This window comes from Heterodontus francisci, chromosome 14 (genome assembly GCF_036365525.1).
Source record: "Heterodontus francisci isolate sHetFra1 chromosome 14, sHetFra1.hap1, whole genome shotgun sequence".
Lineage (NCBI taxonomy): Eukaryota > Metazoa > Chordata > Chondrichthyes > Heterodontiformes > Heterodontidae > Heterodontus > Heterodontus francisci.
The window spans coordinates 30,739,897-31,028,254 of NC_090384.1; the positions used below are offsets into that span (position 1 = coordinate 30,739,897).

The 288,358-nt window shown below is 47.0% G+C and overlaps 1 protein-coding gene across 6 annotated transcripts; it reads right to left on the reverse strand.

Annotated features, from left to right (window-relative positions):
• Positions 1–9,317: 9,317 nt before the first annotated feature.
• Positions 9,318–188,480, reverse strand: LOC137376957 (proline-rich protein 5-like). 6 transcript variants are annotated; one of them, XM_068045956.1, is made up of 11 exons: positions 188,251–188,480; positions 122,268–122,543; positions 115,095–115,175; positions 87,752–87,800; positions 77,812–77,869; positions 74,858–74,949; positions 68,877–69,017; positions 54,186–54,263; positions 49,977–50,115; positions 14,428–14,516; positions 10,211–10,341 (listed from the first exon to the last, which is right to left on the reverse strand). In XM_068045956.1, the coding sequence occupies exons 2-11, from the start codon at positions 122,387–122,389 to the stop codon at positions 10,297–10,299; spliced, it is 894 nt and encodes a 297-aa protein (XP_067902057.1). In that variant the 5' UTR covers positions 122,390–122,543; positions 188,251–188,480; the 3' UTR covers positions 10,211–10,296. The 6 variants fall into 6 exon arrangements, with proteins under 6 accessions (XP_067902053.1, XP_067902054.1, XP_067902057.1 ...); XM_068045954.1 differs by having other exon boundaries at positions 14,428–14,561; XM_068045952.1 differs by lacking the exon at positions 14,428–14,516 and having other exon boundaries at positions 9,318–10,341; positions 188,251–188,474.
• Between the last annotated feature and the right edge of the window lie 99,878 nt (positions 188,481–288,358).

The window sequence follows — 288,358 nt, forward strand, 5'->3', positions numbered from 1 at the left end:
CCTCCATATCCAAAGGATCATCCTCCGCCACATCCGCCACCTCCAGCATGATGCCACTGCCAAATGCATCTTCCCCTCCCTTCCCCTGTCAGCATTCCGAAGGGATCGTTCCCTCCATGATACCCTGGTCCACTCCTCCATTACCCCCAGCACCTCGTCTCCTTCCCATGGCACCTTCCCCTGCAATCGCAGGAGGTGTAATACCTGCCCATTTACCTCCTCTCTCCTCACTATCCCAGGCCCCAAACACTCCTTTCAGGTGAAGCAGTGATTTACTTGTACTTCTTTCAATGTAGTATACTGTATTCGCTGCTCACAATGTGGTCTCTTCTACATTGGGGAGACCAAACGCAGACCGCTTTGCAGAACACCTCCGCTCAGTCCATAAGCAGGACCCTGAGTTTCCGGTTGCTTGCCATCTCAACACTCCCCCCTGCTCTCATGCTCACATTTCTGTCCTGGGATTGCTGCAGTGTTCCAGTCAACATCAACACAAGCTCGAGGAACAGCATCTCATTTACCGATTAGGCACACTACAGCCTGCCGGACTGAACATTGAGTTCAATAATTTCAGAGCATGACGGGCCCCCCATTTTACTTTTATTTTTAGTTATTTTTTTCTTTTTCATTAAAAAAAATGTTTTTGTGTTAATTTTATTTTGTTTCATCTTAGTTTGTTCAGTTTGCTTACCCACTGTTTTTTTTCATGTTTGTAATTGCAGCTGTTCAATTTTCAGTCCATTAACACCCTATCTGTACTAATGCTTTGTCTTTTAACACACAATTAACATATTGTTTGCCTTTGCTCCACGACCTTCTGGTCAGCTATTCTGTGACCTCGTCCTATCTACACCTTCTCCTTTGTTATCTCTTGCCCCACCCCTGCTTTATTTGCTTATAACCTTTTACATTTCTAATATTTGCCAGTTCTGAAGAAGGGTCACTGACCTGAAACGTTAACTCTGCTTCTCTCTCCACAGATGCTGCCAGACCTGCTGAGTATTTCCAGCATTTCTTGTTTTTATTTCAGATTTCCAGCATCCACAGTATTTTGCTTTTATTTCAGGGTAACTTTGTTGTTGGGATCCCAATGCATTCCGCTATTCTTTTTCTCCGCTGCCCCACCTCCACCACCACCGCCGCTAGCACTCGTTGACAGCTACGCATGCCTCATGCACTCCAGTTGACACCACAGTAGAGCAGCTACACCTCAAAGAAGCAACCACTATCTAAAGCTCAAAGTAAAGTAAGGCTCTTTTTATGAGGGGGAGGAGCGTCAAATAGCATGTGGATAGACACAGCTTTGAGCCCTGCTCCTTACACTTTCTGATCTCTCACCAACATTCATCGGAAGAAGATGAAATGTCTCCCATCTGCTGGATGGAGTTGGGGGGGTGCGGGCATTGTGTAGGGGAAGGAACAGGGTCAGGGAAAAGGGAAAATCAGACAGGAGAGTCACATCGGAGGTTGGGGGGGGGGGGGGGGTGGGGTGGGGTGGTGGGGTTGTGGGGTGTTGGTGGTGGCTCTGGCCTTTCCTGGCTACAGGGACTTTGGTTGTGGCTGGGGAGTCAGGTTTGAGATCTGACTGACCTGTCAGCTGCAGATCCAGGAATGGGCTGTTTTGCGATGTCTGAATTTAGCTGCTTCTGTGACCCCTGAATTAATACAATATGTGCCTCACATGCTCCAGTGTGCCACGCACCCCATGTGCCTCTGTGTGCACCAGGCTCCGCCCACCAAATAAAACCACCTACCAATCAGAAAAGTCCAGAGACAAAAACTGCGTATTATAGATTGTATCCATACGTTACTATAGATTGTATCCACTCTGTACTTTACTGTCAATTGTGTTCATCCTGTACATTACTATACATTGTACCTACCCTGTACATTATTGTAGATTGTTCCTACTGTGTACATTACTATAGATTGTACCCACCCTTGTACATTCATGTTGATTTTACCCATGTATACATTATTTATTTTTTATTTTTTTATTTAGAGATACAGCACTGAAACAGGCCCTTCGGCCCACCGAGTCTGCGCTGACCATCAACCACCCATTTATACTAATCCTACACTAATTCCATATTTCTACCACATCCCCACCTGTCCCTATATTTCCCTATCACCTACCTATACTAGGGGCAATTTATAATGGCCAATTTACCTATCAACCTGCAAGTCTTTGGCATGTGGGAGGAAACCGGAGAACCCGGAGGAAACCCACGCAGACACAGGGAGAACTTGCAAACTCCACACAGGCAGTACCCAGAATTGAACCCGGGTCGCTGGAGCTGTGAGGCTGCAGTGCTAACCACTGCGCCACTGTGCCCGTTCTATCTTTGACTGAGGAACTGGGGAATAACAGCTGAGCTTGGTCAGATTTTAAGACTTATGCTCTCACTGACTGCTTCACTCATAAGTCCTGAGATGTTAAATCTTGTCATTGCACTCCAGCAATGGTCCAGCTTTGATACCTGGCTCAGCTAAGGTCAGCTCATTGGCTGGACTAGGGTCTTTGTTGTGTGGCTAGCTCAGTACATTGAGACACTGAGCTACTAGGAAGTCCTTGAGCAGAAGTTTTCTTGATATGTAACTGATATCTGATCGGGGTAGTTATGTGGAGCATTTATCTCATTGGTGGACCTCTCAATTCATGTGAAACTCTGCTCAGAGGCAGAAGGAAGCTCCACATCAGACATTCAGTCTGTCCAATGTGTGGGACAGGGTACTACAGCCTCTAGGTCATCCATGACCAGAGGTACCAGCAGTAGATTTTCTAGATGTCTGTTTGTGTAGGAGGAGATTTATTTGACAGACATGTAAATTAAACATAGAATGGCTCCAGTGCCAGACAGAAACAAACAGTTAAATGAACAGGTCGATCTGATTTTCGGTCGATAATTGTTTCAACTTTGGGATAAAGATTTTTGTGCAAAACTTTGGCAAATACAATCAAGCAAGTATGAAGACAACAAGAAATAATGTATCTGTGGGTAAATGTGAATCAATTCCCCTCATCAACTACACTGTGCAGCGCAAGGGGTTGGATATGAACTGACTGCTCTGTGCTGTGTCTTGAGGTGAATTAATCGATTCTTACCATCGACAGCACCGTGGGGTGGGTGGATGAAAACAAATTGATTACCCTCATTGATTGTAGCATTTGGTGTGGTGGGGAGGGGCGAAATTGAAAACCAAGGGCCCTCACCAACTGTACCATTTAGTGCAGTGAAAATAAACCAATTCACCTCACTGACTGTATCATTTGGTGGGGCAGATGGAGTGAAAATGAACTGATTCTCCTGACTAAACTGTGTGATGTTTGGGAGTAATTATAAGAATATAGGAACGTAGGAACAGGAGTAGACCATTTAGCCTCTCGGACCTGTTCCAATTTTTTGACTATGCCCCCTAGTCCTAGACTTCCCAAACAGTGGAAATAGATTCTTCCAATCTACCCTATCTGTTCCCTTTAATATCCTGAAAACTTTGATCAAATCACCTCTTAATCATCTAAATTCCAGAGAATACAACCCTAGTTTGTTTAATTGCTCCTCGTAGTTTAACCCTTGGGGTGCAGGCATCATTCGAGTAATGTCTACGTCGCACTCCCTCCAAAGCCAATATATCCGTCCTAAGTTGTGGTTCCCATGACTGCTCACAATACTCCAGGTGTGGGCTAACTAGGGCTTTGTATAGCTGAAGCATGACTTCTACCCTCTTGTATTCTAGTCCTCCAGATATACATGCTAACATTCCATTCCATTCCTTTTTGATTATTTTCTGTACCCGTTCATGACATTTTAATGATCTGGAACAACCCCCCCCTCCTCCCCGCACCAAGTCTCTTTGGACATCCTCTGATTCTAGCTTTTCACTATTTAGACAGTACCCTTTTTAGGTCCAAAGTGGATGACCTCACATTTGCCTACATTGAAATCTATTTGCCACACTTTTTGGCTATTCACTTAATCTGTCAACATTTCTTTGTAATTTTATGCTTCCGTCTACACTGCTTACAATACCACTTATCTTTGTGTCATCAGTAAATTTGGATATGTGACTTTCTATCCCATCATTTAAGTTGTTAATGAATATCGTGAATAGTTGAGGTCCCAAAACAGATCCTTGATGGACAGCACTAGTCACATCCTCGTGTACCTGCCCATTATCCCTAACCTTCTGCTCAGCCAATTACCTAACTAGATCAATAATTTGCCTTCAATTACATGAGCTTCAACTTCAGCTAACAGTCTCTTATGAGGGACTTTATCAAATGCCTTCTGGAAGCCCATGTAAATAACATCCGTAGACATTCAGCTGTCCAACTCTTCAATTACCTCTTCAAAAATTCAATCAGATTTGTCAGGCATAACCTACCCTTTACAAATCCACGTTGACTCTGATCAGCTGAAAATTTTCAACATATTCAGTTATCCTACCCTTAATTATAGACTAGTAATTTTCCATCAACAGATGTTAGGCTAACCGGTCTATAATTCCTTGGTTTCCCCCTGACATCTTTCTAAATAGCGGAGTAGCAGGTACAATTTTCCAACCTAAAGGAATGGTTTCTGAATCAGGAGAACATTGGAAGATTATAGTTAGGGCGTCTGCAACGTTTTTACCTTTTTCTTTTAAAACCCCAGGATGGAAACCATCTGGTCCTGGGAATTAGTCGCTCTTTTGTGTCATTAATTTCTCCATTGCTGTTATCTTGCTTATTTTAATCTTGTTGAGTCCCTGTCCCTGATTCGATAACAGTTTCCTTGGGGTGCCCAGCATGGTGATTCTTCCTGTACTGTAAATACTGATGCAAAGTAATTATTCAGCATGTCTGCTATTTCCTTATTTTCGTTGACAACATCATTGTTATCCGTTTTCATAGAGCCTACATTGCTTCTGATCACCCTCTTTTTTCCCCAAGATAATTGTAAAAAATCGATGTTGATTTTGACATCCCTTGTGAGTTTCTTTTCATACTCTCTTTTTGTAGCTCTATTTGCTTTGTCACCCTTTGCTGTTTTTTTTATCTTTCCCATTCGCCAGGATCTGTATTATTTTTTGCATTTTTGTATGCTTTCTCTTTTAGTTTTATGTTCTGTCGTATCTCTAGTTGTCCATGGCTATCTTTTCTTGCAAGCAGAACTCTTGCCCTTTGGGGATATAAACTGGTCCTGTATCACGTTAAATTCTTTCTTGGACATCTCCCACTGACCTTCGTTTTTTACCCATTAACAGATTTGCCCAGTTTACTGTGGATAGTCTCAGTCACATCGCATTGAAGTCCAGTATCTTAATAGTTGTTTCCTGTTTCGCCCTTTCAAACACTACATTGAACGTGATCATATTATTATCACTATTTGATAAATATTCACCCACTGTTAGGCTATTAACTAAATCTGGTTCATTACTCATTATTAAATCTAATATGGCCTGCCTTCTTGTTGGTACTAGGATATACTGTCACAGTAAACTATCTCACTCTCAAGAAATTTACTACCTTTCTGATATGTGCTAATCTGCTTGCCCTAATCTATATGAAAGTTAAAATCTCCCTTTAAAACCACTCTGCCTTTGCTACTTGCTTGTCTAATCTTAGCAATTTTTGTATTCGTTTCTTGCATGTGGACATCACTGGCTAGGCCAGCATTTATTGCCCATCTCTAATTGCCCTTGAGAAGGTGGTGGTGAGCTGCCTTCTTGAACCGCTGCAGTCCTTGGTGTGTAGGTACACCCACAGTGCTGTTCAGAAGGGAGTTGCAGGATTTTGACCTGGTGACAATGAAGGAACAGTGATATAGTTCCAAGTCAGGATGGTGTGTGGCTTAGAGGGGAACTTGCAGGTGGTGGGGTCCCATGCATTTGTTGCCCTTGTCTTTCTAGGTGGTAGAGGTCGGGGGTTTGGAGGTCGAAGGAACCTTGGTGAGTTGCTGCAGTGCATCTTGTAGATGATACACATGCTGTCACTGTGCGTCGATAGTGGAGGGAGTGAATGCTGAAGGTGGTGGATAGGGTACCAGTCAAACATTCTGCTTTGCCCTGGTTGGTGTTGGGCTTCTTGAGTGTTGTTGCAGCTGCGCTCATCCAGGCGAGTGGAGAGTATTCCATCACACTCCTGACTTGTGCCTTGTAGATGGGGGACAGGATTTGGGGAGACAGGCAGTGAGTTACGCATCACAGAAATCCCAGCCTCTGACCTGCGCTTGTAGCCACAGCATTTATATAGCTGGTCCAGTTCAGTTTCTGGTCAATGGTGACCCCCCCCCCCCAGGATGTTGATAGCAGGGGATTCAGAAATGGTAATGCCATTGAATGCAAAGGGGAGATGGGTGGATTCTCTCTTGTTTGAGACGGTCATTGCCCGGCACTTCTGTGGCACAATTGCAACTTGCCACTTATCAGCCCAAGCTTGGACTTTCAGGTCTTGCTGCATATGGACATGGGCTGTTTCAGTATCTGAGGAGTCGCGAATGGTGCTGCACATTGTGCAATCATCAGCGAACATCCCCACTTCTGACCTTATGATGGAGGGAAGGTCATTGATGAAGCAGCTGAAGATGGTTGGGCCTGGGATACTGCCCTGAGGAACTCCAGCAGTGATGTCCTGGGGCTGTGATGATTGACTTTCAACAACCACAACCATCTTCCTTTGAGCTAGGTCTGACTCCAACCAGCACAGAGTTCTCCCCTTCATTCCCATTGACTCCAGTTTTGCTAGGGCTCCTTGGTGCCATACGCAGTCAAGGGCAGTCACTCTCACATCACCTCTTGAGTTCAGCTCTTTTGTCCATGTTTGGACCAAGGTTGTAATGAGGTCAGGAGCTGACTGGCCCTGGCAGAACCCAAACTGAGTGTCAGTGAGCAGGTTATTGCTGAACAAGTGCCGCTTGATAGCACTGTCAACGACCCCTTCCATCACTTTGCTGATGATCTGGAGCAGACTGATAGGGCGGTAATTGGCTGGGTTGGATTTGTTCTGCTTTTTGTGTACAGGACATACCTGGGCAATTTTCCACAGTGCCGGGTAGATGCCAGTGTTGTAGTTGTACTGGAATAGCTTAGCAGGGGGTGAGGCTAGTTCTGGAGCACAAGTCTTCAGTACTATTGCCGGAATGTTTTTAGGGCCCATAGCCTTTGTAGTATCCAGTGCCTTCAGCCTTATCTTGATATCACGTGGAGTGAATCGAATTAAGAAAAGTCTTAAAGAAAAAAAGAAAGGCTTGTATTTATATAGTGGTTTCATGACCATGAGACATCGCAGGGCTCAGCAGCGGATAATCGCACGTGCGCTGTGCCTTCTTTCAAGCTCACTGCTGACGGCGAGCTTACACAATTCATGCCAAAGTCTCCACTGCCTGCTTACCTCTTGTTATATCCTCTCTTCTCATTGAAGCGATTTCATCCTTAATCATTCAGGCTACTCCTCCGCACTACCATTTTCCCTATCTTTCCTGCAGATTTTATAACTGGTATATTTAATTCTGAGACTGTCTTGTAGCCATGTCTCAGTAATGGCTACCATGTCATATACTCCAAGTTGAATTTGTACCTGCAATTTATTCAATTTGTTCCTTATACCCTTTGCGTTTGTATAAAGAATGCTTATTTGGCCCACACACCCTAACCTATACTTCTGCTCTCATGTTTTATTCATAAGTTCCCTATTTCACCCAGTTTAATTACATCTTTTAGTTTTCCCTTTACCTGTTGCGCCTAAAGCACAATTTCTGACTGCTACTCTATTCTCTTTCTTTTTTGTTTATTTTCAACTTATTATTTATACTACCTATCCCATTTACTCGTTTAAAATGCTCGCGGTGTCTAATTCCGGCCTCTTGAGCATCCCCGACTTTAATTGCTCCATCACTGGTTGCCGTGTCTTCAGCCACCTAGGCCCTAAGCTCTGGAATTCCCTCCCTAAAACAGTGCCGCTCCACCTTGCTCTCCCCCGTGGCCCAGTCGGTAGCACTGCTGGGCTTGAATCACAAGGTGCTAGTTCAAGCCCCACTTCGGGATTTGAGCATAAAAATCAAGGCTGACATTTGAGTGCAGTAACTGAGGGAGTGCTGCACTGTCAGCGGTGCTGTCGTTCTGGTAAGACATTAAGCCAAGATCCCCCCCACAACCCTTTCAGGTGGATGTAAAAGATCCTATATCACTATTTTGAAGAAGAGGAGGGGAGTTATCCCCGTGTCCTGGGCAATATTTCAACCTCCATCAACATCACAAAAACAGGTTATCTGCTCATTATCACTTTGCTGTTTGTAGGAGCTTGCTGTGTACAAATTAGCTACTACATTTCCTATATTACAACAGTGACTGCGTTTCATAAAGTACTTCACTGGCTGTAAAGCACTTTGAAAGTTCTGATGATCGTGAAACCTCTTTTTAAATACAAGTCTTTCTTTCTTCTTTAAGATATTCCTGAAAAATCTACCTCTTTGACCAAGCTGTTGGCCATATGCCCTAATATCTCCTTCTGTGGCTCGCTTTCATATTTTTGTTTCATAATGCCTCTGTGAAGCGCTTTGGAATGTTTTATTATGTTAAAGGTGCTATATGAATACAAGTTGTTTTTGTTGTGTGACTGCCCTATTTATCCTTCCCGCTAGGACCCTGGTCCCGGTCTGCTTCAGGTGGAGCCCGTCCCAACATGATTCTTCCTGTCCCAGTACTGGTGACAGTGTCCTATGAAATGGAACCCCACTTTCCCACACCAGTCCTTCAGCCTTCCAAATCTGCTTATTCCTTTGCCGATTTGCACATGGCTATGTGAACTGATTTCTCTCACCGTCTGCACTGCGTGACTCATCACTGCTAATTTGTGTCACCCACTGATACTTGCTTTGCCAATTCCCTCTATTTTGGATCACACTGCTGTAGAACAGTAAACGTTCAGCCTCCGAGCTTCATCCTTCTCTTTTCAGAGCTGAATTTTTCTACTGCTTCAGGGAGGCTACAAGTTAATGAGTTTTCACAAAAATAATCCACAGTTTATTTGTAAAAACAAAAAAAGAAACCTGCTCCTGAGGCAGCAGGGTTAAGTTTGAAAAAAGCTTCTGTGGAGGAAGTAGCAGAACAGCTAAATCAGTTAAAGTTAAATGCAACCAATGTCAGAACTATGGTTGAGAGGTAAAATGAGCTGACTTTAAAAGGCCCTGCAGTTTAGGATTTATTCCAGTGTAACCATTATCCTTCAAGTTCAGGATTTAACCTGATGGGTTGGCATTGTCCCTGCAGTACAGACACATATTCCGATGTGTTTGTACATTCTCAGGACATACTATGAAGATCAGCACTGCTCCTGATTCCCTCAGTAAAAGAATAATCAAAAATTTGTTTATAAAGAATGAGAAACATAACACATTTCATCACACACAGTGGGTAGGTGAAACCCTGCCCCAAAGTTACAAAGCTCACTTTGATTTGGAAATCCCATTTGAAAATACTTCTGTCAAGATGTCTGTAAAAGGCTGACTGACCGTGAATGGAAGCGATGACATTTCTGGCCAGCAGTCTGATTAAAACCAATGGTTTGCTGGCAGAGACAAGAGGGACAGAATCAATATCCAGTATTTAAACAACGCTGCCGGTATACTGAAATCTCAGGTTTCAAAGTTCAGGACTTGTCTCAATCCTTAGATATCTTTAGTGCAAACTTACTGCTGCTGGAATTCTTCTCTTTCAAACTTTATTTTCACCAGGGCATCTGGTGTCCCAACATATTATCATATTCTTTCATCCTTTCTGCTGGCACTGTGTTGCGATTTCTGAGGTATATCCAGTTGATCACAGAAAAGGTGTGGGTTAGAAGGGTAGTCCAATACACATGACCAGCTTGAATGAGGTTTGTTTGTTCAGTGTCATTTCACAGTTTGACTCCGTTATAGGACTCATGGGATTATTCCCATCCGGGAATACTAACGATGTGCCTAAAACAAAACAATGACTTAGTGATCTAGCCAAGTGCTGTACACTTAATGTCAGAAGACTCCTGCAGAGAGACCACCATCACCTCAGACTGAGGTTCTGGGATGTTTGGCTCACTAGAATAGTGTCTGTGGTTAAGGTTAGGTGGCATCAGTAGACATTTGTCTTCGGTGTCTGGTTCTTCCACCATCCCAGGGTGCAACATGGAAGTCATAGCCAAAAGCTCAAGCTCAGAGGGTGCATTGGCCACCGTGTGACGTCGGACGCTCCCACATTTCTCTAAGTAGGCCTCACCTTCCTGCTCAATTAAGGGCGTCAGCATAGTTTCATTGGATGCATTTATCTCACATTCGTCGCTCATGAAATCAACCACCTTTGTTCTAGGACCAGCAAATCTTCCACCTGGGGAAGAAAAACACAGCCATTTGTACATTATAGGCACAGTGGTGTAGTGGTTATATTACTGGACTAGTAATCCTGAGGTAAAAGCAAAATACTGCGGATGCTGGAAATCTGAAACAAAAACAAGAAATGCTGGATTCACTCAGCAGGTCTGGCAGCATCTGTGGAAAGAGAAGCAGAGTTAACGTTTCGGGTCAGTGACCCTTCTTCGGAACGGGTGAAGGGTCACTGACCCGAAACGTTAACTCTGCTTCTCTTTCCACAGATGCTGCCAGACCTGCTGAGTGATTCCAGCATTTCTTGTTTTTGTTGTAGTAATCCTGAGGCGTGGTCTAATAGTCCAGAGGACATGAGCTTAAAACTCACCATGGCAGTGTGAGAAATTGAATTCAGTTTTTAAAAAGCTGGTGATAAAAAGCTAGGATCAGTAAAAGTGACCATGAAGCTGTCAGATAATTGCATTAAGTCAACTAACTCACTAATGAGGAAACCTGCTATACTTACCCGGTCTGGTCTATGTTTGACTCCAGTCCATGCTCACATGGTTGACTCTTAACTGCCTTCAGAAGTGGCCTAGCGAACTGCTCAGTTGTACAAGGTTAATTAGGGATGGGCAATAAATGTCAGCCTTGCTAGAGTTTCATGCTACCAATGGGGAGCAGTGCCCAAAGGGAGCACAGAGCAGTGACTAACATCAGTGATCCACATCAGTGACCTATGCTGCCTTTCAGCATGAGATTGCTGAACTTACCCCAAAACAACATGACAACTAACAGTGCAAAAAGGAAGAAGCACCACGAAGAAACAGATACAGAAATAAAATGAAAAAAAGAGCAACTAACATAATGGAAGGAATGAATATACTGCTTAGTATGGAGTAAAGCTTTTAGTTCAACTTTTAGAAGTCCGTGGGGTTGAGTTTCCACTCAGTTGCACTTTGTTGCAGCACAATTCCTGCTATTGGTGTAAAAATCAGGGAATTGTAAGCACATATTGCGTTTTGCACAAATCAAGTTTCCACATTCTGTTGTGCTAGTTTAAAAAAACACTGGGTTAGTAGCTGGCCCTGCCCACAAACCTGGCCATGTCCCTTATCAAATTAATCACTGTCACTAATTGCAGCCATTTGCTGGTCTTCGAGGAGGCTCTAAAAATTAAGTTGGTTCTTTTGGGTGCAAGGATACTAATAGGCACAACTAAAAGCTTTGAATTTCTTTCTAGTTTACTAAGAAGCTGACTACTGTATCAGACTACTGTATTGAAAAGCCATTTTCACTAATTTAAAATCTGGTTACTAACAGGTAGTGGATTGACACAGTGATTAAAAATGCTTATTCTTTGTGAAAAACCCATTTTCAGCAGTATTAGTCAAACTGCACCAAGTTCCCACTCTTACATATGTCATTAATCTTCCAAAATTCCCTGGATTCTGAAAAGGCCCCAACTTTTTGGAAAACCGCAAATGTAACACCCCTATTCAAGAAAAGGAGGGAGACAGAATGCATGGAAACTATAGGCTAGTTAGCTTAACATCTGTCATTGGGAAAATGCTGGAGTCCATTATTGAGGAAGCAGTAGCAGGACATTTAGAAAATCACAATGCAATCAGGCAGAGTCAACATGGTTTTGTGAAAAGGAAATTGCGTTTAACCAATTTATTAAAGTTCTTTGAGAATGTAACAAGCAGGGGAACCAGTAGATGTATTGTATTCGGATTTCCAAAAGGCGTTTGTTAAGGTGCCACATAAAAGGTTACTACATAAGATAAGAGCTCATGGTGTTGGGAATAATGTATTAGCATGGATAGAGGGTTGGCTAACTAACAAGAAACAGAGAGTCAGGATCAGTGGGTCTTTTTCAGATTGTCAAACTGTAACTAGTGGGAGTGCCACAGGGATCAGTGCTGGGGCCTCACCTATTTTCAATTTATATTAATGACTTGAATGAAGGGACTGAGTGTATTGTAGGAAATTTGCTGATAATACAAAGATAGATAGGAAAGCAAGTTGTGGGGAGGACAGATGGCAATGGAGGAGGGAGGATACACAAAATGGCAAGGGGTGACATACCTGACGTTGTTCTGGCCCCGTGCAATTTTGTCCGGGCAGGAAGACCAAAGATAGCCTTCCCGCCCCAGGCCAATTGAGGCCCCGGCCCAATTAATGGCCACTTAAGGGTAGCCTCCCACCTCTGCTCCGATTTTACTGAAGATGGAGGGGCCCACTGCTGCATGGAGAGGCCGACCTCCTAGTGGGCTCTGGGTGGGATGGGGGAGGGGTTTGGGGTCCAGCCTTTGAGGGCAATCCAACCACCCATCCCTCAATCCCATTGCCGGGGCCTGCCTGACTAGCCTCAGTGACCCTGCATCCTAGGGTTTCCTCCACCTCCTGTAATACAAGCAGTGATCATTGCTCCTGGTGGTGCTGCTGGTGGAGCTGCCGGACCTCCGATTGGCCAGCAGCTTTGGAGGTGGACAGCTCGTTCCTTAAAGGGACGGTGTCCCCGAAAGCTGGCAGTTTATTGGCTGCCCACTGTGAAATTGCAATGCAGGTCCGACGGACGGCTGAGGTGGGGTCTTACCCCGCCTTCCTGCCTGCCAAAGAGTGCCCTGCCACTGGGATTAAATTCCCAGTCAAAGAATCTGCAAAGAGATATGGATAGGATAAGTAAGTGGACAAAAAACTGGCAGATGGAGTATAATGTGGGAAAATGTGATGTTATCCACTTGGTAGGAAGAATAAAAAAGTAATATCTTATTTAAATGGAGCGAGACTAGAATGCTGCGGTACAGAGGGATCTGGGTGTCCTCGTATATGAATCACAAACAGTTTGCATGCAGGCACAGCAACTAATTAGGAAGACAAATGTAATGTTGGACTTTATTGCTCGGGGGATGGAGTATAAAAGTTGGGAGGTCTTGCTACAACTGTACAGGGCATTGGTGAGACTGCACATAGAGCACTGCGAATTGTTTTGGTCTCCTTACTTAAGGAGGGATAAACTTGCATTGGAAGCAGTTCAGAGAACATTCACTATGTTGATTCCTGGGATGAAGGGGTTGTCTTCTGAGGAAAGGTTCAGCAGGTTGGGCCTATACCCATTGGAGTTTAGAAGAATGAAAGGTGTTCTAATAGAAAGATATAACATTCTGAGGGGCTTGACATGGTCAGTACTGAGAGGATGTTTCCCCTCGTGGGGAATCTAGAACTAGGGTTCATTGTTTCTGCATAAGGGGTCACCCATTTAAGACAGAGATGAGGAGGAATTTCTTCTCTCAGTGGGTCGTTAATCTTTGGAATTCTCTACTCCTGAGAGCAGTGGTGGCAGGATCATTGAATATATTCAAGGCTGAGACAGACAAATTCTTGAACTCTCTGAGAGTCAAGTGTTATGGGGAATAGGCAGGAAGTGGAATTGAGGCCAAGATCAGATCAGCCATGATCTTATTGAATGGTGGAGCAAGCTCTAGGTGTTGTCTGGCCTATTCTTGCTCCTATTTCTTATGTTGAGGAATATTTTTAAAGCAAATTTCAAAGTTTTCAAACCCTGCCTGCTTGCGGAGGTTCATGGCATATTTTACATTTGCCAATATGCAAATGAATTTGAGTGAAAACTGGAGCGAATAAAATACTTCTCAAAAAACTGGTGCAATTTTGAGTGCAATTTGCACCCAGATTGCCAATTGCACCTGTTGTATGATTGCTTCAAGAGTGATGTCCCTTTAAGAATTCAGTATGCTAATAGCTAAGTACCAGGATGTCGTCTTGTGACTACAAGCCATAGTAACTCTGCACTGTAACACCCTAGACAGAGGTTCTGTATATAGTTTGCTTTGTATTGTATATACTAGTTTAGCTGTGAATAAACCAGTTAGAGATCTTCAAGGAACTGGAATCCACATACCTCATTGTGTTGCTGAAGATAACACACAGAACACATGACATGGTGGCAGCTGTGGTGAAAAGACAAGCTATAACCTTGAAGACCATGGGCAAAACAGCAAACCAGTGAAAAAACTTAAAAACAAGTACCTGAAAAGAGTGAAAGAAACACTGTCCTAAACAGTGGAAAGAAGAAAAAACTTACCTCCAGCTGTGGGAGACAGAGCACTGAACGACAGGCTGCAAATAGATTCCTGTGGTCAGGTGAGTCATTGTGCCGACGGTCGAGGTATCCTGGTTGAGAGAAAAGGCTTTGAAGTGCTTGGAAAATTGAAGCCTCTGTGGGAGAGAGAAAAAAAATGGGAAAAGCCCAATTCCCCTCTCAGGCTGATAAATGTCATAGTAAGGGCAACGAATGCGATTTTTCAGAAATTGAGTTGGCGGAGCGAATAATGGAGCTGGTGATTGTCTCAATGCCTATTGAAGTGTTTCAAAAAGACCTCTTGGGGAAAAAAGAAAGGTCAGAGCATTGATGCGCTGCTAGAAGATGGCATTGTAGATGGACAATAGGATCTGCAAGCACTAGTTGCAGCCGACAGAATTGGCACGATAACCAGATCGCAAAAAGCAAGCAAGCTGAGTGGTAAGTGTAGTTTGTCCCACTCACTGCGAAGTTGTCCTGCATTTCAAGACCTGTGCAAGGCGTGTGGTGCAAAAGGACGTTGGGCCCGTCGATGCGAGAGATCTGGCACCAAAGACACAGCCAGAAGTCATAATAGGACACAAACAAATAGAAGACAGGCACAGCAATAGGGCAATAGCAGCAAGGAGCTCCAGAGATCTGCGTAAATGCAAGCCAATATACGAAGTCCACAGCGACAGCCCCAACAAACAAATTTCTCTGCAGCACCTGTGGAAGAGCCTGTTACTCCAGAATTGGCCTTTATAGCCACTCCAGGCGCTGCTTCACAAACCACTGACCACCTCCAGGCGCGTATCCATTGTCTCTCGAGATAAGGAGGCCCAAAAGAAAGAACAGCGAAATAAACCTGGGACAAGAGTCAGAGTGGAACGATTCTCAGCCAGAAGACAAGCAGGCATTTCTCATTGTAATCCTGACACATTGTGTTGATAAAGTCAAACAACTGGAAGCTTTTGCTACTATTAACACCATGTGCCCAAAGAAAGCTGGCAAACACACACTCAGGATTAGGACTGACACTAGAGCAAATATCCTACCAGTCTGAATCCTGAAGGATATGTACCGGGTTCGTTGGAAATTAATGATACAACCGACAACTGCAAAGCTAACAGCATACAATGGGTCACCCATCCCTTGCAATGGCACATTAACAATGCAATGCAGCTATGGCAAGTCGGCATGGAAACCACAAATATTTTACCTGGTAGACACGATGGACCAGCAGTGGCTGGACTATCAGTGTGCAAGGACCCCAACATTGTGTCCATCCATGAGGTCACCAAGGTACCCACTGCAGCAGAAGAAACCAAGGGTACCCACATTGAGTCAGTCCACAACCTACAACAAATGTACCAGGACAGGTTTGATGCCACAGGAGATTTTAAACGCGATGCCGTACTGCACCTCAGAGAGGATGCAATTCTGTCAATTGACCCTCCCGGAAAGTGCAGCCTGCACATTCAAGAAAAACGTAAGTGCGAGTTGGATGACATGGAACGCAATGGCATTATCCATCATGTGCACCATCACACAGACTGCTGCAGCTCAATTACATGTGTACTGAAGAAGGATGGAGCAATCAGTGTATGTCTGGATCCTAGGCGTCTAAATCTCTCCCTAAAGAGATGCCCCCACAAGATTCCAACACTACGGGAATTGAATCCCAAGTTCACAGGAGCCAAAAGCTTCTCCACGTTGGATGCTATACATGGATATTGGTCGGTACACCTAGCTAAGGAATCTCAGGAAGTCACCACCTTCAGGACACCATTTGGAAGATATTGCTTCCAGAGACTACCCTTCGGCTTATCTGTCAGTCAAGATCTGTTTCAGCAGCATATGGATAGAATTATAGAAAACATGCCTGGATGTATATACATTGCTGATGATATTGTGGTAATGGGCAAAACCAAAGAAGAGCATGATCGAAATCTTCATTCATTGATGGCAGTAGCTCGTCGCAAAGGGCTCGTTTTTAACAGCAAGAAATGCCAGATGAATGTAAGTCAGATCAATTTCTTTGTTTCCATCTATTCAGATTGTGGAATCTGTCCTGACCTAGGCAAAGTCGAAGATGTAAGGCATATGCCTACTCCACAAGGTAAGGAAGATCTACAGAGACATCTTGGATTTTTCAACTTCTTGGCACCATACATTTTAAATTTGTCTGACAAAGCATCATCATTGCTGAGAGAGCTCTTAAAAAAGACATACCATTTGTATGGCAGGAGGACCATCAGGATATGTCTGAGTCTCTCAAACAAGCATTGTCAGCATAAACCTGTACTCTGCAGTACTATGATCCAAGGAAGAAGACAATCCTGGAAGTTGACGCCTCACAGAAAGGGCTGGGAGCATGCATCCTGCAGGATGGCAAACCAATTGCATTCAGATCCAAGTGTTTATCCTCTGCACAATCCAATTACTCAAACAAAGGGCGTGAAACACTTGCTCTGTCGTTTGGGATCACAAGGTTACACACCGACCTGTTCGGTAAGTAGTTCACGGTGGAAATCGACTACAAACCACTGGAGATGATCTGGCGCTAACCATTGACAAATGCACCACCTCGACTACAGTGACTCTTAGTGAAAGTACAGGGGTACGACTTCGACATCTGCTATAAACTGGGTAACAAAATGGTCACCTCGGATACACTGAACAGATTGCCAAACGCGAGCAAGAATGAAGAACTTCCACTGGATCTACAAGTAGACAGCATGGACATCAACATGGTTTTGTGCAGGGAAGGTCATGTCTTACCAACTTCATAGAATTCTTTGAGGAAGTGACAAAGTTGATTGATGAGGGAAGGGCTGTCGATGTCATATACATGGACTTCAGTAAGGCGTTTGATAAGGTTCCCCATGGCAGGCTGATGGAGAAAGTGAAGGCGCTTGGGGTCCAAGGTGTACTAGCTAGATGGATAAAGAACTGGCTGGGCAACAGGAGACAGAGAGTAGCAGTAGAAGGGAGTTTCTCAAAATGGAGACGTGTGACCAGTGGTGTTCCACAGGGATCCGTGCTGGGACCACTGTTGTTTGTGATATACATTAATGATTTGGAGGAAAGTATAGGTGGACTGATTAGCAAGTTTGCAGACGACACTAAGATTGGTGGAGTGGCAGATAGTGAAGGGGACTGTCAGAGAATACAGCAGAATATAGATAGATTGGAGAGTTGGGCAGAGAAATGGCAGATGGAGTTCAATCAGGGCAAATGCGAGGTGATGCATTTTGGAAGATCCAATTCAAGAGTGAACTATACAGTAAATGGAAAAGTCCTGGGGAAAATTGATGTCCAGAGAGATTTGGGTGTTCAGGTCCACTGTTCCCTGAAGGTGGCAACGCAGGTAAATAGAGTGGTCAAGAAGGCATACGGCATGCTTTCCTTCATCGGACGGGGCATTGAGTACAAGAGTTGGCAGGTCATGTTACAGTTGTATAGGACTTTGGTTCGGCCACATTTGGAATACTGCGTACAGTTCTGGTCGCCACATTATCAAAAGGATGTGGATGCTTTGGAGAGGGTGCAGAGGAGGTTCACCAGGATGTTGCCTGGTATGGAGGGCGCTAGCTATGAAGAGAGGTTGAGTAGATTAGGATTATTTTCATTAGAAAGACGGAGGTTGAGGGGGGACCTGATTGAGGTGTACAAAATCATGAGAGGTATAGACAGGGTGGATAGCAAGAGGCTTTTTCCCCAGAGTGGGGGTTTCAATTACTAGAGGACACGAGTTCAAAGTGAAAGGGGAAAAGTTTAGGGGGGGATATGCGTGGAAAGTTCTTTACGCAGAGGGTGGTGGGCACCTGGAACGCATTGCCAGCGGAGGTGGTAGATGCGGGCACGATGGAGTCTTTTAAGATGTATCTAGACAGATACATGAATGGGCAGGAAGAAAAGAGATGCAGAACCTTAGAAAATATGCGACATGTTTAGAGAGAGGATCTGGATCGGCGCAGGCTTGGAGGGCCGAAGGGCCTGTTCCTGTGCTGTAATTATCTTTGTTCTTTGTTCTCTTTGTTTATCAAGGTGGAAGACGTGCTCTAAATTGATTTATTGCATTTTGGTCAGCACAAATGTGACCAACTAAAATCAGAAACAGCCAATGACCCACAACTGAATGTACTGTGGAGAGTCATCATAGAAGGTTCGCCTGATACAGTAAAAGAGGTGCCAGAAACCCTCACATTCTTATAGAGATGAACCTGGTATCTCAAGAGGCGTCACCTACAAAGGAAAACAAGTGATTGTGCCCAAAGTTCTCCGACAGGACATCTTGTCACAACTTTACCTAGGCCATATGGGCATAGAGCGAACAAGACGACTGGCATGAGACACTACTTATTGGCCAAGAATCAACAGTGACATTGAAAAGTTAGTGAGGACGTGTGAGGCATGCCAGAGCTACCAGCCACAACAACGTGAAGAACCTTTACACACTCACGCAATACCATCAGTCCCTTGCTCCAAAATTGCCACTGATCTCTTTACTGTTAATGGCTTTATCTTAGTCATGAATTATTTCTCCAAATTTCCAATTGTCAAACAAGTAAAAGACACTTCAAGTGAGACCATCGCAGACACATTGAGTGCTATATTCAGTCTATTCGGTGCATCAGAAGAAATTATTTTGGACAATGGGCCACAGTATACGGGCAGACCTTTCAGGGATATGTGCGCTAAATGGGGTGTAAACCATGTGACGTCCTTGCCACATTACCCTAGATCTAATGGTCCTGCCAAGCGAATGGATCACACATTTAAATTACTTATCCTGCAGTGTAGGACAATGAAACAAGATTTTTGTGTTGCCATGCTCCACCTCAGAGCTATACCAATGTATATGGGCTTACCGCCACCAGCAGAGATCATGTTTAGCAGACAAGTGCGAACAATTCTGCCAAGCCATCATCTGTCCAAATTCTCCGAGATGCAGGAAACAGTGCTCGAAAACCAAGGGAGAATGAAGATGGTGCATGACTGACATGCAGGGGCGGAACTACCTCACCTACACATAGGACAAAAGGTCAGGGTCATACACCCTACAATAAGAACATGGTTACCCGCAGAGGTATCTAAAGTATGCAGTGAGCCTAGGTCTTACAAGGTTACAACATCTAACGGAGTGGTGTTGAGAAGGAACCAAAGCCAATTAAGAGAAGTGTGCAATACTCCAATTGCGCACAGCAGACTCAAAAGAACACACTCCGACGAAGAAGGTGTGATGGACCAACACTGACAACATGGCTGCAAACCAAAAACAGCCAAGGGTGAAAGGCACATCCCCAGAAGGTTATACGTAACAAGATCTGGCAGAGTTATCAAATCATTGAAATGATATATGGACTCTTAAGCTTCTGCACTCGTAGATTCCACAATCCCTATCCTCATACTTGTAAATTTTATAATCTCTATCTCTGTATAACTAATATTGATATTGTCCAATTTTATGTATTTTTACTTATAGCGTATGAGACTTCTCTTTGGAAAGAAAGGGAATGTTGTATGATCGCTTCAAGAGTGATGTCCCTTTAAGAACTCAGTATGCTAATAGCTAAGCACCAGAACATAGTCATGTTACTAGAAGCCACAGTCACTCTGCACTGTAACATCCTAGACAAAGGTTCTGTACATACTTTGTTCTGTATTGTATATACTAGTATAGCTGTTAATAAACCTGTTAGAGATCTTCAAGGAACTGGAATCCACAATCCACGTACCTCACTGCGTTGCTTAAGATAACACAAAGAACACGTGACAGTACCCAAAACGGAAACTGTATCAGCACATTCCTATTTTAGAAGCAATTATTGAAATAGATCTAAAAAAATCATATAACTTAGTAAAATAAATCACAGTCTTCCTTCATTAAGAGGAAGTCAGTTCTGATAATGCGCACTTAAGCACTTCCTTTGTATTTTTCTGATGCAAAGCAAAAGGTGATGGGTTGAAACTGCCTTTGCACAATTTACTCAGAGGTGCGGCATGCTGTCATTTCCTGTAATAATAGCTTATTGCCTCTGTCCACAGCCATTAAATTGTTATATGATATCAATTTCCTAATGCAGCTGATCTTAAGAGCACTGCTTGTGCTGTGCTTGATTATAAATCTCAGAAATGAAGCTTCCCCGGATAGTTTGATGTGATTTCGTCCAGTAATATGACTGCTCTGTATTTCAAGCCACCTTTACATGACTTGGTAAAACTATGATGATCACCACTGTCAGACCCTCCATTCACTGTGGCTCTTTCTGTCACAGATGCCAGCCACTGACACAAACAGAATAGTTCTGTCTGGTGAAGGAGAAAAAGGGGCTACAACTAGAACAAGACAGATGTGAGTCTTGGCTGCAGTCATACAGATGCTGTAGCAACCTGGAAAGACTTGAATGGAGAGTGGCGACAGAGCTAAGTGTATCATAGGTCCTTGAAGACAGGAAGGACGGGGATGGGGGGGTGGTGTGGTGGTGCGGGGGTTACTTTTTAAGTAGGGGCAGATTGCAATGGTTTTGAAGGAGTGCAATCAAGGCCTGAGGAAGAGCCAAGGAGACTATGTTGATGATTAAGAGCTGAAAGGAACAAACGAGTAGTTATGAACGGAGTGGGAATGAGACCAAGGGAGCGGATGTTACACTTCATGGGGAAACTGAGTGATATGATGCAGAGTCTGTTTGTGTAGAAGCACTGGAGAGTAGAGCGATGGGATTGGAATTAGGCAAGAGTGGGAGGGGGGAGGGTCCTGTATTCTCTGGTTAACGATGTGTACCCAAACAGCTAGTCACAGGAGATACAGCAGGCTGAGATGCTTTCCATGCACCTCGCCATAGTGTACCTGCATGAGTGCCATGGACTTTGCCAGAATTTTCAACACTCGTTTTCTGAAAGCAGTGCCTACTCTTAATTGCTTAAGGCTACATGGCAGCAAAGAACTGCTGATGACATGAGTGCCAAGGCTACTCCTGTGCTACTCCCCATGTACTTCCAGAGGATAACCAGTAGTCATTTCCCAAATGACTTGACGGCCTCTTAGAATTTGACCACAAAGTTTAGCTGAAATAAAAGTTATCAGTGATCTCTTTAGCAGTTAGGAATCCCTGATTACCTCTCAAATTTCAAGAGTGTGGCTGGGTGCAGTCTCCAGGTGTCTAGATAAACAAACCCCTGATCAGCCTGCAACCACCTTGATTTTAATAATAACATGGTTATCGGTGGGGCGCAGAATGAGCTGAGGGCATCTTTCCCAGGCTTTCAAGGCTACTCTGCTCCCAGTGCTTCATATCCCAGCCCAGGGGCACCGTAACTTGCTCCAAGACATGATTTAGGAAGAAGTCTCAGATATATGGTAACACAAACTTTCTGATTTCATTTCTTGGGAATGCAGTATCCAATTAGAGTGTTTTATTCTTTCATGGGATGTGGGCATCGCTGGCTTGGCCAGCATTTATTGCCCATCCCTAACTGCCCTTGAGAAGGTGGTGGTGAGCTGCCTTCTTGAACCGCTGCAGTCCATTTGGGTAGGTACACCCACAGTGCTGTTGGGGAGGGAGTTCCAGGATATTGACCCAGTGACAATGAAGGAATGGCGATATATTTCCAAGTCAGGATGGTGTGTGGCTTGGAGGGGATCTTGCAGGTGATGGTTTACCCATACATCTGCTGCCCTTGTCCTTCTAGGTGGAAGGGAACGTGGGTTTGGAAGATGCTGTTGAAGGAGCCTTGGTGAGTTGCTGCAATGCATCTTGTAGGTGGTACATACTGCTGCCACTGTGCGCTGGTGGTGGAGGGAGTGAATGTTTAAAATGGTGGATGGAGTGCCAATCAAGCGGGCTGCATTGTCCTGGATGGTGTCGAGCTTCCTGAGTGTTGTTGGGGCTGCACTCATCCAGGCAAGTGGAGAGTATTCCAACACACTCTTGACTTGTGCCTTGTAGATGGTGGACAGGCTTTGGAGGGTCAGGAGGTGGGTTACTCACCACAGAATTCCCAGCCTCTGACTGGCTTTCATAGCCACAGTATTTACTATGGCTGATCCAGTTCAGTTTCTGGACAGTGGTAAACCCCAGGATGTTGATAGTGGGGGATCTGCAATGGTAATGCCATTGAATGTCAAGGGGAGATGGTTGAATTCTCTCTTTTTGGAGATGGTCATTGCTTCGCACTTGTATGGCGTGAATGTTACTTGCCACTTATCAGCCCAAGCCTGAATGGCATTCAGGTCTTGCTGCAGATGGACACAGGCTGCTTCACTATCTGAGTCGTCGTGAATGGTACTGAACATTGTGCAATCATCAGTGAACATCCCCACTGGAGGTCGTTGATGAAGCAGCTGAAGATGGTTGGGCCTAGGACACTATCCAGAGGAACTCCTGCACAGGGACAGGCACCAACATGTTGCACCATGGACATTTGACACAATTATTGACTCAGCCACAAACATGGGCACAATTAATCTCTCTATAAAGCGTATAGCCAATCTAATACTATCAAAACACTGACCAATTTAAAACACATTTCTCCCTATAAATAAAGTAGCTGCACATACAAACATCAGTGGAGAGTATTAGCTAGCTAGCAGGCAAAATAGTATGGAATGCGAATGCAAATTACTTCTTGTTGACAGAATAGAGCTAGCTACACCATATCATGGGGTGGTAGAGGGACCTTATCGGATGACCTCTGTGGATTCACACTGTATCAGGAGTGCAAATTCATGCAATAAACCATGAAACTCAAAGAGAGGATTGTTATTGTGGTTATTGAGATGAGGCAGTAGAAAAATCAGCACTGGGAAGATGGACCATTTCTCACACTGCTATTGTCACAAGACAATTTAACCCATGATGGGTTAAATGTTTGTGCAACTTCTCCACCTGCTTGGAATATGTGTCTGAAGACACAGCAGCCAACTAAAGGGCAGTGATCTCTAAATCAGGAGAATTTTATAGGATGGAGCAGATAGTACTTCAGAAGAGTCATGTAAAACAGAAAAGCAGAGTGGGATATAAAGGGACAGAGAGATTAACGGTAGGTAGCTAAGATTAGTTTATTCATCTTGACAGGCTGTTAAACTAGGTCCTGGATTCTAAAATACAGAAACAACAGCATCTCTCATGGGTAAAATGCCAAAGCTAGTGACAAAATTAGATAAACACAATTACAAATAAAGAGCCCCCTTCATTCCTGCCCCCCCCCAATAAAGCAATTCTCATAAATTCACTTATGTCTGTATCTCAGTCTATCACTGTTGATTCCGATTCAGCTCTGACAAGAAAATTATTAACTAAAAGCTTTTCTGCAAAAAGTTGTGCAGTTGTTACTGCATGTATTATTCAGTTACAAAATGTTTAGTCACTATCCGTAAGATTGTACTCCAGACTAACCAACTTATGTCCAAGCCAAATCTCTCACCTATTAGCAAAGGTGAACTTTAACGTAATGTAATTGTATGATACAGACAACTTTCAAATGACATTGGCCACTCAGGTTATCTGCCCTCAAACTGGATAATAAATAATGCACATTGTAGTTACTGATCTTGGATATACTTGTTAAACTTGTACTTTAATTCAATTTGCAGCAAGCAAAACAGTTAATGACTGTTTCGAACATGGTAATTAAGACATAATACATTTTTACTATGTTTTCCCTGACAGTTTTTGAAACAGCAAATGCAGCTTGGATTTTGTCAAGGAATCATAGACAGTTCATCATAGATTCAGGTTAATTAAAGCTATCCGTTATATTGTATTTACTAACTATTGTATGTGGGTCAGCAGCATCTTCTTTTTCCAATATTATTCAACTCCCATGACACTGTATTCTTGTATTCACGAGGAACTTACATTGCTGATGTCTGGACATGCCTTAGATTTTCTTGCCTGTTTTCCCCTCAATAGAAGTTCTGGAACAATGTGATTTCAAATGGATAACAGCGGAATTGTGACATTTATATAGAAATAAAAGCCCAGCAACTTTCAATATGTCACTGAGCTTGTGTCCCAAGTGAAAGCAATGTGTGCCAGAGTGTAGAAATCGAGACATTCCCTTAGTGAGTTTTGCTATTTTAAAATGAGTTTACATAAACCCCAAAAGTAAAGGCAGTCAACTGTGGCTAACACAGGAGGTTAAGGATTGTATAAGATTAAAAGAAAAGGCCTATAAAGTTTCCAGAAATAGTAGTAAAACTTAGAATTGGGAGGAATTTAGAATACAGCAAAGGAGGACCAAGAAACTGATAAAGAAAGGGCGAATAGAATATGAATGTAAACTAGCAAAAAAAAATGGATTGTAAAAGCTTCTATAGGCACATAAAAAGGAAACGTTTAGCTAAGACAAATGTGGGTCTATTACAAGCAGAGTCAGGAGAATTTATAATAGGGAATAGAGAACTGGCTGAGAAGCTAAATGATTACTTTGTGTCTGTCGTCACTGAGAAAGATACAAGAAATCTCCCAGAATTAGTGATCCAAGGGACTAGGGAGAATGAGGAATTGAAGGAAATTAGTATTAGTAAGAATGTTGTATTGGATAAATTAATGGGGCTGAAGGTTGATAAGTCCCCAGGCCCTGATATTCTACATCACAGAGGTAGCTATGGAGTTAGTGGATGCACTGGTGATCATCTTCATAAATTCTATAGATTCTGAAACAGTTCTTGCAGATTGGAATGCAGCAAATGTCACCCCACTTTTAAGAAGGGAAGGAGAGAGAAAACAAGGAACTACAGACCTGTTAGCCTTACATCAGTAGTAGGGAAAATGCTACAATCTATTCTTAAGGATGTGATAAATGGACACTTGGATAATAATGGATGTGATTGGGCATAGTCAACATGGATTTATGAATGGGAAATCATGTTTAACCAACTTGTTGGAGTTTTTTGAGGATGTTACTAACAGAATTGATAAAGGGGAGTAGGTGGACATAGTATACTTGGATTTTCAGAAGGTTTTGATAAAGTCCTTCACAGGAGGTGGGTTAGAAAAAGTAAAGCACATGGGATAGGAGGTAATATACCGGCATGGATTAAAGATTGATTAACAGGCAGAAAACAGAGAGTTGGAATAAACGGGTCAGTCTCGCATTGGCAGGCTGTGATTAGTGGGGTACTGTAAGGATCAGTTCTTGGGCCCCAGCTGTTCACAATATATATCAATAATCAGGAGGTTCAGATGATTTATATATAGAATAATGGACAACTGGGAGTGTGACAGGCTGGAATCTAATCGAGGGGTTCAGATGATTTACATGTGGAATAAATTGATATCCAAGGAGTAGTTAGTCATTTCGATATGTTATTCAGACCTATGCGAGCAAAGCTCCTGTTGTTTATAATGGCCATGTGCACTCCAAGATTAGACCACAGCCTTCAAACCACTCCCTGTTATGTGTTTTTACTGACTTTATCTTCAGATCTCCACAGATTACAAAGGAGTTTGATGGACACAAAGGTTTCATTAGTGTAATTTCCTTGCTTTCCATTCATTCCACATTTTGTGTCTGAAAAACATTCTTACTGGAAATATTCTTGCTCTAAATATTTCCATGACTTGCCTGCACACAACCTTGCAATTAAGGAATCTGCTTTAAGAGAGACAGAAATAATCTGGAACATGTGTGGAACTCAGAGGGTTTCTCTCACAGAACCTCTTGTTGCTGAGCATACTTCCTCCCAGTGCACCACATCCCCTACCCTCTCTCTTTGATCTGCATTTCTTTTCCAGTTCTTTATTTGTGTTCTATTGTCTCACCATCAGCTATCACTACAGACATTGACTGTCTCGTGATGTTAACATGGTTTGAATCTTGCTCCCTGTAATTACCTCACTCCAGCACTCCTACTGTGAATTTGGATATGGCAAGGAAATTCCTGGGATCGCTTCCTGAACTTTCAGGTTGGAACTGGCTGGGATTTGATTCGGGTAGGTGGAGAGAACATGGCTCTGATATTTATGGGAAGGGAGCGGCAGGAAACCTGGAAAACTCGGTGTAGAGTTCTTGCCAAACTCAATGGCAGGATCTCATTATCATTTTTTTATTCCGCTTCCCTCCCGGCAGCCTAAAGCTTGAAGGTTACAGCCAAGGTCCCCGGCAATCAGGAAAGATTGGACGTTGGTGGGGGGCAGGGCAGGTGTCAAGCCTGAGAATCAGGAGGGAGGGAGGGTAGGATTGGGGGTTGGTGAGGGAGGGGGTTGGAGATTGGGAATCAGGAGAGAGGGAGGGCAGGATTGGGGGTTGAAGGGTGGAATTGTGAGGAAGGCCAGGGATTGGGAATCGGCACAAGGTTTCTATGAGGGGGGGTGGGGGAGGGGTGGGTGCATACTTTTGCTCCTTCTGGCTCACAAGCTTAGGTCGAAAAGGCACTTATCCTGCTGCAGCCGTTTGCTCCTGCTTCCATTTTGCTGCCATGTTTCCCAGGCACTGGAAACGCAGCCAGCAACCATTAAATTTAAATCAGGCTTCCAACTGCACAGTGGGAGCCTGATTTAAATGTTATAATGAAGTGTCCACAGTGGGACACACGCACGTCGTGCAACTCGCTGCAGTACAAATGGTGGCAGGCGTGTATGCAGTGGGTTGGGAATGCGTTCTGCAATTAATTTTTAACCTCTCATCCTCCAAGATGGACGAGAAAGTTTTAATGTCGACCCTAATGCTTCCGCTTGCGCTGGAAACCATAACAAGGGGTCGTAAATGTAACATGATCACAAATAAACCCATTGGGGAATTCAGGAGAAACCTCTTTACACCCAGAGAGTGGTAAGAACATGGAATTCGCTACCACAAGGAGTAGATGAGGCAAATAGCATAGACTCATTTAAGGAGAAGCTAGTTAATCATATCAGGGAAAAAGGAATAGAAAGATATGTCCATGGGTTTAGATAACCTAGAGGAGGCTCGTGTACAGCATAAACACTGACATGGATCAGCTGGGCCAAATGCCCTGTTTCTATGCTGTAATTTCTATGTAATTTGATGTAAATCACTGGGAAAAACATGAAAAGGGTTACAGAGTCCAAAAAGTACAGAAGGGAAACATGGCAGCAAAATGGAAGCGGGAGCAGCCGGCTGCAGCAGGATAAGTGCTTTTTCTGCTAAAGTGGCTCTGGCCAGATATGTTGCAGAGAGTGCAACAATCTTCAGGTTTGGTTACAACCAATGTTCCCTCTCCATTAAGAACATGGGAAATAGGGGAGTAGACCATATAGCCCCTCGAGCCTGTTGCGCCATTCAATATGACCATGGCTGATCTTCTGCATCAACTTCACTTTCTTGTCCCCTCCCCAAATCCCCTGATTCCCTGAGAGACCAAACATCTGTCTATCTCAGCCTTAAATATTACTCAACAATGCAGCATCCACAACCCTCTGGGGTAAACAGTTCCAAAGATTCACAGCCCTCTGAGTGAAGACATTTCTCCTCATCTCAGTCCTAAATGGTCAACTCCTTATCCCGAGGCTGTGCCCCCGTGTTCTAGATTCCCCAGCCAGGGGAAACAACCTCTCAATGTCTATCCCATCAAGCCCCTTCATAATCTTGAATGTTTCAATGAGATCACCTCTCATGCTTCTAAACTCCACAGAATATAAACCCAATTTACTTAGCCTCTCATCATAGGACAACCCTCTCATCTCAGGAATCCGTAAGATGAATCTTCGCTGGCCTGCCTCCAATGCAAATATATCCTTCCTTACACATGGAGACCAAAACTGCACACAGGTGTGGTCTCACCAAAGCCCTATGCAATTGTAGCAAGACTTCCTTATTCTTGTACTGCAATCCCCTTGCAATAATGGTCCACATACCATCTGCCTTCCTAACTGCTTAGTGTACCTGCATGCTAATCTTTTGTGTTTATTTTTATTTATTTATTTCGAGATACAGCACTGAAACGGGGCCTTTGGCCCACCAAGTCTGTGCTGATCATCAACCACACATTTATACTAATCCTACATAAATCCCATATTCCTACCAAATCCCCACCTTTCCTTAATTCCCTTACCTATACCAGGGGCAATTTATAATGGCCAATTTACCTATCAATCTGCAAGTATTTGGCTGTGGGAGGAAACTGAAGCACTCGGCAAAAACCCACACGGTCACAGGGAGAACTTGCAAACTCTGCACAGGCAGTACCCAGAATTGAACCTGGGTCACTGGAGCTATGAGACTACGGTGCTAACCATGGTGCCACTGCTTGTACAAGTACACCCAAGTTGCTGAACACCAACATTTAGAAGTTTCACACCTTTTAAAAAAATTCTGCCTTTCTATTCTTACAACCAAAATGAATGACTTCAAGCTTCCCCACATTAAACTCCATCTGCCACTTTGTTGCCCACTCACTTAACCTGTCTATAACCCTTTGCAGCTTTGTTGTGCCCTCCTCACAGCTTACATTCCCACCTAGCCTTGTATCGTCAGCAAACTTAGATACATTATTCTCTGTCTCTTCAGCTAAGTCATTAATACAGATTTTAAATAGCTGAGGCCCCAGCACTGATACTTAGGGCACTCTACTAGTTAAAGCCTGTCAACGTGAAAATTCCCTGTTTATCCCTACTCTCTGCTTCCTGTCCCTTAACTCATCCTCCATCCATGCTAATATATTATCCCCAACTCTGAAAGTCCTTATCTTGACCATTAATCTTTTGATTAATCACCTTAGCGAAAGCCTTTTGGAAATCCAAGTACACTACACCAAATGTCTCCCCTACCAGTTACATTCTCAAAAAACTCAAATTTGTCAAACACAATTTCCCTTTCATACAACCATGTTAACTCTGTCAGATCATACGATGATTTTTTTGGTGCATTGTTAAGAATTTCTTAATAATAGATTCCAATACTTTGCCAACAACTGCTGTCACACCAACTGGCTTGTAGTTCCCTGTTTTCTCTCACCCTCCTTTCCTGAATAACGGTGTTACATTTTCTAACTTCTAATCCTCCGGGACCGTTCTAGAATTTAAGGAGTTTTTGAAAATCATAACTGGCACATCCACTATCTCTGCAGCTACCCCTTTTAGAACCCTAGGATGTAGGCCACCAGGTCCTGGGGATTTGTCGGTTTTTAGTACCTTAAGTTTCTCGAATGTCTTTTCTCTGCTGATATTGTTTTAAGTTCCTCCCTCTTATTAGCCCTGAAGAGGGCAAGTAAAGGGTTAAGATTAGCTAGTTTCATGATTAACCGGGCTGGAGTTGCACAAACACAGATGCAGCTGCCAGCACACAAGGGGAAGATATGTGCAGGGTGAAGATTTCTGATAAACCACAAGGTGCTGTCTGTGCATGGTCACAGGAACAAAGGCGATATGAATTTTTAATACAGAATGTGATGTGTTAATTGCTCGAGCGTAATATGGTCTGCTGACATGTACTTTTGAGCTTCGGTTAAAGGCTGTGTAACCACTGCGAACGTGTCTTCATTATAATATGTTAATATAATCACTGTGTACGAGTGAGCTTTGATTAAACAATGTCAATTTCATCTCGTGAGTTAGCTTTGATTAAATAATGTCAATTTCATGTCAACCCGTGGTTGGTGTATGCTAATAATTGGATCTATCTGAACTGTATAATAATGATGGAATGCAATTGATCGGGGAGTCGTACGGGATCACTAGATACATGTGACTCCCTTGCATATGCTTGAATACACCAGTGGAAAAAGAATCAAGTTTCCTCTGGTGATTGTGGGTGTGGAGGGTGAGTGAACTCCCACAACAGCCTCTTGGTTTTTTGGTAAGTAATTGTGTCTTTTACTGTGAAGACAGACACAAAATATTTAATAAAAGCAAAATACTGCGGATGCTGGAAATCTGAAATAAAAACAAGAAATGCTGGAAATACTCAGCAGGTCTGGCATCATCTGTGGAGAGAGAAGCAGAGTTAACATTTCAGAACTGTTCTGAAGAAGGGTCACTGACCTGAAACATTAACTCTGCTTCTGTCTCCACAGATGCTGCCAGACCTGCTGAGTATTTCCAGCATTTCTTGTTTTTATGACACAAAATATTTGTTGAACATCTCTGTCATTTCCTCATTCCCCATGGTAATTTCTCCTGTCTCTGCCTCTAAGGGACCAATGTTCACTTTAGCTACTCTCCTTCTTTATATATACTTGTAAAATCTCTTACAATCTGTTTTTATATTCCTGGCAAGTTTACTCTCATTCTATTTTTTTCCCTTTTTATCAACTTTTTGGTTGCCCTTTGCTGGTTTCTAAAATTCTCCCAATCCTCAGGTTTACAACTATTCTTTCCAACATTATAAGCCTCTTCTTTTAAACTAATACTACACTTAACTTCCCTAGTAAACTATGGAAGGATCTTTCTCACTGAGGATTTGTTTTTTAATGGAATGTATTTTTGCTTAACATTTTAAACAATTTCTTTGAACATTTCCCACAGTTTATTTACCACCATATCTTTTAGTCTATTTGCCCAATCAATCTTAGTCAGCTCTCCTCTCATACCTAGGTAATTGGCTTTGTTTAAGTTTAAGATTCTCCTTTGGGATTGGAGTATGTCACTTTCAAACTTAACATGGAATTCAATTGTATTTCTGTGTGTGGCCTGTTTGATGCATTGTGCAGACCCTTTAAGCTTTCCCGCGGCTGTGCCTTGACACATCTTAAAGGGAGCGCTTCTTGTGTGGGGCCTGTTTTCCCCCTGCACAGTAACTTCTGGACTGCTGTGTGGCTGTGCACACATGCAGTTTGGAGAGAAGTTTGGTTACAACAGGGAGTAAGACAGCGAGAAAGTAAAGAATCGAGTGAAGGGGAAATTGAGAGAAGCAAAGAGAGAAAAGCTGAAGATAGAAAGAAATGGTACAAAAACAAGAAAAGAGTGAATAAAAGTCAGAAAAAAACAGAAAGGGAGAGAGCAGAGATTGAGAAACAATGTGAAAGCAGGCAATGCATCGTAAATTTAATTAAAAGGACCCCTGTGAGGTACTCATGCTGTGCTGCAGGATTAGTTGTTTTCTAACAATCTTCTTCTCTTTTGGCCTCTGTCTCGAGAAACAATGGGTAAGCGCCTGGAGGTGGTCAGTGGTTTGTGAAGCAGTGCCTGGAGTGGCTATAAAGGCCAATTTGAGAGTGACGGACTCTTCCACAGGTGCTGCAGATAAAATTGGTTGTCGGGGCTGTTACACAGTTGGCTCTCCTCTTGCACTTCTGTCTTTTTTACTGCCAACTGCTAAGTCTCTTCGACTCGTCACACTTTAGCCCCGCCTTTATGGCTGTCCGCCAGCTCTGGCGATCGCTGGCAACTGACTTCCACGACTTGTGATCAATGTCACAGGACTTCATGTCGCGTTTGCAGACATCTTTAAAGCGGAGACATGGACGGCCGGTGGGTCTGATACCAGTGACTAGCTCACTGTACAATGTGTCCTTGGGGATCCTGCCATCTTCCATGCGGCTCACATGGCCAAGCCATCTCAAGCGCCGTTGGCTCAGTAGGGTGTACATGCTGAGGATGTTGGCTGCCTCGAGGACTTCTGCGTTGGAGATACCACCTGATGCCAAGGATTCTCTGGAGGCAGCGAAGATGGAATGAGTAGAGACGTCGCTCTTGGCTGACATACGTTGTCCAGGCCTCGCTGCCGTAGAGCAAGTAACTGAGGACACAGGCTTGAAACACTCAGACTTTTCTGTTCCGTGTCAGTGCGCCATTTTCCCATACTCTCTTGGCCAGTCTGGACATAGCAGCGGACGCCTTTCCCATACGCTTGTTGATTTGTGCATCGAGAGACAGGTTACTGGTGATAGTTGAGCCTGGGTAGGTGAACTCTTGAACCACTTCCAGAGCGTGGTCGCCGATATTGATGGATGGAGCATTTCTGACGTCCTGTCCCATGATGTTCGTTTTCTTGAGGCTGATGGTTAGGCCAAATGCGTTGCAGGCAGCCGCAATCTTGTCGATGAGTCTCTGCAGACACTCAGAGACTTAATGCAGCATCGTCAGCAAAGAGGAGTTCCCTGATGAGGACCTTCTGTACTTTGGTCTTCGCTCTTAGATGGGAAAGGTTGAACAACCTGCCACCTGATCTTGTGTGGAGGAAAGTTCCTTCTTCTGAAGGCTTGAATGCATGTGAGAACAGCAGGGAGAAGAAGATCCCAAACAGTGTAGGTGCGAGAACACAGCCCTGTTTCACACCACTCAGGATAGGAAAGAGGTCTGATGAGGTGCCGCTATGCTGAATTGTGCCTTTCATGTTGTCATGGAATGAGGTGATGATACTTAGTAGCTTTGGTGGACATCCGATCTTTGCTAGTAGTCTGAAGAGACCACGTCTGCTGACGAGGTCAAAGGCTTTGGTGAGATCAATGAAAGCAACATAGAGGGGCATCTGTTGTTCACGGCATTTCTCCTGTAGTTGGCGAAGGGAGAACAGCATGTCAATGGTGGATCTCTCTGCCCGAAAGCCACACTGTGCCACAGGGTAGATACGCTCAGCCAGCTTCTAGAGACTGCTTAGAATGACTCAAGCGAAGACTTTCCCCACTATGCTGAGCAGTGAGATTCCACGGTAGTTGTTGCAGTCACCGCGGTCACCCTTGTTCTTATAGAGGATGATGATATTGGCATCGCACATGTCCTGTGCTACTGCTCCCTCATCCCAGCACAGGCAAAGCAGTTCGTGGAGTGCTGAGAGTATAGCAGGCTTGGCACTCTTGATTATTTCATGGGTAATGCCGTCCTTCCCAAGGGCTTTTCCACTGGCTAGAGAATCAAAGGCATCACTGAGTTCCGATTTTGTTGGCTGTTCGTCCAGCTCATCCATGACTGGCAGAGACTGGGCTGCACTGAGGTCTCAGTGACAACATTTTCCCTGGAGTACAGTTCTCGGTAGTCCTCCACCCAGCGATCCATTTGCTTGTGTTGGTCAGTGATCGTGTCCCCTGATTTAGATTTGAGGGGGGCGATCTTCTTGATGGTTGGCCCAAAAGCTCTCTTAATGCCATCATACATTCCTCTAATGTTTCCGGTGTTGGAGGCCAGCTGAATACAACTGCATAGGTGTTGCCAGTAGTCATTTGCACAGTACCTGGCTGTTCTTTGTGCAGCGCTTCTGGCTACTTTAAGTGCTACGGATGTTAACTCGCTGGGGGCTTTCTTGTAGTTCAACAGTGCAATGCGCTTAGCGGCTATGACAGATTCCAGCTCATCAAAGTGAGATTGAAACCAGTCTGCATTCTGCTTCACATGTTTGCCATAGGTAGTCATTGCTGTGTCATAGATGGCGTCTTTGATGTGGGCCCACTTGGTCACTGCATCCCTGTAGGAGTGTTTTGAAGGGCTTTTTAAAGTGAATTTAGAAACTTATGTAACAACTGTGGATAAGAAATTCTGGTAGTGTTGATGTGCGGGCGGCCCTTCTGCTTGGAGTGATGCAGTTTGTTTGGTTTGAGTCTAACCTTGCTGCACACCAGGGAGTGGTCGGTGTTCCAGTCTGCAGTGTGGAAGCTGCGTGTGATTTGAACGCTGTTTAAAGAGGCTTGCCTTGTGACGATGAGGTCCAGCTGGTGCCAGCGACGTGATCTTGGGTGTCTCCAAGAAACCTGGTGACAGGGTTTAGTATGAAAGAACGAGTTGGTGATGCAGAGGTTGTGATAGGTACACAACTCCAGCAGTCTCTGTCCATTCTCATTCATCCTTCCAATGCCATAGCGCCCAAGGCAGGAGGGCTATGAGTCATGGTCGGCCTCAACCCTGGCGTTAAAGTCCACCAGCAGGAACAAATGTTCAGTATTGGGAATGCTACTAATGATATTATGGAGTTTCTCATAGAACTTTTCTTTAACTTCAGGTGGGGGGCAGAGTGTTGGAGCATAGATGCTGAGTAGGTGTACTGGACCAGAGGCAGTGAGCAGTCGGATGGACAGTATGCGTTCTGAGCCATTTGAAGGTGGCTCTATCATGCTGAGCAAAGAGTTTCTGATGGCGAAGCCCACTCCATGCTGTCTTGGTTTTCTAACAATAGATGTATTATATTATGTAACGTCCCATGTCATATTAAGTTACAATATAGTCCATCTCCCCTTGTGTTACTTGTGGGGTAGGGAGATCGGGGATAGTGTGGAAGGAGACTGAGGGAGAAAGATCGGTGGGGGCGTGAGTTTGTGGGGAGGTTGGAATCTTGGGTCCACGGGGTGTGGGGCAAAAAGATCGTAGGGGGAGGGAGAGCTGGGTGGACGGGAGATCAGGGTCGCGGGGAAAGAGATCAGGGTAGGGAAATTGGGGAGAATGAGTTTGGAAGGAGGGAGATGGGGGGCAGGGAGATCGGGGCAGGGCGATCGGGGCAGGGCGATCGGGGCAGGGCGATCGGGGGAGGGCGATCGGGGGAGGGCGATCGGGGGTTGGGAGGCCAGGAGTAGCTATGATCAAGAGGGTCTTTTAAGTTGGGTTTAGGAGAAGCATTGCTGCTCCGGGACCTCCACATTCAAAGGGAAGTAGCTAACCTTTTTGGTGCAGGTGTTCTGGAGCATTGATGGCTCAGGCCAAAACAATTTTTCAGTGGGGATCTCACGCAGCTATTAGGTTCCTTCTTTAAATATGCAAAGGGACTAACACCTGCTTCAGACCTGGGCAAAGTAGCCCAACTTTTAGGCCAGAATGTTGCATATCCGTGTATGTAGATGCCACTATATTAGAAGCGACAATAAGTAGTAGATAAAAGCAGGAACTCGAAAAGGCACATGGACAGATTAAGGGAAAGAGAGGGTCAATGGGACTCACAGTGAACTGGCATGTACTCGATGGGCTGAATGGCCTCCTTCTGTGTTGTGATGACTCTATGCGCTGGACTTTGTGCTGGAGGCAGGGCTCCTGGCTCCGGGCCAAAAAGTCAGGGGGAACACCGCCTTTGTCTTTTTGTGCCCCCCCCACCCCCACCCTCCACTCCGAGCAACCCTCTGATCCTCTGACTGGTGGGGATCCTCTGTGGGCCACATATTTCCCATGAAGAAGGAACCCCCCACCCCCCAAGCCCACAGGGAGGGTGCCTCGTGTTGCAGGACATCCTCCCCATGCGGTGGAGGCATCCCCCTCCACTGTTAAGATCCCAGCGGCAGTGGGAAGAGACCCTTACTTAGCCATTAATAGACCACTTAAGGGCCTCAATTGGCCTCTGGGCAGGAAGGCCGTCATCGGCCTCTCCTTCACCCGGGAAGACTGCTTGGTGACTGACCCTCCACTCCCTCGTCCGCATTCCCCCCACCCCTGTCTCCGACTTTGCCTCATGGGACTACACAAAAACTCGGCCTCTGACTTTATAACACTAATTACAAAGAGCTTGTTGACAGGTACAAAAAGTGAGCAAAAGGACGAATGGAATGTTGGCCTTTTTTCAAGGGAACTGAAACACAAAGGGAAGGATATTATCCCTCACTTGTGCAAAGCCTTGGTCAGACTGTTTTCAGTTTTGGGCACTGCATCTTTAGAGGATATAGTGAGTTTGGATGGGTTACAGTACAGATTCACCATGCTTAGATGGTTTCATTAGGAAGTCACCTTTGCATAAATTTGACTTGTATTTGCTTGGTTTGTGCTCCCTTGAAGACAGATCTGATTGATGGGGTTTAACATTTAAAAGGATTTGGGAGGGTAGATATGGAGAAACTATTTCTTCTGGTGAGGGATTCAAGAACAAGGAGACATAATCTTAAAATTAGAGCCAATCTATTCAGGAGTGAAAGGTTAGCAGATATACGGAATTCTCTTCCCACAAAAGGCTGTGAATGCTGAGACAATTGGAGCTTTTATGACTGAGGTAGTTAGACTTTAGTTAGGTAAAGGGAGCAATGGTGAAAAAATGGAGTTGAGGCTAAGATCTAAATGAATGACATTCAGCGGGCTCAAGGGTTTTCCAATGACACCTACTGTTAAAGTGCTACAAAAGCAAGAGTAACTCAGTGGATAAAGATTGCAATACAATGCTTAGTTTCTCACCAATCTTTTTAAAACCATTTCCTGATGCTGAAATAACAATGTCATTGGATGTGCTTTTTAGGCAAATACAGGCTTGTATCTCATACATACGATGGAACCGCATAACCTGGACTAAAGAACCAGTGAAAGTTTGATGTCATTATTCTCAAATTCAGACAACTTCTGGCTACAACACTCAAACCCAGCATTTCAGAGGTAGAGGGGTGACTTCTCAGCTGTGTCACCTCAAATAATTTTCACAATTTCAGAACAAAGCAAAACTGTGAGAGTTTTATTAGCTAGACATCTGGGTTGGAACAATCACTACAGGTAACAGTTTGGTCATTTTTCAAACTGACAATAGCTTACTGACAAGTGGCTGCAGGCAAGTCTTTATTTGACCTTTCATAGGTCGAGAACAGTTGCAAGTGCAACAGAGCTGTAAGAGTGAGCAAATGGACAGCCAGATTGTTTCTTTAATCTGGGCAAGCATTGCACCTTCTCACTCTTCTTCCACAATACAAATGGCTGCATAGAGTGACTCTACAAATTGGTTAATTGCTTTGTCAATCACACTTGGAGCCCACACTGCTGTAAGAGTCTGGGACTGATTTTAGTCACATGATTTGTATTATGTAAGCCATCCTCCACTCACTGCATTTTGCTGGAGAAATAATTCTGCTGTACTTGGGAAACTCTATTTGCTGCAGTTTCAGTCATGAGTGATTTAAAACCACACATCCCACTCCACCTCCAACTCACTGGCCAACTCAGCAGTGTCAAAACTCACTCCCAGTATAAATAGCTTGGTCCTAAGTGACTTCTTCTTATGTTGCTACACCTCCTCTCGCCTCTTACCCATGCAGGCTCTGGCTCGAGAAAAAGTTGGGTGTAACATTGTAGAAGGATTCGCAGGCTAAACAAAGCCTGACAGGGAATGTGACGTGAAGGCTCCTTCTATGGCCCCCGCTAAGTGACAGTATAAGACAAGAACTCAGAGGGTAGAAACCAGTTGCCTGTTATATGCCCTCACCCGATGTTTGGTTCTACTGAAGTCAAAGAATTGAATTATCAAGTGGGGTAAATAACAGGCGGCTTATGTGATGCCACGCATAATATGCTACCATCCAAGATGAATTTCTACCCCAGATGTGACTAATAGAAGCTAGATCTATCCATTCACTGATCAAAAATAACCCATATCTTGACTATCACAATCGAACAATTACTGGGGATATTAAAAGTTTCCTGGGCTAAAGCCAGGAGTTGAAGTCCTGATACAATTTAATGCTGTAAAGGCTTGAAACAGAGAAAAGGGTGTTCATAACCATGGACACAGGCAGCAGGAAAGTCCTTTCAGCTTGCCATTTACAGAAACCAATTTAAATTTAATTGAGCTAAAATTTTGTACAAAATTGGAGGGTTAGTGCCATCAGAAACTCATTGTGTTGGTTGATGCTCTGGCACAAGGGGGAGCTGGCACTGTGAGTCCAGTGCTACTGTATAATTAAACATGCTTTGAGCAGGAAGTGTGACTACATGGGGGAGGGTGCAGGGTGAAGAAAGCATGGGGGCTTGCAAGTTATTAAAGGCTCCCAATGCAATTTAAAGCAAATGTGGCTCATTGAAGGGAAATTTGGAGGGCAAATATTTGTAGACTGGAATAAAACGTCTCTGCAGTGAGTAAAGGGGTGGTTGGCAATGAACAGTGAATTAGGGCAACAAAAGTTGGGAGGCAGGACACAAGAGGTGCACTTGCACTGTGTGTGGGTGAGAGAATCAGGGCTGTCACTGACCTGCATGCCCAGCAAACTCAGCATTGCAGAACTGATCGAACGTGATTGCCAAAAACAACAGTAGAAAAATCCTGGAACACCCAACTAACAAAATACAAAACTTCAATCAGTAGTGACCCTGCTTATTGGGCTTTGGCCACTTTGACACCATTCTAGCCACAGTGTGAAGGGACAAGCTTACTAAGCACTCTGTTGCCAATCCCTAGTTACACTGTCTGGCTCTAATCTTTATGGCTTTGTTCCCACAGATTTTATAGCTGGAAATATAATTTTGCAATTCTAACATATAATATAGTACAAGTCAATTCAGCCATTCCAAGGCCATGGAGATTAAAGCAGCCTCACTGATTGGGAACCGTTACAATGTAATGAGGGGCAGGCACAAGGTACATCTTCCCATCAATGGTTTAAATATTCTATGAACTTTTGCAGGAAGGTCACACTGTTTTTACAAACAGGACAATAGTTAAAAAAATGTGGCAAGAAACATATTGTTAGCACTGGAGATGGACTAAATGACTGAATGGCAATTGATTTGAGTGGCAGATTAAGAGATGGATTTGGTATCAACAACTGACTGATGTGCATGGTAGATTGGGTTGTGAAAGCCTGAAGATTGTAGGGGGTTGGAAAGATTGAGGAAGGTAAAGACTTGCTTGTGTCTAAGGGTCTGAAAAGGAATTGGGTCAATAACACAGTTTGGGGCAGCCAAAGTATTGCAGTGTATTGGGCAGGGGCTTTAACAGGCACAGAGGCCTGAGGCCTATTGAATCCCACAAGCACTGTCAGAGTTACTGATGGAAAAAGAAGTGCTTGGCACAAGAAGGAAAACCAAATTGCTTATAGGCAGCTTTAGCAAGGTAGGAGATGTGGGAGTTATGCTTGAGGTTAGAGGGGCAGTGAGATCAAAAATGTTCTTAGCTAATAAAAATGCAGAGATCAAAGGTAAGAAACATTAGCTGTTTATTAGATGTTCGAGAGACATGAAACTAGGACACTCCAGAAAATGGCACAGAAAGGGCAAGAGAGGGTAAAAATTGCCAGAGATCAGTCCCTCTCTTCCTTCAGCCTAGGCAAAAGATGCCAATGTACTGAGATGCCTCAGGTGCTTTTTCAAGGGCTGTGAGGATCTACTCCTAGTCTGCCACTTGTCTTTAATTGTCTGCATCCATTTCTATTTCCCAGAGTATCCATCCTAAAGCAGAAGACAAGTAAACAGGAATGAGGAGCACCTACATGCAAACTTGCACTAATGTGTTCCCCACATCCATTCAAACCTACACTGGGAACTGGGAACTGGGAACAAAGATATAAATGAGGAATAATCCTAGACATTTGAGTGTTGTACTGGAGAGATCTGCATCTTAACCGGTCAGAATTGACTTAAGCCAATGCACGAAAATCAGCCACAATGTGTCTTTCAGGAATCATACAAACATACATACGACTTAGGAGCAAGAGGAGGCCATTCAGCCCCTCAAACCTGCTCTGCTATTTGATAAGATCATGGCTGATCTGAATATGGCTTCAACTCCACTTTCCTCTCTGTCCCCTGTAACACTTGACTCCCTTGTCTAAGAAGAATCTATCGAACTTAGTCTTGAATATATTCAGTGACCCTGCCTCTACTGCTCTCTGAGGAAGTGAATTCCACAGACTAATGACTTTGAGAGAAAAAAAAATTCTCCTCATCTCCATCTTAAATGGGAGACCCCTTATTTTTAAACTCTGTCCTAGTTCCAGTCTCACCCATAATTGGAAACATCCTTCCAGCATCCACCCTGTCAAGTCCCCTCAGGATCTTATATGTTTCAATAAGATCACCTCTTATTCTTCTAAACTCCAATGGGTACAAGCCCAACCTGCTCAACCTTTCCTCATAAGTCCTTCATCCCAGGAATCAGTCAAGTGAGCCTTTTCTGAACTGCTTCTAATGCAATTATATCCTTTCTTAAGTAAGGAGACCAAAACTGCACACAGTACTCCAGATGTGGTCTCATTCAGGCCCTGTACAGCTGTACCAAAACTTCCCTACTTTTATACTTGATTCCCCTTGCAATAAACAACAACATGCCATTTGCCTACCTAATTACTGGCTCTACCTGCATAATAACCAGGACACCAAGATCCCTCTGTACCACAGAGCCCGGCAATCTCTCTCCATTTAAATAACATGCTGCTTGTCTATTCTTCCTGCCAAAGTGGACAAGTTCACATTTTCACACATTACGCTCCATCTGCCAAATTTTTGCTCACTCACTTAACCCATCTACATCCCCTTGTAGACTCTTTATGTCCTCTTGACAACTTACCTTCCTACCTATCTTTGTGTGTTCTGCCAATTTAACAACCATACATTCTGTTCCTTCAGCTTTTCAAGGAGATCATAACTGATTCAGCCATTGACCAGTGAGGTGACTCTAAGAACAATAAGGCGTTTGATACAGAAGAAATTTGAATAGAATGATCAACAAGTTAGAGAATAGGTTTGGATGATGCACGGAGAATGTGTTTGATTATGAAAATGGAGCCGATAAACTGGACACAGAGTGGTAAATGTAAAAGACCAGGGAAAGATTGGTGTGTGTGATATGTTGGTGACAGATTGATAAATGTGATTGATTCAATGGTGTTTGTTCTTTGTAAGTTGCCCACAAGAAGATCACGCTGCTCAATAATTTAAGTGAGGAGAAGGAGATACGAGCTGCGTGAAGGAACATGTACTCAGAAATACCAAGAGGATCCATCCCAGACTGGAAATTAAGGCAATGGCCATGAGAAGCACATTAATAGTTAAAAATCATAGTTTCATTTCTCACAGAGATTACATATAATTCACATGAATAGAAGATAGAACACTAAGAGATAAGAGCATTATGGGACATTATGCATGCTGATAACAACTTGTCACTTCAAAATACTTGATAAATAACTGCACTTGACTACTTAAATCTCCATTTCCCTTTTTAAATTTACTGGGGCTGATATTCCTGAACTTGCCCTTTGGGAACACTCAATTACTGGGCATATAGTTCAGGAGAGTGGGACAAAGACGTGTTTTACGGGGTATTTGTCCCCTTGAAGTTGCCTCCAAGATTACCAGGGTTTCCTTGGTGGGAGATGGAGGCTGTGGCAGGGGAGGGATGGAGGAGGCAGTGGTGTTGCTGTAAATGCAAGCTAAATGAATGAGATCGTACTGGCCCCCAAGCACATGTCCCTTATCTTTGGCCGAGTCTCCCGCGGGGGCAGCTGAAAGATACCTGAAGGCAGACTAAATATATGTTTCAGCCTTTCACCCTTCCAGGATGATGTTAGGGCCTTGAGACCTTGTGGCTACTGCTCTCCAAGAAGGCACTTAAACATCCTCTTTCTTGTGCTAGAACAGCAAATACCAGGGATAATTAAGAGTTAATTAACTATAGCCAGTACAGATCTGTAAAAGGGAGATCATGCTTGACTAATCTAATTGAATTTTTTGATGAAGTAACAGAGAAGGTTGATGAAGGGAATGCGGTGGATGCTGTTTATATGGATTTTAATAAAGCATCAATTCTGAGGGACAGGATAAACTGCCACTTAGATAGGCACGGATTAATCAGGGATAGTCAGCATGGATTTGTTAGGGGAAGGTCATGTCTTCCTAACTTAATTGAGTTTTTTGAGGAAGTAACAAGGAGGATTGAGGAGGATAGTGCAGTGGATGTGGTCTACATGGAATTTTATACAGGCATTTAACAAGGCCCCACATGGCAGACTGGTCAGAAAACTGAAAGCCCATGGGATATAGTGGAATGTGGCAGGTTGGATCCAGAATTGGGTCAGGGACAGGAAACAAAGGGTAGTAGTCGACTGATGTTCTTGTGAATGGAAAACTGTTTCCAGTGGCGTTCCGCAGGGCTCAGTGTTGGGTCCCTTGCTGTTTGTGGTATATATTATTGAGTTGGACTTAAATGTGGGAGGCATGATTGGAAAATTTGCTGATGACACAAAAATTGGCCGTGTAGGTGATAGTGAAGAGAGCAGCCGTAGGCTCCAGAATGATATCAATGGTTTGGTAGAGTGGATGGAAAAGAGGCAAATGGAATTCAATCCAGGGAAGTGTGAGGTAATGAATTTGGGGAGAGCAAATAAAGCGAGGGAATACACAATAAACAGGAAGATATTGAGAGGGGTAGAAGAAGTGAAAGACGATGGAGTGCATGTCCACAGGTCCCTGAAGGTGGCAGGACAGGTAGATAGAATGGTGAGCAAGGCATATGGAATGCGTTCCTTTATTGGCTGAGGTATAGAATACAAAATGCTGGAACTGTATAAAGCGCTGGTTAGGCCACAGCTGGAGTATTGTGTACAGTTCTGGTCACCACATTACAGAAAAGACATAATTGTTCTGGGGAAAGTACAGAGGAGATTTACCAGGGCTTGAAAGTTGCAGCTATGAGGAAAGATTGGATAGATTAGGGTTATTTTCCTTAGAACAGAGGAGGCTGAGGGGTGGCTGAATAGTTCCATGGGGAGCTGGCATGGACCCGATGGGCCGAATGGCCTCCTTCTGTGCCATAAATGACTCTACCTCCCTATGTTCCTGGGTGTGATCGCCAGAGGATGGAAGCCTAGACAGGGAAGGCCCTAGGTTTCCTTGGAATGCCTGGTGGAATACGTCTGCTCCTCCTGGCCCATAAGGAAACCTTTTGGAAAAAAATATTAACTTACCTTTTCGGTCCTCTTCTGTTGCTGGCGTCAGGGGTTGGTCACATTGAAAACATTTTAAAATGACATTTTCTCAATGAAGTCCACATCTGTCTGAATTGTGCCGATAAAAAAAATGAATGACATGAACTGAGTGGGGACAGGGCGGGTATCATGCTGCCTCAATTTTAACCCCACCTTCCCCCACCCCCCTCCCCAACATGCCTCCTCCTCCTTGTTGGCCACAAGGGTTTAAAATTGGGCCTGAAATAGAAAGGATAAGCTGCAAATGCTGCAAGTCTGAAATAAAAACTGGAAGAAGCTGGAAACGGTAGGCTAGTTAGTATCAATGAAGAGGAAAGACAGGTTGTGACCACCATAACTGGTCTCTTATCTCCTTCCAGAGCCTCATTGAACTGCTGTGCACTTCCAGCTTTCCTCTGCCTCTTACCTTCTAGCCTGACCTCAGGTTGACTGGCTCCACTTTGAACTGTCCCTCCCTCTGAGAATTACTGCATGATGAATCATTGATTATCAAGCAGTGAAATTCAGGTCCTAACAGACCCAAGTTAATCATTTAGACTTCATGCTAAGGTCTGCTGTGGAGATTATTTTACTGGAGGTGCAGCTCGAGCTTATCGATTGAAGAGACTCCAAGCAAGGCCACGGAACATAAAGAGGTTGTATTCTGAGGAGTTCAAATATTAAAGGGCAGCCCATAATTTTCCAGTTAAAATAAAAAATTGTGTTCGGTAAAGCAGGATAGTGTGAGCTCAGAATACAATCTGCAACATTCCCAAGGAGCTACACTTCACTTGCATCTACTGCATAGGAGCTGACAAGGACACACATTTTGCATGTGAATGTCACAATTATGACTCGGGAGTGGTATGCACTTCTGTGAGGATCTATCCAGGCCCAAAATCCTGGAACTGCTGGAAATATATCACTGCTCCTTCATCGTTGCTGGGTCAAAATCCTGCAATTCCCTATCTAACAGCACTTTGGGAGAACCATTATTACACAGACTGCAGTGGTTCAAGAAGGCAGCCTCCCACCACCTACTCAAGGGCAACTAGGGAAGGGCAATAAATGCTAATCTTGCCAAAAACATCCACATTCCAAGAATGAATACTGAAATGAATACAGCTTGGCATAGCAAAATACTATCTGAAATATCAGACGCCAAAACTGTGTATGTCTTTGCTGCGACACACATCTAACTTATCTAGATTGTGGCATCCATGTTTTCGGAGCACCATGATCTACTATGAATGGCCCTTTCCAAACTTCCAGGACCCACAATGTGCAAATGGGACAGTCCAGCCAATAAGGAAGACAGTCACAAATCGAAGGCTGTTGCCTGGGGCTTTGTGGGCCACATGTAGCTGATGGCCGTAGCTTGCAGACCTCTGCACAGTTGTTCACTTATCCCTGCAGTGAACGGTGTAGGAGCCGAGTCACAGGAATACACAGACACAAGGGGGCGGCAGAGGGGAGGATAAATTCAATAATGCCCATTTTTGGACCCAGGGATCAAGATGCACAATTACCCCAGTCCCGAAGAGGCAGACAGCACACAAACTTCATGTTGCCTGCTCATCTAACTGATTTCAGAGTGAGCCCAGCGGGGAATGCACTGCTGACTAGAGGCCTGCTTTAGGTTGGGAAAAAGAACTCGACCCGAACCGCAGCGGACCCGAACCCGACCCGGCCCGAGTCCCTCTGATTTTGCCCCGAGCCCAACCCGACCCAAACCCGCCCCAACTCTGCCCGACCCGACCATCCCTTTACTTACCTTCCTGACACCGAACCTGCAGGAAGCTGCAGCGTATGCGCGATGACATCATAGAGACGTCACTCGCTCACTGAGTAGACTCAGTTTCATCCTGGACTCCCAGCTCAGGTAAGTATTTTATTTTTAATACTTACCAGCAGAGCACTTACCGTGTGTGTCCGACCCGACCCGGACGCAGCCCAACCCAACCCGACAAGTCGTTGGGACCCGTCGGGTTCGGGTCGGGTAGCAGGCCTCTACTGCTGACTGGCTGCATACTTAGCAGGGGATTCAGCAGTGTGCACGGCTAGCATGATGTACAACTAGCCTGGACCTCTTAAACACAGCCTGCCCCTCTTAAAGGGGAGCTGCACTCCAACTGGAGCTGCTATAACTGTCTCTGGAAGAAAAAGCATAGCAAAAGGAGCAACAGGCAGAGAGAGGGCCTTAGGTTTTCTGATGCAATCAGGGAAGCATTAGTGATTGAGATGGAAAGGAGGAAAGATGCCATGCCACAGGGGACTAGGAGGCCCTCAAAATGCACCCTGGGAGCAGGTGACCAGGGAGATCAATTCCCGAAATTAGGCACCGAGGACCTGACGCAGTGCCACAAAGAAGTTCAATGATCTCACACGGGTAGTCAAGGTCAGAGAATGCATTTTCACATGACATCTCTAGCCATTGCTTTACAAACCTCTCACGTTGCTCAAAGCACCACAACCCCATCACTTACTCATCAGCAAGCAGGACTCCTGCCTAATATTCAGATACTCCATCTCACCCTCACACACACCTACCAATTCTGCCAGCCTCACACCCACCTCTCACAGCTTCCACATATCTCCAGCTATTCAGCTATAACAGGCATATCAGTCACAGTACAACACACTCACTGACATCTTCTGCTCTCATTTGCAGGACAACGTGGCCCATAACTACAGGGAGCAGCAGGGAACTGGCTGGGGCCCGGCATACCGACATAGACTGAGCCCATGGAGGAGATGGTGCTCAGTATTATGCTGCTGGCTGTGACTGAGGCAGTTGCAACAGGTGTTGCCGAGAACTTTCAGGATGATGGTATGTTCCTGCCTCATGACCCTCCTCAAATCCCACCTCACTCTCATCCTGCTATCCAGCATGAAGAGCCAGCTGCAGATGGTGTGGTCATAGGTCTGCTGCTTCCTACTCCACCCCCCAACCCCCTTATCTCACCCCAACTCTGCCATTCTGCATTTCTGCTTTCAGATTCCCAAGAACTGCTGCCTGACCAACCAGTGTAGCCTCACCACGAAGAAGAGATACACCAGACCTCTGATGAGGAAGCATTGCCACTTGATTGCAACCACCAGCTCAGATACTGACACTGCATGAAGAGTAGAGGCTATTACAGAGTCGCGATGAGCACGTGGTGAGTCACTGGGCATGAATGGGCTGCAGACAGGTCAGGGGGAAAGGATAGGTTGTGTGCCATTTCACTGGGAACTCAGATGAGGACCTCAATGGGGCAGCATACAGGAAACCACTGATGGGCATGCACACTGAGATGCTTGGTACATTGGCAGGCCTGCCAGACAGTCTCCTGTCACTGTCGAGGAATGTGAGGCAGACTGGCTTCAACTTGGCACAGGGCTTTGTGCAGAGCTTACAGCCCATCCTTTCCAGTGTGGAAATGATGGCTAACTCCGTCACTTGTGGACCCATCAGTGATGCAGCATCTGATTCCTGATGTCACAGCTCCCTGTGCAGCACAGGGGGATGCCACTGAGCGTTTCACTGCTGTAGTGGAAGCTCAGATGGGGGGGCCATGAGGTACGTGCTTGTTGCCACCCAAGTTCAGACTGCTGCCATTATGGCTGCTGGTACCAGTGCTCAAAGGGGTGTGTGGGCTCTCACAGCAGTCCACCAATCTGTTCTCCAATGGAGTACCAGGATTGTTGAGGCGCTGCCCGGGGACTTGCCACTGGCACTCTCTCTCAGATGACAGCATTCGTGCTCCCACTGCTGCCACTCCACCAGAGATGTTGCCTGTCAGCCAGACAGCCCAGACCGCTGCTGCCCATGCTGAGGTGGTGCAGTCCGAAGACCGGCCCACAAGGCCCAGAGCTCGAGGGAGTCCTGCAAGGCCATCAGCAGTCTCCCCCAAGAAAAGTCAGCAGCCTTCCACCAGCCATGCTGCAGCCACTGGGGTAGCTCTATGAAGAAGCACTAGGACAGGCAGGCACACCCGCAAGACAGGCTGCTCCATTTCCAAATCATGCTGCAGCCCAAGAGTGACTGCAATTATTGTCCCTGTTACTGAAGCAGATGTTCTCCTGACAGACCAACAAACTTCTCTCACCTCCTTGTCAAGATCCAGCACCCCTCCCTTGAAACGGTTTGCAAAGCTCCTCCAATAACACAGAACACAGTACTTCCAATAATGCTGCACCAGCAAAAATAAGTCAAAAGCACCTCACCTGGAAGTTGGATGGTTATCCCTTTAAGTAATATTAGTGGGGCAGTCCCTTGGACAGCTGAATGCATATTCAGTTGGGAGTGATTAAGAGAGGCCATTGACTGGACCTACTCGACTAGACTTGACTGGTCCAAAATTACAGATTGTGCTCCAAATCAGAGGGAAAGCTTTCCATTGGTTGGATTCATACTGAGCAAAGGGAAGATGGTTGTGATTGTTGGAGGTCAATCATCTCAGTCCCAGGACAGCACTGCAGGAGTTCCTCAGGGTAGTGTACTAGGCCCAACCATCTTCAGCTGCTTCATCATAAGATCAGAAGTGGGGATGTTCGTTGATAATTGCACAGTGTTCAGTACCATTCATAAATCCTCAGATACTGAAGCAGTTTGTGCCCACTTGCAGAAGTACCTGGACAACATTCAGGCTTGGGCTGATATGCGGTGCAAATGGTACTTGCCACTTATGTGCCAAGGAATGACTATCTCCCACAGAAGGGTAAGTAACCATCTCCCCTTGACGTTCAATGGTATTACCATCACTGAATCCCCCCACCATCACCATCCTGGGGGTTAACATTGACCAGAAACTTAACTGGACCAGCCACATAAATACAGTGACTACAAGAGCAGGTCAGAGGCTGGGAATTCTGCAGCGAGTAACTCACCTCCTGACTCTCTAATGCCTGTCCACCATCTACAAGGTACAAGTCAGGAGTGTGATGTAATAATCTCCACTTGCCTGGATGAGTGCGGCTCCAACAACACTCAAGAAGCTCAACACCATCCAGGACAAAACAGCCCGCTTGACTGGCACCCCATCCACAATCTTAACCACTCACTCCCTGCACCACCGAAATACAGTGGCAGCAGTGTGTACCATCTAGAAGATTCACTGCAGCAACTCACCAAGCCTCCTTCGATAGCACCTTCCAAACCAGTGACCTCTACCACCTAGAAGGACAAGGGCAGCAAATGCATGGGAACACCACCACCTGCAAGTTCCCCTCCAAGTCACACGCCATCCTGACTTGGAAATATATCACCGTTCCTTCACTGTCGCTGGGTCAAAATCCTGGAATTCCCTTCCTCACAGCACCATGGGTGTATCTACTACACCAGATAGACTGCAGCAGTGTTAGAAGGCGGCTCACAACCACCTTCTCTGGTGCAATGAGGGATGGGCAACAAATACTGGCTTACATCCCATGAAAGAATTTAAAATAAATGTGCATTAGGGACTCTTTGATGTCACAATCTGCCCACTCAGCATGCTTCTGGTGTATGCACAGTATGCTCGCACTAACACCCTGTCAGTCACGGAGCGCCACGCGGGCTGCACCTGAAGAGCTGGAAGTGTTCCAGTTGGCATTTTTTGAGTTCGGGGCTTCCATAGTGCCAGGACCAGCAGCACTACAGAGCCGTATCTGTGTCAGGGTATATTCCTTTCGAAGACTTTCAATGTTAGCCTAATAATTCAGGTCACCCCAGATGGCTAAAGATCTACATTTTATTTTGGGGGCAGGATGGGTTACATGGGTGAGGGTGATTTTAATGGAGAGCGAGATTGGTGCAAGGATTGAGGCGAATGTGATTTTAACTCCTAGGCCTAATCTGCATTGGCCCAGTCAATCCCCCCACTGAAGCCAGCAGGAAGCGCTACTCAGCTGGCCAGCAGGCGGGAATTTGGGTGTCGTGAGTCCAATGCCAGGGACTCATAGGCACAGCCCCCGCAGTCAGGTAGGAGGAGATGGTCAGAAAGGGAGAGAAGCTTGGTGAAGGGAGGCCCCACGTTTCCTTGTGGAGTCTAGAGGAGCACTACTGCTGCCCCTGGCCCTCAAGGAAACAGAAAGAAATATTTAAGAAAAACTTACCTTTATGGGCCTCTTCTGTCCCTGCTCCTTTTCCTAACAAGTTTAGCCTGCCCCTGAAGTCATGAGGGTTTCCCCACGTAGGCAATTTGGGGTTAAAATCGCAGTCGGGACTCCATGATGTAATCGGAGGCTGCTTTACATTCTTAAAGTGGGGATCCCACTGTCTTCTGACAGATGTCCTGCTCGCCTGATAAAATGAGCAGGTTAATATTGGGATCCATGAAGGTCAGTGGGATCTAACTGTGTAATGTCTCATCATGGGGCATTTTAACAGCACCCACCCCACCCTGCTTGGTTTTTTTTTGATTTAACAGTTGCCACTCCCACCCCCACCCAACACCCCCACACAACCTGCGACCACCCCTCCAACCCTGGGATGTCCCAAGAAGAATCCATTGATACGAGCAGCTATTGCACCAGTGAAGGTTACAACTTCATCTGACTGTGACTACGACATCTTGCACTTCTATGAAGTGATTTTCTGTCTTAAATAATATTAACATTATTGTAAACTAAATTAATATAATCAGACATCCATTGACAGTTAAAATAATGTTGTACAAGCATCCATTTTGCAGTTAATGGGGGTCATTTTGACTTTGTGTCCTAGTGTAAAATGTGTGATAGTGAGTTGACAGCCTGTTTTCCCGTTTTATAGCTATCCCAGCTGAAGTCATTGTGAATAAAAATCAAGAGTGAGGCTGTCGACTCGCTCACTCCAGTTTCGCACAAAGTCAATATTTCCCTCAATCACTGTATGAAATAAACATTCAATAGACTCATCAGATCAGCTGATGTACACGTTGCACTTTTAAAAAATCATCAAAGCTCTCCACACACAAGTATATAGAAAACTCCCTTAGAAACTATAATGTACATGAAGGAACTGAACAAAAAGAGGTAATCATTGAGAACTGTCAGGGCTGACAAAAGCCACTAAGAATGTGGCTGCATTTTGCCTCCCTCGACACTCTCCCCTGCCTCCCACCTCCCCCTTGCTTACAAACAGCAAATGGCATTGACCTACCAAACATGCAGATAGTATGTGCAACATTCCTGTCCCTGGAGAGAAGTCCAAAGGTGCCCAGATAGGGGGAGACAACTAACTGCACCAGTCGCTCCAGCTGAATGTATTCTTCACTTGGGCCTTTAGGCTCATGAGCTCCCTGGCAAAAGAAGCATCAGCAAATGAACTGTTTAAAGTTGGTTTGAACTGTTGCTGTGAAGTGCACTGTATATTTTTAGGGTGACAATCACATGTATGAAGTTATTTTTCCTCCCTGGCACCGGTGTTGGATTTCTTTGTGCCAAGGAGGACCTATGTCCGAGGGGTTAGGTCTGGCTGCCAGTTCTCCACTGCTGCTGTGAAAATAAACAGCAGGAGCTGCTTGAATGGTTCAGGGTGGCTCATCCTTCCCTCCTGTGTGACAAAGCCCCAGCCTCAGTACTTCTCCACAGCAGGAGTGAGACAGGAGCCTCAGCGGGTACGGTGGAACAGTTGGATTGAACCCACAACCCAACATCCCTTCTATGCCACATTTCTCCTTTAAAGTGCCATGTCCCTTTAACAAATTGGAATTAAAGTGACATAAACTTCCAGAAAATGCAGACCTGCTCCAAGGCTTGAAATCAATAGTGTTAGCGACTAAATACAATTTGATAAAAATGCTTGCACATGATGTGGTTCAAAACATAGCTCTGTAAACATGAAGATTATATCAAGCTCCCATGAGACACCCAACGCATCCATGGTATGAATGGCTTCACTTTGTGATACGACTGAGAGACCTAGGGACCGATTTTTGAGATGCACCAGCTGATGTGATACTGAGACAGAAAGAACAGGAAGATCCCACGTTCAGTCTCTGCAATGTGGCAGGTTCAGCGGCACCATGCCAGGTTGGCAGAATATAAGCTTCACATGTCCCTAACTTTTAAAATAGCTATCGAGTCATTGCTTTTTCTCAAAAGACACCTGGGATCCTCTCCCGTCCAATAACTGCCCCTCCCTGGGACCCCCTCCAATAACTGCCCCTCCCTGGGACCTCCTCCAATAACTGCCCCTCCCTGGGACCCCCTCCAATAACTGCCCCTCCCTGGGACCCCCTCCAATAACTGCCCCTCCCTGATGCCCTCTTCAATAACTACTCCTCCCTGGGAACCCCTCCAATAACCGTCCCTCCCATGACCCTCTCAATAACTGCCCCTCCCTAGGACCCTGAACCAATAACTGCCTCTCCCTAGGACCCTGAACCAATAACTGCCCCTCCCTAGGACCCTGAACCAATAACTGCCCCTCCCTGGGACCCTCATCCAATAACTGCCCCTCCCTGGTACCCTCATCGAATAACCCCCTCCCTGGGACCCTCATCCAATAACTGCCCCTCTCTGTGACCCTGAGCCAATAACTGCCCCTCCCGAGGACCCTGAACCAATAAATGCCACCCCCCAGGGACCCTGAACCAATAACTGCCCCTCCCTGGGACCCTGAACCAATAACTGCCCCTCCCTGGGACCCTGAGCCAATAACTGCCCCTCCCTAGTATCCTGAACCAATAAATACCCCTCCTTGGGACCCTGAGTCAATAACTGCCCCTCCCTGGGATCCTCACCCAATAACTGCCCCTCCCTAGGACCCTCACCCAATAACTGCCCCTCCCTGGGACCCTCATCCAACAACTGCCCCTCCCTGGGACCCTGAACCAATAAATGCCCCTCCCTGGAACCCTCACCCAATAAGTGCCCCTCCCTAGGACCCTGAGTCAATAACTGCCCCTCCCTGGGACCCTGAGTCAATAACTGCCCCTCCCTGGGACCCTGAACCAATAACTGCCCCTCCCTGGGACCCTGCACCAATAACTGTCCCTCCCTGGGACCCTCATCGAATAACAGCCCCTCCCTGAGACCCTCATCCAATAACTACCCCTCCCTGGGACCCTCATCCAATAACTGCCCCTCCCTGGGACCCTCATCCAATAACTGCCCCTCCCTGGGACCCTCACCCAATAACTGCCCCTCCCTAGGACCCTGAGTCAATAACTGCCCCTCCCTGGGACCCTCACCCAATAACTGCCCCTCCCTAGAACCCTGAGTCAATAACTGCCCCTCCCTTGGACCCTCTCCAATAACTGCCCCTCCCTGGGGCCCTCTCCAATAACTGCCCCTCCCTGGGGCCCTCATCCAATAACTGCCCCTCCCTGGGGCCCTGAACCAATAACTGCCCCACCCTGGGACCCTGAACCAATAACTGCCCCTCCCTGGGACCCTGAACCAATAACTGCCCCACCCTGGGACCCTGAACCAATAACTGCCCCTCCCTAGGACCCTCATCCAATAACTGCCCATCGCTAGGACCCTCTCCAATAACTGCCACTCCCTGGGACTCTCATCCAATAACTGCCCCTCCCTGGGACCCTGAACCAATAACTGCCCCTCCCTGGGACCCTGAACCAATAACTGCCCCTCCCTAGTATCCTGAACCAATAACTGCCCCTCCCTGGGACCCTGAACCAATAACTGCCCCTCCCTGGGACCCTGAACCAATATCTGCCCCTCCCTGGGGCCCTCATCCAATAACTGCCCCTTCCTGGGACCCTGAGCCAATAACTGCCCCTTCCTTCGGACCCTGAACCAATAAATGCCCCTCCCTGGGACCCTCATCCAACAACTGCACTCCCTGGGACCCTGAACCAATAAATGCCCCTCCCTGGGACCCTGAACCAATAAATGCCCCTCCCTGGGACCCTGAACCAATAAATGCCCCTCCCTGGGACCCTGAGTCAATAACTGCCCCTCCCTGAGACACATCCAATAACTGCCCCTCCATGGGACCCTCATCCAATAACTGCCCCTCCCTGGGACCCTCACCCAATAAATGCCCCTCCCTAGGACCCTGACTCAACAACTGCCCCACCCTGGGACCCTGAGTCAATAACTGCCCCTCCCTGGGACCCTGAGTCAATAACTTCCCCTCCCTGGGACCCTGAGTGAATAACTGCCCCTCCCTTGGACCTTCACCCAATAACTGCCCCTCCCTTGGACCCTCTCCAATAACTGCCCCTCCCTGGGACCCTCTCCAATAACTGCCCCTCCCTTGGACCCTCTCCAATAACTGCCCCTCCCTTGGACCCTCTCCAATAACTGCCCCTCTCTTGGACCCTCTCCAATAACTGCCCCTCCCTGGGACCCTCATCCAATAAATGCCCCTCCCTAGGACCCTGAACCAATAACTGCCCCTCCCTGGGACCCTGAACCAATAACTGGCCCTCCCTAGGACCCTGAACCAATAACTGCCCCTCCCTGGGACCCTGAGTCAATAACTGCCCCTCCCTGGGACCCTCATCCAATAACTGCCCCTCCCTGGGACTCTCATCCAATAACTGCCCCTCCCTGGGACCCTGAACCAATAACATGCCCCTCCCTGGGACCCTGAACCAATAACTGCCCCCCTCAGGCTCATTTGCAATGCATTCGGGAGGATCTCTGGCAACTTCCTGCAATCTCAGTATTTCTGCATCACCATGAAGGGCCTGGGCTTGTATACAGTGGCACAGCCACCCTGGGCTTGTATACAGTGGCACAGCCGCCCTGGGCTTGCAGTTCTGAGATTGTGCTTTCTAATCCTGCCATAGTAAGCTGTGAAATCGTTTTTAATAAATCTGGTGATTTGTGGGCTGGCAGCAGAGCTGAATAAGCAGCAAAGCTTCAGTTTTATTGCAAAAAAAACAGCTGGTTCATTCATGTCCTGAGGGAAAGGCTGCTTTCCACCTCTACCCAGTCTGCCCTACACATAACACCAATCACACGCTTACTTCACTCAGTTTCAGAACTAGAAATAGACAATACATGTAGTTTGCCAGCACCGTCCACATCCTCGCAACAAATTAAAAATAAAACCCTTGGCAACCTCAATGTGATCCTCTGTTCCTCCCTCTGCCTTCATCACCCACCAGGGTTACTTCTGTGTGACGGTTCATACTACAGTCACTTCCTGCTACAGGGCTGGCTCAGTCTTAGCCAAGCTACCCGGCATATTTCCATTTCCTCTGTGCTGTACATGACCATTTACAAAAACCCACTCGCTCACTCAGCACTTTCTGCTGGTTGTCCGCTTTTCAGACTGATGATGCATCTTTTGATTCACTTCAAAGCAGAATCTAGTGTAATGATTCTCACCATAAAGGGTATTTGCTTAAAAAAAATTACAATATTAACAGCCTTTTCTTTGTTTGCTTACCCGGTGTTTATTTCTGTTTAACCAGCAGGTTCTTGTGACGTCACCTCGAGAGTTATTGAGCCCGACAGTCTGAGGGAGCTGAGTTAACAAGTACTGTTAAAATGTCAAGCTCGCTAAAGCAGCTTGGTTAGTGACATTTCTGCTGATGTTAATTGGACTCCCACAAAATACCAGAGTCTGCACTCTGTCAGTTCCCATGATAATGTCATTTGCACTCACTATTTAAATTGATGTCAAGACATCATCTTTGAAGTGCAGGGCAGAAGTACAATGGCTTTTTAAAAGGTGGTCCTGATTGTGACCCCTCTCTGATGTGAAGATGCTAACTTAACAGGGGATCCTGAAGATGAAACTACTACTTAAAAAAACAGCTGAAAGACTCCTATGTTAAAAAGGTGAACTTTTACTTTAAAGGGGTCTTGTTCCCACTTAGAATTTTGGGGGAGAATGGCAGACGATGAGAACCCACCCCACTCTGATATGTCTTTCCCTGTGGGTGAAGCCTCCATAGTTGAATTTTTTGTCTGCCCTGCCTTTGCAATACCAGAGCGCTGGAGTCATTCTTTTTTGCAGGTTCGCTCCACATTTCATTCAAGGCCAGTTCAGTTGTGGGAAAACATGAAGCTGGGGTCAGCGTCTAGAAGATTTATCTAACATTGCACAGTACACACTGGCTGAATATAGCTTCTCACAGTGGCATAGAGCTGAGTGAATTGCTGAGCATTCCAGCAAAGCAAAGAGGGTAGAGATTTGTCCATGGAAAAGAAAGGCGACAGAGTGCAAAGCAGGCTGCAGGGTTCCGAAGAAGGGTCACTGACCCGAAACGTTAACACTGCTTCTCTTTCCACAGATGCTGCCAGACCTGCTGAGTGATTCCAGCATTTCTTGTTTTTGTTGCAGGTTGGCTACTGCCTGTTTCGTGCCACTGGCCAACACTAATCTCTAGCCCAGATTTCATGCTGGAATAAATTCAGAGTTAGCACAGCACAGTCAGAGGTACACTAGCTTCTGTTTACTGGTCTGCCAAACCCTTTACAGCCACACCTCGTGTTGTGCTCTGAGTGTCTACATCTATTGATCAATGAACCTGCAGCAATGACCACCCACCCCCATTTCCCCAGCCCACACAACATCCCGGCAGAGCTCTTGTGAGATAAATGAACCCATTGATTCAATGTTCTCATTTTGTTCGAAATTCTGCTCAGTGCGTTTATCCAGTGAGGAGAGGAGCTCAGCAAACTGGGATCAGGTAGTGAAAACAAGGCCATACTTTCACCTCCCGATTTACACACCTCCCGATTTACACATCTCCCGATATATACAAGTCCCGATTTACACACCTCTGGATTTATACACCTCCCGATTTACATATCTCCTGGATTTACACACTTCCGGATTTACATATCATTGGATTTATACACCTCACGATTTACACACTGCCTGATTTACACACCTCCCGATTTACACACCTCCTGATTTACACTTCTCTGGATTACACACCTCCTGATTTACACAGCTCTGGATTTATATGCCTCCTGATTTACACACTTCCTGATTTGCACATCTCTGGATTTACACATATCTGGATTTATGCACCTCTGGAGTTACACGCCTCCAGATTTACACAACTCCAGATTTACACAGCTTTGGATTTCTACATCTCTTGATTTACACACAATGCAATTTACATACCTCTCGATTTACACACCATTCGATTTATACACCTCCCGATTTATAGACCATGCGATTTACACACATCCCGATTTACATGCCATTCGATTTACACACCATGCAATGTAGACACCATTCATTTTACACACCATTTGATTTACACACCTCACGATTTATAGACCATGTGATTTACACACCTCCGGATCTACAAACCATTCGATTTACACACTATTCGGTTTACACACTTTTGGATTTATACACCTCCTGACTTTCAGCCTATGGGCTGGATATTATGGAGGAGTGGGGCTCCGGGCGTTGGGCCCTTTTGACTCCCCAGCGTGATCCTCCGTTGTTGCGGAGATGACCTTTCCGGTGCCAGGGATCTCCTTCCCTTTAAAGACTCCAAGAGTCGCCAGCCAATCACAAGGCTGGCAGCTCAAAGGTATCGGCAGCGCTACCGGGAGTAGTGGCCACTGCTGGTACTGCAGAAACCTCAGACCCAGGCCCAGCGCTGGAATCTTGGAACTCAGGTAAGTGAGGCAGGGTTTCAGGGGCCAGGCTGGAAGGCCCCGGCAAGGGGTGGTGGTGGTGGTAATAAAGTTCAGGGGGAGGGGATCCTGGAAGGTGCATTGTTTCCCGGCTAGGGCCCTCCATAGGCCACATTGCCCACACAGGAGGGACCCCTGCCCCACCCAAGCCCACAGTAAGACAAGTCGCCCTCCCTGCATGGCAGAGGCCACTTCCCCGCTGCTGGTAAGATCACAGTGGCGGCAGGAAGAGGCCCTTAATTAGCTGTTAATAGGCCACTTAAGGGCCTCAATTGGCCTCTGGGCGGGAAGGCTCTTGTCGGTTTATCCCACTCCCAAAAAAATTGCTTGGCAATGGGCTCTCCGCCCCCACGCCACCCGGCCACCCATCACGATTCTATGGGTCCCCCCACCTCTGACACCGTCTCAGGGACACCTTCCAATTTACACACCATTCTATTTACACACCTCCCAATTTACACACCCATTTGATTCGCGCACCTTCCGATTTACACACCATCCGATTTGCACACCTCCTGATTTACACACCTCTTGGTTTACTCTCATTCAATTTATGCACCGTTCAATTGACATACCTCCCGGTTTGCACACCATTTGATTGACACATCGCCAAATTAACACACTGCCCGATATGCACTCCATTTAATGTACACACCTCACGATTTACACACCATTTGATTTACACAGTATTCAATTTACACACCTTATTACACACATCTCAATTTACACAGTCAATTTACACCCCTCCTGATTTACACAATTCCCAATTTAGACACGCCCAATTTTCACACCATGCCCGATTTACACACTTCCCGATTTACACCTCTCCCGATTTGCACACTTCCTAATATACACCCTTCCCGATTTACATCCCTCCCGACTTATACATTTGATTTACACCCCTCCTGATTGACACACTTCCCGATTTACAGCACCCCGATTTACGCACCTCCCGATTTAAACCCCTCCCGATTTACACCCCTCCCCGATTTACACCTCTCCCCGATTTCAACCCCTCCCGATTTACACCCCTCCCCGATTTACACCCCTCCCCGATTTACACCCCTCCCCGATTTACGCACCTCCCGATTTAAACCCCTCCCGATTTAAACCCCTCCCCGATTTACACCTCTCCCCGATTTCAACCCCTCCCGATTTACACCCCTCCCCGATTTAAACCCCTCCCGATTTACACCCCTCCCGATTTAAACCCCTCCCGATTTAAACCCCTCCCGATTTACGCACCTCCCGATTTACGCACCTCCCGATTTAAACCCCTCCCGATTTAAACCCCTCCCGATTTACGCACCTCCCGATTTACGCACCTCCCGATTTAAACCCCTCCCGATTTAAACCCCTCCCCGATTTCAACCCCTCCCGATTTACACCCCTCCCCGATTTAAACCCCTCCCGATTTACACCCCTCCCGATTTACACCCCTCCCCGATTTAAACCCCTCCCGATTTAAACCCCTCCCCGATTTACACCCCTCCCGATTTAAACCCCTCCCGATTTACGCACCTCCCCGATTTCAACCCCTCCCGATTTACACCACTCCCCGATTTAAACCCCTCCCGATTTAAACCCCTCCCGATTTACGCACCTCCCGATTTAAACCCCTCCCGATTTAAACCCCTCCCGATTTACACCCCTCCCGATTTACACCCCTCCCCGATTTACACCTCTCCCCGATTTAAACCCCTCCCGATTTAAACCCCTCCCGATTTAAACCCCTCCCGATTTACACCCCTCCCCGATTTACACCTCTCCCCGATTTAAACCCCTCCCGATTTAAACCCCTCCCCGATTTACACCTCTCCCCGATTTAAACCCCTCCCGATTTACACCCCTCCCGATTTACACCCCTCCCCGATTTAAACCCCTCCCGATTTACACCCCTCCCGATTTACACCCCTCCCCGATTTAAACCCCTCCCGATTTACACCCCTCCCCGATTTACACCCCTCCCCGATTTACGCACCTCCCGATTTAAACCCCTCCCGATTTCAACCCCTCCCGATTTACACCCCTCCCCGATTTAAACCCCTCCCGATTTAAACCCCTCCCGATTTACGCACCTCCCGATTTAAACCCCTCCCGATTTAAACCCCTCCCGATTTACGCACCTCCCGATTTAAACCCCTCCCGATTTAAACCCCTCCCGATTTACACCCCTCCCGATTTACACCCCTCCCCGATTTAAACCCCTCCCGATTTACACCCCTCCCGATTTACACCCCTCCCCGATTTACACCCCTCCCCGATTTACGCACCTCCCGATTTAAACCCCTCCCGATTTCAACCCCTCCCGATTTACACCCCTCCCCGATTTAAACCCCTCCCGATTTAAACCCCTCCCGATTTACGCACCTCCCGATTTAAACCCCTCCCGATTTAAACCCATCCCGATTTAAACCCCTCCCGATTTAAACCCCTCCCGATTTAAACCCCTCCCGATTTACGCACCTCCCCGATTTCAACCCCTCCCGATTTACACCCCTCCCCGATTTAAACCCCTCCCGATTTAAACCCCTCCCGATTTACGCACCTCCCGATTTAAACCCCTCCCGATTTAAACCCCTCCCGATTTACGCACCTCCCGATTTAAACCCCTCCCGATTTACACCCCTCCCGATTTAAACCCCTCCCGATTTACACCTCTCCCCGATTTCAACCCCTCCCGATTTAAACCCCTCCCCGATTTAAACCCCTCCCGATTTACGCACCTCCCGATTTAAACCCCTCCCGATTTACACCCCTCCCGATTTAAACCCCTCCCGATTTACACCTCTCCCCGATTTCAACCCCTCCCGATTTAAACCCCTCCCCGATTTACACCCCTCCCGATTTACACCCCTCCCCGATTTAAACCCCTCCCGATTTACACCCCTCCCGATTTAAACCCCTCCCGATTTACGCACCTCCCCGATTTAAACCCCTCCCGATTTAAACCCCTCCCGATTTAAACCCCTCCCGATTTACACCCCTCCCGATTTACACCCCTCCCGATTTACGCACCTCCCGATTTAAACCCCTCCCGATTTACACCCCTCCCGATTTAAACCCCTCCCGATTTACGCACCTCCCGATTTAAACCCCTCCCGATTTAAACCCCTCCCGATTTACGCACCTCCCGATTTAAACCCCTCCCGATTTAAACCCCTCCCCGATTTAAACCCCTCCCGATTTACACCCCTCCCGATTTAAACCCCTCCCGATTTACGCACCTCCCGATTTAAACCCCTCCCGATTTAAACCCCTCCCGATTTACGCACCTCCCGATTTAAACCCCTCCCGATTTACGCACCTCCTGATTTAAACCCCTCCCGATTTAAACCCCTCCCGATTTACGCACCTCCCGATTTACGCACCTCCCGATTTAAACCCCTCCCGATTTAAACCCCTCCCGATTTACGCACCTCCCGATTTACACCCCTCCCGATTTACACCCCTCCCGATTTACGCACCTCCCGATTTACGCACCTCCCGATTTAAACCCCTCCCGATTTAAACCCCTCTCGATTTACGCACCTCCCGATTTACACCCCTCCCGATTTACACCCCTCCCGATTTACGCACCTCCCGATTTAAACCCCTCCTGATTTACGCACCTCCCGATTTAAACCCCTCCCGATTTACGCACCTCCCGATTTAAACCCCTCCCGATTTAAACCCCTCTCGATTTACGCACCTCCCGATTTACGCACCTCCCGATTTACACCCCTCCCGATTTAAACCCCTCCCGATTTACGCACCTCCCGATTTAAACCCCTCTCGATTTAAACCCCTCCCGATTTACGCACCTCCCGATTTAAACCCCTCCCGATTTAAACCCCTCCCGATTTACGCACCTCCCGATTTAAACCCTTCCCGATTTAAACCCCTCCCGATTTACGCACCTCCCGATTTAAACCCCTCCCGATTTACACCCCTCCCGATTTACGCACCTCCCGATTTAAACCCCTCCCGATTTACGCACCTCCCGATTTACGCACCTCCCGATTTAAACCCCTCCCCGATTTACACCCCTCCCCGATTTAAACCCCTCCCGATTTACGCACCTCCCGATTTACGCACCTCCCGATTTACACCCCTCCCAATTTAAACCCCTCCCGATTTACACCCCTCCCGATTTACACCCCTCCCGATTTACACCACTCCCGATTTACACCACTCCCGATTTACACCACTCCCGATTTACACCACTCCCGATTTACACCACTCCCGATTTAAACCCCTCCCGATTTACGCACCTCCCGATTTACACCCCTCCCGATTTAAACCCCTCCCGCATTAAACCCCTCCCGATTTACACCCCTCCCGATTTACACCCCTCCCGATTTACACCACTCCCGATTTACACCACTCCCGATTTAAACACCTCCCGATTTAAACCCTCGATTTACGCACCTCCCGATTTACACCCCTCCCGATTTACACCCCTCCCCGATTTACACCCCTCCCGATTCACACCCCTCCCCGATATAAACCCCTCCCCGATTTCCGCACCTCCCGATTTACACCCCTCCCGATTTACGCACCTCCCGATTTAAACACCTCCCGATTTAAACCCTCGATTTACGCACCTCCCGATTTACACCCCTCCCGATTTACGCACCTCCCGATTTAAACACCTCCCGATTTAAACCCTCGATTTACGCACCTCCCGATTTACACCCCTCCCGATTTACACCCCTCCCCGATTTACACCCCTCCCGATTCACACCCCTCCCCGATATAAACCCCTCCCCGATTTCCGCACCTCCCGATTTACACCCCTCCCGATTTACACACCTCCCCGATTTACACCCCTCCCCGATTTATCACCCCTCCCGATTTCCGCACCTCCCGATTTACACCCCTCCCGATTTACACCCCTCCCGATTTACACCCCTCCCGATTTACACCCCTCCCCGATTTATCACCCCTCCCGATTTCCGCACCTCCCGATTTACACCCCTCCCGATTTACACCCCTCCCGATTTACACCCCTCCCCGATTTACACCCCTCCCGATTCACACCCCTCCCCGATATAAACCCCTCCCCGATTTCCGCACCTCCCGATTTACACCCCTCCCGATTTACACACCTCCCCGATTTACACCCCTCCCCGATTTATCACCCCTCCCGATTTCCGCACCTCCCGATTTACACCCCTCCCGATTTACACCCCTCCCGATTTACACACCTCCCCGATTTACACCCCTCCCCGATTTATCACCCCTCCCGATTTACACCCCTCCCCGATTTAAACCCCTCCCCGATTTAAACCCCTCCCGATTTACGCACCTCCCGATTTACGCACCTCCCGATTTACACCACTCCCCGATTTACACCCCTCCCGATTTAAACCTCTCCCCGATTTACACCCCTCCCCGATTTACACCCCTCCCCGATTTAAACCCCTCCCCGATTTACACCCCTCCCGATTTAAACCTCTCCCCGATTTACACCCCTCCCCGATTTACACCCCTCCCCGATTTACACCCCTCCCCGATTTAAACCCCTCCCCGATTTAAACCCCTCCCGATTTCCGCAACTCCCGATTTACACCCCTCCCCGATTTAAACCCCTCCCCGATTTAAACCCCTCCCGATTTACACCACTCCCCGATTTACACCCCTCCCCGATTTAAACCCCTCCCGATTTAAACCCCTCCCGATTTACGCACCTCCCGATTTACGCACCTCCCGATTTACACCCCTCCCGATTTACGCACCTCCCGATTTACGGAACTCCCGATTTAAACCCCTCCCGATTTACACCCCTCCCGATTTACGCACCTCCCGATTTACACCCCTCCCGATTTACGCACCTCCCGATTTACGGAACTCCCGATTTAAACCCCTCCCGATTTACACCCCTCCCGATTTACGCACCTCCCGATTTAAACCCCTCCCGATTTACGCACCTCCCGATTTACGCACCTCCCGATTTACGCACCTCCCGATTTACGGAACTCCCGATTTAAACCCCTCCCGATTTACACCCCTCCCGTTTTACACCCCTCCCGTTTTACGCACCTCCCGATTTACGGAACTCCCGATTTAAACCCCTCCCGATTTACGCACCTCCCGATTTACGCACCTCCCGATTTACGCACCTCCCGATTTACACCCCTCCCGTTTTACGCACCTCCCGATTTACGGAACTCCCGATTTAAACCCCTCCCAGATTTAAACCCCTCCCCGATTTACACCCCTCCTGATTTACACCCCTCCCGATTTAAACCCCTCCCGATTTAAACCCCTCCCCGATTTACACCCCTCCCGATTTACACCCCTCCCGATTTACACCCCTCCCGTTTTACGCACCTCCCGATTTACGGAACTCCCGATTTAAACCCCTCCCCGATTTACACCCCTCCCCGATTTAAACTCCTCCCCGATTTAAACCCCTCCTGATTTACACCCCTCCCGATTTAAACCCCTCCCGTTTTACGCACCTCCCGATTTACGGAACTCCCGATTTACACCCCTCCCAGATTTACACCCCTCCCAGATTTAAACCCCTCCCAGATTTAAACCCCTCCCAGATTTAAACCCCTCCCCGATTTACACCCCTCCCGATTCACACCCCTCCCGATTCACACCCCTCCCCGATTTAAACCCCTCCCCGATTTAAACCCCTCCTGATTTACACCCCTCCCGATTTAAACCCCTCCCCGATTTACACCCCTCCCGATTTACACCCCTCCCGTTTTACGCACCTCCCGATTTACGGAACTCCCGATTTAAACCCCTCCCCGATTTACACCCCTCCCGATTTAAACCCCTCCCGTTTTACGCACCTCCCGATTTACGGAACTCCCGATTTACACCCCTCCCAGATTTAAACCCCTCCCAGATTTAAACCCCTCCCCGATTTACACCCCTCCCGATTCACACCCCTCCCCGATTTAAACCCCTCCCCGATTTAAACCCCTCCCGTTTTACGCACCTCCCGATTTACGGAACTCCCGATTTAAACCCCTCCCGATTTACACCCCTCCCAGATTTAAACCCCTCCCAGATTTAAACCCCTCCCACATTTAAACCCCTCCCCGATTTACACCCCTCCCGATTCACACCCCTCCCCGATTTAAACCCCTCCCCGATTTAAACCCCTCCCGTTTTACGCACCTCCCGATTTCCGCACCTCCCGATTTAAACCCCTCCCAGATTTACACCCCTCCCGTTTTACGGAACTCCCGATTTAAACCCCTCCCCGATTTACACCCCTCCCCGATTTACACCCCTCCCCGATTTACACCCCTCCCCGATTTAAACCCCTCCCCGATTTACACCCCTCCCCGATTTACACCCCTCCCCGATTTACACCCCTCCCCGACTTACACCCCTTCCCGATTTAAACCCCTCCCCGATTTACACCCCTCCCCGATTTACGCACCTCCCGATTTACGCACCTCCCGATTTAAACCCCTCCCAGATTTACACCCCTCCCGTTTTACGGAACTCCCGATTTAAACCCCTCCCCGATTTACACCCCTCCCCGATTTACACCCCTCCCCGATTTACACCCCTCCCCGATTTACGCACCTCCCGATTTACACCCCTCCCCGATTTAAACCCCTCCCCGATTTAAACCCCTCCCCGATTTACACCCCTCCCGATTCACACCCCTCCCCGATTTAAACCCCTCCCCGATTTAAACCCCTCCCCGATTTAAACCCCTCCCCGATTTACACCCCTCCCGATTCACACCCCTCCCAGATTTAAACCCCTCCCCGATTTAAACCCCTCCCCGATTTAAACCCCTCCCCGATTTACACCCCTCCCGATTCACACCCCTCCCCGATTTAAACCCCTCCCCGATTTACACCCCTCCCCGATTTACACCCCTCCCCGATTTCCGCCCCTCCCCGATTTACACCCCTCCCCGATTTCCGCCCCTCCCCGATTTAAACCCCTCCCCGATTTCCGCCCCTCCCCGATTTACGCACCTCCCGATTTACACCCCTCCCCGATTTACACCCCTCCCGATTTACACCCCTCCCCGATTTACACCCCTCCCGATTTACACCCCTCCCCGATTTCCGCCCCTCCCCGATTTAAACCCCTCCCCGATTTCCGCCCCTCCCCAATTTACGCACCTCCCGATTTACACCCCTCCCGATTTACACCCCTCCCCGATTTACACCCCTCCCGATTTACACCCCTCCCCGATTTACACCCCTCCCGATTTACACCCCTCCCGATTTACACCCCTCCCGATTTACGCACCTCCCGATTTACACCCCTCCCGATTTAAACCCCTCCCCGATTTCCGCCCCTCCCCGATTTACACCCCTCCCGATTTACACCCCTCCCCGATTTACACCCCTCCCGATTTACACCCCTCCCGATTTACACCCCTCCCGATTTACACCCCTCCCCGATTTAAACCCCTCCCCGATTTACACCCCTCCCGATTTACACCCCTCCCGATTTACACCCCTCCCGATTTACACCCCTCCCGATTCACACCCCTCCCCGATTTAAACCCCTCCCTGATTTAAACCCCTCCCCGATTTACACCCCTCCCCGATTTACGCACCTCCCGATTTACACCCCTCCCGATTTACACCCCTCCCGATTTACGCACCTCCCGATTTACACCCCTCCCGATTTACGCACCTCCCGATTTACACCCCTCCCGATTTACACCCCTCCCGATTTACACCCCTCCCGATTTACACCCCTCCCGATTTACACCCCTCCCGATTTACACCCCTCCCGATTTACGCACCTCCCGATTTACACCCCTCCCGATTTACACCCCTCCCGATTCACACCCCTCCCCGATTTAAACCCCTCCCTGATTTAAACCCCTCCCCGATTTCCGCCCCTCCCCGATTTACACCCCTCCCCGATTTACACCCCTCCCGATTTACACCCCTCCCGATTTACACCCCTCCCCGATTTACACCCCTCCCGATTTACACCCCTCCCGATTTACACCCCTCCCGATTTACACCCCTCCCTATTTACACCCCTCCCGATTTAAACCCCTCCCCGATTTACGCACCTCCCGATTTACACCCCTCCCGATTTACACCCCTCCCGATTTACACACCTCCCCGATTTACACCCCTCCCGATTTACACCCCTCCCGATTTACACCCCTCCCGATTTACACCCCTCCCGATTTACACACCTCCCCGATTTACACCCCTCCCTATTTACACCCCTCCCGATTTACACCCCTCCCGATTTACACACCTCCCCGATTTACACCCCTCCCGATTTACACCCCTCCCCGATTTACACCCCTCCCGATTTACACCCCTCCCGATTTACACCCCTCCCGATTTACACACCTCCCCGATTTACACCCCTCCCTATTTACACCCCTCCCGATTTACACCCCTCCCGATTTACACACCTCCCCGATTTACACCCCTCCCGATTTACACCCCTCCCTATTTACACCCCTCCCGATTTACACCCCTCCCGATTTACACCCCTCCCGATTTACACACCTCCCCGATTTACACCCCTCCCGATTTACACCCCTCCCGATTTACACCCCTCCCTATTTACACCCCTCCCGATTTACACACCTCCCGATTTACACCCCTCCCCGATTTACACCCCTCCCTATTTACACCCCTCCCGATTTACACCCCTCCCGATTTACACCCCTCCCGATTTACACCCCTCCCGATTCACACCCCTCCCCGATTCAAACCACTCCCCGATTTAAACCCCTCCCGATTTACACCCCTCCCGATTTACACCCCTCCCGATTTACACCCCTCCCGATTCACACCCCTCCCCGATTCAAACCACTCCCCGATTTAAACCCCTCCCCGATTTACACCCCTCCCCGATTTCCGCCCCTCCCCGATTTACACCCCTCCCCGATTTACGCACCTCCCGATTTACACCCCTCCCTATTTACACCCCTCCCGATTTACGCACCTCCCGATTTACACCCCTCCCTATTTACACCCCTCCCTATTTACACCCCTCCCGATTTCCGCCCCTCCCCGATTTACACCCCTCCCCGATTTACGCACCTCCCGATTTACACCCCTCCCTATTTACACCCCTCCCGATTTACACCCCTCCCGATTTACGCACCTCCCGATTTACACCCCTCCCCGATTTACACCCCTCCCTATTTACACCCCTCCCGATTTACACCCCTCCCGATTTACACCCCTCCCGATTTACGCACCTCCCGATTTACACCCCTCCCTATTTACACCCCTCCCGATTTACACCCCTCCCTATTTACACCCCTCCCGATTTACGCACCTCCCGATTTACGCACCTCCCGATTTACACCCCTCCCGATTTACACCCCTCCCTATTTACACCCCTCCCGATTTACGCACCTCCCGATTTACACCCCTCCCGATTTACACCCCTCCCTATTTACACCCCTCCCGATTTACGCACCTCCCGATTTACACCCCTCCCTATTTACACCCCTCCCGATTTACACCCCTCCCTATTTACACCCCTCCCGATTTACGCACCTCCCGATTTACACCCCTCCCTATTTACACCCCTCCCGATTTACACCCCTCCCGATTTACACCCCTCCCTATTTACACCCCTCCCGATTTACACCCCTCCCGATTTACACCCCTCCCGATTTACACCCCTCCCCGATTTACACCCCTCCCTATTTACACCCCTCCCGATTTACACCCCTCCCGATTTCCGCCCCTCCCCGATTTACGCACCTCCCGATTTACACCCCTCCCGATTTACACCCCTCCCGATTTACACCCCTCCCCGATTTACACCCCTCCCGATTTACACCCCTCCCGATTTACACCCCTCCCGATTTACACCCCTCCCCAATTTACACCCCTCCCGATTTACACCCCTCCCGATTTACACCCCTCCCGATTTACGCACCTCCCGATTTACGCACCTCCCGATTTACACCCCTCCCCGATTTACACCCCTCCCGATTTACACCCCTCCCGATTTACACCCCTCCCAATTTACGCACCTCCCGATTTACACCCCTCCCCGATTTACACCCCTCCCGATTTACACCCCTCCCGATTTACACCCCTCCCGATTTACGCACCTCCCGATTTACACCCCTCCCCGATTTACACCCCTCCCGATTTACACCCCTCCCGATTTACACCCCTCCCGATTTACACCCCTCCCGATTTACACCCCTCCCGATTTACGCACCTCCCGATTTACACCCCTCCCCGATTTACACCCCTCCCCGATTTACACCCCTCCCGATTTACACCCCTCCCGATTTACACCCCTCCCGATTTACACCCCTCCCGATTTACGCACCTCCCGATTTACACCCCTCCCCGATTTACACCCCTCCCCGATTTACACCCCTCCCGATTTACACCCCTCCCGATTTACACCCCTCCCGATTTACACCCCTCCCGATTTACGCACCTCCCGATTTACGCACCTCCCGATTTAAACCCCTCCCGATTTCCACCCCTCCCAATTTACACCCCTCCCCGATTTAAACCCCTCCCCGATTTAAACCCCTCCCCGATTTAAACCCCTCCCGATTTACACCCCTTCCGATTTACACCCCTCCCGATTTACACCCCTCCCCGATTTAAACCCCTCCCGATTCACACCCCTCCCCGATTTAAACCCCTCCCGATTTACACCCCTTCCGATTTACACCCCTCCCGATTTACACCCCTCCCCGATTTAAACCTCTCCCGATTTACGCCCCTCCCGATTTACGCACCTCCCGATTTACGCAACTCCTGATTTAAACCCCTCCCGATTTACGCACCTCCCGATTTACGCACCTCCCGATTTACGCACCTCCCGATTTAAACCCCTCCCGATTTAAACCCCTCCCGATTTACACCCCTCCCCGATTTACACCCCTCCCCGATTTAAACCCCTCCCGATTTACACTGCTCCCAATTTACACCCCTCCCAATTTACAAATCGCCTGATTTACACACCACCCAATTTACACTGCTCCCCATTTTCCCTGCCAATATCTTCCCGGGATCCAGAGTAAGGCTGGGTATAAAATGGAAGGCTGATCAGCTTCAACTGCTTTCCTCCTGGTGGTAAAAGTGACCTTTCACTCCATGTGTGTGCAGGCGTGGACAATGCATGAGGGCAGAATCAGGTTTGGCCTCCCATAGTAGAATAGCTTGCCCCAATTCACTGTCAAGACTCACAACTGAAAAATGACTACTTCTGTAAGGTCGTGGAGTGTGTCTAGTGTATGTGGGACTGCATTCCAGCAAGCAGTCAACAGCTGCTAATTGGAGAAAAACTAGCAGAGAAATTTGGCAAGGAGTGGGGAGAGAAAAAACACGACCAAGCGAGTTAGAAGCAGTTTTAGTGTCAAGTGTTCTGGATATATAGACCGCACCTGAGTAACCTGCAGTATCTCAGCTCAAAAACCCGAATGCGTAGTGACCCACTAAGCACCGAATTGGCCCTAGGTATGGTCTTAAAAGGAGTTGCATGCTTTAGCTTGCTTAAACCAGGCCCATTTACATCAACATCTTACCTGAAGCACTAGTAGCATCTGTGTGATGGATGGAGGCACATTGGTATGAGGTTGGTGGAGCACCTGCTCCAGATTTACCTTCAACAGTACCAGATCTCGGAATCCAAGTAGTGCCATCTGACGAATGGTTAATTCCTGCCCCTAATAAAAGAATCAATCATCGAAGTTACTTCATGTTACTTTTCACGAGGATGTTCACTGTTATGCAAAGTTGCAACTCATTTTAGGCTCAAAATTACTTTGTCAATGTCATTGCACAAATGCTTAACGCTGTGAAATAAACGCATTACATCTCTTATAGTAAAGAGAGGAATATGATACCAGCATGTTAAGTTTCTGTTCAATAACAACAATCCTCATAAACGGAAGGGAAATAGATTTCTCAAGGGGCAGGAGTGCGGTTTGTTGTCACATTAATGCACATGACACAGAGTGGTACGACCTTGAGATACTTTCCCCCTGCCCCTGAACTCCTTTTTCTGTATCTCCACCTTGCCACAACAGGTATACAAGTGTATAGTACTGCTTCAGACTCCTGATCGATGACTTTGTATAGGTGTTTCCCATCATAAATGGAGAAAAGAATTTATAACGGAAAGTCGACATTGGTGTAACAAAAACGTGACAACAGGAAATCATGTGGCACAGACAGGAGAGCATGCAGGCCTGAGGTTTTTCACATAGATATAGATGTGTGCTGACTGCACCATCTAAAACATCTTTAAATCTTTATAATAATAGCATGAAGGTGCTGACATTAGATTAGCAACATGCTGTGTCCTCATGTGTAAGGGCATCATGCCTGATGTCTCACAAACTCATTTGCAGATCACAGCGGAGCCTTTGGAAGGATGTGATGAGCTGACATCCAGCTGCTTCTCCACAGACTCCTGTCATCAGTTGGGGCATTTGCGTACATCTACAAATACTTTGCATGCACCACGAAGGACTGAACGCAGAGCTCAGTGCTGGCCCGAAGATATGATGCTGATCCCCGTCAGTCATTTCCTTTAACGTATCACCGTCTTTACAATAATCCTGTGGGACTATGCAATAAAACCTGTTGTTACTTAGGGAATTTATGCTGATAAGGGACCTGAGATATTTTTCTAAATTTTACTCAGTCAAAAGAATGACCTCAGCGAATGCTCTAAATGAGCAGATTTTAATGATTTGTCTCTGTGACTCACGATCACAGTCAGAATCAGTATGTGTGCGTGATGGTTGGCGAGCTTGGAAGGTACTGAAGGTGGGAATGATTCTCTGTGAACCAGTCTGCCAGCACAGATAAAACTCATTTATTTAGTTTACATTTTCTTCACCAATTTTCCTTCCTGCCCCCTCATTTCTAGAAGACAGTAATTCTTTGCTGGGGAATGGGAGGCAGACATTCCTATTATAGACCTCCAACCTCAGCAGACATGAATAATGGTGAGAGGTATTGTAAATGAGGTTTGTCCACTCCTCACCTGGTGCTCCCTAATGGGCAGGCACCCCAAGTCTTGACTAGGAGCAGAGTGCCTGGCTGACCTTTCCCCCCATAGCCCATAGGTGCTCAGGTTAACTGTAGCCATCCTCCACCATCTGAGCACAAACCCATTTGACATCAGCTGACTTAGTATAAATCAGGGATCAATCCTGGCCCTTCCTGCCACACTGGGGCTCAGCAGCTTCACAGATAAACCAACTGAGAGTCCAGAGGATCCCTAAAACTCAATCACATTTGTCATATTTAGACTGTCATATTTCTTATTACAATTATACAGGTCATTGGTGAGGTCACGCCCAGAGTACTGTGTGCACTTTTGGTCTCCTTACCTAAGGAAGGACATATTTGACCGAGATGGATTGCAACAAAGGTTCACCATACTGGTTCCTGAGATGAGGGGATTGTCCTATGAGGAAAGATTGGGTAGACGAGGCCTATATTCCCTGGAGTTTAGAAGAATGAGAGGTGATCTCATTAAAACATATAAAATTCATAAGGGGCTTGGCAGGTTAGATACTGAGAAAATGTTTCCCCTGGCCAGGGAATCTAGAACACGGGTTCACAGTCTCAGAGTAAGGGGATGGTCATTTAGGACTGAGATGAGGAGACATTTTTCATTCAAAGGGTTGTGAATCTTTGGAATTCTCTATCCCAGAGAGCTGTGGATGCTCAGTCATTGAGTACATTCAAGACAGAGGTTGACAGATTTTTTAGCACTAAGGGAATTAAGGGATATGGGGATAGTGTTGGAAAGGTGGAGTTGAGATAGATCAGCCATGGTCTTGTTGAATGGCAGCTCCCATTTCTTATATTCTTATGTTCTTTATAAGTGGCAAAAAGCTGTAGAGACACGTTAAAATATAAGATGCAGCTGCTTGTAAATTCTTAATTAATTGTTGTTAGGAGGATTTTCAAAATGGTGAACAGAATTTGAAGGAGAAAGGTGAAAGTCACTTCACCCCAGGGCAAGGAACTCTTTAAGCACTTTCGGAAGTAGTGGCCCCGATATTTATGAGGAGCCTTGGAGGGAGCGGGGTAACAGGCAGAAGAAACCCCAAAATCTGGGATGTGGAAGTCTTGCCGAATTCAACAGGAGGACTACATTATTATTTTCCTCAACCGTTTCCCGCTGGAAGTTGACCAAATTGACCTCCAGGCGGGTGGGAAAGTTGTGGCAGGAGGCCCCGGCTGGGGATTGCTGGGGACAGTCCCTGGCAATCAGGAAAGATCCAGGCTTGGTGGGTTGTTGGGGGGGGGGGGGCCAGGGGGGGGGGGGAAGTTGCAGGCTAACAATTTGTATGGGTGGGAACGATCGTGTCTTGGGGGTGGGAGTCGGCTGATTGCAGCAGTGAGGAGAGGCCGTGATCGGCAGAAGGGGTGAGGGGTGAGGGGTGGGAGGTGCACTCCTGCTTCTCCTGGCTCACCAGCTATACTCTAAAAAGCACTTAACTTGCTGCAGCCGGCTGCTCCCGACTCCATTTCGCTGCCGTGTTTTGTGAACCATTAATTTAAAATCAGATTCCCAACTGCACCATGGGAGCCTGTGGGAGGTTGATTTAAATGTTATACTGATGTGTCCCACCTACGTTACACAACCTGCCACAGTAAAAATGGCGGCAGGTGAGCATGCCTGAGGTTGGGGTCTTGTTCCAAGACTATTAATTGTCAACTCACCCCTTCCATGATGCTCTGCCGCTGTGTGTGTGTGTTGGGGCGGGGGGTTTAATATCGATCCTATAGTATTCTAGATTAAAATTAAATGTCTTGTATAGTCCACACCTGTAAATTTGAGCCATTGGCTTGATTTTATTGAGTTCATGTAGCAATCAGTTTTTGTATGGAAAGCCACAGACTTCCAATGTCTGTTCAGTTTATGTAAATAATTTCCTACCTCTGGAGTGGGTTTAAATAAAGTGTTACTGTTTATTTTGCTGCTTCCAATCCACATCAATAGGACTCAATAGTTGCTCATTCGGAGAGCCGGTGCAGACTTAGTGGGCCGAATGGCCTCCTTCTGCACTGTAACAATTCTGTGATTCTGACCAGAAGAAAATCTCAAAGGAGAAAAGACCGATCAAAGCACTCCAATTAGAGCCCACATACTGTTATTCCCACACCATTTGCTGATCGCACCCCACTGTTCCAGGGACACTAAGGTGGTGAATTTCCACCGAACGGTTTCCTGGTTGTCTGCAGACGAACAGCCAAGAAAACCCAAGAAAAATGGAGTAACCAAAATTTGTGCCCATTTTTCCCAGATTTCCACAGCTCTTCCATGACAATTGGGAGAATTCTATGAAACCTCATCTCAAGTCCCGTCTACAACCTCCCCTGGAAAAGCGTATGAACAGTGTTGTTGTGGGTGGCACAGTGGCGCAGTGGTTAGAACCGCAGCCTCACAGCTCCAGGGACCCGGGTTCAGTTCTGGGTACTGTCTGTGCGGAGTTTGCAAGTTCTCCCTGTGACCATGTGGGTTTTCGCCGGGTACTCCGGTTGCCTCCCTCAGCCAAAGACTTGCAGGTGATAGGTAAATTGGCCATTGTAAATTACCCCTCGTGTAGGTAGGTGGTAGGGAATATGGGATTACTGTAGGGTTAGTATAAATGGGTAATTCTTGGTCGGCACAGACTCGGTGGGCCGAAGGGCCTGTTTCAGTGCTGTATCTCTAAATAAAATCTCCATAACCTACATTCTCCTTCTCGATAGACATAGGTCCTGTTCTCTTATAAAGGTGTCACATGACCCAGGATCAACTCCTTATCGGAGAGTTGGTTCCACATGTGAATTATCCTGTGGAAAGTGGGTGACTGCCCTCAGGAGATTGGAGAAACTCAGTGGGTTTGGACTTGTTCTATAAGCCCACTGTTTTTAACACCTAAGATGGGACAAGGATCAAGGCAGATGGGGGAGGGGTAATGAAGAGCAATATCATGGCTCCATAGAGCAAGGGTGTTGCCCATGGGTAAAAGAGAGCCACTATCCATGAGAATAGAAGAATCGTGGTAGTGAGGAATTTGATAAGTCGAGGGTAGAAAGCCTATTTTGCTACTGGGAGTCCCAAATGGATCAGGAAAATGTGCCACCCTCTGTTGTGGGCAAAATATTAAAGGGCATCTGAAAGAAAGGATAATGGAACATCCTTGGGCAGGGATTTCCCGGCTCTGGGGAGGCAGGTTAGGAGGCAGGGGTGCAGGGAAGATAGCGGGCAGCTGCATCAGGATGACTCTCCAATGCAGTCTTACTGCCAGTGAGGTTTCTCAGCGGCAGGATCAGCTGTGGATTGGCTGCCCGCCGAATGGAGGTGAGCAGCCGATTTTAAATAACTGAAGACCCTATTAAGGGCACGTTTCCTGGGCTGCAGTGTGGGGAGGCTGCCAGCTTCATGGAGGCAGCCTTCCTGCAGCCAGCCTTCCTGCAGCCGTCCGCGTGGCCATTGAATCTGGAGGCTCCATGCACCAAAGAGAGGGTCACAGGCAGGAAAGGCCTCCCCCGAGGACCCAACCGCCATCTGGAGACACCCACCTGCTTGGACCCTCAGGGTTTTTATTTTTATACTTACTTCTCCCCTTGCGTTTGCTGAGCTGCCTCAGCAGTGCCCAGCTCTTCTCGTGAGGCTGCTGAGACTCTGGCGGGGCAGCCCTCTGATTGGGCCGGCAGCATCTGCATCTTTCCTGCTGCCCTTGATTGGACGACGAGCTCAGAGGGGGCCAATTAGGAGGTGGTCTCTGGGAAAACAGTTGAGCCCGTCCCGCTGCTGGCAATTGTGGGCTCGGGACCCCCATTTGGTCCTGACACAGAGTGCTGAAGCCCACAGTAAAATCCTGCCCTTTGTGTCACGCTTGCAATGACACCATCAACTAAGGTGACACAGTTGCTCAGCTGCTGCTTTCCTTTCCTGAGTATAAAAAGTTAAAATTTCCATCCCACCTCTCCCGGCTGGGTGTGGCCCCATGAGCAATCTTTGTTACTTTGCCCGCGTTGCCATTCTTTATGTATGAGCCTGGCCAATGAGTGTCAGTTACTATTCAACCCATAGGGGCATCAGAGCAAAAACCAAGATTATCACATGTGCACATATACGTGCACGTGCAGACACACACACAGACATACAAATGCACACACACGAGCACACATCCACATTTTCCAACTGGATCGTGATCAGGAATGCTGAATATTTTCCCCCTCCCTAGCTCAGGATAAATGCCATGCTGCTTCTACCACTGTGGCAAAGATTATCTAACTCAGCCCAGAGATCAAACCAGGGCCCCATTGATGTGCACGCTTTGATTCCATTCATCACAACTGTGCCATCGGAGGAGGTGGTGGGGTGGGGTGGGGGGGGGGGGTGGGGGAGGTGGAAGGAGGAGTTCATTTTAATTCTTTAATTCATGTTCCTTGGGGGCCTGGCTGCCTGCACCTGCTGCACCTGCACTGAAAGTCAAGTAGCTCTCACCAACCATTAGCCTTTGCCTAATATGTGTTCATTCCTTACCTGCACAGGGTAAAATATGGCCTGTAACATGGGTAAGATTTCAGTAAAGAAATGATCCCAACTTCTTGTTAAAGCTTCCAAAAGATTTTCACCTGAGAACAAATGAAGAGACATGGGCAGAATATTGTGAAAGGTAGAACACATCTAAATGGAGGTGCTTAATGGTAAACAAACTTCATCCAACTGATTTCATTAAATACTTCTTTCCAAAAGAAGAATGCCAGTGCTCAGGAACATATAGGCTGAACTTAGTGAAGACAGCAGGGGTCCCGACACCGGGCTGAAAAGGCGAGGGAATCCCGCCTCGGCCCTTCAGAGCACCCCAGCGGCGCAATTCAATGGCGCTTGGGCTCCCATCCTGCCACTCTCCGGGGCCTGCCAGACTGGCCCCAGCGACCCTGCCACACTTACCTGGGGTCCGGGTCTCCAGTGTTGGGCCTCCGATCGGCTGGCAGCTCTGGGAGGCGGGTTGTTGAGGTCAGGGGGTGTTAGCGAAGGGACGGCCTTTGCCACGGAGGGCCCTCTGTGGGCCATAGATTGACCACGTAGGAGTCCGCCCTGCTCAAAAGCTCACAGGGAGGCTGCCTTGTTTCATTGGATGACCTCCCCGGGTGGCAGAAGCCCCCCACCCCCGGTGCTGATGTAATTCAGGGTCAGTTACGAGGGGACACAAGTTTAAGGTGAGGGGCAGGAGGTTTAAGGGGGATTTGAGGAAGAACTTTTTACCCAGAGGGTGGTGACGGTCTGTAATGCACTACCTGGGAGGGTGGTAGAGGCGGGTTGCTTCACATCCTTTAAAAAGTACCTGGATCGGCACTTGGCACGTCATAGCATTCAAGACTATGGGCCAAGTGCTGGCAAATGGGATTAGGTAGACAGATCAGGTGTCTTTAATGCATCGGTGCAGACCCGATGGGCCGAAGGGCCTCTTCTACACTATTATTCTGTGATTCTGTGAACTCCTGCGGAGGCAGGAAGCAGCTCCAAAGTGGCTATTAATTGGCCATTTGAGGGCCTTACTTGGCCTTTGGGCGGGAAGGCCGTCTTTAGCCTTTCCCACCCCCGACTTCATTGCAGGGTGGCGGGAAGGCGAAAGGCACTCCAACCCCCACCTTCCGTCGCTATTCTATGGACCCCCACCCCCCCCACCACCTCCCATCATGTCTCCCAGGGGCCCATTAAATTCCACGCATAATTTTTTCCTACTTTTTCCCTCCTATTTCTTGATTAGGTATAACACTAGCTAAAGGCAGGATCAGTCTCTCTCTACTTTACCCGAATAGTGCACCGTAACTTATATCTAGGCTGACATTTCAATACAATACCGAGGGAGTGTGGCACTTTTGAAGGTGCTGCATTTCAGGTGAACTGTTGAACCAAGGTCCCAACCGCCCTCTCAGGATCATAAAAGATCTTACAGTACTATTTTGAAGAAGAACAGGGGAGTTTTGCCTGGTGTTCTGGTCAATTTTATCCCTCAGCGAACATCACCAAAACAGATGATATGGTCATTATCACATTTCTTTTGTGGGAGTTTGCTGTGTGCAAATTAGCTGCTGTGTTTCCTACATTGCAACAGTGACTACACTTCACAAATACTTTATTGGTTATATGGCGTTTTGGGTTGTCCTGAAGTCATAAAAATACTGTATCAATGTAAATCTTCCTTTAAATACAAGGCTTAAGCTCAACCTCAGAGAACACTTCCTACTGCAGCAGGGGCCCAGTTCAACTGACTTCTTTATATTCCTGTGACCTTTTTGAGAATGACAATTCGGAGTAATGTACTGTGGGTTTGCATCCACGAGAAAGAAAGTTGAGACTGCCCTAAGCTTCCAGCTGACACAATGTGGAGACTGTCAACTCATCATCATAGGATGGATTAGAACTGAGCCCTCAGTTAAAAAGACTTGTATAAACTAACTGTGCTTGCAGTCCTGTTGAAATTATGTGTGCTAATCATGACTGACAATACATTCAGTAAATGTTTGACAAGTACAGTTAGTGACTGGAGGCTGGGAGTTAGAGTGGCCAAAACATACAGTGGAATTCCTCCTGTGATTACTGCTGGCAGTCACCATTTGATCATAATGATCAATCTTTTCCCAACCTGCAACCCACCCATTATAACGATGACAATGATTAGAAGGGGGCTGGGCTATAACATTGGTTGTATTGCATCTCTAATCACCACTGGAAAGCAGCTTACCAGCTCTGTGTTTACAAGGCAAAGACTGGCATCTTGTAACTGAAGCTCAGTAATGTTTCCAGTCTGGGCCCCAGTGGTCTGATGTTAGCTTAAATCCTACTGCTGTCTCTCCTTAAGCTGCCTGACTGGTGGAGTGAGTTGAAGTCTAGATGCTTTTTTATCTGCTGAGTGGAGCCAGTGCTTTTGAATGTAGTAACCAGCTGGTGTTACATTCAATATATACTCATCTCACTAGCACTTTAAACAGGGCCCTGATTAATACTATCCTTCCAAATGATTACAGTGCCAGCAGACAGAACACATAGTTAAATGTAACAGCAGCTGGGTATTGCATATTGAACAGACTATACTGTCCATGGGCACTTTAAACATTTAGCAACCTCATTTTACACTGGAACATGTACAATTAACTGCTGAGCTTCCACTCAGTGTTGTTGATCAGACAGAATAACGTTAATAGTTTGATTGCAACCTGGTGTTCCTTCAGTTAGACTGAACTGAATGGAATACATTCTAGTCCTCATTATTGAATGCTTTCTTTTTACAAAAACAGATTGAATTATCCAATAATTTGAATTAAGCAGCGCAAAGTGGAACTTTAATGCTCATAAAATGGTATTCTCAGATGTTTTGAATTAAGTGACATTGAATTAAAAGGAGCAGACTGTATCAAACCCAAGATCAGTTCATACAGCCCTGGAACTTAGTAACCGTGTTTAATCTGTTTTAGTGACATCATACCAACCTTCACAGACTCGCACCTTTTCTTCCAACAAGATCAAGCCTTTTGAAAGAAGATGGTTCTGCCAATGAAAAAAATAAAGAAAACATCTGAAAATGAAAGGGACAGTCACACTACATACCCCCTACCAGATAAAACTGTTCATTGCTTCATATACATGAATTGTGTATTCCAGAGCACTAGTCGCAGAAAAGCAGAAGATTTTCCTGGTGGCCTGGCTGCCACTTATCCCTCAGCTGTAGGTCAGTTGGTAGCACTCTTGCCTCTGAATTAGAAGGCTCTGGGTTAAAGTCCCACTCCATGACTTGAGTAGAAGAATTGAGGCTGACATGCCGGTCCACTGCTGGAGGTGCTGTCTTTTGGATGAGATGTTAAACCAAGGCCCTGTCTGCCCTTTCAGGTGGGAGTTCTCCCCGGTGTCCGGGCCAATATTTATCCCTCAATCAACATCATAAAAACAGATTATCTGGTCGTTATAATATTGCTGTTGTGGGAGCTTGCTGTGTGCAAATTGGCTGCTGTGTTTCCTACAACAGTGACTACATTTAAAAAGCACTTCATAGGCTGTAAAGCACTTTAGGGCATCTTGAGATCATGAAAAGCGTTATATCTATGCAAGTCTGTACAAGACTCTTTCTCATCCATTACGTAAGAAGCCTAATGAGGGAAGAAGCAGGCGTGGTGGAACATCTAGGGAGTAGTGATCACAAAGTAACTTAAAATAACATTTGAGACAGAGAGATATAGTACAAAGGTCAAAGTATAGATTAGAAAAAGGCCAACTAACAGAGTGAAGCAAGGTTAATGGGAGAAAAATGTTGACAAAGAGATAGAAGAACAATGACAATATTTAATGGAGAGATCAACAGAATTCAGGAGTGATCTGTTTCATTAAAAAAAAACTAGTCTCAAAAGAGATGCCATTGATAAATAAAGAGGTGTGAATCCAAAGAAAAGGCATTTGTAAATTGCATAAGAACATACGGAATAGGAGTAAGAGTAGGCCATTCACCCTTTCAGTCTGCTCATGGCTAATCTTCTACTTCAACTCCACTTTCCCACACTATCCCCATATCCCTTCATTCCCCGAGCATCCAAAAATCTATCAACCTCTGTTTTGAATATATTCAATGACTGAACATCCACAGCTCTCTAGGGTAGAGAATTCCAGAGATCCACAACCCTTTGAGTGAAGAAATTTCTCCTCATTTGATCCTAAGTATAAATATGTAAACACAGGAGAGGAAATGTAAAGAGGTTAAAAAGATAATCAGGAAGGCAACGAGCAAATATGAAATGAAAATATCAAATCACATAAAAACAAATAATAAAGTATTCTATAGGTATATAAGTAAGAAAAGGAGAACTAAGATAGGGCCATAAGAAATCAGCAAGATAAACATATTCAGAGATGTTATGAAATGGCAGAGGTACTGAATACTCACTCTGGGCGGAATCTTACCACCTCAGTCCATGGAGCAATGGTGGGACCATATTCAGGTTTGGAACCCGACCCCTCATGCACACACTTTGTGGTTGCTCTTTGCCAGAGCAAACCCATTAACAGCCCGCCGCTGTGCTCCCCGTCCGATTAGGGAGGGAGGGCAGGATGACGCATCGCTCTGTCAAAAGAAGGACTTCTAATTAAAGGGACCATGGTATGGGTTACAAGGGCTCGCCAGCACTTGGATTTTTGAGGCTCAGCAACCAGAGGAAAGGAGACCTGGGGAGGCTGCTTCTTGGGTCTCTCTCTCTCTTACCTGGACGTCCTGCAGCAGGATCTGTAGTGAGGCGAGCTCTCCCAAGGGTGGGAGGAACAGAATAGTCTTCAGCCCAGCAGGCGCGGATGGAAGTCACTGTGGAGGTCAGCAGCAGAAGTTTGGTCCCTTCAACCTGGAGACAGGACCTCAGGAGGGTAGGTTAGGTCAGTGCCAAGCTCCACACTCTGACCTACCCAGCATTCTCCTGCGCAGCACTCCTCAGAACAACACGCCTTGCATTCCTCTTTCTCCAGGCACCTCCTCACATCTCATCTGGGCAGCCAACACTCACACTCACCCTCATCCTGTTGCCCTCTTGCACCCTGCCTCAGTCACTCACCCCTCCTCTCCATACAACTCACACTTCTCTGCTTTCTCTCTTTTCAGGAGAGGAGAGCACACAACTTGGGAAGGGGCAGAGAGCCGGGAGGAGGGCGGTAGTCCTCCAGTGATTGGTACCTTGTCGGCCATTTCCAATGCGTGCCCACCTACTCCACTGGGAAGGAAGTCTCGCTCCAAGAGGCTGCAGACGTTCTCAGTGACCTCTGAGAGAGCCTGAGGCACTGGTGCTCAGACCTGTCAAGATAGTTGATCCTCTGCCTGTGGACTGTGTCAGGGTTCTCACTTCCTTCTAGCTGGATCTTGGTGTCCTGTGATAGACCATGTGGGTGAGGAGAAGGCAGCTTGTGCTGCTGCTGGTGTTGCTCCTGCTGCTGCTGGTAGTGGTGTGGCTTCTGCTTTTGTCCCTCAGCAGAGGGACAAAGGTGGAGCTGCATAAGCTGCTCCCATGCCACTCTCAAGGCTGGCAGCAGGGAATTGCAGCTGAAGGAGAGAGAAGTATTAGACAGGTGAAGCATCTTCCAAGCAGTTGACAATCACCTGTCAAGCAGTGACAACACGAAGAGAAAAAGTGCTTGGAACAGCAGCCTTTCACCAGGCCATGGCTGGAGCACTTCAGTTTCACTGATCAAAACCTTCCCAGCTTGTCAGTTTCCCTGAAGAAGCTCTTCCCATTGTGCACTCGCCTCCGTGACCCTGGCGCGTTGCTGACAGGTTGGGAAACAGGCTCCATGGCTGGGAAATATAGGATTCAGTGTTAAAATAGCTAATAATTGGCTTCTTAATAACCTCAACCACTTCTTACTTACCCAACGGATCCAAGGGGGTTCCCCGCTCACCTTCATTCCTATCCCGGGGAAAGCCGGCAGAGGGTAGGATCACGTTGGGATCCCGACCTGACGCCACTTTCTGGGACTTTCCCATCCTGCTTGCCCCCAAACTCGCCTTCAATGGCCTGGGAAAATTGCCCCCTTTCCCTCTGTTTTCACTGGAGACACAAGAAACAAAAATGACAGCAGTAGAAGTTGTTAAGAAGAATATTACAGCATCTGAGATGGAAAGGAGCTAATAGACGAAATTATGAATATTTAGAATTTAAATTAGGGCCCTGTGAGGAGTTGTGTAGAATCTAATAAATATTATGGCAGGCTACTTTCTAGCTATTTTCATTTCCCAATAGTCAGGTTGCAGTCATTGGTCACATCCTGTGCTGGCAATCATTGTAATTATTTATTTCACTATGGAGAGTTTGTGCTGGCAAGCATAAAGACTACAATCAGGCACATTATGAGGAGTCTGAAATGTCTAATTTGTCCAGAAAGAATCCACAAATTGAAGTGCAGAAACAATGACTGTACTGTGTTTGAAGAGCCACAGAACAAATAAATTGTGTATGTTTAACAGAAGCAACTAAATGCAAATTGTATGTGCGGCTCAGTTAAAAGGCCACGTCATTATTGAGGGTCTCCATTCTGCGTCCAACTGAAAACTTCATCTGTGATTTTTCAAAAGATACCTTTTCCTTGCATTGCTTTTTTTTGTGTTGTCACTGGAGGCCAAATTTAATCCTGCTCATCCAGCTGATTCTGGCAGTTACAATGGCTCATGGCACAGACCTGCACCCATCCTGCTGCCTTTCCACATGCTCGAGAGCAGACAAGAGAGACACCCACTGGAAACCTGTGAGGTCATTCTTTAAATATGTAGATCAGTCATCGGGGCCTGACCACCATTTCAAATGGAGGCCTGTGCAGGAAAGCTGGGTGATTCAGTGCTGATTTGGGAGACAAGGATGTGTCTGGTTCCTGGTTCCTGAGTCAGAACCCTCCAAATAACTTTCAGCAAGAAAGTTCACAGATTTGAAGGATGAATGTCCAGTGTCTCTGGAGAATGGGACGTGTCTGATCCCTGTCTCTGCATTGGGTGTTCAGGTGTCTTTAGCTGGCCAACAGAAAGAACTCCAAAGCATATGGGAACATACACATGAAAAGAAGGAGGAAAGACTATATGGTCCATCAAGCCTGTCCCATCCAGACAAAACACAGGCACACGTTACCTACCCCAGTCTCGGAATCTCTGTGGAGAGGCAAAGTTCGAGTTAAGCAGGTCATTGAATCTGAACATTTTGTGACTGCACAGTTATGACCAGCACCAATATTGCACCAGCCAGTGGGGCCAATTTTAACTTGCCACAATCTGTGTTAACAGGGCTGTAATGACTTCAAAGTGGCGTTGGTAGATCTGCCACCTTGCTAATGTCGATAATCTGGCTGGCACCATTTTGACAGGGGCCTACTACCGGGTAGCCGAAGCATCCGCCTGCTTCAATCATTCAACCTCTTTCAATATGCAAATCGAGGCCCTATGGTGCTGTGCACTTTCCAATCAGATTTGCAGCCAATGGAGCTAAAGAGGCCCTAGAATGTTAAGCTTTAAAGTATTTTTCTCAAAGTGGGAGGGATCTCTCAGGTCCCACAAAAATAATGTGGACAGCTTCTGCCCCAGGACTCCTCTCTCCCTGCGCTATCGTACCCCCATTTCCCCACCCCAACAGAACTCAGCATGCTGCTGGTCGGCTGGACTGCGGGCCGTCCGATGCTGCACTGACCCCAATCTGACGAGCAGTATTGGGGCATCTGGTCGAGGAAGGCAGCTCGCCAGTTCTATTTCAACTATAGAACAGCTCTTAGACGGGCAGCACTGCTCCACCACCCACAAGTTAAAACTAACCTTTGTTTTCTCACCTCCATTAAAAACATTTTATCTGTTCATCTGCTGTTATTGCCAACAGCAGCATCTAGCCTATAAAGATAAGGTAAGGGAAGATGTTTCAATGCATTTAAAGGAGTTCTAGAGTAAAGTAATAACCTCTGCTCGTCTCCACACTGCTTATCTGGCTCCAGAAAGATATGGCTTTGTAGCTCACAGGAGTGTGTTAAGCCTGATGCTGGTTCTGACATCTCTGAGGTTCAGTCTTATCACCTTATCAGTGCACTTTGGTCTCATTACTGATAACAGGCATTCAACCCATTATTAAAATGCAACCATTGCTTTCCTTAACCAGGGAAAAGATAAACACTAAATGACTCTCTTTAATTGGTTTGTGCAACGTGTTGAGGCAGAACGTATTGTGCCTGGCAGACTAGTGACTCGCAGTGATGTTATTTCACTCTGATTTTTGTCTCCCGTTCAAAAGTAGGATTGCAAAGCTTTCTCCCCAGTGCTTCTATACTTCACAAGACCATCTCACTCAAAAACTGGGGCTCTTTTCATGAGAATGTTGAAGGTTAAGGCATGATTTGATAGAAATTTTGAAAGTTATGATGGGATGGGACAGAGTAGATAGAAGCAGACTATTTCCAGTGGTTGACGGGTCTAGAATGAGGGGACATGATATAAAATCGCCATATAAAATTAATCATGAAAGATTTAGGACAGATGATTTTTACACAGTGGGCTGTGAGGCTGTGGGATTCACTACCAGAGTTGGCGACTGAAGCAGAGACATTGGCCCAGATTTTGCAGGGGGTTTTGATGGTCAGCGTTCACTGTCATTACCCCTCTGAAACTGACCGCAGCTTTAGGATTTAGCGCAAGTACAGACTAACATGGAAATCCTGAAGTTACAGTCACTCACTGCTCCACCACAGTCTGCACTGTGGACCATCACCCACTGCCCCCACCCCCCAAATTCCCACCAGAGCCAGTGATCAGTGAAATCAGTTGATGTGGTGAGTACATCCCCTTTTCCACTCTCACATCACTGTTAGAAACCAACTAAAAAAATTACACCTTGTTCAATCAGGTGTAACTGGGTTTTTATAGATGATCTGAGCAATAACTAGCTGAACAGCAATCTGGCCAAGGAAAAAAGACATTTATATTTGTGTAGTGTCGTTAAACATCACCATTAAGATTAATTACTCGATTTTTAAAATTATTTTTAAAAATCTTTTTTAAAAAGTTTTTTTCATGATATTTCAGCTTCTACATTTGTTCCATATGTATGTCCCAATCTTTATTTTGCTCCATGTTACATGTTTAAAACGTGATTTGATTTCATTTCCCCGTTGGCTGTCTGTGAGAATTCTTTAATGTGATTGGCTGCTTGGACAGCTTGATGACCTCACTGCAGCTCCACACTGGGAATCCCCATTAAAGAATGCTACAATCCACAGCATGGCGATAGGAAGTAAACGTCAAGCCACAGCAATTGCTAAAACTCTCAGCAAGACTTTCTTCTTGGTCAGCGGCAAGCACTCTTGCCTCACTGCTGACCGCAAAAGCCAGGCCTCTGTCAACATTGAGAAATAGGTTAGATAGATGGTTGAAGGAAAAGGAGATAAAGGGATACAGACCCAACACATGGGATATAGGGCTGTTCCTCAAGTGGTGAATAAACACCAACATGGACGGGATGGGCTGAATGGCCTGTTTCCAGGTTGTAAGCGCTACATAATTCTACGTAGCAAAATTCTTATAATTATGACTCAATCTACTCACTACTGGAACTTGGGAAGAGAAAGAGATGGTAAGCAGAGGCAAAACAAATCAATATCAATGGGGCGTTGTCCTGTCCCCAAGGACGCCTGAAATACATCTGACGCAATATTGGCCTTAGCTGGTATCCAGGTGTCCCATGCAGCTGCCCTTAAAGAGGTGTTAGACCTCTCATTAACATATTCAAGGAACCTAACACCTATTTAAGGAGCTTTCCATTAAACTGGGAGGCGCTGAGCATGCTCTGCTTAGTTTTTTCGTTATTAATATGGCCTAACCAGCAGTCCTTAAAGGGACCATTGCAAGCCACCACCAAAAATGAAAGTAATTACATTTAAGAGGAGCTGGGGGGTAGAGAACAGGAGTGCTCCTCTCTGCTCCACAGCACCATGCAGGCTGCTCCCCCTCCCATTCTCCTATTCCCCTCCAATTAACTTACTCCCCTCCCATTCTCCTCTCCCTCCCATTCTCCTCTTTCTCCTCCCCTTTCTATTCTCCTCCCCCTCCCATTCCCCTACTCCCCTCCCATTCTCCTCCTCTCTCCCAATTCTCTTTCCCCTCCCAGTTCTCCTCCCTCTCCCATTCCTCCTCCTCTCATTCTCCTACTCCTCTCCCATTCTCCTACTCCTCTCCCATTCTCCTACTCCCTGCACATTCTCCTCCTCCCTCCTCTTAATCTACTCCCCTCCCATTCTCCTACTCCATGCCCATTCTTCCCCTCCCATTCTCCAACCCCTCCCATTCTCCTACTCCCCTCCCATTCTCACCTCCCAATCTCCTCACCTCTCCCAATCTCCTCACCCTCCCGTTCCCTATTCCCCTCCCCATTCTCCTCCCCTTTCCCATTTTCCTCCCCTCCCCATTCTCCTCTTTCTCCTCCCCTCCCAATTCTCCCCTTTCTCCTCCCCTTTCTATTCTCCTCCCCTCCCCATTCCACTACTCCACTCCCATTCCCCTACTCCCCTCCCATTTTCCTCCCCCTCCCATTCCCCTCCCTGTTCCCATTTTCCTACTCCCTTCCCATTCTCCTCCCTCGCCCATTCTGCTCCTCCCTCCCATTCTCCAACTCCACTCCCATTTTCTAGCCCATATCCCACTGTCCAGTCCATATCCCAATTTCTTGCCTCTCCCATTATCCTGCCCATAACCCATTCCCCTGCCCCGTTCCATTCACCTGACAATAGTCTATTCTCCTGCCCATATCCCATTCTCCTCCCGCTCCTATTCTCATGCCCCATCCCATTCTCCTGCCCCCACCCCGATTTTCCTGCCTCCTCCTCCACCACTCCCCCCTCACCTACATTTTACTGACCTCTCGATTCTCCTCCCATTATTGTCCTACCCCCTCCTAGGAGATACCTGAGGTGAGGAAGCCACCCCAACTTGACCACTGACAAACCAGCGAGTTGATGGCCATACACTGAAATTGCCCACAACCCAATTGTGGACAAGTCTTGGACCTCCTTGGATGAGGTACTGGAATGTGCTCAGCACCCATGGGACCACATCCTGCCAAAAAGCCAATACCTCGAGAAGGGAGGGGTGAAAACTTGAAAAAAAACATGGCCAAAAAAAAAAAACGCCTCCATTGACGTGGAATGGTAAGATACAAACATGCTTCAGTTAATAAAGGATGTGGATAATATTAATCTTTATTTGTATTGTGCACAGCACTATCTATGATGTGAATTGAACTGTTAAATTTCCAGAGCATGGTTTTCATTCCATTTTTTTGGCATTGATATGACTCTTTCTCAAATCAGTTCCTTCACTTCTCTCCCAAATGAGTCTCCCTACACCATGAGCCACCCACTGCAGTCAACATCGCTGCAGCATGACAAAGCAAAGTTGTATTGAGACAATGCTCACTTGCCACAGGACCTGGAACATTCCCACTCCAAGGTCTCTCCCACCTAACCAAATAAAAGTCATTGGTAGTTTCAACAGTGGCTCAGTTAGTAGCATGCTTGCCTGTGGCTTCAACTACCACTCCAGATACTTTGAGCACATAATCTAGGCTGACAATTCAGTGCAGTACTGAGGGTGTTCTGCACTATTGGAGGTGCTACTTTTTGGATAAAACGTTAAAACAAGGCCCCATCTTCCATCTCAGATGGGCATAAAAGATCCCACAAGCACTACTCGAAGAACAGCAAGGGAATTCTCGGTGGCCCGGACAATGGTGGTTCTTCAAGCATTATCCCATTGCTATTTGTGGGAGCTTGCTGTGCCCAAATTAGCTGTCATGTTTCCTACATTACAACAGTGACTGTACTTTAAAAATACTTAATTAGCTGTAAAGCACTTTGACATGTCCTGAGGCTGTGAAAGATACTATATAAAGGAGCAAGTTCTTTCTATTTTTATTATTGTGTCAGTGTCCTTAATGAATCAGTGAGGGAGCAAATCAGATGATTCCATTCCAGACGTTCAAGGATCGCATCTTGTTTCAAGACTATTTAGAAAGGAGTCTCGAATATTTGGAAACACTTAAGTATTTCTGATTTCATTTTTTGGGAATGCAATATGTAATTAGATGCCAGTCGTTAAAAATTGGACAGTGGATGACACCAGCAGTCAATCTGACCTTTCAGCAATGCACACATCTGTGAATGAACACTTCAAAAGAATATCTGGGAATAACACTTGCCTGGATGAGTGAAGCTCCAGTAACACTCAAGAAGTCCGACACCATCCAGCCCACTTGATTGCCATCCCATCCACCACCTTAAATATTCACCCTCCACCACCGACACACAGTGGCAGCAGTGTGTACCATCTACAAGATGTCCTGTAGCAACTCGCCAAGGTTCCTTAGACAGCACCTTCCAAACCCTGACCTCTATCACCTCGAAGGACAAAGGCAGCAGATGCGTAGGAACACCACTACTTGCAAGTTCCCCTCCAAGCCATACACTATCCTGACTTGGAACTATATTGCCATTCCTTCACTGCAGCTGGGTCAAAATCCTGGAACACTCTGCCTAACAGCACTGTGGGTGTACCTGCATTACATGGACTGCAGTGGTTCAAGGTGGCTGTTCACCAGCAATTTCTCAAGGGCAATTAGGGATGGGCATAAATGCTGGCTTTGGCAGCAATTCCCACATCCAATGAACGAATAATAAATATAAAAAGAGAATGGAATGGTGAATGTTACATACAAACATATGGAATCTAAATTGAGGCATTCAATTGTTTTACATATGGAATTATGGATACCCGGAAGTGGGTTACAAGCTGGAATCGAATTAAGGGGTTCAGATAATAAACAAATAGTTGTTTATGGTGTGATATATAGAGATTCCTGTAAATCTTCAACACAATATGCTTGAGGTATTTACCTGGAAATAGTCAGTGATGAATGGACCCAACTCACTCTTCAGCAGCTGCCTGTGGAGAAAGGTTCCAGTTAACATTGCATCACTACGCAGGGAGAAGCATAGACCATGTGTAGTATAGTTAGCCCTGCCTACTCACTTGCTGTTATATCTCATGTATGTCATCAAACCTGCTGTAAATACTGAGTGACAGTTAAAGAAGGGTGGTGGCAAGAAAGGGCAGTCACCTGTCGGATAAGTCACAGAGTTGGGACAGAATAGCAGGATCTCTATTCTGCATCTGGCAAGCACTAAATGACCTGATTCCTTCACCTCAATGAAAATAAATTTCATCCAAGTATAATGTAACATTTTCAAAATTTAGGTTCCTCACCACACTGAAACGAATATATGAGTGACGCTAAAGGGAAATATATCAAGGACAAAAGAAAAACAAAATCAAGGGGTCCGGATGTTTCACATACGTAATAACGGATACCTGAGTGAAAGGTATAGGCTGGAATCTAATATCATGTGGAAAGGCACACAATAAGTTGCTGACTATGGTCCCTCTGAGCTGTCTCTGTATTGTTTTGTGCTCTATCTTTCCTCTTCTTTCTCCCTCTCTTCTTTTTCCTGAACTCCCTTCTGCTTCTCTCTCTGCCTTTTTTCTTTTGGTATGAGGTAACGAGAGGTGTGACATGGTATGATGTTGGAAGGAGACACCGATGCCCACAGCTGCATTTCCTGTGAAGGGCTTCCAAGGAAAATGTCACCTTTAGATGTTCGCTTCCTATCACCAACAACGACAAGCAAAATCCTCCACCCCTTCACTCCCATTGTTCCCCTACCTCTTCATCTTCCCATCAGCCCTTTGCTTTCCTATCACTGTCGAACTCCTATAAATTATCACTCAACCTCTTACTCTCTGCAGCTCACCCACTTCATGGATATGAGGCCGAATGCCCAATACTGAGTTCTCCTTGGACCTCAGCATTCAGGCACAGGGATTCCACCCGGCACCCCTTGTGTATGCCTAGAGTTTCTACCCCATTAATAGTTTTTTTCCTTACTCATTGAAGTTGAATAAATAAATGATTTTGGAAGTAATATTGCTTTAAAAATCTCAGCACCTTGAGTGATTTCACTGGCTCAATTTTTACGTGGTTTGACATTGTTAGATTTGCTCTGTGATTCAAGTAGTTATTACACGTTACTGTTTTATGAAACGTAATCTTAGATAATCAAGTGAAAGTATCACACAGAAATGTGCATATAGTCTGAGAAGCCTGATGTGTGACAGACTGTCACTACATGTACCATTTTTAAGATATTTTAAGTTGATAACAGATACCTAGAACAAATTAAAATCATCCAGATTTCATATTAAATTGCTATTGCTGGTTACTAGGCAGCACTCTATATAAACATTGGGTGATGCAGTGGGTTAGCACACTGCTCTTACAAGAGGGCAGGCCATACTAGATTTAGTAATGAGTAATGAGCCAGACTTAGTTAATAATTTAACAGTAAGGGAACATTGATCGAATGTGATCATAATTTGTTCGAATTCAATGTTATGTTTGAAAAGCAGAAACTGAATATAGTAACTAAGGTTCTAGATTTTGGTAAGACGAACTTTAACAGAATCAGACAGTACTGCCAACAGCAAATGGGTCAAAACTGTTACCAGGTAACAGTGCTAACCACTGCGGCACAGTGGCGCAGTGGTTAGCACCGCAGCCTCACAGCTCAAGGGTCCCGGGTTCGATTCCGGGTACTGCCTGTGTGGAGTTTGCAAGTTCTCCCTGTGTCTGTGTGGGTTTTCTCTGGGTGCTCCGGTTTCCTCCCACAAGCCAAAAGACTTGCAGGTTGATAGGTATTATAAATTGTCACTAGTATAGGTAGGTGGTAGGGAAATATAGGGACAGGTGGGGATGTTTGGTAGGAATGTAGGATTAGTATAAATGGGTGGTTGATGTTCGGCACAGACTCGGTGGGCCGAAGGGCCTGTTTCAGTGCTGTATCTCTAATCTAATCTAACAGCTAAACATGGGAGGTGTTCAATAAACAATTTAGCTTAATACAGGACAAGTATACACCCCAAGGGGAAAGAACTCTGCTTAATAAATAAAGCAGCCAAGATCGACAGAAGAGATGCAAGACAACATAAAACTAAAGAAAAGAGCGTTCAAAAGTACGGACAGTACTGTAGATCTAGGGTCTGGGAAAGATATAAAGAACAGCAAAAAAAGACAGAAAAGATAGGAGGAGCTGCAAAAAGAAACTTGCAAGGAACACAAGATTATCAGAAAAAAATTACAATTATATTGGAGAAAAAGTGTAGTCAAGGGTAATGTGGGCTTTTTAAAAAATAGATATGAGTATCATTGCACATATAAATAAGGAAATGGCAGACTTGCAGAATAAAACTTAGTCTTCACAGGAGAGGAAGAAGATAACAAACCTTATATTCCAAGGAAACTAATAATGAAACAAGAACTGGAACAGTAAAGTTAATGTAAGCAAGAAACCAGCACCAGGAAACAATAACGGCACTAAAGACTGACAAACCACCAGGATCTGATGATTTTCATGCCAGGGTTTTAAAGGACGTAGGTGAGGATATTGCAGATTCTTTGGCCATAATCACAGGAGGAGAAAGGAGGACTGGCAATGACAGCAGGTGAAACGACTGACAATGACAGAAGGTGAAAGGAGGACTGGCAATGACAGCAGGTAAAAGGAGGACTGGCAATGACAGAAGGTGAAAGGAGGACTGGCAATGACAGCAGGTGAAACGACTGACAATGACAGAAGGTGAAAGGAGGACTGGCAATGACAGCAGGTAAAAGGAGGACTGGCAATGACAGAAGGTGAAAGGAGGACTGGCAATGACAGCAGGTAAAAGGAGGAGTGGCAATGACAGCAGGTAAAAGGAGGAGTGGCAATGACAGCAGGTGAAACGACTGACAATGACAGAAGGTGACAGGAGGACTGGCAATGACAGCAGGAAAATGGAGGATTGGCAAGGACAGAAGGTGAAAGGAGGACTGACAATGACAGAAGGTGAAAAGTGGACTGACAATGACAGAAGGTGAAAGGAGGACTGACAATGACAGAAGGTGAAAGGAGGACTGACAATGACAGAAGGTGAAAAGTGGACTGACAATGACAGAAGGTGAAAGGAGGACTGACAATGACAGAAGGTGAAAAGTGGACTGACAATGACAGAAGGTGAAAGGAGGACTGACAATGACAGAAGGTGAAAGGAGGACTGGCAATGACAGAAGGTGAAAAGTGGACTGACAATGACAGAAGGTGAAAGGAGGACTGACAATGACAGAAGGTGAAAGGAGGACTGACAATGAAAGAAGGTGAAAGGAGGACTGAAAATGACAGAAGGTGACAGGAGGACTGGCAATGACAGCAGGAAAATGGAGGATTGGCAAGGACAGAAGGTGAAAGGAGGACTGACAATGACAGAAGGTGAAAGGAGGACTGACAATGATAGAAGGTGAAAGGAGGACTGACAATGACAGAAGGTGAAAGGAGGACTGACAATGACAGAAGGTGAAAGGAGGACTGGCAATGACAGAAGGTGAAAGGAGGACTGACAATGACAGAAGGTGAAAGGAGAACTGGCAATGACAGCAGGTGAAAGGAGGACTGACAATGACAGAAGGTGAAAGGAGGACTGGCAATGACAGAAGGTGAAAGGAGGACTGACAATGAAAGAAGGTGAAAGGAGGACTGAAAATGACAGAAGGTGACAGGAGGACTGGCAATGACAGCAGGAAAATGGAGGATTGGCAAGGACAGAAGGTGAAAGGAGGACTGACAATGACAGAAGGTGAAAGGAGGACTGACAATGAAAGAAGGTGAAAGGAGGACTGAAAATGACAGAAGGTGAAAGGAGGACTGGCAATGACAGAAGGTGAAAGGAGGACTGACAATGAAAGAAGGTGAAAGGAGGACTGACAATGACAGCAGGTGAAAGGAGGACTGACAATGACAGAAGGTGAAAGGAGGACTGGCAATGACAGCAGGTGAAAGGAGGACTGGCAATGACAGCAGGTGAAAGGAGGACTGGCAAAGACAGAAGGTGAAAGGAGGACTGCCAATGACAGAAGGTGAAAGGAGGACAGGCAATGACAGAAGGTGGAAGGAGGACTGGCAATGACAGAAGGTGAAAGGAGGACTGACAATGACAGAAGGTGAAAGGAGGACTGACAATGAAAGAAGGTGAAAGGAGGACTGACAATGACAGCAGGTGAAAGGAGGACTGACAATGAAAGAAGGTGAAAGGAGGACTGACAATGACAGAAGGTGAAAGGAGGACTGGCAATGACAGAAGGTGAAAGGAGGACTGGCAATGACAGCAGGTGAAAGGAGGACTGGCAAAGACAGAAGGTGAAAGGAGGACTGGCAATGACAGAAGGTGAAAGGAGGACTGGCAATGACAGCAGGTGAAAGGAGGACTGGCAAAGACAGAAGGTGAAAGGAGGACTGGCAATGACAGCAGGTGAAAGGAGGACTGGCAAAGACAGAAGGTGAAAGGAGGACTGCCAATGACAGAAGGTGAAAGGAGGACTGGCAATGACAGAAGGTGGAAGGAGGACTGGCAATGACAGAAGGTGAAAGGAGGACTGGCAATGACAGAAGGTGAAAGGAGGACTGGCAATGACAGAAGGTGAAAGGAGGACTGGCAATGACAGAAGGTGGAAGGAGGACTGGCAATGACAGAAGGTGAAAGGAGGACTGGCAAAGACAGAAGGTGAAAGGAGGACTGCCAATGACAGAAGGTGAAAGGAGGACTGGCAATGACAGAAGGTGAAAGGAGCACTGGCAATGACAGAAGGTGAAAGGAGGACTGGCAAAGACAGAAGGTGAAAGGAGGACTGCCAATGACAGAAGGTGAAAGGAGGACTGGCAATGACAGAAGGTGAAAGGAGCACTGGCAATGACAGAAGGTGAAAGGAGGACTGGCAAAGACAGAAGGTGAAAGGAGGACTGCCAATGACAGAAGGTGAAAGGAGGACTGGCAATGACAGAAGGTGGAAGGAGGACTGGCAATGACAGAAGGTGAAAGGAGGACTGACAATGAAAGAAGGTGAAAGGAGGACTGACAATGACAGCAGGTGAAAGGAGGACTGACAATGGAAGAAGGTGAAAGGAGGACTGACAATGACAGAAGGTGAAAGGAGGACTGGCAATGACAGAAGGTGAAAGGAGGACTGGCAATGACAGCAGGTGAAAGGAGGACTGGCAAAGACAGAAGGTGAAAGGAGGACTGGCAATGACAGCAGGTGAAAGGAGGACTGGCAAAGACAGAAGGTGAAAGGAGGACTGGCAATGACAGCAGGTGAAAGGAGGACTGGCAATGACAGAAGGTGGAAGGAGGACTGGCAATGACAGAAGGTGAAAGGAGGACTGACAATGACAGAAGGTGAAAGGAGGACTGGCAATGACAGAAGGTGAAAGGAGCACTGGCAATGACAGAAGGTGAAAGGAGGACTGGCAATGACAGCAGGTGAAAGGAGGACTGACAATGACAGAAGGTGAAAGGAGGACTGACAATGACAGAAGGTGAAAGGAGGACTGACAATGAAAGAAGGTGAAAGGAGGACTGAAAATGACAGAAGGTGAAAGGAGGACTGACAATGACAGCAGGTGAAAGGAGGACTGGCAATGACAGCAGGTGAAAGGAGGACTGGCAAAGACAGAAGGTGAAAGGAGGACTGGCAATGACAGCAGGTAAAAGGAGGACTGGCAATGACAGAAGGTGAAAGGAGGACTGGCAATGACAGCAGGTAAAAGGAGGAATGGCAATGACAGAAGGTAAAAGGAGGAATGCAAAGACAGAAGGTAAAAAGAGGACTGGCAATGACAGAAGGTGAAAGGATGACTGGCAATGACAGAAGGTGAAAGGAGGACGGACAATGACGGAAGGTGAAAGGAGGAATGGCAATGACAGAAGGTGAAAGGAGGACTGGCAATGACAGAAGGTGAAAGGAGGACTGGCAATGACAGAAGGTGAAAGGAGGAATGGCAATGACAGAAGGTGAAAGGAGGACTGGCAATGAAAGAAGGTAAAAAGAGGACTGGCAATGACAGCAGGTGAAAGGAGGACTGGCAAAGACAGAAGGTGAAAGGAGGACTGCCAATGACAGAAGGTGAAAGGAGGACTGGCAATGACAGAAGGTGGAAGGAGGACTGGCAATGAAAGAAGGTAAAAGGAGGACTGGCAATGACAGCAGGTAAAAGGAGGAATGGCAATGACAGAAGGTAAAAGGAGGAATGGCAATGACAGAAGGTAAAAAGAGGACTGGCAATGACAGAAGGTGAAAGGAGGACGTGCAATGACAGAAGGTGAAAGGAGGACGTACAATGACAGAAGGTGAAAGGAGGACGGACAATGACAGAAGGTGAAAGGAGGAATGGCAATGACAGAAGGTGAAAGGAGGACTGGCAATGACAGAAGGTGAAAGGAGGACTGACAATGACAGCAGGTGAAAGGAGGACTGGCAATGACAGAAGGTGAAAGGAGGACGGACAATGACAGAAGGTGAAAGGAGGACTGGCAATGACAGCAAGTAAAAGGAGGACTGGCAATGACAGCAGGTGAAAGGAGGACTGGCAATGACAGCAGGTGAAAGGAGGACGGACAATGACAGAAGGTGAAAGGAGGACGGACAATGACAGAAGGTGAAAGGAGGACTGGCAATGACAGAAGGTGAAAGGAGGACTTGCAATGACAGATGGTGAAAGGAGGACTGGCAATGACAGAAGGTGAAAGGAGGACTGGCAATGACAGCAGGTGAAAGGAGGACTGGCAAAGACAGAAGGTGAAAGGAGGACTGGCAATGACAGAAGGTGAAAGGAGGACTGGCAATGACAGAAGGTGAAAGGAGGACTGGCAATGACAGCAGGTAAAAGGAGGACTTGCAATGACAGATGGTGAAAGGAGGACTGGCAATGACAGAAGGTGAAAGGAGGACTGGCAATGACAGAAGGTGAAAGGAGGACTGGCAATGACAGCAGGTAAAAGGAGGACTTGCAATGACAGATGGTGAAAGGAGGACTGGCAATGACAGAAGGTGAAAGGAGGACTGGCAATGACAGAAGGTGAAAGGAGGACTGACAATGACAGCAGGTGAAAGGAGGACGGACAATGACAGAAGGTGAAAGGAGGACTGGCAATGACAGCAGGTAAAAGGAGGACGGACAATGACAGAAGGTGAAAGGAGGACTGGCAATGACAGCAGGTGAAAGGAGGACGGACAATGACAGAAGGTGAAAGGAGGACTGGCAATGACAGCAGGTAAAAGGAGGACGGACAATGACAGAAGGTGAAAGGAGGACTGACAATGACAGCAGGTGAAAGGAGGACTGGCAATGACAGCAGGTGAAAGGAGGACTGGCAATGACAGCAGGTGAAAGGAGGACGGACAATGACAGAAGGTGAAAGGAGGACTGGCAATGACAGCAGGTGAAAGGAGGACTGGCAATGACAGCAGGTAAAAGGAGGACGGACAATGACAGAAGGTGAAAGGAGGACTGACAATGACAGCAGGTGAAAGGAGGACTGGCAATGACAGCAGGTGAAAGGAGGACTTGCAATGACAGATGGTGAAAGGAGGACTGGCAATGACAGAAGGTGAAAGGAGGACTGGCAATGACAGAAGGTGAAAGGAGGACTGGCAATGACAGCAGGTAAAAGGAGGACTTGCAATGACAGATGGTGAAAGGAGGACTGGCAATGACAGAAGGTGAAAGGAGGACTGGCAATGACAGCAAGTAAAAGGAGGACTGGCAATGACAGAAGGTGAAAGGAGGACTGGCAATGACAGAAGGTGAAAGGAGGACTGGCAATGACAGCAGGTGAAAGGAGGACTGACAATGACAAAAGGTGAAAGGAGGACAGGCAATGACAGAAGGTGAAAGGAGGACTGGCAATGACAGAAGGTGAAAGGAGGACTGGCAATGACAGCAAGTAAAAGGAGGACTGGCAATGACAGCAGGTGAAAGGAGGACTGGCAATGACAGCAAGTAAAAGGAGGACTGGCAATGACAGAAGGTGAAAGGAGGACTGGCAATGACAGCAGGTAAAAGGAGGACTTGCAATGACAGATGGTGAAAGGAGGACTGGCAATGACAGAAGGTGAAAGGAGGACTGGCAATGACAGAAGGTAAAAGGAGGACTGGCAATGACAGCAGGTGAAAGGAGGACTGGCAATGACAGCAAGTAAAAGGAGGACTGGCAATGACAGAAGGTGAAAGGAGGACTGGCAATGACAGCAGGTAAAAGGAGGACTTGCAATGACAGATGGTGAAAGGAGGACTGGCAATGACAGAAGGTGAAAGGAGGACTGGCAATGACAGAAGGTAAAAGGAGGACTGGCAATGACAGCAGGTGAAAGGAGGACTGACAATGACAAAAGGTGAAAGGAGGACAGGCAATGACAGAAGGTGAAAGGAGGACTGGCAATGACAGAAGGTAAAAGGAGGACTGGCAATGACAGCAGGTGAAAGGAGGACTGACAATGACAAAAGGTGAAAGGAGGACTGACAATGACAGAAGGTGAAAGGAGGACTGGCAATGACAGAAGGTAAAAGGAGGACTGGCAATGACAGAAGGTGAAAGGAGGACTGACAATGACAAAAGGTGAAAGGAGGACAGGCAATGACAGAAGGTGAAAGGATGACTGGCAATGACAGCAGGTGAAAGGAGGACTGACAATGACAAAAGGTGAAAGGAGAACTGGCAATGACAGAAGGTGAAAGGATGACTGGCAATGACAGCAGGTGAAAGGAGGACTGACAATGACAGAAGGTGAAAGGAGGTCAGGCAATGACAGAAGGTGAAAGGAGGACAGGCAATGACAGAAGGTGAAAGGATGACTGGCAATGACAGAAGGTAAAAGGAGGATGGCAATGACAGAAGGTGAAAGGAGGACAGGCAATGACAGAAGGTGAAAGGAGGACAGGCAATGACAGAAGGTGAAAGGAGGACTGGCAATGACAGAAGGTGAAAGGAGGACTGGCAATGACAGAAGGTGAAAGGAGGACAGGCAATGACAGAAGGTGAAAGGAGGACAGGCAATGACAGAAGGTGAAAGGAGGACTGGCAATGACAGAAGGTAAAAGGAGGACTGGCAATGACAGAAGGTGAAAGGAGGACTGGCAATGACAGCAGGTAAAAGGAAGACTGGCAATGACAGCAAGTAAAAGGAGGACTGGCAATGACAGCAGGTGAAAGGAGGACTGGCAATGACAGCAGGTGAAAGGAGGACGGACAATGACAGAAGGTGAAAGGAGGACGGACAATGACAGAAGGTGAAAGGAGGACTGGCAATGACAGAAGGTGAAAGGAGGACTTGCAATGACAGATGGTGAAAGGAGGACTGGCAATGACAGAAGGTGAAAGGAGGACTGGCAATGACAGCAGGTGAAAGGAGGACTGGCAAAGACAGAAGGTGAAAGGAGGACTGGCAATGACAGAAGGTGAAAGGAGGACTGGCAATGACAGAAGGTGAAAGGAGGACTGGCAATGACAGCAGGTAAAAGGAGGACTTGCAATGACAGATGGTGAAAGGAGGACTGGCAATGACAGAAGGTGAAAGGAGGACTGGCAATGACAGAAGGTGAAAGGAGGACTGGCAATGACAGCAGGTAAAAGGAGGACTTGCAATGACAGATGGTGAAAGGAGGACTGGCAATGACAGAAGGTGAAAGGAGGACTGGCAATGACAGAAGGTGAAAGGAGGACTGACAATGACAGCAGGTGAAAGGAGGACGGACAATGACAGAAGGTGAAAGGAGGACTGGCAATGACAGCAGGTAAAAGGAGGACGGACAATGACAGAAGGTGAAAGGAGGACTGGCAATGACAGCAGGTGAAAGGAGGACGGACAATGACAGAAGGTGAAAGGAGGACTGGCAATGACAGCAGGTAAAAGGAGGACGGACAATGACAGAAGGTGAAAGGAGGACTGACAATGACAGCAGGTGAAAGGAGGACTGGCAATGACAGCAGGTGAAAGGAGGACTGGCAATGACAGCAGGTGAAAGGAGGACGGACAATGACAGAAGGTGAAAGGAGGACTGGCAATGACAGCAGGTGAAAGGAGGACTGGCAATGACAGCAGGTAAAAGGAGGACGGACAATGACAGAAGGTGAAAGGAGGACTGACAATGACAGCAGGTGAAAGGAGGACTGGCAATGACAGCAGGTGAAAGGAGGACTTGCAATGACAGATGGTGAAAGGAGGACTGGCAATGACAGAAGGTGAAAGGAGGACTGGCAATGACAGAAGGTGAAAGGAGGACTGGCAATGACAGCAGGTAAAAGGAGGACTTGCAATGACAGATGGTGAAAGGAGGACTGGCAATGACAGAAGGTGAAAGGAGGACTGGCAATGACAGCAAGTAAAAGGAGGACTGGCAATGACAGAAGGTGAAAGGAGGACTGGCAATGACAGAAGGTGAAAGGAGGACTGGCAATGACAGCAGGTGAAAGGAGGACTGACAATGACAAAAGGTGAAAGGAGGACAGGCAATGACAGAAGGTGAAAGGAGGACTGGCAATGACAGAAGGTGAAAGGAGGACTGGCAATGACAGCAAGTAAAAGGAGGACTGGCAATGACAGCAGGTGAAAGGAGGACTGGCAATGACAGCAAGTAAAAGGAGGACTGGCAATGACAGAAGGTGAAAGGAGGACTGGCAATGACAGCAGGTAAAAGGAGGACTTGCAATGACAGATGGTGAAAGGAGGACTGGCAATGACAGAAGGTGAAAGGAGGACTGGCAATGACAGAAGGTAAAAGGAGGACTGGCAATGACAGCAGGTGAAAGGAGGACTGGCAATGACAGCAAGTAAAAGGAGGACTGGCAATGACAGAAGGTGAAAGGAGGACTGGCAATGACAGCAGGTAAAAGGAGGACTTGCAATGACAGATGGTGAAAGGAGGACTGGCAATGACAGAAGGTGAAAGGAGGACTGGCAATGACAGAAGGTAAAAGGAGGACTGGCAATGACAGCAGGTGAAAGGAGGACTGACAATGACAAAAGGTGAAAGGAGGACAGGCAATGACAGAAGGTGAAAGGAGGACTGGCAATGACAGAAGGTAAAAGGAGGACTGGCAATGACAGCAGGTGAAAGGAGGACTGACAATGACAAAAGGTGAAAGGAGGACTGACAATGACAGAAGGTGAAAGGAGGACTGGCAATGACAGAAGGTAAAAGGAGGACTGGCAATGACAGAAGGTGAAAGGAGGACTGACAATGACAAAAGGTGAAAGGAGGACAGGCAATGACAGAAGGTGAAAGGATGACTGGCAATGACAGCAGGTGAAAGGAGGACTGACAATGACAAAAGGTGAAAGGAGAACTGGCAATGACAGAAGGTGAAAGGATGACTGGCAATGACAGCAGGTGAAAGGAGGACTGACAATGACAGAAGGTGAAAGGAGGTCAGGCAATGACAGAAGGTGAAAGGAGGACAGGCAATGACAGAAGGTGAAAGGATGACTGGCAATGACAGAAGGTAAAAGGAGGATGGCAATGACAGAAGGTGAAAGGAGGACAGGCAATGACAGAAGGTGAAAGGAGGACAGGCAATGACAGAAGGTGAAAGGAGGACTGGCAATGACAGAAGGTGAAAGGAGGACTGGCAATGACAGAAGGTGAAAGGAGGACAGGCAATGACAGAAGGTGAAAGGAGGACAGGCAATGACAGAAGGTGAAAGGAGGACTGGCAATGACAGAAGGTAAAAGGAGGACTGGCAATGACAGAAGGTGAAAGGAGGACTGGCAATGACAGCAGGTAAAAGGAAGACTGGCAATGACAGCAGGTAAAAGGAAGACTGGCAATGACAGCAGGTAAAAGGATGACTGGCAATGACAGCGGGTAAAAGGATGACTGGCAATGACAGCAGGTGAAAGGAGAACTGGCAATGACAGCAGGTAAAAGGAGGACTGGTAATGACAGAAGGTGGGAGTGAGGCCTGGTACTGACAGTGGGTGAGTGTGAGGCTGGCATTGACAGTGGGTGAGTCTGAGGTCTGGTAATGACAGTGGGTGAGTGTGAAGCCTGGGAATGACAGCAGGTGAGTTAGAGGCCTGGTAATGACAGCAGGTGAGTTAGAGGCCTGGTGATGACAGTGGGGGAATGTGAGGCCTGGAAATGAGAGCGGGTGAGTGTGAGGCAAGGTAATGAGAGCGGGTGAGTGAGAGGCCTGGTAAAGAGAGTGGGTGAGTGTGAGGCCTGGTAAAGAGAGCGGGTGAGTTAGAGGCCTGGTAATGAGAGCGGGTGAGTTAGAGGCCTGGTAATGACAGTGGGTGAGTGTGAGGCCTGGCAATGAAACTGGGTGAGTGTGAGGCCTGGCAATGAAACTGGGTGAGTGTGAGGCCTGGTAATGAGAGAGGGTGAGTGTAAGGCCTGGTAATGAGAGCGGGTGAGTGTGAGGCCTGGTAATGAGAGCGGGTGAGTGTGAGGCCTGGTAATGAGAGCGGGTGAGTGTGAGGCCTGGTAATGAGAGTGGGTGAGTTAGAGGCCTGGTAATGAGAGCGGGTGAGTTAGAGGCCTGGTAATGACAGTGGGTGAGTGTGAGGCCTGGCATTGAAAGTGGGTGAGTGTGTGGCCTGGTAATGAGACTGTGTGTGTGTGAGGCCTGGTAATGGGAGCGGGAGAGTGAGAGGCCTGGTAATGACAGCAGTCGGTGTGAGGCCTGCTAATGACAGTGGGTGAGTGTGAGGTCTGGTAATGACAGTGGGCGAGTGTGAGGCCTCGTAATGACAGTGGGTGAGTGTGAGGCCTGGTAATGACAGCAGGTGAGTGTGAGGCCAGGTAATGACAGTGGGTGAGTGTGAGGCCTGGTAACGACAGTGGGTGAGTCTTAGTCCTGGTAATGACAGTGGGTGAGTGTGAGGCCTGGTAACGACAGTGGGTGAGTGTGAGGCCTGGTAACGACAGTGGGTGAGTGTGAGGCCTGGCATTGACAGTGGGTGAGTTTGAGGTCTGGTAATGACAGTGGGCGAGTGTGAGGCCTGGTAATGAGAGCGGGTGAGGAGAGGACTGGTAATGAGAGCGGGTGAGTGTGAGGCCTGTTAATGAGAACGGGTGAGTGAGAGGCCTGGTAATGTGAGCGGGTGAGTTACAGGCCTGGTAATGACTGCAGGTGAGTGTGTGGCCTGGTAATGAGAGTTGGTGAGTGTGAGGCTTGGAAATGACAGCAGGTGAGTGTGAGGCCTGGAAATGACAGTGGGTGAGTGTGAGGCCTGGTAATGACAGCGGGTGAGTGTGAGGCCTGGTAATGACAGCGGGTGAGTGTGAGGCTTGGAAATGACAGCAGGTGAGTGTGAGGCCTGGAAATGACAGTGGGTGAGTGTGAGGCCTAATAATGACAGTGGGTGAGTTAGAGGCCTGGTAATGCGAGTGGGTGAGTGTGAGGCCTGGTAATGAGAGCGGGTGAGTGTGAGGCCTGGTAATGAGAGCGGGTGAGTGTGAGGCCTGGGAATGAGAGCGGGTGAGTGTGAGTCCTGGTAGTGACAGTGGGAGAGTTAGAGGCCTGGTCATGACAGCGGGTGAGTGTGAGCCCTGGTAATGAGAGCAGTGAGTGAGAGGCCTGGTAATGAGAGCGGGTGAGGGTGAGGCCTGGTAATGAGAGCGGGTGAGTGTGAGGCCTGGTAATGAGAGTGGGTGAGTTAGAGGCCTGGTAAAGAGAGCGGGTGAGTTAGAGGCCTGGTAAAGAGAGTGGGTGAGTGTGAGGCCTGGCAATGAAAGTGTGTGAGTGTGAGGCCTGGTAATGAGAGTAGGTGCGTGTGAGGCTTGCTAATGTGAGCGGGTGAGTGTGAGGCCTGCTAATGGGAGTGGGTGAGTGAGAGGCCTGGTAATGACAGTGGGTGAGTGTGAGGTCTAGCAATGAAAGTGGGTGAGTGTGAGGCCTGGTAATGAGTGGGTGCGTGTGAGGCCTGGTAATGAGAGCGGGTGAGTGTGAGGCCTGGCAATGGGAGCGGGAGAGTGAGAGGCCTGGTAATGACAGCAGGCGGGAGTGAGGCCTGGTAATGACAGTGGGTGAATGTGAGGTCTGGTAATGACAGTGGGCGAGTGTGAGGCCTGGTAATGACAGTGGGTGAGTGTGAGGCCTGGTAATGACAGCAGGTGAGTGTGAGGCCTGGTAATGAGAGTGGGTGAGTGTGAGGTCTGGTAATGACAGTGGGCGAGTGTGAGGCCTGGTAAAGAGAGTGGGTGAGTGTGAGGCTTGGAAATGACAGCAGGTGAGTGTGAGGCCTGGAAATGACAGTGGGTGAGTGTTAGGCCTGGCAATGACAGTAGTTGAGTGTTAGGCCTGGCAATGACAGTGGGTTAGTGTGAGGCCTGCTAATGGGAGCGGGTGAGTGAGAGGCCTGCTAATGGGAGCGGGTGAGTGAGAGGCCTGGTAATGACAGCAGGTGAGTGTGAGGCTTGGTAATGAGAGTGGGGGAGTGTGAGGTCTGGTAATGACAGTGGGCGAGTGTGAGGCCTGGTAAAGAGAGTGGGCGAGTGTGAGGTCTGGTAAAGAGAGTGGGTGAGTGTGAGGCCTGGTAATGACATTAGGTAAAAGGATGACTGGCAATGACAGCAGGTAAAAGGAGGACTGGCAATGACAGCAGATAAAAGGAGGACTGGAAATGACAGAAGGTAAAAGGAGGACTGGCAATGACAGCAGGTAAAATAGGACTGACAATGACAGCAGGTAAAAGGAGGACTGGCAATGACAGAAGGTAAAAGGAGGACTGGCAATGACAGCAGGTAAAATAGGACTGACAATGACAGCAGATAAAAGGACGACTGGCAATGACAGCAGGTAAAAGGAGGACAGGCAATGACAGCAGATAAAAGGACGACTGGCAATGACAGCAGGTGAAAGGAGGACTGGCAATGACAGCAGGTAAAAGGAGGACTGGCAATGACAGCAAGTAAAAGAAGGACTGGCAATGACAGCAAGTAAAAGAAGGACTGGCAATGACAACAGGTAAAAGGTGGACTGGCAATGACAGAAAGTGAAAGGAGGACTGGCAATGACAGCAGGTGAAAGGAGGACTGGCAATTACAGCACGTGAAAGGAGGACTGGCAATGACAGTGGGTGAGTGTGAGATCCGGTAATGACAGTGGGTGAGTGTGAGGCCTGGGAATGAGAGTGGGAGAGTGTGAGGCCTGGTAATCAGAGCAGTGAGTGAGTGGCCTGGTAATGAGAGCGGTTGAGGGTGAGGCCTGGTAATGAGAGCGGGTGAGTGTGAGGCCTGGTAATGACAGTGGGTGAGTGTTAGGCCTGGCAATGACAGTGGGTGAGTGTGAGGCTTGGTAATGACAGTAGGTGAGTGTGACGCCTGGTAACGACTGTGGGTGAGTGTGAGGCCTGGTAACGACAGTGAGTCAGTGTGAGGCCAGGTAATGACAGTGGGTGAGTGTGAGGCCTGGTAACGACAGTGGGTGAGTCTTAGTCCTGGTAATGACAGTGGGTGAGTGTGAGGCCTGGCATTGACAGTGGGTGAGTTTGAGGTCTGGTAATGACAGTGGGCGAGTGTGAGGCCTGGTAATGAGAGTGGGTGAGGAGAGGACTGGTAATGAGAGCGGGTGAGTGTGAGGCCTGTTAATGAGAGCGGGTGAGTGAGAGGCCTGGTAATGTGAGCGGGTGAGTTACAGGCCTGGTAATGACTGCAGGTGAGTGTGTGGCCTGGTAATGAGAGTTGGTGAGTGTGAGGTCTGGGAATGACAGTGGGCGAGTGTGAGGCCTGTTAATGAGAGTGGGTGAGTGTGAGGCCTGGTAATGACAGCGGGTGAGTGTGAGGCTTGGAAATGACAGCAGGTGAGTGTGAGGCCTGGAAATGACAGTGGGTGAGTGTGAGGCCTGGTAATGTGAGCGGGTGAGTTACAGGCCTGGTAATGACTGCAGGTGAGTGTGTGGCCTGGTAATGAGAGTTGGTGAGTGTGAGGTCTGGGAATGACAGTGGGCGAGTGTGAGGCCTGGTAATGAGAGTGGGTGAGTGTGAGGCCTGGTAATGACAGCGGGTGAGTGTGAGGCTTGGAAATGACAGCAGGTGAGTGTGAGGCCTGGAAATGACAGTGGGTGAGTGTTAGGCCTGGCAATGACAGTGGGTGAGTGTTAGTCCTGGCAATGACAGTGGGTGATTGTGAGGCCTGGAAATGACAGTGGGTGAGTGTGAGGCCTGGTAACGACAGTGGGTGAGTGTGAGGCCTGGTAATGACAGTGGGTGAGTGTGAGGCTTGGCATTGACAGTGGATGAATCTGAGTCCTGATAACGACAGCTGGTGAGTGTGAGGCCTGGTAACAACATTGGGTGAGTGTGAGGCCTGGTATTGACAGTGGGTGAGTGTGATTCCTGGTATTGTCAGTGGGTGAGTGTGATGCCTGGCAATGATAGCAGGTGATTGTGAGGCCAGGTAATGACAGTGGGTCAGTGTGAGGCTTGGTAATGAGAGTGGGTGAGTGTGAGGCCTGGTAACGACAGTGGGTGAGTCTGAGTCCTGGTAATGACAGTGGGTGACTGTGAGGCCTGGTAACGACAGTGGGTGCGTGTGAGGCCTGGCATTGACAGTGGGTGAGTTTGAGGTCTGGTAATGACAGTGGGCGAGTGTGAGGTCAGGTAATGACAGTGGGTGAGTGTGAGGCCTGGTAATGAGAGCGGGTGAGGAGAGGACTGGTAATGAGAGCGGGTGAGTGTGAGGCCTGGTAATGAGAGCGGGTGAGTGTGAGGCCTGTTAATGAGAGCGGGTGAGTGAGAGGCCTGGTAATGAGAGTGGGTGAGTGTGAGGTCTGGGAATGACAGCGGGTGAGTGTGAGGTCTGGTAATGACAGCGGGTGAGTGTGAGGTCTGGTAATGACAGCGGGTGAGTGTGAGGCCTGGTCATGACAGTGGGTGAGTGTGAGGCTTGGCATTGACAGTGGATGAATCTGAGTCCTGATAACAGCAGGTGAGGGTGAGGCCTGGTAATGAGAGTGGGTGAGTGTGAGGCCTGGTAATGAGAGTGGGTAAGTGTGAGGTCTGGGAATGAGAGTGGGTAAGTGTGAGGTCTGGGAATGACAGTGGGTGAGTGTGAGGCCTGGCAATGAAAGTGGGTGAGTGTGAGGCCTGGTAATGAGAGCGGGTGAGTGTGAGGCCTGGTAATGAGAGCGGGTGAGTGTGAGGCCTGGTAATGAGAGCGGGTGAGTGTGAGGCCTGGTAACGACAGTGGGTGAGTGTGAGGCCTGGCATTGACGGCGGGTGAGTGTGAGCTCTGCGAATGACAGTGGGCGAGTGTGAGGTCAGGTAATGACAGTGGGTGAGTGTGAGGCCTGGTAATGAGAGCGGGTGAGGAGAGGACTGGTAATGAGAGCGGGTGAGTGTGAGGCCTGGTAATGAGAGCAGGTGAGTGTGAGGCCTGTTAATGAGAGCAGGTGAGTGAGAGGCCTGGTAATGACAGCAGCGAGTGTGAGGCCTGGTAATGACAGTGGGTGTGTAAGGTCTGGTAATGACAGCGGGCGAGTTTGAGGCCTGGTAATGTGAGCGGGTGAGTTCCAGGCCTGGTAATGACTGCAGGTGAGTGTGAGGCCTGGTAATGAGAGTTGGTGAGTGTGAGGTCTGGGAATGACAGTGGGCGAGTGTGAGGCCTGGTAATGAGAGTGGGTGAGTGTGAGGCCTGGTAATGACAGCAGGTGAGTGTGAGGCTTGGAAATGACAGCAGGTGAGTGTGAGGCCTGGAAATGACAGTGGGTGAGTGTGAGGCCTGGTAACGACTGTGGGTGAGTGTGAGGCCTGGAAATGACAGTGCGTGAGTGTGAGGTCTGGTAATGACAGTGGGTGAGTGTGAGGCCTGGAAATGACAGTGCGTGAGTGTGAGGTCTGGTAATGACAGTGGGTGAGTGTGAGGCCTGGAAATGACAGTGGGTGACTGTGAGGCATGGTAACGACAGTGCGTGAGTGTGAGGCCTGGAGATGACAGTGGGTGAGTGTGAGGCCTGGTCATGACAGAGGGTCAGTGTGAGGCTTAGCATTGACAGTGGATGAGTGTGAGACCTGGTAACGACAGTGGGTGATTGTGAAGCCTGGTATTGACAGTAAGTGAGTGTGAGGCCAAGTAATGACAGTGGGTGAGTGTGAGGCCTGGTAATGAGAGCAGGTGAGTGTGAGGCCTGGTAATGAGAGTGGGTGAGTGTGAGGCCTGGTAATGAGAGCGGGTGAGTGTGAGGCCTGGTAATGAGAGCGGGTGAGTTAGAGGCCTGGTAATGTGAGCGGGTGAGTGAGAGGCCTGGTAATGACAGTGGGTGAGTGTGAGGCCTGGTAATGACAGCAGGTAAAAGGAGGACTGGCAATGACAGCAGGTAAAATAGGACTGACAATGACAGCAGGTAAAAGGAGGACTGGCAATGACAGCAGGTAAAATAGGACTGACAATGACAGCAGGTAAAAGGAGGACTGGCAATGACAGCAGGTAAAAGGAGGACTGGCAATTACAGCAGGTAAAATAGGACTGACAATGACAGCAGGTAAAAGGAGGACTGGCAATGACAGCAGGTAAAATAGGACTGACAATGACAGCAGGTAAAAGGAGGACTGGCAATGACAGCAGGTAAAAGGAGGACTGGCAATTACAGCAGGTAAAATAGGACTGGCAATGACAGCAGGTAAAAGGAGGACTGGCAATGACAGCAGGTAAAAGGAGGACTGGCAATGACAGAAAGTGAAAGGAGGACTGGCAATGACAGCAGGTAAAAGGAGGACTGGCAATGACAGAAAGTGAAAGGAGGACTGGCAATGACAGCAGGTAAAAGAAGGACTGGCAATGACAGAAGGTAAAAGGAGGACTGGCAATGACAGCAGGTAAAAGGAGGACAGGCAATGACAGCAGGTAAAAGAAGGACTGGCAATGACAGAAGGTAAAAGGAGGACTGGCAATGACAGAAAGTGAAAGGAGGACTGGCAATGACAGCAGGTAAAAGGAGGACTGGCAATGACAGAAAGTGAAAGGAGGACTGGCAATGACAGCAGGTAAAAGGAGGGCAGGCAATGACAGAAAGTGAAAGGAGGACTGGCAATGACAGCAGGTAAAAGGAGGACTGGCAATGACAGCAGGTTCAAGAAGGACTGGCAATGACAGAAAGTGAAAGGAGGACTGGCAATGACAGCAGGTAAAAGAAGGACTGGCAATGACAGAAAGTGAAAGGAGGACTGGCAATGACAGCAGGTAAAAGGAGGACTGGCAATGACAGCAGGTTCAAGAAGGACTGGCAATGACAGAAAGTGAAAGGAGGACTGGCAATGACAGCAGGTAAAAGAAGGACTGGCAATGACAGAAAGTGAAAGGAGGACTGGCAATGACAGCAGGTAAAAGGAGGACTGGCAGTGACAGAAAGTGAAAGGAGGACTGGCAATGACAGCAGGTAAAAGGAGGACTGGCAATGACAGCAGGTAAAAGAAGGACTGGCAATGACAGAAAGTGAAAGGAGGCCTGGCAATAACAGCAGGTAAAAGGAGGACTGGCAATGACAGCAGGTAAAAGGAGGACTGGCAATGACAGCAGGTGAAAGGAGGACTGGCAATGACAGCAGGTAAAAGAAGGACTGGCAATGACAGCAGGTGAAAGGAGGACTGGCAATGACTGCAGGTAAAAGGAGGACTGGCAATGACAGTGGGTGCGTGTGAGGTCCGGTAATGACAGTGGGTGAGTGTGAGGCCTGGTAATGACAGTGGGCGAGTGTGAGGCCTGGTAATGACAGTGGGTGAGTGTGAGGTCTGGTAATGACAGTGAGTGAGTGGGAGGTTTGGTAATGACAGTGGGTGAGTGTGAGGCCTGGAAATGACAGTGGGTGAGAGTGAGGCCTGGCCACGATAGTGGGTGAGTGTGAGGCCTGGTAACAAGTGGGTGAGTGTGAGGCCTGGAAATGACAGTGGGTGAGTGTGAGGCCTGGTCATGACAGTGGGTGAGTGTGAGGCCTGGTAATGACAGTGGGTGTGTGTGAGGCTTCGCATTGACAGTGGATGAATCTGAGTCCTGACAACGACAGCTGGTGAGTGTGAGGCCTGGTAACAACATTGGGTGAGTGTGAGGCCTGGTATTGACAGTGGGTGAGTGTGATTCCTGGTATTGTCAGAGGGTGAGTGTGAGGCCTGGTAATGACAGCAGGTGATTGTGAGGCCTGGTAATGACAGTGGGTCAGTGTGAGGCCTGGTAACGACTGTGGGTGAGTGTGAGTCCTGGTATTGACAGTGGGTGAGTGTGAGGCCTGGTAACGACAGTGAGTGAGTGTGAGGCCAGGTAATGACAGTGGGTGAGTGTGAGGCCTGGTAACGACAGTGAGTGAGTCTGAGTCCTGGTAATGACAGTGAGTGAGTGTGAGGCCTGGTAACGACAGTGGGTGAGTGTGAGGCCTGGCATTGACAGTGGGTGAGGGTGAGGTCTGGGAACGACAGTGGGCGAGTGTGAGGTCAGGTAATGACAGTGGGTGAGTGTGAGGCCTGGTAATGACAGCGGATGAGCGTGAGGTCTGGGAATGACAGTGGGCGAGTGTGAGGCCTCGTAATGAGAGTGGGTGAGGGTGAGGCCTGGTAATGACAGCGGATGGGTTAGAGGCTTGGAAATGACAGTGGGTGAGTGTTAGGCCTGGAAATGACAGTGGGTGATTGTTAGGCCTGGTAATGACAGTGGGTGAGTGTTAGGCCTGGCAATGACAGTAGGTGAGTGTGAGGTCTGGTAATGACAGCGGGTGAGTGTGAGGCCTGGAAATGACAGTGGGTGAGTGTGAGGCCTGGTAACGACAGTGGGTGAGTGTGAGGACTGGAAATGACAGTGGGTGAGTGTGAGGCCTGGAAATGACAGTGGGTGAGTGTGAGGCCTGGTAACGACAGTGGGTGAGTGTGAGGCCTGGAAATGACAGTGGGTGAGTGTGAGGCCGGGAAATGACAGTGGGTGAGTGTGAGGCCTGGTCATAACAGTGGGTGAGTGTGAGGCCTGGAAATGACAGTGGGTGAGTGTGAGGCCTGGTCATGACAGTGGGTGAGTGTGAGGCTTGGCATTGACAGTGGATGAATCTGAGTCCTGGGAATGACAGTGGGTGAGTGTGAGGCCTGGTAATGACAGTGGGTGACTGTGAGGCTTGGAAATGACAGTGGATGAGTGTGACGCCTGGTAACGACAGTGGGTGAGTCTGAGTCCTGGTATTGACAGTGGGTGAGTGTGAGGCCTGGTAACGACAGTGGGTGAGTGTGAGGCCTTTTAACGACAGTGGGTGAGTGTGAGGCCTGGTAACGACAGTGGGTGAGTGTGAGGCTTGGTAATGACAGTGGGTGAGTGTGACGCCTGGTAACGACAGTCGGTGAGTCTGAGTCCTGGTATTGACAGTGGGTGAGTGTGAGGCCTGGTAACGACAGTGGGTGAGTGAGGGGCCAGGCAATGACAGTGGGTGAGTCTGAGTCCTGGTATTGACAGTGGGTGAGTGTGAGGCCTGGTTGTGACAGTGGGTGAGTGTGAGGCGTGCTAATGACAGTGGGTGAGTGTGAAGCCTGGTAATGAGAGTGGGTGAGTGTGAGGCTTGGGAATGACAGTGGGTGAGTGTGACGCCTGGTAATGAGAGTGGGTGAGTGTGAGGCTTGGGAATGACAGTGGGTGAGTGTGACGCCTGGTAACGACAGTGGGTGAGTCTGAATCCTGGTATTGACTGTGGGTGAGTGTGAGGCCAGGTAATGACAGTGGGTGAGTGTGAGGCCTGGTAACGACAGTGGGTGAGTATGAGGCCTGGTAACGACAGTGGGTGAGTCTGAGTCCTGGTATTGACATTGGGTGAGTGTGAGGCCTGGTCGTGACAGTGGGTGAGTGTGAAGCCTGGTAACGACAGTGGGTGAGTGTGAGGCCTGGTAATGAGAGTGGGTGAGTGTGAGGTCTGGGAATGACAGTGGGTGAGTGTGAGGCCTGGTAATGAGAGTGGGTGAGGGTGAGGCCTGGTAATGACAGCGGGTGAGTTCGAGTCCTGGAAATGACAGTGGGTGAGTGTTAGGCCTGGAAATGACAGTGGGTGAGTGTGAGGCCTGGCAATGACAGTGGGTGAGTGTTGGGCCTGGTAACGACAGTGGGTGAGTGTGAGGCCTGGCAATGACAGTGGGTGAACGTGAGGCCTGGTAATGACAGCGGGTGAGTGTGAGGCCTGGCAATGACAGTGGGTGAGTGTGACACCTGGAAACGAGAGTGGGTGAGTGAGAGGCCTGGAAATGACCGTGGGTGAGTGTGAGGCCTGGTAGTGACAGTGGGTGAGTGTTAGGCCTGGAAATGACAGTGGGTGAGTGTGAGGCCTGGCAATGACAGTGGGTGAGTGTTAGGCCTGGTAACGACAGTGGGTGAGTGTGAGGCCAGGCAATGACAGTGGGTGAGCGTGAGGCCTGGTAACGACAGTGGGTGAGTGTGAGGCCTGGCAATGACAGTGGGTGAGTGTGAGGCCTGGAAATGACAGTGGGTGAGTGTGAGGCCTGGAAATGACAGTGGGTGAGTGTGAGGCCTGGTCATAACAGTGGGTGAGTTAGAGGCCTGGAAATGACAGTGGGTGAGTGTGAGGCCTGGTCATGACAGTGGGTGAGTGTGAGGCTTGGCATTGACAGTGGATGAATCTGAGTCCTGGGAATGACAGTGGGTGAGTGTGAGGCCTGGTAATGACAGTGGGTGACTGTGAGGCCTGGTAATGACAGTGAGTGACTGTGAGGCTTGGAAATGACAGTGGATGAGTGTGACGCCTGGTAACGACAGTGGGTGAGTCTGAGTCCTGGTATTGACAGTGGGTGAGTGTGAGGCCTGGTAACGAAGGAGAAGGTGCAGATTGGACCAGGCCACATAGCTGACCAAAAGGTCACGGAGCAAAGGCAAACAATATGTTAATGGTGTGTTGAAAGACAAAGCATTAGTACAGATTAGGTGTGAATATACTGAATATTGAACAGCAGCAAGTGCAAACCTGAAAAAAAACAGTGGGTAAGCAAACTGAACAAACTAAGATGAAATGAAATAAATGCAAAAAAAGATTGTAAAAAATGTAAAAAGGAATGCAAAAAAAAAAAAGGAAGAAAAAATAACTAAAAATGACTAAAAATGAAAGTAAAGTGGGGGGCTGTCATGCTCTGAAATTATTGAACTCAATGTTCAGTCCGGCAGGCTGTAGTGTGCCTAATCGGTAGATGAGATGCTGTTCCTCGAGCTTGCGTTGATGTTCACTGGAACACTGCAGCAATCCCAGGACAGAGATGTGAGCATGAGAGCAGGGGGGAGTGTTGAAATGGCAAGCAACCGGAAGCTCAGGGTCCTGCTTGCGGACTGAGCGGAGAGGCTGAGGCTGCCAGACAGACTCCCCAAAGTAGTGCTGTGTCTTACCATGGGTAGTTGTCGGGCCGGGGGCTGGTGGTGACTGTTGGAATGGTAAATAGAGACAATGGGCTGGATTTTCTTCTCTCGCCATCAAGAGCAGCATGTGCGGGCTGTGCGCCGCTCTGCCATGGTGGCTCAGGATAATGAGCTGGTTGGGTCACCACCCCCACCATCCTGACACCGGCAATGGATTCAGCTGGCTGTGCACAGGCCCTGTTGCCATTTTTCAAGGGCTGCCAGTCCTGTCAGCAAATTTGAATTTTTAAAATGAACCCTCCAAAATTTACAAAATAAAACTGTAACACCCCTTTCCAACCCTCCAGTAAAAATTACGTTAGGTCTTTACCCTTCCCCCCCCACCCCCCAAAAGACACTTGCCTTTGAATTCTGACCTTGCCCCTGCAAGACTGTACAAAGTTGAAAGTTCACCCCTTCCCAACATCCGCTACACTGATGAAGCTTATTTGACCCCCGTCCCCTCCTCCGGCACTGAAAATTATAACTACCCCGCCCTGCCCCCCCAAACCCCCACCAGTGTCACACTTGCTTTCCCCAGACGGGGAATTGAAGACTCGGGACTGCCGGTCGTCGGACCGGAAGAACACCAGTAATTATATTTAAACAAATTTGTTTTATTGATTTAAATATGGAAATTGAGGTCCCCTGGCCCAGTGGCAGGGTGGTGGGGTGGGGGGGGGGGGGTGTTGCGATTGCCATGGAGTCTTGCCACCGCTGGGAGGATCAGGCTGGGCCCTTCCAGCAACAGCCTCCATGGCGGGCCTCTTCCGCAACCGTATCCAGGCCACCCCCACCACGGAGCCCGAAGTCGTGGGCTTGGTAAAATCCAGATCAAACTATTTTTCTCCTGGGAGCAGTGTCCTGGAGAGCAACCCTTCATTCTGGGAGATTACCAGACAATACAAGACTGTTGCCAACCCGAACGGAGACTCAGGACCTGGCTTCCCAGGACAATCCTCAGACTGAAGGCTTGGGTAAGGACCCAGTAGCAAGTGGAAGGGGATGGTGAATTTTTATTTTTCTTCTCTCAGAATCTTATGGCACAAGAGAGCATTCTGTTCACTGAAAGCGTTATCTAATTTGTCCCACTTCCCTGCTTTTTCCTCATTGCACTGCAAGTTTTCCTTTTTTATGCAGAGATTCAAATTCCAATTCACTTTTGAAAGTTACCATTGAATCTACTTCCACTGCCCTTTCAAACTGTGCATTCATAACATTTCGCTGTCTGAATAATTTCTCCTCATCTTTCCTCTCGTTATTTTGCCAATTGTCTTAAATCTGTGTTCTCTGGTTTTGACTGTCCTGTCAGTGCAAACAGTTTTGCCAAATTTACTCTATCCAAATGCTTCATAATTTTGAACGCCTCTATTAAATTTCTGCTTGACCGTTGCTGCTCTAAGGAGAATAATCCCAGGCTGGAATTTTACACTGGGTGGATGGGAGCCAGACTCTGACGTAAATGTCAGTGCCGAACCTGCTTCCGCCCAGCCTGGGGATCCGGCCCGCATTTTACAGATCCCCAGGCTTCAATTGGCCCGAGGCGGGACTTCCACCCACTTGAGGAAGGAGGTCCTGCCTCAGTGAGCTGCCGGCCAATCAGTGGGCCGGCAGCCCTTAGTCTCAGCAGCGCCACGGCGAGCGGTAGCCACTGCTGGGACTGCAGCCCAGCCGACCGAGGAGGATACCAAGGAGCTGGGATGAAGGTAAGTTTGGGTTGCCTCACCAGGGGAATCGGTCGTGCCCTGGTGAGGCTAGGATTGTCGTTTGGGGGGAGGGGGCGTCTTGGATCCCGGGGTTCGGTTGGGAGGCGGGGGCGGCCCTTAATCGGGCACCCTGTGCCTGATTGCCAGTCCCACCCACCCCCCGGGGTGCGAAAAGGCCGGCAGCTATAGCTGGGTGGCCTTTCATGTCCCCGGCACACCCGCTTGCCACGGGTAAAATACCCTTGGAGGCGGGCGAAGGCCCTTAAGTGGCCACTTAAGGGTCTTGATTGGCCTCGGGCGGGCGGGCTGCTTCTCACACCCTGCCCCCATGCTAGACCTCCGTAAACTTGGTTGGAGGCGGAATAGGGGCGGTTAGGCCTCCCGGAGCCTGCTGCTCAATTTTACACCGCCCCCACGCCACCATCCAACCCGCTGGGGCGGCGTAAAATTCCGGCCCTAGTTTCTCCATGTAACTGAAGTCCTGCATCCCTGGTATAATTCTAGTTAATATCCTCTGCATTGCCTCCTCACTCGCTGGATTTTAGGCCTCTACACAGCAGCAGAGTCCAGAAGGCCTGGAGGCTGTTGGCCAGGCCTACAGCTGCAGTCTTTCTTCTCCCCCTTGGCCAGTACAAGACTGTGTGAGAGAGTAGGCCTGACCCGGAGGTGTGATGGAGCCATGGTAATCATCCTGGGATACCAAAATTGACTTGGATAGATATGGCCTACTTGGAGTCTGCTACTCCTGTCCAGATCTGTGGCAGACAATGGCCAGGAAAGTTTGACTCACTATTTTCCGAATGAGTTGTTAAACTTATGCCCAGACTGTCTGTTCTGGCAGACATTCAGATGGATGTTCAAGATTCCATGGCACTATTCGAAAAACATCAGTGTTTCTCCTAGTTCATGGCCAACATTTCTGCCTGTTAAAAAACAGATCAGGTCTAATCTGCCACTTACGGATCTTTTAGTTTTCAAACTAGTAGTTGGGTTTGGGACAAAACAATGGTGATTGCACTTCCAATTTAATTAATTCTGAAATGCTATTGGGCCTTTCTGAGAGCACAACAGGGTGCTATATTAATGGAAGTTCTTTCCTTTATCCAAAAATATCTTATGAAAATAAATAAGAAAGCTCAGAGTGACCACTTGGTCCATCAACCTCACTCTATTGAGAGTCCATGATTATTACATCATAAAGTTCTCCCTCCAGCTCCCTCATTTAAAAGACACTAAACTACTGTCATACTGGGTTATTGGGGCTCTCATGTAGCCAGCATCAACCTCAAGGTAAGTTTGCTGCATTCACAGTACTTTATTGCAACCTGCGAGACCTAAATATCAGCAAGTAGAGCACAAGTGTAGGCTTTGTAATATAAAAGTAGCTGAATTTCCTTCCCTGAAAACTAAATCCACCGTTGCTATTAATATCATTATAGTCCTCAATTCTCCCTCCCCCTTCTCAACCATTGTGCCTTTTAAAGTGGTATTGCTAATAAACCAGGCAGTACTGGGTTGCTCATGTGGCTTTTGACATCTGTAGCACATTGAGTGCCGAGGCTGTGCTTTATACGCCAACACGGTTGATTCTTAACTGCCCTCTGACGTGGCTTAGCAAACTGTTACAAAGCATAACATGACCACACGGACTGCAGTGGTGTAAGAAGGACCACCAAGATCATCGTGATAATGCAACTTATACAACAGATGGACAACCTCTCAGTGCTAAGGGTGGTGCTTCCGTTTTTTCATTATTCATTCTCGAGATGTGGGCGTTGCTAGCAGGCCAGCATTTATTGCCCATCGCTAGTAGCCCGGAGAAAGTGGTGCTGGGTCTTCTTCTTGTACCTCTGCAGTCCATGTGGTCTTGTTATTCTTTGTAATGGTTTTCAATGGCTTACTAGGCCACTTCACTTCACAGGACAGTTAGGAGTTAACCACATTGCTGACTTGAGTCACATAACGGCCAGATTGGATAAGGATGACAAGTTTCCTTCCCTAACTGACATTAGTGAATGTGTTGGGTTTCTATGACAATACAAAACAGCCCATCCACCTGTTTCGTAAACTCTCCCCAAATCCATTGCTTCCTCTGTGGGTTTCTAACACACATTCTCTAACCTAGGGGGAAATTTTTTTTATTCCAATTTCCAACCTTGCTCGAAGATTGTGACTGTTGTGTATTAACCACCCAGTCCTGCATTCATTGTACAAATTAAGCAATTTGCTTACTTCAACCTTATCTTGTATACTTACCGTATGTTTTCATTCAGAGAGTACAGTTCATTGTCTTGCAAACTTCCTCCCTGGAACACTTTGATCACTGCCTTATGCACGCTAAGAGGGAAACAAAAAAACAGAGGCACGTATCATGAAAAAGAAACCAAAAACAATGAACTGACACAAAATTATAAAGCTGCCGCATCGTTTCCTGAATCTCTGCAGGACCCCATGTCACAGGCTAGTTTTAGCTGCTGCAGTACTGTTCCACACCTAAACTAGAAAGGTCCAGTACCCTTGTCCTGAGCTTTTATAAGTCTGTAGTCAAGGCCCACTACATTTTATTAAATTGCAGTGCTTTTACCAGGACCACTGGTCTGGGGTAAAACCTTCTCAGGGCTTTGAGCAGGCCATCAGTATAATATGCCCACTCTTCGTTTTATAGGTCTGCCTTGCCAACCAACCCTGGAGTGTTTGAGTAGCACCGCCATTCTCTGTTCAGTTTACCAATTCTTGCATTCAGTATTCTTCCTCCAGCCTCAGCATTGTGATCTCTGAGTATCTGGACTATAGCAGTAACTCTCAGTGTGCTTCAGAGAGGCAGGTGGGGCATGAAGAGGGAAAGAGAGGCACAAAAAAGTGGTGCAGAAAAAAAGAATGCAGTTAAAATGGAAAAATACATGCAGTTAGACAAGGGAAGAATGCATTAATGGGCTTAAGCATCCCAAGCAGCCTATGTGACTGATAACATCTTACCACTTATAACCAAGTCTATGTTTTTTAAAAATTCACACCCAGGATGTGGGTGTCACTGACAAGGCTTGAATTTATTGCCCATCCCTAATTACCTTTTTTCTGTTTGATACAACTGAGTGGCTTGCTAGGCCACATCACATGGCAGTCAAGACACAACCACATTGCTGTTGGACTGGAGTCACGTAAAGGCCAATCAGCTAGGATGGTAGCTGTCCTTCCTTAAAGGACACGACTGCACCCCCAGTACTTGTGAGGCACAGTTTAGGGCAGAAAATATCACCCGAGGAATTATCATAGAAATTATAGCAGAGGAGGCCATTCAGCCCTTCAAGTGTCAAATACTGACAGCGCTGCGCATCACTGTTGACACCACGTTCTTTCAGTTCTTGGCTGCCCACTGAGGTTGGAGACTAACAACCAACACTAACAGAGAAAAAAGGCTAGCTGATACCTCCCATTTTGAAAAACCTTTCTGTTTTATATCTTCCATAGGCAAAACAAGGCGATAACCCAACAAAAGAAAAATTGATGCAGAGAACTGGGGCGATACTTCTCCTTCTGAAGTAATTTTAAAATTCTGCCATCTAACACACTTACTGTGCTAACCCATTGCACCACTACGTGATAGGATGTGGGTTCTCAGTGGAGATTCCCCACACAAGGATCTCCTGATTATCAGCGCTAATGTGGTGGAGGAAGGGGAAATTGAGAGGCGCGTCAGTCTAACTGGCCTTATATGCCCCCTGCTGGCTTGCTACACAACGCCATTAGCAGAGGCCTGCAGAAAGCTGCCTAAACTAATTCTTAGCAGGAGAGTGATGTTGAGAAATAGGAAACTCACAGCTGGTGAGAATAAAATAAATAATGGAGGAGGCGAAGCTAAAAGTAAATTGTATCGATATTAAAATATGTATTTCCCAGCATGCTGGGGAATTACAAAAGGAAGATTATACTACATTGAAGCCATGTTATATCTGATCTGCTGGGAGTGTTTGATGAGGCTGTGCAGATAAATTTTACATTAAACTCATGTTACACCTGACCTGGGAGTCTGAAGTACGGCAATGTTGAGAGAGCTATACCTTACATCAAAAAGTGTTATATCTGATGTGACCGTGAGTGTCAATGTACTCTTCAGTAGAGGGAACTTGACTCACTTGGTAGAACTCTCACTTATTGAGTCAGAAGGCTGTGGGTTCAAGCCACATCTTGTGTCTTGACCACATCATCTCAGCTGACACTTCAGTACAGTATTGGGGGAGCACTGACTTGTCAGAGGTGCTGTCCTTCAGAGATCATGTGCCTGTTCGATTGGGTTAGGTTGACATTAAAGATTCCATGGTTCGATTTGAAGAAGAACCGGGTTTTCTGCTGGTGTCTTGGCCAATACTCCTCTTTCAACCATGATATTTGCAGTGTTAAGTGTGTATTAATTGTGTTTAACTGTATGCAGGTGGTGGGGATTAACTAGGCATTCACTTGAGCCCTGTACAAATAGACATAGACTAAACTGTGGTTGTTGGTTTAGGAGGTGTATGCTTGTAATGCATAATTCTGTAAATAAATAAAAAAGTGTGCAAAGATTGGCTCCAATTCTAGCCTTCACCAACTGGCTTTCTGGAATAGAACATGGTGGCAGAGAATGGTTGCCTAAAAGTGAACGTTGGAAGCCAAGAAAGAAATTTCAGACAGGAAACTAAAATCCGACTAGCCATTCTGAAAAATGGCAGAAAGCAAGTATAAATTGTCACAGTATGATTACTCTCCAATGTTCTCGGAATCTGAACCATATGAGCAGTGGAAGAATGAAGTGAATATGTGTACACGGATTACTTCCATACCAAAGAGGAACAAGGTATGGCCTTGGTGTTATCGCTTCCTTCCAGAAGTAAAGTCAGAAATAAAGTATTTTGTGAGCTGGATCCCCATCAGTTAGATAGTGATGAAGATTTGGATCTTCTATTAGAGTTCTTGGATGAAATCTCCAAGAAAGATGATTTGTTAAATGCCTATGAGGCATGGTTGAACTTTGATAGATTTTGAAAAACAGATGGATGTTCGATGGAAGAATATAACACGGACTTTAACAGATTGATGAAATTCAATTTAGGGATCCCTGGATCAGTACTTGCGTTTAAATTCTGGGATTGTGCTAAGGTGTCTCATACGGACAGGCTCCTGGTTCTAACTGGTGTTCGATTCTCGGAGAAGACGACCCTGTTGGATCAGATGTCTGCTGCCTTGAAAACTTTCCTGGGGTGACAGTTTGTGAAAAAATGGGACATTCTGCAATTACGCAAAGAATAAAGAACTAAACAATAATCAGATGTCGAAATGATCTAGATACACAAGAACACAAAATAGCTGCAGGAGTAGACCAAATGGCCCATCGAGCCTGCTCTGCCATTCAATACGATCATGGCTGATATTAGGCTTCAACTCCACTTTCCCACCCACTTGCCATATCCCCTGATTCCCTGAGAGACCAAAAGTCTGCCTATCCCAACCTTATTCAAGATGGAGCATCCACAACTCTCTGGGGTAGAGAATTCCAAAGATTCACAACCTTTTGGACACAGGCATCTATATAATGGAAGGGATAAAGACAGGCAGAATAAGGATGAAAGCACCTTTAGCAGATCTGGCCTTTAAGCAGAAGTTAGAATTGGAACGACAATAATAGGTGAATGACTCCCAGGAATGCCCAAGGAACAGTTAATAGGTGGTTCAGGTGTGACTCGAAGTATCATTATGCAATGAACTGTCCAAAGCAGAGAGGCAGGGTCCTCGAAATGACACATGCTGCAGAGAACTTTGAGGAACAGGATGAATATAAGGATGAGTCTGAACAAATTATACTGGTAACAAGGAGTTTTAGTCCTGTAATGAATGTGTTAGTTGCTGACTAGTTTAACTGTGTAGTGTTAGATAGTGCTTGCACTTCGACTGTATGTGGAACGATTGGTTAAAAAGTTACCTTGATTCACTAAGTAGTGAGGATACACTCCAAGTGAAAAAATATAAAAGTACTATTTGCTTTAGGTTTGGTGATGGCAACACATTGAGGTCGCAAAAAAGAATTGAAATTCCATGTAAAATAGTTGGAGTAAGCCATTTTATAAGTACTGATAGAGTCTCTAGTGACATTCCTAGGGTGTTGAGTAAACGTTCTCTGAAATGGCACAAATGGAGCATGATAGGCCAATTATTTTTGGAAAGTCAGTGAATCTGCAGTTTAGTCAGTCAGGACATTATTGTATCCCCTTTTCAAAACCTGATTTAGTCAGCCCCTCGACACCGTGGGTTGTGGCGGGGGGGGCCCGTAAAATGCTAGCGGGCGCGGCCTGCCACGACGCCGAGAAGGCCCCGGCGGATATTAACGGTGGCAGCGAGGCCTCAGTGCACCCCAGCCTTCATTAAAATATTGCAATTAGCTAAATTAAAATGCAAGTGAACTTACCTGCCACTGGCGGCTGTCCCACGCCGATTTTATGGCCAACCGGCCACAACTCGCCCGCCCTCGGAATTCCGTTGGCGAGACGTTAGTGGGAGGGGGAAGGAATAACATTATCAGGTTGGGGGGGGGGTGAGGGAGCGGGGAGCGGGCAAAATCATTCCTACTGGTTGTGGGGATGGTGGGAAGGGGTTGAGGGTCAAAGATACTGAAGTCCGGGAGAGGAAGTTCGGAATTTCAAAAAATGTATTTTTGGGGGGATAGGTCAATTTATGTGTTGAGAACTCAGTGGGAGGGTGGGAGAGGGGATGCAATGATGAAATAAAACATTTATTGAATTTTTTCATCATTCCGGCACCTTTAAATATATAAATCTATCCCGAAGGGCTTGAAGCATGGTGGCGCTGGATGCCTTTGCTGGGGACGCCGCGGCCACCCACTCTATGTCATCAGGGGCGGCCACTCCACCCCCTCCATTTAAATGAGCCCCTGTGCGTAATATCGTGAAGAACAGCCCAATGTTTCTCATCAGCAGGTTGTACAAGTATTAATGGCATCAGGTGATAAGAATCAGAGAAAAAAATGCAATTGTCTTAAAGTTACACAGATAATTTTCTCACCCTACTTGTCAAAGATTACAAATCTTGCTAAAAGGAGTATACAAGGCTAATAAAAGAGACAAATGGGAAGTGTGAAATCTGCAAAATGTATCAGAGGACGCCACTACATCCTATTGTCAGCCTTCCATTGACACGTGACTTTAATGAGATAGTTGCCATGGATCTAAAGGTGTGGGACAAAGACAGAAATATTTTCATTCTACATTTTGTAGATCTGTCAACCAGATTTAGTTTTTCTACAATAATACTTTATGGGGTGTGGTAATGTAGTGGTTATGTTATTACTAGTAACCCTGAAGCTGGGACTAATGATCCAGAGACAACAGTTCAAATCCCACCACAGCAGCTGGGGAATTTAAATTCAATTAAATAAATCTGGAATAAAAAGCTCACATCAGTTGTGGTGACCATGAAACTGCTGGGTTGTTGTAAAAACTCATCTGGTTCACTATGTCCTTTAGGGAAGAAAATCGGTCATCCTTATTCGGTCTGGCCTGTTTGTGACTCAAGACTCACAGCAATGTGGTTGACTCTTAACTGCCCTCTGAAATGGCCTAGCAAGTCACTCAATTATTAAGGCGGCGGGCGGCTCACCATCACCTTCTCACTGGCAGTTAGAGGTGGGCAATAACTGCCAGCCTTGCCAGCGATGCCCACATCCTGAGAATAAATTTTTTAAAAACTTTGTAAGGACAACTAAAAGCATTGTTACAGACCAATTCATGGAGAAATGGATAGGAACTCAACTTGAGGCACCAGTTAATTGTTGGACTGATAACGGAGGGGAATTTGTCAATGACGTGTGAAAACATGAACATCATGGTCACGAATACCGCAGCTGAAAGTCCTTTCAGCAATGAGCTTTGTGAAAGGATCATGATGATCAACCAGATTGAAAGTTGATAACCACCTTGATATCAATGGCCAATGCAAAGAATTCATTTCAGATGGTTGGAGGATATAGTCCTTATCAATTGGTCTATGGGCAAAATCCCAAATTGGCTTCTATACTGTGTGATAGTCCTCCTGCTTTAGAAGGTATGACAATTAGTTCCATTTTTTCCTGCAGATTTGAATGCTTTACATGTAGGGAAATGGGCTTTCATCAAGACTGAGATCTTGGAGAAAATTCAGAGAGCTCCAAGGCATCGTATAACACCACCAGAGACAGAATTTTCATCAGGAGATTTGGTGTATTATAAAAGAAAGGGTCTTAGGGAATGCAAAGACCCTGGTAAGGTTATAGGTCATGATGATAAGACAGAACTTATCAAACATGGCAATCAAACTGTTAAAGTTCATTTCTCATGATTAATCAGAATTAATTACAAGATGTTGTACTCTGGACAGCTGATAGCGGTAAATAAGGCACCTTGTACCTCAAATGCTTATGTGTTTTATGATGAAGGTCCTGAGGAACAGAATATGGTCGATAAAGGGTTGGATAGTGGTAATGTGTGTGATCATGACACACAGGACAGAGCTCTCACATCCACAGGCCAACTGCCCAGAGTAGGTACTGGGGTGACATATATTCTGGAGGAGTCTAATGAGTGGAGGAATGTCACAATTGTGGCGCATGCAGGAAAAGCTACTAACAAGTTCAAATAGTGGTTGAATGTTCTCGATGATGGCCTAGAAGCGAGGTCCATGCACTGGCAGAATGGGCTGAAAGAGTGGAGAGTTAGAAATGCAGATCAAGTACTGATAGTGGGTACGGAAGTGACTCTTGTGTCAGAAAATGATCAAGTACCAGGAAAAGACCCTCCAATAGTGCAAGAGGGTGATTTTGTAGCACTAGTCCTGATCGACATAACAGTGCAAGCAGAGGCCATAACTTTAACAGACAATGAAATAAAGGTTTCAAAACAGTCTCGGAACTGAACTCAGAGCAGAGGTCCCCATGATTGTGTAGTTTTGGAGGCTGCCAATGATGAAGGGTCACTGACCTGAAACGTTAACTCTGCTTCTCTCTCCACAGATGTTGCCAGACCTACTGAGTATTTCCAGTGTTTCTTGTTTTATCTAAAATTCTTTTGTTCTCCCCTTTACCGGTGAGTGGTATATGTCCACTTCCTAGGCCAGCCATCCACATTCAAACTCTGTGGGTGGCTGCCAATGTAGTGCTAACTTGTGTGGAATTATGGGTGGTTTAATGCTGTAGACTCATGCTCACAAGGAACTGGGCTGATACTCGTTCATTTAAGATGCTTACAACCATCATTTTAGGTTGGAAATTGAAACTCAAGTCTAAGAGGTAAACAGACGAGGAGTGCTAACTCATTATTCCATCTACTCAATTCTCAAGCAGTGTTGCATTTTATTAGAAATTGGTCATTATTGTCACTTTTTTGTTTAAGCAAGCTAGTATGCCCCTACCTGTTCCAGGCCCTGTTGGAGCCCAGCAGTGCTGCCTGCCTAGCAGCTTGGAAGCGGGGTAGGTCACTGAGTACCGGGGAACTCAGGAAGCGAGGTCTGGGTCTGCGGAAAGAGCCCATCATCCCATGCGCACGACCACGGGAAAGGGGACCTGATCTTTGCTGCTCCCTGAGGCCTCGGGGAGCTGTTGACGTGGAGTGTCTCCTCCAGGGCGTTGGTTAATTTTATGGTGTCCACATGGTTCCTTCCGGTGAGTGAGGCAGAATAAAAAGGGATCTGCAGCAATATGAAAAAAAAATTGTTAATCAAATGCCAGTTGTGACCTGCTGCTCCCACAGCGACGGAAATTCCATTATTTCAACAGGAACTTGTTCTGCCTTCATCCCTGCCAGCCAGGAAACAGGCCGCACCCAATGTATAGGCTCCACTGTGGAAGTGGGCACTTGTTAGTTAGTGAGCTGCACCACATCTCAGCTGTGTGCAGCTTTCTGAGTCAGAAGGTTTTATGGGGTCAAGACCGACTCCAGAGACCTCAGGGCTGACACTCTAGTGCAGCACTGATGGGCTACTGCACTGTCAGATCTGCCATCTTTCAGATGAGGAGTTAAACCGAGGCCCAGTCTGCCCTAACAGGAGGACGTAAAAGCTCCCATGGTGCTATTCTGAAGAAGCATTGGGGAGTTCTCCCCAGTGTCCTGGTCAATACTTACCCCTCAAACTACACCAATAAAACAGATAATCTGCTCATTTATTTCATTGCTGTTTGTGAGAGCTTGCTGTGCACAAATTGGCTGCCATGTTTCCTACATTACAACAGTGATTACACATCAATGGTACTTCATTAGCTGTAAAGCACTTTGGGAAGTTCAGAAGTTGTGAAAGGTGTGATGTAAAAAAAAAACTTGCATTTCTGTCGCGCCTTTCACGACCAGCGGACATCTCAAAGTGCTTTACAGTAAATGCAAGTTTTTCTTTCTTACTGCATTGTTTCACTAGTCACAAGACAACAGAACAATGCTTTCACCTTGGTATGGTTTCACAGGGGAAAAGGCCAGAATGCAGCAAGCTCCACCAACAAACCCTCGGAGCTTTGTCTCATAAAGGACATTTTTCAGCTCTCGTCACATAACCTACTCTGGTTTCCCCAGTAGCCTTGTGGGCAAAAGAATGCATGGTTACTCTAAACTACACTGATCAAAAGGCTCAAGGTTCAATGCTCAGTCTGTGTTGTTACCTGACCTCACCAAGGGCTGCAGTTGGGGTGACACAACTGGCCTTGAGGGAGACTTGGAAGGGTAAAAAAACAATCAGCCAAAGGCCCCAACTAACCCCTGCAGAAAAGTATGCATGGGTGCATATTCAGTGAAAGCAGACTGGGCTTAGGGAAAAGACCCTTAGTAGTTCAATAGCCTGTCGACACTCCAGTGTCTCGGATTCCACCTGTAGAATGGTTACTCGGGCAAGGTAATGAAGGCTTCCAAATGCCACTGACACTGTGGCCTGGCACGAAGCCAATACCTACATTACAACAGTGGCTACAATTCACAAAGTAGTTCATTAAATTGCTTTGGGACATTCTGAGGCCATGGAAGGTGTTTTATACAGGCATGCTTTTCTTTTTCAGAAGAGGGAGGGGAGAAAACTAGAACAACAACTAGTGTGTTTCAGCAATGTGCACTCTTGATTCATCTATATAAGGAAGGTGTTCCATCTTGTCACTTTACTCACATCAAGCCTTCTGCCCAGTTTTTGCTTTGTTGGTTTGAGCTCACTGAAGGACAGAGTGCTCATTGCTAACATTGCGTGCACAACAAAAGCACCAATCTTCTATTTGGGGTTAACCTGCAACAGGGTTCAAAATAACACCCTTGTCCTGCCTGTACAATGTGGGAGGCACAAAGCCACCCTTGCTGAAAGGCTACTGATTCTGCTGTTGGGGTGCTGGTGTTTTTCACAGTCCTGAGCGGCACAGCTCCAAGTAATCTCATTAACATCAGAACGAGCACCAACATAACACACAAAGGAATCTCTTTTGCCTATCAGATGCTACTGAACCATAAGTTTACCCAGACAGCAAAACATGAAAGTGCAAGAAGAGGGAGGAAGGGTCAGAGCAGTTGCAAACTGATTAAATTCGAGAACACCAATGGAAAGGCTAACCTGGCTGGAAAAACAGGAGGGTTTGTGTGCATTTTGTTGCTTCTTGTTTAAGGGCAAGTTCAATAAAGTTGCTGATATCAACAGCCTGTTCTTATCAGGGATTGACCCTTCTGCTGTAACCTGATCCTGAACTGATAAAAGTTGTTTTTAAACCCCTTTAAGTACAGAAAGGTTTCCAACCAGCTGGCATGGGTTAAAGTCACCCCTTGGTCTCACTCTGACCAAGAATTCAATCCCGTTGAACTGAATCCAATGACAAGGCAGCAAATTTGTTCTTTAAAGGGGTTTTGTCTACTTGGAAACAGTGTGTATTGGAGGCAAGATAAAAACTAGAAGAGCTTTTACATCATTCCTGTCATGATGACATTGAGCACAAGGGCCACAGCGGTTTGAAACCAACACATACTGTGTTTGCAAATAGATGAAAGCATATTTCATGACACAAAAGCGTAATCTTTAAGTGTAATTTGCTGTCCCCAGGATGGTTCATCACCTCAGTGACTGGAATTAGAACAATGGCTGGTTCAAGGTTACAATATGCTCTCGACTTATTGAGAACTGTTAAGTTGCGCTCTCATTTTTCTTTGTTATTTAGGCAGTCACCTCATGGTATAACATAATCCTGCAGCACATAATATCTGGTTATTATTCCATAACACAAGAGTGGAATATCTCATACAAGTTTGAACTATACCTTAAATGCCTTGTTCCACCCCAACCCACCCACAAGAATGAGACTGTGACAGTGTCAGTGTGAGTGAGACTGTGACAGTGTTGGTGTGAGGGAGACGGTGACAGTGTCGGTGTGAGGGAGACATGTAGTTACACTGTTGGTGTGAGGGAGACTGTTATAGCTTCAGTATGAGAGAGACTGTTATAGCGTCAGTGCGAGATAGACAGTGTCAGTGTGAGGGAGACTGTAAGTTACAGCATCGGAGTGAGGGAGACGGTGACAGTGTCGGTGTGAGGGAGACGCTGACAGTGTCGGTGTGAGGGAGACTGTGACAGTGTCGGTGTGAGGGAGACGGTGACAGTGTCGGTGTGAGGGAGACGGTGACAGTGTCTGTGTGAGGGAGACTGTGACAGTGTCGGTGTGAGGGGGACTGTGATAGTGTCGTTGTGAGGGAGACTGTGACAGTGTCGGTGTGAGGGGGACTGTGAGTGTCGTTGTGAGGGAGACTGTGACAGTGTTGGTGTGAGGGAGACTGTGACAGTGTCGTTGTGAGGGAGACTGTCACAGTGGCGGTCTGAGAGAGACTGTCACAGTGGCGGTCTGAGAGAGACTGTCACAGTGTCGGTGTGAGGGACACTGTGACAGTTTCAGTGTGAGGGAGACTTTGAAGGTTTAACTTTCCGACACGCTCGCAAAGAGGGAGCCGAACAGCACGTCAGAAACACAGAAGTTTCAGCAGCGCGTTTGTCCATTGTGTTTTAACCCAGTCACTGTATTTGCATCTGACATCCAGGTCTCCTGACCAATTAGAGTGAATAGATGTGATGACGACCTGCATCATTCTATTTCAGCACGACTATTTAAATGAACCGTCCAAGGATCAGAATTGAAGCATTGTTAAGATCTTTAGACCCTGGCGCTATGGAGACACAACATGTCTAGCCAGCACCGCACTTCAATGATGCCTCTTTGGGGATGATGCTGTGGGTTGTAAGTTCCTGGAGGGAGATTCTGTTTCCTGCCGACAGGATGAAGAAACCTGCCTCAGAAAACAAGATGGTGTGGTTGGAAGTCACGGAGAAGCTCAGCAGCAGGAATGTGCCGGAAAGGTTTAATGACCTAACCAGGGCAGCAATGTAGAATGGCACGACACAATAAAGTATATCTTGATATGTGTATTAACCCAAACTCTCTCACTCTGCCTTCCCAAGCCTTCTGTTGCACATTACTCCTCACATCAACACTCTTTCCAGGTACATCTATCTCTCTCTGTCTACTCACATCTCCATCTGCCCATCCACCACTGACACTTCACCTCATCCTAATACAATGTCACACCTATCCCTCACAGTGACACTCCACATATGTGGTCCATTCATCCTCTCAACACATTCCATTTCTCACACTCATAGGTCTCTTCTTTCCCTGCTTGCAGGAGAAGAGAAGGACACTGGGAGAGGCAGAAAACCAATGATGGACCTCCAATGATCTCCATACTAACAGCTGCAGAGGAGGATGTGCTGGAGATAAGTCGAGTCTCAGCATGTCTGGCCAGGGGAGATGGGGCTCTCCTATCTGCCTGGTGACAGAATTAAATAGCACCCAGCCACATGGCAGACAACACTAACTCATGCTGACTTGATGTCAGCAGTCACTGAAAGATGTTTTGTGCACAATGATGACTTAGCACCCTCTTACCTTGATAGTTCTAATTCATGTCTTTTACCTCCCACAGGTCCTTCAAGCATCCCAGAGGAGTTAGTGAGGAGGAAGACTCCTCAGAGGAGGTCACTCACTGACGATACACCATCGCAGGACTCATGCACACGGTCCACCAGCTCAGATACACACACCTTGGACCTCCAAGACAGGTAGTTGGGTTTTCACATGGTGTCTTATACATCACAAATGATCAGGATCAGGTGGTGGAGACAGGAACAGCAGTGGAGAGTCCCATCAGAGGATGTAGAACCCTCTGAACTCTGCTCAGCTGGACACAGAAGCTGAGACTCAGGGGGCCCATTGAGGACCAGGTCAATTCTGGAGCAACAAGCGAAGGTGTGTGAGGTTCTGTCAGCCTTTCCAACCGCACTGTGGATGATCAGAGACAGATTGGAGGCGTCTGTCTCCAACATGAGCACCATGATGTCTCAAGCCTTTGCGTTGATGTCTACATCCAAGCTAGGAGTGGTCACCTGCATGAAGCATCAGACACAACAGCTGACCAACTGCAAGCTGGCCTTGACCAATGGCCTGCACACCCAGAATACCAACTTAAGCAGGTTTGATGGAAACCTAACCTTGGCCATTAGCACCTCACTGAAGTTTAGCAAAGTGCTCTCCAGCTCTTGGTCAGCAGGAAAGTGAGGGTAAGCCATGAGAGAAGGTGCAGAAAGGGGACATGGAAGTGGGGACTCTGCTCAAAGCATTTCACTTCTAAGCCCTTCTCCCCCCATTGTGAGCCCCACATGCTGTCCCCTGTCCCAATGGCTGAGTTTAGCCTGCTACCTGGTAAGTGAAGAATGCTAAGACAAGAGTTAAGGACAAGTAATGGGCGCCTGAGAAAAGGACAAACTGCTGATTGTGGGACTGCTTTGTGCTGAGGACGTGGGTTCAGAATGTGTGTTCCAGATGGTTGTACTGTCTCTGTCTAAGTGAACCATGCCCAAATGAGTCTGTTCTGGGTATCCTGTATGCAACTGCTGGTGCCTTTTCATATCACGCTCCTCCTCCTGCTCCTCATGTTACTCCTCATTCCCTCCTCCTTTGAAGAAGTAGAATGTTCTGCACGTTCCTCCTCCTGGAGCTCCAATCCTCATTGGAGACCACTACCATTCTGGATACCCAGGCTAGTGCATACTGAGGGGCATTCCCAGATCTGTCCAGGCATCTCATAGCATCATAGAATGGTTACAGCACAGAAGGCGGCCATTAAGCCCATTGTGTCCATGCTAGCTCTCTGCAATAGCAACACAGTTAGTCCCACTTGCCTGCCTTTTCCCCATAGCCCTGCAAATTTTCTCTTCAGGTGCATATCCAATTCCCTTTTGAAAGCCACGATTGAATCTGCCTCCATCAGGCCGTGCATTCCAGATCCTAACCACACGCGGTATAAAAAAGTTTTTCCTTGTGTCACCTTTGGTTCTATTGTCATTCATCTTATAACAGTGTCCATTGATTCTCGACCATTCTGCCGATGGGAACAGTTTCTCTCTATCTACTTTGTCCAGACCCCTCATGATTTTGAACATCTCTATCAAGTCTCTTCTCAACCTTCCCTTCTCTAAGGAGCACAGCCCCAACTTCTCCAATCTATTCATGTAATTGAAGTTCCTCAGCCCTGGATCTAGTCTCGTAAATCTTTTCTGCACTCTCTCTAAAGCCTTCCCATCCTTCCTAAAGTGTGGTGCCCAGAATTGGACACAATATTCCAGTTCAGGCTGAACTATTGTTTTATAAAGGTTCATCATAACTTCCTTGCTTTTGTACTCTATGCCTCTATAAAGCCCAGGAATTGTATGCCTTTTTAATCATTTTCTCAACTTGCCCTACTACCTTCAGTGACTTGTGCACATATATCACCAGGTCTCTCTGCTCCGGAACCCTCTTTAGAATTGTACCCTTTATTTTATATTGCCCATCCTTGTTCTTTCTACCAAGATGCAACACTTCACACTTCTCTGCCTTAAATTTCATCTGCCATGTGTCCACCCATTCCACCAGCCTATTTTTGTCCTCTTGAAGTCTATCACTAGCCTCTTCACAGTTCAGAATACTTCCAAGTTTTGCATCATTTGTAAATTATGAAATTGTACCCAGCTCACCTAAGTCTAGGTCATTAATATAGATCAAGAAAAGTAGTGGTCCTAGTACCAACCCTTGGGGAACCTCATTGAATGCCTTCCTCCAGTCTGAAAAACAACTGTTCACCACTGCTCTGTTTCCTGTCACTCTTTCAAATTTGTATCCATGCTGTTACTGTCCCTTTATTCCATGGGCTTCAACTTTACTGACAAGCCTTTTTGTGGCACTTTTATCAAAGGCATTTTGGAGGTCCATGTACATCAACTAAATTATCCTCATCAACCCTCTCTGTTACCTCATCAAAAAAACTCAATCAAGTTAGTTAAATATGATTTGCCTTTAAAAAATCCATGCCAGCTTTCCTCAATTAATCCACATTAATCCAAATGATTGTTAATTTTGTCCAGGATTATCGTTTCTAAAAGGTTTCCCACCACTGAAGTTAAACTGACTGGCTTAAAGTGCATTTTGAGCATCCTGACTGCTTGCCCTATCACAGCTCAGGTGCCATCTGTTGTAGCTTTCCTGCAGATCATTGTGTGGGCTCCTCACAGGTGTCACCAGCCAAGTATTCAAAGGGTAGCCCTTGTGTCCAAGGAGCCACCCGCTAACTCTAATATGAGATGTGAAGCTCTCAAGGAAGCTTAACTGAGGCAGGACGAAAGCATCATGGCAGCTCCCTGGGAATCTCCCTTGGATAAAGCAAAAAAAGGGAAGCTTATGAACAATACAGAGGGCTCATAATTGCATAAAATCTAGAGGAGTATAAAAAGTGTAGGGGTGAAATTAAAAAGGAAATTAGGAAAGCAAACAGCGGGCATAAAAACGTATTGGCAAGTAAAGTCAAGGAAAACGCAAAGATTTTTTATAAATATATAAAGAGCACGAGGATAACCAAAGAAAGAGTAGGGCCCATTTGGGACAATAAGGGTAACCTGGGTGTGGAGGCAAAGGAAGTTGGTATGGATCTTAGTGAATACGTTGTGTCTGTTTTCACAGAGAGGAATGATACAGACATTGCAATCAGGGAGGAGGAGTGCAAAATATTCGATGAAATTAACATGAGAGAGGACGTATTAAGGGGTTTAACATCTTTAAAAGTGGATAAATCCCCAGACCCAGGCGAAATGGATCCTAGGCTGTTAAGGGAAGCAAGAGAAGAAATAACTGAGGCTCTGACCATCATTTTCCAAACCTCTCTGGCTACATGTGTGGTACTAGAGGACTGGGGGACAGCTAATGTTGTTTAAAAAGGGAGAAAAGGATTAACCAAGTAATTGCAGACCAGACAGCTTAACCTTGGTGGTGGGAAAATTATTGGAAAAAATTGAGGGACAGAATAAATCTGCATTTAGAAAGACATGGATTAATCAAAGACAGTCAGCACGGATTTGTGGCTGACTAACAGGATTGCATTTTTTGAGGAAGTAACAAGGAGGGTTGATGAGGGTTGTGCATCTGATGTAGCCAATATGGGATTTTAGCAAGGGTTTTGGTCCTACATGACAGACTGGTCCAGAAAATAAAATGCATGGGATCCAAGGTAAAGTGGCAAGTTGGATCCAAAATTGGCTCAGAGGCAGGAAGCAAAGGGTAATGTTCCATGGGCGTTCTTGTGACTGAAAGGCTGTTTCCAGTGGGGTTCTGAAGGGCTCACTACTAGGTCACTTGTTTTTAGTGGCATATATCAATGATTTGAATGTAGGGGATACGATTAAGAAGTTTTCAGAAAAACAAAAATTGGCCACGTGGTTGATCACAACGAAGAAAGCTGTAGACTGCAGGAAGATATCAATGGATCAGTCAGCTGGACAGAACAATGGCAAATGGAGTTCAATCCAGAGAAGTGTGAGGAAATGCATTTGGAAAGGCTAAAAAGGCAAAGGAATACACAATAAATGGTAGGATACTGAGAATTGTAGAGCAACAGAGGGTCCTTGGAGTGCATGTTCACAGATCCCTGAAGGTGGCTGGACAGGTAGATATGGTGGTCAAGGAGGCATATGGGATACTTGCCTTTATGAGCCAAGGCACAGAATATAAAAGCTAAGAGGTAATGCTGGAACTGTATAAAACACTAGGCTCCCTTGGAGTACTGAGTGCATTTCAGGTCACTGCACTATAGGAAAGATGTGTTTGCACTCAAGAGAGTACAGAGATTTACGAGGATTTTGCCTGGACTGGAGAATTTTAGTCATAGGGAAAGATTGGATGGGTTGGGTTGCTTTATTTGGAACAGAGGAGGCTGAGGTGAGACCTAATTGAAGTGTATAGAATCATGAGGGGTCTGGATAGAGTGGATAGGAAGGCCCTATTCCCCTTGGTTGAAGAGTCCATAACTAGGGGGCATAAATTTAGGGTATGAGGTAGGAGGTTCGAGGGGAAATCTTTTCATCCAGAGGGTAGTGGGGATCTGAAACTCACTGCCTGAAAGGATGGTAGAGGCAGCCACTCTCATAACATTTAAAAAGTACTTGGATCTGCTCTTCAACTGCCGTAACCTACAGGGCTATGAACCAATTGTTGGAAAGTGGAAGTTTGTTGGCTGGTGTGGACATGATGGGCTGAATGGCCTCCTTCCATGCTGTAAATTTCTATGATTTCTATTACCTCACACGAACATGCACAAGCTGGACAGTAATGCAGTGGAATCCTTTGCAGTTGCTGAAGACTCCAGGGTGATCTGGGACACCTTGTTCATCACATATGTAAAGTTGATGACTCCCCGAGTGACCGCTCATTCTGACTGGCCTCAATGGTGGAAAAGTACACATATGTCCCAGCCCTGGCAAACATGGGAGATGCACCTGTGGCAGCAGATTGCGAGATTCTAGAAAGATCACCCACAGATCCCTGGGAGAAGCCAGAAGTAGAGATGTTAAAGGGTGTGGTAACTTTGACATCAACTGGCAATACTTTCCCACCTGGTCCACTTGGCAGGAAGTCTTCTTCCGGGAGGCTGCAAATGTCTGTGGCCACCTGACGTGAAGCCCTGAGCCTCCTGAGGCATTGGTACTCGGTCATGTCCAGGAAGCTGATCCTCTGCCTGTAAACCCTGCATTGGGGGAATCACCTCCTGTGAGCTGGAGCTCTGTGTTCCTCCCCTTTCTCCTGTAGAGTAGCAGGTTGTTGAGGAGAAGGCAGCTGCTGCTCTTGCTGGTGCTGCTTTTGCTGCTGGTGCTGCTCATGTTCCTCATCTGAGGTCCAAGGTAGAGCTGCATAAAAGGATCCCATGCTGAACTGAAGGTTGACAGCTGGGAAGTGTAGATCAAACAATGAAATGACCTCCAAAGTAATGGACTCACCTCCAAAACACTGGAAGCACATTCTCAGAAAATGTCCTTTGAGCAAAAGCCTTTCACCTAGGCAAGGAAGCAGGTGTGAGATCTCAGAAGTTAAAGTTAACTTGTTCAGCCCCCTCAAATCCCACTGTCCTCTTACCTTCATTTCCCTGGTGAGTTCCACAAAGCCTGGGAAACCCACACACACATCATTAAAGTCAAGCGTCATGGTTAAAGAAGCTGATAATGAGCACTATTCATATTGAAATTTCCAACTCGCCTGTCCCATGGGGGTTTTCCCACATACTGCAGATCTTGCTGAGGTTAAAGGCAGAAGCCAGCGACTTCCCAACACACCATCAATTTCAGCCTCGTTTAACCTGCCGCCTGCTCACAAACCCACCCACCCTATCAGCATAAATTCCCCCCAGTGTGTCTGTGAGTGGACCTGTGACAGCATGTGTGAATGTGATTGTGCCAGTGACTGTGTGAATGAGACTGTACTGGTGTGTCTGTGACTGAGGCTTTTTTTTTTACACATTCACAGTCACTGGCAAGACCATATAAATGCCAGAGTGGGTCAGAATGGCAGTGTTCCTTCCCTAAAGGACTGTCATGAACTAGATGTGTTTTTACAACAATCCGACATTTTCATGGTCACCATTACTGATGCTCGTTTTTTATTCCAGATCTATTTAATTAAATAACTGAATTTAAATTCCCCAGATGCCCTGGTGGGATTTGAACTCATGTCTTTACATCATTAGTTCAGGCCTTAAAATTTCTAGTGCAGTAAAATAATGACTTTGCTACCATACCCCTGTTCGAGAGCAAGGCTATGCTGGAGTCACTGTGACTGGGACTGTGATGCTGTCTGTGACTGGTGTCTGTGAGTGAGGCAGTGAGTGTGATTGAGTGAGTGAGACAGTGACAGTGAGTGAGTGACTCTGATGGTGTTGTGAGTAAGATAGCGAGAGTGTGAGTGAGACAGTGAGAATGAGAAAGTGATAGTGTGAGTGAGTGATTCTGATGGTGTTGTCAGACACAGAGTGTGAGTGAGTGAGAGTGAGAAAGTGTGAGGGAGTGAGAGTGAAGGTGAAAGTGAGCGACACAGTGAGAGTGAATGAGACAGTGTGTGAGTGAGAAAGTGAGTGCAAGAGTCGGGAGACAGTGACAGTGAGTGTGACAGTGAAAGTGAATGAGTGAGACAGTAAGAGTGAGTGAGACAGTGACAGTGAAGGTGAAGTAGATCTTGTTTGACCAACCTGATCGAATTTTTTGATGAAGTAACAAGGAAGATAGATGAGGGTAGTGCAGTTGATGTGGTCTACATGAATTTTAGTAAGGCTTTGACAAGGTTCCATATGGCAGACTGGTTAAAAAAAAATCCATGGGATCCAGGGAAATGCAGCAAGCTGGATACAAAATTGGCTCAGTGGCAGGAAACAAAAGGTAATTTTGATGGCTGTTTTAGCGACTGGAGGGCTGTTTCCAGTGGTCTTCCGCAGAGCTCAGTACTGGGTCCCCTGCTTTTTGTGGTGTATATTAGTGATTTGGATGTAAACATATGGGGCATGATCAAGAAGTTTGTGGACGACACAAAGATTGACCGTGTGGTAGATAGCGAGGAGGATAGCTGTGGGCTGCAGGAAGGTATTGATGGTCTGGTTAGATGGGCAGAAAAGTGGCAAATGGAATTCAACCCAGAAAACTGTGAGGTGATGCATTCAGAGAGGTCAAACAAGGCAAAGGAATACATGATTAATGGGAAAATACTGAGAAGTATAGAGGAAGTGAGGGACCTTGGACTGAATGTCCACAGATCCCTGAAGGTAGCAGCACAGGTTGATAAGGTGATTAAGAAGGCGTATGGAAGCCTTTCCTTTATTAGCCGAGATATAGAATACAAGAGCAGGGAGGTTAGTCTGGAACTATATAAATCATTGGTTAAACCACAACTTGAATACTGTGTGCAGTTCTGGACACCTCATTACAGAAAGGATGTAATTGCACTAGAGAGGGTACAGAGGTGATTTACGAGGATGTTGCCAGGACTGGAAAATTGCAGCTATGAGGGAAGATTGGATAGGCTGGGATTGTTCTCCTTGGAACAGGGAAGGCTGAAGGGAGATCTGATTGAAATGTACAAAATTTTGAGGGGTCTGGATAGAGTGGAGGTGAAGGGTCTATTCACCTTAGCAGAGAGGTCAGTGATCAGGGGGCATAGATTTAAAGTAATTGGTCAAAAAATTAGAGGGGAGATGAGGAAAAGCTTTTTCACCCAGAGAGTGGTTATGGTCTGGAACTCACTGTCTGAAAGGGTAGTTGAGGAAGAAACCCTCAACTCATTCAAAAGGAATCTGGATATGCACCTCAAGTACTGTAATCTGCAGGGCTATGGACCAAATGCTGGAACGTGGGATTAGAATAGGTGGATCAATTTTCGGCTGGCACAAACACAATGGGCCAAGTGGCCTCTTTCTGTGCCCTAAACATTCTATGATTCTCGTGAGATTAAGTGAGACAGTGGGAGCGAGTGAGACAGACAGTGAGTGAAACAGACAGTGAGTGAGACAGTGACAGTGAGACATTGAGAGACATTGAGAGTGAGTGAGACAATGAGAGTCAGTGAGACAGTGACAGTGAGAGTCAGTGAGACAGTGAGAGTAAATGAGACACAAAGAGTGAGTGAGACAGTAACTGTGAGTGTGACAGTGAGAGGGAGAGTGAGTGAGATAGACAGAGTGAGACAGTGACAGTGCCAGTGAGTGAGTGAGGGAGACAGTGAGAGTGAGGGAGATAGCAAGAGTGAGTGAGGCAGTGCGAATGAGTGCGTCAGTGAGAGTGAGACAGTGAGAGGAAGTGAGATAGTGACAGGAAGTAAGACAGTGAGAATGAGCAAGACAGTGAGTGAGCCAGTGAGAGTGAGTGAGGCAGTGAGAGTAAGTGAGACAGTCAGTGAGAGTGAGTGAGGCAGTGAGTGCGAGTGAGTGTGGCAGTGAGAGTGAGTGGGGCAGTGAGATTGAGACAGTGAGAGTGAGAGTGTGAGTGAGAGTGTGAGTGAGTGAGACAATGAGAGTGAGTGAGACAGTGAGAATGAGACATTGAGAGTGAGTGGGGCAGTGACTTTGAGAGTGAATGAGACAGCGATAGAGTGAGTGAGGCAGTGAGTGAGACAGTGACAGTGAGGGTGAGTGAGGCAGTGAGATTGAGACAGTGAGTGTGAGTGAGTGAGACAGTGAGATTGGGACAGTGAGAGTGAGTGAGACAGTGAGAGTGAGACAGTGAGAGTGAGTGAGACAGTGACAGTGAGTGAGACAGTGAGAGTGAGGCAGTGAGTCAGACAGCGCGAGTGAGGGAGACAGTGAGAGTGAGACATTGAGAGCAAGTGAGAAATTGAGAGTCAGTGAGACAGTGACAGTGAGGGTGAGTGAGGCAGTGAGATTGAGACAGTGAGTGTGAGTGAGACAGTGAGAGTGAGACAGTGAGAGTGAGACAGTGAGAGTGAGTGAGACAGTGAGAGTGAGGCAGTGAGTCAGACAGCGCGAGTGAGGGAGACAATGAGAGTGAGACATTGAGAGCAAGTGAGAAATTGAGAGTCAGTGAGACAGTGACAGTGAGGGTGAGTGAGGCAGTGAGATTGAGACAGTGAGTGTGAGTGAGACAGTGAGAGTGAGACAGTGAGAGTGAGACAGTGAGAGTGAGTGAGACAGTGAGAGTGAGGCAGTGAGTCAGACAGCGCAAGTGAGGGAGACAATGAGAGTGAGACATTGAGAGCAAGTGAGAAATTGAGAGTCAGTGAGACAGTGACAGTGAGAGTCAGTGAGACACAGGGAGTGAGTGAGACAGTAATTGTGAGAGTGTGACAGCGAGAGGGAGAGTGAGTGAGATAGACAGAGTGAGACAGTGACAGTGCCAGTGAGTGAGTGAGGGAGACAGAGTGTGAATGAGGCAGTGCGAGTGAGTGCATCAGTGAGAGTGAGACTGTGAGAGGGAGTGAGACAGTGACAGTAAGTGAGACAGTGACAGTAAGTGAGACAGTGACAGTAAGTGAGACAGTGACAGGAAGCGAGACAGTGACAGGAAGCGAGACAGTGAGAATGAGCGAGCCAGTGAGAGTGAGCGAGACAGTGACAGTGAGCGAGACAGTGAGAGTGAGCGAGACAGTGACAGTGAGCGAGACAGTGACAGTGAGCGAGACAGTGACAGTGAGAGTAAGTGAGACAGTGAGAGTGAATGAGGCAGTGCGAGTGCGGCAGTGTGAATGATTGAGACAGTGAGAGTGTGAGTGAGTGAGACAGGGAGAGTGAGTGAGACAGGGAGAGTGAGCGAGACAGGGAGAGTGAGCGAGACAGTGAGAAGGAGCGAGACAGTGAGAAGGAGCGAGACAGTGTGAGTGAAAAAGTGAGAGTGAGTGAGACAGTAACAGGGGGTGAGACAGTGAGTGTGAGTGAAACAGTGAGAATGAGTGAGACAGTGAGTGAGTGAAACAGCGAGAGGGAGAGAGACAGTGAGTGAGAGTGAGACAGTGAGTAAGAATGAGACAGGGAGAGTGAGTGAGACAGTGAGAGTGAGATATAAACAGTGTCAGTGAGTGAGACAGTGACCATTTGAGTGAGTGAGACAGTGACAGTGAGTGTGAGTGACACAGTGAGAGTCAGTGAAAGTGCAACAGTGAGAGGGAGAGGGAGTGAGACACTGAGGGAGACAGTGCGAGTGAGGGAGACAGTGACAATGAGACAGTGAAAGTGAGTGAGACAGATAGTGAGTGGGACAGTGTGTGAGTGAGACAGTGAGAGTGAGTGATACAATGAGAGGGAGTGAGACAATAAGTGACTGAAACAGTGAGAGTGAGTGAGACAGTGAGAGTGAGTGAGACAGTGAGAGTGAGTGAGAGATTGAGAGTGAGTGAGGAAGTGACAGTGAGTGAGGAAGTGACAGTGAGTGAGACAGTAAGTGAGGCAGTGTGAGAGTGAGACAGTGAGAGTGAGTGAAACAATGAGAGGGAGTGAGACAATAAGTGACTGAAACAGTGAGAGTGAGTGAGACAGTGAGAGTGAGTGAGACAGTGAGAGTGAGTGAGAGATTGAGAGTGAGTGAGACATTGAGAGTGAGTGAGACAGTGTGAGAGTGAGACAGTGAGAGTGAGTGAAACATTGCGAGTGAGTGAGACAGTGAGTGTGAGTGAGACATTGAGAGTGAGTGAGACATTGAGAGTGAGTGAGACAGTGTGTGAGACAGTGTGAGTGAGTGAGACAGTGTGAGAGTCAGACAGTGAGAGTGAGTGAAACATTGCGAGTGAGCGAGACAGAGTGTGAGCGAGAGATTGAGAGTGAGTGAGACATTGAGAGTGAGTGAGACAGTGTGAGAGTGAGACAGTGAGAGTGAGTGAAACATTGCGAGTGAGTGAGACAGTGAGTGTGAGTGAGACATTGAGAGTGAGTGAGACATTGAGAGTGAGTGAGACAGTGTGAGAGTGAGACAGTGTGAGTGAGTGAGACAGTGTGAGAGTCAGACAGTGAGAGTGAGTGAAACATTGCGAGTGAGCGAGACAGAGTGTGAGCGAGAGATTGAGAGTGAGTGAGAGATTGAGAGTGAGTGAGACAGTGTGAGAGTGAGACAGTGTGAGAGTGAGACAGTGAGAGTGAGTGATACAATGCGAGTGAATGAGACAGTGAGTGTGAATGAGACATTGTGAGAGTGAGTGAGACAGTGTGAGAGTGAGACAGTGAGAGTGAGTGAGACAGTGTGAGAGTCAGACAGTGAGAGTGAGTGAAACATTGCGAGTGAGCGAGACAGTGAGTGTGAGTGAGACAGTGAGAGTGAGTGAGACAGTGAGAGTGAGTGAGACAGTGAGAGAGTGATACAATGCGAGTGAGTGAGACATTGAGTATGAGTGAGACATTGAGTATGAGTGAGACATTGAGTGTGAGTGAGACATTGAGAGTGAGTGAGACATTGAGAGTGAGTGAGACAGTCTGAGAGTGAGACCGTCTGAGAGTGAGACACTGAGAGTGAGACACTGAGAGTGAGACACTGAGAGTGAGTGAGACACAGAGTGAGTGAGACATTGAGAGTGAGTGAGACCGTGTGAGAGTGAGTGAGACCGTGTGAGAGTGAGACAGTGAGAGTGAGTGAAGCAGTGTGAGTGAGACAGTGAGAGGGAGCGAGACAGTGAGAGGGAGCGAGACAGTGAGAGGGAGCGAGACAGTGCGAGGGAGCGAGACAGTGCGAGTGAAAAAGTAAGAGAGAGTGAGACAGTAATGGAGTGAGACAGTGAGTGTGAGTGAAATAGTGAGAGAGAATGAGACAGTAACAGGGAGTGAGACAGTGAGTGTGAGTGAAACAGTGAGAGTGAGCGAATCAGTGACAATATGAGCGAGACAGTGAGAGTGAGTGAAACAGTGAGCGTGAGCGAATCAGTGACAATGTGAGCGAGACAGTGAGAGTGAGCGAAACAGTGACAATATGAGCGAGACAGTGAGTGAGAGTGAGACAGTGAGTAAGAATGAGATAGTGAGTAAGAATGAGACAGGGAGAGTGAGTGAGACAGTGAGAGTGAGATATAAACAGTGTCAGTGAGTGAGACAGTGACCATTTGAGTGAGTGAGACAGTGACAGTGAGTGTGAGTGACACAGTGAGAGTCAGTGAAAGTGCAACAGTGAGAGGGAGAGGGAGTGAGACACTGAGGGAGACAGTGAGAGTGAGCGAGACAGTGACAATGAGACAGTGAAAGTGAGTGAGACAGATAGTGAGTGGGACAGTGACAGTGTCAGTGAGTGAGACAGTGAGAGTGAGTGAGACAGTGAGAGTGAGTGAGACATTGAGAGTGAGTGAGACAGTGAGAGTGAGTGAGACATTGAAAGTGAGTGAGACATTGAGAGTGTGTGAGACATTGAGAGTGAGAGTGAGACACTGAGTGTGAGAGTGAGACAGTGAGAGTGAGCGAATCAGTGACAATGTGAGCGAGACAGTGAGAGTGAGCGAAACAGTGACAATATGAGCGAGACAGTGAGAGTGAGTGAAACAGTGAGCGTGAGCGAATCAGTGACAATGTGAGCGAGACAGTGAGAGTGAGCAAAACAGTGACAATATGAGCGAGACAGTGAGTGAGAGTGAGACAGTGAGTAAGAATGAGATAGTGAGTAAGAATGAGACAGGGAGAGTGAGTGAGACAGTGAGAGTGAGATATAAACAGTGTCAGTGAGTGAGACAGTGACCATTTGAGTGAGTGAGACAGTGACAGTGAGTGTGAGTGACACAGTGAGAGTCAGTGAAAGTGCAACAGTGAGAGGGAGAGGGAGTGAGACACTGAGGGAGACAGTGAGAGTGAGGGAGACAGTGACAATGAGACAGTGAAAGTGAGTGAGACAGTGTGTGAGTGAGACAGTGAGAGTGAGTAAGACATTGAGAGTGAGTGAGACATTGAGAGTGAGTGAGACCGTGTGAGAGTGAGTGAGACCGTGTGAGAGTGAGACAGTGAGAGTGAGTGAAGCAGTGTGAGTGAGACAGTGAGAGGGAGCGAGACAGTGCGAGGGAGCGAGACAGTGCGAGTGAAAAAGTAAGAGAGAGTGAGACAGTAATGGAGTGAGACAGTGAGTGTGAGTGAAATAGTGAGAGAGAATGAGACAGTGAGAGGGAGGGACACAGTGAGAGGGAGGGAGACAGTGAGAGCGAGGGAGACAGTGAGAGCGAGTGAGACAGTGAGAGTGAGTGAGACAGTATCAGTGCGAGTGAGACAGTGAGTGAGAGTGAGACAGTGAGTGAGAGTGAGACAGTGAGAGTGAGTGAGAAAGTGACAGAGGGTGAGAAAGTGACTCTGAGTGAAAAAGTGAGAGTGAGTGAGACAGTAACAGGGAGTGAGACAGTGAGTGTGAGTGAAACAGTGAGAGTGAGCGAATCAGTGACAATATGAGCGAGACAGTGAGAGTGAGTGAAACAGTGAGCGTGAGCGAATCAGTGACAATGTGAGCGAGACAGTGAGAGTGAGCGAAACAGTGACAATATGAGCGAGACAGTGAGTGAGAGTGAGACAGTGAGTAAGAATGAGATAGTGAGTAAGAATGAGACAGGGAGAGTGAGTGAGACAGTGAGAGTGAGATATAAACAGTGTCAGTGAGTGAGACAGTGACCATTTGAGTGAGTGAGACAGTGACAGTGAGTGTGAGTGACACAGTGAGAGTCAGTGAAAGTGCAACAGTGAGAGGGAGAGGGAGTGAGACACTGAGGGAGACAGTGAGAGTGAGCGAGACAGTGACAATGAGACAGTGAAAGTGAGTGAGACAGATAGTGAGTGGGACAGTGACAGTGTCAGTGAGTGAGACAGTGAGAGTGAGTGAGACAGTGAGAGTGAGTGAGACATTGAGAGTGAGTGAGACAGTGAGAGTGAGTGAGACATTGAAAGTGAGTGAGACATTGAGAGTGCGTGAGACATTGAGAGTGAGAGTGAGACATTGAGTGTGAGAGTGAGACAGTGAGAGTGAGCGAATCAGTGACAATGTGAGCGAGACAGTGAGAGTGAGCGAAACAGTGACAATATGAGCGAGACAGTGAGAGTGAGTGAAACAGTGAGCGTGAGCGAATCAGTGACAATGTGAGCGAGACAGTGAGAGTGAGCAAAACAGTGACAATATGAGCGAGACAGTGAGTGAGAGTGAGACAGTGAGTAAGAATGAGATAGTGAGTAAGAATGAGACAGGGAGAGTGAGTGAGACAGTGAGAGTGAGATATAAACAGTGTCAGTGAGTGAGACAGTGAGAGTGAGTGAGACAGTGAGAGTGAGTGAGACATTGAGAGTGAGTGAGACAGTGAGAGTGAGTGAGACATTGAAAGTGAGTGAGACATTGAGAGTGCGTGAGACATTGAGAGTGAGAGTGAGACATTGAGTGTGAGAGTGAGACAGTGAGAGTGAGCGAATCAGTGACAATGTGAGCGAGACAGTGAGAGTGAGCGAAACAGTGACAATATGAGCGAGACAGTGAGAGTGAGTGAAACAGTGAGCGTGAGCGAATCAGTGACAATGTGAGCGAGACAGTGAGAGTGAGCAAAACAGTGACAATATGAGCGAGACAGTGAGTGAGAGTGAGACAGTGAGTAAGAATGAGATAGTGAGTAAGAATGAGACAGGGAGAGTGAGTGAGACAGTGAGAGTGAGATATAAACAGTGTCAGTGAGTGAGACAGTGACCATTTGAGTGAGTGAGACAGTGACAGTGAGTGTGAGTGACACAGTGAGAGTCAGTGAAAGTGCAACAGTGAGAGGGAGAGGGAGTGAGACACTGAGGGAGACAGTGAGAGTGAGGGAGACAGTGACAATGAGACAGTGAAAGTGAGTGAGACAGTGTGTGAGTGAGACAGTGAGAGTGAGTGAGACATTGAGAGTGAGTGAGACATTGAGAGTGAGACATTGAGTGTGAGAGTGAGACAGTGAGAGTGAGTGAAGCAGTGTGAGTGAGACATTGAGAGTGAGTGAGACACTGAGAGTGAGTGAGACAGTGAGAGTGAGTGAAGCAGTGTGAGTGAGACATTGAGAGTGAATGAGACAGTGAGAGGGAGCGAGACAGTGAGAGGGAGCGAGACAGTGAGAGGGAGGGAGACAGTATCAGTGAGAGTGAGACAGTGAGTGAGAGTGAGACAGTGACAGCGAGTGAGACAGTGAGAGCGAGTGAGACAGAGAGAGCGAGTGAGACAGTGAGAGCGAGTGAGACAGTATCAGTGCGAGTGAGACAGTGAGTGAGAGTGAGACAGTGAGAGTGAGTGAGACAGTGACAGAGGGTGAGAAAGTGACAGGGAGTGAGACAGTCCCTGTGAGTGAAAAAGTGAGAGTGAGTGAGACAGTAACAGGGAGTGAGACAGTGAGTGTGAGTGAAACAGTGAGAGTGAGCGAAACAGTGACAATATGAGCGAGACAGTGAGAGTGAGCGAGACAGTGCGAGTGAGCGAGACAGTGCGAGTGAGCGAGACAGTGAGAGTGAGCGAGACAATGAGAGTGAGCGAGACAATGAGAGTGAGCGAGAGACAGTGAGAGTGAGCGAGAGACAGTGAGAGTGAGCGAGAGACAGTGAGAGCGTGAGCGAGAGACAGTGAGAGCGTGAGCGAGACAGTGAGAGTGTGGATGCAATGGTTTTGTCCCGTGGTCCCATATCAGACTATTAACAATTGTTGTGAGTTACCAGAAAACCATCTGGAATCCCAGGTATTTCACATTCTTGCTAAACGTAGAAGTGGTTTTGTGTGAAGTCTGAGTTGTGGAAACACAGACAGAAATTGTAACAATTGTAGGATTAGTTAATGTTTCACTACTGCAAGATGTGAGAAAAGTGAACTTCAAATCAGGCCTTAAGTTACCTCATCAAAACAGCCAAAATTTAATATAAATGCTCCGTGTAGTCACATCAAAATATCTATGCTAAGTAACCTGCCCCTCTTGTGTATGTGTTTCTGTGTGTGTTTGTGTGTAGGTGCTGGTGTGTTTTTGTATTTGTGGATGTACTGGTCGACCTGTTGTGTGTGTGTGTGTGTGTGTGTGTGTGTGTGTGTGTGTGTGTGTGTGTGTGTGTGTGTGTGTGTGTGTGTGTGTGTGTGTGTGTGTGTGTGTGTGACCTTGTGTATATGTACTGTTGTGTGCATGTTTGAGTGTATGTACTGGTGAGTGCGTGTTTGTGTGTATGTATTGGTGTGTGTGTGCTTGTGTGTATGTACTGGTGTGTGTTTGGGTTGGTGTAGTGGGGGATATGAAACCATCCAAAGTTTTAAAATATTCAAACTTTCACCCTTTTTTCTGCAGGATAGGACTTATTGAACACTTTCAGTATTCAGTTGACGGAACAACTTTCGATGGTTTCGCAATAAGGGAACTGATTTCCTGTAAACATTTTATTGCTGATGGTTCCTCAGTGCTGTTAGAGAAATGGGCAGAACCTCAGAACCTATTCACAGTCTGACATCGCTGACCCTGGCACCTACTCTATACTGGGAACTGTAACATAGTGGTTATGTTAGTGGACTAATAATCCAGAGACATGAGTTCAAACCCCACCATGGCAGCTGGGAAATTTCAATTCAGTGAATTAAATCAAAATATAATAAAGAGCTAGCATCAGTAATGTGATCCATGTAACTATCAGATTGTCAGAAAAACCCATCTGGTTTGCTAATTTCCTTCAGGAAAGGAAATCTGCCGTCTTTACCCAGTCTGGCCTACCTGTGACTCCAGATCTACAGCAATGTGATTGACTCTTAATTGCCCTCTGAAATGGCCTAGCGAGCCACTCAGTTGTGTCAAACAGCTATGCCAAAGTATAATAAGAATAAAACCAGATGGACCACTTGGCCTCGACCAAGGCATCAGATTTGGACACAACAAAGGCACACCCAGTCCAGGAAACCCTGCAAGGTTCTCCTCACTAACATCAGGCAACTAGTTCCAAAAGGGAGAGAGTTGTCCCACAGAATAGTCAAACAACAGCCTGACATAGTCATACTCAGAGAATTATACCTTACAGCCAATGTCCCAGACCCCTCCATCACCATCATAGAGAATGTCCTGTCCTACCAGCAGGACAGACTGACCAAAGGTGGCAGCACATTGGCTGAGTAGCGCCACTACTGACCGAGTTGGTCGAGTCCTGAGGGACATTACTTCCAGACTGGGCCTGTGGCCCCGTCTCACATATTTCTCTCCAGTCTCCCCTCATGCCTTCTCTGAGCTCATCTTGTCCATGAGACCCACCTTGTGTTCCCTTGACCATATTCCCACTAAACTGATCATGTAACCTCTCCTCCTGGTCCCCATGTTAGTTGATATGTTTAACGGTTCTCTCTTCAGATGTTGTCCCTTTATTCTTTAAATCTATTGTCATCATATCCTCCTCAAAAAAGCAACCCTTGACTCCACTGCCCTGTCTCCAACCTCCCTTTTCTCTCCAACATTATTAAACGTGTTGTCACCTCCTCCCCAAATCCATTCCCATCATTCCCGCAACTCCATGTTTGAATCCCTCCAATCAGGTTTCCACCTCTGCCACAGTACTGAAACAGCTGTTATCAAAGTCACAAAAGACATCCTGGTGATTGTGACAAAGGTAAACATTACCTTCTCGACCTTCTTAACCTGTCTGCAACCTCTGACATGGCTGACCACACCACCCTCCTCCAACTGGTTGGAACTGCTCTCACCTGGTTCCATTCTTATCTATCTAATCGTAGCCAGGGAATCACCTGCAATAGCTTCTCTTCCTGCTCCCACACTGTTACTTCTGATGTTCCCCAGGGATCTATCCTTGGCCCCCTCCTATTTCTCATCTACATGCTGCTTCTCAGCGACATCACCTGAAAGCACAGTGTTAGTTTTCACATGTATGCTCACAGCACTCAGCTCGACCTCACCACTTCTCTCACCTCCTCCACTGTTGCTAAACTATCAGACAGCTGATCCAACATCCAGTACTGGCTGTGCAGAAATTTCCTCCAATTAAATAGTGGGAAGACGAATGCCATTGTTTTTGGTCCTCGTCACAAACATTGTTCCCTAGCAACCTCCTCCATCCCTCTCCCTGGTAACTGTCTGAGAGTAAGGCAGTCTGTTCACAACCTTGGTGTTGCATTTGACCTCAAGGTAAGCTTCTGACCATCATTAAGACCGCCTATTTCCACCTCCATAACATCGCCCGATTTCGCCCCTGTCTCAGCTCATCTGCTGCTGAAGCCCTCATTCATGCTTTCGTTACCTCCCGACTTGACTATTCCAACACATTCCTGGCTGGATTCCTACATTCTACTCTCGAAAAACTTGTGGTCATCCAAAACTCTGCTCCCCATGTCTTAACTTGCACCATGTCTCATCACCTATCACCCCTGTGATCGCTGACCTACATTGGCTCCCAGTCAAGCAACATCTTGATTTTAAAATTCTCAACCTTGTTTTCAAAACCCACCATGGCTTCACCACTCCCTATCTCTGTAATCTCCTCCAGCCTCACAACTCTCCAAGATACCTGCCCTCCTCTAATTCTGGCCTCATGTGCATCCTGATTTTAATCACTCCAACATTGGTGGTCATGCTTTCAATTGGCTTGGTCCCAACCTCTAAAATTACCTCCCTACACCTCTCCACCTCACTTTCCTCCTTTAAGACACTGCTTAAAACCTACCTCTTTGACCAAGCTTTTGGTTATCTGACCTAATAGCTCATTTTGTGGCTCAGTATCATACTTTGTTTTATAATGGTCCTGTGAAGCACCTTGGGATGTTTTATTACATTAAAGGTAGTGCAGGAGACCCTGAGTGCATCTCACTCTCCAACAGGTATTCAGTTCTGAATACTGAGTACAATGATGCTTCACCTGGGAAGTGCAGCTAGAGCCAGGTCCATGGCACCACAGGTTGCTCAGCTGCATAGTAGGGTACGGGGAAGACTGGAAGAGCCATATTAATAGGTGATTCAATAGTTAGGGGAATAGAGAGGCGTTTCTGGGGCCACAGACATGAATCCAGGATGGTGTGTTGCCTCCCTGGTGCCAGGGTCAAGGATGTCACTGAGCAGCTGGAAAGCATCCTGTAGAGGGAGGGTGAACAGCCAGCAGTCGTGGTCCACATCAGAACGGAAGACATAGGTGGAAAGAGGGATGTGGTCCTGCAGTCAGAATTTAGGGAGCTAGGAAAGAAATTAGCAAGCAGGACCTCAAAAGTAGTAATCTCTGGATTACTCCCAGTGCCACGTGTAAGTGAGTATAGAAATTGAAGGATAAGACAGATGAATGCATGGCTGGAAAGATGGTGCAGGTGGGAGGGGTTCAGATTCCTGGGACATTGGGACCAGCTCTGGGGGAGATGGATGGGTTGCACCTGAACAGAGCCAGGACTGAGTTCCTTGCGGGATGTTTTGCTAGTGCTGTTGAGGAGGGTTTAAACTAGTTTGGCAGGGGCATGGGGACCTGAGGGTAGACTCAGTTGGGACAAAATCAGAAATAAAAATGGAAGGCAGAAAATTAATCGATGAGTCTGGAAGACAGAGTAAACAAAAGTTAGAAAATAAAAAAAAAGAGTTTGGCAGTGCTCAAGGGTATCTATTTCAATGCAGGGAGTATAGCAAATAAAGCAGATGAGCTCAGGACACTGACAGACACCTGGCAGTATGATATCATAGCTATTACAGAAACATGGCTTAAGGAGGGACAGGAATGGCAGCTCAATGTTCTTCGTTACAGGGTTTTCAGATGCGATAGGGAGCAGGATAAGAAAGTAGGGGGAGCGGCAATTTTGGTCAAGGAAACTATTACAGCTGTGAGGAGGGATGATATGTTGGAAGGTTCATCAAATGAGACCATATGGAGTGAGCTAAGAAACAAAAAAGGGACAATCACACTGCTGGGAGTGTACTATAGACCCCCAAACAGTCAGAGGGAGACAGAAGAGCAGATATGTAGGCAAATCTCTGAGAAGTGCAAGAACAATAGGGCAGTAGTAGGGGATTTTAACTACCCCAATATTAACTGGGATAGTTTTAGTGTGAAAGGAATTGAGGGAGCAGAATTCTTGAGGTGCATTCAGGAGTACTTTTTTGTCAGTATGTAGCAAGTCCAACAAGAGGGGATGCAGTTTTAGACTTAGTTTTAGGAAATGAAGATGGGCAGGTGGAAGGAGTGGCAGTGGGAGAGCATTTTGGTGATAGTGATCATAATTCAGTCAGTTGCAACATAATTATGGAAAAGGACAGAGATAGAACAGGAGCTAGAGTTCTCAATTGGGGCAAGGCCAATTTTACTAAATTGAGGAGTGATTTAGTGAAAGTGGACTGGAAACAACAACTTGAAGGTAAATCAGTGTCAGAGCAGTGGGAGGCATACAAATGGGAGATTCAAGGGGTTCACAGTAAACATGCTCCCACAGAGAAAAAAGTTGAGATGGCCAAATCTAGAGCCCCATGGATGTCAAGGAGCCTACAGGGTAAGATAAGGTAGAAAAGGAAAACTTATGTCTGACACCGAGAACTCAATATTACAGAAAGCAAAGAGAAGCATAGAAAATGAAGGGGTGAAATCAAAAAGGAAATTAGGAAAGCAAAGAGAAGGCATGAAAGAATATTGCAAGCAAAATCGAGGTGAACCCAAAGATTTTATCAACACATTAAGAGTAAGAGGATAACTAAGGAGAGGGCCCATAAAAGATCAAAAAGGTAACCTATGTGTAGGGGTGGAAGATGTTGGTATGGTTCCTAATGAATACTTTGCATCTGTCTTCACAAAAGAGGGGAACGATGCAGATATTGTAGTTAAGGAGGAGGAGTGTGAAGTATTGGATGTGATAAACATAGGGAGAGAAAGTATTAATGGGATTAGCATCCTTGAAAGTTGATAAACCACCAGGGCCAGATGAAATGTATCCTATGCTGTTAAAAGAAGCAAGAGAGGAAACAGCAGAGGGTCTGACCATCATTTTCTAGTCCTCACTGGATACAGGTATGGTGCCGGAGGATTGGAGAATTACTAACGTTGTACCTCTGTTTAAAAAGGAAGCGAGGGATAGACCGAATAATTACAGGCCAGTCAGTCTAACCTCAGTAGTGGGCAAATTATTGGAAACTATTCTGAGAGACAGGATAAACTGTCACTTAGAAAGGCATAGGTTAATCCAGGATAGTCAGCATGGATTTGTTAAGGGAAGATCTTGTTTGACCAACTTGATCGAATTTTTTGAAGAAGGAATAAGGAAGATAGATGAGGGTAGTGCAGTTGATGTGGTCTACATGGATTTTAGAAAGGCTTTTGACAAGGTCCCACATGGCAGACTGGTTAAAAAACTAAATTCCCATGGGATCCAGGGAAATGCAGCAAGGTGGATACAATATTGGCTCAGTGGCTGGAAACAAAGGGTAATTGTTGATGGGCATTTTAGCGACTGGAGGGATGTTTCCAGTGGCGTTCCACAGGGCTCAGTACTGGGTCCCCTGCTTGGTATGGTATATATTAACAATTTGGATGTAAATGTAGGGGCATGATCAAGAGTTTGCAGACGACACAAAGATCGGCCGTGTGGTAGACAGCATGGAGGATAGCTGTAGGCTGCAGGAAGATATTAATGGTCTGGTCAGATGGGCAGAAAAGTGGCAAATGGAATTCAACCTGGAGAAGTGCGAGGTGATGCATTCAGAGAGGTCAAACAAGGCAAAGGAATACATGATTAATGGAAAAATACTGATAAGTGTAGAGAAAGTGAGGGATCTTGGAGTGATATCCACAGATCCCAAAAGGTAGCAGGACAGGTCGATAAGATGGTTAAGAAGGCTTATGGAATCCTTTCCTTTATGAGCCGAAGTATAGAATATAAGAGCAGGGAGGTTATGCTGGAACTGTATAACACATTGGTTAGACCACAACTTGAGTACTGTGTGCAGTTCTGGTAACCTCATTACAGAAAGGATGTAATTGCACTAGAGAGGGTACAGAGGAGATTTACGAGGATGTTGCCGGGACTGGAAAAATGCAGCTATGAGGAAAGATTGGATAGGCTGGGATTGTTCTCCTTGGAACAGAGAAGGCTGAAGGGAGATCTGATTGAAATGTACAAAATTTTGAGGGGCCTGGATAGAGTGGAGGTGAAGCGTCTATTCACCTTAGCAGACAGGTCAGTGACAAGGGGGCATAGATCTAAAGTGATTAGTAGAAAAAATAGAGGGGAAATGAGGAAAAGCTTTTTCACTCAGAAGGTGGTGGAGGTCTGGAACTCACTGCCTGATAGGGTAGTTGAGGCAGAAACCCTCAACTCATTCAAAAGGAGTCTGGATATGCACCTCAACTGCTGTAAGCTGCAGGGCTACAGACCAAATGCTGGAAGGTGGGATTGGAATAGGTGGATTGTTTTTCAGCTGGCACAAACACGATGGGCCAAGTGGCCTCTTGCTGTGCCTTCAACTTTCTATGATGATTCTAGGTGCTATATAAATATAAATTGTTGTTGTTGTGGCATGTGCTGAGAGAACTAACACAAGGGAAGAACCTATTTACCTTGACCTTACCAATCTTCCTGTCGCAATTGCATCTGTCTGTGACAGTATTGGCAGGAGTGCTCATCGCACAGTCCTTATGGACATGAGATCCCTTCTTTATACTGGGGACATCCTCCATTGTTGTTGTGTGGCACTACCACCGTGCTAAATGGGATAGATTCAAAACAGATATAGCACATCAAAACTGGGGATCCATGCGGTGCAGTGGGCTATCAGCAGCAGCAGAATTGTATTCAAACACAATCTGTAACCTCATGGCCCAGCATATCCCTCGCTTTATCAGTACCCTCAAGTCAGCAGACTACCCCTGGCTCAAACAAGGAATGTAGAAGAGATGCCAGGAACAGCACCAGGCATATCTAAAAATAAGGGGCCAACCTGGTGAAGCTACAACATAGGACAACACGCAAACCTTGTATTTATACCATGAACGTAAGAAAATGTCCCAAGGTGCTTCACAGGAGTGTTTTAAAACAAAATTTGACAATGAGCCACATAAGGAGTTAATTGGGTAGATGACCAAATGCTAGTTCAAATAGGTAGGTTTTAACAAGCATCTTAAAGGAGGAAAGAGATTTAGCGAGGGAATTCCAGAGCTTAGGGCCTTTACTGCTGAAGATAAAGCTGCCAATGGTGGAGCAATTAAAATCAGGAATGCTCAAGAGGCCAGAATTAGAGGAGCGCAGATAACTGGGGCTGGAGGAGATTACAGAGCTAGGGAGTGGCATGGCCATGGAGGGATTTGAAAATAACGATGAGAATTTTAAAATCAAGATGTTGACTAACTGAGAGCCAATGTAGGTCAGCGAGCACAGGGGTGATAGGTGAATGGGACTTGATGCAGATAAGGGCACAGGCAGCTGAGGTTCGCATGACTTCAAGTTTACAGAGGGTAAAATGTGGGTGACCAGCCAGGAGTGTGGTGGAATAGGAACATGGGAACCAGAAGGTGGAGTTGGGTGGTCAGCAGTTTAGTGGGAATAGGATCAAGGGAGCAGGAGGTGGGTCTCATGGGCAAGATGGACTTTGAGAGGGCATGAGGGGAGATAGGACAGCAAATAGAGTAAGATACAAGTTCACGGCTAGAGCAGTGAGCACCTTTAGATGAAGACTGGCCTGGCAGGCTAGGGGATGGGAGGAAAGTGGCAGAGGCAGCTCATCGGATGGTCTCTGTTCTGAATGCTGGACTTTGTAGTAAAAACTGTGACTTTTAATGTAGTGTAAGAAGAATTAGGAGGAGACATGTGACCTCACACCAACTCTACCTACAGACAAGACAGGGATCCTGCTCACTATGCGAACAATGAACTCAGACCTTTTAAAAGCAGAATACCAGGTTGTAACAGCTGAAGAACAATGAATTTCACTCTCCCAAACTCTCAGATCATAAACAGGGAGCCAGGGGCTCTGAAGGTGCAAACTTGAGTTGAAACTTTTACACCTAAAAACAAAGGAAGGCCTGAGTGGTTCTGTTGTGGCCTGACTTGTGGGCTCTGCATATTGAAAAAGACAAATGACTATTGACTTTTGATTCTGGATAAATTTAACAGGCTTTCAAAAGTCTGCAGGCTGTAAGGAAGACTGGAAGACACAAAGACCTGCAGTGGCAGCCTTAGAAGAGAGACAGCGAGAGAGAGAGAAGCAAAACATCTGCTCTCAGAACACTGATACAGTGAAGGGCTGCTAAGACTTGAACCTAATTTGAAAGCTGATGGGGGGGGTGGGTGGCGCAGGTGGGTGCAGTGGAGTTTGGAACTTTTAACTGCAAAGATATCGTTTCAATGAGGACACTGTGTGACATATAAATGTGGTGTGGAGTTTTCAAGTGTTTTCATAAGTTAAAGGGAAATACCATTCTCTGTAATTTAGTGTACATAAGAAATAGGAGCAGGAGTGGGCCATTCAGCCCCTCAAGCCTGCCCCGCCATTCAATAAGATCATAGCAGATCTGTCCCAGGCCTCAACTCCTCTTTCGGGCCTGCTCCACATGCCCCTCAACGCCCCGAGATTTCAAAAATCTATCTACATCCTCCCTAAATACATTTAGTGATCTAGTCTTCACAACTCTCTGAGGTACAGAATTCCAGAGATTCGTCACTCTCTGAGAGAAGAAATTCCTTCGCATCTCAGTTTTAAATGTGTGCCCCCTTATTCTGTAATTATGTCCCCTAGTTCAAGACTCCCCCTCCCCCCCCAATAGTGAAAACATATTCTCAACATCTACCCTGTCGAGCCCCCTTAAAATCTTATATGTTTCAATCAGATCACCTCTCATTCTTCTAAACTCCAATGAATAAAGGCCTAACCTGTTTAGTCGTTCTTGATAAGACAACCCCTTCATCCCAGGAATCAGCCTGGTGAACCTTTTCTGAACTGCCTCCAATGGTAGTATATCCTTCCTTAAATACGGGGACCAAAACTGTACGCAGTACTCCAGGTGTGGCCTCACCAACACCCTGTACAGTTGTAACAAGACTTCACTATTTTTAAACTCTAACCCCCTAGCAATAAAGGCGAAAATTCCATTTCCCTTCCTAATTACTTGCTGCACCTGCATGCTAACTTTTTGTGTTTTCTGTACAAGAACACCCAGATCCCTCTGTACTGCAGTATTTTGTAATCTTTCTCCATCTAAATAATAATCTGCCTTTTTGTTCTTCCGACCAAAGTGGATGACCTCTCACTTTCCCACATTGAACACCATCTGCCAAGCTTTTGCTCACTCACTTAACCTATCTGTATCCCTTTGCAGATTCTTTGTGTCCTTATCACAACATGCCTTCCCACCTATTTTTGTATCGTCAGCAAATCTGGATACACTACACTCTGTCCCTTCCTCCAAGTCATTAATATAGACAGTAAATAGCTGAGGCCCTAGGACCGATCCTTGTGGCACCCCACTAGTTACGGCTTTTCAACCTGAAAAAGCCCCATTGATCCCAACTCCCTGCCTTCTGTGTGTTAGCCAATCTTCAATCCATGCCAACACATTACCCCCATGGATTGAAGATTGGCTAACACACAGAAGGTGTATTAGCTACTTAAAAAGTACAGTTCAGTTAATGTTGATTTTTAGTTTAGTTGTTATAGTAAAAGTCTTAAAACTTGAAATCTTGTCATGTACTTCTTTAAATTGGTCTGGGGAGCTCACATCTCATGTTTTAACATTAATGGTCTCACTGAGGTCATAAGAGTCTTAATGATAGAAATAAAGACGCCCATGAGCTTCTCTCACTTGTTGTTAAAAGTGAAGTTGGAGGAGGCAGGGGAGAGGGAAGAGAGCAATAGGAACACAAAATAGCCGAAGCAGCATGCCATAGACAGAGAGAAGTGATCCCACAACCAACCAATCACATCAAAGCTCTGAAATTCTGCCACATTCCAGTAATGAATGGACAATTAGGCAACTAACAGGAGAAGGAGACTGGATGAGCATCACCATCCTCAATGAGCCCAGCACATGAGTACAAAAGGTAAAGGTGAAGCATTTCCATTCATCTTCAGCCGAATAGATAATCCATCTCGGCCTTCTCCTGAGGACCCACCATTAGAGAAACCAGTCCTCAGCTGATTCAATTCACTTCACGTGATATCAAGGAATGGCTGAGCACACAGGATACAGCAAAGACTATGGGCCCTGACAACACCCCAACTGCAGCGTTGAAGACTTGTGCTCCAGAACTAGCCATGCCCCTAGCCAAGTTGTTCCAATACAGCTACAGCACTGACATCTACCAGAAAATGTGGAAAATTGAAATAAAAATAAGAAATGCTGGAACCACTCAGCAGGTCTGGCAGCATCTGTGGAAAGAGAAGCAGAGTTAACGTTTCGGGTCAGTGACCCTTCTTCGGAACTAGCAAATATTAGAAATGTCACAGGTTATAAGCAAGTGAGGCGGGGGTGGGGCAAGAGATAACAAAGGAGAAGGTGTAGATTGGACAAGGCCACATAGCTGACCAAGAGGTCATGGAGCAAAGGCAAACAATATGTTAATGGTGTGTTGAAAGACAAAGCATTAATACAGATAGGGTGTTAACGAACTGAGGATTGAACAGCAGCAAGTACAAACATGAAAAAAAAACAATGGGTAAGCAAACTGAACAACCTACAAAGAAATGAAATTAACAGAAGAAAAAAAATTGGTAAAAAATGTAAAAAAGAAAAAATAACTAAATAAAAGTAAAATGGGGGGCCCGTCATGCTCTGAAATGATTGAACTCAATGTTCAGTCCGGCAGGCTGTAGTGTGCCTAATCGGAAAATGAGATGCTGTTCCTCGAGCTTGCGTTGATGTTCAGTGGAACATTGCAGCAAGCCCAGGATAGAGATGTGAGCATGAGAGCAGGGGGGAGTGTTGAAATGGCAAGCAACCGGACACTCAGGAAAATTGTCCAGGTATGTCCTGTCCACAAAAGACAGGACAAATCCAATCCAACCAATTACCGCCCCATCAGTCTACTCTGGATCATCAGCAAAGTGATGGAAGGTGTCATCGACAGTGCTAGCAAGTGCCACTTAAACAGCAATAACCTGCTCACTGATGCTATGTTTGGGTTCTGCCAGGGCCACTCGGCTCCTGATTTCATTACAGCCTTAGTCCAAGCATGGACAAAACAGCTGAACTCAAGAGGTGAGATGAGTGTGATTTGATTGCTTTGGATTTCAAGGCAGCATTTGACTGAGTATGACATCAAAGAGCCCTATCCAAACTGAAGTCAATGGGAATCAAGGGGAAAACTCTCCGCTGGCTGGAGTCATACCTAACACAAAGGAAGATGGTTGTAGTTTTTGGAGGCCAATCATCTCAGTCCCAAGACATCACTACAGGAGTTCCTCAGGATAGGGTTCTAGGCCCAAACCGTCTTCAGCTGCTTCATCAATGACCTTCCCTCCATCATAAGGTCAGAAGTAGGGATGTTCTCTGATGATTTTACAATGTTCAGTTCCACTTGCAAACATGCAGAAAATGAAGCAGTTCCTGCCTGCATACAGAAAGACCTGGACAACATTCAGGCTTGTGTTGATAAGTGGTAAGTATCAGCAGCACACAAGTGCCAGGCAGGCAATGACCATCTCCAACAAGAGAGAATCTAATAACCTCCCCTGATATTCATGGCATTACCATTGTTCAACACCCTGCCATCAACATCCTGGATGTTATCATTGACCAGAAACTGAACTGAATCAGCCATATAAATACTGTGGCTACAAGAGCAGGTCAGAGGCTGGGTATTCTATGGTGCGCGACTCACCTCCTGACTCCCCAATGCCTTTCCACCATCTACAAGGCACAAGTCAGGAGTGTGATGGAATACTCTCCACTTGCCTGCATCATTGCACTCCAATAACACTCAAGAAGCTCGATACTATCCAGGGCAAAGCAGATCACTTGATTGGCCCCCATCCACCACCTTATTCATTCAGTCCAGCCACCACCAGCGCACAGTGGCAGCAGTGTGTACCATCTACAAGATGAACTGCAACAAGTTGCCAAGGCTCCTTTGACAGCACCTTCCAAAACCACAACCTCTGCCACCTAGAAGTGCAGCAGGTGCATGGAACACCACCACCTGCAAGTTCCCCTCCAAGCCGCACACCATCCTCACTTGGAACTATATCAAGGTTCCTTCATCGTCACTGGGTCAAAATCTTGGAACTCCCTTCCTAGTAGCACTGTGTGTGTACCTACACCACGAGGACTGCAGCAGTTCAAGAAGGCAGCTCACCATCACCTTCTCAGGGGTAACTAGGGATGAGCAATAAATGCTGCCATGCCAGCAATGCCCACATCCCATGAATGAATTAAAAAAATGTTATGATCTTGATATAAAAATGCTGCTGGGGGCAGAAAAGGTTTCTCATGAAACAACATGAACAACTTATTATTTGCTTTAAGTGTCAAAATGCCAGCAATGATCCTTTCAAAGGGGTGTACCAAATTTCATAAACAAAAATGCTTCCTTGATTCGTGTTTTTCGCATATGAACTTGGAAATTCCTGTCAGTAATTTTTTAGTATGACAGCTCAATGTTATAGTCTGGCCACACAATGTTACTGCATGACCATTCAATGTTTTCGTACGACAGGTCAATGTTTTATGTATCTGACTACTGAATATATTCCTATTAAATTCCTCCCTCAATTATTATAATGAATATTTTAATGGATTTACTTATGCTCTGTTGTTTTAAAATCTTGTATAGGATGTGAAGGTCCTTGAGAGGGTGCACAGGAGATTTACCAGAATGCTTCCAGGGATGATGGATTTTAGTTATAAGGTTAGGTTGGAAAAGCTGGGGTTGTTCTGCTTACAGAAAAGGAGATTGAGGGTTTTTTTAATAGAAGTGTACAAGATTATGACAGGCTTGGTTAAGTTAGACAAGGAAAAGCTTTTCCCATTAACCAATGGTACAAGGACTAGGGGACACAAATTGAAGGTTTTGGGCAAGACATGCAGGGGGAGTATGAGGAAAAACTTGTTTTACTCAGTGGATGGTAATGACCTGGAACTCTCTGCCCACAAGGGTGGTGGACGCAGAGACAATCAATGTCTTGAAAAGGAAATTGGATGAGCACTTGAAGGAAATAAACCAGCAGGGCCATGGGGATCGAGGAGGGGACTGGGACTAACTGGATTGCTCTGTGGAGAGCCAGCATGGACTCAATGGGCTGAATGGCCTCCTTCTATGCTATAAATGACTCTATGACCTCTTTGACCAAGCTTTTGGCCATCTGCCCGAATATCGCCTTATGTGGCTCGGTGTCTAATTTTGCTTTATAACACTCTTGTGAAGCCCTTGGTGTGCTTTATTATGTTAAAGACACTATATAAATATAAGTTGTTGTTGGGCCTTTCCAAAAACCTTACTTCCCGTTGTCTTCATTTTTGTTCATCTATTCAACCAACATATGCCAACATTTCCTGTTGAGTTTTGCTATGTCAACTTTCACTGTCACTATTTGTTGATGAAACATACTTTTTCAACAGTTTACTGATTTTTCTCACTCACTGAAATTTCTAATGTCAGAAATATGGTTTCAGATAAATAAAAAAATCACATCTATCACAATATGATTATTTACCCACTGAATTGACTTTTAGTGCCTATTAATCCATTATTGTGCATATACTGATGTGTGTGTTTTGTGTATGTACTGATGTTATGTGTGTTGTATATGTGTGTGTTTCTGAGTAAGTGTGTATCTGAGTGTTTATATGTGTATGTTCTGGTGTGTGTGTGTGCATACTAACTAGCGTGTGTGTATGTGTGTTTTGTGTGTAAGTGTGTATGTACATGTGTGTGTTTGTGTGAATGTACTGGTGTGTGTGTTTGTGTGTATGTACTGATGTGTATTTGTATTTATGTGTATGTACTGGTGCTGTGTGTGTTTGTGTGCGTATTTGTACTGGTGTATGCGTGTGTTTGTGTGTATGTACTGCTGTGTGGTTGGGTTGTTGTATGTGTGTCTATATGCAGTTGGAGGATATGAAACCATCCAAAGTTTTAAAATATTCAAACTTTCACCCTTTTTTCTGCAGGATAGGACTTATTGAACACTTTCAGTATTCAGTTGACGGAACAACTTTCGATGGTTTCGCAATAAGGGAACTGATTTCCTGTAAACATTTTATTGCTGATGGTTCCTCAGTGCTGTTAGAGAAATGGGCAGAACCTCAGAACCTATTCACAGTCTGACATCGCTGACCCTGGCACCTACTCTATACTGGGAACTGTAACATAGTGGTTATGTTAGTGGACTAATAATCCAGAGACATGAGTTCAAACCCCACCATGGCAGCTGGGAAATTTCAATTCAGTGAATTAAATCAAAATATAATAAAGAGCTAGCATCAGTAATGTGATCCATGTAACTATCAGATTGTCAGAAAAACCCATCTGGTTTGCTAATTTCCTTCAGGAAAGGAAATCTGCCGTCTTTACCCAGTCTGGCCTACCTGTGACTCCAGATCTACAGCAATGTGATTGACTCTTAATTGCCCTCTGAAATGGCCTAGCGAGCCACTCAGTTGTGTCAAACAGCTATGCCAAAGTATAATAAGAATAAAACCAGATGGACCACTTGGCCTCGACCAAGGCATCAGATTTGGACACAACAAAGGCACACCCAGTCCAGGAAACCCTGCAAGGTTCTCCTCACTAACATCAGGCAACTTGTTCCAAAAGGGAGAGAGTTGTCCCACAGAATAGTCAAACAACAGCCTGACATAGTCATACTCAGAGAATTATACCTTACAGCCAATGTCCCAGACCCCTCCATCACCATCATAGAGAATGTCCTGTCCTACCAGCAGGACAGACTGACCAAAGGTGGCAGCACATTGGCTGAGTAGCGTCACTACTGACCGAGTTGGTCGAGTCCTGAAGAACATTGCTTCCAGACTGGGCCTGTGGCAGGCGGTGAGAGAACCAACCAAAGGGAAACACTTATTTGACCTTGTCTTTACTTAGCTACCTGTCACAGATGCAGAAGACTATGACAGTGCTGGTAGGAGTGATCAGTGCACACTCTTTATGAAGATGAGCTCCCATCTTTATACTAGGATCACTACCACCATGCTGAATGGGATAGATTCAAAATAGATCTAGCAGATCAAAACTGGACATCCATGTGGCGCTGTGGGCCATCAACAACAGCAGAATTGTATTCAAACACAATCTGTAACCTCATGGCCCAGCATATCCCTCACTTTACCATTACTATCAAGTCAGCAGACTACCCCAGGGAGTGTAGAAAAGCAAGCCAGGAACAGCACCAGGCATATCTAAAAATAAGAAGCCAACCTGGTGAAGCTACAACATAGGACTACATGCAAAACTTGTATTTATATAGCACCATGAATGTAAGAAAATGTTCCAAGGTGCTTCACAGGAGCGTTATAGACAGCTTAATGTTATTGTATGACTGCACAAAACTATTGCATGACCATTCAATGTTTTCATATGACATGTCAATGTTTTCATTTAACTGTTCAATGTTACTGTGTGACTGCTGAATCTATTCATATTAAATTCCTCCCTCTATTATTATAATGGATGCTTTAATGAGTTTAGTTACATCTGTGTCTCATTAAAATCTTACATAAGATTCACATCTACCTTTTTGACCAAGCTTCTGGCCATCTGCCCAAATATCGGCTTATGTGGCTCGGCGCCTAGTTTTGTTTTATAATGCTCCTGTGAAGTGCCTTGTGATATTTTATTATATTAAAGGCGCAATATAAATACAAGTTGTTGTTGTTGGGCCTATTGAAAAAGTGGACACCCTGTTGTCTTGATTTTTGTTAATCTATTCAGCCAACGTTATGCCAAAATGTCCGGTTCCGTTTTGCTATGTTACTTTCACTTTTATGTGTTGATGAAACATGCATTTTCAACAAAAAATTACTGAATTTTCTCACTGAACTTTCTGGTGTCAGAAGTAATGTTTCAGATCAATTAAAATATTTCACAATAATGATTATTCATCCACGGAATTGACTTTTTGCACCTTTTAATGTATTATTACTTCAAGGACTCCGCCTTTCTCAAAAGCCTGGGCTTTGGCTGGATATTTTCACCTTACAATAGTTTGGGAGAGTTTTCAATCACCCTATGCCTTCTGAGCATGTGCAGTTTGCAGAATTTCCCAGCATGCAATGTGTGCATTGTTACGACCAGGTGAGAAAATGGTCTAGGGTTCCCTCTCAGCCTACACCTAGTCTTACCATAACAGGGTTTAATTTTAAACACACCATTTTGGTTCGCTCCCCTTAGTGAATCCTTGTTCACTAACTTCCAATTATAAGGCAGAGAATCTAGCCAAACAGATTTTCTCAGGTTTAAAGAAAAATGTTGAACTTTATTAAACTTAAACTCTAATTCGGTTAACGCCTATGGATACGCGACGCGCCCACCCTAGCACGCACACGCAATACATGCATGCAGATAGAGACAGAAAAGAGTAGAAGAAATAAAGTGGAAAAGTTTGAGGCGATATCTGAAGATGGTTTTGGCTATGTCCTTCGAGCTCGCTGTAAAGTCCTTGATTGTAGGTAGGTCTTACTTGTTGTTGGGGCCCAGTATTATTCTTAAACCTTGTTCGATGTAAGAGACTTTTCTCTCTTGAAGTTCATGTGTCCTCAGTGGGTCCAGAAGCTTGAGAGAAAGAGATGAGAGCAGACAGGACAGGTCTTCTCATTCCAGGAGCAAACAGTCCTTTTTTTGTTCAAACTCTTTGCACAATTCAGAAAAATGCAGGTTGCCAAGCAGGTTAGTCATGTGACTCGCTGGTCTGACCACATCTGTTTGTGGATTCTCTTGTCTTCGCCGACCCTGGAATGTCTCTTCTTACACATAATACCTGGTGCTCAAAGTCCATTGTGGGTTAAATTGGAGCAGGGAATAGCCCCTTTGTCCCTCCAAGCACTGTCTGTTAGTACGTAAATGTTTTTTCCATCCACAGCTGATCTGTTTACCAAGTCATTTCCTCGCTCCAGCAACAGTTTAAAATCAATGTTCATATGTCAAAATTAATGTGCCTCATTCTTGGCAGGTGCGGGGTCTGCATGGCAGCGTCAACTGGAATTGACAGGTAGAAGACAGCGTCTCCTCAGTCTGTAAGGGTCTGAGGCTTTTTTCAAAAAAGTTCTAAAAGGCTTCACAAAAAGAAACTGTAGATAGAAGTTTCAAAATTTTTATCTCAAGCAAGGCTGCATTTTTTTTTTTAACAAGAGGCAAGTAAACTGGAGCACAGATGAACTGAGCACCTGTGGTCATGTTTTCTTTCTTTACAATTAGAAAACAAAGATTGTTTGCAGAGAATGGAATATTGTTTTTTACCTGCAAAACAAAATCACTTGAGAAGTCTTTCTTCTGAGTCATTTAAACACTAAACCTTTGAGGTAGTAGTTTGTTTATGGAATTTCACTTTGGCATACTCATTAACACTGCTCTAAATTCTTCATTTCCTTTGTCCAGGTGCACATCAAGAAACTATGCACTTCCTGCCTAAAGCTCTGCCAATTCCTGTTAAGAAGCGTTAAATTTAAGGTAGCAATTTAGCTCCAAGAAACAGCTGAAAGTGTTGTTAGGGGGATTAGGTGGGGGGAGTGTGGGGTGGAGTGAGGTGGGGAAGGAGAACCGGAGATGCTAAAGGTTGGTCTAGGCAGATTGGTCAAGGAAGAAAACTGATGGGTGCAATCACGGTGAAGGGTTAGGGCCTAGTGGTTCAACAGGGGTTCAAAAGATGGCAGCAGCAATTTGGGACCATTCTTCTGCACCCCCCCCCCCCCCCCCCACTACCCTGCAAGCCTGTTAGACCTTGCTCCCTCCCCTACCCTGCAATAGTGCCAGATCCCAGCAATCCAAAATGCTGCCAAACTCATCCATAGCCCTGCTGGATCCCAGATCCCGATCCACACTCACCCCACACTCACCATCATCTTCAGTCTCCCAAGTCCAGATTCCGGGACCTTCTTCAGTACTCACAAACCCCATATTTACAATCTAAGTGCTCCCAGATCTAGAACTGGCCACATGCTTCCAGATCTTGTGACCTCCTACACTAGTGCACGCAGATCCAAGAATTGCGATCCCACTGATCCAAGAGATCACAAAACCTGCCTTGGTACTCTTTAATTCTCTGCCCCCAGTACTCCCAGAACTATGGAATTCCAGCTAGTCCTCCTAGTCCTTAAAAACCCTTTTCAAGTTTGGGAGACGCTAATAATTTATTCCATTATTGCCATAGGAACAGGAGGAGGCCATTCATCCCTTTGAGCCTGTTCCGCCATTCAATTAGATCATGGCTGATCTATATCTTAACTCCATTTACCTGCCTTGGTTAGATATCTCTTAAGGCCTTAGGCTCCCTTTTCAGACTCCATGGCATGTCCCTAATGCTGATAAGTCACACTCATGCTGATAATACCCCGATCTTTATAAAGTCTCTGGCACAATTGCCGGAATTTTACGTGTCAGTGATGGTTCTGCCACTGGCTGAAAAGTCGAGGGCAAACTCGCCTCCACTGGGCCTGGAAGCAACACAGCAATTGTACATGGCCCAGGCTTTTAATTGGCCTTGGTCGGGGCTTCCATCCTTCTGAGGCAGGAAGTCCCGCCTCCAGGAGCTGCTGGCCAATCAGAGTGCCATCATCTCTTCAGTCTCAGCAGCATCACCAACAGCTGTAACCGCTGCTGGGACTGCACCCAACCAGAGGAGCAACTTGAATGCTGCTCTCGGAACAGGTAAGTGGGGATTGGGCCTCGCCAGGGACAATCAGATGGGCCCTGGCGAGGGGTTGGGGTTAACTGAGAGGGCAGGTGTTCCAGTGGGAGCGGCTTGTGCTGCCGGGGGGGAGGGGCGACTCTCAGTGGGGCAAGAGTGCCTGATCAGGAGGGCCACCCCAGCAGCCTGCAAGGAGGGTGCCAAGCATTAGTGGGTGGCCTCCTCAGGTGTTGAAGCACCCAAATAACTGGCCACTTAAGGGCCTCAATTGGCCTGTGGTGGGCAGGTTGTTTGCAACCTCTCAGCTGGTGAAATAGCGGTGAGTAGGCGACGGGAATGGCATCCCCCCCCCCCCCCACCCCCCACTCCCACTTCACAGCCTGCTCCTGGGGGTGGGGTGTAAATTCTGGCTAACATGAGTAATGCCACAGGAGATCCACGAGTATAATTGAAATGTATTATGAATGTGGTAAATGTTTGCTAGACATTTTTAAAGTAGAAAAGTGGAGGTGAAATGAAATGTGTGCTGAGCCTGTGCAGAAGAATTAGGAGAGCGTGGTTAAGATATGTGTTTTAAAAAAGACATTTAAAGACTGGGAGGCAAGGTAGTGATGTGGAAGAGTTCAGACAGAGAGCTCCAAAATGTAGGACCAGGGTGGATGAAGACTGGGCTGTTGAAGGTGAGTTTAGCAGTGCTGGGAGTATGTATGAGGGCTTTGACAGCAGTATGGATAATGTATGGGTGGAGGTGAACAGTGTGACGGAGGTGGAAGTAAATGGGTTGTTGCTGAGTAGGACAGGGGTCAAATGGAATACTAAAGATGCGCACAGTCTGGTTCAGGTTGAGAAAGGAGTCAAGGAGAGGAGATTATGTCTTTGGAAAGCATGTGGAGTTTTTGGCAGGGCCTGAAAATGAAGACCTTGGTTATCCATTGTTTGATTGCAGCAAATTCTGGCTCACTCACAACCTAATGTCAGGCAGGAAGTCTGACAGCATTATAAGGGACAGGTCCCTGAACAGTTGGAGCTCTTAATAGTGCTGGTGAGCATTGAAGCCAGGAAAGGCAATTGAGTGGTCAGGAATTGGGAGAGAAGTAGAATGACAGCAGGTGGGGGGAGTGGGGGGGGTGGCGGTGGGGGGGCGGGATTGGGAGAGGGGAGCAGGCTCAAGAAAGTAGGAGCTTGAAGACGCCAGGGGAGTGAAAGAAACTGAAGAGTGGGTTTGTGGGTAGGATAAGTGTGAGATTGGGAGTTGTTTGATAGGTAGTGGGCAGGAGACAGGCAAAGAGAAGACAGAACCTGAGGCAACTGTGCAGATGGTCTCAATTGTCGGGAAATCCTTGATCTCCACACACCATATCAGAGGCAAGTGAGGAAAGAGTGAGTGAAAGTGATTTGCAGTGCCAGTATGTCATGGAGAAAAGATGTTGAGTGTTATTCTTGCCCAGCAGAATGATCCTGGTGTAATAGGAGAACTTGACCATAGAGAGGAAAGTACAGTTAATGCTGGATGTGGTTCATTCAAACATGTTGGAGGATTAAGAAGACTGGGTATGCATCAGTGGGAAGAATGGTGACTTGGCTATTTTACACCAAATCTGACTTTTAGCTCCCACACTAATTATTTTACCCATTTTTTTCAGCAAAGTCTACTGGTCAGCATGTGAAATTTATGCACTGTGTTTGATTGTTCAGCTGGGTGAATTGCACTGTTCAATCAGATTTTAGAATTATTAGAACATTACAGCACAGTACAGGCCCTTCGGCCCTCGATGTTGCGCCAACCTGTGAAACCATCTGACCTACACTATTCCATTTTCATCCATATGTCTATCCAATGACCACTTAAATGCCTTTAAAGTTGGCGGGTCTACTACTGTTGCAGGCAGGGCGTTCCATGCCCCTACTACTCTCTGAGTAAAGAAACTACCTCTGACATCTGTCCTATATCTATCACCCCTCAACTTAAAGCTATGTCCCCTCGTGTTTGCCATCACCATCCGAGGAAAAAGACTCTCACTATCCACCCTATCTAACCCTCTGATTATCTTATATGTCTCTATTAAGTCACCTCTCCTCCTCCTTCTCTCCAACGAAAACAACCTCAAGTCCCTCAGCCTTTCCTCGTAAGACCTTCCCTCCATACCAGGCAGCATCCTAGTAAATCTCCTCTGCACCCTTTCCAAAGCTTCGACATCCTTCCTATAATGCGGTGACCAGAACTGCACGCAATACTCCAGGTGCGGCCTCACCAGAGTTTTGTGCAGCTGCATCATGACCTCGTGGCTCCGAAACTCGATCCCCCTACTAATAAAAGCTAAAACTTTTTAACCTTTGTCTTTCCAAATTTTGGTTGTGTCTGGAAAGAGATGCATGGCACTACTATTGGTGGCTGTTTGTGAGGTAATAAATCAATTGTTTCATACAAGAAGCCAACTGGCACCTGAAAGAGAAATGGTTTAAACATGATAGTATATTGGTACCTCTAGTGGAAACATTACATTTATCTGCATTGAATTGCATCAGCTATCTATGAACTCAGTTGGGAATATAGGATCAGGAAAAGGCCTTTCAGCCACTCGGGTCTGTTCTGCCAATCAATTACATCATGGCAGATCGATTATGTAGAAGACTTAAATCCTACTACCTTGTTCTTCATTATTTGCCCGACCTCCTAACTTATCGGGACAATACTGAATCAGAATCCCTGTTGCATACCGCACCCAATTTTATCCCCCACACCATCCCCATCTGCATACTAGAAGATTTTGCTGACCGTTAATAATTTTGTTTAAAGCTACGAGTGGAGGATAGTATGGTGAACTGCAAGGGCTGAAGAGCACCCTCTCCTCTGATTTGCATAAACTCAATGTTTAGTTTAGAGATACAGCACTGAAACAGGCCCTTCGGCGCACCAAGTTTGTGCCGACCATCAACCACCCATTTATACTAATCCTACACTAATTCCATATTCCTACCACATCCCCACCTGTCCCTATATTTCCCTACCACCTACCTATACTAGGGGCAATTTATAATGGCCGATTAACCTATCAACCTGCAAGTCTTTGGCATGTGGGGGGAAACCGGAGCACCCGGAGGAAATCCACGCAGACACAGGCAGTACCCAGAAGTGAACCTGGGTCGCTGGAGCTGTGAGGCTGCGGTGCTAACCACTGCGCCACTGTGCCGCCCATCTCGCATCAATTCCAAATTTAGATACAGTCATGTGACCTGTTGCTAGGAACTCACCCACATTTAATCTAATGAGTGTCACATGCAATTAAGTAGTAATAAACTGTAACTAACCCCATGAAGCGACCCCATTACCCAATCTTTTGATTAGTTCCCAATTCCTCTTGGATTCTTTCTGGCATACAGTGAGGTTTAACATGGGCTGACAGCAGCTCACCCACATGGCTATTCTACATCTGTCAGCAAAACAGAAGACTATTCCCTTTCGGTTCTCACTCGATAGCTACACAAGACCTATTTCTCCAAGGCAGGGGGCAGAGAGAGGTAGCAATCAGGAACAGAAGCCCCAGCTGATTTGCTCTTTGCCCCCTTCCCTAGCCCAAGATGCTTCTCATTGAAGGTGACTCAGCACAGACCAGGAATTGACCTTTTGCTCTGCAACACGACACCAGACCTTTACCCCTTAAGTCACTGGGCAAGGTAACAGTTTGCTTCTATCCGATAAACTAAAGACTGTGCCTCCCTGAAATCACTAAATTTAGCCAATACCATCCCTTCTATCACCCGCAACACTTTGAGATTACAGGAAGGAGCTGCAAATGCTGAAAATGTGAAAAAAGAAACATTCTGGTAATTAGCAGCAGGTCCATCAACATCTGAAAAAGGAAGAGACAGCGAGAGATGTGAAGGGGCATTACACAAAACGGTTGCTGATTTTATCAGCACCACAAGCCCAGCTCCAGAAATGAATCAGCTATATCGCCTGCTTTCATAAACAGTGCTGTAAACTGATTGAATCAGATAACAGGGGACTGTTTACACCACTATTGTACACATAAATAGTAACGTTCCTGCTACGGTGTGAAATTGGAAATGCCCACATTCTGATGAAAGATCATTGACCTGAAATGTTAACTCTGTTTCTTTCTCCCCAGATGCTTTCTGCCCTGCTGACTGCTTTCTGTTTTTATTTCAGATTTCCAGCATCTGCAGTGTTTTACATTGTTCCAATTATACGTTTTTGGTGCATTTCTAAGTATCACCTTATAATGAGGGTGTACAGTACTGCAGGGTTTGGTGAGGCTGCTACAGCATGTGCACAGTTTTAAAGCAAAAGAAACAACAAAAGGATCCCAGTGCAATTGGTACCAGTAGTCCTGGGTGTTGAGTGGTCTAAACAGCAGTCCTTAAAGGTCTGCTGCAGCCAGCTCAGAAAATGTGTAAATAAACAGATTTGCCAATGATTTTTGTGGGGTATATTAATGCCTCTTCAAGCCCCATAAAAATCACCACTCCACAATGCCTGATCAATCTGTAACACTTCCCTGGGATTACCTCTCCCCCTTCTTTTAACTTTTCTTCATCAGCTGGGGTCCACATTGAAGCCATCCCTGCCAATCAGCAGGCCGCTCTAAATGAACAAGCAGATCACTGTTGGTATGGTAACAAGGCTCAAACTGGAAAATTGGGGCAACATCGGACCGCTTTCCTCGGGCCGGTGTAACCATTGGCACATTGAGAAGAAAGCCATCAAACAGCTAATGCGGTCTAGGGGAGGGGCACCTAGAAAGGAATGTCTGTTCACAATGTTTACTCTAAAGCGTGGTTACCTGACCCGAACCCGACTAGACCAGACCAGACGACATGTGTTGGGTTCAGGTCGGGCCGGGCATTTAAAAAAACTAAAGGTCTTGGGCCTGGGTCGGGTTCGGGTTGGCTGTTGTTGGGTCAGGCCTGGGTCGGGTTCGGGTTGGCTGTTGTTGGGTCAGGCCCGGGTCGGGTTCGGGTTGGCTGTTGTTGGGTCAGGCCCGGGTCGGGTTCAGGTTGGCTGTTGTTGGGTCAAGCCCGGGTCGGGTTTTAATGTTAGACACGAGCCAGGCTTTAGTTTACTCTTACTTTAACTGCTTTGTTAAAAAGACCATAATCAGAAGTAAAATGCTGGAAATACAGGACTGATCCGTCCCTCTACACAGAGGGGAGAAAAACAACCAGGTCGATGTTTAGTGTATGGAATATTCCTCAGAACTGTCTCCAACCTGCCTTTTTCCAATTACAGGCACTGACTGACCTGATGTATACCACCAGCAGCTCCTTTTCTTACTTTTGATTTCTAGCATTTGCTTTCATCAACCACACGCTCATCTTCCTCATGAAAGGGCAATTAATAACAAACAATGTCGGCCTATTGATGAAGGTCTTGTGATTTTACATCAGCTCTTTTTCTTTTGCTTTTCGATGAGAATTAGACTTTTTTTTAATATATTTTTTCCCTGGCTACTTGCCCAGTGCTGTGCATCAGCTCAGTGAACTGCTGATTTGTTCCCATGGCTTTGTAAGGTCTCTTATTATTCATCAGCTCATGTGTAAACACAGGCCAGGGACCACTCTCATCCTAGAATCTTACAACACAGGAAGCCATTTGACCAAAGTGCGTGTGCTGTCTCTTTGAAAGAGATATCTAATTAGTCCCACTCTCCTGCTCTTTCCCAATAATCCTGCAAATGTTTTCTTTCAGTATTTCCCCCTCTGTCTGGTGCCACTAATTATTAGTAACTGAGTATATCGGGGAAGGGTCCTGGGACTGATTAAGTGGCAGAGCCAGTGAGTGGGGTCCATGGGCATTCCCCCAATTCCCAGCTCAGCATAGACAAGATATATCAGCATTCCCCCAGTTCCCAGCTCGGCATTTGGACAAGACACATCACCAATCCCCCAGTTCCCAGCTGGATATTCAGATTAGGTACATCGCCAATCCCCCAGTTCCCAGCTGGGTATTCAGATTAGGTACATCGCCAATCCCCCAGTTCCCAGCTGGGTATTCAGATTAGGTACATCGCCAATCCCCCAGTTCCCAGCTGGGTATTCAGATTAGGTACATCGCCAATCCCCCAGTTCCCAGCTGGGTATTCAGATTAGGTACATCGCCAATCCCCCAGTTCCCAGCTGGGTATTCAGATTAGGTACATCGCCAATCCCCCAGTTCCCAGCTGGGTATTCAGATTAGGTACATCGCCAATCCCCCAGTTCCCAGCTGGGTATTCAGATTAGGTACATCGCCAATCCCCCAGTTCCCAGCTGGGTATTCAGATTAGGTACATCGCCAATCCCCCAGTTCCCAGCTGGGTATTCAGATTAGGTACATCGCCAATCCCCCAGTTCCCAGCTGGGTATTCAGATTAGGTACATCGCCAATCCCCCAGTTCCCAGCTGGGTATTCAGATTAGGTACATTGCCAATCCCCCAGTTCCCAGCTGGGTATTCAGATTAGGTACATTGCCAATCCCCCAGTTCCCAGCTGGGTATTCAGATTAGGTACATTGCCAATCCCCCAGTTCCCAGCTCAATCCTCTTCCTGTCAATTTGGCCGAATATCAAGTTCTACCCCGCCCCCTCCCCAAACTTCGCAAATCGACCAAACTGAAGTCCCCACACGGATATGATCTCACCTCCCATGACATCAGACTGCCTTAGAATACACTCGCATGCCCTGCACCTGTGACTCATTTCTCACCTATTAACTGCTGTGTCAAACCAGGCTCCCAGGGAAATGATTTTCTCACCAATTTTCTCTGACTTCAACAAAACAAACAGGGATTTCATTAACATTGATGAGCGTGGGAGGTGCAAGTAAAAGGGGCAGTCCCATTTTGGTTTTCTAGAAATTAACTTGGAGAATAAGGAGGAATGGCGAGGGCCTTATTAGCATGCTTTAGTTTGCTGAAGTCACTCTCAGAGTGCAGCATTTGTGTTTTTCTTCAAATACCTTTCCCTTTCTCCACTTCTCCTGAAGGCAGCGAGTGTTGCCATGCATCTGTTCTGAAGGCCTTTCACACTCAAACAGACTTTCCTGGTCTGCTAGTCCAAACAGTGAGCAACACCGTGCTACTTGACTGAACCCAATCCTGTTCTCACCTGACAGCCACTCAAATACACTTTTTAGCAGCAGGCAGGGAGTAACATTCAGAGGATGAGATACCCCCACATTCATTTTGGAGGGGACGGACCAGAAATCCATTTTTAGTAATTGATGTGTTCCCAAATTTGAGCTTTGTAGAGAACTCCCAAATTATCCAAATTCAAGAGTAACAGGAGGAAGGGCCGTAGGGACGAAGGCAACAGATGGAAGGAGGGGCAGAACCAGGCAGGACAGGGGACAGGAACATGGGAACGGGAGGCCATTCAGCCCCTCGAGCCTGCTCTACCATTCAATTATTGATCTTTACCTCAACTCAATCTACATATCTTGGTTCCGTAACCCTTAATGTCCTTGTCAAACAAAAGTCTAACAATCTCAGTTTTGAAATTTTCAATTGACCCTGAGCCTCAACGTCTTTTTGGGAGACACAGATACAGAGTTCCACATTTCCACTACCCTTTGTGTGAAGAAGTGCTTCCTGACATCACCCTGAATGACCTAGTTCTAATTTTAAGGTTATGCCCCTTTGCGGTGGATTTTCCTGGCAGAAGAAATAGTTTCTCTCTATTTATTCTGTCAACTCCTTAAATCATCTCAAACACCTCAATAAGATCATTCCTTAAACTTCTATAGGCAAAGGGTGGCATCAGGTATTATATAGGCAGGAAAAAGAGGGGGAGGAGAGGAACAGTTGTGGGGGGGGTGCGGCTGTGCGAGGTGCGCAGGAGAGGAACATGCGGGGGTTGGGTGAATTGCCAGAGAGGGACAGGTGGTGGGGGTGCTGGACAGGGACAGGCGGCGAGGGGAGGCCAGAGAGGGATAGTGTGGGGGGAGTGATTGCCGGAGAAGGCCTGGTGGAAGGGGAAAGCCAGAGAGGGACAAGTGGAGTGGCGGGAGGGGGGAGGCCAGACAGGGACAGGCGCAGGGATTTGGGGTGATGAGGCTGGAGAGGAACAGGCAGTTGGGGGGGGGGGGTGGAGGAGAGGAACAGGCAGTGGGGGGGGGAGGAGGAGGAGAGGAACAGGCAGTGGCGGGGGGAGGAGGAGGAGAGGAACAGGCGAGGGGCAGGAGAGGAACAGGCGAGGGGCAGGAGAGGAACAGGCGAGGGGCAGGAGAGGAACAGGCGAGGGGCGGGCAGGAGAGGAACAGGTGAAGGGCGGGCAGGAGAGGAACAGGCGAAGGGCGGGCAGGAAAGGAACAGGCGAAGGGCGGGCAGGAGAAGAACAGGCGAAGGGCGGGCAGGAGAGGAACAGGCGAAGGGCGGGCAGGAGTGGAACAGGCGAAGGGCGGGCAGGAGTGGAACAGGCCAAGGGCGGGCAGGAGTGGAACAGGCCAAGGGCGGGCAGGAGAGGAACAGGCGAAGGGCGGGCAGGAGAGGAACAGCCGGGGGCTCAGAAGAGGTACAGACAGTGAGGCAGGAGAGGAACAGGCGAAGGGCGGGCAGGAGAGTAACAGGCAAAGGGGGTTGCAGGAGATGAATAGGCAGGATACTTTGGTAAGGATTTTGTAATCTGCAGGTCTCAGTACCCAGAAAGTGCTGGGAACTACTGCAAAAACCTGATCAGAAAATGGACAGCAAAAGTTAGGAAATCACCTGTCACACATTTCCCCTTAGATCTTATCAGTATGTGTGGGAATTGAACAAATTTGAATCTGTGGGTACTGCTAATGCTGTGAATAGAGGGTGAGTCATACTGAACCCAGACCCTTCACTGTCCTGCATCTTTGGGTCCACTCATGATGGGGTACTTATTCCAGACTTGTCCAGAACTGGTAATTGTGATGACTGCATTACATTTTATGACAATATTATCTGATACTATACATTGCATAGCTCCAAGTCCCTACAATCTCAAGATGCTCTTTAAAGAAAACAGGGTGGAGGCAAAAGACATTGCATTTCAAGAATAATAATTCAATGTCTATATAAGTGGGACTGCCTCTGCTGGCTCAGTGAGTTTATCTAGTGAATAAACTCCATGCACTTCCTTCAAGTAAAAGGTGTCGCTATGGGTACCCGCATGGGTCCTAGTTATGCCTGTCTTTTTGTGGGATATGTCGAGCATTCTTTGTTCCAGTCCTACTCAGGCCCCCTCCCCCAACTCTTTTTCCGGTACACTGATGACTGTATCGGTGCCGTTTCCTGCTCCCGCCCCGAACTAGAAAACTTTATCAACTTTTCTTCCAATTTTCACCCTTCTCTCATCTTTACGTGGTCCATCTCTGACACTTCCCTTCCCTTCCTCGACTTCTCTGTCTCCATCTCTGGGGATAGGTTGTCTACCAATATCCATTATAAGCCCACTGACTCCCACAGCTACCTCGACTACACTTCTTCACACCCTACCTCCTGTAAGGACTCCATTCCATTCTCCCAGTTTCTCCGTCTCCGACGCATCTGCTCTGATGATGCTACCTTCCATGACGGTGCTTCTGATATGACCTCCTTTTTCCTCTACCGAGGATTTCCCTCCACTGTGGTTGACAGGGCCCTCAACTGTGTCCGACCCATTCCCCGCACCTCTACCCTCACCCCTTCCCCTCCCTCCCAGAACCGTGACAGGGTTCCCCTTGTCCTCACTTTTCATCCCACCAGCCTCCATATCCAAAGGATCATCCTCCGCCATTTCCGCCACCTCCAGCGTGATGCCACTACCAGTCGCATCTTCCCCTCCCTTCCCCTGTCAGCATTCCGAAGGGATCGTTCCCTCCGCGACACCCTGGTCCACTCCTCCATTACCCCCACCACCTCGTCCCCGTCCCAGGGCACCTTCCCCTGCAATCGCAGGAGGTGTAATACCTGCCCATTTACCTCCTCTCTCCTCACTATCCCAGGCCCCAAACACTCCTTTCAGGTGAAGCAGCGATTTACTTGTACTTCTTTCAATGTAGTATACTGTATTCGCTGCTCACAGTGTGGTCTCCTCTACATTGGGGAGACCAAGCGCAGACTGGGTGACCGCTTTGCGGAACATCTCCGCTCAGTCCGCAAGCAGGACCCTGAGCTTCCGGTTGCTTGCCATTTCAACACTCCCCCCTGCTCTCATGCTCACATCTCTGTCCTGGGATTGCTGCAGTGTTCCAGTGAACATCAACGCAAGCTCGAGGAACAGCATCTCATCTACCGATTAGGCACACTACAGCCTGCCGTACTGAACATTGAGTTCAATAATTTCAGAGCATGACAGCCCCCCATTTTGCTTTCATTTTTAGCTATTTTTTCTTCCTTTTTTTTTACATTCCTTTTTACATTTTTTACAATCTTTTTTTGCATTTATTTCATTTCATCTTAGTTTGTTCAGTTTGCTTACCCACTGTATTTTTCAGGTTGTTTTTCTTCAGGTTTGCACTTGCTGCTGTTCAATATTCAATGTATTCACACCTAATCTGTACGAATGCTTTGTCTTTCAACACACCATTAACATATTGTTTGCCTTTTCTCTGTGACCTTTTGGTCAGCTATGTGGCCTGGTCCAATCTGCACCTTCTCCTTTGTTATCTCTTGCCCCACCCCCACCTCACTTGTTTATAATCTGTGACTTTTCTAATATTTGTCAGTTCCGAAGAAGGGTCACTGACCCGAAACGTTAACTCTGCTTCTCTTTCCACAGATGCTGCCAGACCTGCTGAGTGATTCCAGCATTTCTTGTTTTTGTTATCTAGTGAATAGTTGAGTCATACCTCCTGGGCTGAGAGAGCTGATCTCAGCCTGGCTGCTAGTTGGGATGCTACATTTAGCCTCAGACACCCTGGCTTGGAAGGGAGGATAAAATCAACCCAGATTTATGCTCCCAGTCACTATCCCGTGGCTGTAGGCGAAAATGCATGTTTGTTCGAGGCGATCAATTCAGCTGTGATGACCCTTGCAGTTGAACAGTCTGGCAACACTCAGAGGGCAATTTTGATCTATCCTGCCCTGTAGGAAACTGGAGAGATTAGGGCCAATGCTGGTTTAACACTTTATTCCATTTTATTCTCCACTGATATCAGTAATATTATAAAACCTGTGTTCCACCCGATCTCATGAGTTTCTCACCCGACGAGTTAGTTACAGTAATTCCCTCAGGGTCTAGGCTTAACATGAGTAATGGTCGCTGAGGTGAAATATCAGCGGGTGACTGGCAACACACAGCTTCAAAGTGTTCTGAGTGTACTAACGGGTCACAAATTGCCAGGAAAAACAGAGTCTCCCAATTTACATCCACAGAAATTTCAGCTCCAGCATACTGACCTGCACCTATTTTTGCTGAATTTCTCCCACTATTACACAATATCTGCAAACCTGCAACTCAATCACTTTGATCACACTGCTGTGTTTCAGAGGTCAGTGACTGTAGGCCGAGGAATAACAACACAAAAAACAGCATAAACTGAAAGTTAAAAGACTGACCAGTGGGCAAACTCAGATTTCTATCTTTTGATTGTTCCTGTTATGGGGATCAATCTATAAGGGGAAAAAATAAATAATATCTGACTGGAACAACTGTTACTTAGAACAAGGAAAAAATATTACAGGCCAGACTGGAAACTTCTCCAGAAGAGAGAAGTAAATACTCCATTCCATTCCTAAAGTTTGTAAAACTTTAGCCCCAAACTCCAATGAACACTCAAGGGCCAGTTTTTCACAGGATGTGCTGCTGGTGTAGGAACTCTGGACACACACGTTGGACAAAATAGGTCCTAATTTGTTTCCTTCCTTTTCAATTTCTCTGTTCCTCCCCTGAAGACATTGAATCCCTAATGGGTTACGGTTTCACACATTCACCAGCAGCTGTCTCAAATTGCTGCTAGGTATCAGTCAGCTATTTGACTGCAAGAGGCATCACAACTGCAGTAGAACCTGCTGTCACCCAATATCTAAATGGGCAAACTTTCCTATGGAAATTGAGGTGTTTAAGATAATTAAAGGAGTTGACAGGGGAAATAGAGAGAAACAATTTCCTCTGGTGGTGAGTCCAGACAATGGAGTATAACCTTAAAATTAGAACTAGACCATTTAGGCATGTGCCAGGAAGCACTCCTTCATACAAAGGTGTCACACACAACAGATGTGCTATGATACAACAATCAAGGACTAACTCTGAAGAGTTATCTAAAACAGACTTTGTCTTTTTTAAAAATTAACCTTTATTTTAAAAAGTGAATAATGGTCCAAAATGGTCACCAAAGAAAAAGGGGATTGGCCTTTTGTGTATTCAAACAGTCTGACAAAGACAAAAGACAAATCTCCAAAGCCAAAAGGTGTTAATGAAATCAACCTTACACCTATCCGAAAAACATTCCGGAATTGAATGACTTCTTCTGAAACAAAGGAGGTGTGAAGTAGCCACGTCCTGGACCATTGTGCAATCACCCTGGGGAAGAGAGGAGAATGTCTCCTACCAGGAGGTGAGAGGTGACACAGTTTACCTTAAAAAAACAGCTAGAGAGAGACTGACCCAGAAGGTGAAGCTACTTATAACAGCTTGAGTTCCAGCCAAGCTAGGAAGCACAGTGTCCTGCTGAAAAAATCCGATATCTACAGCAATAAGAGCTAGAAGTAACCCACCATCTTCAACAGAACCTTCAATCAAGAGAGAAATCGATAATCATCTCAGGCCTGCATCCATCTAGAACTTGACTCAGAAGAGAATTCAACAGGTTTATTGTAACCTATTTCCCCACTGAAAATCACCTTCCTCTTTCCTTTCTCTATCAGTTTCGTGTGTGTGTGTGCGAGTGAATGCATGACTCGAGGCGGTCGCGACAATTATGGGATAAGGCATATTTATCAATAAACAACTGACTTGCTGTTTTTAAAACCTACAAGAAAACCTGTCGCTGTCTGTTTATTTGAAAAATAAAACACCAAGGGGCTAAACTCTAATACAAATACACTTGCTGAGGTCAGGTGAGGAAGTTGAGCAGTGGGAACCATCCACATCATACTATGTGGCCGTAACAAAGGTTAGTGACAATCTGGAACTCTGTCCCCCAAAAAGCTGTCGAGGCCAGGGGTTAATTAAAAATTTCAAAACTGAGATTAATGGATTTTTGTTAGGCAAAGTTATTAAGGATTAAGAACCAAGGAGGGTAGATGGAGTTAAGTTATGGATTAGCAATGATCTAATTTGATGGTGGAACAGACTTGAGCGGCTGAACCCCCTTTCCTATGTCCCTAATTACTGGAACGTGCTTGGGACCAACAACTGGACAATCATATCAGGAGTGCCTAAGTCCATTCTCACTGAGCAGCTTCCGGTGCTGTCCCATATCGCTTGCCTGCCATTCACCGCAACACCACTGTGCTCTGGGAGATGGAAAAAGTCAAGAGCAACACTGACCTTCCCCTTCACGAAGACTTAAAAAACCCACCAAGAAAGTGCTTAAAACCATGCCAGCCACTCTGGGAAACAGCAACTAAATTCATGCAGCTGGTATAAACCAACTATCCAGATGGACTGAACAGTGGGACTCATGCAGCATAAAAAAAAAACTGATCATTGACTCAACAGCAAAAGGTCCCTGGTGTCAACCTCCTTCAAAGACAGTGGACAGCGCTCAACCGAATCTGCACAGGGTATTGTCAATGTGGCCACCTGCTCCATAAGTGTAAGATGAGGGATGACCCAAAGTGCAATTGTGGCCTCGTGTCCCACACCGTGGAACACATCACATCAACCTGCCCAATAAGATGTGTTTCGGGAGGTACCTCATTTCTCCACTTGGCGTCTCAGGAGGCCATCGAATGGATGGCCAAAATAGACATCCCATTAGAAAGCATTCCCATCTTATGAAAGTAGTATAATGTTCCACTGCTTGTTGTATAATATACATTGCTCGCCATATATCTCATTGCTCATATAACTTTCCATTATTCATATACCATTGCTCGCTGTACACCAACCTACTGGATCTTAGTGAAAATCCCATTGCACATTATAGAATATCCCACTACTCGTGGTATGATAATCCATTGTATATAAAATATCTCACCGTGTATCTCACTGCTTGCTGAATTATGTCTCATGTCTAGCTGTATAGTATCCCATTACTTACTGATTAATCTCCCACTGTTCCTTACACAATATACCATGTGCAGCTGTATGATATACCGCTGTACACTACCTGACCATTTACCATATAATATTCCACTGCTCACTGAGTTTCCCACTGCTTCTTGAATAATATTCTACTTCTAGCTTTACAATATCCTACTGCTTGTTGTATAATGTCCTACTGTTTTCGGGATGTGGGCGTTACTGGCAAGACTGGCAGTTATTGCCCATGCCTAGTTACCATTGAGAAGGTGGTGATGGAGCCTTTTTCTTGAACCGCTGCAGATGCTGTGTGGTTTGGAGGGGAACTTGGTGGTGATGTTGTTCCCATGCACTCGCTGCCCTTGCCCTTCTAGATGGTGGAGCTCATGGGTTTGGGAGGTGTTACCAAAGAAGTCTTGGTGACTTGCTGCAGTGCATCCTGCAGATAGTATCTACTTCAGCCACAGTGCGCCAGTGCTAGAGGGAGTAGATGTTTTAAGCTAGTAAATGGGGTGCCAATCAAGTGGACGGCTTCGTGCTGGATGGTGTCGAGCTTCTTGAGTGTTTTTGGAGCTGCACCCATCCAGTGAAATTGCTGTGGAGCAGAGGATGATGGTGCGGATAGTGGACAAGTCTACTTTATTGGGTACTTGTGGGCTTGACTGGTTCTGCATTGAGCACAATAGGAATGTAAACGAAGGGATGATCAATTAAAACTAGTCTTTAGCCTTTTGAGCATCAGTGGGAATATCCAAGCTTGGTCTAAATACCCTTCTCTGCCAGTGATTGCTGATGAGCCTCCTCATCGACATGTATAATTTGCAACAGATTACAATAATCTTGGCAATCTTGTCAGGGCTATATTGCAACACCCCCAAATCTGTCTAAGCATCCGAACCTTTGCCTCAACTTTCCGATGCTATGTTTTATTATAATGCTGGAGTGCCTCATGATATCACTCTTTAGCTTTTGTCCTCAAGGGCCCTTTTAAATAATAATGGCACCACAGAATGCTGTATTATAAAGGGTTTATGCTGCTATCACAGACTAGCTGCACATTCATGGAACTGGAACTCTTGTCTGTAAAGGCGGCTGTGGAATGGAGTCTAGAGTGGCATCTTCTCTTTGGGCAAACTTGCCCTGTGAAAAATGTGCAATACTCTCTTCGCTGCTTGCTGCTTTCCATGTGGAAATTGAAGGAATTAATCCTTGTAACTAAGGCAATCTGCTACCTGCTTCATAATCATGCACTCCTGGCTGTATAATTTGCATATATTTGTTGCTGTTGCTTGGAAGGTTTGTGTAGCATAAAAGTTAAACCACTGGCAATTCTATTCCTTTTCCGGAACTGGTCTGAAGGTGTTGCTCCACTAGACAACATGATTTCTATGACTGCCTCCTTAGTGACGAGTATCCGATGAAGATATATCCCTTCAGACATGTTGTTTATTGGCCCATAGGCATGAGGGGGTGCAGCAAGGCCAGGTCAGTTGTAAATTCACCTTCCTCTTATTCTTCCTCAGATCCTCATCTTGTTTCAGCAAAAACAACAAACAGAGAGGGATATCTAGCAGATGCCAATCCTCAGACCTGTGGTTGCAGCATCTTAAATTGTAACTGCCAAAAAGCCACACGCTGATAAACAGAACTGATGAAAAATTCCCCCATCCACCACCTTAAGCATTTACTCCTTCCACCACTGACACACTGTGACACCAGTGTGTACCATCTACGAGATGCAGCAACTCACCACACCTCTTTCAACAGCACCTTCCAAACCCACGACCTCTTCCACCCAGAAGAACAAGGACAGCAGACACATGGGAAAATTACCACCTGCAAGTTCCCCTCTAAGCCACACACCATTCTGACTTGGAACGATATCACCATTCCTTCCTGTCGCTGGATCAAAATCCTGGAACTCCCTCCCTAACAACACTGGTTTGTACCCACACCAGATGGACTGCAGTGGTTCAAGAAAGCAGCTCACCACCACCTTCTCAAGAGCAATTAGGGATGGGCAACAAATGCTGGCCTAGCCAGCGACGCCCACATCCTGCGAAATGAATTTTAAAAAGTGTTTCTGAGAAAAGAGACACGCTGTCGAAGCTTTTCATCTTACACTCATCAGGACAGACGCAAGAATGCCAAATTTCAAATGGGGCAACAATTCATACTACATGAGAAAAGGGTGCTGATTGGTTGAGGCATTGCCATGGGGAATGCACCAGGGAACTACAGTCCCCACACTTTTGTTTAATTCAAAACAAGCACAACGCCTGGTCATGTTCCTTTTGCTTGCAGAGGACAGGTCTCTGCATATGAATATCTGTAGCTTCTAGCAAGCATAAGTGAGCCACACTGTGAGCCTGACTGATAATCTTAATTTGGTTGTAATTCCAAGCACACTTGGGATGGTTCAGCAAGTTCTGTCCAATTGTGGAATCACATCTAACGTTATACATTGTATTCTGAATTTTGCAGGTACAGGCTGGTTGTGCACGGTCAGTCCCCTTCCTATTGCCAACAGCCGAAGGGATGTGCTGTTTGATAAGATCTGCCAGTCATTGGGACGTACAGCCTACGTGCCTGGCATTGCATCGGACTGGAATTCATATACCACATTCCTCATTTGTGTGCTAGGTAGAATGTCTTTTTGACTTGACGGCAGCATCCTGTTAGTGGAAAATACCACTTGTGTTGCTACTGCACAGCAGCAGTGTGAAACAGCTAGCTTCACCTACTGCTCACATTTTTGAGCTACCTTACCCTTCCAGGGTAATCTGAGGTAGACTGGGCACTTTTCAGGTCCAAAAGCAACAGCCTTAGGCCCATTCATGAATATGTGTGATACACAATGAGCAATGATCTGATCAGGGTAGCCATTATCCTGAAGAAAGAAGTGCAAAAAGCTGCATGGAGAATGAGTACCGCAGTAAAACAAAGGTCCAAAGCTAACAGTGACACTAGTGACACTCTCCACGCTAGCTCTGGTCACTCGTCATCTCTCTATCTCCCACCATGCCACTTCCTCACTCATCTTCTCCATGAGACCCACCTTCTGCCTCCTTGATCCCCTCTTAACCTCTGACCACGTAATTTCCACAGTCGGGTCCCCTGCCAGTTGACATTGTTAATGGTTACCTTTGCTTAGGCATTGTCCCCTAACCTTTTAAAACTGTTGTCATTGCTTGCTTCCTGAAAAACCCACCTTGTCCTAACCATCCTCTCATTTTTCCATCCCATCTCCAACATCACTTGATTCTCTAAGGTTCTTGAATGTGTCATCTCCTGCCAGCTCCATGCCCATTTCTCTCAAAACTTCCTGTTTGAATCCCTCCTTCTACCCTGCTCACAACATGGGCCAAAGGCAGGAACCACATCCTCTGTGGTTATAAGCCTTAACCTCTCTATGGCCTTTGATGTCATCCCACTGCATCGTCTCTCCTCCACTTCCCACGTCTGTGGGACAGCCCTTAATTGGTTCCACTCCAATCTATTCATATGCAAACACGTTACCAGCAATGGCTTCTCTGCCCACTGCCCCATTGATACCTCCAATGTAGTCAGCACATCCCCAGCAACAGCTTCTCTTTCTAACCCCACGCTATTTGTTTCCTTGGCCTCCTTCTCTTTCTCATTTATATGCTGCTCCTTGGTAACATCATCCACACACCTCGGTTTATGTAATGCTGATGACATCCATCTCTACCTCTTCATCGTTTCTCTGAACCCAAGCACCCCTGTGATGTGAGATAGCCCGTTTAACATTAACTCATGGATGAGCAACAACCTCCTCCAACTTAACAGCTGGAAAACCAAAGCTACTGGTTTTGTCATAAGCCTGCTTGTTTAGCGCTGATTATATCACTCTCCTGACCAATCTCTCGGCTTGACCAGAGTGTGCTAAATTTTGGCATCTTTAGTTTAGTTTAGTTTTAGTTTAGAGATACAGCACTGAAACAGGCCCTTCGGCCCACCGAGTCTGTGCCGAACATCAACCACCCATTTATACTAATCCTACACCAATCCCATATCCCTACCTGTCCCTATATTTCCCTACCACCTACCTATACTAGGGGCAATTTATAATGGCCAATTAACCTATCAACCTGCAAGTCTTTGGCATGTGGGAGGAAACCGGAGCACCCGGAGAAAACCCACGCAGACACAGGGAGAACTTGCAAACTCCACACAGGCAGTACCCAGAATTGAACCCGGGTCGCTGGAGCTGTGAGGCTGCGGTGCTAACCACTGCGCCACCCTCTTGTGAGATCCTTAGCTGAGTTTCAAACCGCATAACCCATCAAACACCAAGATTTCCACTTGTGCAATATTGCCCACCTCTGCTGTTATCTCAGCTGCTGACATGCTTACCATACTTTCCGAATTACTGGACTCAATTATTCCAATTCCTTCCTCTCGGACCTCCCAGACTCCACCTCTGGCCTTCTGTGCATTCCCTCCTCCCCTTTAGTCCATCATTTAAGGCGCAGCCTTCAGCTGCCGAGGCCCCATTTGTGGCCTGACCTCCCTGAACCTCCTGGGCTCTACACTTCTCTCATCCTTTAAAAGCTTTCTTAAAACCAGGCCTACTGAGAATTTTCAGTTCCCTCTCCCAATCACTCCTTTCATCACTCAGCATCCACTTCTACCTTTATCTTATTTTGTGAAGTCATTATTTTATGTTAAAAGCAGTATATAAAAAGGGAATTTTTGCTGCTGTCATGCTACTAATAATGGCACTCCTTTGACAGTACAATACCCAAAATGATTGAAAGGGTCTTCAATGCAGCTCCCATTTTAAACAGGCACTTAATAATTTCAGAACATGCCCAACACTGAATCACAGTGTGATTGGTATGATTTTAGAAAATTTAATCAACAGATCGCATGAACAGACAATCAACCCCTGCTCTCAAAATGGGACAATAAACAGAATTATCACCTGCTTGATTATCTGCCCCCTCTGCACACCCAATCAACACGGGCACCACCAACCCACCCAGCTGCATTAGCAGCACCAGGACCTGACTTCCTGGTGTGTGTGAGAGAGGGCGTGTGAAAGGGAGAGAGGGCGTGGGAGAAAGTGTGCGTGAGAGAGAGGGAGTGTGAAAGGGAGAGAGGGAGTGTGATAGGGAGAGAGGGAGTGTGAAAGGGAGAGAGGGAGTGTGAAAGGGAGAGAGGGCGTGGGAGAAAGTGTGTGTGAGAGAGTGGGAGTGAGTGGGAGAGAGGGAGTGTGAAAGGGTGAGAGGGCATGGGAGAAAGTGTGTGTGAGAGAGAGGGAGTGAGTGGGAGAGAGGGAGTGTGAAAGGGAGAGAGGGCGTGGGAGAAAGTGTGTGTGAGAGAGAGGGAGTGATTGGGAGAGAGGGAGTGTGTGGGAGAGAGGGAGTGTGAAAGGGAGAGAGGGTGTGGGAGAGAGTGTGTGTGAGAGAGAGAGGGGGCGTGCGTGGGAGAGAGAGAGGGGGCGTGCGTGGGAGAGAGAGAGGGGGCGTGCGTGGGAGAGAGAGGGGGCGTGCGTGGGAGAGAGAGGGGGCGTGCGTGGGAGAGAGAGAGAGGGGGCGTGCGTGGGAGAGAGAGAGGGGGCGTGCGTGGGAGAGAGAGAGGGGGCGTTCGTGGGAGAGAGAGAGAGGGGGCGTTCGTGGGAGAGAGAGAGAGGGGGCGTGCGTGGGAGAGAGAGAGGGGGCGTGCGTGGGAGAGAGAGAGGGGGCGTGCGTGGGAGCGAGAGGGGGCGTGCGTGGGAGAGAGAGAGGGGGCGTGCGTGGGAGAGAGAGAGGGGGCGTGCGTGGGAGAGAGAGAGGGGGCGTGCGTGGGAGAGAGAGAGGGGGTGTGTGTGGGAGAGAGAGAGGCAGTGTGTTCCAGATTCCAACCACCCTCTGGGTGAGATTCTTTTTCCTCAAATCCCCTCTAAACCTCCTGCCCCTTACCTTAAACCTATGCCCCCTGGTTATTGACACCTTCGCGAAGGGAAAGAGTTTCTTCCTATCTAACCTATCAATGCCCCTCATAATATTGTATACCTCAATCAGGTCCCCCCTCAGCCTTCTCTGCTCTAAGGAAAACAACGCGGGCCTATCCTGTCTCTCTTCATAGCTGAAATGCTCCAGCCAAGGCAACATCCTGGCGAATCTCCTCTGCACCCTCTCCAATGCAATTACATCCTTCCTATAGTGTGGTGCCCAGAACTGTACACAATACTCCAGCTGTGGCCTAACCAGCGTTTTATACAGCTTCATCATAACCTCCCTGTTCTTATATTCTATGCCTCGGCTAATAAAGGCAAGTATCCCATATGCCTTCCTAACCACCTTATCTACCTGTGCCTTCAGTGATCTATGGACAAGTACACCAAGGTCCCTCTGACCCTCTGTCGTTCCTAGGGTCCTACCATCCATTGTATATTCCCTTGCCTTGTTAGTCCTCCAAAATGCATCACCTCACACTTCTTAGGATTAAATACCACTTGCCACTGCTCCGCCCACTTACCAACCCATCTATATCGTCCTGTAATCTAAGACTTTCCTCCTCACTATTTACGTCACCAGCAATTTTCGTGCCATCTGCGAAATTACTGATCATATGTCCTATATTCATGTCTAAATCATTAATGTACACTACAAACAGCAAGGGTCCCAGCACCGATCTGCGCCATAGACCACTGGTCACAGGCTTCCAATCGCAAAAACAACCCTCGACCATCACCTGCTGTCACTAGCCAATTTTGGATCCAATTTGCCAAATTGTCCTGAATCCCGTGGGCTCTTAGCTTCTTAACCAATCTCTCATGCGGGGCCTTATCAAAAGCCTTAATGAAATCCATGTGGACGACATCAACTGCTTTATCCTCATCTACACATCTAGTCACCTCGAAAAATTCAATCAAGTTAGTTCGACATGATCTCTCCCTGTAGATTCTATACCCTGGAATACTGAGCTGTCAGTCCTGCCCCTCCCTCAACCATGTCTCTGTGATAGCAATAATATAATCCCATGTGCTAATCATCGCCCTCAATTCATTCTGCCTTACTAGTAAGACTCCTTGCATTAAAATAGATACAATCCAACCTTGCATTTTCACTTGTGCCTTAACAGGTCTATATTTGTTCTGCCTTCCAGACTGACTCAGTTTCTCTTTTATATTTGACTGTGCATCACCCCCGACTGTACCTTCATCTGTATCCCATCCCCCTGCCAAATTAGTTTAAACCCCCCTCCAACAGCACTCGCAAACCTCCCAGCAAGGATATTAGTCTCGTTCCAGTTCTGGTGCAACCCGTCCAACTTGTACAGGTCCCACCTCTGACAGAAACAGACTCAGTGATCCAGGAAACTAAAGCCCTCCCTCCTGCACCACCTCCTCAGCCATGCACTCATCTGCTCTATCCTCCTATTACTATACTCACTAGCACGTGGCACCGGGAGTAATCCAGAGATTACAACCTTTGAGGTCCTGCTTTTTAATCTGCTACCTAGCTCCCTAAATTCCTGTTGCAGAACCTCATCCCTCTTTCTAACTATGTCGTTGGTACCAATATGTACCACAACCTCTGACTGTTCACCCTCCCCCTTCAGAATGTCCTGCAGCTGCTCCATGACATCCTTGACCCTAGCACCAGGGAGGCAACATACCATCCTGGAGTCACTTTTGCGGCCACAGAAATGCCGATCTGTACCCCTTACGATAGAATCCCCTATCACTATAGCTCTTCCACTCCTTTTCCTCCCCACCCGTAGTGCCACAGACTTGGCTCTTACTGCATTCCCCTGAGAAGCTATCTCCCCCAACAGTATCCAAAGTGGAAAATCTGTTAGATAGGGAGATGGACCCAGGGGATTCCTGCACTACCTGCCAAGTTCTTCTACTCTGCCTGCTGGTCACCCATTCCCTTTCTGCCTGAGCAGTCTCTACCTGCGGTGTTACCACGTCCCTGTACATGCTATCCACAATGATCACAGTCTCACAAATGCTCCACAAGGTCTCCAGCTGCCGCTCCAGATCATAAACGTGGAATTCGAGTAGATGCAGCTGGAGACATTTCCTGCACACTTGTTCACCCTGGACACTGGAAGTGTCCCGACTTCCCACATTGCCAGGAGAAGCATTCGATTCTGCCGAGCTGCCCTGCCATTACTTACCCTTAATTTATACCCTTAAATTACCCAAAAATTAACTTATTTACATTAGGAACCTTGATTCCCGAAAAAAGTGAGATAGAGACTGTGTGAGGGAGAGGGGGAGTGCGCGGGAGAGAGAGAGAGGGGGAGTGCGCGAGAGAGAGAGGGGGGTCGCGCGAGACAGAGAGAGGGGGGTCGCGCGCGAGAGAGAGAGAGGGGGGTCGCGCGCGAGAGAGAGAGAGGGGGGTCGCGCGAGAGAGAGAGAGAGGGGGGTCGCGCGAGAGAGAGAGAGAGGGGGGGTCGCGCGAGAGAGAGAGAGAGGGGGGTCGCGCGAGAGAGAGAGAGGGGGGTCGCGCGAGAGAGAGAGAGGGGGGTCGCGCGAGAGAGAGAGAGGGGGGTCGCGCGAGAGAGAGAGAGGGGGGTCGCGCGCGAGAGAGAGAGGGGGGTCGCGCGAGAGAGAGAGAGGGGGGTCGCGCGAGAGAGAGAGAGGGGGGTCGCGCGCGAGAGAGAGAGAGGGGGGGTCGCGCGCGAGAGAGAGAGAGGGGGTCGCGCGCGAGAGAGAGAGAGGGGGGTCGCGCGCGAGAGAGAGAGAGGGGGGTCGCGCGAGAGAGAGGGGGGTCGCGCGAGAGAGAGAGAGGGGGGTCGCGCGAGAGAGAGAGAGGGGGGTCGCGCGAGAGAGAGAGAGGGGGGTCGCGCGAGAGAGAGAGAGGGGGGTCGCGCGAGAGAGAGAGAGGGGGGTCGCGCGAGAGAGAGAGAGGGGGGTCGCGCGAGAGAGAGAGAGAGGGGGGTCGCGCGAAAGAGAGAGAGGGGGGTCGCGCGAAAGAGAGAGGGGGGGTCGCGCGAGAGAGAGAGAGGGGGGTCGCGCGAGAGAGAGAGAGGGGGGGTCGCGCGAGAGAGAGAGAGGGGGTTCGCGCGAGAGAGAGAGAGGGGGTTCGCGCGAGAGAGAGAGAGGGGGTTCGCGCGAGAGAGAGAGAGGGGGTTCGCGCGAGAGAGAGAGAGGGGGTTCGCGCGAGAGAGAGAGAGGGGGTTCGCGCGAGAGAGGGGGGGGTCGCGCGAGAGAGAGAGAGGGGGGTTGCGCGAGAGAGAGGGGGGGTCGCGCGAGAGAGAGAGAGGGGGGTCGCACGCGAGAGAGAGAGGGGGGGGTCGCGCGCGCGAGAGAGAGAGGGAGAGAGGGGGGTCGCGCACGAGAGAGAGAGAGGGAGAGCGGGGGGTCGCGCACGAGAGAGAGAGAGAGAGAGAGGGGGGTCGCGCGCGAGAGAGAGAGAGAGAGAGAGGGGTCACGCGAGAGAGAGAGAGAGGGGGGTCGCGCGAGAGAGAGAGAGGGGGGGGGATTTTAGACTCACCAACCTGTCATTGCCTGGTTTATCCCTGCTACCCTTCTTAAATATTGGTACCACATTCGCTGTCCTCCAATCCTCTGGAACCTCTCCTGTGGCCAGAGAGGATTTGAAAATTTGTGTCAGAGGCCCTGCTATCTCCTCCCTTGCCTCACATAACAGCCTGGGATACATCTCATCTGGGCCTGGGGATTTATCCACTTTTAAGCCCGCTGAAACAGCTAATACTTCTTCCCTTTCAATGCTAATATGTTCACGTATATCACAATCCCCTTCCCTGATCTCTACATCTACATAGTGCTTCACCAGAGTGAACACAGATGAACAACAATCATTTAAAACCTCACCTATGTCCTCCCACTCCACACACAGATTGCCACTTTGGTCCCTAATAGGCCCTACTCTTTCCCTGGTTATCCTCTTGCCCTTAATATACTTATAAAACGCCTTGGGATTTTCCTTTATCTTGCCCGCCAGTGTATTTTCATGCCCCTCTTCGCTCTCCTAATTACTTTTTTAAGTACCCCCCTACACTTTCTATACTCCTCTAGGGCGTCCGCTGTTTTCAGCCCTCTGAATCTGCCATAAGCCTCCTTTTTTTTCTGATCCAATCCTCTATCTCCCTTGGCATCCAGGGTTCCCTGGACTTGTTGTAACTACCCTTCACCTTGACGGGCACATGTTGGCTCTGAACTCTCACTATTTCCTCTTTGACTGACTCCCACTGGTCTGATGTAGACTTTCCTACAAGTAGCTGCTCCCAATCCACTTTGGCCAGATTCTGTTTTATCATATTAAAATCAGCCTTCCCCCAGTTCTGTACCTTTATTTCTGGCCCATCTTTGTCCTTTTCCGAAACTACCTTAAATCTTTAAGCCTTTTGCACTGAGACTATCCCAGTTGATATTGGGGAAGTTGAAATCCCCCACTATTATTACCCTATTATCTTTACACCTCTCTGAGATTTGTCTACATATCTGCTCCTCTATCTCTTCTTGACTGTTTTGAGGACTGTAGTACACTCCCAGCCAAGTGATTGCCCCCTTTTTGTTTTTAAGATCTACCCATATGGCCTCATTTGAGGAACATTCTAAGATATCATCCCTCCTTACTGCAGTAATTGACTCCTTTATCAACAGTGCAATTCCACCTCCTCTCTTACCCCCTCCCCTGTCGCACCTGAAGATTCTATACCCTGGAATACTGAGCTGTCAGTCCTGCCCCTCCCTCAACCATGTCTCTGTGATAGCAATAATATCAGAATCCCATGTGCTAATCATCGCCCTCAATTCATTCTGCCTTACTAGTAAGACTCCTTGCATTAAAATAGATACAATCCAACCTTGCATTTTTCACTTGTGCCTTAACAGGTCTATATTTGTTCTGCCTTCCAGACTGACTCAGCTTCTCTTTTATATTTGACTGTGCATCACCCCCGACTGTACCTTCATCTGTATCCCATCCCCCTGCCAAATTAGTTTAAACCCCCCTCCAACAGCACTCGCAAACCTCCCAGCAAGGATGTTGGTCCCGTTCCGGTTCTGATGCAAATCGTTCAACTTGTACAGGTCCCACCTCTGACAGAAACAGACGCAGTGATCCAGGAAACTAAAGCCCTCCCTCCTGCACCACCTCCTCAGCCATGCACTCATCTGCTCTATCCTCCTATTACTATACTCACTAGCACGTGGCACCGGGAGTAATCCAGAGATTACAACCTTTGAGGTCCTGCTTTTTAATCTGCTACCTAGCTCCCTAAATTCTTGTTGCAGGACCTCATCCCTCTTTCTACCTATGTCGTAGGTACCAATGTGTACCACGGCCTCTGACTGTTCACCCTCCCCCTTCAGAATGTCCTGCAGCTGCTCCGTGACATCCTTGACCCGAGCACCAGGGAGGCAACATACCATCCTGGAGTCACTTTTGCGGCCACAGAAATGCCGATCTGTACCCCTTATGATAGAATCCCCTATCACTATAGGCGAGGGGGCGAGGGGGGGGAAAGGGGAGGGCGAGTGAGAGGCGGAGGGCGAGAGGAGGAGTGGGTGTATGAGGGACAGGGTGAGAGGGAGGGGGTGAGAGAGAGAAAGGTTAAGAGAGAGAAAGGGTGAGAGAGAGAAAGGGTGAGAGAGAGAAAGGGTGAGAGTGCAAGAGAGGGAGAGAGTGCAAGAGAGGGAGAGAGAGAGTGCGAGAGAGAGTGCGAGAGTGAGTGCGAGAGAGGGTGTCAGAGAGAGGGTGTCAGAGAGAGGGTGTCAGAGACAGTGAGGCTATGAGTGAGAGAGTGCAAAAGAGGATGCGAGAACGGGTGCGAGAGAGATTGTGAGAGAGAAAGGGTGTTTGAGAGAGAGAGAGGGTGCGAGCGAGAGAGGGCGAGAGAGAGAAAGGCCGAGAGAGAGAGGTTATGAGGAAAGATTGCGAGAGAGCGTGCGAGAGAGAGAAAGGGTGAGAGAGAGAGAGGGTGAGAGAAAGAAAGGGTGAGAGAGAAAGGTTATGAGAGGGAGAGAGTGCGAGAGAGGGAGTGTGAGAGAAAGGATGTGAGAGGGAGAGGGAAAGGGTGTGAGAGAGGGTGTTTGAGAGAGAGTGTGTGAGAGAGTGTTTGAGAGAGTGAAAGAGAGAATGTAAAAGAGAGTGTAAAAGACAGTGTGAGAGTGACTGAGTGTGAGAGAATGTCTGAGAGAGGGTGTGCGAATGTTTTGTGAGTGTACGAGAGACTGTGTGTTTGAGTGTTTTTGTGTGATGGAGGTGTGTGTGAGAGTGATTGTGTGCAGATGTATATGTGTAGGGTAGGCAGTGTGTATGTGGGAAAATGTCAGTTTTGGTGTGTGGGTCTGCGCGATTGTGTGTGCGAGAGAAATTGTGTGTGTGGGCATGGAGAATGTGTGTGGCAGTGATGGGGGGAGAATTTGTTAATGGGAGTTTGTGTGTGTGGATGGATAATCTCACGGGAATTTCGTTTTCAAACCCGGGACACTTGCTCCAGTGTCGGCATTTACGGTATCTCACGTGTATAATGTGCTGACTATCCGTAAACAAGAGATGGATGTCCTGGGAAACTCTGAACAAAGTCACAGCAGGAAACTAAACAACAACAAAAAAGCACCAAAAGGTCCCATTAAAAGCAGCGAGTCGGACCCCCCTGCAGCCCAGCCCAGCTTTTCTCTCTCTCACTCACACACACACACACACACAACTCCGCTTTTCATGAACGGTGAGACGAGCAGGAACCGAGCAATGGGCGAGAATCACTTACCTTGTAATGTTGTCAGATCTGCACACAGCGGGCTGCAGGACAGGATCCGAGCGGTGATCCACTGCTTCCTCCACTGGGGCGTGTGGTACTGAGGAGGGGAGGGAGGTTGGAGGCAGCCCAGTCTCACTCAGAGAGGCAGAGCAGCCGAGAGCATTGTGGCAGGTCGTGTTTAGCAGTGAGGGTGACGCCTCTCGCTCACTGCAGCCTCACTTTATACAGAGTTTAGGTTTCTTTTTGTCTTGTGGGAAGTGTATATTTGTATTCTGAAGACCGTCATTAGCTCGCGAGTGCTTCTGACAGGCTTTATTTTTTGGTGGCCAGACTACTTTTTGGACCAAATCCAACACTTTAATCATTGAGTTTTGTTTCAGTTGCAGCAATTTCTAATCGTGACGAAAAATGAGCAGAAAGCAAATTGAGCGACTCCAGCTAAACAGGCAGGGAGTAGCGTGGAGGGTTTTTTGGTGCGTTCATCGTTCACCGTGCAGTCTTCTGATCTAAGCACTATCTGGTGAATTGAAATAAAGTTCAACTTAAGAAACTCCATGGACTGATGAAACTAAATTCTCAAAGTGAGGGAGGCCTGTTTTGCATAGAATGGCAAAACGGAATCAAAGATTATCATCCAGTGGATATATATTACATGACTTGCATTTATATAGCGCCATTCGCCACGTCAGAGACCCCAAGCGCTTTGGAGCCAATAAAGTACATTTTGAACTGTTTTCACTGTTGTTATATAAGAAAGGCAGCAACCAATTTGCACACAGGAAACTCCTATTTTAATGGTGATGGTTGAGAAATAAGTATTGGCTAGGACACTAGAGAGAGCTGCCCTGCTCTGCTTCACAATGGGATATTTTATATCCACCTAAGAAGGCTGACAGGGCCTTGGTTTTATATCTCATCTGCAGGATAGCACCTCCAATATCTGGATTGTTCCCCGAGAGTTCATACTCTGGAGTGGAACTTGCAGCCACAACCAGTAACCTGAGGCGAAAGTGCTACCAGTGAGCTACAGCTGACACATTGCCCCAAAATCAAAGCAAAATGGGTGGAAGAACATTGTATTCAAGCTCCTTACTTCAAAGCCAAAAGCAGGGGATGATAGGCAGAACCCTAATTCATCTAGATTATTGGCCAGGTCCGCTGGGGGTTGGAAGAGAAAATTGAAAGAGTATATATATATATATATGTTTATGTTATATGATGACACACTTACATTTATAAATTGCCGTATTACAAACCTCATAAAGGTCAGAAAGCACTTCACATACAGTGAATTACTTTGAAGTGCAATCAGATTTATGTAGACAAACACAGCAGCTATCTTGCAGAAAACCCAACAAACTGCATAGAGGTGAATGGCCAGTTAATCTATTTCTCGTGGTTTTGATGGCGAGCGGAATGTTGGATGGAACACCGGGAGAAACGCCTTCATCTTCCAATAGTGCTGGTTGGGATCTTTAACTCCGATCTGAAGCACTTGAAGATGCAGACAGGGCCTTGCTGTAACACATCCTCTGAAAGAGTGCTCCAACAATTCACCACTCCTGGGGTAATGTGTGAGCCCAGATTATGTACTGAATTGTTAAGTGGAGTTTAAACCCACAACGTTTTAACTCAGGGTATATATGGTCTCTCACGCGGAGAACAATAGATACCCGAGAGTGATTACAAGGCAATAATCTCATTAAGGTTTCACAATACTGCAAGAGCAAAGGTTTGGCCATTTATAATCATTACCTGAATCCTGAATAAGATTACAGCTTGTGACCACTCTTATATTACCATGCCATGAGATCTGATCAAGGTCTTTATAATTATGAAAGACTTTAATAAGGTGGATGTGGAGAAACTGTTTCCACTCATAGGTGAATCCAGACAAGGGGCCATAAATGCAAGATAGCCACGAACCAATAAAATAAAGAGTTTAGGAGGAATTTATTTAAAGAGTGGTGAAAATGTGCGACTCGCTGCACATGGAGTGGTTAAAGCAGATTGCCTTAATTCACTTAAGGGGAGGCTTGATGTATCCATAAGGTAAAGTGGAATAAAGTGATAGGCAGTGTGGGAAGAGGTAATTAGAATGGGTGCAGGGCGCGTGGAGTATAAACACAATACTGAAGTAACTAAAAGGTATTCTTATAGGATGGTGAAGATGAAAGTTAAGAAGATGAGCTGGGTGCTACATAAGTGCCTGAAAATTATTGTTGGTGATGAGTGCCATTCTTGCTTCCTTGATCCAATTCCCACTAAACTGCTGACCACCACACTTTCCTTCCTGTACTCCATGCTAGCTGACATTATTAATGGCTCTCTACTCAAGTATTGTCACACTGTCCCCCTCCTTTTCAAAAGTGCCAACATCAACCTGCCAAAAAGAGCCTTGGCTCCTTCTGTCCTTGCAAACTATCGCCCCTGCTCCAACTTCCCTCTCCTCTCCGAAGTCTTTGAAAGTTCTGTCACCTTCCAAATCTGTGCCCATCTTTACTGCAACCTCATGTTTGAATCTCCAATCAGATTTCCATTCCTGCTACAGCACTGAAATAGTCCTTATCAAAGTCACAAATGACATCATCTCTGACTGTGTGGCACTTTCTCTCATCGACCTCCTTGACTGACTGGAGCCTTTGACATGATTGACCATACCATCTTTCTCCAACGACTCTCCTTTGTTGTCCAATTCAATGAGACTGTCCTCACTTTGTTCCACTTTTACCTATCCAATCATAAACAATACAATTACAGCGACTTCTCTTCCTTCCCCAGCACCATTTCCTCTGGAGTTCCCCAAGGATCCATGTTTGATGCCCCTCCCCCACCTTCCACATTTATATGTTGTGCCTTGGCAACATCATCTGAAGTAACAAGGACAGGTTCCAAACGTATGCTGGAGACACCCAGCTCGCCCTCACCACCAGATCTCTCAACCCCTCCAGTCCCTCCGTGCTGCCAGACTGCTTATCAGATATCCAGTCCTGGATAAGCCACAATTTCCTTCAGCTGGACATTGGAAAGACAGAAGCCAGCATCTTAGGCCCCCGCCACAAATACCAAATCCTTGAATCGATTCCAACCCCTGACCGGCCACCATCTCAAGTTGAATCAGACCGTTTGCAACCTCAACATGTCATTTGACGCTACACTGAGCTTCTGATCCCATATTTCTTAACATCACACAGACCACTTGTTCCCACCTCCGTAATATTGCCTTTGACTCAACCCATCTGCTGGTGAAACCCTCATCCATGCCTTTGTCACTTTTAGACTCAACTATTCCAATCCTTTCCTCTCTGGGCTCCCATTCTCTATTGCTTAAACTTATCCAAAACTCTGATATCCTATACCTCACCAAGCACTACTCAACTTTCACTCCTATTCTTGCTGATCGACATTGGCTCCTGTTCCTCAGCAACTCCAATTTAAAATTCTCATTCGAGTATTTAAATCTCCTTGTGACTTTTTGGAACAGTTCAAAATATTATGAAAGTTGAGTATTGTATTACCAATTGTTTGCTGTTTATTTTTGTTGCTATGTAATTAAAAATCCTTGCAAATGTTTTATCCTGAACTGTATGGTCTGACAACATGATGTTTCCCCACAATGAAAGTGACCAGGAGTGTTTGGTGGATAACGCTCGCAATCTCCAGCCCCAAATATGCAGTGAAAAAATAATTGTGAATCTCATTTACTCCCATTCATAGTATGCACAGAAGTGGCAGTTTCAGAACATGGGGGATGCATTTGACATTTCGCTGTGAATATGAGAAAAGAGAGTGGGAGAGATTGTGAATCGGAACAGGGTTATTTTTACTGTTTCAGGTCAGGTTTAACTGTGAGCTAGTCATATCCTCAAAAAGGCACATCCCATAAATTCAACCAAGTTTCAGCTGAAAAAAATCTGAAATTGAATTGCTGGTTGGCCATTGTGTAAACATTACACTTTAGTGAAATCTTGCTCTTTGCATCTTTTGTTCCATTTTATAACATGTTTTTTTTTGTAAATTATTTCCCATCAATAGCTGAACAGTTCTGCAGAGGAGAAAGTGTAAGTGTCATTTTTTGGTGTTAACAGTACAGACCAGAACTTGTTAAAATATAACAGCACTACATGCTTGAGAGGCAGCCGCTGTGGCTTCGAGTGGTCGGACATAGACTTACAACTATGATTACACACACAAATGAAGCAGAGCAGCTACTAGGGAGATTTAATAGAGTTGTTCAAAATTATCAGGGGTTTTGCTAGCATAAATAAGGAGCAACAGATTTTAAATAATTGGCAAAAGAACCAGAGGGAAGATGTGAAGAATTTATTTGAATGCCGCGAGTTGTCATGATCCAGAATGCATTGCCTGAAAGGGTGGTGGAAGCAGATTCAATAACTTTCAAAAGGGTATTGGATATATGGTTGAAAAGGAATCATTTGCAGAGCTTTGGGGAAAGATCGGGAGATTGGAACTAATTGAATACCTTTTCAAAGAGCTGACAAAGGCATGATGGGTGGAATGACATCCTTCAGTGCTGCAAGATTCTTTTTTATGACCCTGAATGATTCTATGAAGTGAACTCCTAGATATTAGCCACCTTGTCATAGAAGGAGGGAGTAGAAATTGGAGAAACAAATACCTTTCTGGGTGCTAGCATGAATCTTCACACCCTGACTCAACCACGCAAATAACAAAATTCAAATGCCTTGATTGTCTTCTGTGCTGCATGGTAATCAGATACAGTCAGAGTGCGTCAACCCTCAGCGCAGTGTGTCAACGAGTGCCAAGGCATAGATTTACAGCTGTGATCCAACAAACACTTTGTTCCTGATTACAGTATATTACTGTGAAGAGATGCTGAGTGAAATCCATGGTTTGCCTTTTGCTCCCAAGAATTACAGTGCCATCTCTGGCCAATTAGAAGATTAGAGAGGGGCAAGAGGGGATGTAAAGAAAACAGAAGTTGGATGAGGCTCGAGTCTGATGTGGACAGGAGGTTGGATTAGGGTTCGAGTCTGATGGGGAGAGGAGGTTGGATTAGGGAAGGAGTCTGATGGGGAGAGGAGGTTGGATTAGGGTTCGAGTCTAATGGGGAGAGGAGGTTGGATTAGGGTTCGAGTCTAATGGGGAGAGGAGGTTGGATTAGGGGTCGAGTCTAATGGGGAGAGGAGGTTGGATTAGGGTTCGAGTCTAATGGGGAGAGGAGGTTGTATTAGGGCTCGAGTCTAATGGGGAGACGAGGTTGGATTAGGGTTCGAGTCTGATGGGGAGAGGAGGTTGGATTAGGGTTCGAGTCTAATGGGGAGAGGAGGTTGGATTAGGATTCAATTCTGATGGGGAGAGGAGGTTGTATTAGGGTTCGAGTCTAATGGGGAGAGGAGGTTGGATTAGGGTTCGAGTCTAATGGGGAGAGGAGGTTGCATTAGGGTTCGAGTCTAATGGGGAGAGGAGGTTGCATTAGGGTTCGAGTCTGATGGGGAGAGGAGGTTGGATTAGGGTTCGAGTCTGATGGGGAGAGGAGGTTGGATGAGGGTTCGAGTCTAATGGGGGGAGGAGGTTGCATTAGGGTTCGAGTCTGATGGGGAGAGGAGGTTGGATGAGGGTTTGAGTCTGATGGGGAGAGGAGGTTGGATTAGGGTTTGAGTCTGATGGGGAGAGGAGTTTGGATTAGGGTTTGAGTCTGATGGGGAGAGGAGGTTGGATTAGGGATCGACTCTGTTGGGGAGAGGAGGTTCAATTAGGGCTCGAGTCTGATGGGGAGAGGAGGTTGGATTAGGGCTCGAGTCTGATGAGGAGAGGAGGTTGGATTAGGGCTCGAGTCTGATGGGGAGAGGAGGTTGGATTAGGGTTCGAGTCTGATGGGGAGAGGAGGTTGGATTAGGGTTCGAGTCTGAGGGGGAGAGGAGGTTGGATTAGGGTTTGAGTCTGATGGGGAGAGGAGGTTGGATTAGGGTTTGAGTCTGATGGGGAGAGGAGGTTGGATTACGGTTTGAGTCTGATGGGGAGAGGAGGTTGGATTAGGGTTCGGGTCTGAGAGGGAGAGGAGGTTGGATTAGGGTTTGAGTCTGATGGGGAGAGGAGGTTGGATTAGGGCTCGAGTCTGATGGGGAGAGGAGGTTGGATTAGGGTTCGAGTCTGATGGGGAGAGGAGGTTGGATTAGGGTTCGAGTCTGTTGGGGAGTGGGGGTTGGATTAGGGTTCGAGTCTGAGGGGGAGAGGAGGTTGGATTAGGGTTTGAGTCTGATGGGGAGCAGAGGTTGGATTAGTGCTCGAGTCTGATGGGGAGAGGAGGTTGGATTAGGGCTCGAGTCTGATGGGGAGAGGAGGATGGATTAGGGCTTGAGTCTGATGGGGAGAGGAGGTTGGATTAGGGCTCGAGTCTGATGGGGAGAGGAGGTTGGATTAGGATTCGAGTCTGATGGGGAGAGGAGGTTGGCTGAGGATTCGAGTCTGATGGGGAGAGGAGATTGGATTAGGGATCGAGTCTGATGGGGAGAGGAGGTTGGATTAGGATTCGAGTCTGATGGGAAGAGGAGGTTGGCTGAGGATTCGAGTCTGATGGGGAGAGGAGATTGCATTAGGGATCGAGTCTGATGGGGAGAGTAGGTTGGAGTCGGGCTCGAGTCTGATGGGGAGAGGAGGTTGGATTAGGATTCGAGTCTGATGGGGAGAGGATGTTGGATGAGGATTCGAGTCTGATGGGGAGAGGAGATTGCTTTAGGGCTCGAGTCTAATGGGGAGAGGAGGTTGGATTAGGGCTCGAGTCTGATGGGGAGAGGAGGTTGGATTAGGATTCGAGTCTGATGGGGAGAGGAGGTTGGATGAGGATTCGAGTCTGATGGGGAGAGGAGATTGCATTAGGGATCGAGTCTGATGGGGAGAAAAGGTTGGATTAGGGCTCGAGTCTGATGGGAAGAGGAGGTTGGAATAGGGCTGGAGTCTGATGGGGAGAGGAGGTTGATATAGGGCTGGAGTCTGATGGGGAGAGGAGGTTGGAATAGGGCTGGAGTCTGATGGGGTGAGGAGGTTGGAATAGGGTCCGAGTCTGATGTGGAGAGGAAGTTGGATTAGGACTCAAGTCTGATGGGGAGAGGAGGTTGGATTAGGGTTCGAGTCTGATGGGGAGAGGAGGTTGGAATAGGGTTCGAGTCTGATGGGGAGCGGAGGTTGAATTAGGGCTCTGGTCTGATGGGGAGTGGATGTTGGATAAAGGTTTGAGTCTGATGGGGAGAGGAGGTTGGATTAGGATTCGAGTCTGATGGGGAGAGGAGGTTGGATTAGGATTCGAGTCTGATGGGGAGAGGAGGTTGGATTAGGATTCGAGTCTGATGGGAAGAGGAGGCTGGAATAGGGCTCGAGTCTGATGGGGAGAGGAAGTTGGATTAGGATTCGAGTCTGATGGGGAGAGGAGTTTGGATTAGGGTTTGATTCTGATGGGGAGAGCATGTTGGTTTAGGGTTTGAGTCTGATGGGGAGAGGAGTTTGGATTAGGGTTTGAGTCTGATGGGGAGAGGAGGTTGGATTAGGATTCGAGTCTGATGGGAGAGGAGGTTGGAATAGGGCTCGAGTCTGGTGGGGCAAGGAGGTTGGATTAGGATTCGAGTCTGATGGGGAGAGGAGTTTGGATTAGGGTTTGAGTCTGATGGGGAGAGGAGGTTGGATTAGGGTTTGAGTCTGATGGGGAGAGGAGGTTGGATTAGGATTCGAGTCTGATGGGGAGAAGAGTTTGGATTAGGGTTTGTGTCTGATGGGGAGAGGAGTTTGGATTAGGGATCGAGTCTGATGGTGAGAGGAGGTTCAATTAGGGTTCAAGTCTGATGGGGAGAGGAGGTTGGATTAGGGCTCGAGTCTGATGGGGAGAGGAGGAGGGATTAGGGCTCGAGTCTGATGGGGAGAGGAGGTTGGATTAGGATTCGAGTCTGATGGGGAGAGGAGGTTGGATTAGGGCTCGAGTCTGATGGTGAGAGGAGGTTGGATTAGGGATCGACTCTGATGGGGAGAGGAGGTTCAATTAGGGTTCAAGTCTGATGGGGAGGGGAGGTTGGATTAGGGCTCGAGTCTGATGGGGAGAGGAGGAGGGATTAGGGCTCGAGTCTGATGGGGAGAGGAGGTTGGATTAGGATTCGAGTCTGATGGGGAGAGGAGGTTGGATGAGGATTCGAGTCTGATGGGGAGAGGAGATTGGATTAGGGATCGAGTCTGATGGGGAGAGGAGGTTGGATTATGATTCGAGTCTGATGGGGAGAGGAGGTTGGATTAGGGATCGAGTCTGATGGGGAGAGGAGGTTGGATTAGGGATCGAGTCTGATGGGGAGAGGAGGTTGGATGAAGATTCAAGTCTGATGGGGAGAGGAGATTGCATTAGGGATCGAGTCTGATGGGGAGAGAAGGTTGGATTAGGGCTTGGGTCTGATGGGAAGAGGAGCTTGGAATAGGGCTGGAGTCTGATGGGGAGAGGAGGTTGGAGTAGGGCTGGAGTCTGATGGGGAGAGGAGGTTGGAATAGGGCTGGAGTCTGATGTGGAGAGGAGGTTGGAATAGGGTTCGAGTCTGATGGGGAGAGGAGGTTGAATTAGGGCTCTGGTCTGATGGGGAGTGGATGTTGGATAAAGGTTTGAGTCTGATGGGGAGAGGAGGTTGGATTAGGATTCGAGTCTGATGGTGAGAGGAGGTTGGATTAGGGCTCGTGTCTGATGGGGAGAGGAGGTTGGATTAGGATTCGAGTCTGATGGGAAGAGGAGGTTGGAATAGGGCTCGAATCTGATGGGGAGAAGAAGTTGGATTAGGATTCGAGTCTGATGGGGAGAGGAGTTTGGATTAGGGTTTGAGTCTGATGGGGAGAGGAGGTTGGATTAGGGTTTGAGTCTGATGGGGAGAGGAGTTTGGATTACGGTTTGAGTCTGATGGGGAGAGGAGGTTGGATTAGGATTCGAATCTGATGGGAGAGGAGGTTGGATCAGGGCTCGTGTCTGATGGGGAGAGGAGGTTGGATTAGGATTTGAGTCTGATGGGGAGAGGAGGTTGGATTAGGGTTTGAGTCTGATGGGCAGAGGAGTTTGGATTACGGTTTGAGTCTGATGGGGAGAGGAGGTTGGATTAGGGTTTGAGTCTGATGGGGAGAGGAGTTTGGATTACGGTTTGAGTCTGATGGGGAGAGGAGGTTGGATTAGGATTCGAGTCTGATGGGAGAGGAGGTTGGATTAGGGCTCGTGTCTGATGGGGAGAGGAGGTTGGATTAGGATTTGAGTCTGATGGGGAGAGGAGGTTGGATTAGGGTTTGAGTCTGATGGGGAGAGGAGTTTGGATTACGGTTTGAGTCTGATGGGGAGAGGAGCTTGGATTAGGGCTCGTGTCTGATGGGGAGAGGAGGTTGGATTAGGGTTTGAGTCTGATGGGGACAGGAGGTTGGATTAGGGTTTGAGTCTGATGGGGAGAGGAGGTTGGATTAGGGCTCGAGTCTGATGGGGAGAGGAGGTTGGATTAGGGTTCGAGTCTGATGAGGAGAGGAGGTTGGATTAGGGCTCGAGTCTGATGGGGAGAGGAGGTTGGATTAGGGTTCGAGTCTGATGGGGAGAGGAGGTTGGATTAGGGTTCGAGTCTGATGGGGAGAGGAGGTTGGATTAGGGTTTGAGTCTGATGGGGAGAGGAGGTTGGATTAGGGCTCCAGTCTGATGGGGACAGGAGGTTGGATTAGGGTTCGAGTCTGAGGGGGATAGGAGGTTGGATTAGGGTTCGAGTCTGAGGGGGAGAGGAGGTTGGATTAGGGTTTGAGTCTGATGGGGAGAGGAGGTTGGATTAGAGTTCGGGTCTGAGAGGGAGAGGAGTTTGGATTAGGGTTTGAGTCTGATGGGAACAGGAGGTTGGATTAGGGTTCGAGTCTGAGGGGGAGAGGAGATTGGATTTGGGTTTGAGTCTGATGGGGAGAGGAGATTGGATTAGGGATCGACTCTGATGGGGAGGGGAGGTTGGATTAGGGATCGACTCTGATGGGGAGGGAAGGTTGGATTAGGGTTCGCGTCTGATGGGGAGAGGAGGTTGGATTAGGGTTCGAGTCTGATGGGGAGGGGAGGTTGGATTAGGGATCGACTCTGATCGGGAGGGGAGGTTGGATTAGGGTTCGAGTCTGATCGACAGGGGAGGTTGGATTCGGGTTCGAGTCTCATGGGGAGAAGAGGTTGGATTAGGGATCGACTCTGATCGGGAGGGGAGGTTGGATTAGGGTTCGAGTCTGATGGGAGAGGAGGTTGGATTAGGGCTCGTGTCTGATGGGGTGAGGAGGTTGGATAAGGATTTGAGTCTGATGGGGAGAGGAGGTTGGAATAGGGCTCGAGTCTGGTGGGGCAAGGAGGTTGGATTAGGATTCGAGTCTGATGGGGAGAGGAAGTTGGATTAGGGTTTGAGTCTGATGCGGAGAGGAGGTTGGATTAGGGTTTGAGTCTGATGGGGAGAGGAGGTTGGATTAGGGCTCGAGTCTGATGGGGAGAGGAGGTTGGATTAGGGATCGACTCTGATGGGGAGAAGAGGAGGGATTAGGGCTCGAGTCTGATGGGGAGAGGAGGTTGGATGAGGATTCGAGTCTGATGGGGAGAGGAGATTGCATTAGGGATCGAGTCTGATGGGGAGAAAAGGTTGGATTAGGGATCGAGTCTGATGGGAAGTGGAGGTTGGAATAGGGCTGGAGTCTGATGGGGAGAGGAGGTTGGAATAGGGCTGGAGTCTGATGGGGAGAGGTGGTTGGAATAGGGCTGGAGTCTGATGGGGAGAGGAGGTTGGAATAGGGTCCGAGTCTGATGTGGAGAGGAAGTTGGATTAGGACTCGAGTCTGATGGGGAGAGGAGGTTGGATTAGGGTTCGAGTCTGATGGGGAGAGGAGGTTGGAATAGGGTTCGAGTCTGATGGGGAGCGGAGGTTGAATTAGGGCTCTGGTCTGATGGGGAGTGGAGGTTGGATAAAGGTTTGAGTCTAATGGGGAGAGGAGGTTGGATTAGGATTCGAGTCTGATGGGGAGAGGAGGTTGGATTAGGATTCGAGTCTGATGGGGAGAGGAGGTTGGATTAGGGCTCGTGACTGATGGGGAGAGGAGGTTGGATTAGGATTCGAGTCTGATGGGAAGAGGAGGCTGGAATAGGGCTCAAGTCTGATGGGGAGAGGAAGTTGGATTAGGATTCGAGTCTGATGGGGAGAGGAGTTTGGATTAGGGTTTGATTCTGATGGGGAGAGCATGTTGGTTTAGGGTTTGAGTCTGATGGGGAGAGGAGTTTGGATTAGGGTTTGAGTCTGATGGGGAGAGGAGGTTGGATTAGGATTCGAGTCTGATGGGAGAGGAGGTTGGAATAGGGCTCAAGTCTGGTGGGGCAAGGAGGTTGGATTAGGATTCGAGTCTGATTGGGAGAGGAGTTTGGATTAGGGTTTGAGTCTGATGGGGAGAGGAGGTTGGATTAGGGTTTGAGTCTGATGGGGAGAGGAGTTTGGATTAAGGTTTGAGTCTGATGGGGAGAGGAGGTTGGATTAGGGCTCGAGTCTGATGGGGAGAGGAGGTTGGATAAGGATTTGAGTCGGATGGGGAGGGGAGGTTGGAATAGGGCTCGAGTCTGGTGGGGCAAGGAGGTTGGATTAGGATTCGAATCTGATGGGGAGAAGAGTTTGGATTAGGGTTTGTGTCTGATGGGGAGAGGAGGTTGGATTAGGGTTTGAGTCTGATGGGGAGCGGAGTTTGGATTAGGGTTTGAGTCTGATGGGGAGAGGAGGTTGGATTCGGGCTCGAGTCTGATGGTGAGAGGAGGTTGGATTAGGGATCGACTCTGATGGGGAGAGGAGGTTCAATTAGGGTTCAAGTCTGATGGGGAGAGGAGGTTGGATTTGGGCTCGAGTCTGATGGGGAGAGGAGGAGGGATTAGGGCTCGAGTCTGATGGGGAGAGGAGGTTGGATTAGGATTCGAGTCTGATGGGGAGAGGAGGTTGGATGAGGATTCGAGTCTGATGGGGAGAGGAGATTGCATTAGGGATCGAGTCTGATGGGGAGAGGAGGTTGGATTAGGGATCGAGTCTGATGGGGAGAGGAGCTTGGAATAGGGCTGGAGTCTGATGGGGAGAGGAGGTTGGAGTAGGGCTGGAGTCTGATGGGGAGAGGAGGTTGGAATAGGGCTGGAGTCTGATGTGGAGAGGAGGTTGGAATCGGGTTCGAGTCTGATGTGGAGAGGAGGTTGGAATAGGGTTCGAGTCTGATGGGGAGAGGAGGTTGAATTAGGGCTCTGGTCTGATGGGGAGTGGATGTTGGATAAAGGTTTGAGTCTGATGGGGAGAGGAGGTTGGATTAGGATTTGAGTCTGATGGGGAGAGGAGGTTGGATTAGGATTCGAGTCTGATGGGGAGAGGAGATTGGATTAGGATTCGAGTCTGATGGGGAGAGGAGGTTGGATTAGGGCTCGTGTCTGATGGGGAGAGGAGGTTGGATTAGGATTCGAGTCTGATGGGAAGAGGAGGTTGGAATAGGGCTCGAGTCTGATGGGGAGAGGAGTTTGGATTAGGGTTTGAGTCTGATGGGGAGAGGAGGTTGGATTAGGGTTTGAGTCTGATGGGGAGAGGAGTTTGGATTACGGTTTGAGTCTGATGGGGAGAGGAGGTTGGATTAGGATTCGAATCTGATGGGAGAGGAGGTTGGATTAGGATTTGAGTCTGATGGGGAGAGGAGGTTGGATTAGGGTTTGAGTCTGATGGGGAGAGGAGTTTGGATTACGGTTTGAGTCTGATGGGGAGAGGAGTTTGGATTACGGTTTGAGTCTGATGGGGAGAGGGTGTTGGATTAGGATTCGAGTCTGATGGGAGAGGAGGTTGGATTAGGGCTCGTGTCTGATGGGGAGAGGAGGTTGGATTAGGATTTGAGTCTGATGGGGAGAGGAGGTTGGATTAGGGTTTGAGTCTGATGGGGAGAGGAGGTTGGATTAGGATTCGAGTCTGATGGGAGAGGAGGTTGGATTAGGGCTCGTGTCTGATGGGGACAGGAGGTTGGATTAGGGTTTGAGTCTGATGGGGAGAGGAGTTTGATTAGGGTTTGAGTCTGATGGGGAGAGGAGGTTGGATTAGGGCTCGAGTCTGATGGGGAGAGGAGGTTGGATTAGGGTTTGAGTCTGATGGGGAGAGGAGATTGGATTAGGGATCGACTCTGAGGGGGAGAGGAGGTTGGATTAGGGTTTGAGTCTGATGGGGAGAGGAGGTTGGATTAGGGTTCGAGTCTGATCGACAGGGGAGGTTGGATTCGGGTTCGAGTCTCATGGGGAGAAGAGGTTGGATTAGGGATCGACTCTGATCGGGAGAGGAGGTTGGATTAGGGTTCGCGTCTGATGGGGAGAGGAGGTTGGATTAGGGTTCGCGTCTGATGGGGGAGGGGAGGTTGGATTAGGGTTCGCGTCTGATGGGGAGAGGAGGTTGGATTAGGGTTCGCGTCTGATGGGGAGAGGAGGTTGGATTAGGGTTCGAGTCTGATGGGGAGGGGAGGTTGGATTAGGGATCGACTCTGATGGGGGAGGGGAGGTTGGATTAGGGTTCGCGTCTGATGGGGTGAGGAGGTTGGATTCGGGTTCGAGTCTCATGGGGAGAAGAGGTTGGATTAGGGATCGACTCTGATCGGGAGAGGAGGTTGGATTAGGGCTCGTGTCTGATGGGGTGAGGAGATTGGATAAGGATTTGAGTCTGATGGGGAGAGGAGGTTGGAATAGGGCTCGAGTCTGGTGGGGCAAGGAGCTGGATTAGGATTCGAGTCTGATGGGGAGAGGAGTTTGGATTAGGATTTGAGTCTGATGGGGAGAGGAAGTTGGATTAGGGTTTGAGTCTGATGGGGAGAGGAGGTTGGATTAGGGCTCGAGTCTGATGGGGAGAGGAGGTTGGATTAGGGATCGACTCTCATGGGGAGAGGAGGTTCAATTAGGGTTCAAGTCTGATGGGGAGGGGAGGTTGGATTAGGGCTCGAGTCTGATGGGGAGAGGAGGTTGGATTAGGGATCGACTCTCATGGGGAGAGGAGGTTCAATTAGGGCTCGAGTCTGATGGGGAGAAGAGGAGGGATTAGGGCTCGAGTCTGATGGGGAGAGGAGGTTGGATTAGGGATCGACTCTCATGGGGAGAGGAGGTTCAATTAGGGCTCGAGTCTGATGGGGAGAAGAGGAGGGATTAGGGCTCGAGTCTGATGGGGAGAGGAGGTTGGATTAGGATTCGAGTCTGTTGGGGAGAGGAGATTGCATTAGGGATCGAGTCTGATGGGGAGAGGAGGTTGGATGAGGATTCGAGTCTGATGGGGAGAGGAGGTTGGATGAGGTTTCGAGTCTGATGGGGAGAGGAGATTGCATTAGGGATCGAGTCTGATGGGGAGAGGAGGTTGGATTAGGGATCGAGTCTGATGGGGAGAGGAGGTTGGATTATGATTCGAGTCTGATGGGGAGAGGAGATTGCATTAGGGATCGAGTCTGATGGGGAAAGAAGGTTGGATTAGGGCTGGAGTCGGATGGGGAGAGGAGGTTGGAGTAGGGCTGGAGTCGGATGGGGAGAGGAGGTTGGAATAGGGCTGGAGTCTGATGGGGAGAGGAGGTTGGAGTAGGGCTGGAGTCGGATGGGGAGAGGAGGTTGGAATAGGGCTGGAGTCTGATGGGGAGAGGAGGTTGGAGTAGGGCTGGAGTCGGATGGGGAGAGGAGGTTGGAATCGGGTTCGAGTCTGATGTGGAGAGGAGGTTGGAATAGGGTTCGAGTCTGATGGGGAGCGGAGGTTGAATTAGGGTTCTGGTCTGATGGGGAGTGGATGTTGGATAAAGGTTTGAGTCTGATGGGGAGAGGAGGTTGGATTAGGATTTGAGTCTGATGGGGAGAGGAGGTTGGATTAGGGTTTGAGTCTGATGGGGAGAGGAGGTTGGATTAGGGTTTGAGTCTGATGGGGAGAGGAGGTTGGATTACGGTTTGAGTCTGATGGGGAGAGGAGGTTGGATTAGGGCTCGTGTCTGATGGGAGAGGAGGTTGGATTAGGTCTCGTGTCTGATGGGGAAAGGAGGTTGGATTAGGATTCGAGTCTGATGGGAAGAGGAGGTTGGAATAGGGGTCGAGTCTGATGGGGAGAAGAAGTTGGATTTGGATTCGAGTCTGATGGGGAGAGGAGTTTGGATTAGGGTTTGAGTCTGATGGGGAGAGGAGGTTGGATTAGGGCTCGTGTCTGATGGGGAGAGGAGGTTGGATTATGGATCGACTCTGATGGGGAGAGGAGGTTCAATTAGGGCTCGAGTCTGATGGGGAGAGGAGGTTGGATTAGGCCTCGAGTCTGATGGGGACTGGAGGTTGGATTAGGGTTCGAGTCTGAGGGGGAGAGGAGGTTGGATTAGGGTTTGAGTCTGATGGGGAGAGGAGATTGGATTAGGGATCGACTCTGAGGGGGAGAGGAGGTTGGATTAGGGTTTGAGTCTGATGGGGAGAGGAGGTTGGATTCGGTTTCGGGTCTGAGAGGGAGAGGAGGTTGGATTAGGGCTCGAGTCTGTTGGGGACAGGAGGTTGGATTAGGGTTTGAGTCTGATGGGGAGAGGAGATTGGATTAGGGATCGACTCTGATGGGGGAGGGGAGGTTGGATTAGGGTTCGAGTCTGATCGGGAGAGGAGGTTGGATTAGGGTTCGAGTCTGATGGGGAGGGGAGTTTGGATAAGGATTCGAGTCTGATGGGAGAGGAGGTTGGATTAGGGTTTGAGTCTGATGGGGAGAGGAGGTTGGATTAGGGTTTGAGTCTGATGGGGAGAGGAGGTTGGATTAGGGTTTGAGTCTGATGGGGAGAGGAGGTTGGATAAGGATTCGAGTCTGATGGGAGAGGAGGTTGGATTAGGGTTTGAGTCTGATGGGGAGAGGAGGTTGGATTAGGGTTTGAGTCTGATGGGGAGAGGAGGTTGGATTACGGTTTGAGTCTGATGGGGAGAGGAGGTTGGATTAGGGCTCGTGTTTGATGGGGAGAGGAGGTTGGATTCGGGTTTGATTCTGATGGGGAGAGGAGGTTGGATTAGGGTTTGAGTCTAATGGGGAGAGGAGGTTGGATTAGGATTTGAGTCTGATGGGGAGAGGAGGTTGGATTAGGGTTTGAGTCTGATGGGGAGTGGAGGTTGGATTAGGGTTTGAGTCTGATGGGGAGAGGAGGTTGGATTACGGTTTGAGTCTGATGGGGAGAGGAGGTTCAATTAGGGCTCGAGTCTGATGGGGAGAGGAGGTTGGATTAGGGCTCGAGTCTGATGAGGAGAGGAGGTTGGATTAGGGCTCGAGTCTGATGGGGACTGGAGGTTGGATTAGGGTTCGAGTCTGAGGGGGAGAGGAGGTTGGATTAGGGTTTGAGTCTGATGGGGAGAGGAGATTGGATTAGGGATCGACTCTGAGGGGGAGAGGAGGTTGGATTAGGGTTTGAGTCTGATGGGGAGAGGAGGTTGGATTCGGTTTCGGGTCTGAGAGGGAGAGGAGGTTGGATTAGGGCTCGAGTCTGTTGGGGAGAGGAGATTGGATTAGGGTTTGAGTCTGATGGGGAGAGGAGGTTGGATTAGGGTTTGAGTCTGATGGGGAGAGGAGGTTGGATTAGGGTTCGAGTCTGATGGGGAGAGGAGGTTGGATAATGATTCGAGTCTGATGGGAGAGGAGGTTGGATTAGGGTTTGAGTCTGATGGGGAGAGGAGGTTGGATTAGGGTTTGAGTCTGATGGGGAGAGGAGGTTGGATTACGGTTTGAGTCTGATGGGGAGAGGAGGTTGGATTAGGGCTCGTGTTTGATGGGGAGAGGAGGTTGGATTAGGGTTTGAGTCTGATGGGGAGAGGAGGTTGGATTAGGGTTTGAGTCTGATGGGGAGAGGAGGTTGGATTACGGTTTGAGTCTGATGGGGAGAGGAGGTTGGATTAGGATTCGAGTCTGATGGGGAGAGGAGGTTGGATTAGGATTTGAGTCTGATGGGGAGAGGAGGTTGGATTAGGGTTTGAGTCTGATGGGGAGAGGAGGTTGGATTAGGGTTTGAGTCTGATGGGGAGAGGAGGTTGGATTACGGTTTGAGTCTGATGGGGAGAGGAGGTTGGATTAGGATTCGAATCTGATGGGGAGAGGAGGTTGAATTACGGTTTGAGTCTGTTGGGGAGAGGAGGTTGGATTAGGATTCGAGTCTGATGGGAGAGGAGGTTGGATTAGGTCTCGTGTCTGATGGGGAGAGGAGGTTGGATTAGTGTTTGAGTCTGATGGGGAGAGGAGATTGGATTAGGGTTTGAGTCTGATGGGGAGAGGAGGTTGGATTAGGGTTTGAGTCTGATGGGGAGAGGAGGTTGGATTAGGGCTCGAGTCTGTTGGGGACAGGAGGTTGGATTAGGGTTCGAGTCTGATGGGGAGAGGAGGTTGGATTAGGGTTTGAGTCTGATGGGGAGAGGAGGTTGGATTAGGGTTTGAGTCTGATGGGGACAGGAGGTTGGATTAGGGTTTGAGTCTGATGGGGAGAGGAGGTTGGATTAGGGTTTGAGTCTGATGGGGAGAGGAGGTTGGATTAGGGTTTGAGTCTGATGGGGAGAGGAGGTTGGATTAGGGCTCGAGTCTGTTGGGGACAGGAGGTTGGATTAGGGTTCGAGTCTGAGGGGGAGAGGAGATTGGATTAGGGATCGACTCTGAGGGGGAGCGGAGGTTTGATTAGGGATCGACTCTGATGGGGGAGGGGAGGTTGGATTAGGGATCGACTCTGATCGGGAGGGGAGGTTGGATTAGGGTTTGAGTCTGATCGGGAGGGGAGGTTGGATTCGGGTTCGAGTCTCATGGTGAGAAGAGGTTGGATTAGGGTTCGAGTCTGAGGGGGAGAGGAGGTCGGATTAGGGTTCGGGTCTGAGAGGGAGTGGAGGTTGGATTAGGGTTCGAGTCTGTTGGGGAGAGGAGGTTGGATTAGGCTTCGAGTCTGAGGGGGAGAGGAGGTTGGATTAGGTTTCGGGTCTGAGAGGGAGAGGAGGTTGGATTAGGGCTCGAGTCTGTTGGGGACAGGAGGTTGGATTAGGGTTCGAGTCTGAGGGGGAGAGGAGGTTGGATTTGGGTTTGAGTCTGATGGAGAGAGGAGATTGGATTAGGGATCGACTCTGATGGGGAGGGGAGGTTGGATTAGGGATCGACTCTGATGGGGGAGGGGAGGTTGGATTAGGGTTCGAGTCTGATGGGGAGGGGAGGTTGGATTAGGGTTCGAGTCTGATCGGGAGGGGAGGTTGGATTAGGGTTTGAGTCTGATCGGGAGGGGAGGTTGGATTCGGGTTCGAGTCTCATGGTGAGAAGAGGTTGGATTAGGGATCGACTCTGATCGGGAGGGGAGGTTGGATTAGGGATCGACTCTGATCGGGAGGGGAGGTTGGATTAGGGTTCGAGTCTGATGGGGAGGGGAGGTTGGATTAGGGATCGACTCTGATGGGGGAGGGGAGGTTGGATTAGGGATCGACTCTGATGGGGAGGGGATGTTGGATTAGGGCTCGACTCTGATGGGGAGGGGAGGTTGGATTAGGGCTCGAGTCTGATGGGGAGAGGAGATTGGATTAGGGCTCGACTCTAATGGGGAGAGGATGTTCGATTAGGGCTTGAATCTGATGGGGAGGCGAGGTTGCATTGGGACTTGAGTTTTGCTGCTCTCTTTGCTTCTGCTGTTACCCAATCAAAACCAGATCATCTGAGATCAGCTCTACAGAAATTAATGGGAAATTGGGACTGAATCGTCATGCACCTTTGATGATTTTAATGAAAAGTCAGCTGAATAAATCCCATTATTTCATCAGTTTATACTTGCTCTACCTTTTTGCTTTGGACACTGAAGAGTTGATTGCCAATATCATTGTGTCTGGTTTCTATTTTTGACCGTTTTAGACAGCACGCTCATGTACTAGCCTGTCTGGGTCAGAATTGAACATGTAGCAACACTTGGTACTTCCTGTGTGGAGGGTCACCACAGAAATGTTCCCATACATCCCTCAGTATGGAACGTTTTTACATGGCATGGGGGTAGTGGTGAGAGAAATGACAATTGAAACAATGAATTCTTCTCGTGCAATCAGGCAGCATGAGATCAAAGGTCAACATTTGGTGAATTTAGCTGCTGTAACTGGGGAGGTACAGAATTCTGCGTTTTATTAACGCTGCTGCATATCATCCTTATTTTTCTTATATGGATCTCTTATGTCTTGTTTCACTTCCTGTTATTTACAATGAATTTTGTTCCTTTTGTGTGATCTTTTATTATGTAGTAGTTTTAACTTAATCAGTTTGGAGGTCATTTAATCTACTCCTTCTCTGCGATCGATATATTTGCTGCTTCTCTGCCCCTTTTAATCACTTATATTTTCCCAATCTTCCCTTTGAGTACTGTGCACAGTACAGACCCCTAATTTATATAAGGGCATGGAAGCACTGAAGAAAGTGCAAAAAAGATTTACAAGATTGATATCAGACTCTGAGGTAAGACTCAACAGGCTCGAACCTTTTCCTCTCGGAAAGAAGAGACTGAGAGCAATGTTCTCTCCAATTTCTGTTTGCTGTGCGTGGCTAGCTTGTTGCACTGTGTGGTCATTTTAAGATTGATGCACGTCCACGCACCCATGCAGCTTAAAGGGAACGTTGCTTGTGCACGGCCTATTTGTTCCCTGAACAGCACATTACTGATTGCTGTGTGGCTGTGCACCCATGCAGCTTAGAGGGACCATTGGCTAAGAGGTGACCTAATGAAGGCATTTCAAATTTTGAAGGGTAAACATAGAGAAGTTATTTCCACTTGTGCAGGAGATCAAAACTAGGGGTCTTAAATATAAGGTAGTCACTAACAAATCCAATAAGAAATTCAGGGGAAACTGCTTTACTCAGAGAGTGGTTAGAATGTGAAACTTGCTAGAACAAGGAGTAGTTGAGGGGGGGTAGTCTTTAAGGGGAAGCTAGATAAACACAGGAGAGAGAAAGGAATATAAATATATGTTGATAGGGTGAGAGAGGGCTCATGTGGAGCATAAACACCAGCATGGATCAGTTGGGCCGAATGGCCTGTTTCTCTGCTGTAAAATCTATGCAATGTAATTCCAGCATGTCTACCTTCAATCTTCAGTTCTAAGAAAGGGATACACTCAACACGTCATAAGCTGTCTTCTCTGTTAACCGACGCTGTCTGACCTGCATGCAGGATTTTCTGTTTTTATTTCAGGTTTCCAGCATTAGCAGTTTTCTTTACCTTCTTTAAATCTTCAACCTTTACTTGTGAATGAGGTGATCTGGAAATGTGCTCCAAGCACCCTGAATTGGCACAGTGCCAGGTTCCCTCACGTCAAACATGTAATTTAAAGGAGAGATCATTGTGCTCAGTTGTAAGGAATGATGTCTGTGTGGAATGGGTAGGTTTTCACTGTTGAAACTGTCTGCATGGAGACTGGAGCTGATTCATTTCCCAATATCTATCCCTCAACCATCGCCAAAACAGTTTATCTGGTCATTAGCACATCCCTGTTTGTGGGATCTTGCTGTGAACAAATTGGGTGTCATGTTTTCAACAATACAACAGTGACTATGCTTCAAAAGTACTTCATTGTTTTTATCGTATTGTGAGACATCCTGAGATAAATGTAACGCATAAATGCAAGTTCTTTTTTCCTTAATTTTGCACCCATGGACAAGAAGACAGATAGCTTTTCTCTGGAGAATTAGTTCCCGAGCCCGATGACAGATAAAAGCATTTTTAAAAATGTTGCTTGGAGGTAACCTGGGAAGACTCATTTGATATAAAATCCCTCATTTTTTCCCTGCATAGTGACAACCAGTGAGCAAACATCCTAAATTTAAGGTCCAATTTTAACTTAATCTGATGGGCCAGAATAGGGAGGGCTCAGGTCAGATAACCCTTTTGTACCCCGCCCAATGTTATGCTCCATGGACTCAATGGATTAGGTTAACATTGAGACTTTAGTGTCTGAGGTTTAGGTCACATTTCGATTTCTCACCCATTAATGTTGATGCTTCATATTCTCTACAATATCTGGCTGACGGATCCTATTCGTATTTTCCCGGTACCAACTCTTCCTACAAAGATGGCATAAATGGAGGTTACTATCCCACAACTGCATCTCTCATTAGTGAATTTGCCATTCGTGATTGAGTTTTCATGCAGTCCCTGGACCCGGGAAACATGATCTCTGCCTTTCCTCAGGCAGAGGGACAGCAGGAAAGAACCTCGGACTCTGGCCAAGGCGCTTCCTGCTGCTCCTGGGCCACATCAACCCGCTCCTGCTCACTTTTGCTGTGGACATCTCCCTATTCTGGCCCGTCAGATTAAGTTAAAATTAGACCTTAAATTTAGGATGTTTGCTCACTGGTTGTCACAATGGAGGGAAGAATGTGGGATTTTATATACTGCCTTTCACCACCACCTGACATCCCAAAGCGCTTTACAACCAATGAAGTACTTTATTTTGAAGGGTAGTCACTGTTGTATTGTAGGAAACACAGCAGCCAGTTTGTGCACAGCAAGCTCCCACAATGTGATATTGAGATATAATCAATTTTTGTGATGTTGATTGAGGGATAAATAGTGACCAGGACTCCGTGGATAGCTCCCCTGTTCTTCTTTGAATTAGTGCCACGGGATCTTTTACGAAGGCCTGAGAGGGTAGATGGGGCCTCAGTTTAACATTTCATCCAAAATTGAGGTGGCACCTCCAAAAGTGCAGCACCCCCTCAGTACTGCACTGGAGTATCCACCTACATTTTGTGCTCACAGTGGGCATGAACCCACAACTTCCTTATTTAGAGATGATAGTGCTACCAAGTGGACTGCAGTTGACACCAGATAATCCAAGCCTCACAAAAGGACACTTTCTAATACAAACCCTCAATCCTCCCAGTATCTTTCCTGTTTCCTGCAATAAATGGCAATCCCCAATATTTACTCATCTACTTTATTCATCTGCCAGCCAGGCTGCAACTTCTGTATTACTCATTTTTTTTACCGCAGCCTCTGAAGTGAAACTCAGTGCAAATGCTCTGTTGTCATAATTCAACTACAATATATGTGAAGTATCTGTGGAAGCAGTGCCTGCTGCCTTGGGTACTTCCCCTTCCAATAAGTGGGCGTGTACTGTGCTCAGTTACCTAACTGGTGCTTCTTCTTAGTGCTATCACTTTTGTCTCTGAGTGTGAAGGTTGTGGTTTCAAGCCCCACTCCAGGGACTTGAGCATCAAATCAAGGCTGGAACTCGAGTGCAGTACTGAAGGAGTGCTGTATTGTTGGAGGTGCAGTATTTTGGATGAGACATTAAACCAAGGCCCCATGTGCTCTCTCAAATGAGTGTAAAATATCAGATGGCACTATTTGAAGAGCAAGGGAGTTCTCCCTCCTGTCCTGGCCAATATTTATCTCTCAATCAACAGCACTAAAACAAATGATCTGATCATGATCATTGTTTGTGGGAGCTTGCTATGCACAAATTGGCTGCAGCGTTTCCAACATTGCACCAGCAACTTCACTTTAAAGGTACTTAATTGGCTGCAAATTGCTTTGGGATGTCCTGAGGTTGTGAATAGAGCTATATTAATGCAAGTCTTTTCATTTTTCAGTCTTTGTGCCAGGAGCCTGTGAAGTTGGCTGGTTATTGTACATTTGTGGGAAGCTCTGGTATCAAGGTGGCCCTCGACCACAGTGGGCTTATTGGAGCTTCATCTCCATTCCATCAGACTTCATTGACACCCTCATTCCATTTGTTAAGACACTTCTTGAGGACAAGGTGAGACTGAACCAAATGGCTTTATGGCAGCAATCCAAGCACTGAGGAGAAATGCAAAGGTTGGTTGACGTATTGTGAGGGAGCTGCACTGCGGAGGACACTGATTCTTCCTCTCACTCTAAGGCTGACTGCATGCTCAGGAGCTCACACATGTGAATTGTGGAAGCCATGTGTTCAAAACTGAAACAAAAACAGAAAATGCTGGAAATACTCAGCAGGTCAGGCAGCATCTGTGGAGAGAGAAACGGAGTTAATGTTTCCCGTCTGTGTAACCTTTCATCAGAACTGGCAAAAGTTAGACGTGTAATAGGGTTTGAGCAAGTGGGAGGGAGGAAAGGGGAAGAAGAACAAAAGGGAAGATCTGTGATAGGGTGGAGGGCAGGAGAGATTAAATGACAAAAGGTTTCATGGTACAAAGACAAAGCAGGTAGTAATGGGACAAATGAAGAAACAAAATATGTGTCTGGATAAGCTGTAAATGACAGCCAGCCGAACACAAAGTAAAGGGATTAAGAAAGAAACAAGGGGTGGGGGCAAAAAAGATAAGCCAGCAAACAAGAACACTAAAAAAGAAAAAAATGCAGACAGAGGTTATGATCTAAAATTATTGAACTCAATGTTGAGCCTGGAAGGCTGTAAAGTGCCCAGTTGAACGATGAGGTGCTGTTCCTCGAACTTGCGCTGAGCTTCATTGGAACACTGTTGCAGGCCAAGGACAGAAAGATTAGAGTGGGAGCGAGGTGGAGAATTGAAATGACAAGCAACAGGAAGCTCGGGGTCATGCTTGCGGACTGAATGGAGGTGTTCCATAAAGCAGTCACTCAGTCAGCGGTCAGTCTCCCCAATGTTGAGGAGAATGTATTGTGAGCAGCGAATACCATATGTTAAATTGAAAGAAGTGCAAGTAAATCACTGTTTCACTTGGAAGGACAGTGGGAAAGGAGGAGGTGAAAGGGCAGGTGCTACATCTCCTGGGCTTGCATGGAAAGGGGTCATAGGAAAGTGGGGAGGTGTTGGGGGCAACTGAGGAGGGGACCTGGATGTCAAGGAGGGAATGGTCCCTTCAGAATGCTGAAAGGGGAGGGGAAGGGAAGATGTGTTTGCTGGTGGCATCATGCTGGAGGTGGCGTTGTGTTGTCATGTGTTGAAAGCTCCTAGACATGTTCCCCATTGACACCCAACAGAATCTCTTGCTCAGAAAGCAAAGTTTTTTTAAAAAAAGCTGGACCCCAGAATCATGATCCCAACCTTCCTCAACTGGAGGGTGAGATGAAAGTAACCTCAGCCTCCGGCCTGGTGCTTCTGGCTCCCCCTTACCATCTTGGTCTGCTCCTGGTCATTCGTGTTCTATAGATCACCTGATAGGCTGATACAAAACTGTCATAGACCATTGAACGTTTTAAGTTCCTGAAGTGAACTGCTTCACCAAAAAGCTAAAGACAGTGTGGGACTACAGCCTGAATCAGATATACACATGTTTTCAGTGAAAAGGGAATACTGACCCTGAGAAATGAAAAATGAATCTGCACAAGTGACCCTTGGGGTTGCAGCGGCATGCAGATTAATGAAAGAGATGAGTCCCCATCTCCTCTAAATTCACCACCAATTATTCTTCAGTAGCAATTAGCAGCTGTGCTGACCTCTGCCTTTCCTTTTTACTGCTCATTTCCATTCCGAATGACCCATATAGGGTGTTTGTTAACATAGACCTTCAATGAGGCTTTCACAAGTCATTAACAAGGCCGTAACAAGCTTATTTTACAGGGCAGCTTTCTGACTCTCCTTACACCCATATTAGACTCTGAGCAAAAATGAGAGTACGTCTCTAATAACAGAAGAAAGCCTCATGACTGCTTTTACTTACTATTTTATTTACCTCAACCTTTTCTCAATCCCATTACTGCCAAGATGAAAACACAGCCACAGATTACTGCAATGCTAATGAGCAAAAGATGTTAACTTTTGCTGTCTCAGTGATGTGGGGAGTCAGTTCCTCTGTGTAAGAATAAAACAATAACATTGATGGGAATCGAGCCTTGATCTGCTGTGAGTTTCCCTTAAAGGAAGCTGGAGTCTATTATTAGTCGAAGCAGTGCATCCAGTCTCACAGGCTTGGTCCCTGTCCAGTACATTCGAGGGCACTGGGATTGGACCTGTGTAAGGGTGGCTGGAGGCATTTCAGAGACAGCCCGGCTTGAAATCACTCCCTGTGGCCTCTCTCACATGACCACTCACAACTAAGAACCCACAACTACAAAAGACTTACAGAGGAATTGGCATCATTTGAAGAGTGCTTCCTGCTAATCAAATAACAGGGTTGCGATCTGCTGGGTAGCTGCTTCATGCCCGCCCTTGCTCTGAGTCCCTATTGCTTAAAAACAATGCTTTATTATTTAGATCTATGGCGAGCTCTATGATTTCAGCACGGCCACCGTGTGATGAGGACTGGCTGCCAATGCTTATGTGGTAGGTATTTGTGGCAAGAAAGTTCAAGAGGAGTGCAAGATCCATCTTGTTTACATGTCAATTGGTGCTAAACTAACAAGACTGATTGTTGCAGATCACAGGACCCTACAGAAGCTACAGCCAGGCCAGCAGCACTCTGGAGGCTTGTCAATGTTGAGGAAATGTTAGGAACAACATTGATGGTCATAAAGAAAGACAGACTGAAACCTCATTTCAATAAATACAATTATTTTTAAGAGTGACAGGGATCTAAATCGGTTACATCTTAAATCACAGGAACTTTAAGGGCTGATTTAAACCTCCAATGAGTTTTGGGCGAGTGCAAAGCACACTTGCACAGGCCTAAGTTTGAAGCCCAGGATACTTTAACTCCCCAACCTCATGCCGCTGGTCAGCTACCAGCCCATAGTGAGTGGAAAGCAATAGCTGGACAACGAGCAGGAGTGGAGGTATAGATGGACTCTGCTGGCCTGACCCAACCAACAAGCAGGTCTAATGGAGAGCAGAAGAGGGGGGTGTCTGGGGCAGGGCAGGCCACAGCTTCCATTCCTGCTGTTCCTGCCTTCAGAAAGGAAAGTTTTCCACTTACCTTGAAGGGCCTTTGTCTTCCGGTCAGCTGCCATCTTGCTGTTCTCTGGTAGGAAAGTCATTGCAACTTCCCCGTCGACCTGGGTTAAAATACAATCTGGGTCTTGCTGATGTACTGGGGCTCTAATTTCCACAGATTTATGAGGGTTAGGCCTGCTTCACAGCGAGCGCCTCAGCCACCGAACTCCAGTGAGCAGTTAAAATGGCAGCCAGTGAGATTTCAGCAGGAACAGGCAATAAGACTGATATCTCCATTTTAAAGCTTCTTCCCTCTTTGTGTGCGACACAACATTTCTGTAACTTAGATTTAAAAAGCATCAGTAACTTATTTTTGAAACTGGCACTCTACCGTGAGGAGCTGCATCCAGACTAGCTCTGGGCTGTGTATTGATCCAGGCACTGGGTCTATGTTGTGTAGTTTGATGCAGACTCCGTGTTATGGACAAGGTGGTAGGGGTGTGGGTGGCTCCCACTATTCACCTCCCAAGTGACTGCAATCTTGTTTTGTTAAAATATTGTGTTAGCCTCTGAGTGTTGTTTGGGTCAAATAAACAGATAAATGCCAGGTTTTCAGATAAACAGATAAATGTCAGGTTTTCCCCTAGTTTAAAAAAAGATAGCTATTTATTTTTACACAATTCCCGAAATGGTCACTTCCTCACCCACACACACATTGACTGACACACACATGCCCAAGAATAGATAATAGCGAGAAAAGGGTAGATAGTTTAAAGTTCAAAGTGTGGTAAGTATCATGGTTTACAGTAAACCTGTTAATTCTTCTTAGGTGGAAAGTCTCTTTTAAAGGTGCAAGCCAGGATGTTTGTGGTCTTGAACTTGTTGAGGTGTTGTACATTTCTGGTGGTTAAAACTCCAGACTGGACGTGGTGGTCACGTTAAGTTCTCTGCTGCAGCAAGTTGAAGTGTAAAATTAACAGCAGGGCTTCTTCTTTGTGCTGGTCCAATCTCACAACATTTGGCTGGACTGCTTTCTGAAGGTATTGGCTTGCTTTCCCCTCTCTCTCCAGGGGGCTATCTTTTAAAAGTAAAACATCATCACATTAGAGTTTCTGTTAGGAGACACATGGCCCTCTCCCCTGGTGTGACCACACAATGGACCAGGATGTGGAGACCATGGCTATTGATTGATGTCTGAACTGGGGGGCCATTTTGTTAACATGGTGCGATTTCACACCTATTCATTTTTATTTGAGCTGTGAGTCAGTCTGTCTCCAGGATCCTTTGTTAATTCATTCATGTTGATAACAGTCATTAATATGCAATAGTGCTCTTTTCAATTTTAAAGCGGTTCACCCCAGAGCTATTTCAGTCAGGGTTAATGAGTTCTATCCTTGATTACAGGTTTGTTGAATTCCATTACAGGAGGGGTCACGTGACCACTACTCCATTTTGACTGTGTATAAGTGTCCATGTTCTTGTGGTATGTTTAACAGTTGACTTTTTGAATTCATAATTCTTCCATTGCATTGTTTATTTCATCGTGGCTCCTTCCGTGCATGACACACTGACTCTGGGCTGTGTAGTTTGTTGCAGACATTGGTTCTGGACTGTGTAGTTTGTTGCACCTTTGGCAAACGAGAGAAGCAGAATGCAGACTGGTTTCAATCTCACTTTGAAGAGCTGGAACCTGTCATAGCCACTAAGCGCACTGCACTGTTGAACTACAAGAAAGGCCCCAGTGAGTTAACATCCGTGGCACTTAAAGTAGCCAGAAGTGCTGCAGAAAGAACAGCCAAACGCTATACAAATAACTATTGGCAACACCTATGCTGGCCTCTGACACTGGAAACATCAGAGGAATGTATGATGGCATGAAGAGAGCTTTTGGGCCAACCATCAAGAAGATCGCCCCCCTCAAGTCTAAATCAGGGGACACAATCACTGACCAACGCAAGCAAATGGACCGCTGGGTGGAGCACTACCTAGAACTGTACTCCAGGGAAAATGTTGTCACTGATACCGCCCTCAATGCAGCCCAGTCTCTGCCAGTCATGGATGAGCTGGACGAACAGCCAAGAAAATCGGAACTCAGTGATGCCATTGATTCTCTAGCCAGTGGAAAAGCCCCTGGAAAGGACGGCATTACCCCTGAAATAATCAAGAGTGTCAAGCCTGCTGTACTCTCAGCACCCCATGAACTGCTTTGCCCTTGCTGGGACGAGGGAGCAGTACCACAGGACATGCACGATGCCAATATCATCACCCTCTATAAGAACAGGGGTGACCACGGTGACTGCAACAACTACAGTGGAATCTCCCTGCTCAGCATAGTGGGGAAAGTCTTCGCTCGAGTCGTTTTAAACAGACTCCAGAAGCTGGCTGAGCGTGTCTACCCTGAGACACAGCATGGCTTTCGAGCAGAGAGCTCCACCATTGACATTTTGTTCTCCCTTCGCCAGCTACAGGAGAAATGCCGTGAACAACAGATGCCCCTCTACGTTGCTTTCATAGATCTCACCAAAGCCTTTGACCTCGTCAGCAGACGTGGTCTCTTCAGACTACTAGCAAAGATCGGATGTCCACCAAAGCTACTAAGTATCATCACCTCATTCCATGACAATATGAAAGACACAATTCAGCGTAATGGTGCCTCATCAGACCCTTTTCCTATCCTGAGTGGTGTAAAACAGGGCTGTGTTCTCGAACCTCCACTTTTTGGGATCTTCTTCTCCCTGCTGTTCTCTCACATGCGTTCAAATCTTCAGAAGAAGGAATTTTCCTCCACACAAGATCAGGGGGCAGGTTGTTCAACCCTGCCCGTCTTAGAGCGAAGACCAAAGTACGGAAGGTCCTCATCAGGGAACTCCTCTTTGCTGATGATGCTGCATTAAGATCTCACACTGAAGAGTGTCTGCAGAGACTCATCGACAGGATTGCGGCTGCCTGCAACGAATTTGGCCTAACCATCAGCCTCAAGAAAACAAACATCATGGGACAGGACATCAGAAATTCCCCATCCATCAATATCGGCGACTATGCTCTGGAAGTGGTTCAAGAGTTCACCTACCTAGGCTCAACTATCACCAGTAACCTGTCCCTCGATGCAGAAATCAACAAGCGCATGGGAAAGGCATCCGCTGCTATGTCCAGACTGGCCAAGAGAGTGTGGGAAAATGGCGCACTGACACAGAACGCAAAAGTCCGAGTGTTTCAAGCCTGTGCCCTCAGTACCTTGCTCTACGGCAGCGAGGCCTGAACAACGTATGTCAGCCAAGAGCGACGTCTCAACTCAGTCCATCCTTAGCATCAGGTGGCAGGACCATATCTCCAACGCAGAAGTCCTCGAGGCAGCCAACATCCCCAGCATATACACCCTACTGAGCCAGCGGCACTTGAGATGGCTTGGCCATGTGAGCCGCATGGAAGATGGCAGGATCCCCAAGGACACATTGTACAGCAAGCTCGTAACTGGTATCAGACCCACCGGCCGTTCATGTCTCCGTTTTAAAGACGTCTGCAAATGCGACATGAAGTCCTGTGACATTGATCACAAGTCGTGGGAGTCAGTTGCCAGTGATCGCCTGAGCTGGCGGGCAGCCATAAAGGCAGGACTAAAGAATGGCGAGTCTAAGAGACTTAGCAGTTGGCAGGAAAAAAGACAGAAGCGCAAGGGGAGAGCCAACTGTGTAACAGCCCTGACAACCAATTTTATCTGTAGCGCCTGTGGAAGAGTCTGTCACTCTGGAATTGGCCTTTATAGCCACTCCAGATGCGGATTCACAAACCACTGACCACCTCTAGGCGCTTACCCATTGTCTCTCGAGAGAAGGAGACCAAAGAAGAGAAGAAGAAGAGTTTGTTACAGACACTGGCTTTGGCCTGTGTATTGGTCGTGACACTGGATCTGGGCTATGTAGTTTGTTGCAGACACTGTCTCTGTGCTGTGTAGTTTCGTGCAGACACTGGCTCTGGGCTGCATTGTTTGATACAGATACTGGCTCTGGGGCAGTGTAGTTTGTGCAGACACTGGCTCTGGCCTGCGTAGTTTGATGCAGATACCGGACCTGAACTGTGTTGTTTGATGCAGACACTGGCTCTGGCCTGTGTAGTTTGATGCAGAGACTGGATCTGAACTGTGTTGTTTGATGCAGACACTGGCTCTGGGGCTGTGTAGTTTGATGCAGAGACCGGATCTGAGCTGTGTAGTTTGTTGCAGATACTGGCTCTGGGCTGTATAGTTTGATGTAGACACTGGCTCTGGGCTGTGTATTTTGATACAGACACTGGCTCTGGGCTGTGTAGTTTGATACAGACACTGGCTTTGGACTGTGTATTGGTCCAGATACTGGCCCAGAGATGTGTAATTTGTGAAGACACTGGCTCTGGGCAATGCAGTTTGTTGCAGACACTGGCTCTGAGCTGTATAGTTGGATGCTGACACTGGCTCTGGCCTGTGTATTGGTCCAGACATTGGCTCTGGGCTGTGTAATTTGATGCAGAGACCGGATCTGAACTGTGTTGTTTGTTGCAGGCACTGGCTCTGGGCTGTGTATTTTGATCCAGACACATGCTCTGGGCTGTGTATTTTGATACAGACACTGGCTCTGGGCTGTGTAGTTTGATCCAGACACTGGCTTTGGACTCTGTATTTTGATACAGACACTGGCTCTGGGCTGTGTAGTTTGATATAGACACTGGCTCTGACCTGTGTATTGGTCCAGACACTGTCTCTGGGCTGTGTAGTTTGATGTAGACACTGTGTCTGGGCTGTGCAGTTTGATGTAGACACTGGCTCTGGGCTGTGTAGTTTGTCGCAGACAATGGCTCTGGGCTGTGTAGTTTGATGTAGACACTGGCTCTGGGCTGTGTAGTTTGATGTAGACACTGGCTCTGGGCTGTGTAGTTTGTTGCAGACACTGGCTCTGGGCTGTGTAGTTTGTTGCAGACAATGGCTCTGGGCTGTATAGTTTGTCGTAGACACTGGCTCTGGGCTATGTAGTTTGATGCAGACACTGGCTCTGGGCTGTGTAGTTTGATGTAGACACTGTGTCTGGGCTGTGCAGTTGGTGTAGTCACTGGCTTTGTGCTGTGCAGCTCGATACAGATAGTTGCTCTGGGCTGTGTAGTTTGATGCGAGTATTAGCTCTTGGCTGTGTTGTTTGATGCAGACACTGGCTCTGTGCTGTATAGTCCATTGCAGACACTGGCTCTGGGCTGTGTAGTTTCATGTAGACACTGGCTCTGGGCTGTGTCGCTTGATGCAGACACTGGCTTTGTGCTGTGTAGTTCGACACAGACACTGGCTCTAGGCTGTGTAGTTTGATGCAGACACTGGCTCTGGGCTGTGTAGTTTGATGCAGACACTGGCTCTGGGCTGTGTAGTTTGATGCAGACACTGGCATTGGCCTGTGTATTGATCCAGACACTGGCCCGGGGATGTGTATTTTGATGCAGACACTGGCTCTGGGCTGTGTAGTTTGTCGCAGACACTGGCTCTGGGCTGTGTAGTTTGATGCAGACACTGGCTCTGGGCTGTGTAGTTTGATGCAGACACTGGCATTGGCCTGTGTATTGATCCAGACACTGGCCTGGGGATGTGTAGTTTGGTGCAGACACTGGCTCCGGCCTGTGTATTGGTCCGGAAATTGACTCTGGGCTGTGTAGTTTTATGGGCAATGCAGTTTGATGCAGACACTGGCTCTGGCCTGTGTATTGGTCCAGACACTGGCTCTGTGCTGTGTCGTTTGTTGCAGACACTGGCTCTGGCCTGTGTTTTTTGACGCAAGCACTGGGTGTGGGCTGTGTAGTTTGATGCAACACTGGCTTTGTGCTGCATAGTCCGTTGCAGACACTGGCTCTGGGCTGTGTATTTTGAATCAAGCACTGGGTCTGGGCTGTGTAGTTTGATGCAGGCACTGTATCTGGGCTTTTTAAAATTTATTCATTCATGGGATGTAGGTGTCGCTGGCCAGGCCAGCATTTATTGCCCATCCCTAATTGCTCTTGAGAAGGTGGTGGTGAGCTGCCTTCTTGAACCGCTGCAGTCCATTTGGGGTAGGTACACCCACAGTGCTGTTAGGAAGGGAGTTCCAGGATTTTGACTCAGCCACAGTGAAGGGACGGCGATATAGTTCCAAGTCAGGAGGGTGTGTGACTTGGAGGGGAACTTGCAGGTGGTGGTGTTCCCATGTATTTGCTGCCCTTGTCCTTTTAGTTGGTAGAGGTCGCGGATTTGGATGGTGCTGTCTAAGGAGCCTTGGTGCGTTGCTTCAGTGAATCTTGGAGATGGTACACACTGCTGCCACTGTGCATCGGTGGTGGAGGGAATGAATGTTTGTAGGTCGGGTGCCAATCAAGAGGGCTGCTTTGTCCTGGATGGTGTCAAGCTTCTTGAGTGTTGTTGGAGCTGCACCCATCCAGGCAAGTGGAGAGTATTCCATCACACTCCTGACTTGTGCCTTGTAAATGGTGGACAGGCTTTGGGGAGTCAGGAGGTGAGTTATTCGCCTCAGGCTTCCTAGCCTCTGACCTGCTCTTGTAGCCACGGTATTTATATGGCTACTCCAGTTCAGTTTCTGGTCAATGGTCGCTCCTAGGATGAAGATAGTGGGGGATTCAGCGATGGTAATGCTGTTGAATGTCAAGGGGAGATGGTTAGATTCTCTTTTGTTGGAGATGGTCATTGCCTGGCACTTGTGTGGCGCGAATGTTACATGCCACTTATCAGCCCAAGCCTGGATATTGTCCAGGTCTTGCTGCATTTCTACATGGACTGCTTCAGTATCTGAGGAGTCACGAATGGTGCTGAACATTGTGCAATCAGCGAACATCCCCACTTCTGACCTTATGATTGAAGGAAGTTCATTGATGAAGCAGCTGAAGATGGTTGGGCCCAGGACACTACTCTGAGGAACTCCTGCAGTGATTTCCTGGAGCTCAGATGATTGACCTCCAACAACCACAACCATCTTCCTTTGCGCTAGGTATGACTCCAGCCAGCGGAGGGTTTTCCCCCTGATTCCCATTGACCTCAGTTTTGCTGGGGCTCCTTGATGCCATACTCGGTCAAATGCTGCCTTGATGTCAAGGGTAGTCACTCTCACCTCTTGAGTTCAGCTCTTTTGTCCATGTTTGAACCAAGGCTGTAATGAGGTCAGGAGCTGAGTGGCCCTGGCGGAACCCAGGGTGAGTGTCACTGAGCAGGTTACTGCTAAGCAAGTGCCACTTGATGGCACTGTTGATGACACCTTCCATCACTTTACTGATGATTGAGAGGAGGCTGATGGGGCGGTAATTGGCCGGGTTGGACTTGTCCTGCTTTTTGTGCACAGGACATACCTGGGCAATGTTCCACATTGCCGGGTAGATGCCAGTATTGTAGCTGTATTGGAACAGCTTGGCTAGGGGTGCGGCAAGTTCTGGAGCACAGGTCTTCAGTGCTATTGCTGGAATATTGTCAGGGCCCATAGCTTTTGCAGTATCCAGTGCCTTCAGTCGTTTCTTGATATCGACTTGGCTGAAGTCTGGCATCTGTAATGCTGGGGACTTCAGGAAGGGGCCAAGATGGATCATCAACTCGGCACTTCAGGCTGAAGATTGTTGCAAATGCTTCAGCTTTATCTTTCGCACTGATGTGCTGGGCTCCCCCATCATTGAGGATGGGGATATTTGTGGAGCCACCTCCTCCAGTTAGTTGTTTAATTGTCCACCACCATTCACGGCTGGATGTGGCAGGACTGCAGAGCTTAGATCTGATCCGTTGATTATGGGATCGCTTAGCTCTGTCTATCGTGTGCTGCTTACGCAGTTTGGCACGCAGATAGTCCTGTGTTGTAGCTTCACCAGGTTGACACCTCATTTTGAGGTATGCCTGGTGCTGCTCCTGGCATGCCCTCCTGCACTCTTCATTGAACCAGGGTTGGTTTCCTGGCTTGATGGTAATGTTAGAGTAGGGGATATGCTGGGCCATGAGGTTACACATTGTGGTTGAGTACAATTCTGCTGCTGCTGATGGTCCACAGCGCCTCATGGATGCCCAGTTTTGCATTGCTAGATCTGTTCGAAATCTATCCCATTCAGCACGGTGCTAGTGCTACACAACACGATGGACGGTATCCTCAATGTGAAGGCGGGACTTCGTCTCCACAAGGACTGTGCGGTAGTCACTCCTACCAATACTGTCATGGACAGAAGTATCTGCGGCAGGCAGATTGGTGAGGATGAGGTCAAGTATGTTTTCCCCTCTTGTTGGTTCCCTCACCACCTGCTGCATACCCAGTCTAGCAGCCATGTCCTTTAGGACTTGGCCAGCTCAGTCAGAAGTGGTGCTACCGAGCCACTCATGGTGATGGACATTGAAGCCACTGGCTCTGTGCTGTGTTGTTTGATGCAGACACTGGCTCTGTGCTGTATAGTCCATTGCAGACACTGGCTCTGGGCTGTATAGTTGGTTGCAGACACTGGGTCTGGGTTGTGCCATTTCTTCCACACATTGGCTCTGCGCTTTGCAGTTCGTTGCAGACACTGGCTCTGGGCTTTATGGTTTGATGTAGACACTGGCTCTGGGCTGTGTATTGGCCCAGACTGGCTCTGGGCTGTGTATTTTGATGCAGACACTGGCTTTGGGGTTGTGTAGTTGTGAAAACACCGGCTGTGGGCAATGAAGTTTGATGTAGACACTGGCTCTGAGCTGTATAGTTTGATGCAGACACTGGCTCTGGCTTGTGTATTGGTCCAGACACTTGCTCTGGGCTGTGTAGTTTGATGCAATCACTGGCTCTGTGCTGTATAGTCCATTGCAGACACTGGCTCTGGGTTGTGTATTTTGACACAAGCACAGACTCTGGGCTGTGTAGTTTGTAGCAGACACAGGCTCTGGGCTGTGTAGTTTGATGTAGACAATGGCTCTGGGCTGTGTATTTTGATGCAGACACTGGCTCTGGGCTGTGTAGTTTGATGTTGACAATGGCTCTGGGCTGTGTATTTTGATGCAGACACTGGCTCTGGGCTGTGTAGTTTGATGTTGACAATGGCTCTGGGCTGTGTAGTTTGCTGCAGACACTGGCTCTGGGCTGTGTATATTGATGCAGACACTGGCTCGGGGCTGTGTAGCTTGATGTGGACACTGGCTCTGGGCTGTGTATTTTGATGCAGACACTGGCTCTGGGCTGTGTAGTTTGGTGCAGACACTGGCTGTGGCCTGTTTATTGGTCCAGACACTGGCTCTGGGCTGTGTAGTTTGATATAGACACTGTGTAGTTTCGTGTGGACACTGGCTCTGGGCTGTGTAGCTTGATGCAGACACTGGCTCTGGGCTGTGCAGTTTGTTGCAGGCACTGTCTCTGGGCTGTGTATTTTGATGTAGACACTGGCTCTGGGCTGTGTAGTTTGGTGCAGACACTGGCATTTTCCTGTGTATTGGTCCAGGCACTGTCTCAGGGATGTGTCGTTCGGTGCAGACACTGGGTCTGGGTTGTGTAGTTTGATGCAGACTCTGGCTCTGGGCTGTGTAGTTTGTGAAGCCACTGGGTGTGGGCAATGCAGTTTGTTGCCGACACTGGCTCTGAGCTGTATAGTTTGATGCAGACACTGGCTCTGGCTTGTGTATTGGTCCAGACACTTGCTCTGGGCTGTGTAGTTTGATGCAATCACTGTCTCTGTGCTGTATAGTCCATTGCAGACACTGGCTCTGGGTTGTGTATTTTGACACAAGCACAGACTCTGGGCTGTGTAGTTTGTTGCAGACACAGGCTCTGGGCTGTGTAGTTTGATGTAGACAATGGCTCTGGGCTGTGTATTTTGATGCAGACACTGGCTCTGGGCTGTGTAGTTTGATGTTGACAATGGCTCTGGGCTGTGTATTTTGATGCAGACACTGGCTCTGGGCTGTGTAGTTTGATGTTGACAATGGCTCTGGGCTGTGTAGTTTGCTGCAGACACTGGCTGTGGGCTGTGTAGTTTGATGTAGATAATGGCTCTGGGCTGTGTATATTGATGCAGACACTGGCTCGGGGCTGTGTAGCTTGATGTAGACACTGGCTCTGGGCTGTGTATTTTGATGCAGACACTGGCTCTGGGCTGTGTAGTTTGGTGCAGACACTGGCTGTGGCCTGTTTATTGGTCCAGACACTGGCTCTGGGCTGTGTAGTTTGATGTAGACACTGTGTAGTTTCGTGTGGACACTGGCTCTGGGCTGTGTAGCTTGATGCAGACACTGGCTCTGGGCTGTGCAGTTTGTTGCAGGCACTGTCTCTGGGCTGTGTATTTTGATGTAGACACTGGCTCTGGGCTGTGTAGTTTGGTGCAGACACTGGCATTTTCCTGTGTATTGGTCCAGGCACTGTCTCAGGGATGTGTCGTTCGGTGCAGACACTGGGTCTGGGTTGTGTAGTTTGATGCAGACTCTGGCTCTGGGCTGTGTAGTTTGTGAAGACACTGGGTGTGGGCAATGCAGTTTGTTGCCGACACTGGCTCTGAGCTGTATAGTTTGATGCAGACACTGGCTCTGGCTTGTGTATTGGTCCAGACACTTGCTTTGGGCTGTGTAGTTTGATGCAAGCACTGGATTTGGGCTGCGTAGTTTGTTGCAGACACAGAATCTGGGCTGTGTAGTTTGTTGCAGACACAGGCTCTGGGCTGTGTAGTTTGATGTACACAATGGCTCTGGGCTGTGTATTTTGATGCAGTCACTGGCTCTGGGCTGTGTAGTTTGATGTTGACAATGGCTCTGTACTGTGTATTTTGATGCAGACACTGGCTCTGGGCTGTGTTGTTTGATGTTGACAATGGCTCTGGGCTGTGTATTTTGCTGCAGACACTGGCTGTGGGCTGTGTAGTTTGATGTTGACAATGGCTCTGGGCTGTGTATTTTGCTGCAGACACTGGCTGTGGGCTGTGTAGTTTGATGTAGACAATGGCTCTGGGCTGTGTATATTGATGCAGACACTTGCTCGGGGCTGTGTAGCTTGATGTAGACACTGGCTCTGGGCTGTGTATTTTGATGCAGACACTGGCATTTTCCTGTGTATTGGTCCAGGCACTGTCTCAGGGATGTGTAGTTCAGTGCAGACACTGGGTCTGGGTTGTGTAGTTTGATGCAGACTCTGGCTCTGGGCTGTGTAGTTTGATGCAGACTCTGGCTCTGAGCTGTGTAGTTTGATGCAGACTCTGGCTCTGGGCTGTGTATTTTGATGCAGACACTGTCTCTGGGCTGTGTATTTTGATGCAGACACTGGCTCTGGGCTGTGTAGTTTGTTGCAGACACTGGCTCTGGGCTGTGTAGTTTGATGTAGACACTGGCTCTGGGTTGTGTAGTTTGATACAGACACTGGCTCTGAGCTGTGTAGTTTGATGCAGACTCTGGCTCTGGGCTGTGTATTCTGTGAAGACACTGGCTGTGGGCAATTCAGTTTGTTGCCGACACTGGCTCTGAGCTGTATAGTTTGATGCAGACACTGGCTCTGGTTTGTGTATTGGTCCAGACACTTGCTTTGGGCTGTGGAGTTTGATGCATGCACTGTCTCTGTGCTGTGTAGTCCGTTGCAGACACTGGCTCTGGGCTGTGAATTTTGACGCAAGCACTGGGTCTGGGCTGTGTAGTTTGATGCTGACACTGGCATTGTGCTGTGCAGTTCGATACAGACATTGTGTCTGGGCTGTGTAGTTTGATGCAGACACTGTCTTTGTTCTGTATAGTCCATTGCAGACACTAGCTCTGGGCTGTGTAGTTGGTTGCAGACACTGGCTCTGGGTAGTGCCATTTCTTCCAGACACTGGCTCTGGGCTTTGCAGTTTGTTGCACACACTGGCTCTGGACTATGTAGTTTGTTGCAGCCACTGGCTCTGGGCTGGCATTGGCCTGTGTATTGGTCCAGGTACTGGCCTGGGGATGTGTAGTTTGGTGCAGACACTGGCATTGGCCTGTGTATTGGTCCAGACACTGGCTCTGGGCTGTGCAGTTTGATACAGGCACACGCTCTGGCCTGTCTATTGCTCCAGACACTGGCACTGGGCTGTGTAGTTTGGTGCAGACACTCGCTCTGGCCTGTCTATTGGCCCAGATTGGCTCTGGGCTGTGTCGTTTGATACAGACACTGGCTCTGGGGCTGTGTAGTTTGTGAAGGTGTGGGCAATGCAGTTTGATGCAGACACTGGCTCTAGGCTGTGTATTTTGATGCAAGCACTGGCTCTGGGCTGTGTACTTTGACGCAAGCACTGTGTCTGGGCTGTGTAGTTTGTTGCAGACACTGGCTCTGGACTGTGCCATTTCATTCAGACACTGGCTCTGGGCTGTGTAGTTTGATGCAGACACTGGCTCTGGGCTGTGTAGTTTGATGTAGACAGTGGCTCTGGTCTGTGTATTTTGATGCAGACACTGGCTCTGGGCTGTGTAGTTTGTCGCAGACACTGGCTCTGGGCTGTGTAGTTTGATGTAGACAGTGGCTCTGGGCTGTGTATTTTGATGCAGCCACTGTCTCTGGGCTGTGTATTTTGATGCAGACACTGGCTCTGGGCTGTGTAGTTTGTTGCAGACACTGGCTCTGGGCTGTGTAGTTTGATGTAGACACTGGCTCTGGGCTGTGTAGTTTGATGTAGACAGTGGCTCTAGGCTGTGTATTTTGATATAGACAGTGGCTCTGGGCTGTGCAGTTTGTTGCAGACACTGGCTCCGGGGTGTGTAGTTTCGTGTGGACACTGGCTCTGGGCTGTGTGATTTGTTGCAGACACTGGCTCCAGGTTGTGTAGTTTCGTGTGGACACTGGCTCTGGGCTGTGTGATTTGTTGCAGACACTGGCTCTGGGCTGTGTAGTTTGATGCAGACATTGGCTCTGGGCTGTGTAGTTTGATGCAGACACTGGCTCTGGGCAGTGTAGTTTGTTCCAGACACTAGCTCCGGGTTGTGTAGTTTTGTGTGGACACTGGCTCTGGGCTGTGTGATTTATTGCCGACACTGGCTCCGGGTTGTGTAGTTTGTTGCAGACACTGGCTCCGGGTTGTGTAGTTTTGTGTGGGCACTGACTCTGGGCTGCATGATTTGTTGCAGTCACTGGCTCTGGGCTGTGTAGTTTGATGCCGACACTGGCTCTGGGCTGTGTAGTTTCGTGTGGACACTGGCTCTGGGCTGTGTGATTTGTTGCAGACACTGGCTCTGAGCTGTGTAGTTGTTGCAGACATTGGCTCTGGGCTGTGTAGTTTGATGCAGACACTGGCTCTGGGCTGTGTAGTTTCATGTGGACACTGGCTCTGGGCTGTGCGATTTGTTGCAGACACTGGCTCCGGGTTGTGTAGTTTGTTGCAGACACTGGCTCCGGGGTGTGTAGTTTTGTGTGGACACTGGCTCTGGGCTGTGTGATTTGTTGCAGACACTGTCTCTGGGCTGTGTCGTTTCGTGTGGACACTGGCTCTGGGCTGTGTAGTTTGATGCAGACATTGGCTCTGGGCTGTGTAGTTTGATGCAGATATTGGCTCTGGGCTGTGTAGTTTGATGCAGACATTGGCTCTGGGCTGTGTAGTTTGATGCCGACACTGGCTCTGCGCTGTGTAGTTTGTTCCAGGCACTGGCTCTGGGCTGTGTAGTTTGATGCAGTCATTGGCTCTGGGCTGTGTAGTTTGATGCAGATATTGGCTCTGGGCTGTGTAGTTTGATGCAGACAGTGGTACTGAGGTGCGAGGAGCTAGCTTTGCTAGTTATTTGAGAGAATGCTGCTATTTCATTGATATCATCCACTCTCAGCATCACTCTTTTGACTCAGGTTATTAAATTAACATCCCTGTAATCTTCCCTTTGAGTAGTCCATTGGGTGTGTGTGTGTGAAATTATGCTGCTGGTACCTTTACTAAAAGAGCTGCCATGACGCCGTTTGTGCTGGCATTGACTTATTGGTAAAATTAGCAGCAGGAGAAATTTCACTCGCCATGGGGATGTCTCAACCACAGTCTTATTTATATAGTGTCCCTCCGACTCTTCCAGTCTAACATTCCCTCACAGTCATCCTTTATTGTGGGTCATCTGATTAAGGTGAGTAATTTGGTGCTGCTTATTAGCAGTCTCGATATATCAACTACTTCTGGCTGGGGACCGAGGGGCGAAAGCCCTAAAGGAACTTGATCCTTCCAGTAAGGTCCTTGCAATTAGAACAACAAAGAACAAAGAACAGTACAGCACAGGAACAGGCCATTCGGCCTTCCAAGCCTGCACCAATCTTGATGCCTGCCTAAACTAAAGCCTTCTGCACTTCCGAGGTCCGTATCCCTCTATTCCCTTCCTATTCATATATTTGTCAAGATGCCTCTTAAACGTCTCTATGGTACCTGCTTCCACCACCTCCCCCGGCAACAAGCTTCAGGCACTGACCACCCTCTGTGTAAAGAACTTGACTCGCACATCCTCTCTAAACTTTGCCCCTCGCACCTTAATCCTATGTCCCCTAGTAACTGACTCTTCCACCCTGGGAAAAAACTTCTGATTATCCATTCTGTCCATGCCACTTATAACTTTGTAAACCTCTATCATGTCGCCCCTCCACCTCCGTCGTTCCAGTGAAAACAATCCGAGTTTATCCAACCTCTCCTCATAGCTAATGCCCTCCAGACCAGGCAACATCCTGGTAAACCTCCTCTGTACCCTCTCCAAACCCTCCACGTCCTTCTGGTAGTGTGGCGACCAGAATTGCACACAATATTCTAAGTGTGGCCTAACTAAAGTTCTGTACAGCTGCAGCATGACTTGACAATTTTTATACTCTATGCCCCGACCTATGAAGGCAAGCATGCCGTATGCCTTCTTGCATAACTTATCCACCTGCGTTGCCACTTTCAGTGACCTGTGGACCTGTACGCCCAGATCTCTCTGCCTGTCAATACTCCTAAGTGTTCTGCCATTTACTGTATACTTCCCACCTGCATTAGACCTTCCAAAATGCATTACCTCACATTTGTCCGGATTAAACTCCATCTGCCATTTCTCCGCCCAAGTCTCCAACCGATCTATATTCTGCTGTATCCTCTGACAATCCTCATCTCTGTCCGCAACTCCACCAACCTTTGTGTCGTCCGCAAACTTACTAATCAGACCAGCTACATTTTCCTCCAAATCATTTATATATACTACAAACAGCAAAGGTCCCAGCACTGATCCCTGCGGAACACCACTAGTCACATCCCTCCATTCAGAAAAGCACCCTTCCACTGCTACCCTCTGTCTTCTATGACCGAGCCAGTTCTGTATCCATCTTGCCAGCTCCCCTCTGATCCCGTGTGACTTCACCTTTTGTACCAGTCTGCCATGAGGGACCTTGTCAAAGGCTTTACTGAAGTCCATATAGATAACATCCACTGCCCTTCCTTCATCAATCATCTTCGTCACTTCCTCAAAAAACTCAATCAAATTAGTGAGACACGACCTCCCCTTCACAAAACCATGCTGCCTCTTGCTAATAAGTCCATTTGTTTCCAAATGGGAGTAAATCCTGTCCCGAAGAATCCTCTCTAATAATTTCCCTACCACTGACGTAAGGCTCACCGGCCTATAATTTCCTGGATTATCCTTGCTACCCTTCTTAAACAAAGGAACAACATTGGCTATTCTGCAGTCCTCTGAGACCTCACCTGTAGCCAATGAGGATGCAAAGATTTCTGTCAAGGCCCCAGCAATTTCTTCCCTTGCCTCCCTCAGTATTCTGGGGTAGATCCCATCAGGCCCTGGGGACTTATCTACCTTAATGCTTTGCAAGACGACACGGGCGGCACGGTGGCGCAGTGGTTAGCACCGCAGCCTCACAGCTCCAGGGACCCGGGTTCGATTCCGGGTACTGCCTGTGTGGAGTTTGCAAGTTCTCCCTGTGTCTGCGTGGGTTTTCCCCGGGTGCTCCGGTTTCCTCCCACAAGCCAAAAGACTTGCAGGTTGACAGGTAAATTGGCCATTATAAATTGTCACCAGTATAGGTCGGTGGTAGGGAAATATAGGGACAGGTGGGGATGTTTGTTGGGAATATGGGATTAGTGTAGGATTAGTATAAATGGGTGGTTGATGTTCGGCACAGACTCGGTGGGCCGAAGGGCCTGTTTCAGTGCTGTATCTCTAATCTAATCTAATCTAAAGACACCCAACACCTCCTCCTTTTTAATAATGAGATGCCTGAGACTATCTACACTCCCTTCCCTCGGCTCATCATCCACCAAGTCCTTCTCCTTGGTGAATACTGATGCAAAGTACTCATTTAGTACCTCGCCCATTTCCTCAGGCTCCACACATAGATTCCCTTCTCTGTCCTTGAGTGGACCGACCCTTTCCCTGGTTACCCTCTTGCTCTTTATATCTGTATAAAAAGCCTTGGGATTTTCCTTAATCCTGTTTGCCAATGACTTTTCATGACCCCTTTTAGCCCTCCTAACTCCTTGCTTAAGTTCCTTCCTACTGTCTTTATATTCTTCAAGTGCTTCATCTGTTCCTAGCCTTCCAGCCCTTAAGAATGCTTCCTTTTTCTTTTTGACGAGGCTCACAATATCCCGCGTTATCCAAGGTTCCCGAAACTTGCCAAACTTATCCTTCTTCCTCACAGGAACATGCTGGTCCTGGATTCTAATCAACTGACGTTTGAAAGACTCCCACATGTCAGATGTTGATTTACCCTCAAATAGCCGCCCCCAATCTAAATTCTTCAGTTCCTGCCTAATATTGTTATAATTAGTCTTCCCCCAATTTAGTACCTTCACCCGAAGACTACTCTTATCCTTATCCACAAGTACCTTAAAACTTATGGAATTATGGTCACTGTTCCCGAAATGCTCCCCTACTGAAACTTCGACCACCTGGCCGGGCTCATTCCCCAATACCAGATCCAGTCCGGCCCCATCCCTAGTTGAACTATCTACGTATTGTTTCAAGAAGCCCTCCTGGATGCTCCTTACAAATTCTGCCCCATCAAAGCCCCTAGCACGAAGTGAGTCCCAGTCAATATTGGGGAAGTTAAAATCACCCACCACTACAACCCTGTTACCTTTACATCTTTCCAAAATCTGTCTACATATCTGCTCCTCTACCTCCCGCTGGCTGTTGGGAGGCCTGTAGTAAACCCCCAACATCGTGACTGCACCCTTCCTATTCCTGAGCTCCACCCATATTGCCTCGCTGCACGACCCCTCCGAGGTGTCCTCCCGCAGTACAGCTGTGATATTCTCCTTCACCAGTAACGCAACTCCCCCACCCCTTTTACATCCCTCTCTATCCCACCTGAAGCTTCTAAATCCTGGAACATTTAGCTGCCAATCCTGTCCTTCCCTCAACCAAGTCTCTGTAATAGCAACAACATCATAGTTCCATGTACTAATCCAAGCTCTAAGTTCATCTGCCTTACCTGTTATACTTCTCGCATTGAAACAAATGCACTTCAGACCACCAGTCCCGCTGTGCTCCGCAACATCTCGCTGCCTGCTCTTCCTTTTAGTCTTACTGGCCTTATTTACTAGTTCCCCCTCATTTATTTCACTTGCTGTCCTACTGCTCTGGTTCCCACCGCCCTGCCACACTTGTTTAAACCCTCCCAAGTTACGCTGGCAAACCTCCAGCCAGGATATTTGTGCCCCTCCAGTTTAGATGCAACCCGTCCTTCTTGTACAGGTCCCATCTGTCCCTGAAGAGATCCCAATGGTCCAGATATCTGAAACCCTCCCTTCTACACCAGCTGTTCAGCCATATGTTTAGCTGCACTATCTTCCTATTTCTAGCCTCACTGGCACGTGGCACAGGGAGTAATCCCGTGATTACAACCCTTGAGGTCCTGTCTTTTAACTTTCTACCTAACTCCCTGAACTCCCCCTGCAGGACCTCGTCACTCTTCCTGCCTATGTCGTTGGTACCGACGTGTACCACAACCTCTGGCTGTTCACCCTCCCCCTTCAGAATGCCCCCTGTCCGTTCAGAGACATATTTGACCCTGGCACCAGGGAGGCAACATACCATCCTGGAGTCTCTTACACGTCCACAGAAGCGCCTATCTGTGCCCCTGACTATAGAGTCCCCTATAGCCATTGCTCTTCTGCGCTTTGTCCCTCCCTGCTGAACAACAGTGCCAGCCGTGGTGCCACTGCTCTGGCTGCTGCTGTTTTCCCCTGAAGGCAGTGTGCCTTCAGGCTGCTGTAGGTTCAAACCCAGGTCTCAGAGTGAGAGGAGAGGGCCCGAACCCACTACATTACATGTCCATCGGAACAAGGGGAAAGCAATGTCTTTGAATGATGTAAATGGTAATATCTATAACAGTCACTTAACCCTAAATACCACAGAGTGAGGTGAATTTCTCACACTTCATTGATAGTGCCTCCCTGCCTCGGGGGTCATCCTATCCCATGGTCTCCCTGCATCCAGGAATAGCTCTGCTGCAGAACTAATCCTTGTTTAGGAATCTGGAGCTTGCCCTACTTCTGAACCTAGTTCTGCTTCTCGAGTGAGTCCTGCCTCTAGGGTGAGTCCGGTATCAGGAGTTAGTCCTTGTAATGTATTTGTATATTATGCTAATAATGTAATGACGTGATGATGTCATGATGTAAATAAACACTTCCTTGAGCTGGCCATTCTTAGCGTCCATTTTTTCTGCTAGTGCTACCCAAATATATTACAGAAAATGGGGACAAGGGTGGAACGAAAGTCCATAAATATCGGCAGCAAACAACGGCAGGGACTGCAGTGAACAAGATCAGCCAACTCCTGGTAACCTACCTGCTTGATAGGTGGAAATTTTGGCTGGATTGTGTGAAGTCTGAGCCTCAAACTGTCTTTTTAGTTGAATGGGATGCTTCAGGATCCTAAGGTGCATCAGATTCAAAGTGCTCATTGTTGTGTTTACTCCAGGTTACTGGGTTTAATTTCGATATCCAACTTAACTCTGATCAATGCAGATATCACACTGTTGTTACGACCAGGTGAGAAAGGGGACTTGAGCTGCCATCTCAGCTTCTTCTTGGTTTGGCCGCAATGGGGTTTAACTTTTAAAACAATGTGTTTTAGCTTCCCTCTCAGTGAGTCCTTGCTCACTGCTCTCTAATTGTAATGGCAAAGAAATCAACCGGACAGGTTTTCTCAGATTTAAACAAGAAAGGTGTAAGTTTATTAACCTTAAAACTCTAACTCAGTTAAAAGTACTAAAAATACGTGACGTGACCACGTTAGCATGCATGCGCGATAAACACACATGCAAGTAGAGACAGAGGAGGAGAAAGAAAGGGAAAGGTTTGAAGTAATAGCTGGAGTTCAGTTACTGGCTTTGGGTTTGATGTAAAGTCTATGATTGAAGTTAAGTCTTGCAGTTCTCGTTGGGGCCCAGTGTACACATTCAAATTTGTTTTGCTGGTCTTCTGTCTTGAGGCTTAAATTACTTCCGTGGGTCCCTGGAACTTTGCTTGAGAGAGACAGGGAGAGACCTTCCATCTCTTTTGTCTTCAAATTGCAGTCTCTTCCTTTCTGTGAGGCACAATGCAAACAACACCCAGGTTGCCAGCAGGTTAGTCATGTGACTAGCTCCTTATTTAGAACAGCCTTGTCTGCAAGATTTTGTGGATTCCTTCAAGCTTAGCAGACACTCAGTGGGCGGGTGGGGGGTGGTGAAGGGCGGTGGTGGAGAATGCTGGCTCTTACATATTCAATATCTCTTGATCAAAATTCATCTGGCAAATTGAATGAGGGAGGTACTCCCATTGTCTTCTTCAGGTAACTGTCTTTTAGAATGCAAATGTGCAGCCATGTTCTCAGCAACTGTTGTGGTCTTTTTAAACAAGTTATTTCAAGTCCAGTAACAGGTCAAAACTAATGTTCCATATGACAAAATTAATATATCTCATCTTGGCAGGTGTGGTTTTTGTCACACTGTGTTCAATAACCAACTGTTTTATTCAAAGCACATTAACATTAACAATAAAAGGTCTTACAGATTGGAGCACATGTCTTGTCTTTGCCTGTGAGACAGATTCAAAATGCCTCCCGGAAGCTTCCAGAAATCTCCCATAGTTCCACTCTCGCTCAGCAGCTCCACCCGGAGGCCCAAGGAATCAAAATTGATCAGTCAAACACTAAATTTTTTCCCCCTTTTGACTAAAGACACTATTTTCACATTACTGTATTCTGAACAACAAACATATATACATCAAGTTATTTCTTAGTGTTCAACTTGTCAGTTTTCTCTACGTACAGAGATAATCTTTGAGATAGGAAGGTCTCTTAGGTCACTCCCTTCAGCATCTCCTCTGTCTCAATTATCAGCTCCTGAACCTGCTTCATCAACTGTTGAAACATCTGTGATATGAACTTGTTCAGGATGCTTCTCCCTTGTCGGAATAGTTCCTGCGTTTTTTTTTCTTATCAGAATCATCAGAAGCATCATCGGGTTTTAATGTAGGTTTCCATACACTCTCAGACTTTTTTAGCTGGATATCATCATTTACAGTTACATTTGCAACAATCTTCCTTGGCTTTCTCCTTTGCCCGTGCAGTGACCTCCTTGGTCCAACATTTAGCACTGCTCCTGCTCGCCCACTTTGTGGCTGCCTTCCAAAATCTGCATAGGATGGTGTGAGTTCTGGGCCCAGGACAGGATTCGTGAGGGGTCCAAAGGTTTTGCAATTGGTTTGGTTTAGTTAACCTTGTCAAGAACAACCACTGATTGCTCGCAATCCATCTGGCTTCTGGGTACGAGCTGCTGTGAACTGGAACCCAAGGAGAAATTCCCGGTCATATCGCTCTTGCCCTCTGGATTTAGCAATTTCCACTGCTCTTCTTTGAAACCGGGCATCAGGCTGTCATCAGGGCTTTCTTTAATGCTAGTCTCAGTGCTTTCACTTTCAGAAACGGACTCTGAACCATTCTGTTCACGTTCTAGCTCCTGATCCTCATTTTCTTCCAAGTCTGCTTTATCAATCCCATTAATGTGTGCTCCAGGGGGTCAACGAGTTTGAATCCAAGCCTATCGTAAAGGTATACCCCCATTAGGCTTCGGCCTTTCGCTACATAGAACATGAAGCTGTTTAGGGTGATGTTTTTGTAGCGCACTGGAACTCTGATCATCCCCAAAACTGGAATGATAGTGTTGTCATAAGCTTGAAGAGTGTCTGTCGGTGGAGTGAGAGAGAATTGTGAAAAATACTGATGGTAGGGTTTGTCATTCAAAATAGAAACCTTCACGCCGACATCGATAACAAATGACACTGAGATGCCTGCGATCTCGACTGAGCACTCCTTAAAGTGACCTGGTGCTTTACTTTTGGTGATGGAATATACATGTTGTACCTTACTCGCAGGAAGAGACTGCCTTACGCGTCAAACCGATGAAGTCGTTTCCTTTGACGACCTGCACATCTTTGCAAAATGGTTCCACTTTGAACATGAGTTACACTTTTGCCCTCGAGCTGGACATGGCATTGTAACTTGATGAGGATTTCCACAATTTGAGCACAGTTTTGCAGGTAATTGACCATGATGGGACTCATTTTCATGAGGTTACTGAGGTTTTCTCGGCCTTAACCTTTGCACTGACGCTGGTTGGGCAAGCTATATCTGCATCCCTAAGTCTAAGGGTGCTTGTGTGTGTAACCTCTTCGAATCTAAGATGGCAGATTCGATCTGGACTGCTAAGGTTATGGCTTTTTCCAAAATTAAATCATCATCCTCCATGAGGAGACGTTCCCTAATTCGTGGAATTTCAATTAATTGGTCTCGAATCAGTTCGTTGGTTAGTGTGCCAAATTTACATGTGGATGCCAATTGCTTCAATACTGTCATTTATTGTTTAATGGACTCACCACGTCCCTGGGATCTTTGATGAAATTCATATTGCTCTATCATCACGCTTTCTTTGTCCAGAAGTATTTTTCGAGAGCGCTCACTGCCGCATCGAACGTAGATTTATCTTTTGAGAGCTGCTCAAAGACACGTTGTCCTTCTGCCCCGAAGCAATGTACGAGTATCGCTTTCTTACAGTTCGCTGCTATATCTGGGCTGTCCATCCCCATAGCAAGCAAGTAGGTCTTGAACCCTGAAATCCATCACTCCCAACACAAAGGATGCATTTCCTGGCATCGGAAGGAACAGTTTTGGAGCAGGTAGCATTAGATACTGTTCGCTCATTTTCATCGCCAAGTTTTTGTTGTGTTTATGCTGGGTTACTGGGTTTAATTTCGATATCCAATTTAACTATGAGCAATGCAGATATCACACCCTGTTAAATAACCAACTGGTTTATTTAAAGCACATGAACATTAACAATAAAATGTCTTACAGCTTGGAGCACATGTCTTGACAGCAGCCTGTGTCTGTGAGACAGATTCAAAATGTCTCCCAAAAGCTTCCAGAAATCTCCCATGGTTCCACTCTTGTTCAGCAGTTCCACCCAGAGGCCCAAGCAATCAAAACTGATCAGTCAAACACTACATTCATGTAGACTTTTTTGAAAAGGAAAATGATAATTTCTTAGTACTCATCGATGTTCACTCCAAGTGGATCAAACTCAAGCACATGGGTCAAAACACCAATGCCAAAGAAACAATAGATGAGTTATGGTTTATTTTTGCTTGTCATAGTTTACCAGAAGAGCTTGTCTCAGATAATGGTCCTCAATTTCGTTCTGCTCAGTTTCAAAATTTCATGAAGCAAAACGGTATCAAACATATTATTTTTGCTTGTCATAGTTTACCAGAAGAGCTTGTCTCAGATAATGGTCCTCAATTTCGTTCTGCTCAGTTTCAAAATTTCATGAAGTAAAATGGTATCAAACATACCCTCACTCCTCCTTATCATCCGGTACCAAATGGAGCAGCTGAAAGATCTGTTAGGATAGTTCAAGACACACTCAAACAACAATTTTTGTGAGGGTGTTCAAATTTCAGTATGAACAGCCATTGGCTAATTTCCTGCTGAGGTATAGAGCAACCCCACACTCCACTACAGTGTATACACCTGCTGACCTTTTGATGAAAGAGAATGTTAAGTACACATTAGAGTCTGGTCCCACCAAACTTGACTGCTAAAGTTGAACACAAACAGTTCAGTCAAAAACGTCAGTATGACACAAGCAAAAGAGAATGCAGTTTCAGGAAAAATGAGCACGTTTGTGTTTTGCGTCCCCCTCATAAGTCACACAAGTGGGATGTGGGGAATGCGGTAGAAGTGTGTGGAAACAAAAGATACGTGGTTGAAATTGATGGGAAAGAGTAGATCACATGATCCCGGTAAGGGATGAACCAAAACATGAGCATGATCCGCTTATCATGAGCTGATGCTAGACTGTGAAGCAGCTCAAACTTCAGTGTCTGAAGTACCAGTTTCTGAGAAAGAAACAAGATCTTCTTTAAGTACTGGACCGAAACCAAGTAGTCCAAAACCTGACTCTACACTGAAACCTGTAAGGAGAACAGAAAGACTTTGTAAACCAGGTATTAAACTTGATTTGTAGATATAGTTCATTGGAGAGGAACAAAAAGAAAAATACTTTTCTTTTGAAAGGAGAAGCAGTGTAACATATTTGTTTATTATGCTAATAACGTAATGATGTGATGATGTAGTAATTGAAATAAACACTTCCTTGATATGGCCATGCTTGGTGTCCATTTTCTCTGCTAGTGCGACCAAAATATATTACAGTCCTATATCAGCAGTTAGTCTGTGTTCTGGATTTAGTCTTGTATCAGAATGCTGAAAACCATTAAGCCCTGAGGTATAGCCACTTCATAGGTACCAAACATTTGGAAACAGATACACAGGGAGGCTATATTCAAAAAGGTGGACGAATCTCCACATGTAGCTAAGACCCATTAGTCTGGCCTTTTTAGGTCAGTTATTTACTGAGCTAACAGCAAGTCAATATTTTACTCTTAACTAAGTCAGCGAGTGTATCTGCTGAAGTTAAGTGATTTCTATAAACAGATAAGTGAGCGGATAGACTCGATTCCTCCACTCTGTACTTTGTGCTTTCTGGCACAGCAATACAATGAGGCAATGGGGATGTGCGTGCAGTAATCAGAAGGGAAGCTTCTCTGCTCATCTCTCAGACTCCTCATCTCACTGCTCCCTTACAGCATGCTTCAGGAGACCTCCAAAATGCGGGTCCTTGTGAAGGCCGTATTATTCACTGTCAGAGATGGAGAGGCAAGGGTGAATGGGAGAGTGTTATAGTGTGGAGTCTGTGGGCAGGCTGGATTGTTCCTGCAAGGCCTACTGTAAATGTCAGCTGCACATTTCTTGCCACCTTGGCTATTGGAGAGCTTGTGGCACAGGGGAACTGATGGTTGCTGAAAAAACTATACTAATATGACTTCTAGAATGGTTATTCTTAGTAAAAAATAGTTAATGTCCTTTCATTGAACTCTTTTTGGTTATTCCCCTTGTATAGGTCTCGCCATACACAGAACTCCCTTGCAGAGATTATCCCCGCCCCTATACACAGAACTCCCTTGCAGAGATTACCCCCGCTCCCATACACAGAACTCCCTTGCAGAGATTACCCCCGCCCCCATACACAGAACTCCCTTGCAGAGATTATCCCCGCCCCTATACACAGAACTCCCTTGCAGAGATTACCCCCGCTCCCATACACAGAACTCCCTTGCAGAGATTACCCCCGCTCCCATACACAGAACTCCCTTGCAGAGATTACCCCCGCCCCCATACACAGAACTCCCTTGCAGAGATTACCCCCGCCCCCATACACAGAACTCCCTTGCAGAGATTACCCCCGCCCCCATACACAGAACTCCCTTTTAGAGATTACCCCCGCCCCCATGCACAGAACTCCCTTGCAGAGATTACCCCCGCCCCCATACACAGAACTCCCTTGCAGAGATTACCCCCGCCCCCATACACAGAACTCCCTTTTAGAGATTACCCCCGCCCCCATACACAGAACTCCCTTGCAGAGATTACCCCCGCCCCCATACACAGAACTCCCTTGCAGAGATTACCCCCGCCCCCATGCACAGAACTCCCTTGCAGAGATTACCCCCGCCCCCATACACAGAACTCCCTTGCAGAGATTACCCCCACCCCCATACACAGAACTCCCTTGCAGAGATTACCCCCACCCCCATACACAGAACTCCCTTGCAGAGATTACCCCCACCCCCATACACAGAACTCCCTTGCAGAGATTACGCCCCCATACATAGAATCCCCTTGCAGAGTTCCCCCTTTCACACATTCTCCCTTGCAGAGTTCCCCATTTCACACATTCCCCCTTGCAGAGCTTGCCCATTCACACATTCCCCTTGGAACCAGCATACTGGCAATGGCCACTGTAACCTGCACTTCCCTAATGCTGCTATGGTCAGGTTACCTTCCCTTTTGTGGCACTGAAGCTTCTTGCCGCAGCTTTTCAGGGTCGCGAACCTAAAGGCACGTGATTGCCGCACATCACCCACAAAATTACAGACCATTTGTTGGATCGGAAATATTTATCTTCAAATTAATCCAAGCAGCATTTCAGTAATTTAAATTACGCTGCCATCATGTCAAGGTGTCAGTACTGCCACGACAATTCCCCGCCTCTGATATTATTGGGACACTGCAGCACGGTGCCAGATCTCCGGGGCAGACGACTCTGTGGCAATTCTCTGTCCCCCCACAGCACCAAGGCTGCCTTATATGGGAGCACCAAATTCAGCCCGGGTTTTTTCATTTCCCCTTTCTCTTGAATGCGCTGCCTCTTGTTGGGAACAATTCAGTAGACCCTGGCACCTCACCCAAGTGTCAGCTTCTCATGAATGAGTCTAGGTTGTGAGTTCAATCGTATTCTCATCCAACCTCCACATACGGCACATCCGGTAAAATGGCCGGGTGAGTCAGAGGAGGAAGATGGTCTGACCGAACAGCACTAAGGAGCAGGAGCTTTGGATGAATTTTCCTCTCTTTTATCTATGGGCACCAAGGACAGTTGCAGCAATCCTAGTTCCACCCAGCTAACACCATATAACTCAGTGGACAGCAGGGATCGAACCTAGGTGTCTGTATGGTTCACGGTCACACCGACAATGCAATTAAAAACAACAGCCCCGATGGCTGGAGAAAGGGAAAGACTGGGCCTATGGCTTTAAGCTTCACCAGTGATGCAAAACGGGGCAATAGTGAATCAGCCGCCCATTGTACAACTGTCAGATATATCTTTCCATTGGTCAAAAGGAATTCGGATGGGGTGTGTGGGGGGGAATGGTGTTGGGGGAAGTGGCACAGGTGAGTAGGCAGCAGCCGAGTAGGCAGGGTGTTCATCACGCCACCCATCTATTGTCTCCCTGTTTCAAGCCCCCATCTGAGTTGAGTTCCCCCTCCTCCCACAGTTCTCCCTCAACATTACCACTTCCCCCTTTTACATTATTGGCATTCAGTCTCCTCCCCTCCCCTCCTGGCACAGTCCCCACTGGTAGCCATTTGGTGAGCGTTCTTCATGTGTCAGATAGGGTGGTTTGGGAGAACCTACTTTCGCTGGTTGGGGAGTCTGGGACTAGGAAGCATAGTCTACAAATTAGAGAGAGTCCACCCTCATAATCTGTGAGGTCGCTAGGTGTGATTAGGAGCCAGCACCCTACTATCTGTGCCACCTCCCTGAGTCAAGAGGTACCAGGGCCAGCTGCAGGACACCGATCGGGCCAAGATCAATTGACTGAGTACAGATCAGGAATCGAATCTGGTTGATTCTACACTGAACGTACCTCAACTAGATGGCGAACAGTATTTTAACAAGCAATGTCTTCAATGGGATTCTTAGACGTGTGCCTCATTTTCTATGTGCATGAGTCAGTGCATTTTTATTTGGGTCATGCATTTTGCACACGTGTCAAATTGATGCATTTTAGTCAACAGCATGTCTCTAAAGACTTAGGTGTCAGGGAATCACTGGTCTTACTCTCATCTCTGAGTCAGAATGTTGTGGGTTCAAGTCCCATTCCAGAGACTTGAGCAGAAACTGATCTGGATCACCATATAAATACTATTGTTGCAAGAGCAGGTCAGAGGCTGGGAATTGTGCAGTAAGCAACTCACCTCCTGACTCCCTAAAGCCTGCCCACCATCTACAAGGTACAAGTCAGGAGTGTGATGGAATACTCTCTACTTGCCTGGATGGGTGCAGCTCCAACAACACTCAAGAAGCTCAACACCTTCCAGGATAAAGCAACCCATTTCATTGGCATCCCACTGACCACCCTAAACATTCATTCCTTTCACAACTGGCGCAGTGGCAGCAGTGTGTACCATCTATAAGATACACTGCAGCAATGCACCAAGGCTCCTTCAACAGCACCTTCCAAACTTGCAACCTCTACCACCGAGAAGGACAAGGGTAGAAGACACATAGGAACACAACAACCTGCAAGTTCCCCTCCAAGCCACACACCATCCTGACATGGAACTATATCGCCATTCCTTCACTGTCAGTGAGAGGGAGATAGAAGAACAAATATTTAGGCACTTTTCTGTGTTCAAAAACTACAGGGCAATAATAGTTGGGCATTTCAACTACCCCAATATCAACTGGGATACAAACAGTGTGAAGGGCACAGAGGGGACAAAATTCTTGAACTGCATTCAAGAGAACTTTTTTAACCAGCATGTAATAAGCCCAACAAGAGGGGGTGCAATTCCAGATTCTAGATTTAGTCTTCGGTAATGAAGCTGGGCAAGTGGAGGAAGTAACAGTGGGTGACCATTTTGGAGATAGTGACCATAATACAGTAAGTTTTAGTATAATCATGGAAAAGGACAAAGACAAGACAGGAGTAAAAGTTCTAAATTGGGGGAAGGCAAATTTTAAGAAACTGAGAGCTGACTGGTGAAAGTAGACTGGGTACAGCTACTTGAAGGAAAATCAATGGCAAACCAGTGGGAGGCATTCAAAAGTGAGATACTACAAGCACAGTGTAGGCATGTCCCCACAAAGATAAAGGGTGATACTGCCAAATCTAGAATCCCTTGAAACTCTGGAAGCTTACAAGGTAAGTTAAAGCAGAAAAAGAAAGCTTATGAGGATCACAAAAATCTTCATACTTTAGAAATCTTACAGGAGTATAGAAAGTGCAGGATGAAGTAAAAAAGGAAATTAGAAAAGCAAAGAGAGGATATGGAAAATTATTGGCAGGTAAAATTGTACCATTGTTTAGAAAGGGTGCGAGGGATAGGCCAAATAATTATAAACCGGTTCGTCTGACCTCAGTGGTGGGTAAATTGTTAGAATCTATTCTGAGGGACAGGATAAACTGCCACTTAGAAAGGCACAGATTAATCAGGGATAGTCAGCATGTATTTGTTAAGGGAAGGTCATGTCTTACTAACTTAATTGAGTTTTTTGAGGAAGTAACAAGAAGGATTGATGAGGGTAGAGCAGTGGATGTAGTCTACATGAATTTTAGTAAGGTATTTGACAAGGTCCCGCATGGCAGACTGGTCAGTAAAATGAAAGCCCGTGGGATACAGGGGAATGTGGCAGGTTGGATCCAGAATTGGCTCAGGGACAGGAAACAAAGGGTAGTAGTCGACGGTTGTTTTGGTGAATGGAAAACTGTTTCCAGTGGCGTTCCACTGGGCTCAGTGTTGGGTCCCTTGCTGTTTGTGGTATATATTAATGATTTGGACTTAAATGTGGGAGGCATGACTGGGAAATTTGCTGATGACACAAAAATTGGCCGTGTAGTTGATAGTGAAGAGGATAGCTGTAGACTCCAGAATGATATCAATGGTTTGGTTGAGTGGATGGAAAAGTGGCAAATGGAATTCAATCCAGATAACTGTGATGTAATGCATTTGGGGAGGGCAAATAAGGCAAAGGAATACACAATAAACGGGAGGATATTGAGAGGGGTAGAAGAAGTGAGAGACCTTGGAGTGCATTTCCACAGGTCCCTGAAGGTGGCAGGACAGGTAGATAGAGTGGTGGAGAAGGCACATGGAATGCTTTCCTTTGCTGGCTGAGGTACAGAATACAAAAGTAGGGATGTAATGCTGAAACTGTATAAAACACTGGTTAGGCCACAGCTGGAGTATTGTGTACAGTTCTGGTCATAACATTACAGAAAGGACATAATTGCTCTGGAGAGAGTATAGAGGAGATTTACAAGAATGTTTCCAGGGCTCGAAAGTTGCAGCTATGAGGAACGATTGGATCAGCTAGGGTTGTTTTGCTTAGAACAGAGGAGGCTGAGGGGTAACTTAATTGAGGTGCACAAAATTATGAGGGGCCTAGATAGAGTAGACAGGAAGGACCTGTTTCCCCTAGCAGTGAGGTCAGTTACCAGGGGGCACAGATTTAAGGTGATTGGTAGAAGGATTAGAGGGGACATGAGGAAAAACCTTTTCACCCCAAGGGTGCTGGGTGTCTGGAATTCACTGCCAGGAATGGTGGTAGAGGTACCTGGACATGTACCTGAAGTGCTATAACCGGCAAGACTATGGACCAGGTGCTGGAAGGTGGGATTAGATTGGGCAGCTAGTTTCTTTGGCCAGCATGGACACGACGGGCTGAATGGTCTCTTTCTGTGCTGTAATTTTTCTATGGTTCTATGGTTTCAACAGAAGGAGGAGGCTCCACAAATATCCTCTCAACCGTTTTCAGCCAGATGTGCCGAGTGGGTGATCCATCTTGGCCTCCTCCTGAGGTCCCCAGCATCGCAGATGCCAGCCTTCAGCCAATCTGATTCACTCCACGTGATAGCAAGAAATGGCTGAAGGCACTGGATACTGCAAAGGCTATGGGCCCTGACAACATTCCGGCAATAGTACTGAAGACTTGTGCTCCAGAACTAGCAGCGTCCCTAGCCAAGCTGTTCCAGTACAGCTACAACACTGGCATCGAAACGGCAATGTGGCAAATTGCCCAGGTATGTCTTATCCACAAAAAGCAGGACAAAGCCAATCCAGACAATTACCGCCCCATCAGTCTACTCTCGATCATCAGCAAAGTGATGGAATGTGTCATCGACAGTGCTATCAAGCAACATTTACTCAACAATATCTTGCTCACTGATGCTCAGTTTGGGTTCCAGGGCCACTTAGCTCTTGACCTCATTACATGCTGGGTCCCAACATGGATAAAAGAGTTGAAGTCAAGAGGTGAGGTGACAGTGACTGCCCTTGACATCAAGGCAGCATTTGGCTCAGTGTGACATCAAGGAGCCCTAGCAAAACTGGAGTCAATGGGAATCAGGGGGAAAACTCTCCACTGGGTAGAGTCATACCTAGCACAAAGGAAGATGGGGTAGTGTTTGTTGGAGGTCAATCATCTCAGTGCCAGGACATCACTGCAGGAGTTCCACAGGGTAGTGTCCTAGGCCCAACCATCTTCAGCTGCTTCATCTTCACCTTCCCTCCATCTAAGGTCAGAAGTGGGGATGTTCGCTGATGATTGCATAATATGCATTACTATTCATGACTCCCAAGATACTGAAGCTGCCCGTGTCCATATGCAGCAAGACCTGGACAACATCCAGGCTTGGGCTGATAAGTGGCTAGTAACATTTGCACCACACAAGTGCCAGGCAATGGCTATCTCAAACAAGAGAGAATCCAGCCATCTCTCCTTGATTTCCAATGACATTACCATCGCTGGATCCCCCACTATCAACATCCTGGGGGTTACTATTGACCAGAAACTGAACTGGACCAGTTACATAAATGCTGTGGCTACAAGAGCAGGTCAGAGACTAGGAATTCTGTGGCACGTAACTCACCTCCTGTCTCTCCAATGCTTGTCCACCATCTACAAGGCACAAATGTGATGGAATAATCCCTACTTGCCTGGAAGTATTTCAATACCTGACACATTTCAAGAAGCTTGACACCATCCAGGACACAGCAGCCTGCTTGATTAGCATCCCAGCCACCACCTTCAACATTCACTCCCTCCACTACAGACGCACAGTGGCAGCAGTGTGAACCATCTACAGGATGCACTGCAGCAGCTCACCAAGGCTCCTTCGACAGCACTTTCCAAACCCGTGACCTCTGCCAACTAGAAGGACAAGGGCAGCAGATGCATGGGAACACCACCACCTGCAAGTTCCCCTCCAAGCCACACACCATTCTGACTTGGAACTATATCGCCGTTCCTTCACTGCCGTTGGGTCAAAATCCTGGAACTCCCTTCCTAACACCACTGTGGGTGTACCTACCCCACATGGACTGCAGCGGTTCAAGAAGGCAGCTCACCACCACCTTCTCAAGGACAATTAGGGATGGGCAATAAATGCTGGCCTGGCCAGCGATGCCCACATCCCATGAATGAATAAAAAAAAAACTACTTAAAGGTGAGGTGGATTCTGGCTGCAGCAGATGCTGGGAGCGGCTGGGGAAGAGTGTCCAAGCAGGAAGAACACTGACTAATGGTGCAACAGGGCAGAGAATGGCTCCAAGATTTTCCAATGCAGCTCTGAAGACCTTGGTGTAGGAGGTGGACAGATGGAGAGATCCTCTCTGTCCACAGGGGACCAGAAGGCCCATCAGAAAGACACTGGGAAGGCAATGAGAGCAGATAACTGTCGCGGTTAACGCCAGCTGTGTAGCCCAGAGGGCTTGGATGCAGTTACACAAGAAGTTCAATGACCTCACACGAGTGGTCAATGCCAGTGAATGTATCTTCAAATGCCAGATCCAACCAACTAACCACCAGCCTCACACTCTGCTCAATTCACCATGTCCACTTCACTCACCTACCAATTACTAACCATGACTCATACTATACATTCGTAGCTTCATCTCACCCTCACTACCTTAGCACCTCGCACACACTGCCAGCTATTCAACTATCTTTCTATCTTTAGCCTCCTTAGATCGAGAGATAATGGGTAAGCGCCTGAAGGTGGTCAGTGGTGTGTGGAGCAGTGCCTGGAGTGGCGATAAAGGCCAATTCTAGAGTGACAGGCTCTTCCCCAGGTGCTGCAGAAAAATTTGATTGTCGGGGCTGTTACACAGTTGGCTCTCCCCTTGCGCTTTTGTCTTTTTTCCTGCCAACTGCTAAGTCTCTGCGACTCGCCACACTTTAGCCCCGCCTTTATGACTGCCCGCTAGCTCTGGCGAACGCTGGCAACTGACTCCATGTCGCGTTTGCAGACGTCTTTGAAGCGGAGACATGGACGGCCGGTGGGTCTGATACCAGTGGCGAGCTCGCTGTACAATGTGTCTTTGGGGATCCTGCCATCTTCCATGCGGCTCACATGGCCAAGCCATCTCAAGCGCCGCTGACTCAGTAGTGTGTATAAGCTGGGGATGTTGGCCGCCTCAAGGACTTCTGTGTTGGAGATACGGTCCTGCCACCTGATGCCAAGTATTCTCCGGAGGCAGCGAAGATGGAATGAATTGAGACGTCGCTCTTGGCTGACATACGTTGTCCAGGCCTCGCTGCCATAGAGCAAGGTACTGAGGACACAGACTTGATACACTCAGACTTTTGTGTTCCGTGTCAGTGCGCCATTTTCTTGGCCAGTCTGGACATAGCAGTGGAAGCATTTCCCATGCGCTTGTTGATTTCTGTATCTAGAGACAGGTTACCGGTGATAGTTGAGCCTAGGTAGGTGAACTGTTGAACCACTTCCAGAGCGTGGTCGCCAATATTGATGGATGGAGCATTTCTGACGTCCTGCCCCATGATGTTCGTTTTCTTGAGGCTGATGGTTCGGCCAAATTCATTGCAGGCAGCCGCAAACCTGTCGATGAGTCTCTGCAGACACTCTTCAGTGTGAGATGTTAAAGCAGCATCGTCAGCAAAGAGGAGTTCCCTGATGAGGACTTTCCGTACTTTGGACTTTGCTCTTAGACGGGCAAGGTTGAACAACCTGCCCCCTGATCTTGTGTGGAGGAAAATTCCTTCTTCAGAAGACTTGAACGCATGTGAAAGCAGCAGGGAGAAGAAAATCCCAAAAAGTGTGGGTGCGAGAACACAGCTCTGTTTCACGCCACTCAGGATAGGAAAGGGGTCTGATGAGGTGCCACCATGTTGAATTGTGCCTTTCATATTGTCATGGAATGAGGTGATGATACTTAGTAGCTTTGGTGGACATCCAATCTTTTCTAGTAGTCTGAAGAGACCACGTCTGCTGACGAGGTCAAAGGCTTTGGTGAGATCAATGAAAGCAACGTAGAGGGGCATCTGTTGTTCGCGGCATTTCTCCTGTATCTGATGAAGAGAGAACAGCATGTCAACGGTCGATCTCTCTGCACGGAAGCCACACTGTGCCTCAGGGTAGACGCGCTTGGCCAGCTTCTGTTTAGAGCGACTCGAGCAAAGACTTTCCCCACTATGCTGAGCAGGGAGATTCCACGGTAGTTGTTGCAGTCACCGCAGTCACCTTTGTTCTTAAAGAGGGTGATGATATTGGCATCGCGCATGTCCTGAGGTACTGCTCCCTCGTCCCAGCACAGGCATAGCAGTTCATGTAGTGCTGAGAGTATAGCAGGCTTGGCACTCTTGATTATTTCAGGGGTAATGCTGTCCTTCCCAGGGGCTTTTCTGCTGGCTAGAGAATCAATGGCATCACTGAGTTCCGATTTTGTTGGCTGTATGTCCAGCTCATCCATGACTGGCAGAGGCTGGGCTGCGTTGAGGGCAGTCTCAGTGACAACATTCTCCCTGGAGTACAGTTCTAGGTAGTGCTCAACCCAGTGGTCCATTTGCTTGCGTTGGTCAGTGATTGTGTCCCCTGATTTAGATTTGAGGGGGGCGATCTTCTTGATGGTTCGCCCAAAAGCTCTCTTCATGCCACCATACATTCCTCTGATATTTCCGGTGTCTGAGGCCAGCTGAATATGACTGCATAGGTGTTGCCATTTGCGCAGCGCCTGGCTGTTCTTTGTGCAGTGCTTCTGACTGCTTTAAGTGCTACGGATGTTAACTCGCTGGGGGCTTTCTTGTAGTTCAACAGTGCAGTGCGCTTAGCGGCTATGACAGGTTCCAGCTCTTCATTATGAGATTATCCAACCATGACAGCTACATATCCCATACTGTTTTCACCACACTCACTGACACGCTTCCCTCTCTCTTGCAGGACAAGGTGGAGCACAACTGCAGGCAGCAGCACCTAGCTGGCAGGGAATAGACATGGCTGCACATCCTTACCTAATGTGCCATCATTGGAGAGGACATTGCTGGGGCTGGGGCCAGCAGCATGGCTGCCACCATCGAAGATGTCTGCATCCTCATACCAAACCCTCCTTCTCACATCCTCCTTACCCCTCATCCCATAATCTCTTCTGATCTACAAGTTGCAGATGGTGTAAGCATGCACCTCTTACTTCCCCGCCCTCCCCTCAGCGCAATCCTACCCTTGTGCCTTTCTCCTTTCAGATACCCAGGAACTGGTACCTGACCAGGCAGTGATGCAGGAGAAAGAACTAGAAAGGAAGAAGTGATTGATGATGAAGAAACACTGTCACTCACTCTCACACTCTCAGTCATCAGCTCAGATACTGACACTGTGCACACTTTAGGGGATAGCTTAGAGGTGGGAACTGCACATGGTGAGTCACTGGGCATGAGTGGCCTGCAGCCAGGGAAGGGGAAAGGGTAGCACATGTGCCAGCTCACCAGAGGGCATGGTCACATATGAAGACTCAGATGAGGACTTTGATGGGCATCCTACAGAAGAAGGCTGGTGGGTACACACACAGAAATGCTTGGTATATTGACAGGCCTGCCAGAAATTCTGCCATTACTGTCAAGGAGCTTGGAGGATTCCAGTACCAACTAGGCACAGAGCTTTGTGCAGAGCTTGGAGCCCATCCTTTCCAGCATGGAAGCGGTGGCCAACTCCATGAAGATATTGGCAGACCCAAACATGATGCAGCGTCTGATGGCCAATGTCTCAACTTCCATTATAGCCCAAGCAGAACCAACCAAAGTCTGACTACTGCAGTGGAAGCTCAGAATGTTGCCATGCAAGTTCAGACTGTTGCCATCATCGCTGTGGATACCATTGCACAAAGGGGCTTGCAGGGTCTCACAGCAGTCCAGCAATCTGTCCTCCAACACATTGCTAGGATTGCTGAGGTGTGGCCACGTGTGAGTGACAGTGAATCCGTGCAGCACAAATCTGTTGTCCTCTCTCATGATGAAAGTATTCATCCTCCCAGCACTACCACTCTGCCAGTGCCCTTGCTGTTGCCTGTCAACTAGCCAGCCCAGATGCTGCTGCGCATGCGAGTTGGCATAATCTGAAGCTGTGCCCTCAAGGCCCAGAGCTGCTTGAGGTTGTCCTGCAAGGCCACTTCCAGTCTCCCCCATTGGAAGTCAGCAGCCTTCCACCAGCCATGTTGCAGCCATTGGGGTAGCATTGTGTAGGAGCACTAGAACGGGCAAAGGCACACAGAAGACTGGCACTAAGAGAATCACAAGAGTGATTTGGTTTGGAATGTTTGTTTTGTGCTGGCTTTTATTTTTGCATTAAGGCCAAGAGGACACTGTGATGGTTAGTGACAGAGGGATGGTAAGGTGTGGGACTGTTAGTGAACAGGGTTGTATTCCATGTTACTGCATTCAGATGAGTCGATCATGTCAGCCCAGCCACAAAGGGGTTGTGCTAGTTGCCTCCTCTCTTCCTCCTCCTCCTCTCCATCCTCCTCCTGCTCAGCTGCTTCTTGTATACCTGTTGGTAAGGGCTGTGCCCTCATGATGGTGAAGTTGCGCAGGATGCAGCACGATGACAAATGGTGACACGCTCTGGAGATTCCTGCAGCGCTTCTCCAGAGCAGTTCAGGCAGCAGAATTATTGCTGAAGTACCCAATGGTCTACTCCATTACACTTCATGTGGCAGCATGGCTCTAGTTACACACATATGCATGACTTGTGAACTGGAGTCATGAGGCAGATGGTCAATGGATAGTCCTTGTCGCTTCGTAGTCACCATCTGATTTCTCCTGGTGACTCAAATGCTGATGTTCTAGTGGACTGCCATAGAATTAAGGCATTGTGACTGCTGCCAGGATACTGGGCATTGATCTGCATGATGTGCTGAGTATAGTCACACACCAGCTGGCATTGAGGGAGCAGAATCCATTCCGGTTTCAGTACGTCTCTGAGTTGACATGCAGCATCCGCACCGCAAGGTAAGTGCAGTCAATAGCACTCTGTACCATGGCGACGACGTCTATTCTGGCAAAGCCATGTGCTCGCTCTGCTTGCTTCTCTTTGGAAAGAGACAATGCAATGTAGTCCCCTCTCTTGCATACGAAGCCTCAGTGGCCTCCCTTATACAACAATTGATGGAAAACTGTGATATGTTACAAATACCACCTGCTGCAGTCTGGAAAGAGACCCACACATACATGTTCGTGGCCACGGTCGCCTTCACAGTCACTGGCAATGCAATCCTCGCCCACAGGTGGCAGAATTCAGTGTGTACATCCTCAGTGAAACAGAGATGTTGTGCACACTGTTCCTCACTGAGGTTGAGGAGGACATTACTCCCTGAAGACCCTGGCTGGACATGGCCAGTTCTGAGAGACCTTCTCCCCCTCCTGCCTCTTTGAGCCTCCTCTGAGTCACCTGTTGTGTTTGATTGTAATAAGAATTATGTTATCTGATGCAACGTAAATGAGATGTGTGGAGTTCAGTTGGTTGAGGAGCTCAAACAGGTTTATTAACGGATAACTATTATATACAGTACAGAGCTAATTATTTACAGAAGCTGCCTCTTGGTGTTACGGTTATAGAATCAGCCTGGTATGTAGTCACATGACTAGATCCTGGTACGCATCTCAGCGGCATACTAAGATCTTATAGGCAATCACACGATATTCAGCTTCTTTCCAAAGATAAGACTCCAATACTAAAAGCAAAACATATAAAATTGGATAACATCAAAATTATTTACATAGGTATAGAGATTATGAACTTTACAAATATAGAGGTTCAAAAGTTCATATATCGTCTCGATGGTTTGACAACACTTGCTTGGGGAGTTTACGTCTCATCTGTTGCTGTTCTTTCTGAAGTTTCTCCCTCTCTGTATTCAGTTTCTGTTTCTCTGCCTTCAGCCTGCTAACATACTCTGTTGCTTTTTTCAAGACGACCACTCTTGAGGCCTTGTCATTCTTGGAAAGCTGCGGCACCTCATCTTGAAGAGTCAATAGACAATGCTTCAGCTCATTCCTCCTCTGCCTCTTCAGGACATTACGTGTCCTTCGTCTTTCCTCATCCTCCACAGCTGAAGGCTTGGGGCTCAAGGTCGAGGACTTATTGGGGGAAGAGTACTTGGTCTCATGGAGGTACCTGTTCTTTCTGGCTCGTTCTGGTGGTGGTGGTTCTCTAGAGAGCAGAAGTGAAGGTGTGGCATAGTTGTGCTGTTGCTGGGTTTCCAGATTGCACCGTTTGATGCTGGTCAGAGTCTGCGAGTGGGTTCTGGCCTTTGGAGATTTCCCCTTGGCAATGTTCTCGTGGATAGTTATGATGTTGAGGTCCTTACACACAGGTAGTCCTGTCACTGCTGGCCCGCTTGCATCTACTAGGTAAAACGTTTGTGGTTTCCATGCCGACTTGCCATATTTGCATTGCATTGTTAACGTGCCACTGCAAGGGATGGGTGACCCATTGTATGCAGTTAACTTGGCAGCTGTCGGTTGTATCATTGATTTCCAATGAATCTGATACATATCTTTGAGGATTCGAACTGGTAGGATATTTGCACTAGCGCCGGTGTCAATCTTGACCTTGAGTGTGTGTATGCCAGCTTTCTTTGGGCACGTGTTTTTAATGGGGGAAAAAGCTTCCAGTTGCTTGACTTTATCAACATGGTGTGTCAGGTTCACAATGTGGAACGCTTGCTCGTTTTCTGACTGAGACTTGCTCCTACCTGAGTCTTGCCTCAGGTCTGTTTTGCTGTGGACTTCAAGTATCGGCTTGCATTTATACAGGTCTCTGGCGCTTGCATTGCTGCTGTTGCCCTGTCTTCTGTTGGCTCATGTCCTACTGTGGCTTCTGGCTGCATCTTCGGAGCCGGAATTCCTTCATAGGCAGGCCCAGTGTCCTTTTACACCGCACACGTTGCATAGGTCTTGAAATGCAGGACAATTTTGCCATGAGTTGGAAAGACCGCACTTACCACCCGGCTTGCTTGCCCTTTTCGACCTAGTTATGGTGCCGATACCTAGTGCTTGCAGGTGCTGTTGTCCAGCTGCAATAGCTTCGTCTTTCCTGCGATCTTCCAGCAGTGGATCAATGCTGTGACCTTTATTTTTCCCCAAGTGGTCTTTCTGAAATGCTTCAATGGGTGTTGATATAATCACCAACTCCATTATTCGGTCTGACAGCTCAGAGAAATCGCAGTCGTTGCCCTTACTACGGCATCGGCTGATGAACTGATCTATTGATTCCTATGGCTGTTGTCTGTAGTTCATCAATTCCAAGCAGTGAATTTGAAAATTCGCTCTCAATCGGAGTTGATCTTCCAGCACTTTCCATATCTTTGCGGGATCTTTCTGATCCTCTTCAGATATGCCTGAGGTATTGATTCTGTGTAATCCCTCATTTCCAATTGCTATCATTATTTTTACAGCTTGTTTTTCTGGTTCTGCAATTACTTGGTCTGTAAAGCATAATTGTATTCTCTGTTGGAACAGTTTGAACTTGGATTGGATATCCAAGGCTTTCCAGTTTATGTTGGGAAAATTGGTATACATCTTTCTGCTGTTCTTTTGCTTTAAAACTTGCTTTAAGACCTGGGTCTGTGACTGTACTGTTTTCCCTTAAAAAAAACTCTCTTCATTAAACTGGCTGGTTTATTGACAGGAACAGCTTGTCTGTTTCTTTAGCTTCCAGAACTCTAGTCTGTCTGTTTATACAGCTGTGCAAGAGGCATTTCAAGTTTTTTTTTACCTAGCGTTTGTTCATACAGCCGTTCAAGAGGCAATTCTTCACGCCTGAGTGGTTTTATGATTTTTAAAACTCAGGCTGAGTGAATGAAAGCTTTTCAGCATTTGAGTGATTTAATGGGTTTCTTTTTATAGGTGCTGGACTGGTGAGGTCAAAAATTGCAGTGTTGATGCCAAATCAATGTTACACGCTGATTGATGTCACAATCTGCCTACCCTGCATACTTCCAGCGCGTGCCCTCAACACTCGCATTATCGACCTACCCAAAATGACATACACAGCAGCCTGCACCAGAAGTGTGCAGGTGTAGCACGGATGCCATTTTGGTATCGCAATAGCAGCCATGGCATCTAAAATACGGACACAACGCAATCAAATTTTGCAGACTACATCTGTGCTCAGTCAAACCAAGTGCTGAACCTCAGTGGCTGCTACCATCTACTGGTTCTGTCTTAAATTACATCTGGCAGGCTGGGATCATTCAACAAGAGGTATGATTGCCACACACTGGGGTAGATTTTGACTTTGTACAATTGTTTAAAACAGGTGGTAGCGAATTAACAATAAGAGACTTAAAAGGGGCTGCGGAGCCACTATCACCCCATTTATACCATTGCACAAAGTTAAAATTATCTCCATTTGATTTGTTTTTAAAATAGTTCATGGAGGGCTAGGACAAAACAAATTCTACTAACATCTCACTTTGTGTTTATTTCCTTGATTTAACCCACTTCTTTCTGAAGTAAAATTCCAGTTCTCGCCCTGAAACTAGAGAGTTTGTCCAGGGGTGGGCTATACAGTTTTTTTGTGCTTCCTGCATTCTTTTTTTGCTTAGGCTTCCATTTTGATCAGGATCTCTTCTCGTTGTGCCCTGAGATCAGTCAGGGTGGATTATCACACTGACTAATGGGAACTGCGCCCAGGACTCCCAGCCAAATATAAATCCCCCAGTAAAATTCACCATAATGTAGAAAAGCTGCACACAACTGCTGGATCAGTTTCATTTAAGGTAGTATATTGTGTTAAGGTTTGCTCTATTATTAAAAAGGTGCAGAACCTAGAAACAGGAGTTGGATATTCAACCCATCTACCGTTCTTTGTATTCTGTCAGATCATGGCTGATCTGTGTTGTGATATTGTTTTAATTGCTTTAATACTGATTAACATACTCCTGAATATGTAAATAATTTAGTATATATCATCACAGGAAGTGATGTACGTTAACATGTGATACAGTAGTTGGAGCAGTGTTAGTCAGCAGGTAGCACATTTATTGAAGAGCTCTCCAAAAATCCTGTTATTCTTCAATAAAGAACCCTTTGTTTAATTTACCAATCATTGTTATTGTACTTGGTACATTTATGTGAAGAGCCAATAACGCTATATGGTGGCAGTATTGAGATGTGCACAACGTGCGAGCAGTGATGCTCGGCATAGTGACAGTGAGCACAAGTGAGGCATCATGGACAATAGGAGAAGCCTAGGACAACACTGAAAAGAGCTGGAAAAAGCAGCGGCCGGGAGATTTAGGACCGGATTTGAAAATCACCCCTCAGAATTGGGACTCAGAGAGAGTGAGTAATTGAAAGGGGAATTTTATCGGAATGGTAGTTGACTAGAAAGGCAGTGTTCTGGCAGAATCAGGCTTAAATAAACGTCGATCAGAACCGGGTCTGTGAGACTGCACCGACATTAAGCATCATGAGTTTCCAGCTGAAAAGAGCACCATGGGTGGAGTCTCCCCATGCAGAGGCTGAAAGCCCACTCTGCAGCCACAGAGCTTAGGGCATGACAGAGGTCCAGTGTGTAGGCGCAGTAGACCTGCATCTTTTTTCCTCGATGAAAAGTCATTAAAGGAGAAGTAGTTTAAAGGGAAAGCTCTGGCAAAAACAAAATTCTTGTGAAGCAAGAAATTGTGACGCCATTACAATGTGAATTGGAAGGTTCCAGATGTCCTTCATTAGTTCCAACTATTTCGACAGTGTATGGAGTTATGCTTTTAAGACCCTACGGTCGCAGAACCTGACAAGCAAGCAATAAAAATTAAGATAGCGATTGTCAATGAAGGTCTCCAGCACATCAACACCTCTGGACTGTCAGAAGCAGATAGGAAAGACAACGTTGGAGGATCAGTTGAGAGAAAGGGTCAACTTCGGAGTCCATCGACTTGAACTGATGGCCTATAGACAACAGCCCAAAGAAACTATTGGCCAGTTCATCAGTAGATGTTGAGAAAAAGGCAAAGATTGCAATTTCTCAGATGCAGAATTCTCTGAAAGAATAATGGAGCTGGTAATCACATTGACTCCAATAGATGCACTCCAAAAAGATCTGCTTGATAAGAAAAGAATGATACAACATTGACTGTCTACTCAGAGATAGCAGGAAATACGAAGCCATAGCTGCAAGCAGGCAATATATACAAGCATGTGGAGCAGCAACAACTATAGGTGAGGTAGCCAAAGCATCTCAACAGGGCAAGACATGTGACAAGTGCAGGCTAATGCATCAGCCATGTAACTGTCCTGCACTGAGAGATACCTGCAAAGCGTGTGGTCTAAAGAGACACTGAGCAAAACTATTGTCATGAAAACGCTATATGCCAAATGGGAAATATTAATTTAATCGGTTGGAACCTTACATTAGACTATTAATGGAAAAATCTTACGTGATAACTCTTAAAAACTGGCAGCCAAGATGGCCACTGCAATTTATATTTGGAACACCAAGAGATTAAACTGGAGACTAAGAGTCTAACCAAGCCCAGCCAGTAACTGAAAAGCCAACAATGAAGGAGGCTCTCTCTCTCCCTCCCCAGAAAATATCAGGAGAAGATCTGGCTGCGACTGGGAACCCCCCAACCCCAAGCCTGCAGACCACTACAGCCAGCAACCAGGGGATGAAAATCGACCACCACCCTTCTGCCTTCAGGTGCCCTCAGCAAATCAAGCCAACCACCGTGCACATGGCCGAGTGAGGACTTCAAGAGTACAATTTCAGATGAGGACTATTGGACTCACATATTGTATTTAAATTCCATTTATTCCGGACTTTAATCCAACCACCAAATCTGTTTCCCTCTGTAATCTATTTGTGTGTGTGTGATTCTGGTGTGAATGTTTGTGTGAATGTGTAGCATATTTTTAGCATTTTAAATCGGGTTAGAGTGCTAAGTGTAATAAACTTACCTCTTTCTTGTTTAATCTCAAAAAAACCTGTCTGATTGGTTCTTTTGCAATCACGTTAGAGGAATGGGAGCAAACGCTCACTGAGGTGGTAAGCTCAACCATTGTGATAAAAAAGGATAAACCCTGTTGCGGTCAAACAAGAGAAGGGGTGAAAGGGGAGCCTGAGACCCTCTTGTCACCTGGCCGTAATACTGTGTGAAAATTTGGCAGTGAAGAAGCAGTCAGAAGCCACAGCTCAACAAAAAACAGACTCCGCCTAGTGGCAAGAATAAATCAGAGTTGACCAAGTATCATTTCAAACACAGGCACATCCATGAGATAGGCAAAGACCTGGACAGCAAAGAAAACACAGAAAGAGGCAAACTCAAGCTAGAAAGTGAACAAGATTTCCATACGGTGACAGTCACTCAGCACAAGGATGTAATTGCACAACTGGAAACTTTCACTATAGTTGAAATTATGCGTCCTAACAAAAGTGGCAAGCACAAGCTACAACTGAAGATAACTGTTTGGGCAAGCACCAATATTTTACCACTATGGATACTTAAAGACATGTACCTAGTGAAGTGGGGGTCTATGTTACAGCCAACAAGAGCTAGACTCACCGCATATAATGGTTCACCAATCTACTGTGTGGGAGCATTGGTGTTGTAGTGCAGATATGGAAGTTCTGCATGGTCACCACAAGTCTTCTATGTTATTGACACCAATGGTCCAGTGATAGCAGGATTGTCAGCATACAGTGAACTCCAGATTGTGACGATTCACGAGATCAGTAAAGTGATAATGCTAGATAGTCAAGGCAAGTGTGACCCCATTGAGTCTATTCAAGATCTGCAACAGAAATACCCGGATAGATTTGACACCGTGGGCAGTTTTATAGGAGACACCGTTCTTCATCTGAAAGACAACACAGTTCCCTCCATAGATCCACCACGGAAGAGCAGTGTCCATATACAGGACAAATTAAAGGCCGAACTTGACACGATGGAACGACAAGGGATTATTCACTGTGTTCAGCAACACACTGATTAATGTAGCTCTATAACCACTGTAATTAAGAAAGATGGTACCATTAGAGTATGCTCGGATCCCCGAAGATTAATTCGAGCACTCAAGAGGTGTCCTCACAAGATTCCTACTCTAGAGGAGCTCAACTCCAGGTTTGCAAGAGCCAAGTTCCTCTCAAAGTTGGACATGAAACATGGCTATTGGTCAGTGCACCTTTCCAAGGATTCACAGGAACTAACAACATTCAGAACACCATTTTGGGAGGTATTGCTTTCTATGGTTACTAGTCGGTCTGTCAGTGAGTCAAGACCTCTTCCAACAGCATATTGATCGCATTACTGAGAGTGTTCCTGGATGTGTTTGCATTGCGGATGACATAGCGATCATGGGAAGCACCAAGGAAGAGCAGACAAGAATCTTCACATTCTAATGGAGACAGCTAGGAGAGGAGGTCTCGTGTTTAATAGCAAAAAATTTGTGCTATCAATGTGAGCCATATTAATTTCTTCAGTTCAATCTATACTGACACTGGAATATGACAGAGTGATTCACCCACAAGAGAAGTCTAGGTTCCCTGCGGATGTGTCCAAGATCTGTCATGAGTCACAGTCATATGAGGTAACCACCCTGAATGGAGTGACGTTGAGGAGGAATAGATGTCAGCTGAGAGCGTTAGCCAACAGTATCATACATAACACACCTGCAGCATCAAGAACATGTTCACATTCATGTTCTGAGAGTGGAGTCAATGAAGATAACACGTACACACTAAAGTACATGATAATTGTCAGTCTAAACCTGTGAGTCAAGAGAAAATAATTGACAATTCCAGATCTCAGAAAAGTTTCACTGTTACCCATCAGTTCAAGTCAGCAGACCACCTGTATGTTTCAGAGACACTTAGAAAATTTAAGGCACAGAAAGAGGCCACTTGGCCCATCATGGTTGTGCTGGCCAAAAAACGATCCACCTTTTCTAATCCCACATTCCAGCATTTGGTCCGTAGCCCTGCAACTTATGGCATGTAAGGTGCATATCCAGACTCCTTTTGAATGAGTTGAGGGTCTCTGCCTCAACTACTCTTTCAAGCAGTGAGTTCCAGACCCCCATCATTGTCTGGGTGAAAAAGTTTTTCCTCATTTCCCCTCTAATTTTTCTACCAATCACTTTAAATCTACGCCCCCTCGTCACTGACCTCTCAGCTAAGGTGAATAGACCCTTCACCTCCACTCTATCCAGGCCCCTCAAAATTTTGTACATTTCAATCAGATCTCCCCTCAGCCTTCTCTGTTCCAAGGAGAACAACCCCAGCCTATCCAATCTTTCCTCATAGCTGCATTTTTCCAGTCCTGGCAACACCTCGTAAATCTCCTCTGTACCCTCTCTAGTGCAACTACATCCTTTCTGTAATGAAGTTACCAGAACTGTACACAGTACTCAAGCTGTGGTCTAACCAATGAGTCATACAATTCCAGCATAACCTCCCTGCTCTTATATTCTATACCTCAGCTAATAAAGGAAAGGATTCCATATGCCTTCTTAACCACCTTATCGACCTGTCCTGCTACCTTCAGGGATCTGTAGACATTCTCTGCAAGGTCCCTTATTTCCTCTACACTTCTCAGTATTTTCCCATTTATCATGTATTCCTTTGCCTTATTTGACTTCCCCAAATGCATCACCTCACACTTCTCCAAGTTGAATTCCATTTCCCACTTTTCTGCCCATCTGACTAGACCAACAATATCTTCCTGCAGCCTACAGCTATCCTCCTCACTATCTACCACATGGCCAATCTTCGTGTCATCTGCAAACTTCTTGATCATGCCCACTACATTTACATCCAAGTCATTAATATATACCACAAAAAGCAGGGGAACCAGTACTGAGCCCTGCAGAACTGGAAACAGCCCCCCAGTCGCTAAAACAACCGTCAACAATTACCCTTTGTTTCCTGCCACTGAGCCAATTTTGTATCCACCTTGCTGCATTTCCCTGGATCCCATGGGATTTTATTTTTTTAACCAGTCTGCCATGTGGGATCTTGTCAAAAGCTTTGCTAAAATTCATGTAGACCACATCAACCGCACTACCCTCACTATCTTCCTTATTACTTCTTCAAAAAATTCTATCAAGTTGGTCAAACAAGGTGTTCCCTTAACAAATCCATGCTGACTATCCTTGACTAACCTGTGCCTTTCTTGGTGAGTTTATCTTATCTCTTAGAATAGATTCCAGTAATTTACCCACAACTGAGGTTAGACTGACCGGCCTGTAATTATTCAGTCTATCCTTTGCTCCCTTTTTAAACAGAGGTACAACTTTAGCAATTCTCCAATCCTCTGGCACCACACTTGTATCCAGTGAGGACTGGAAAATGATGGTCAGACCCTCTGCTATTTCCTGTCTTGCTTCTTTTAACAGCCTAGGATACATTTCATCTGGCCCTGGTGATTTATCAACTTTCAAGGATGCTAATCCGATTAATACTTCCTCTCTCCCTACGTTTATCACATCCAATACTTCACACTCTTCCTCCTTAACTACAATATCTGCATTGTTCCCCTCTTTTGAGAAGACAGATGCAAAGTATTCATTAAGAACCATGCCAATATCTTCCGTACCTACACATAGGCTACATTTTTGATCTTTTATGGGTCCCACTCTCTCCTTAGTTATCCTCTTACTCTTAATGTATTGATAAAACATCTTTGGGTTCACCTTGATTTTGCTTCCCAATATTCTTTCATACCCTCTCTTTGCTTTCGTAATTTCCTTTTTTGATTTCACCACTCCACTTTCTATAGTCCTCTTGGCTTTCTGTAGCGTTGAGTTCTCGGTGTCGGACATAAGCTTTCCTTCTCTGCCTTATCTTACCGTGTAGGCTCCTTGACATCCATGGGTCTCTAGATTTGGCCGTCTCACCCTTTTTCTTTGTGGGAGCATGTTCACCCTGAACCCCTTGAATCTCCCCTTTGAAATCCTCCCACTATCTTGACACTGCTTTACCTTCAAGTAGCTGTTTCCAGTCAACTTTCGCTAACTCACTCCTCAGTTTAGTAAAATTGGCCTTGCCCCAATTAAGAACTCTAACTCCTGTTCTACCTCTGTCCTTTTCTATAATTATGTTAAAACTGACTGAATTATGCACAGTGGCGCAGTGGTTAGCACTGCAGCCTCACAGCTCCAGGGACCCGGGTTCGATTCTGGGTACTGCCTGTGCGGAGTTTGCAAGTTCTCCCTGTGTCTGCGTGGGTTTCCTCCGGGTGCTCCGGTTTCCTCCCACAAGCCAAAGACTTGCAGGTTGATAGGTTAATTGACCATCATAAATTGCCCCTTGTATAGGTAGGTGGTAGGGAAATATGTAGGGATAGGTGGGGATGTGATAGGAATACGGGATTAGTGTAGGATTAGTATAAATGGGTGGTTGATGGTCGGCACAGAGTCGGTGGGCCGAAGGGCCTGTTTCAATGCTGTATCTCTAAACTAAATCACCAAAATGCTCTCCCACTGCCACTCCTTCCACCTGCCCATCTTCATTTCCTAAAACTAAGTCTAAAACTGCGCCATCTCCTGTTGGACTTGCTACATACTGGGCAAAAAAGTTCTCCTGAATTGACATCAAGAAGTCTGCTCCCTAAATTTCTTTCACACTGAAACTATCCCAGTTAATATTGAACCATTAATATTGAATAATTAATGTGACAGTCCATACATGTGTAAGTACTGTTCACAATTATCCTATTTCATTATGTACATAGCTTATATCTTATGTAATTTTTTTTATTTAAGGAAAGGGGATTGTTGTGATTTTTAAAAATTGTTTTATACTGATTAACATGCTACTGAATATGTAAATAAATTAGTATACATCATCACAGGAAGTGATGCAAGTTAACGTGTGATACAGGTTAACATGTGATACAGAATCTTAAAATAAGAGCTAGACCATTCAAGAGTGAAATTAGGCAGGACGTTTTCACACCAACAGTCGCAGAAATATGGAACTCTCTCCCTGAAATAACTGGATGCTGGGTCAATTGGAGTTTTCAAGACTGAATTTGATAGATTTTTATTGGATGGTGGTATCAATGGATCGGGAGCTAACAGTAAATAGAGTTGGTCAGCAGGTAGCAAGTGTATTGAAAAGCTCTCCTAGAATCCAGTTATTCTTCAATAAAGAACCCTTTGTTTAGTTTACCAATCATTGTTATAGTGTTTGCTAAGTTTGTGTTAAAAGCTGATAACAGAACAATCTGTACCTCAACTCCATTTACCTACCTTAGGTCCATTGCAGGGCAAATATGTAGAGGTGACACAGAAGAGGACAAGCTGCTGGAAGAGGGAGGAGGAAGAAGAGAAGGGCTCTCAGCAGGAAGCCATATCCACTCAGGGCCTTCAGGGAGTAATTCTCCTACCTCAACGAGGAACATCTTGTGCAACATCTCTGTTTTATGAAGGAGATGCTCACTAAAATCTGCCACCTGTTGCAGACAGAACTGCAGCCCCAGAGCAAAACAAGGATGGCATTGCCAGTGACATGGATAACATGTGATATTGTGAGCCTAGTCAAAAAGAAAAAGGAAGCATTTGTAAGGGCTGGAAGGCTAGGAACAGATGAAGCACTTGAAGAATATAAAGACAGTAGGAAGGAACTTAAGCAAGGAGTTAGGAGGGCTAAAAGGGGTCATGAAAAGTCATTGGCAAACAGGATTAAGGAAAATCCCAAGGCTTTTTATACATATATAAAGAGCAAGAGGGTAACCAGGGAAAGGGTTGGCCCACTCAAGGACAGAGATGGGAATCTATGTGTGGAGCCAAAGGAAATGGACGAGGTATTAAATGAGTACTTTGCATCAGTATTCACCAAGGAGAAGGACTTGGTGGATGATGAGCCGAGGGAAGGGAGTGCAGATTGTCTCAGTCATCTCATTATCAAAAAGGAGGAGGTGTTGGGTGTCTTGCAAAGCATTAAGGTAGATAAGTCCCCAGGGCCTGATGGGATCTACCCTAGAATACTGAGGGAGGCAAGGGAAGAAATTGCTGGGGCCTTGACAGAAATCTTTGCATCCTCATTGGCTACAGGTGAGGTCCCAGAGGACTGGAGAATAGCCAACGTTGTTCCTTTGTTTAAGAAGGGTGGCAAGGATAATCCAGGAAATTATAGGCCGGTGAGCCTTACGTCAGTGGTAGGGAAACTATTAGAGAGGATTATACGGGACAGGATTTACTCCCATTTGGAAACAAACAAACTTTTTAGCGAGAGACAGCATGGTTTTGTGAAGGGGAGGTCGTGTCTTACTAATTTGATTGAGTTTTTTGAGGAAGTGACGAAGATGATTGATGAAGGAAGGGCAGTGGATGTTATCTATGTGGACTTTAGTAAAGCCTTTGACAAGGTCCCGCATGGCAGACTGGTACAAAAGGTAAAGTCACACAGGATCAGAGGTGAGCTGGCAAGAAGGATACAGAACTGGCTCGGTCATAGAAGACAGAGGGTATCAGTGGATGAGTGTTTTTCTGAATGGAGGGATGTGACTAGTGGTGTTCCGCAGGGATCAGTGCTGGGACCTTTGCTGTTTGTAGTATATATAAATGATTTGGAGGAAAATGTAGCTGGTCTGATTAGTAAGTTTGCGGTCGACACAAAGGTTGGTGGAATTGCGGATAATGATGAGAATTGTCAGAGGATACAGCAGGATAGAGATTGGTTGGAGACTTGGGTGGAGAAATGGCAGATGGAGTTTAATCCGGACAAATGTGAGGTAATGCATTTTGGAAGGTCTAATGCAGGTGGGTGGTATACAGTAAATGGCAGAACCCTTAGGAGTATTGACAGGCAGAGAGATCTGGGCGTACAGGTCTACAGGTCACTGAAAGTGGCAACGCAGGTGGATAAGGTAGTCAAGAAGGCATACGGCATGCTTGCCTTCATCGGTCGGGGCATAGAGTATAAAAATTGGCAAGTCATGTTGCAGCTGTACAGAACCTTAGTTAGGCTACACTTAGAATATTGCGTGCAATTCTGGTCGCCACACTACCAGAAGGACATGGAGGCTTTGGAGAGGGTACAGAAGAGGTTTACCAGGATGTTGCCTGGTCTGGAGGGCATTAGCTATGAGGAGAGGTTGGAAAAACTCGGATTGTTTTCACTGGAACGACGGAGGTGGAGGGGCGACATGATAGAGGTTTACAAAGCTATGAATGGCATGGACAGAGTGGATAGTCAGAAGCTTTTTCCCAGGGTGGAAGAGTCAGTTACTGGGGGACATAGGTTTAAGGTGTGAGGGGCAAAGTTTAGAGGGGATGTGCGAGGCAAGTTTTTTACACAGAGGGTGGTGAGTGCCGGGGGAGGTGGTGGAAGCAGGTACGATAGCGACGTTTAAGAGACATCTTGACAAATATATGAATAGGAAGGGAATAGAGGGATACGGTCCCCGGAAGTGCAGAAGGTTTTAGTTTAGGCAGGCATCAAGATCGGCGCAGGCTTGGAGGGCCGAATGGCCTGTTCCTATGCTGTACTGTTCTTTGTTCTTTGTTCTTTGTTCTTTGACTGTGATGGTAACTGTAGCCGTAAATCTTTGTCATAGTCATAGAGTTACACAGCGCAGAAACAGGCCCTTCGGCCCATCGTGCCTGTGCCGGCCATCAAGCACCTATCTATTCTAATCCCATTTTACAGCACTTGGCCCATAGCCTTGTATGCTATGGCATTTCAAGTGCTCATCTAAATACTTCTTAAATGTTGTGTGGGTTCCTGACTCTACCACCTCTTCAGGCAGTGTGTTCCAGATTTCAACCACCCTCTGGGTGAAAAAATATTTCCTCAAATCCCCTCTAAACCTTCTGCCCCTTACCTTAAATCTATGCCCCCTGGTTATTGGCCACTCCGCTAAGGGAAAAAGTTTATTCCTATCTATCCGATCAATGTCCCTCATAATTTTGTATACCTCCATCAGGTCCCCCCCTCAGCCTTCTCTGCTCTAAGGAAAACAACCCTAGCCTATCCATTCTCTCTTCATAGCTGAAATGCTCCAGCCCAGGCAACATCCTGGTGAATCTCCTCTGCACCCTCTCCAGTGCAATCACATCCTTCCGATAGTGTGGTGACCAGAACTGTACACAGTACTCCAGCAGTGGCCTAAATAGCGTTTAATACAGCTCCATCATAACCTCCCTGCTCTTATATTCTATGCCATGGCTAATAAAGGCAAGTATCCCATATGCCTTCCTAATCACCTTATCTACCTGTGCTGCTGCCTTCAGTGATCTATGGACAAGTACACCAAGGTCCCTCTGACCCTCTGTACTTCCTAGGGTCCTACCATCCATTGTATATTCCCTTGTCTTGTTAGTTCTCCCAAAATGCATCACCTCACACTTGTCCGGATTAAATTCCATTTGCCATTGCTCCGCCCATCTTAACAGCCCATCTATATCATCCTGTAATCTAAGGCTTTCCTCCTCACTATTTACGACATTACCAATTTTCGTGTCATCTAAGAGACTTACTGATCATGCCTCCTATATTCATGTCTAAATCATTAATGTACACTACAAACAGCAAGGGTCCCAGCACCAATCTGTGCAGTACACCACTGGTCACAGACTTCCACTCGTAAAAATAACCCTCGACCATCACCCTCTGCCTCCTGCCACGAAGCCAATTTTGGATCCAATTCGCCAAATTGCTCTGGATCCCATCAGCTCTTACCTTCTTAACCAATCTCCTTATAAAATGCCTTACTGAAGTCCATGTAGACTACATCAACTGCTTTACCTTCATCACCACATCTAGTTACCACCTCAGAAAATTCAATCAAGTTTGTTAGACACGATCTCCCCCTGACAAAGCCATGCTGACTATCCCTGATTAATCCCTGCCTCTCCAAGTGGAGATTAATCCTGTCCCTCAGAATATTTTCCAATAGTTTCCCTACCACTGATGTTAGACTCACCAGCCTATAATTACCTGGTTTATCCCTGCTACCCTTCTTAAATAATGGTACCACATTCGGTGTCCTCCAGTCCTCTGGTACCTCTCCTGTGGCCAGAGAGGATTTGAAAATTTGTGTCAGAGCCCCTGCTACCTCCTCCCTTGCCTCACATAACAGCCTGGGATACATCTCATCTGGGCCTGAGGATTTATCCACTTTTAAGCCCGCTAAAACAGTTAATACTTCCTCCCTTTCAATGCTGATTTGTTCAAGTATTTCACAATCCACCTCCCTGATCGCTATACCTACTTACGACTCCCACTGGTCTGATGTAGACTTTCCTGCAAGTAGCTGCTCCCAGTCTACTTTGGACACATCCTGTTTCATCATATTGAAATAAAAGCAAAATACTGCAGATGCTGGAAATCTGAAATTAAAAACAAGAAATACTGGAAATACTCAGCAGGTCTGGCAGCATCTGTGGAGAGAGAAGCAGAGTTAACATTTCAGGTCAGTGACCCTTCTTCAGAACTTCGGAACCAGTACCGCCACTTCTCTTATAGGCTTTTCTAGGTGCTGGCTCAAAAATCTCTCCTGTATGCAATTTAAGTATTCCGCTCCCTTTAAGCCTTTTGCACTAAGACTATCCCGGTTGATTTTGGTGAAGTTGAAATCCCCTACTATTATTACCCTATTATTTTTACTTGTTATTGAACTATTATTTTATGTATTGGGATGTTTGTAGGCTGGAGAAGATGATATTTGCTTCCACTGCCTGAACCACACTGGAGGAAACCTTCACTACTCTCCAGAGTGCGTGCCAAGATTTGTCATCATCTGCTGCATGCTGCACAATCTCGCCATCATGAGGGCACAGTCATTACCACCAGGTATACAACAAACAGCTGAGAAATAGGACGAGGTGGAGGAAGTGGAGGAGAAGAAGGAGGATGCAGAGGAAAGGAGGAGCCAACCAACAGGCTGGGCTGCCAGTGATCAACTCATCCGACTGTGATACCAGTGAACACAACCCCATTCCCCATTCACCAATTGTTCCACACCTTACCATTCCTCTGTCACTGACCATCACAGTGTCCTCTTGGATTCAATGCTAAAATAAAAACTACTACAAAACAAACATCCAAGCCAAATTTATAACCCAAACCCTCTGCCCTGGCTGCCACCTGTGCTAGCCTGGTCTCCTGCCCTGGCTGCAGGCCACTCGTGCGTGGTGTCCAACCACATGCAGAACCTGCCTCAAAGTTCTCCTATGAAGTAAGTGCAGTGTCAGTATTTGAACTAGTGGCTGCGAGTGTGAAATCAAGTGATGGTGCAGTGCCTTCATCATCACTGTGTTCCTGGGCTTCCATCTCTTTCGCTTCTGCCACTGCATGACCAGATGGCAGTTCTTGGGTATCTGAAAGGAGAAAGGCACAAGGGTAGGGTTGTGGTGAGGGGAAGAGGGGAAAGTAAGAGGGGCATGTTTACACCATCTGCATCTTGTAAATCAGAAGAGATTGTAGGATGAGTGGGAAGTGGGATGTGAGGAGGAGGAATAGATACAGACATACTGTCATTTTTGATTATTTCAGCCCTGCCACTGGCCAGAGCATCAGCGATGGTCATTTCACAGATGTAAGGGCATGGAGCTATGCGTGGGTCCTGCTGCTTAGCTGCTGCCTCTTGTTATATGCCATCTTTTCCTGCAAGGGAGAGGGAAATGTGTCAGTGAGTGTGGTGCAATCTGTTTGGATGATGTGGCTGTCATGGTTGAATAGCCCCGGCAATGTTTGCAATCTGCAAGATGTGGATATGAGGCTTGCAGCAGTGCTAAGCGTGAGAGGGTGAGGTGAAGCTATGAATGTTAGCTACTGTAGTATAATGTAATACAGGGTTGTTGCTGAGCAGAATATTCAAGTAATCTGAGAGTATCATCACAGGAAAAATTTCAGTTAATCAGGGACAGACAGCATGGATTCATGACAGGAAGGTCATGCCTGACAAATCTCATTGAATTTTTTGAAGAGGTGACTAAGGTAGTGGACAGGGGAATGTCTATGGATGTTATTTATATGGACTTCCAGAAGGCATTTGATAAAGTCCCAATAAGAGACTGTGAACTAAGGTAGAAGCCCATGGAGTTGAGGGCAAATTATTGACATGGTTAGAAAGTTGGTAGGCGACAGAGAGTGGGGATAATGGGTAAGTACTCCGATTGGCAGAATGTGACTAGTGATGTCCCGCAGGGATCTGTGTTGGGGCCTCAATTATTCACATTATTCATTAACGACTTGGATGATGGCATAGTAAGTCGTATATCCAAATTTTCTGATGATACAAAGTTAGGCGGCATTGTAGACAGTCTAGATGATAGCATAAAATTGATAGACTAGGGGAGTGGGCAAAACTGTGGCAGATGGATTTCAATGCAGGCAAGTGTGAGATTATCCATTTTGGACCAAAAAATGATAGAGCAGGGTACTTTCTAAATGGGAAGAGGTTAAGTACAGTGGATGTCCAAAGAGACTTGGGGGTTCAGGTGCATAGATCTTTAAAATGCCACGAGCAAGTGCAGAAAATAATCAAAAAGGCTAATGGAATGTTAGCCTTTATATCTAGAGGATTGGAGTATAAAGACACAGAGGTTATGCTGCAGCTGTACAAAACCCTGGTTAGACCCCACTTGGAGTACTGTGAGCAGTTCTGGGCACCACACCTTAGGAAGGATATATTGACCTTGGAGGGAGTGCAACGTAGGTTTACAAGAATGATAGCTGGACTACAGGGGTTAAGTTACGAGGAGAAATTACACAAATTAGGCCTGTTTTCGCTAGAATTTAGAAGGTTAAGGGGTGATCTGATTGAAGTCTTCAAGATATTAACAGGAAAAGACAGGCTAGATAAAGATAAACTATTTCCAGTGGTTTGAGATTCTAAAACTAGGGGGCATAGTCTAAAAATTAGGACCAGACAGTTCAGGAGAGATGTTAAGCACTTCTTCACGCAAAGGGTGGTAGAGGTTTGGAACTCTCTCCCACAAACAGCAGTTGAAGCTGGAACAGTTGTGAATTTTAAATCTGAGACAGATAGATTTTTGTTAAGCAAAGATATTAAAGGATATGGGCCAAAGGCAGGTATATGGAGTTAGGCCGCGGATCAGCCATGATCTAATTGAATGGCGGGACAGGCTCGAGGGACTGAATGGCCTACTCCTGTTCCTATCTTCCTATGTTCCTATGTTCATATGATTCAAAAGCACAAACGCCTTTTAAAGAAATAAGAATGCGTTGTGGCAGACTTGTAAAAACACTGCAGCGGTTAACAATCTGAAAGGAGAAGTCAGAGACTTGGGAGGAGATGTAGTGTAATGTAATATAGGGTTGTTACTGGCAGAATATGTAAATAGTCTATGAGTGTCATCAAAGAAGTGATGTAACAGAACTTGTACAGAACCTTGCGTCGAGTGTAAGTGGAAACCAAAGATATCAGATGTACATAAATAAACTCTTGTTCCTCTAACAGTCAATCCCTTAGATATTCTGTTCTAATCCTTAATAGTATCAGTATACCACAGGTATGTGTCGTGATTGATAGAGATTGTTGCTAGGTGAGTGATAGGGGCTTGAGCAGAGTGTGAGTTGGTGGGATATGGCATTTGAAGCTTCATTCATGGAGTGTGACCACTTTTTGCAGCACTGCAACCAGATGCTCTGGGCTAGACTGTTGGCATTGACTTTGACGGCTATCTACTCCCATTGCCTTTGAAGTCTCTGTCTGGAGGGCCCCTTTGTCCCCTGTGACCTCTCTCTTCCTGTCCACCTCCTGCACCAAGGCCTCTTGTGCAGCATCTGAGAACCTTGGAGCACACTCTCTCCCCTTTGGTTCCATAGTAACTCTACTTGCAGGTCATACATGCTTCCCCAGTCAATTCCAGCATCTGCTCTAGTCAAAATACACCTCTCCTTTAAGAGGTGCAGGCTGGCTTTAAATAACACAATAAAAACAAGAAATGCTGGAACCACTCAGCAGGTCTGGCAGCATCTGTGGAAAGAGAAGCAGAGTTAATGTTTCAGGTCAGTGACCCTTCTTCGGAACTAGCAAATATTAGAAATGTCAAAGGTTATAAGCAAGTGAGCCGGGGGTGGGGCAAGAGATCACAAAGGAGAAGGTGTAGATTGGACAAGGCCACATAGCTGACCAAGAGGGCATGGAGCAAAGGCAAACAATATGTTAATGGTGTGTTGAAAGACAAAGCATTAGTACAAATAGGGTGTTAACGGACTGAAGGTTGAACAGCAGCAAGTACAGACATGAAAAAAAAAACAATGGGTAAGCAAACTAAGATGAAGTGAAATAAACATGAAAAACAAGTTGTAAAAAATGTAAAAAAGAGAAAAAGAAAAAATAACTAAAAATAAAAGTAAAATGGGGGGCCCGTCATGCTCTGAAATTATTGAACTCAATGTTCAGTCCGGCAGGCTGTCGTGTGCATAATCGGAAAATGAGATGCTGTTCCTCGAGCTTGCGTTGATGTTCACTGGAACACTGCAGCAATCCCAGGACAGAGATGTGAGCATGAGAGCAGGGGGGAGTGTTGAAATGGCAAGCAACCAGAAGCTCGGGGTCCTGCTTGTGGACTGAGCGGAGATGTTCCGCAAAGCGGTCACCCAGTCTGCGCTTGGTCTCCCCAATGTAGAGGAGACCACACTGTGAGCAGCGAATACAGTATAGTACATTGAAAGAAGTACAAGTAAATCGCTGCTTCACCTGAAAGGAGTGTTTGGGGCCTGGGATAGTGAGGAGAGAGGAGGTAAATGGGCAGTTATTACACCTCCTGCGATTGCAGGGGAAGGTGCCATGGGACGGGGACGAGGTGATGGGGTTAATGGAGGAGTGGACCAGGGTGTCGTGGAGGGAACAATCCCTTCGGAATGCTGACAGGGGAAGGGAGGGGAAGATGCGTTTGGTAGTGGCATCACGCTGGAGGTGGCGGAAATGGCGGAGGATGATCCTTTGGATATGGAGGCTGATGGGTTTGGAAAGTGAGGACAAGGGGAACCCTGTCACGGTTCTGGGAGGGAGGAGAAGGGGTGAGGGTTGAGGTGCGGGGAATGGGTCGGACATGGTTGAGGGCCCTGTCAACCACAGTGGGGGGAAATCTTCAGTTGAGGAAAAAGGAGGTCATATCAGAAGCACCGTCATGGAAGGTAGCATCATCAGAGCAGACGCGTCAGAGACGGAGAAACTGGGAGAATGGAATGGAGTCCTTACAGGAGGTAGGGTGTGAAACTGTGTAGTCGAGGTAGCTGTGGGAGTCGGTGGGCTTATAATGGATATTAGTAGACAACCTATCCCCAGAGATGGAGACAGAGAAGTCGAGGAAGGGAAGGGAAGTGTCAGACATGGACCATGTAAAGGTGAGAGAAGGGTGGAAATTGGAAGCAAAGTTGATAAAGTTTTCCAGTTCGGGGCGGGAGCAGGAAACGGCACCGATACAGTCAGCAACGTACCAGAAAAAGAGTTCGGGGAGGGGGCCTGAGTTGGACTGGAACAAAGAATGCTCGACATATCCCACAAAAAGACAGGCATAACTAGGACCCATGCGGGTACCCATAGCAACACCTTTTACTTGAAGGAAGTGCGTGGAGTTGAAGGAGAAGTTGTTCAATGTGAGAACAAGTTCAGTCAGGCGGAGGAGGATGGTTGTGGATGGGGACTGGTTGGGCCTCTGTTCAAGGAAGAAGCGGAGAGCCCTTAAACTATCCTGGCGGGTGATAGAGGTGTAGAGAGATTGGATGTCCATAGTGAAGAGGAGGCGGTAGGGACCAGGAAACTGGAAATTGTCAAAATGACGTAGGGCGTCAGAAGAGTCACGGATGTAGGTGGGAAGAGACTGGACCAGCGGAGAAAAGATAGTCAAGATAGGAAGAAATAAGTTCAGTGGGGCAGGAGCAGGCTGACACAATGGTTCTGCTGGGACAGTCCCGTTTGTGGATTTTGGGAAGGAGGTAGAAGCGGGCTGTCCGGGGTTGCGGGACTATGAGGTTGGAAGCCGTAGAGGGAAGATCTCCAGAGGAGATGAGGTCAGTGACAGTCCTTTGGACAGTGGCTTGATGTTCGGTGGTGGGGTCATGGTCCAGAGGGAGGTAGGAAGAAGTGTCTGTGAGTTGGCGTTGAGCTTCTGCAAGGTAGAAGTCGGTACGCCATACAACAACAGCACCACCCTTGTCTGCACATTTAGTGCTTGGCTGCATACTGCATGCTGCAATCATTTAAACGAGCAGCCAGCAGAAAGTTTGTTAATCACTAATCACGATCCCATGCCTGTTTTTGGTGACTATCCAATTTTGCCCCTTGTCTTCTCGTTCTTGATTCCCCCATTTCTATAATCCCTTTCATAACCTCAGAACCACCCAAAGCACTTTTCAGCCAATCAGGTACATTTGAAGTGTAGTCACTGTTGTAATGTAGGAAACGCTGCAGCTAATTTGCACACAGTAAGTTTCCACAAACAGCAATGTCATAATGACCAGATAATCTATTTTGTGATGTTGATTGAGGGATAAATATTTGCCTGGACACCAGGGAGAACTTGAAAATAATGGCGTGGAATCTTTTACATCCACCTGAGAGGGCAGACGGGGTCTCGTTTTAGTGTCTTATCTGAAAGATGGGTATACATTGTGGTAATCTAAAGTCGGTTAATCTATTAACAAATTAATAGACTTGCTTCTAAGCTCTTATTTCTTGCAATGCTGCTAAACTTTATGTCAGCCTAGCCATAGAGATTAGTTTGATGTTTTTCTGGTTTCTATTCCAACATTTCAGTAAAATGTCTGCTCACAGCACCCATAGTAATTTCTATCACAAAATGAATCACTGATACCATAATAGTATATTATACAAATGGTTCTTCATTATGGTTCTGTCACAGAGCCTTATAATCATCATGTAAAGTCAACTGCCTGCAATTCACTGATTTGCCATCTCGTACTTTTGATGCTGGGAGTAACAAGTGGGTATGCTGAGTATACTCCAGCTGAACTCAAGAGATGAGGTGAGAGTGACTGCCCTTGACATCAAGGCAGCATTTGACCGAGTGTGGCGCCAGGGAGCCTGAGCAAAACTGGAGTCGATGGGAATCTGGGGTAAACTCTCCGCTGGTTGGAGAGTTGTGGTTGTTGGAGGTCAATCATCTCAGTGCCAGGAAATCACTGCAGGAGTTCCTCAGGGTAGTGTCCTCAGCCCAACCATCTTCAGCTGCTTCATCAATGACCTTTGCTCCATCATAATGTCAGAAGTGGGGATGTTTGCTGATGATTGTACAATATTCAGCACCACTGGTGGGGGAATCTCGAACTAGGGGACATAATTACAGAATAAGGGGACACACATTTAAAACTTAGATGCGAAGGAATTCTTTCTCTCAGAGGGTGGTGAATCTCTGGAATTCTCTACCTCAGAGAGTTGTGGAGGCCGGGTCACTAAATGTATTTAAGGAGGAGGTAGATAGATTTTTGAAATCTCGGGGAGCCAAGGGTTATGTAGAGCAGGCCCGAAAGAGGTGTTGAGGTCTGGGGCAGATCATCCATGATCTTATTGAATGGCGGGGCAGGCTTGAGGGGCTGAATGGCCTACTCCTGCTCCTATTTCTTATGATCTTATGTAAGAACTCGCTGAGACATTTGAAGTTTGTCAACTGCATGGGGCACCAGATATGACTCTTTTCACTGGTATGCCAACACCACTTATAAGGTCACTCTTGAAAAACATATTTGGGGAGGATGTCTGGCTAAAGGAGGAAACAGTGGTCAAACTGAATGTTAACCATTGCAAAGAAAAGAGGCGTCAATGCTACATGATAAGAGTAACTGTAGCTGGGATTTAACGAGGAGGCAGTGGCCCTGCTGGAAAGCTGGGGCAAGCTCACATCCACCAACCCTGGAAGCCATGATGTTATTTTGCATGGCTCGGGCAATTAATTGCCTGAGGTCATGGCTTATGCCCCTTTGAGGCAGGATGTCTCTGCTGGCCAATCAGAGGGCTGGCAGCTCTTCAGTCCCAGCAGTGCCCCCAGGAGTGGTGGCCACTACAGAGAACTGCAGCAGGCCCCCGGAAACAGCCAGTGATGGAGGCTGGAGAAGAAGGTAAGGGGTGGGGGCTCACTGGGGCCAATCAGTCAGGCTCTGGCGAGGGCGAAGGGGGGATTGATTGTGAGAGCAAGGGGGGTGGCGGGGTCTTCCAGCGGGTCAGCCCGTGCCATTGGTGGTGGCCCTCCGTGGGGCACAGGGTGCCCGATCAGGAGGGAGCCCCACCGCCCGCAAGGTTTAACCAGGCGGCCTCCCCAGGTGGAAAAGTGCCCACCCGCCACTGGTAAAACACCAGCGGAGGTGGGAAGAGCCCTTCAGTGGCCATTAATTGGCCATTTAAGGGCCTCAATTGGCCTAAGGGCAGGCAGGCCACGTCCCCCCGCTGCTGGTAAAATGCCAGCGGGGACAGGTAGGTGACAGGCACAGCACCTCCCGCCAACCCGCCCAATTTTCTACCCCCTCCCTGCCTCTCAGCCCACCCCAGGGGGAGGGGGTGTAAAATTCCAGCTTCTGCTTCAAAAGTACTTCATTGGCAGGAAATATTTATTCATTCGTGGAATGTAGTTATTGCTGGCAAGGCCAGTATTTATTACCCATCCCTCATTGCCCTTGAGAAGGTGGCTGTGAGTTGTCTTCTTGAACTGCTGCAGTCTGAGTTGTGTAAGTACACTCACAGTGCTGTTCGGTGGGGAGTTCCAGGTAGGGAGACCCTGTGACAATGAAGGAACAGTGCTATATTTGGACTTTGTAGGTTCAGCTAGGCTGGCTGTTGTTTCGACTGAGGAGTGCACTGTTTATTCCAGTCCGACTTCTCCACAGGTCACAAAATATATTTAATTTCCCACTTACGATACGGTCAATCATATACTCTATTTTTCCCAGAATAAAACACACCAACTAGGTTTTCTTGAATAAACAATAAAATTATCAGTTTATTATAAAACAAATCTTAATGGGTAATGAAATAAAGCATGAACACACAGATTGAAATATTACAGTTCCTTTTTTACCTTAGCCCCTCACACTCATACACACACACGTACACCGGTTAACCGGAAAAATAAAGGGATTTGCGTTTTAGAGCTCTTTTACAAAAAAACAGACAAAAAAAATCACTGGGGCTGAATACTTGCTCATTCTTGAAGAAACAGCAGATTAGATATGTTGTGTTCCAAAACTGGTATACAGTCTAGCCTCCGAGTACACGTAAATGGGTCACTGGGATCTTCTAGAACAGTTCTTTTCAGGCAGTGTTGAGAAGTAATTCAGCAGGCTTTTCTGCAAAGACAGGAGAAAAGATGAGCTGACACAATGGACTTCTCAGGGTCTTTTAGAGAGGTGCTGGAAAGCTGAGCTGGGTTGTGGTCTTCTCTCCTTCCTTGGGAATTCTCTTCTCTCCTTGGAAGTTCTCTCCCTTTTTATTTCTTCTCTTTTTCTCCTTGGAAGTTCTCTTCTCCAAATCCAAACAATTCAAAAATGAAACTGGAAACAGAAAGTCCACCTTCTGACCTGTCACTTCTCTGTACACATCTTTCCCAGTTTACCAGGGTTGCTGTTCTAGTTTTAACTTGAGTCATGTGACAACCAGTAAATGCTGTTGTCAAACAAATCCTTTCAGTATTCTCTTGATGACCCTCTTGGAAAAAATAGGTCCAACATTTCTTCAGTTTGACTATGAATTCCTCAAAAAATATATTTAACAAAAACAGAAGCACTTTCATAACACTGTCTTTGTTGTCTCCAGTGCTTAGGTTAATGTGAGGTTGTCAATCCAGTTTAATTCTTATCAGACTTCTTCTCTAGTGGGGTTGATATCACTATTTCAGAGGGCAGTTAAGAGGCAGTCTCATTGTTGTGGGTCTGGAGTCCCTTGTAGTCCAGGCCAGGTAAGGACAGCAGGTTTCCTTCCAAAAAGGACTTTAATGAACTAGATGAGTTTTCTTCGATAATCTGGTAGTTTCATGGTCACCATTATGAATTAGGAGCAGGGGTAGGCCACTCGACCCCTCGAGCTTGCTTTGCCATTCAATAAGTTCATGGCTTAACTGATTACTCCACATTTCCACCTACCCCCGATAACCTTCCACCCCCTTTCTTATCAAGAATCTATCTACCTCTGCCTTAAAAATATTCAAAGACTCTGCTTCCATCGCCTTTTGAGGAAGAGAATTCCAAAGACTCAACACCCTCTGAGAGAAAAAATTTCTCCTCATCTCTGTCTTAAATGAGCGATCCCTTATTTTTAAACAGTGACCCCTAGTTCGAGATTCTCCCACAAAGGGAAACATCCTTTCCACATCCACCCTGTCAAGACCCCTCAGGATCTTATATGTTTCAATTAAGTCGCATCTTACTCTTCTAAATTCCAGCAGTACATGCCTAGCCTGCCCAATCTTTCCTTATAAGACAGCCCACCCATTCCAAGTGTTAGTCTAGTAAACCTTCTCTGTTCTGCCTCCAATGCATTTACATCCTTCCTTAAATGAAGAGACCAGTACTGATACTAGCTTTTTGTTCCAGATTTGTTTAATTAAATGATTTTAAATTCCTTGGCTGTTGTGGTGGGATTTGAACTCAGGTTTCTAGATCTTTAGTCCAGGTCTCTGGATTACTAGCCCAGTAACAATCACTATGCTACTGTTCCTGGAAAGTGCTTTGGGGTGTCTTCAGGTAGTGAAGAGTGCTCTATAAATTCAGCCGAGGAATCCCCCTCCCCCAATGTGACAGGGCCCTCAACCGTGTCCGGCCCATTTCTCGCACCTCTACCCTCACCCCTTCCTGTCCCTCCCAGAACCGCGACAGGGTTCCCCTTGTCCTCACTTTCCACCCCACCAGCCTCCATATCCAAAGGATCATCCTCCGCCATTTCCACCACCTCCAGCATGACTCCACCACCAAACACATCTTCCCCTCCCCTCCCCTGTCAGCATTCCAAAGGCATCATTCCCTCTTCGGCACCCTGGTCCACTCCTCCATTACCCCCGACACCTCGTCCCCTTTCCACAGCACCTTCCCATGCAACTGCAGGAGGTGTAATACCTGTCCTTTTACCTCCTCTCTCCTCACCATCCAAGGCCCCAAAGACTCCTTCCAGGTGAGCAGCGATTTACTTGTACTTCTTTCAATTTAGTATACTGTATTCGCTGCTCACAATGCAGTCTCCGCTACATTGGGGAGACCAAATGCAGATGGGGTGACCACTTTGCAGAACATCTCTGCTCTGTCTGAAAACATGACCCTGAGCTTCCAGTTGCTTGCCATTTCAACACACTCCCTTGCTCCCATGCCCACGTCTCTGTCTTGGGCCTGCTGCAGTGTTCTAGTGAACATCAATGCAAGCTCGAGGAACAGATTTTCATTTTCCAATTAGGCACTCTACAGCCTTCTGAACTCAACATTGAGTTCAATAATTTCAGAGCATGACTGGCTCTTTTTTATTTTTATCTTATTTTATTTTGCTTCATCATTTTTTTACCTTATGCCTGCCTACTGGGTTTTTCATGTTTGTGCTTTTTGCTAGAGCTGTTCATTATTCTGTCATTAACACTCTCGCAGCACTAATGCCCTCTGTCTGATCACACACCTTCCCTTTTGTTCTCTTGCTCCCACCCCTGCTTTACTTGCTTAAAACCTATTACATTTGTAATCTTTGCCAGTTCTGATGAAAGGTCACAGACCTGAAGCCAGACCTGCTGAGTATTTCCAGCAATTTCTGTTTTTATATTATATAAATCCAAGTTTGTTCGTTCTTTCTTCTTTTCCCTTGTTCCCTCTTTCCTTTTCTCATTCATTCTTGCATTTTTTCATGTGGAGAAGCACTTGGTCCCAATACCATACTCACATAAAAATTCAGCAAAACATGACAGCATCATACATGATGATAGCAAATCACGGGCTTGCCACAATGGTCTAGATTCTCTGTTCGACAGAATCTTGAATTGGAAGGATAGGGTGTGCCAGGGTCAACAACAGCTACAACTTATGCTTATATGCCACCTTTAACATTTAAAAAATGTCCCAAGACTCTTCACAGATGGACGTTTGGAAAATGGATCTTGAGCCAGGAAAGGAAAGATTAGGAGGAGTGATCAAAAGTTTGGTCGGACTGGTGAATTTTCAAGAAGGTCTTTAGTAGAGGAGAGGGAGGTGGGGTGGCAGAGACCTTTAGAAAGGGTATTACGGAGAGTAAAACCTGCTGCCAATAGTGGGGCAAAGGAAGAGGGTGATGCACAAGAGGTTGGAGTTAGAGGAGCGAGGGTTAAGAGGGATATTAGACTAGAGGAAGCTCCATAGTTAGGTTGGGAGTGCGGCCATAGGAAGATTTAAAGATGAAGACAAGGATTTAAAATTAAGGTGTTGGGGATGGGGTTGCTAATGTATGTCAGTGAGCACATGGTGATGGTTGAGTGGAGCTAGGTGAAGGATAGGAAATAGGCAGCAGAGTTCTGCACAACTTGGAGTTTGTAGTGGAATATGAGAGGCTAGTTAGGAGGACATTGGAGCAGTCAAGTCTAGAGGTAGCAAAGGCATGTATGATGTTTCAGTGCTGGAAGGGTTGATGTGGGTAGTGGTGTAGAGGTGGGAGGAATCAGTCTTTGTGATATGAAGGATATGGGGTTTGAAATTCCGCTTAAGGATGGACAGGATGCCGAGGTTGCAAAAATTCTGTTTTATCCTGAAAAGGTGTCTGAGGAGGGGCATTAAATCAGTGGTAAAGGAGTGGAGTTTGTGGTGAGGCCAATATTGATCCTTCCCAATATTAAGCTGGAGGAAATTAAGCCGTGTTCAAGAATGGTTATCTGACAATCTGTCCAATAATGTGGAGGTAATCAAGGCGTCAGGAGAGATGTTGGAAAGGCAGAATGGGGTGTAATTGGCCTACTCATGGAAGCTGACCTCCATATCTGCAGGTGATGTCACAGGGGGGTCAGTGTGAAGATGAGGAAAATGATGGGGGCCAAGAATAGATCCAAGGGGGACTCCAGAGGTGAAATGGGGCGGGGGTGCAGGATGGGAAGAGAAACCAAGGGCAGAGATCCCATCCATATATTGAGATGGTGCTGTGAGTGTCAACTTTGCAGCACTGCACCTCACCCTAGAGCATGTGATAGCTTCAGAATCATCTGCAGTGGTGATCCCATTATAGACAGGCCCTAAATGTAATCTGTGCTTCCTCTATAGATAATCAGGGTGCTGTTATAGGGCCCAGGGGTGCCAAATTGGAGAGGGTGCTACCTTTCAAACTCCTTATGATTGAGGCTGGGTTGCAGACAAATATCTGACAATACTTCACTGAACTTCTTGGTGCCATCAGATCTGTGTTCGATCAGTGTTCAGTACTAATGGATGGTCCTTTTGGCCTCTTTGTCTTGAGAGAGAATGGGTAAGTGACTGGAGGTGGTCAGTGGTTTGTGGAGCAGTGCCTGGAGTGGCTTTAAAGGCCAATTCTAGAGTGACAGACTCTTCCACAGGTGCTGCAGGTAAAGTTGGTTGTCGGGGCTGTTACACAGTTGACTCTCTCCTTACACTGCTGTCTCTTTTCCTGCCAACTGCTGAGTCTCTTCGACTCTCCTCTCTTCAGCCTCGCCTTTATGGCTGTCCGCCAGCTCTGGCGATCGCTGGCAACTGGCTCCCATGACTTGTGGTCAATGTCACAGTACTTCATGATGCATTTGCAGACGTCTTTAAAGTGGAGACATGGACGGCCGGTGGGTTTGATACCAGTGACGAGCTCGCTGTACAATGTGTCCTTGGGGATTCTGCCATCTTCCATGCGGCTCACATGGCTAAGCCGTCTCAAGCGCTGCTGGTACAGTAAGGCATACATGCTGGGGATGTTGGCTGTCTCGAGGACTTCTGCGTTGGAGGTATGGTCCTGCCACCTGATGCCAAGGATTCTCCGGTGGCAGCGAAGATGGAATGAACTGAGACGTTGCTCTTGGCTGACATACGTTGTCCAGGCCTCGCTGCCATAGAGCAAGGTATTGAGGACACAGGCTTGAAACACTTGGACTTTTGTGTTCCGTGTCAGGGCGCCATTTTCCCACAACCTCTTGGCCAGTCTGGACACAGCAGCAGATGCCTTTCCCATGCACTTGTTGATTTCTGCATCGAGAGACAGGTTACTGGTGATAGTTGAGCCTAGGTAGGTGATCTCTTGAACCACTTCCAGAGTGTGGTCACCGATGTTGATGGATGGAGCATTTCTGACGTCCTATCCCATGATGTTCGTTGTCTTGAGGCTGATGGTTAGGCCAAATTATTGTTGCAGGCAGCCGCAAACCTGTCGATGAGTCTCTGCAGACACTCTACTGTGTGGGATGTTAATGTGGCAACGTCCACAAAGAGGAGTTCCCTGATGAGGACTTTCTGTACTTTGGTCTTCGGTCTAAGACAGGCAAGGTTGAACAACCTGCCACCTAATCTTGTGTGGAGGACAATTCCTTCTTCTGAAGACTTATACGCATGAGAGAGCAGCAGGGAGAAGAAGTTCCCAAACAGTGTAGGTGCGAGAACACAGCCCTGTTTCACACCACTCAGGATAGGAAAGGGGTCTGATGAGGCATCGTTATGCTGAATTGTGCCTTTCATATTGTCATGGAATGAGGTGATGATATTTAGTAGATTTGGTGGACATCCGATCTTTGCTAGTAGTCTGAAGAGACCACGTCTGCTGACGAGGTCAAAGGCTTTGGTGAGATCTATGAAGGCAACGTAGAGGGGCATCCGTTGTTTGCGGCATTTCTCCTGTAGCTGGTGAAGGGAGAACAGCATGTCAATAGTGGATCTCTCTGCTCAAAGCCGCACTGTGCCTCAGGATAGACGCGCTCGGCCAGCTTCTGGAGTCTGTTTAAAATGACTCGAGCGAAGGCTTTCCTCACTATGCTGAGCAGGGAGATTCCACGGTAGTTGTTGCAGTCACCCTTGTTCTTATAGAAGGTGATGATATTGGCATCGCACATGTCCTGTGGTACTGCTCCCTCATCCCAGCACAGGCAAAGCAGTTCATGGAGTGCTGACAGTATAGCAGGCTTGGAACACTTGATTATTTCAGGGGTAATGCCGTCCTTTCCAGGGGCTTTTCCACTGGCTAGAGAATCAATGGCGTTACTGAGCTCTGATTTTGTTGGCTGTTCGTCCAGCTCATCCATGACTGGCACAGACTGGGCTGCATTGAAGGCGGTCTCAGTGACAACATTTTCCCTGGAGTACAGTTCTAGATAATGCTCCACCCAACGGTCCATTTGCTTGCTTTGGTCTGTGATCGCTTCCTCTGATTTAGACTTGAGAGGAGCGATCTTCTTGATGGTTGGCCCAAAAGCTCTCCTAATGCCATCATACATTCCTCTGATGTTTTCGGTGTCGGAGGCCAATTGATTACGACTGTATAGGTGTTGTCAGTAGTCTTTTGCACAGTGCCTGGCTGTTCTTTGCGTGGTGCTTCTGGCGGCTTTAAGTGCTACAGATGTTAACTCACTGGGGACTTTCTTGTAATTCAGCAGTGCAGTGCGCTTAGCGGCTATGACAGGTTCCACCTCTTCAAAGTGAGATTGAAACCAGTCTGCATTCTGCTTCGCATGTTTGCCAAAGGTGGTCATTGCTGAGTCATAGATGGTGTCTCTGATGTGGGCCAACTTGGTCTCTACATCCCGTGCAGGAGTGTTTTGAAGGGCTTTTTCAAGAGGATTGAGAAACTTTTGCAACAGCTGTGGGTAAGAAATTCTGTTAGTTTTGATGCACGAGTGGCCATTCTGCTTGGAGTGATGTAACTTCTTTGGTTTGAGTCTAACTTTGCTGCACACCAGGGAATGGTTGGTGTTGCAGTCCGCACTGTGGAAGCTCTGTGTGATTTGGACACTGTTTATAGAGGCTCACCGTGTGACGATGAGGTCCGGCTGGTGCCAACGAAGTGATCTTGGGTGCCTCCATGAAACCTGGTGATAGGGTTTAGTCTGAAAGAACGAGTTGGTGATGCAGAGGTTGTGGTAGGTGCACAACTCCAGCAGTCTCTGTCCATTCTCATTCATCCTTCCAATGCCATGGCGCCCGAGGCAGGAGGGCCCAACCCTGGTGTTAAAGTCCCCCAGCAGGAACAAATGTTCTGTATTAGGAATGCTACCAGTGATATTATGGAGTTCCTCGTAGAACTGGTCTTTAACATCAGGTGGGGAGCAGAGTGTTGGAGCATAGATGCTGAGTAGGTGTACTGGACCAGAGGCAGTGAGCAGTCGGATGGACAGTATGCATTCCGAGCCATTTGTAGGTGGCGCTATCATGCTGAGCAAAGAGTTTCTGATGGCAAAGCCCACTCCATGCTGTCTTGGTTCTTCTGGATCCCTACCCTGCCAGAAGAAGGTGTAGTCTTGCTCCCTTAGTGATCCGCTCACAGGGAGGCGTGTCTCCTGAAGTGCTGCAATGTCCACATTGAGTCTGATGAGCTCATTGTTAATGATGGAGGTCTTCCGAGAGTCGTTGATTTGTGTAAGGTCTTCCGACAGGCCAGGACACATAGTTCTGACACTCCAGCTTGCAAAACGAAGGGCTGATACCTTCTTTCCTATTTTTGTCGTGCTGTTTGGTGCAGTATTACAGTCCTCTTGTCAGGCAATGACCCTGAGCTCCAAGCACACATTGAAGCAGGTGGACTGTGGCGGGACAGCACCTTTCTGACCGGGGGCTGTCCAATGAGATGTGACGACCACTCCCACCGACAAAGGCAACCTGTGGTGCCCAATCTCTGCGCCAATTGAGCTGGACATAAAACCTGTAACTGCTGCCTTCCGTGTTGTTTTGGTTGCTGTGAGGCGACTATGGAGTGACCTTCCCATGGCACGTGCCTAGGCGGATGTATGGAGGTTGTGAGTTGCCCAAGCGTCAAAACCCCCCTCTCGGCCTTCCTGGTGGGGTCCAAAGGAGATCAGAGCACAACGTGTGGCACCAGTTTGGCTGCAGGAACAGCTGGAAACATGCCAAAGGTGACACATGACGGCCTTAGGGGCTCCGTTCCGGATTTTGTTTGGGTTTACTCCCTTAGCCTTAGTTTCTCCCGAGATGCCCACAAGACAGTGGGGTTGTTAGCCCGTTTTCCTGAGCAGGGGCCCTTACAAGTCGAGTACACACTCTATGCTGAGATACCCTCCACCATCCACAATAGTTGTAGCAAAAGCCCCGAATATCCGTGTCCGCTTGGCCCATCGGTTCCGTGCTATCTCCCTGACATAATCCAAGGCACATGAGTGCCGAATAAAGAGAATCTGGCTTCACCCGGAGAAATTTCCCCAGCAATGATGCCCCCGCACCCCGGCTCTCCGAGCCCTCGAACCGTGACTCCAAGACTCGGCTCCGGACTCACGGTCGCACTGGAAGCTGCCGAGCCCCCGGATGAAGTCGGTACAGTGCTGGCAGAAGGTGGGCTTGGTCAGCATCACTTTCCATAGGCGGTGCCCGTTGCCCAGGTGCCGGCAGTGGCCACTCACCGCCGCTTTCCTGCGGCCTGACAGCGGGCTGGAGTTGGGGCTGGATCCACACTATGGCGCCCTCAAGCGGGGGAGCAAAGCCCAACTTTCCGCCATCTGCCTGCATCCTGCTTGGACTCGGGGTGAGGGGTGGGGTACTCGGCCTTCTCTCTCGCAGCTGTTCTCAGCTGTGCCCCGCCCATCACCAATGGATTGTAATCCTGTAGAAAAGATAGAAAGTGGGATTCAGAATGTCATTAATATCTTATATGCAAAGACCCAAAGATGGGCAGGCACTTCTACCAGTTTCTGGAAGTGCTGGTGGAAAATGGGACAGGCACAGCTGGCTCTGTTCCCCATTGATTCAGAGTCACCCCACTTTCTGTCGCAACCCACCTGATTAGCCCCCTAAAGAGAGAATCTAACCATCTCCCCTTGACATTCAATGGCACCACCATCGCTGAATCCCCCACTATCAACATCCTAGGGGTTACCATTGACCAGAAACTGAACTGGAGTAGCTATATAAATACCGTGGCTACAAGAGCAGGTCAGAGGCTAGGAATCCTGAGGCGAGTAACTCACCTCCTGACTTCCCAAAGCCTATCCACCATCTACAAGGCACAAGTCAGGAGTGCGATGGAATACTCTCCACTTGCCTGGATGGGTGCAGCTCCAACAACACTCAAGAAGCTCAACACCATCCGGGACAAAGCAGCCCGCTTGATTGGCACCCCATCTACAAACATTCACTCCCTCCACTACCGACGCACAGTGGCTGCAGTGTGTACCATCTACAAGATGCACTGCAGCAACACACCAAGGCTCCTTAGACAGCACCTTCCAAACCCGCGACCTCTACCAACTAGAAGGACAAGGGCAGCAAATGCATGGGAACACCACCACCTGCAAGTTCCCTTCCAAGCCACACACCATCCTGACTTGGAACTATATCGCCGTAACTTCACTGTCGCTGGGTCAAAATCCTGGAACTCCCTTCCTAACAGCACATGGACTGCAGCGGTTCAAGAAGGCAGCTCACCACCTTCTCAAGGGCAATTAGGGATGGGCAATAAATGCTGGCCTGGTCAGCGACACCCACATCCCATGAATGAATAAAAAAAAGTGAATATCCAATCTTTGGACCATTCAGTTGGGGGTGTGGGGGTAGGGGAGGTCTAATCTCAGGGTGGGTGGCACCAGCCTATGTTGCTTTTTTAGAGCCACCTCTGCTTCTCCCAGCTCCACAAGAATAGAATAAAAACTTACCTGTGAGGTCCCCTCCAGCTCTTGGCTGGCAGGGAATTGCAGGTGGGCCATGAGAGGGAAGTTGGAGAAATGGCACATGGAAATGGGAATCTCCTCAAGGTGCTCCCACTTCTTATCTCTTGTCCCCCTGCTCCCCTGTCAGAGCCGCACTTGACACCTCCAGCCCCAATGACGGAGTCTGCTCCTATACAGGTGCAGGTGGTGAAGTCTTTGTCAGGCCCTCATGGGCCCCAAAAACCAGAGGACGTCCGCCACGGGCATCTCAGCAGGGAGAAAGCAGCCCACCTTTAGCTCTGCTGAAGTTGCAGGGGTTGCACCATGTAGGAATAATAGGAAAAGGGAAAAAAAGACTTTAGTTACTTGGGTGATTATAAAAATGCCAGTGTGTTGATGTATTGGGAAGTGTAAAGGAATCATGTGCTTTATTTCGAGGCTCTATTGTTCAGTCATCTCCACTGTTGCCTCCCGCTTCCAAATGGATATTTGCCTTGGGAGATGGTATGACCAGAGTGGAAGGGGAGCAAAGGGTGTGAATGAGATGGAGGGATTCCTGACTGTGAGAATGATTTGTGTTGGGGGTGAAGTTGGGCCAGTTGGGTTCAGAATTGTGTACCATAAAGCTTCACACACTCAGGTTACCTGAATCGTGTCTGGATGTGTCCATCGTGGGCTTCCCTGGCAGTGAGGTGAGTGACTGCAGGCACCCTGCTTACATCAGACTCCTCCTCTTCCTCTGAAGATGCAGGGTGATCCTCATCTTCCTCCTCCTGCATTTCCAGTCCTCTCTGCAGCGCAATGTTGCACAAAGCACAGCAGACCCCTTACATTCTGGAGACCCTTGCTGGTACATGCTGAAAGGCACCCTCAGATCTGTCCAGGCACCTGAATTACATCTTCAGCAACCCAATGGCTTGATCAAAGATTGCCCTTGTGCTCATGTGGCTCTGGTTGCATCTTTCCTCTGCATCAGTGGTAGGGCTCCTCACTGGTGTCATCATAGAGGATAGCCGTTGTCTCTAAGGAGCCTCCTGCTGACTCTACTTGTAGGTGCGAAGACCTGTGGGAGATGTGACTGGGGCAGAATGAAGGCATCAATGCAGCTTCCAGGATTTCTTGCACAGACATAAGTGAAAACATATAGGTGGTCACATATCAGCTGAACACTGATGGAGTGGAATCCCTTCTGATGGACAAAGACTGCTGTTGATCTGAGGGAACCTTGATTGTTCCATGTGTGCAGTCTATGACTCCCTTTACATGTAGGAATCCAGCCACTACAGCAAAATGCGAGAACCCTATGGTTCTGACTGTCCACATCAGTAGCAGACTGGACATAAATGGCAGCCCTGGAAAACATGGCATCAGTCACCTAGGAGATACACTTGTGGGTAGCTGATTGTGAAATCTGCAGATGTCACCAGCTGGAAGGAGCTGATGGTGAAGTGATTCAGGACCGTGATGACCTTGCCGGCCACTGGCAATGTGTGCCCATCAGATCCACTGGAAAGGAGGTCTTGTTTCAGGAGGCTGCAGATGTCAGCAATGACCTGACATGAATGCCTCTTCCCTCTGAGATATTGTTGCTCCGTCATGTTGACAGAGATGATCCTCTGCCTGTTTACCCTGTGCTGGAAGTATTGCCACTTTCCAGCTGGATCTCTGTGCCCATCCCTTCTGTCCTGTGGAGTGACATGTGGCTGTGACATGTGACTGAGAAGATGGCAGCTGCTGCTCCTCCTGTTCCTCATGTTATAGCTGCATAAGTTTCTCCCAAACTGCAGTGAAGGCTGACAGGAGGGAATGGAAAATCAAGGTGAGGAAAGTAAGGTAACTGAATGACTTCCAAAAAGTTGGAAATCACCTGTAAAGCAGTGGAAGCACACTCTCAGATGAAGTTCTGTGAGCTAAAGCCTTTCACATAGGCAGAGAAGCAGCCGTGCTATTTCAGTCTTTAAAAGTTATCCAGCCTGATAGTTCCATTGATCAATGACTCCACACTGTGCCCTCATGTTCTCCATCTGGCGAGTTCAACACAGTTCAGGAAACCCGTGAATGTTAAAGCCAGAATGATGGGTGAAAGCCAGAATTAATTGATGCTTAACAAATTTAAATGACAGACCCGACCTCTCCCTGGGAATTTCCTGCAGACCTCTGAATGTTACTAGTGAAAGGCAGTAGTGAACGGGATCATGCTGGGTCCCTGACATGCTGGCATTTTTTTGGAGATTTAAACCCCTGCCCACACCCAAACCTTACCCCCATCTCCAGTTAAAATCCTGCCCAAAGAGTCTTCCACTCCTTTGCACTCCCAGCCTTGTCTTTCTCCCCGCTGTCGGCCTCATCCTTTTCATTGCTCCTTGTCTCATCCTTTACCCGCTCTTGGCCTAGCTCTTTTTCCCGCTCCCGGCCTCATCCTTTACCTGCTCCCGACCTCATCCCTTTCCTGCTTTCTGTTGTATGTTCGCTTTAAGAGTGATGTCCCTTTAAGAACTCAGTATGCTACTGAGCTAAGTACCAGGATTTAGTCATGTGACTAGAAGCCAGAGGCACTCTGCACAACAACACCCTGGGCTAAGATTCTGTATATAGTTTGCTCTGTATTGTATGTACTAGTTGAGCTGTTAATAAACCTTCTAGAAATCTTCAAGGAACTGAAATCCACATACCTCATTGTGTTGCTTAAGATAACACAAAAAAACTCATGACACTCTCGGTCTCGCCCTTTTCTTGTTCTCAGCCTCACCCTTTTCCCGCTCTCGGCCTCGCCCATTTCCTGTTCTCGGCCCTGTTCTTTTCACTGCTCTTGGCCTTACCATTTTCCCCATTCCCCGCCTTGCCCTTTCCATTGCTTCACTCAGTGAGAGGCTTGGGTTAGATTTGAACCCATCCCTAATTGCCCTTGAGAAGGTTGTGATGAGCTGCCTTCTTGAACCGCTGCAGTCCATGCTATTCATGAGTCTTCAACTCATCGTTTAATATATATGAACTCCTGAGTATGTAACCTTCCTGCTGTTCAGTGGAAATTGCACCTTCATCTTGCTGCATCCAGTGATAAGGCAGATAGTGGGTTCGTCACTCTGGCACAGCCCCTACTGCTAGCGACAAAGCACTCTTGATGAAAAGCTAAGATCTCCAGGCTGTGTCTCAGTCAGGGCAGGAATGCAGTATGGGGCGAGTGCTAGGAAAGGAAAAAGGAGAGAAAATATATTTAAAGAAAAACATATACAGAAAAAAGTATTATGAATATCTCAGCTATGGATATCCCAGAGCCTGGGTGTTAAGATTACTTCACATCTGTTTTATGGGTTTATGTTATTTGCCTTGTAGAAATATGTAATCCATAGTATAAAACTACACCAGCTGAGAGTGCTTAATGGTGATGTAGACTGAACTTTATCTATAACTAAGCTGTTCTATGCCTGAGCTAGGAGTGTTTGATGGGAAGTGTAGAATGATCTAAACCTTGTATCTAAGCTGTGCTAAATCTGAGTTAAGAACATAAGATTATAAGAAACAGGAGCAGGACTAGGCCATTTGGCCCCTTGAGCCTGCTCTGCCATTCAATAAGATCATGGCTGATCTGATTGTAACCTTACCTCCACTTTCCTGCCTGCCACCCCCCAACCACCCGCCCCCCCGCACCACCCTCCCCCTCCCGAAGATAGCCTCTCATTTTTCTAAACTCCAATGAGTATAGGCCCAACCTGCTCAACCTTTCCTCATAAGACAACTCCTTCATCCCAGGTATCAGCCTAGTGAACCTTCTCTGAACTGCTTCCAATGCAAGTATATCCCTCCTTAAGCAGACCAAAACTGTACACAGTACTCTAGATGTGGCCTTACCAATGCTTGGTACAGTTGTAGCAAGACTTTCCTACTTTTATACTCCATCCCCCTTGCAATAAAGGCCAGCGTTCCATTTGCCTTCCTAATTACTTGTACCTGCATGCTAACTTTTTGTGATTCATGTACAAGGACACCCAGATACCTCTGTACTGCAGCATTCTGCAGTCAGTCTCTATGTAAATAATATTCTGCTTTTCTATTCTTCCCGCGAAAGTGGTCAACCTCACATTTTTCCACATTATACTCTATCTGCCAAATTTTTGCCCACTCACTTAACCTATCTATGTCCCTTTGCAGACACTTTGTGTCCTCCTCACAACTTGCTTTCCTACCTATCTTTGTATAGTCTGCAAATTTGGCTACAATGCACATTGTAGGTCCCTTCATTTAAGTCATTAATATAGATCGTAAGTAGTTGAGTCCCAGCACTGATCCCTGTGGCACACCACCAGTTACACTTTGCCAACCTGAAAGTACCCTATTTATCCCAACTGTCTGTTTCCTGTTAGTTAGCTAATCCTTTATCCATGAGCGAGGAGATTTTGATGGCCAGTGTACAATGAGCTTTACTCTCTATCTAAGCTATGCTATGATCTACTAGTGCTTGATGAGTTGTGTAGAATGAGCTTTACTCTGCATCTATGCTGTGCTGCATCGGACCTGGAAGTGATTGATAGGATTGATAAGACATTGCCAAAAAGTCTTTAGGCTGCATCTAACTCTTGTTTCATCTAACCTG

What these genes read in the sequence shown, in the direction of transcription:
- LOC137376957 (XM_068045952.1), bottom strand. Translation starts at nt 122,389, where the DNA reads ATGATGGGCTCTTTCCGCAGACCCAGACCTCGCTTCCTGAGTTCCCCG. An exon ending in CCATATTTTACCCTGTGCAG is followed by an intron (nt 69,018 to 74,857) that starts GTAAGGAATGAA and finishes TTCTTTTATTAG; the next exon opens with GGGCAGGAATTAACCATTCG. An exon ending in TAAACAGAAATAAACACCGG is followed by an intron (nt 50,116 to 54,185) that starts GTAAGCAAACAA and finishes TTCTTTTGCCAG; the next exon opens with GGAGCTCATGAGCCTAAAGG.